This window comes from Passer montanus, unplaced genomic scaffold, assembly GCF_014805655.1.
Source record: "Passer montanus isolate IOZ18808 unplaced genomic scaffold, ASM1480565v1 scaffold44, whole genome shotgun sequence".
Classification (NCBI taxonomy): Eukaryota; Metazoa; Chordata; class Aves; order Passeriformes; family Passeridae; genus Passer; species Passer montanus.
In genome coordinates, this window is record NW_024369262.1 from 1 (window position 1) to 261,088 (window position 261,088).

The 261,088-nt window shown below is 49.2% G+C and overlaps 8 protein-coding genes across 12 annotated transcripts in view; 7 read left to right on the forward strand and 1 right to left on the reverse strand.

Annotated features, from left to right (window-relative positions):
- Window positions 1–2,475: 2,475 nt before the first annotated feature.
- On the forward strand, window positions 2,476–26,798 carry LOC120507712 (zinc finger ZZ-type and EF-hand domain-containing protein 1-like). Of its 3 annotated transcripts, none has more exons than XM_039720718.1 (23): window positions 2,476–2,873; window positions 3,121–3,259; window positions 4,181–4,346; window positions 4,813–5,075; window positions 6,041–6,213; window positions 6,786–6,933; window positions 7,494–7,630; window positions 8,044–8,321; window positions 9,417–9,591; window positions 10,126–10,258; window positions 11,242–11,438; window positions 12,079–12,198; window positions 13,098–13,286; window positions 13,641–13,741; window positions 14,239–14,374; window positions 15,348–15,707; window positions 17,580–17,723; window positions 18,599–18,767; window positions 20,614–20,712; window positions 21,452–21,617; window positions 22,282–22,432; window positions 22,914–22,985; window positions 23,807–23,881. In XM_039720718.1, the coding sequence occupies exons 1-23, from the start codon at window positions 2,796–2,798 to the stop codon at window positions 23,879–23,881; spliced, it is 3,669 nt and encodes a 1,222-aa protein (XP_039576652.1). In that variant the 5' UTR covers window positions 2,476–2,795. The 3 variants fall into 3 exon arrangements, with proteins under 3 accessions (XP_039576652.1, XP_039576651.1, XP_039576650.1); XM_039720717.1 differs by lacking the exon at window positions 22,914–22,985 and adding an exon at window positions 23,254–23,325 and having other exon boundaries at window positions 2,479–2,873; window positions 7,491–7,630; window positions 23,807–26,798; XM_039720716.1 differs by having other exon boundaries at window positions 2,485–2,873; window positions 7,491–7,630; window positions 23,807–26,798.
- Window positions 26,799–55,342: 28,544 nt separating this feature from the next.
- On the forward strand, window positions 55,343–111,660 carry LOC120507704 (sarcoplasmic/endoplasmic reticulum calcium ATPase 3). Its single transcript, XM_039720684.1, has 21 exons — window positions 55,343–55,556; window positions 76,808–76,825; window positions 77,243–77,325; window positions 78,509–78,613; window positions 79,321–79,459; window positions 82,118–82,198; window positions 82,657–82,742; window positions 83,272–83,736; window positions 90,961–91,049; window positions 93,802–93,904; window positions 94,118–94,249; window positions 95,042–95,167; window positions 96,230–96,448; window positions 96,903–97,238; window positions 97,327–97,547; window positions 98,192–98,394; window positions 98,495–98,580; window positions 99,199–99,332; window positions 99,752–99,869; window positions 100,502–100,619; window positions 106,915–111,660. The coding sequence occupies exons 1-21, from the start codon at window positions 55,439–55,441 to the stop codon at window positions 106,932–106,934; spliced, it is 3,000 nt and encodes a 999-aa protein (XP_039576618.1). The 5' UTR covers window positions 55,343–55,438; the 3' UTR covers window positions 106,935–111,660.
- A 5,159-nt stretch (window positions 111,661–116,819) lies between these two features.
- P2RX1 (purinergic receptor P2X 1) lies at window positions 116,820–128,368 on the forward strand. Of its 2 annotated transcripts, none has more exons than XM_039720749.1 (13): window positions 116,820–117,096; window positions 120,415–120,562; window positions 121,062–121,133; window positions 121,580–121,649; window positions 122,145–122,241; window positions 122,479–122,559; window positions 123,753–123,894; window positions 124,685–124,815; window positions 125,425–125,515; window positions 126,181–126,246; window positions 126,879–126,971; window positions 127,486–127,533; window positions 127,847–128,368. In XM_039720749.1, exons 1-12 carry the CDS (start codon window positions 116,960–116,962, stop codon window positions 127,528–127,530), a joined length of 1,173 nt encoding a protein of 390 aa, XP_039576683.1. In that variant the 5' UTR covers window positions 116,820–116,959; the 3' UTR covers window positions 127,531–127,533; window positions 127,847–128,368. The 2 variants fall into 2 exon arrangements, with proteins under 2 accessions (XP_039576683.1, XP_039576682.1); XM_039720748.1 differs by having other exon boundaries at window positions 127,850–128,368.
- A 6,744-nt stretch (window positions 128,369–135,112) lies between these two features.
- Window positions 135,113–225,511, forward strand: CAMKK1 (calcium/calmodulin dependent protein kinase kinase 1). 2 transcript variants are annotated; one of them, XM_039720838.1, is made up of 17 exons: window positions 135,113–135,476; window positions 173,745–174,255; window positions 182,426–182,473; window positions 184,037–184,090; window positions 191,011–191,062; window positions 191,541–191,674; window positions 192,302–192,338; window positions 194,504–194,525; window positions 196,342–196,430; window positions 208,516–208,715; window positions 209,374–209,427; window positions 210,302–210,375; window positions 214,691–214,778; window positions 215,976–216,104; window positions 216,401–216,504; window positions 224,383–224,465; window positions 224,769–225,511. In XM_039720838.1, the coding sequence occupies exons 2-16, from the start codon at window positions 173,815–173,817 to the stop codon at window positions 224,453–224,455; spliced, it is 1,599 nt and encodes a 532-aa protein (XP_039576772.1). In that variant the 5' UTR covers window positions 135,113–135,476; window positions 173,745–173,814; the 3' UTR covers window positions 224,456–224,465; window positions 224,769–225,511. The 2 variants fall into 2 exon arrangements, with proteins under 2 accessions (XP_039576772.1, XP_039576771.1); XM_039720837.1 differs by lacking the exons at window positions 135,113–135,476; window positions 224,769–225,511 and adding an exon at window positions 170,298–170,370 and having other exon boundaries at window positions 224,383–224,745.
- A 16,725-nt stretch (window positions 225,512–242,236) lies between these two features.
- Window positions 242,237–244,021, reverse strand: MIS12 (MIS12 kinetochore complex component). Its single transcript, XM_039720761.1, has one exon. It carries the CDS (start codon window positions 243,818–243,820, stop codon window positions 243,188–243,190), a length of 633 nt encoding a protein of 210 aa, XP_039576695.1. The 5' UTR covers window positions 243,821–244,021; the 3' UTR covers window positions 242,237–243,187.
- A 262-nt stretch (window positions 244,022–244,283) lies between these two features.
- Window positions 244,284–249,253, forward strand: DERL2 (derlin 2). Its single transcript, XM_039720771.1, has 7 exons — window positions 244,284–244,407; window positions 244,744–244,809; window positions 245,071–245,144; window positions 245,533–245,626; window positions 246,042–246,237; window positions 246,794–246,884; window positions 248,390–249,253. Exons 1-7 carry the CDS (start codon window positions 244,315–244,317, stop codon window positions 248,493–248,495), a joined length of 720 nt encoding a protein of 239 aa, XP_039576705.1. The 5' UTR covers window positions 244,284–244,314; the 3' UTR covers window positions 248,496–249,253.
- Window positions 249,254–250,298: 1,045 nt separating this feature from the next.
- Window positions 250,299–259,907, forward strand: DHX33 (DEAH-box helicase 33). Its single transcript, XM_039720769.1, has 12 exons — window positions 250,299–250,581; window positions 251,241–251,401; window positions 253,024–253,251; window positions 253,852–254,022; window positions 254,550–254,735; window positions 255,400–255,511; window positions 255,897–256,056; window positions 256,434–256,522; window positions 256,828–256,955; window positions 257,507–257,710; window positions 258,428–258,514; window positions 259,513–259,907. Exons 1-12 carry the CDS (start codon window positions 250,407–250,409, stop codon window positions 259,819–259,821), a joined length of 2,010 nt encoding a protein of 669 aa, XP_039576703.1. The 5' UTR covers window positions 250,299–250,406; the 3' UTR covers window positions 259,822–259,907.
- A 632-nt stretch (window positions 259,908–260,539) lies between these two features.
- Window positions 260,540–261,088, forward strand: part of LOC120507782 (complement C1q binding protein) — a 5,652-nt gene continuing 5,103 nt past the window's right edge. Inside the window, exon 1 of the mRNA XM_039720868.1 lies at window positions 260,540–260,572. Within this exon, the coding sequence (XP_039576802.1) occupies window positions 260,540–260,572 (33 nt within the window). The remainder of the gene's footprint in view (window positions 260,573–261,088) is intronic.

Genomic DNA, 261,088 nt, shown 5'->3' on the forward strand with positions numbered 1-261,088 from the left:
GGCAGAACCATAACTTCTGCCACCTGGTCCAGATTTTAACTTATTATTCACATTACTAATCCGTACATTCACCAGTCTGATCTTACAAAAATTTACAGATTTTAAACTGCAGGGAGAGGAAAGGGAGAGAAACAAATCGTTGGTATTTCTTTTAGTATGATTTTTCTATCTTTACCGCTCTCTCTTTAAAAGAAAACAAAAATTGTCCTGGGTCTGAGGACTTAGATGGCTTTTTCTTACAAATTACAATTCTATTTTACATCTGTACCTTTTGATTATAGCATCTCTGCAATTTTAAGAGGTAGCTGCAGCTACTACTGCAGCACAAAAAGCTTCTGTAATGTAAAAGCAGCAACTTAACAGTTTTAAAAGAGCACTTGAACACTTTTAAGCTTTCTGTCGGTTAGCTCTTGTGTACTATTTTAGCTGAAATGCTCTGTTCATTTTAAAACTCTGCTCCAGTTGTTTTAAAACAACTTTTTAACTGCAGTTTTAGTCCGCGCTTCTCTGGGCTGGTTCGCCGAGCCTTCGGGCACTTGTACATTTCCCTGGCCCGAGATCTCTGCCTCCCCTTTCCGCTGTGCCGCTCGCCGGCCCCGGCCCGCCCGTGCCGCCTGTTCGCCTGAGGCAAACAACCAAGAGAAAAAAAAAAAAACAAAAAACCCAAAAAAACCACCCCAAAACCCTGCAGCTTTTTAATTCTCAGGCAGGGGGGAGGGGGGTGCTACCGTGCTCTGATTTTAGCCCGCTATGTAGGATGCGCCGCTTGCTCCTACACCCTCCTTTTTCTTTAACTTCATGTTCTACTCTCCTCCTTAGGCCTATTTACTTGCAGAACTGCTTTTTATTATTTTTCTTTTTACTGGTATACACACAAATAAAACAAGACTTTTTGCTAACTTATCGATCTCGCAGAGAGCCGAACCACGGATTTTTCAGTTAGCAATTTTGTGAGCTCTCGTACCTTTTCCCTGGATCCAGCAAGGTTCTTCATTCCTCCTGACCCAGCCAGTGGTCCAAGAGACCCCCAATGTGGGGCTCTTGTATGTGTGTGTCTCCGAAGAAACCCCCCTCACCTCCCTTTTTCTCCCGGGCCTTCAAGTGTGTGTGTTGCTCGGATTTTCACTCGCTTCCCCTTCGACCGACCGTTTCCCTTGCGGGAGGACGGAACTGCGATCTCAGGGTCCACACTCGCTTCGTGAAAATTCCACGTCTCATACACACACACATACACACACACTGGACCACTCTCCCACCCAACCCCGCGATACTTACGGCTCCTTTTCTCGTGTGGAGTCTTCGTGCACGTAGATTTAACGGGTAAAAATAGCTGGCTTCCATGGAGAGCTGTCTCCGCTTTCGAGAGCTCTGGGCCCGTTCCACCGTTTGGTTGTGGTAAAATTTGTGGCTACAAAAAGTTCGTTTTTATCTGGTTGGTTCCGATGGGTTTTCCCAATCTTGTCCGGCCGCTGAAAATCAGCGGGGCGCTGCCCGGACTTTGAAAGGGGAACCCTGGAATCCTTACCAGATCACGTCGGGGTCACCATATGGTTATAAATAAAAAATGTGAATTAGCCAATTTTAATAAAAATATGAAAAATAAAATTTATTTTGCGACCATAAAAACAGTCTCAACAGCCACCACCAAAACGGCCAGCGTATCACCCCCGGGAAGTGATATGGGTGAACGTGAGGAAAGGACCAACTGGTACCTAGACCTCCCCATCCACACCTACTGCTTGCAAGGTAGCAGTTTTTATACAGTTTATTTGGCCTGCGGCAGAAAGTCTTTGTTTCCTTCTGAGTTCTTCATATTCAAGGTGGTTTCTTTCCCTGGACAAAGCTTCGTCCGGGGGTGGAATGGTCCATTTCTCTGGTTCCCGGAATCTGGTATTCAGATTCAAAGTGTTGATGGTTCTGATCTCCACAGATAGGCATCTTGTCTGGGCCATCAGCACCTTGGTGTCTTTGGGCTCGTCCCTGGTGCAGCTAGAGTTCTTTTCGGATGCAAATACTGAGATGTCCATCTGCTGCGGCTTCATGATCTCGATCTCGTCATCCTGTTTAACCTAAAGGGAATGAAGATTTCCCCCCCCCCTTTTTTCTCTTCCCAGTTCACATATATATTTTTATATATTATTTTTTTCTCCACGAATTACTATTTATATTCCTAACAGTATCCAAGGGCTTATCTGAAGTATTTATTTTTTTTTTGCTGTATTCTGCAATAATATTTCAATATTTTAATATTGAAATTTCAGTATTTCAATAGTTTTTGCAAAACTATTGGAATTTAATGTTAACCTGATTACTACTGGAACACTTTGCTTGTTTAGCAGTGTAGCAGGAGGTATATAATACTGTTTATTGCCTTGATTAATGTCAAATGTTTTTAACACCCTTCATATGGCAATTTTATAGTAGTTGTACTTGCACATGAGCAAATGTGAAGGCCAAAAAAACTTGAAACGTTTGATCTGATCTGCCAGCATTCCAAAAGCTGTTTTGTAAGAGTAGATTTTCCTAATTTTTGCATTATGATCCCCACAGGTATTTAAGAACATGTCACAGAAGCAAGAACCAGGTGTCTGTATGGTCATTTATTAGCTGAGTGAATGGGGTTTCTCACAATTCTGTTTTTATTACCATGTTATAGCACTTTGTTCTTCATTAAAAAGTAAAGCTTTATTAAGGGGAAGCCTGATAGCATTCAAACTTAATTTTAAGCTTGCTTTTCTTTTAGTCAGTGGAGTGAAGAAGATGAAATTGCAGACTACAAGCAAAACTGTGAATGGATGGATGAATGTCAGGATGTAATGTTTGAGACCTGGTATGAAAAGATAGCTCAAGCTGACCCAGAGAAGCAGAGAAAGGTGACCTCATGTTTTGTATGTTTACCTGCAGAAGGGGTAAATAAGAGTCCTTTAAAAGCCTAAAGGGCAGAAAGGAGTCTGGTTTATTGTTAATTTTTATTAGCTGGATCTCTGTAGACTTTCAAGAGTCTAGAATGTTAAAATATCCCGATTCATTTTTGGCAGGGGAAATGTTCTGCTTCGTGTCTGAAGCATTGTCAAAGTCAGAAATAACACTCAAGTAAATTGTGTTGGTTTATTGCTGCAGATGCACATGTTTGTTGCTCGTTACTGTGACCTGTTAAACGTGGACATTTCCTGTGATGGCTGTGACGAAATCGCACCGTGGCATCGCTACCGCTGTCTGCAGTGCAATGACATGGATCTGTGTAAAACCTGTTTCCTTGGTAAGAACCATTAAATAACCCCTCAAAACCTTGTATTTGAAACCAAAACAGTATCTTGGAAGTTATTGTCTTGGTTTGAAAAGAGAGGTGTCTGCTAAGGAAGGCAGGAGCCTCCCCTGAAATGGAAAATGCACACCCCTTCCCTCTGAATTATTGTAATTCTGAAATTAAGGGGCTCTCAGGCAAAGATATGGGAGTAGGAATAACAGTTCTTTATTAGGGAAGAAAATAAAAATAGAAAAATGCACTAACACAAAACAACACTGCCAGAGTCAGAGCAGGAGCTGAGCCCTGTGGGTCAGGGTGGTGGCACAGTTCCATCCCATGGGGGCTCAGCCCTCCTGCAGTGCCAGCTGTGCTTCTGCTGGAGCAGGGATCCTGCACAAGGGGGGAGTTTTCCTCTGAAGCTCCAGGGCTGCTGGAGATGGGCCTGCTCTTCCTCTGGGAATGCAGGGCAGGAGAAAGCTGCTCCTCTGGAAATGCAGTGGGCAAAGGCTGCTGTGCTGTTCCAGGCACAGATTGTATCCAGGTAGGAATGCTTGGCTCCTGCCCTGGGCGGAGCATCTCCCCATGGGATGCTGGAATTTGATCAGCCATGCAGGGACACTCAGTAGCCATGAACAGCAGAAATCTCCTGGAGGGAGGATTGGCTGTGGAAGAGATAAAGAAAACTGCCCCACCTGGTTTTAACAGGTGGTCCAGTGAACAGAAGATAACTGTCCCACCTCTAACAGATGGAATAGAATACACACTCCTACTCACATCTTGAAACCCAGGACAGTTGTACACAAAATAAAGTCAAACACTTTTCTTCTGTGTTCTTTAGAAATGTTTAAGTGTTCTTTCCCTAGTATGAATATGAACCTGAAGTTAGGAAAAGTCCTTTGTCAAAAAAATTTACAGGGAAGTCTTTCTTTACAGGTGGAGTTAAACCTGAAGGACATGAGGATGACCATGAAATGGTGAACATGGAATATGCCTGTGATCACTGCCAAGGAGTTATCATAGGTCGGAGAATGAACTGCAATGTTTGTGATGACTTTGACCTTTGCTATGGATGCTATCATGCAAAGAAATACTCTGACAGGTATTAAAAATGTGATTTGCTTTCCCCCATGTGGCAGAAAGACAGTATTTAGTAGCTAAATACAATCAGTCATTCTCATTGTGCTTCCTATAAAGCTGTGTCTGACATCAGAACATCTCCTTGGTGTCCTTTGGGGAAACAAAGATAGGACCAGTTTGGCAAAAATGTCTGGAAAGCTGCCTCAGCCTCTGAAGTCACTTGGTAGCAATTGTTTTCTGGATGTGGCTAGGAAAGCTGCAGAAGGAGTTACCAGTCCTGTATGACAGGAGAGAAGAGACAATCCCTACTGTGGAAACAGTTTTCAGTGCTTGACACCAGAGGTCATAAAACCCTGGTCCGCAGTTTGAACCTCTGGAATGTGTTGGGTTTCAAGTGGTTTCCTCTGAAGATAGTTAGTGTTGACTGACTATGTTGGTTAGCAGAAAACCAAAAGCTGCATTCCTAAAACTGTCCCTTGTCCTTGCAGCCACCTGCCCACCCACAGCATCACAGTGTACCCCATGGTGACCATCCGCATCAGTGACCGCCAGCGCCTCATCCAGCCCTACGTCCACAACTACTCCTGGCTGCTCTTTGCTGCCCTCACCCTCTACAGTGCAGATCTGGCAAATGGGGAGGAAGTAGAAGGAGAGCAGCTGGATCCCCAGATCCTCAGCCATGCCAGAGTTCTGCAGCATCAGTGCATTCAGCTCATTGGGGACTGCCTGATGAAAGCACAGCACGGAAAAGGTGAGTCAGCTCCTCCTGCTCTGAACAATGCTTTCTACAAGTGTCAGAAATGTCTGTGGTTACTGACTTGAAAGTTTCCAAAGGAAAGGGGAAGCTACTGTGTACTTCACTGAGAATAACTGTTTATGTAGAAAGCAAATGTAGAACAAGTGTCGTTCAGGGTCGTTGGAACATGGAAAATAGAGTGCTTGAGAAAACTAATTTTATGCTTACATAAACATTGGACACAACTTGGCAAGTCTCTGGTTGTTTTTTTTTCCATCTTAGCTGTTGTAAAGGGATCAGTCAATACAGCTTCATGTTCTTTTTGTAATGTATCACTGACAGCTGAAGGACAGCAAATAACTTGGTGGAAAAAGTTTTTTGTTCTGCATCTCATGGGAAGAGATTTTAAACTGTGTTTCTGGTATAAATTTCTGGCAGTGGTGTTGATTTGTCTGGAAATAGGGGTTTCTGTGAACAAAGACCTACTACAGAAAGTAGGGTTATACAATAGGGACCTATTTTGAATGTATCAAAAATTCTAGACTAAAATTCAAATAAGGTGCTGGTAGCTTTTGTGAGCAGCTCTAATACAACTGAAATACCACCACCACCAAATACTTACACATACTCATTAATTAATCTGTTTACAGTATACAGTTCTGTTGTGCAGGTGGTCAGAAAATTGAAAAATAAGACATACGTCATTTGCTATTCATAATTTACACTCTACTGTTTTCTTAAATTAAGACCTCTACCTAATGGCATCTTTGAGGTGGAAGATGTCACCATCTGTCCATCACTAGTATTTAATGACACTACATAATTATATGAGCTTGATAGAAAATATGTTTTTGATTAAGTTAATGTTCAAAAGAATTCTGTAAGTAGTTTGAAGTTCTCTTTTAAAGTGTTTCAGTTCTGCTTTTTGTCTGTCTTGCCACTCAACAGCTAAATAACTTTCATAACTTTTTTGCTCCCAGGACTGAAAAATTTAGCTCTCCTCTGCATGTTACCAGAAGATGAGTCCATCTCAGAGAATGACACTGTTGCAGGCAGTCCTCCCACAGACAGTGCTCCAAAAAGTCATCCTGGTGATAGAGCAGGGAAGGGAAGAGATGAGAAACGCAGCACAGGCTCCTTGGTGCATCGTAGTGTAAGTAGCTGTTATCTCCAGAACCCCTGATATCAGACATGTGATCTGATAATAAACATCTTCAGGTGCTTAAACACCCTGTTCTGAATGTGGGACTGAAATAAGGGATAGTAATGATTTCATTTGTAGGTAAAAGCTGGGGGGAAAGGGGACAGTTGTTTTTTTCATTAGATCTGGCTGATCAAAAACTTCTTGTTCTGAACTGAACAAAGTTCTGAATTTTCACAAAAGGGTTACAGGAGAGGGGCATGTCTTGTTCTTTGTGAAAGGGCTGTTATGTCCCTGGTTGTTAGCACTCTTGAGTATTATTATGAGTTTCTTACAGTTTTATACAGTTTTTAAAACTATTACAATGTAATAGTTTTATGCAGGGAGATATGAGCAAAATAAAATAACATAATTTAATTGTATGGAAACTTAAGACATGAATACATCAACAAATTCTTAACTAGAAGGTTTTGATACTCAAAGAAAAATGTTGGTAAAGTGCAGATGACTGAATTCTTTCCATGCTTGTTCCCGCAGGTATTCCATTTTGTTTTAATCTTTTAATACTTCTGTTTTATTTTTAGGGGAAAGGAGATACTCACAAGGAAATCCAGTCTCCTGCAGAAGATAAAGTAGGAAAACAAGAAATTGAAATCAAACCTGTCTCTGCAAAGAAAGCTGTTGTGAGACAAGAGTCAGACTTGTCTGTGGATGGGAATGTTCCTGCAACAGGTAAAACATAATTTCTTATTTTCTCTGTCACAGAAACATCCACTCATCTGCAAACAGCTGTCTTTTTTATTCCTAATTCAGTTTTGCATATTTTCTAATGTCTGTGTCTGCTTTGTGAAAACCTGCCAGACATTGCTTTGAACAAATGCCTTGCAGTCTGTTTAAAGGAGTCTGGAAATCAGAGTAGATTTCCACAAGTATTTATCCATGTATGGAGATAATAGTCACTGTTGGTCTAACACAACACTTGTGTGTTCTGATGCACTTGGAACCAGAAAATAAGTGTCTTATCCTGTTAAAATTAAATCTGGGATTGTAAGAATTTTGAAAGTTAAATGGTTCTGTCTAGCACTGTCCTTTATATGTTTTACTAGATGGTATAAATTTCATTACCTTCTGTTTCTATACACTTCTAAAAAGATTTTATTTTTAAATTGTAATAATTCTTTTTTATAATTTCTATTTATTTTTAGATTTGGATTATAAAAATTAAGCTATGACTTATTTATGTTTAATGTCACTTAGGGGATTTTCTTATTTTGTTTTTATTTACAAAGCAGGTGACTCCGTCTCAGAGGATTCAACCCCAAAACCAACAGAGAAGGTTTTAATACCTAGCCAGGAACAAGTTTTTGCTGAATGCTCTCAGAAGAGGATTTTGGGGTTGCTGGCAGCTATGTTACCACCTTTCAAATCAGTTAGTTCTTTTTCCTTCCATGTGTTTTTTTTTCTATGTGCACAAATAACATGAATAAAATTCACAGGAATTAAATGTGGGATATGGACCCATGTTGTTTACATGTTATGAAATGTGAATTAGAATGTCTTCAGACACTGACATCACTAAGGAATGTAAGGGCTTGTTCCTGGGTGAAGTGAGAGGGAATGGAATTTTAATGTATCTGTGAAGTAGAGTCTTAACTGTTTAGCAGAGTTTAAGTCTTCAGTTTAGCTTCACATGCCAGGGCCAATAACCAAAGTAGGAATGTAGTTTCTCATTCCTTCTGTCCATTTGAAAGACCTTCAGAATAGAAGCTTTTGTATGTGCTGACTTTGACTAAAAATCTTGTTTTCTTTCCCTGCCTCACTGAGATTTTTCTCTCTCCACAGGGCTCCACAATGTCTCTGATCAACCTGGAACAAATACTTCCACTGATGTTTCATGTTGTAATCTCAAATGCTGGCCACCTGAATGAAACTTACCATTTAACCTTGGGACTCCTGGGCCAGTTAATCCTCAGGCTCATGCCTGCAGAAGTGGATGCTGCTGTGACTAAAATCCTTTCAGCCAAACATAATTTGTTTGTACCAGGAGATGGATCTACAGTGCCAGAAGGATGGAAGACAACTCATCTTCTGTTCAGTCTGGGAGCTGTGTGTTTAGACAGGTGCTTCTTACTTTAACTCAATCAATTAATCTCTGCTGAACAGTAATTTTTTTTTCATGTATGCCTTGTACATAGAGGCTTTTTAATAGAAAGGTAATTAATGTACCTGGCCATGGAAGGGGCTTAGCACCTGCAGCCTTTGTTGCAGTGGGAATCCTGATTTCCTTCCAGAAGGCTGGCTGCTGAGGAATGGCCTAATTTCCTGTGCTTACCTACACAGCATGTCATGGAGGAGGAATTGAGGTTTGGAAGCTACGAGGAAAGCCAAAAATACAGTCCTTTACTTTTTGTGTGCCATTCATTCTCTCACATTGTTACAAATCCCTTGTGTAACTTGGGAAAGGAGGAGGGTGTGTCACATAACTATCACCAGTGCTGACTTCTGGATCTGGCCCTACTATGTAAGAGTACTTGAGAGAGAGGTTTTTTATAGTGAAATTGCACTGGAAACAGCAATTTCACTATAAACAACAACAGATTTAGAAGATCTTGAGAAAGTTCTCAAGCATTCTGAGATTAATGTCATGCCTGTTAAATGTGACTTTTTTTTTATTGTGGTTGTGTTTTACTGGGAGGGTTCATAAACAAATAGGAAAGCATATGGAATTGTTTTCATTATTTTAAAATTTATGAAAAGCATACAAAATTTGAGAATATCCAAAGCATAAGCTGAGGGAAAGGATTTTCTCAAAAACTAACTTTAGTGTTAGAGACCAATCCCTGTAGGTTATTTGTGTGATCCAGAGAGTGAGCAGGTGGTCGAGAACATGGGATGTAAACCTCTTGCTGCCATGCAAACAGAAACTTCTGAGTTCTAAACTAAAATTCAGAGTTAACAGTGGCAATGTTCAGGCACACTTTGGTTTGAGCCTGTAGACCCTTTCAGAAAGCAGAATAGTATTTATGCTCTGTGGAAAACAAAGCAGAATTCATGTGTCACTGGGATGAAAGTTTCAAGTATTTGCAAAAACAGTTCTGTAGCAATTTGAAAGCTGCAGCTGTGACAGATGATCAGTGATTTGCTGTCTTGAGGAGGAATAGCTTCAGGAGAGTGTGCAGTCAGCCCTCCTAAAGCAGCCTGCTCTTGCTTTGCAGCCGCGTGGGGCTGGACTGGGCGAGCTCCATGGCAGACATCCTGCGGGCTCTGAACTCCTCTGCACAGTGGCACCATGTCATTGCTGCTTTCACTGACCACTGCATAAAGCAGCTGCCCTTCCAGCTAAAGCACACCAACATCTTCACTCTATTGGTGCTGGTTGGCTTTCCTGAGGTAAGTAGCCTGTCAGTCCTAAAGGAAACAAAACTGGAAACAAAAGCTTTTAAGTATCTCTTTCTAAATGCTACAGATTCCAGCAATGGGAGACAGCCTTTCTAAACTCTCAAAATCTGATGTGTGTCAGAGTTGACATCTTTCCACTTGTGCACAATTAACATTTATCTAATGAAGAATAATGAGCTGGTTTTGTCTCGCATTTTTTGGATGTTGCTTATAACTGCTACAAGCAAACCAGCTTTATTTGTTTCAGTATCTAAAAGGACTTTTGTACAAGCAAAACAATCCATTCTCCATCTTGATGTTCATAGCTGATACATTGCCTATGGAACATCAAGTTGGTTGTTGTAGACATTTCTTTTATAGAATTCAACTTCTATTTTCTAAAAACCAGCAAATACCAGGCATCAAACAGTGGTTCAGCTAAAAAATACAATGGCAAGAATAAGCAAATGTAACCAATATAAGACATGGCTGTGTATTTGTAAATAAGTATTCCAAATCCTAACTGAAGTTGTGCTGCCATTCCAGGTGCTGTGTATGGGCACTCGTTCTGTGTACATGGACAATGCTAATGAGCCTCATAATGTGATCATCCTGAAGCACTTCACTGAGAAAAACAGGGCAGTGGTTGTAGACATCAAAACCCGAAAGAGAAAAACAGGTTCTGTAACATTTTTGTTTTATCAGAGAATCACAGAGTATTTCCTTACAGTTTGTTAAAAGCAAATGTTAACTAGACCACTGTGCAGGTCTGCAGAGTTTGAATTCCATTGTTAGTAAGTTGCCTGACTTTCTGCTCATAGGTTACCAGATTCTGCTTGCAGGTCACTGCCAAATTGTGAAGCTTCTGCCGTAATTACTTCAATTATTTTTATTAAGAGAAGGATTTAGAAAGCTGTTGAGACCATTCTGTTGATTGAGAAATCTCAGAAACAGGCTTTTGATGAAGATGTAGTAGTTGTTTCTGTTTCAGATTTGTGTAGTGCTTGTGTCTTATCCTTTACTAACTTGTGCTTAATGTTTTAGAAAAATTGCTAATTTAAAAACAGTTTGGATATTCCTACAATTTGAGACCAAGTGAAATATTTAATATATAGCAAGTCAGTTGGGTTTTTAGAAGCAAGGGCTTTTCTCTTTGTATGGCCTAATATAGTGAAGTTAATAAAGCAAAGGTTGTCCTAAGATTTGACTACTGAATTTGTGTAAAAGACATTTGGAAAAATCAACAGACTAAACCACTTTTTGATATTCAATGAAGATTTGAATAGAAAAGCTTTTCTTTTTGTTTAACTGTTGACATTTTAAACAGTAAGATCAGCAGTATTTATTTCATTATATCAATTGCAGGTCAGAATTTTCCCCATTTTAACTGTAAAATACAACACGAGCTACTTTGCACACTGTACTGCTGATGTGCAAATATGTGCTGTTGCCAGGAGTGACCTGGGGATTTTGAACTTGTACTGAAAAATTAAATACTTTCTTGACTGTTCAGGGAATCTGAGATAATTTCTGTATAAGACCTTTATTAGAACATGATTGATGTAAGGATGTCTCATATCTCAGCCTACTCATATCTACTAAGACATGACTCTACAACATTTTGATGTGATCCAAGTGAATTGTGTTTTTTCTCTCTTGTAGTGAAAGACTATCAGTTGATTCAGAAGTGTGAGCAGGAAGGCAGTGATTCCCAGACCCAGCTGAGGCAGTACCTGCAGCACTTTGTCCTCATCTCCACCCACCTCCTGCAGACCAGCATGGACAGCAGCTATGCTGAGGCAGTGGAGACAACTTGGGTCTTGTCCCTGGCTCTGAAGGGGCTGTACAGAACTCTGAAGGTATCTGCCACAGAATATGATAGAGAAATAAGAATTCATGTTCTACCCTGTGCTGCAGGGTATTGACTGAGCCCACTGGGGAATTGCCACAAGGGCATTTCTGTCACAGCTGGATCCCTTTATTCCCACTCTCTAGGGGGTTGGAAATGTTGCTGGGCTTTCAATAGCTTTTGTTGAGCTGCAGAGTTGTTTTGCTTCTCCTCTGTGGGGGCCAGCCAATCAGGAGACCTCAGGAAGAAATTCCTAGAGGTAACATTTTATGGAGTGAAGCTCACTTTTCTCACTCCTGAAGTATTTGAAGAGGAATTTTTTTAAAAAAATTTTTTGAGTGTCAATCAAAACAGATTCTCAGTTACTACTCTGTGCACATCATAGATGATACCTTTAAGGGCTTTGAAGTGAGGATTTTTATTTTAGGGAAATGAAAGGAAAAGATTCCCAGTGTAGTTCATCTGGGCAGGATCTTTAAGGATCTGAAGTGAGGATTTTTATTTTAGGGAAATGAAAGGAAAAGATTCCCAGTGTAGTTCATCTGGGCAGGAAATTCACCCAAGGCTGTGTGACAAGAACTCACAAGCACTGTGATGCATTGTTCCTTTTTTAGTTATTTATTTGTGTGTGTGTGTGTCTGTGTGTGCAGATTCATGGCTTTAAGGAGATCCAGTCTGCCTTTCTTCAGTCTGGTTTACTCAAACTTCTAGTGAAGAAGTGTAGCAAAGGAACTGGCTTCAGTAAGACTTGGCTTCTCCGAGACTTGGAGGTAAGAAAAGTGACATTTTGTAAAAAGTTAGGCTTCACACAGTGGCATGAAAGGTTATGGCAGTACACTGCCCTCCTGGGGACTCAAGATTATCTCTAATTAGTCTCTAAAAAAACGGTCACTTAACTGTATCCCTGAATCTGCCTCCTTCTGCCCATCATAATCCTGTGGATAATAGACTAAATTCTTTAAAGCAGGAGCTGATTTTCACTAATCTGATTTTATTTGGAAAACAATTTGCAGGATGAGACATCACTCACCTACTCAGATTGTTTTATGGATTTTATTTAGACTGTTCTTGAGAATTCCATTCTTCAATTTACAAAATAACCTCAAAGAAAGGCATGACTTGCACAAGGTTTTGCTGCAGTGCAGGTGGGGAGATCAATGCACACGTGGGCATATTCTTTCACAGTGGTTGTTAATTGCTGAAAGATAAGTGTGGTTCAACTGTTACTTATGTTTTGTCTTAAGCAGGAGTTGTGTTAATTCATCTTTAGGACTGTGATGAAGCCAAAGGGCTGTTTTCAAGGGAGCAGAGTGTGTAGGGGCATCACTGGCATTCTGGGGATAGTCACCTTTGCTTTGTTTTTGTCTTGGAATCTACAAATCTTTGATGCACTGAAATGGTTAAATAATTACTTTCTCAACTTCCTTTGCACTTTCAGCTAATCACTGAAGTTGTCTTTGCAGCAGCATGGAAGGTGTAACTCATTAGTGAAGTAGGAAATGGTTTTTGTTTGTGTTTTGGGGTTGTTTTTTATTTTTAGGTGTGCTTCTTTGTAAAATAATGTGTTAAGCACTGTCCAGGTCTGACAATGTTCCTCTAAGATGCTGATTGCAAATAAAGTAATAATACCTACAGCTGTCACACCATATGCTACCTTTTTTCTGTGTAGATTTTGTCAATAATGCTGTATTCCTCAAAGCAAGATATCAGTTCCCTGGCTGAACAGGAGGATACTGAGCTGGAAGACAGGGAACAAGATCAGGATGTGGAGCAGCCTGTTGTTGGTCCTGTTGACTCAGAGCAGAACAAACTTGATCCTCTGGAGGGCCTGGATGAAGCCACCAAAATATGCTTCTTGGTATTTAAATTAGTTTACCTTCTTTTGGGTAAATGTGCATTTGCTAGTTGCATAAAACATTTGGTTATTCATATGGTTGTTTTCCTTCTAAATTTATAGAGTATGGGTCTATGATTGCAATGCATCATTCTTTAAAGAAAACAAAACAGAACTACAGTAATGAATGCTACAAAATCATTATACAGTGTTTTGCTAAATTCTTCTCATTATTATTAATCCAGATACTGAGTTCATTAATTCTCTACCTACAAAGTGGGAAATAATGCTTAGATCATCCTTAAAGAAATTCAATCTTTCCTTTCCCCCTCTGATGTGTTTTTGAGGGTTTTTAATTTCTTTTTGCTCCTTGCTCAGATGACACATGATGCACTTAATGCACCTCTCCACATTCTTCGAGCCATGTATGAGCTGCAGATGAAAAGAACAGAATCTTTTTTCCTGGAAGTTCAAAAGAGGTATGTGAAATTCTGGGTCCAGCAGAGAAAGTGGTGGGTGAAAATCTAAAATCCTCTCAGTGCTGGATAGAAATTCTTCCAAGGATAAGATTTGGTTTTCATGTGTGAAAAAGTAAGGAAATAAACTCCTGCAAAGTTGTATTTATGGAAGCAAGTCACCATCTTCTAAAACACATCACATGCTCTTTTCTATGTGGTAGCTCCCATATGAAGATCCACTGTGGCTCTGAATTCTGTGAACTGAGTCAAGAGCTCACATGTGGCTTCTGGTACTCAAAGCATCTCACAGAGACACCATGTTCTCACAGAAATGAGTGATTTTGTAACATTAAAATCCTTTGGCTTGTTAAAACACTGGAACAGTTAACATGACAAAAATAGGCATAGCTTAATCTTTCCAAAACAGAAGGTGGGAAGATTTAATTTGCATTTAATTGCCCTAATTGAGTTTGCATTGCTTTGGAAACACATTTGTGTATTTTTGATTTTCTGTGAAGGTTTGATGGGGATGTGATCACAACGGACGAGAGGATCAGGACGCTGGCTCAGAAGTGGCAGCCCAGCAAACGCCTGAGGCTGGAGGAGCAGAGCTCCAAGGCAGTGGATACAGACATGATCATCTTGCCCTGCTTGGTATGGACACCTCTACAAAAAGCAACAGTTGGAAAATAATCTATTTTGGCATTCATGCCTGAGAATTTTTTTTTGTACATCTGAAATAATCTGTTATCAATGTTTTATGTCAAAATGAATGAGTGAATGAGCAGGTACAAGAAGCAAGTATTTCTTCCTTGTTATTCCTTCCTTAAGGAAGTGAAAGAACTTGATTTCCATATCAGGAGAACAAATTGTGATTGCAGGCTGTAATTTCCTCCCCTTACACAAGAGATTGTATCTCACTGCTGTAAGCTTATGCTCTACTACTGTCTTAGCATATCATTGTTATCTTACAGTACATTCAGCAGAACAAGGAAGCAATGAAATGATCTTGTAAAGTAGACACTACACTTGCAAGCTTTGGGTTTTGCATTCAATTGCAGGGTCCCACAGCTCTGCTTTATTTTGAGGGCTCACTCCTGGTTGTGGGGCGTCAGCACAACTGTTTATCAGTTGCATTGCAAAGGAGAAGGAGCTTCCTGAAGCAGTTTCACAAAATTATAAGAAAAAGATAGGCCTTTCAACAGCTTATACAGAGGCTGTGAAATACCCACGCCTGGAAATTGTCCAAACTTAACTGGACAAAGCCCTGATTTTGAAGTTATCTCAGCCTTGAGTCAAATTTGGAGTAAGTGATCTCCAAAAGTCCCTCCCAGCTTGCCTCATTTCAGGGCACTTGGTAGCTCTACCTCTGTAGGTGAGCTTCAGTTAACACTTCTGGTTGGATTTCTGACTGCTGTTTCCACAAATGCATCAGTGTATAGTGAGGTGTGTAGACATAAACAGTGTTTCTCAGGAAATCTACAGCTATGTGAGAAATCCTACTTTTGTGGGGTTTTTGACAAATTCATTTGTAAATTCAGCTTGCAGTTTGACCAGTCAGATATCCAAACATAAGGCAGTAAATTACTGACAGCCTGTTTTCAAACTTGCATTTCTCTTCTTGCAGTCAAAGCCTGTACTCTGTGATAAAGCAACAGAAGAAACCAATCCTGTTGCCCAGAAACTCATCACCAACACAGAGAGTGACCTGCAGCTCAGCTATGCCAAGCAGCGCCGCACCAAGAGTTCCATTCTCCTGCACAAGGAGCTGGACTCCAGGAGCAAAAAGGCTGTGAGGGACTACCTGTATCGTGTCAATGAGGCCATTGCAGTTCTGTATGCCAGGCACGTGCTGGCATCCTTGTTAGCTGAGTGGCCTGATGATGTGGCAATAAATGAGGAAATCCTCGATCTCAGTGGCCCAGCCCATATGACATACATCCTGGACATGCTGATGCAGCTAGAGGAGAAGCAGCTGTGGGAAAAAGTAAGTGGATTTCACTTAGACATGTGAACAAAACCTGTGCCCATATGCCACGAGACTCTGACTAACAGAAGTACTTGCAGTTCCTTTTTTCAACTAAATTGAAACTCCAAAATTTAAATTAGTTCTGAAAAAACAGTTGGAAGCTGTCAGTGTCTTGATGTGCTGATCTTGTTAACAGAAAATGGAAAAAGTAGCAGTGTAGAGAGAACTCTTTCAGTTATGAAAGAGAAACTGGTAAAATAGGCAGTCTGGTTTGAAAATAGACAATATAGATGGTAATATAGAGAAATTGGTAAAATTGGCAGTGCCTTTTAAAAGCTGCTTTTTCTTAGATCTCAATGTCTGTATTGTAATACCTGCTCCTCCACTGATGAGCTGGTGGTGGAAGTGATCTTGGAATTATAATAGAATGTTGTAATGAAAGTGTCAGCTCAAGGCTTCACAGCAGTCAAAGCAAATCAAGTGCTGGGAATCTTCAAAAAGGGAATGAAAAATAAAGTAGAAGGCATTGATATGCCACTGAACCAATACTATGCACTCTTTTGGACTGCAGTGACTGCCCTCATCCCATTAAAAAATAAAAATAAGGTGCAGTGCAACTGGAAGAGGCCTGAAGAAGAATGGAAGGGATTATTACAGCCATGGAATAACTTCAGTATGAGAAACCAACTGTTTTTTTTCATTCTGGATCTTTCCCCTGTGAGGCACTGAGGGAGAAGGAGTAATGGAAAAGTCTGTTCCTCTTTCTCTGTAGGTTTAAAGCAGTAAATAGCATGCAAAACTTAAGAGCAAGTATTATTCACTGGCCCTCCCAGTAAGAAAACAAAGGAGTGTCAGATTAAGGTAATAAGTGGCAGGTCCAAAACAAACCAAAAGAACAGGCTCTTGACAGTAAGTCATGGAAATTGTTGCCCCAGGGTGTTTTAATGGGTTCAGAAAAGGGCAGGATGAACTGATAGAATAAAATCTATTAAGGCATATTAAATGCAAATAACTAGCCTTTGTCTTAGGTTGTTCTGCAAGTGCAGGGCAAAGAGTGCATTCAGGGAACATGCTGTCTTTAAAAAAGGAGGTTTTTAAACTCCTTTTCCCAAGAAATCAGGATTTGGAGATGAACCTGCAGGCCTGAGCTGATGTTTGACATTTTGTAGGAGGAGTTAGGAGATGGTAGGTGATGACATGGCCTTAATGAGTTACTCTGACATGGAGGGGCCTCAAGTAACAGAATTCCTGGATTCAGGGCTTTTCTGCACTGTTATAAAAATAAGAAAAAGGGTGACTCGGGTGGTTGTGAATGATTTTTAGTCTGCCCTGATAGATTAAAGGGCATTTTTGGGTAGTTTTAAACACACGGGACTTGCATCTGCTGCTTTCAAATCTTCAGCCATCTCATTGATACTTTATAATTTCTTCTTTCTGCACAGTGTTGTACTTTTTTTTTGTTTTTGAAGGCTAAAATATATGACATATTCTATTAAAATCAAAACCTGTGGGTATAGAAGGTAAAGGAGCCTGTTTAGGATGTTAACAAAGTTGTTTATCTCACTTAATTACAGCTTCAGTTTCCTGTTAATTACTTTATGGATTAGCCTTGATTCTAGCAGTTGTGAAGAGACATGGCCAATATCTGTCATAATTTTGTCAAAAAAAGAATGAAAGGTCTAGAACAGAAGACAGAGTGAAATCTTTTGTGCTTATGGAGATGACACTTGCAGGCATAATTTCTGAATTTATCTTGCTACTTGCTGGTTCCTTGGTTCCCTCTTCCAAAATACTGTGTGGCTAACATGACTCATGTCAGCTATCAGAATGTACAATTGTAAATGTTCTTTTGACAGCAAATTATATTTCCATGACATTTCTCCTCCCCAGATTCTGCAGAAAGTGCTGCATGGGTGCAAGGAGAGCATGCTGGGGACCATGGCCCTGACAGCCTGTCAGTTCATGGAGGAGCCAGGGATGGCTGTGCAGATGAGGGAGTCTCAGCATCCTTACAACAACAATACCAACTTTGAGGTAGGGCAGGCATGGGTTACAGGCATGGCTTGAAGCTGGAACCACCCAGGGGTTGGAGCAGAAGCCTCTCAGAGTTCCACATGGGTATCTGTGGGACTGAATTCTGTGCTTGGAGCACCTGTGAAATCTGCTCAGTTTTCCTTGGAAAAGGCTGAATCTGATAGTTCAGGCCTTGCCCTGCAAAGAAATATGTTCAATCAGGCACTTTAATGTAATTCTAATTCAATCATATGAAAAGTGCATAACTTATATGGTTTTACTGTGCATGTATTTGAAGTAGATCAGATTTGTAAATGGTTTCAAGGCCTTAATGATCAAATGTTTCTACCCTTCCTTCCAAAGATTTGTTTCAGTTGGCCTATTCCAGTTGGTCCTTGTGCTGTTAGATGAAAGTAGGAGTGGTGTCTTTTTTCTTGTATTTCTCATTTTAGACTCTTTCCCTGACACAAACATTTTCTGATTTTCTTCTCTTGATACTGTTTGATAGCATTTTTCTGATATAGTTTGGTAAGTAATTGTTGCCTCTGGGCAGTCTTGGGATTTTTAATTTCCCTGCTGCTCTGACTCCTCTGATTTTCATTTTTAAAATGCATATAAGCCTTAGGTTCTGGCAGCGAGATCAATATCAGCAACAATTTCTGCTTTTAAAAAAAGAAAGCATTGCTGGCAATTCATTTTACATGCTTAACAGCTAATGTGAACAATAAGCCATGCTTTACATTTGTTAAATTAGCTCAGGGTAAAAATATCAAAGTAAAAAACTCACAGAGATGCTGTAATATATTTTATATCTCCCTTGTTTGTATGGTGAAAGTTAAGTGGGCTATGGGCAGTACAGTGTGACAGGACACAAAGGTGCTGTGTTTATTTCTCAGGATAAAGTTCACATTCCTGGTGCTATCTACCTCTCCATCAAGTTTGACTCGCAGTGTAACACAGAGGAGGGCTGTGATGAGCTGCTCATGTCCAGCAGCAGCGACTTCCAGCAGGATCGGCACAGCTTCAGTGGGTCTCCACAGAAATGGACTGACTTCGAGCTTCCAGGTGAGCAGGACTGCTCAAGGGTGTGCAGGATACTGCTGGGACTCCTGGGAGAAACTCCTCATGACTTAAATGTGGATGTTCCTGAGATGTGTAGGGAAAAAGCCAGTCCTTTCCTTGTCCCACTGAGTTTGCTCTGACGTGCTGCTCTCGCATTTGTTTCTGCAAAGTGGCTTATCTGTTGTTGTGCTGTGACCTTTTCTTTCCACCACTCAGTCAAAGCATGCACTCAGCTACTGGAAACAAATTTGATCTTGGTTCTGTTCCAGCACAGTCCTTGTTCTGCACGATATTCACTTACATTGTTTATGCCTTGTCTTACTTTCCACAGGAAGCACGTTTTTTTATTTAAAAAAAGAAAAGATATGCTTATCTCTGTCTCCGTGCTCTGCTGCTGCTCTGAGCAAAGAGAGCCAGTGCCAGCACCTCGGCTCCAGCTGGTGCCACAGCTGGAAAAAACCCAGGGCTTGACTGCCAGCTGCACTCTGGATTCTCTAGGCACGTTTGTGAGAGCACAGTGAGGAGCAAATGCCAGAGAGCTCCTGGACTGCACAGTCCCCTGCTTCTGACTTTAACCTGGCTTAACCCACTGGGCACTGGGGCACTGCAGGAAGCTCTTGACTTCAAGGATTGTCAGCACCTGTAAAGAGATTTAGGAACTTTCTTAGCAAACCAGTTTGGGTTACAAGGTGCTGGTTTTGGGTTACAAGGTGCTGGTTAAAAGCAGATGTGTGTTCTGTAGAAATATTTTAGATTTTTGTGAACTTCTGTCTGTCTTCTTTTTCATCCCTAATAGTTGCCAAGATTTGCCAAGGAGCTGAACTTTGAAGCTCATTGTTTAGAGCAGCCTTGGCTGTGAAACTTGAGTTTCACCTTGTGGAAATTCATTTCCAACCAAGGCTGTCTGGATTAAGGCTCTTGATTCCAGCAGGTTTTAGCTGAAACCAGACCTTTGAAGGCTTCTGGCTTTTCATTTGATTGAAGTGCTTTCTCCTAAGAGTAGGAGAGAACACTGTCTCCATTTCATGATAAAAAGGCAAAATCTTTTATAGATATTTCATTTTAAATCCTAAAAAAATGTTTTCAAAATTTTTCTTGTTCATGAAACTTTGAAAATTCTGCTTCCCGATGAAATCTAGCCCCAGGCTTTTCCATGGGGCAGAAGGTTATTTTAAGTTTTAACAGCTGTAGTATTATAGAACACAATAGGTCAGAAGATGTTTTGTGTAGTTACAGCTAACTACCAGGATTTATCTCTGAAGGTGTAGATGCCACAATGGAAAAAACCTCTGAAATGTTTTTAGCCTGATTGTTAGTGGTGAAATGTTTTTGATAGTCCTTCTATTTTAAGTGATTAAGTTTGTTTTCTTCCTTGGAGTAAAAATGTTCAGTTTAATTTTCTGAGGTGTAATAATTTTACTTTCAAATATTTTAAACCTTTTGTCCAGTGAATTCAAGTGTTGTTGTAAAGAACTTGGCTGCCTGTAACAGGGTTCTTGTTTCATAAATCATAACTGATCCAGTAACACAATGGGAAAAGTGAAGTTACATGTGCAGAACATGGAATTTCTTTAATTTCCTATATTTAATTATCAAAGATGTAAAAGACATTATCCTTCCTATCCAGTATCTTTAGACAGGGGAAACTATTGTGAGTTTTGCTTCAGCCTCCTCTTTGTCTCCTGTTCTTTGTGTTTCATAGTTACCAAAAACCAAAAGACCACCTCTCTTAAATGAAGACATCTAGGATTAATTAATTACTTTTCATTAACTTTTCATTTAAATTGTATTTGAGATGGCAAAACTAACTCAGAAGATAATGTGGGCTTTCTTCCTTCCCTGCACACAGGAGACACACTCTACTACCGATTCACTTCTGACATGAGCAACACTGAGTGGGGTTATAAGTTTACAGTGACAGCAGGTCATCTGGGCAGGTTTCAGACAGGTAAGAGATGCTCAGAATCTATTGAAAAGGGCCTTTTTTAGTCATTTTGCTGAGCTTTGAGAGACCTGTGGTTATCCCTTTTCCTTGACTTAGAATTTGCATTCAGTGTCTTAGAAATAATGTGATCAGTTTTGTTCAAATTGAAACTCAGCTGATGCATCTTATTTCCTGTGATTTTGGGGTAGAAACACAAAATCTTCACAGAGACTTGGAGATTGCCATTAAAATGATGTAATTTGCATGCAAAATCTCATTATATTATAGTAATTACACAGAGTATTTAGTAAACACTCCAGGATGCCATAACTGGAAACAGAAATAATGGTAATTGCATTTTTCCAAAGTGGTTATCCATTAAAATAGGATGGCTCTGGGTCTAATTTTTGGCATAAGATGTTCTGTTAGTTTATTTCAGAGTTTAAATATTTTTAATGAAATTGAGGCTGATGGATTATTTGCTATCAGCAAAACTCTACTGCATGTCATATAATAGGGAGGGCCTGTGTTTTGTTTGCCTTATTTGGGCAAAAATTTAATTTTGGATATGATTCTTTCCAATTTTTATGTGAGTTTTACCTCAGGAAAAAGTTGCCACGTCAGGATGTAATCTAGAGTTATCTCAGAGTTTTGTTTGGCATTTAAATTCAATATTTCTGGCTTGCAGTACTTGACTATATGAACAGAATGCATCCCTACAAAACTGAACAGCTGTTTGAATTTCCTTTTTTCCTTGCCCCAGGGTTTGAAATTCTGAAGCAGATGCTGTCTGAGGAAAGGGTAATTCCTCACCTCCCTCTGGCCAGGATCTGGGAGTGGCAGGTGGGAGTGGCGTGTCGCCAGACCGGCCACCAGCGCCTCAAGGCCATCCACCTGCTGCTGAAGATCGTGCAGTGCAGCAGCCAGGGGTGAGTGCCCTGCTCCACACCCTGCACTGTGGCAAGGCCAGGGCAACAGAAAGGCACTAAGCTGATACTGTTTTAACCAAAAAAACCCCTGTGATTTGAAGCAGGTTTTCTTAATTTGTCTTTCGATGCAATTTACAGTGCTTGATAGCTTTGAGATCATTTCTGCTTTGATAGCAGAAATGTTTTACTCTCTCTTCTTTCTTGGCCTTTAAAGAAATATAATTCAAATGTTATTGTAAAGAAAAAAAATCATCACAAATCAGAACAAAGGTAGATCTCAATTAATTATCAATAAATTTATTTTCTTTGTATTAGTTATACTGCAGAATTAAGGTAAGGATGAAATAATAACCTGGTAAAGTGATGATCTGATTCTCTGTAAAGTAAATAGCTTCCAAATTATTGTTTTTAGTTGTACCACTAAGCCTGTAATTGAGTTTTAGAAGAGATATGTGTCCCTAAGCTTATGTATATATGGCATGAGTATTTCTAGATGCAAGAACATTTAGCAAAGTGGTTATTTTTTATTGTTAACTGTCACAAATGTATGGTTTTGTTCTCTTAAATTTGATTTGGTTTGCTTTCCTCTCCCCATTTCCAGAAATGGGCATGGTGGTTACTCACTATTGCATCACAATTTCATTAAAATTACTTTTTTTCTCAGGGACTGTGACCTCACCTTACTGAAGCCACTTTGGCAGCTCTTCACCCACATGGAAAACAACTCGTGTCATGACTCGGCCAAGCCTGGTATCCTCCTTCCTCTTCATCGTGCACTGGCAGAACTCTTCTTTGTGACAGAAAACAGAGTTACTGTAAGCAGCTCCTGTGTTTCTATCCCTCCTTTCCTCAGTGCTGGGAATGACAGAGTTTTACACTAAATTCACTTGTCCTTTATCCCTCAGAGCTACAGAAACATTAACAACTTTGAGTGAAAGAGTGTGGCAACAAATTCTAATTAGAGGGGAATTCTGTTACCTTATCCATCACTGGACTTTAAGTGATAGTCATGACTATTAAGGCCCTAAAGCCACTGTTTATTCTGAGAGCAATTCTGGTTTAATAATTAATTTAAAGGTATTTGCATGTGGTTTTCATAGAGTTGGTTTTGAACTTTAAATATGTCTTGAGCTCATTTCTGTGATCACAAACTGTGCTCTAGTTTGGGAGAGTCTGGAGTGCAGTTCTGAGACCTTTGGTTCCTGGGGACTCTAGTGATCAGCATTTTGATGTTAATTAGTAGAATATCACCTTTGGTAGAAACATTGGTGTTCATTGCATGTTTTCTGGCTGCAGGAGCTTGGATCTCTACAGGAGTATTTGCTTGCCTTAAATACTGAAGATCATCTTCATCGCTGCACAGCACAGGTAGGATTGCACAGCCCCGGGGCTGGGAGGGTATTAATTTAAAGGTATTTGCATGTGGTTTTCATAGAGTTGGTTTTGAACTTTAAATATTAATAAAATTGAGCTCATTTCTGTGATCACAAACTGTGCTCTAGTTTGGGAGAGTCTGGAGTGCAGTTCTGAGACCTTTGGTTCCTGGGGACTCTAGTGATCAGCATTTTGATGTTAATTAGTAGAATATCACCTTTGGTAGAAACATTGGTGTTCATTGCATGTTTTCTGGCTGCAGGAGCTTGGATCTCTACAGGAGTATTTGCTTGCCTTAAATACTGAAGATCATCTTCATCGCTGCACAGCACAGGTAGGATTGCACAGCCCCGGGGCTGGGAGGGTCTGGGATCTTTGTGGCAGACACTGGATCATTTCCCATTGCCCAGTGGAGTTTATACAAGAGATATTAATGTGCTTGGTCATTGCAGTACCTTGCCAGGCCTCTGAAAGTTATGAGTGAACTCTGCACAAATGCTTTTCTAGGATACTGGGAAGAAATTCTTCCCATGAGGGTGGGCAGGCCCTGGCACAGGGTTCCCAAAGCAGCTGTGGCTGCCCCATCCCTGGCAGTGTCCAAGGCCAGGTTGGACAGGGCTTTGGAGCACCCTGGGATAATGGAAGGTGTCCCTGCCATGGCAGGGGGTGGAATGAGATGATCTTTAATGTCCCTCTGAACCCAAACCAGTCCATGATTCTAGGTTTCTATTTCTGTTTAGTTTCATATGATTTCTTTACGCTTTGGCCTTGAGGAGAATATTTGGTGTGACTTTGTTTTTCCTTTTCTCTTCTAGGCCCTGAAAAACATTGCTGCTATCAGCCTTGCCATTAACTATCCAAACAAATCAACAAGTTTCTGGAATGTTTAATACTGGCTCAGGCCGGAGTGCATGGGATAGAGTAGTTTGTCCATAGGACATGGGAACAAACATCTTAACTCCATTCAGGAGAAGTTCCTTCAGCTTCAGTGTATGAGCACTCTGCAGCCTTCCTTCCTTCCACCTTGATGTAGAATTTGTAAAAGTAACAGCTCACTTCAATGAAAAAGCACATCCTGAAGTAACTCATGCGTCGCCTACAGTTATGTATGCACATATTGTAGCATGTTAGAGTAAACAGAACAATATTGTTTTTTATTCAGAGGAAGTAAAGGAAAGAAGGTAGCTGAAGTATGAGAATGGAAGGCCCCCACGTTTCTATCATCTGCTCCTGAGGAAACTTGATCCATGAAAGATGTCAGCTTCAGAAAATTGTGCTGAACTCGGGGTGCTGCCATCAGCAGTGTCTGTTGTACATCTGCAGAGTGGAACAGGCAAACCAGAGTCTGGTGGCTGCTCCAGCAATGGTCCATGCTTGGATCCTGTCATTTTTGCTTTGGAGGCTACTTCCCAAGGAAAAGGATTTCAATTCTTACTAAACTACAGGTTGTAAAACAAATTGTGGTTGATTTGCAAAGTAGTTGAAGGATTCCAGTTTCACAGCATCCTTGTGCAAGAGCTTTATGTTTCTCCTGTTCTTTGGGTCACCTGTTCTTACCTTGCTTTATCTCCAGTGTATTATTCCAAATAGCCCATTATTGTAGTGCAGAGAGCAGAGGCTGGCCTTCAGTCACAAGGCAGTGGTGATATGAAGACCTAAAGAACCTACATGATTCTGAAAAATCACATCTTTACAAGAAATTATGAGAAGACATTTTTTTCCTTCAGTTATTCTGATATTAGTGGCTTAGGAGGTCCTTCTTGGCAATGTTGGGAACCCAGACTCCCAGCACTCAGGGTGGGGTTAATGATCAATCCACTCTTATCTTACAGAGCAATAACCACATTTCTCTTAGTGAGCATGGAGTGAATTGCAGACCTTCTATGCTGCAATAAATTGGCTTTCTTCCTGCACAGCTATATTGGTTATTCCCTCTCCAAAGAGTTAAAAAGAACACAGAAATATTTGGGGGTGTATTTTGTGTACCATTGCACAGTTTGTAGAGCTGGTCTTGTCAAATATAAATTCAGATTACTTTTAATGCTAAATATTTTCTTCTTTTCTTCTTTACCCCAACACTGGAGAATGGAAAAAAAAAAGGCAGCCAAAAGCTCTAATAGTAAATTAATGCAAGTTGTGTGAAGTAGTGGCTCTGTCAGAAGGAAATGTATTTATTGACCCTGCTTGTCCAAAATTTGAGTGGTGCCCAAATACCAGTGCACAGGCGCCCTGCTTTGGGGAGTATCCTCTGAACTGATGGTCTTCTCAGTGGGGCTGGAGTTTAAGGGTGGCCCAATCTCCCTCTGAGAGGGAAACATGCAGTAATACATCCCTTGGATTTTTTTGATGGCCTCTTGTGCTGTAGAGTTTTGTTTTGACTTCTGTTCAACCAAGTGAATGCACAGCAAGTGCTGATTTAGAATGGGATTATTCTGCTTGAAAGGCTTAAAACTGAAGTCCAAGAAGCAGCATGCTTTCAGGAATGGAGTGGCTCTCTTAGCAAATGAGAATGCCAGGATTCAGGAAAAGTGTAATATTTGTGAAAGACTGAAAGGAAGCAGAGAGATGCTGCTCTGAAAGCCCTCCTTGAGCATCATGAGTTGATTTCCTTAAAGACATCAGGATGGGAAGGGAATTATCAAGATTGTGGTGTACCTTTAATGCAGAGATCATTCTGTTCCCACACAAGGTGTTTGAGTTTGCAGCCTCCCTGCAGGGCTGTCAGAGATCCTGGGAACCAACTGCTTCACACTTGTCATTGCTGGAACAGATCCTGGCAGGGGAGATGCTCCTAAACTGATGGTAGGGAGTCACGTGGATGGGGCAGGTGAGCACTTGGAAATTGCTTCTCTGGAGCAGGAGGAACTTCCTCTTCACTGCCTCTGTGGGCACCCATGGCTGAGGAATCATGGATCTGCTGTGCTGACATCGCCCGTCACTCAAAGAAGGATTTTTCTTTTCTCACATCAGGGATTGAAGACTGTAAATAAACCATTCATAGAACCTGTCACAGCTCTGTCACAGTCACTTTTTTTCTGTTGGACTGTCCTTTTGCTTTCTGGATGAAGACATGAGGCTGCAAGGATGACACAGGAGTGGCCAGAACTCCTTGCTAGGCATTACCACTCAACTTACTCTACCAGCAGTGACTGGCCTCGTGAGTCAGTCGTCTTGCCCTGAAGGAACTGTCTAGGAACAGTGTCCACTAAATATAATTTCTACCCACTAGATGGAACTGAAGGACTGTGACCTGAGTTGACACTGAATCTGTTGCTGCCTTATAACTCAAATCATTAATTATGGATTTTTTAACAGACAAGAAACACTGATTATTTTTTTTTTCCTTCTGGTAGCTCTAAAGAAAGAGGAATAGAATACCAATAATGAATATTCATGATCAATCACATTTTAAAAATTATGCAGAAGTTCCAAGTGGATGTGAATGATGCTATTGAATTGTATAAAACTGTCTGGAAAACAGGTATGCTGAAAAAAATGTGCCTAATATAAGAAAAACTAAAAAAGTTGTCCTGCCTGAATCACCTATGATGTGTTTAAAACAAATCATATTGTTCCTAATGATACATTTGACTTGCTTTCATTAAACACTTAAAAATGAGAGTTTTATAATTTCTTTTCTTACGGGTTTACTACTTTGCAATTTTTATCAGTTGTTTAAAATATATCAGACCTTTAGATTTATTCCAGTTCAGTTCAACATGTAAAAAGAAAGCTACAGATGTGGGTAAAATATGCAAATGAAGAGAAATATATTGTAAAAATTCTATAAAATCAAAAAAAGTACAACACGGTGTCTGTTTTTTGTTTGTTTTTCTCCTCTCCTCGCTGAATGTTTAATGCTGGAGTTTGTAGTGAGATCCAGGGTTTTTCTTAGGAATCCTCATTTTCCATGCCTGTAAGCAAACCTGCTTGTCCTCATGTGGTTGGTAAATATCTGATATTACATTGAGCTATGCAGGAACCAGACTTCTGGAGTCATCTCTTAAATTCCAGCCCTGCTGTTTACATTCCAGTGGCCTTACCCTAAAAAAATCAGTTTTCCCTTGGATATCCATTGGTTTCAGTGCCTGTGTATATTTACTTTGAGACCTGAAACACACGTCTGGAGGCCTCAGATGTCTCCTGTAAAGCTGAGATTTGTATGAGTAGGTGTTGATTGTAATTAGAGATGTTTATCAGCAGAGGTGCTTGTGCCTACCTGCTCCAGTGGGTTTAATTGAAAAGGTTGTTTGCCTTGGGTTTGGCTCGAGGAAAGGGCTGTGTCAAGTCAACATCTTCCTGTATTTGCCTAAAGCTGCAAGTTGTTTCCTTGGAGAATGGGCTAATTAGGTAATTTTATTAAACACAAATAAATAATAGGATTGTGAGGGTGTGGGAGAGCAAGGATTGTTCCCTGAGGTTTGAGGTTTCAGCTGATAAACCTGAAAAAACTCAGTGTAATTGCTGTGAGATGTAGCGTGGGGCCAGTCACTGGAATGTAACAGGGCACATCCATAGCACCTTGGATCTGCTTTTCAGGTCGAGTTCATTGAGACTGTTTTTCTTCCCAGAGATCAAAAGTAGGCTACAAGTTAGCTTAGAGGTGGATGACTTTTAAAAAATCTACTTTTAGGAGCAGGCTGAGCTGTGTTGAAAACAGCCCTGGCCCAATCCCTCTGTTTTCACAGCCCAGCTCAGGTCTGGTGTTTCCATGGGTTTTTACCTTCACAAACACGAGGGCAACAGCTGCCTGTTGATTCCATTGTAAACCTGGAATGACTGTCTGCAACTCCCTGGAATACCCTGCTATAAAATCTGGGCACACTGGGGCAGAAAAAGTCCCAGTAATCTGATTTACTCCTTCCCCTTTTCAGTGGTGAATCCCCCTGAAGTGAATTGTGCTGGGGAGGCACCAGGACAAGCATCATTCCTGTTTCCAGGGGACAAAACCACAACGGTGGGAGCCTTGAAAAGCATGACCTGGCCTTCAGGGAAAGCTCTAGAATGTTGGAAAACACATTAGGATATGTAAAGAGGTTGGTTTTCAGCACTGGACCAGGAGGCCAGGCTGGATAATAACTGGAACAAAGAATATCTGTTGGTAACATTGCCTGGAAAAACAGGAAAAAAGCAGGGTTTTGTAGGGGGAAGCTGAAGTCTGGCCCACCTCACCTCTGCTTTTAAAGCAGTCAGCCCTGATTCAAGTGAATAAGAGAGAAATCCACGGTGAATAAGTAAGAGATGAAGGAAGTGAGATTAAAGCTCATTCTTTCCATGATAGTCAGGGCTAATGTAATCAGGTCTATTCTGCAGTAAAATCTTTCCTGATTTTTACCTAAGAAAGAACAAATAACAAAAAGCTGGTGCCCAGCTCCAGCCCAGACTGCAGTGGGCCTCACACGTGGGTATGCAGCAATAAACACTTGGGGGAAAAAACCCAAACTCTTTTATCCTCCAGCTGGAAACATCCACAAGCATTCCTGATAAATAGATGGAAATCTTGGGCAGTTTTGTAGTGATCCTTAGCATTTAGAAATTCCCATTACTTGAGTGTAAAAAGAATCAATGTTTGGATTTAGGGAGCATGAGAAAGAAGGGGAGAAGAGATAACTGGTCTGTGTCAAGGATGGGGTCTTTCCTTACAAGTTGGCTGGGGAGTTTTTCCTTCTAATCCTTTTCTGACAACAGCAATGAATTTATTTTTTTTTTCAGCTGGTTTCTTCTTTCCATTCCCCACTTTACTGTCTGACTTCCATAATCTTACTGCATAAATCTTATTGCATTTTGGAGTTTTTTTCTTAACATTTGCAGTGCAAATAACAAATATTTAAACTTGCATTGCATGGAAAAAGTCAGTTTTATCAAACCTAAGGAAATGTGAAGTGCCTGCAAATGTTTGTCACTGGTAGCTTCTCTTGCAGCCTCATTTCCAAAACACTTTGTTGGCATCTCCTCACAGCTGGGTCATCACATCCAGTAGGTGTTGGTAAGGCCACACTAAATTCTTTTAGCTCTGTGTAATGAGTCATTCCCCTTACACTGGCACAGGGTGCCCAGAGCAGCTGTGGCTGCCCCATCCCTGGCAGTGCCCGAGGCCAGGCTGGACACGGCTTGGAGCAACCTTAGATAGTGGAAGGTGTCCCTGCCCATGGCAGGGGGTGGGATGGACTTTAAGGTCCTTTCCAATCCTATTCCGTGGTTCTCTGATCTTTTACACACCTTCGTGTTGTGGGCTGGACCTCTGACATCACTGCCCTTCAGACACCCAAAGGTTTTGACTTCCTCAACCACTAAGAACCAACAAAACACCTGAGGAATCACAGGAAATGCTCCCCCTTAGGATTTTATACTTTCTAATCAGCAAAAGCATCCTGTGCAGATTTTCCTCTCCAATAAGTCATCTATGATAACGCTTCCATGTGCGTATGTAGGTAGACATTTACCGGGGCTTCAGTTCATCACTGTGCTTATCTTGGATCAAGTTAAATATGGAATTAAGGTGTAATCTTAAGCACATCTAGTTCAGCTTTTAAAGGTAGGCTTTAAATTGGGTTTGTTGCCTTGGAGCCTAAACAGACCGTGCTGTTGATGGGAAGTGCGCAAATCGCGTGGCTTTCCCTGGCATCCAGCACAATCTGCAAAGGCAGAAAACAAAAAGATGAATTCTTGAGTCAGGAGAAGTGTTGAGTCAGGAGACCTTTAGTCTCATCATTTCGCTCGAGAATAAATCATGTCTGTGTTTCTTACCCTTCTCCTCTACATCAACCACCCACAGAAAGCTCATTCATCAAAAACGTCAATGGTTTCCCAGAGATCTCCCCGCTCCCACCTTGGGGTTTTTATTCCCCTGAGCAGCAGGTTGGGCTCTTTTCTCCCCACCAATGTTTTTTTCTTGGTGGGGGAGTGAAGGAGGAGGTTGTTTGTTTGCTTGTTTTGGTTTTCGGTTTTGTTCCTTCCTACTGTGGTTTAGTATTTAAAAGGAAAATTTCATCCTCTGTGGGGTCAGTATTGGATACACTGCTGGATTTTAAACTACATCATTTTTTCCCCCCACTCAATTTCCAGTTTCAAAACACACCGTGATGCATTTGATCTTTTGCCACCTTATTTTTCTGCAGAGGATGGCTCAGCCCCTTCAGAGGTGATGGCACTGGGAGGGTGTGCTCAGTGCTCACTGCTCTGGCTCCTCCTGTCCTTAGGTCGAGGAAGGCAATCCTGTGGTGGTAGGACCTGGGGGGCTAAAAAGAGCTGCTTTATTTACCAGAAACTCAAACCTCTCTCAAAGCCTCACTTTGCTTAGCACTATCAGAGCTGCTGCTGGGCAGTGATAGCTTGTCTTTAATTAAACCAGCACAGAATTGAGGGGGAATATCCATGGATGAGGAGTGTGGCCTGATGTCCACTGCCTGCCTGTGCCCTGTGCTTGTGCCTTCCCTGCTCTGTAGCAGTTCCTCTGCTCCACGAGGCTTCCTCACCTCCAAAACCAGTGTTAGACGGGCACAAGGAAGATCCCTCCAGATCCTTTGGTTTTTCCCTGCATTTTTCCAACGCTCGATGCCTCTTTGTGGGGTGCAGCGAAGGCTCAGGGCAGCCGTGGTGTGCGGGCTCTCCAGGCTGAGTAGCTGCTGCTCTTAGACACTTTTTCCTGCACTAAAATCGCGTTTCCTCCCTTCTCGTTGCCTCAAGCGCACCCCGAGCCCTCGCCAGGCAGCCGAGCTCGGATCTTCACCAGCGGGGAACGGCGAGAGCCGAGCGGGGCCGGGGGAGCCTGCTCCGGGCGGGGACAGCCACAGCCAGGCCGGGACTGGGACTGGGAATGCCTGTTCTGTACAGGGACAGCCGGACACGGCCCCTGGCTGCCCGGCCCACATTACCTGTTCTGTGCAGCCACAGCCACACACAGAGCTCGGGGTTGTCGGACCCAGCATTGCCTGTTTCATACAGGGACAGCCACAGCCACACACAGCCCAGTGCTGCCCGGCCCCGCAGCCGCTGCCGGGCTCTCCTGGGCTCTGCTGGGCTCTGCTGGGCTCTGCCAGGCTCTGTTGGGCTCTGCGGGCTCTGTGGGGCTCTGCGGAGCTCTCCCGGGCTCTCCCGGGCTCTCCAGGGCTCTGAGGGGCTCTGAGGGGCTCTGCCGGGCTCTCCTCTGTGGGGCTCTGCCGGGCTCTGTGGGGCTCTGCTGGGCTCTGCCGGGCTCTGTGGGGCTCTGCCGGGCTCTGTTGGGCTCTGCGGGCTCTGTGGGGCTCTGCGGAGCTCTCCCGGGCTCTCCCGGGCTCTCCAGGGCTCTGCCGGGCTCTGTTGGGCTCTGCGGGGCTCTCCCGGGCTCTGAGGGGTTCTCCCGGGCTCTCCCGGCCTCTGAGGGGCTCTGAGGGGCTCTCCCGGGCTCTCCAGGGCTCTGAGGGGCTCTGCGGGCCGGGGCAGCTGCAGATGCATGAGCTTCCCTGGCTGACAGCAGCTCTGAGGCTCCTCCGAGCTGCAGGCCCCGTGTGTGACACTGCGGGCCCGGCTCTGCCTTTTGCAGCACGCGTTCCATTCCTGGGCTCCTGCGAGAAAGGAGTTTGCATGCCCTGGGGGAATTCTGGATTTCCCCCAGAAAGCAGCACCCTGTCCCTCACCTTACCCCGGGACCAGCTCTGTGTGGCAGCCCGACCTCCCTGGTCTGTGTCCAGTTTGTTCCCTCCTCAGAAAGTGGCTCCTGGCACACAAGTGACCCATCAGCCCTTTGCAACCCCCATGGGCACAGCAGAGATGCCACCATGGGCAGTGCCAGTGCTCCATCGTCTGCCCAAGGCAATCTCTGGCTTTTTCCTTTTAAGACTTTTCCTCCTTGCAGTGGAGTGGCTGTACAGGAGATCACACAGTTGTCAGTGCAACTGATCCTTGGCTTTAATTGCAAACTAGTCCTTTGGAAAGATAAATTAAACTAGAAAAAAATTAAAATGCAGCTCAGCCCCAGGCAGTGAGCAGTTGGTTCACTTGGGCATTCAGGCCCCCCTGTCTGTGGCAGAACTCAGCCTGAGTGTGGATCTCTCTGGGCAAAGGCTGCTGGTGGTGTCCCACCAGTCATCCCCAACAGCCCCTGGCTCCCAAGCTGGCTCTGCAGTTTGATCCTCTGAGCTTCTCTTTGGTGGCACAGCCAAACTCCTGCCTCAGACATTCTCTTCTAGATCTCCCAGGAGGCTTTTGCTGCACCAGAGCCTCACTTTCTGCAGGGGCTGCAGAAGAAACAAGGCAAGACAGGAGCCTGGGGCTGTTTAAGGGTGCTGAACCCCCAGACCTTGTGTGATGGCTGTTGGGCTGACCTGCTGTTGTTCATGGTTTTGCTTTAGGTGCTGCCAGCAGGGCTCTTGCAAGACCTGCAGAACCCAGCAGCAGCATTTCACCTGTCCCACGGAGGGTGCCTGGCATGGTGTTATGAATAAAAAGTTATCTATTTTTTTAGGTTGCAGAGTTAAAAACAAGTCAAACCAGTGCTGTTAAGTTATTTTCATTGTTAAGAGTTCTTCTTCAATTACCTGTTGATGGTTGGTGATTAACCATTGTCCCCCTGATGCTTGCCAGGGAGGGACACTGAGACCCCTCCAGGTACCAGGAGAACGGGAGTGACATCAGAGCTGGTATGCAGATGAGAAATGCATTGCACCCCAAATTTTGCAGTTTTCCAGGAAAACCCCTAAAATTACGAGCCAACATAGAACTGAGTGACCTAAGTGACGTCTAAGGATGGGAGCGTAGTCCAGTGCCTGCTTGGATCCTTTTTGCTTCTCACCCTAACCTGAAAAGATGTTGATTAAAGAGACGCCCCGGGGTGTTAGACCAAAAAGGTGGAATCTCCTACTCTCCCGTGAGGACGGAATCCCCAGCTCTGCCTGCAGACCAGTGGACAAAGCTGCATCATTCTCCTTCTCCATGCCACACCTGGGAGAAGCGGCGGCGTGGGCGCAACCCGTCGATTTCTCCCCACCTGAGCTGATTCTTCTTAATAAAGGCATTAAAAAGGAGAAAGATCTCCTGCCCGTTTATTTCAACTTGGGAGCAAGGAACCTTGAGGGTGGTGTCCAGCTGAAGCACTGGGCAGGGCACCTGCATCTCCCACCCAAGCCTTGGACACCTCTACAGCCCAGAGGGCAGCAGCTGCAGAGGGCAACAGGAAAAGCAGCATCTGACAAGCAGAGCTGGGTGATGCCCAGAATAACCCATAACTAAGGGATAATAAACCATCCCTTTGGAGTGCCTGCTGCAGCTGGGACCCTGCAGTGCTGCTGGGAGCAGTGGAGCAGCCCTGTGCACAGCCACACATTTCCGTGAGCTGCTGAGAAACCCCAGCCTGGGTCCTGGGGGATGCTGCGGGAGGCAGGTTTGTACTCAGTGCTCTGATTTTTCAACAATTGCCTTTCACGGCAGTGATCCAGCCCCGGCGCCTTCCCGGGAAACCCTGCCAGCTCATAAACCCCTTTTAATCTCTCAAGAAGGTCCTTTGTGCAGCCTTTTGTCAACAGGGCCTGTCCCATTGCTATAGCTACGGCCCCTTTGCTGCCGGACACACCTGTTTGTTTTTCCAGCTCCTTTCTGTTGCGGTCAGATTTCTCTGCCACCTAAATAAAAATCCTGAGAAAAGCCCTGCCCTGGTCCTGTGCTGTACTCACCCTTGCCAATTAAGGAAACTCCTTGCTCCCCTGGGATCAGTTTCCTGCAGGCAGTGGGTTCAAAGCAGCCTGCTCAGCCAGGGCTCCTTGGTATGGCTTTGTTTTCTGGTTATAACCCTTGAAATGACTGCGTGGAGCAGGGCTGGGCATGGTGTCTGCAGCCAGGTCCCCAGGTGAAGCAGATTCCTTGGAAAGGGTCAGGAATGGTGATGACCCCATGGCCTCTCAGCAGATTTTGCAGATACATCATGGGGTTTTCTCACTGAATGCTTCTCTCATGCACAAAACTCTCCAAATTAGTGGTTTTGGGATATGAACCTCGTGTGTGCACTTGGGCAGCTGGAAGTGCCCCAGCCCCTGGGTTCAGCATGGTGAGGAGAAAGGCTTTTCCCCCAAAGGACTCTGCTTTCCCTGGCACCAGGAGCCTTCCCAAGGGTTTGCACTGCCTTTTAGAGACACTTGGAAAATATTCCACATTCATGAGTTGTGGTTGTTGTGCTCCAGAACAACACCCAGAGATGGAAACTTCCCAGGGGAAGTTGCCCTTCATCTGCAAGGTGTTTTTCCTGCACCAGGTTTGGATGGTTTGGGTTCCAAGAGCAATCCTGTGAGCAAAGAGGGCTCACTGTGAACCTTTGCGGGGTGAGTTGACCACAGGAATGCTGCTTTTGTCTTCCCATCTTTCATTTCTCCCCTTCCAGACGCAGCTGAGGTTTGATCCCATCTCTAACACAGCAGGATCCACTCTCTGCCTCCCTCTCTGCTCCTCGGCACGGCTGAGTCACACTCTCACTGCGGCTGGATCACCGGGATCACCAGGACACCCTAGGGATCACCAGGATCACCGGGATCATTGGGACACCTCAGTGATCACTGGAATCACTGGGATCAGGGGGACACCCTAGGGATTACCGGGATCATCGGGATCACTGGGATCATTGGGACACCTCTGGGATCACCAGGACACCTCTGGGATCACTGGGATCACCAGGATCACTGGGACACTTCCAGGATCACCAGGATCCCTGGGACACCTCAGAGATCACCGGGATCCCCAGGACAGCTCCAGGATCACCAGGATCCCCAAGACACCTCCTGGGATCACTGGGATCATTGGGATCATTGGGGCACCTCTGGGATCACTGGAACACCTCCAGGATCACGGGACACCTCTGGGATCAACAGGATCACCAGGATCACCGGGATCACTGGGACACCCCAGGGATCACCAGGATCACCGGGACATCTCAGAGATCACCAGGATCACCGGGTCACCTCAGAGATCATCAGGATCACCGGGACATCCCAGGGATCACCGGGACATCTCTGGGATCACCAGGATCATCGGGATCACCGGGACACCTCTGGGATGCTCCAGAGCCAGGCAGAGCCAGCCAGCCCCGGGCTTCAGGGCTTAACTTGGGCCAGAGCCCCAACTCTTCCTCCTGGCACCCAAAGTGGTGCTGACAGAGCAGGGAGATGCACAAATCCAGCTGGGCACAGACAGTGGGGCTGCTGGAAAGGATGGGCCGGGGCCAGGAGCAGCTCCCAGGATTTGAGGATGGGCCGGGGCCAGGAGCAGTTCCCAGGATCTGGCCCCACTTTTGTGCAGCAGAATAATTAAATGAGACCTCTTTACTTCGCCCAAATGTTATTGCTCTGTATTGTCCCTCTGCTTTGGCGGGGCTTCTAAATAATTAATGTGTTGGAAATTGTATTTCTGATTAATGGGAGGTATTTGGTGCGTGGGTTATAGTTTTAAAAGGGAAAAAATGGCCTTTAATGCTCTTAATAAAACAAGACTGGGTTTGGCAAGACCACTAAGGCTTTGCACCTCATCTGCCCCAGTGCTGGGCAGTCCCCACGCACTCTCTGACCCTGGCACTATGTTCCAGCTGCCAGGTCTTGCCTGGAATTCCAGATATCCCATGAGTCACATCCCCAGTTCCAGCCCTGTGGGGACGCACTGCTGCAGGCTTGCAGTGATGCTGCACATCTGGAGCACAGGCACAGCTGGGCAGCTGCTCCAGAGGGAGGGAGCAGGAAGGGCAGGGGAACAGCTGGAGGGTTTCAGAGATGTCCTGGCTCTCCCCTGCTCGTTGTCCCACGGGCAGACAAAACCAAGCTGCAGTTGGGTGGAAAATGAGCGTTTTCAGGAGAAATGGGTCACACACAGCTGGAAGTTCCTGTAACCCTCAGGGCTGCAGCGTGTGGTGCCAGCTGCCCTGTGCACGGTCCCATTTGTCTTGGAGGAAGGAAAACATCCAGTTTTGATATTTAAGATTTCCAGCAGTGGAAAATTCACAGCAGCCACGGGTTGGGGAGCCAGGCGCTAATTGGCGGAACTTGTAGGAAGAGTGTCCCTCCAGCTCTTTTCCACTGGAAAATCCAAAAGCTTTCTCCAACTGTTGATTCCTTGTAAAAACTAAAGCAAAACATGCTGGGTGGGGAAGTAGGGGTTAGGGAAGATTTTGAAAGTGTTGGAGCAGCTCTTTTCACTCCGTCAGTACAAATATTTACATTTTTTTTATTGTAAAGTTACTCTTGTTTGGAAATAATTTGTTTTATTTTGCACTCTGTTACCAGCTTTGACAAATCACAAAGAAAACAAAGTGACTTTGCAGAAATATGATGTTTTGGCTAAAGAAGAACAACTGTTTTTGTTCCCTAATTTTTCCTGGGAACATTGACATTTTGGGGCCTTTTCCAGCTTGGAAATTTCAGAGCAAGTTCTCGTCCCTGCTTCTCCAGCTGTATCATAGAATAATAACTCTTGAAGGGTTAATAAATCTTATAATAATTTTTTAATCCATCCTGTACTGCCTGGTTCTGGGGACTGGAGCCATCTGCCACTTCCTATTGCTGTGCTCAAACCCACCCGGAGCATCTGCTGCTCCCACCAGAGGCACTGCTGGGACTGAGTAAATCAATTAGAGATAATTAACACACAGTGCTGCAGGTCACACCTTCATGCAAATAGCATTTGAAAAGAAAATCTTTTCCTTTTGCAAATGCATCTGTGGTGGGTGAGCACCGGTGAGTTTCCTCCCTGTGTCCCTCCAGGGGTGGGAATGGCTCCAGGAGCTTTCCCTGCCCTGCAGGGCATGGAGTGGTTCAGGTAATTAGTGCTGGGAATGCAACCACAGCTCATGGGGCTGGGGAATCACATCCCTGCCAGTGGTGGGAGAAGCAGGTGAGAGGGGAGGGATGGGAGAGGTCCTGGGAAGGCTGCGGGCTCAGAAGTTGCTCTTCGTCAACCAAGTGGCATCATGTCATGGCCACATCCAGCCTTATCTTGGGGTTTTCCTTTGGGATTGAGGACTCACTGAAGCACTGCTGTCCCCACAGCTCCTCTGTGGGGTGCAGCAAGGGGGACACAAGCACTTTGCTTCCCAAAGTTGGTGCCACACACCAAAGCTGGTGTCCCCAGGGCGGTGGCTGCAGACTCACAGTGTTTGTCATCCCTTTCCTTCCCAAAATCTCCTTTGACTCCTGCACAGTCAAACCCCTCCAACGCCAACCCCTCTGCTGCTGTCAGAGCCTGCTGTGGTGCATCCTGGTGTGGAGAGGCTCCATCCTTTCACCCTGCAGAGCCCTTCCCATGGGGAGCTTTGCTGCAGGGCTCTGGGTGGTGCCAGCCCTCCCCAGGGATGTGCTGGGAGCAGCTGATGTTGAGGTGCTGGGCCCATGGCATGGTGAGCAACGAGCACAGCTGGGAGCACTGGCCAGGGGTGTCCTCTGTCCCAGCTATGAGGAAACTGCTCCTGATGGCACCCCTGGCTCCCAGCTCATTCCCCACCCAGCCCTGGGGGTTTGCATTGGTGGACTGTGGGACAGACAGCTCAGCATCCACGAGCTTCCTGCTGGAAACCTTCCCTTTTGTGCACCCTGCCCTGTGCAGCACTGGGGGAAATTAGGCCAGGCTTGCAGCTGTAGGGAGCTGCTTCAGGTGTGTCAGCAGGACTAAGCTCTGCCTAGAGAGCCGGGGTGGAAAGGGGCCAGTCCTTCCCCTAAAGCCCTTTGCAGGGCACCCACAGCCCTGGTGATGTGTGACACCCTGCCCAGGCTGGGATGTGCAGCGTTTCCTGTGTGAGATCTTCCTGTTCCCAGCAGCTCCAGAGTCACCTCCCACCCTGCATCTCCTGCTGTCAGCTCTCCTGGTGGGCAGCTCTGGTCCAGGCTCTCTGCTGTGAGACACCCTGGCATGAGCTGGGTGCCAGTGCTCGGGACAGGAGAGTGGGCACCCTCTCCAGAACTGGTATTTTTTGGGATGCTCCAGGGAAGAGGCTCAGCAGAGCCTGGGGGAGGCTGCTGGGGGTCTCTGCTGTGCCCTGGCAGTGCTGGAGGGTCTTGGCTCAGCCAGGGCTCCGGGGTGCTGCCTGTTCCCTGCTCTCCTCTGGCACATCCCCTCGCTCAATCACTTCCTTCCTCCCATCCCGTTTTTCCAGCAGTGCTCCTGCTGCTGTCTCCTGTCCCAGCAGCTGTTTCATAGCACTGGCTATTTTGACTACTCAGTTAACTATTTATCCAGATGGAGCAGCTCTGCTGTCATGGGCCTGGCATGTTTTTTCCATATACAAATTCTGTGTCAGAGCGGAGGCGACAAATCCCAACTATCCCTGTGAGGTGTCCGGGGTGTTTGCCTTGGCCACGGTCAGCATCCCCAGCTCCCAGCCCTTCTCCTGCCCCTTTTACACCAAATTTGGGGGTTTTATCCTCCCTATCCCTGCTCTTTCCCTCACACAGGTCCCACCACTGGACCTCGCCCTGGCCCAGCTGCAGCAAGGAACTGGCTCCTTTATTTTCCTAGCACTTCATTTTAATCAAATGCAAATCCCAAAGGCTTTGCAAAGCTGGTGACCTGTCCAGATGTCAATTGCTCTGGCTGGGGATGCTCTTTGCTGCCCTGGGAAGGATTCCCTAACCCCACTGGGAGGGCTCTGCCCACCAGTGAGGGAGCTCAAGGAGGATTTTGTGACCTGTGCATCCCCCCAGGGCCCAAAGACATCACTGGGGCTTTGAAGCTGGATCTCTGCAGCCCCAGTTAGGGCACAGACCCACTGCAGAGCTCAGCTCCCTGTTATGTTGCTTTTTCTCCCTTTTTTGTTCCTGTCTGAGGGCTCCTGGCCTTTTGCAGTGGTGTGATCACCTCTGCAGCCCTCACAGCTCCACCAGGGATGGGGCACAGCTTCACCTGAACACCTCCTCGGGCAAATCCCTCAGAGGATTTTCACCTCTCTCCAACCCTCCAGCTGGACTGATGGTTTCCCCAGGAGCCAAACCTGTGGCAGGTCCCAGCAGAGCAGAGGGTGCTCTTACCCCTGGAACACACCAGAGGCCCTGCTTGGCTGCTCAGCAGTATTTGCATTGAAAATCCCGACTTTGAAATGCAAAAAGTGATGTGATGGAAGCAATTGCAGCAGGGAGTTTACAGAAAAGCCTAAATATTTATTTAGAAACATTGTGTTTTTCCTCTGCTCTTGAATTTCATATTTATTTCCTTTGCTCCATCTTGGGCTGGGCATAAGCAAGGGCTGCCTCAGCTTAGTCAGGCTAGGGACCTTTCTCACCATCTTACAGCAAAACAATTCCAAAACTCTCCCCCAACATTTCTTTTTCTTCCAGCCCTTTTCTGTGCAGAGAGCCTGAAGTTTCCAAGCACACTTGTCACTCGGTGCGTGAAAGGAAAGTTGGCAGCTCTCCAGCCCATTGTCACAGCCCCTTATGAAACTCAAGGATTTCAGCTACATTTCCTCCCTGCTGACCTTATCGAGGTTCTGCATGTTTTTGGCACTTCTTCATGCACTTGCAGGGTGCAAAACACTGAAGGCACCAGGCACCTCTCCCCAAGGTGCCTCCAGCCCTTGGAGGGATGCATCGCCTGGGTGAGGGGATTTTAATGAAGATAAATTACTCCCAGCACAATTTATTGAGTAAATTCCCTGTTGTGCTGTTCATGAGTTGTCAGCCAAGGTTTGCTGAGGGGCTGGAGCTGATTTGTAGCTGATGGCTGGTTCCTGAAGGCACCTTGGGGTGCATCACTGTATCCTGGCACTTGGAGTCTCCCATCCCCTTCACAGGGCTGGGATTTATGGCCAGAATGTGTCCATGAGGGGTTGGGTGATGTAAAGAGTCAAGCCAGGTCAGAAATGTTTATTTTCGGGCTGTGCCGGCTGCAGGACACGCTGCCAGCCTCGGCTGCTGGCATGGGCTCTGTGGCTGTGCCCAGGGCAGAGGGAGCAGCCCTGCTGGGTTTCTGAGGAACACGGGAGCACCCTTGGCCTGCAGCCAGCCAGCAGCAGCACCAGGGTGTTGGGCTTCCTCAGGCTGCCTGGCCAGGGAGATAAGCATGGCAGGAAGTGTCTCACTCCCTGCTGGGATGGAGGAGCTCTGCTGGGGCTGCGAGCTCAGGGCAGCCCTGAGTCCTCAGCAGTGGTGGGAGAGCCCTGGGGCTTGTTTCACGCTTTCCTGTGAGGTCCCCTGTCACTCTAGGACATGAAATAGAAAGATGTGGACACTGGGTTCTCCAAGGGGAAAAAGAGGGAAGTTTAATTTTGACTCCAACATTTATAGATTTCCAAAAGTGACAGTGGGTTGGAGGGTGAAAGTGCCACCTCTCCAATGACACTGGACTAAGCAACAGTCCATCAAATATCTCCTCCTCCAGAAAAGAATGCAAAACAATTAATTATTTACATAAAGTCTGTGAGAAAGCTCATTACAAGAATGTAAACATCAGAAGGATTAGAAGAGCTCAAAAGAACAGGGTGAGAGTCCCCCCTGGGAACAGTCCCAGTGTGGCTGTGGGGGGATTGGAGGCAGCAGCTGCCAACATCCCCATCCTTACCCCCCAACCCTCCTGGCTGGGACCCTGCAGGTGCCACACGGGCTGGGCACAAGTACCCCGGGGTCAGCTCCACTCTCACCCAGAAAGGCAAGCTGAGGGTGATAAGGGTCAACGAGTTCAAACTGGAGGAGGAGAGGTTTAGATTGGATATTAGGAATAAATTCCTCCCTGTGAGGCTGGTGAGGCCCCAGCACAGGGTGCCCAGAGAAGCTTTGGCTGCCCCTGGAAGTGCCCAAGGCCGCACTGGATGGGACTTGGAGCACCCTGGGATGGTGGAAGGTGTCCCTGCACTTGGAAGGGAGAGCTGGAACGAGCTGATTTCTAAGATACATTCCAACCCAGATGATTCCAGACTGTGTGAAGCCTCTCCATCTCCCAGGGGAATGCAGCACCCCCCTGACCAGGCACAGAAACAAGGACACTCCATATGCTCAGCACCCACAGCATCTCTGTGAGAGCCAATCTGCCTGAGCAAAGGGAACTCTCTGCATGCTGCTCACAAGAATTCAGGGATCTGCTAAATGTGGGGCACAGAAAACCCCTCTGCCCAGAGATTATGTCAGAGCAGGATGCTGCACCCTCCCCTGAGCTGGGAGCTGCACCCAGCACTGAGGTTTGTGGGGGGCTCTGCTTTGCCAACAGCAATTAGTAAACAGCCCTGCCCATGGTGCACAAGGAGGATTCCAATCTGGCTCCAAAAAAGCAAATCCACCCAAAGATATCTTCACAAACCAAGCCTGAAATGCAGGAAGAATTCCCCTCTGCCAACTGCGTCTGCCCTCCCCCGTGCTGGGGAGAATTCTCCACCCAGCAGCAGCTGCTCCTGGCAGAGCTGGGGGACTCGGTGTCCCCGGGGCTGCCACAGCCACCAGCTGCTCCTGCCTGCTGCCATCCTCCTGTGCAGCAGGGCAGGCAGGGACAGGGATCAGTCTGGGGGCTGCAGGGGCTGCAGAGCAGCTCCTGCTGAGAGACCCTGGTGTTTTATAGAATCCCGGAATCCCAGGCTGGAAGGAACCTTAGGGATCATCTGGTCCAACCTTTCTTGGCGAAAGCACAGTCTAGACGAGATGGCCCAGCAGCACATCCAGGCAAATCTAAAGAGCCCAGGGCTGGGGAAACCACCACATCCCTGGGGAAATTATTCCAATGGTTGATTGTTCTCATTGTGAAAAATTTTCCTCCTGTGTCCAACTGGAATCTCCCCAGGAATAACTTGTACCCAGTGCAGGGTGTGATTTTTTCCTAAAGGGTTCTTGCACACAAGCTTTTCCTGGAGGGAGGAAAAAAAAATAAATAATCAGAGTCAAAAGAAAATAATGGGAATAATAAAATGGGGGTGCACATAGGGCTGAGCATCAGCAAACCCAGCAGCAGCTCTGTATCCTCTGCTGTTTTTTAATGCAGTGAAAATGGGAGAGCAATGGTTTGGCTCAGCACAGCCAGAATGATTCCAGCCTGGATTGGGTCTGTGGTGAGCTTGAGGAGAGGGACCTGACTCAAGCAGTCACTAGCAGGTCACTTAGGAGTTTTATTTCTTTATTGGTGATTAATGGCAGTGTTTCATTTCTAATGGAAGGAAATAGGGAGGAAATGGTTTCTTGCCTTCATTTGTCAGGGGTTTGTTTAAAAGGGCACTCGTGTTCCCTGGAAATAGGTCAGGGCTGTGTATTTCCAGGGACGAGGAGCTGCTCAGGCTGAGGCTGGATGTCAGATGTTTGGATGATGGAGGACCCCAGGCTTTCCTGTGTGAGGCTGTTCCCCTCTCCTTCCCCACCCCTGTCCCCTCGGCCCTGTGCCAGGGACACCCTGTGTCCTGCTGCCACTGGTCCCAGCTGAAGCAGCCTCTGGCTGCACAGAAGATCAGCAGCTAATGGGGTGGAGATGGATTTTCCTGGGCTCTGCTGCAGGCAGCGTGAGCTGAGTAAGGAGGGTGCACCAGCCCTGGGAGCTGTGTGCCTCCCTGAGGGGTTCTGGAGCAGGGAGTCATAGAATCAGACTCCTGGGTTTGTGCAGGTTCAAAAGCCCTCTGAGATCACGGAGTTCAACTGTTCCCCCAGCACTGCCAAGGCCACCTCTAACCATCTCTCTAAGTGCCACATCTACAAGGCTTTTAAACCCCACCACTGCCCTGGGCAGCTGTGCCAGGATTGGACAGCGCTTTGGCTGAAGATATTTTCCCTAATATCCAACTTAAACCTTGCCAGGCACAACTAGAGGCTGTTTTCTCTTGTTCTGTCCCTGTTCCCTGGGAGCAGAGCCTGACCCCCCTGTCAGGGAGCTGTGGGGAGTGAGAAGGGCCCCCCTGAGCCTCCTTTTCTCCTTCAACTGCTCCTCATCAGACTTGTGCTCCCGACTCTTCCCCAGTTCCACTGCCCTTCTTGGGCACACAAATGCATCGGGCACAGAGCTTTCAAAAGAACAATCTTGGGTTTGAGTGGAGTGAATTAATTGCTCACAACTCCCCATGAAAAACAGGGAGGAGGAGGCACCACTGGGCCAGCCCCATGGGCAAAAGATGGCAAAGCCACTGTCCCATGTCCTTGCTGCTGCCAGAGAAAAGCTGAGATGGAGTCAGTGCCTTGTGCCATGTCTCTGCCACAGGTGAGATGCAGTGGGGAGGTGCAGAAGGGTTTTTTAACAGGGCTTCACCCCTCATTGCTGCCCTGGAATTGTGCTCAGTGTGGCACTGGGAGAGTTTCAGAGGTAAATAAGAATGTTATAAATGCCAGTTTCTGGTCAGTTTGTGCATTGAGGTTGAGATGTTTCCATGAGTTCAGAGCCCGGGGCTGAGCAAACCCAGGGCACTTGGGGTGACTCTTGCCACCATCCCAAGCCCCTCAGGGGACACACTTTGATGTCCTGGAGACCTACAGGAGCCAAAAGTGTTATTGATAATCTGAGCCACTAAAAAATTCATTTGTGCACTGAAAGGACTCAACCTTTGCAAAAGTTACTCACATTCCTCTCCAGCTGAAATAACACCACTGCTGGTGGCCATCCTTCCCCAGCCCTGCTGTGGGCTCTCAGCCTGGCCAGGCAGTCTGAGCCCCAAAATCCTAGCCACAATGCCATGGTTGGGAGGATTTGCATGCCTGCAGCCTGGGCAGAGCTGGTGGCACACGGTGGGGCTGGCACTGAGCTGCTGCTGGTGCCATCTGCACAGAGCCGCCTCCACACGGCTCCAATGCCCTCTGAGCTCTGCTTTGTGCTCGCCCAGGGGCTCAGGGTGCTCCTGGTGGGCTCCACAGGGCCTGGCCAGGAGCCCAGGGTGGTCCCAGACAGGGGGATGCTCTTTGCAGCTCTCTGAGCACAGATGCAGAGCTGTCACATCTCGTTCCTTTCCTTGGCACACGTTGCGTGCACAGGCTCCTTCCAGACATCCCGCCCTCCCCATCAGCACTTCCAGCAGCAAATGTTCTTGTGATTTTTCTTATTTGATTTGATTTTTTAAGAAATCTTTTTATCCCAGGCTGTTTCTGATGTAGGAGACAAGGGCTCAGCTCTGCTCCATCTTCAGAGAGATGCAGCTGGGTGCCTTGTAAACCCCCTCAGTCTTTATGCACCTGGGGATTCTTGTGTTTTAAAAGTCAATTTGGCTCTTTGTATTTTACTTAAAGTGCACTTGGGGACTCATGAGCTTGTGGGATCAGGTTGACTGAGGGGAGAGAGCTTCTAGTTTCACAGGGAAGCTGGAAAACAGGCACGTGTCATTTCACAGGGGGAGAGGAAGGAAGCCAAGTCCTACATTGCATCCCACCAGTACCAGGAGATGCCCTGCGTGGTCCTTCCCCCAGAGCTGTGAATTCAGACCTTAAACAAAAATTCAACCAAACCTTGTTTTTAAAGAAATGCTGGATTCTAAATATATGCATCCTGGGGTTTACATTTGGAGAGCACTTGCTGCATGTCTACAGCTTGAAACTTGGAGCGTAAAAATAGCATGAAAGCCAAGATTGGTGTGAGAGACTCCAGGAGGAGAGGCAGGCACAGCACACGCCAGCTCACATGGAACCACTTGTCCCCACACAGGGGGCACGGTGCAGCCCTGAAACGCTGTGGGGCTGCTGGTCCATGAGGATCCTGCACTGGGGGCTGTGGACAAGGGGACAGAAGCTGCAAAAGCCATCTGGGAGGGGGAATGAAGCAGAGAGAGAGGAGGCTGGGGTGGGGAGAGCCGTGTTCAATGGTGGGGTCGCGCGCGGTCGCTGCAGCACCACTGGCACAAGGTGAGCCTGAAAATTGCTGACTGCTCCCTGCTGCCAGGAAGGGAAGCTGGGCCAGCCAAGGGAGGATTCCCTGCCTCTAGAAGGGCTGCTGGTACTTAGTACACGGTGAAGACTTGCAGATACTATAAATAATTTGTGTAGACCAAAACGACGCCAGGCCCGATGGCCCTCGAGCAGGCAGCCCTGTAAAAGCCAGCCCTAAAGGAGCCTGTTTTCCTCTGACAGTGCCTCTTCTCATTCCCCAGTGCAGGAGCAATGCTGGTCATACCCACTGCACTGCTTTTCCTGCCATCCCTCTTCACAGCTTTGCCCAGGAATATCTCCTCTTTGGGGGAGGAGCTATCCCAAGGGGCTCATCCTTTTCCCTTGGGATTTATGTTCCTCCACCTGCTGAGCCCAGCACAGCCATGGGTTTATGGGCAGCCTTTGCCACAGCCACCACTGGAGTCAGAGGCCATCCCATGGCATTAGTGACATGTTTTAGTTGTGTTTGGCTTCCCCAGCCCAGCACGACCCGTGCCCAGCTCAGCAGCCTCAGTCCCGCGGGGATTTGGGGTTGAGCAGGAGCAGGGGCATGCCAGGGCGATGGAGAAGGTGTTGTTGGCAGTGGGTGTTCCTGCCACGTGGGCTGAGCGTGGGAGAAGGCCTGGCTGGCTCTGGGTGCTGGCAGTGCCCTCTCAGCCCCGGCCTTTCCAAGAGGGGACATTTTCCGCTCTGGCGGCGAGGGCAGGAGCCAGGAGAAGCCTCCGTGTCCATGCCAGGGCTGAGTCAGCCTAGTCGTGAGGAAAGGAGTGTGTGTGTGTGTGGGGGGGAATTAGACAGTCAATCATGCTTTCAGCAAGCCTGAAATCATCTGTGATATTTTTATGTCCAGATTCCCGGCTTCGATTTTTGTGGGAAGGTTGTTCCCGGCGTCCCGACCGCAGTGACGCCACGCCGAGGGCAGCCCTGGCACGCTGGGGCTGGGGGTGGTGAGCAAAGCCTGGCACCACCCCATCCATGCCAGAGCCCCCCTCATCCCTGCCTCACAAGCTGAGGACTGGGGGCAAATTTCAGCAGTGAATTTGCTTTTCAGCCCCTTGATCGCCCAGGGGAAGGTGGGCACATCCTCTCCTTGGCTGGAGCTCTTCCCTTTCCCCCATGCACACCTCAGGGGCTGTGGCACCTCAGAGACCCCTTGCCAGGGCAGGGAATGGTGTGCAAGTGAGAATACTGCTGTAAGAAAACCTGGGAATAGAAGGAGCCTGCTGGGATGGAGCCTCTGCACTCAGGTGAGGAGAGCAAGGTGCTTTTATAAAAGAACACACAAAATAAATAAAAGCAAGTCAGTGGTCCTTGGTTTCAGAAGGATGAGATGTGGCATTTCCCCCTAGAGAAGCTGTGGCTGCCCCATCCCTGGAGGTGACCATGGCCAGGTTTGATGGGGTTTGGAGCAGCCTGGTCCAGTGGAAGGTGTCCCTGCCCGTGGCACTGGGATTGGAATTAAATGGTCTTTAAGGTCTCTTCTAACCCAAAGCTTTCCATGATTCTCTGATCTCAGGAATGTGTTTTCCCCCAAAGCCTCAGTCCCTGGAGCAATGTAAAGAGGAGAATTTCAAATGGTTGGTTTTTCTGGGTTGGTTTCTTTAATTTTTGCTTGCTGGGTCCCTGGTTTCTGGCCAGAGGCACAGCCTGAACCTGCTTGGCCCAAGCCCAGCAAGAACAACTAAAGCAACTTGATTTGGAGGGATGCTCATGAACGATGCTTGGAGCTGGGAAACCACCACCAATTCCTCAAGCTGGAAGGAAAAATGGTGGGAAAAAAGCTTTACATCTCCCACAAAAGCCTTGGTGTGAACAGCAGTCCACAGAGATTCCAGGCTCACCATCCAAACTGAAACTGAGCAATCACAGACATTTTTTTTCCTTGTGGAGCCAAAAGCAGTTCCTGTCAGGCTATATATTTGCTCTCTGATTAATATAGGAGATTTTTTTTTCAGGGAAGAGAGATGGAGAAGCTGACAGCAGCATGTGAAGTATTTGGCAGAGTGTCTTTTATGTTGGGTGTAGGTAGTGCTCGATAAATTTGCAAGCTATAAATAGCCCCATACTTACATACCTCCCTCCACATATTGTTTCCACTTCTTTTGCAGACTACCTGCAAAACACAGCCACCCTCTGAAGCTGTAAACACAGCCATTAGACTGACTGACAGCCCATTCTCCGAAGTTTTGATGCAAAACACCTTTGTGCTTTCTGGGGAATGGTGCAGGGATATGGCCCATGTGTTTTGGGGTATCAATGCACCCAGAAGAATAAGGCATCCTGGAGCTGTAGCAGTGTGTTGGATAATTCATGGCAAATTTTCAGATGGTTGAGAAATTTTCTTGGTGTGGGTGTGAAATTGGGGTGCTGGTGACTTGGCTTCTCCTTTCAAGATGAAAATACAGTAAAACAATAAAAAAACCCTTTTGTTTTGGTCCCTCCAACTCAAACAGTCCTGTGATTTTTATCATTTGGGATTCCTCCCCTTCGAAATCTTTAAAGGGAAGAATTCCCATGTAGAGGGAAGAATTCCCCTTTTTTTCCTTAAGAAGTGCTGGAACAAGATCCTGGGACTTTTGCGGGGGGGGGAAATGCTGCTGTCCTTTATTTCTCCCTGCTTTTTCCAGCCTGATTTCTCAGTCAGACCAGCCCCTTTTCCGCCCAGTTGCATTTCTTTGGCTACAGACGCATCCGTACAGTCACCGCCGTGTTTTCCCAACTCTCTGCCCGAGCCATCCATCCTAACACTGCACAGAAATGCGCTGGGTTGCCTTTTTTTGTCTCTCGAGGGCTTCCCTGCCTCGAAGCTGAGGGCTGCTGCAGGTTTGTCTGGTTTCCCTTTGTTCAGCACTGAGGAAAAGAGGAAGGAAAGGCGCTGCTGCCCGCCTGCTGCTCTGGTAAAAATAGCATTGCTGGGGCTCGCAGCCTGCTGCAGGTCACTCCCCTGAGCCCCACTGGGCAGACAGGGCACAAATGACCCCTCTGGCACGTTTCTGATGGCTCAGAGGCAGCAAGAAGCCTGGAGGAAGGCAGGATGCTCATTGCCCAGCTCAGCTCCAGGCTGGGCATGGAGTTTATTTTCCATCCTAGTGACACACGCAGGGTTCCCTCCTCAGTGTCAGGGTGTGATGGGCCTGGTGGGATCTCTGCAGCTGGAGAGGTGAAGCTGGAACATCCTGACTCCCTCTCCCATGCTGGCTGGTGTACAGGGCCTGGCCCCATAGTGGCTTTTAATTTTTATTTTTAATTTTTTTTTTAAATTTCACATTACTTTTTAAACCTTTATTTTTTAAATCTTGTTATTTTAATTTTTCTTATAAAATGTTTGAAAGTTTGATTTCTAAATTAAGTATTTTTAACTTTTACTTTATTATTATTATTATTATTATTATTATTATTATTATTATTATTATTATAAAATCTTGTTATTTTTTCTTATAAAATGTGTTAAAGTTTGATTTTTTAAATTAAGTATTTTAAAATTTATTTATTATTATTATTATTATTATTATTATTATTATTATTATTATTATTATTATTACGCCGTGCAGATCAGCCACTGGCTGAGATCAGGGCAGCCCCAGGTGTCAGCAGTGTGACCCAGGTGTCAGCAGCGTGGCCCTGGTGACTTGCAGGGGAGCAGGAGATGGGTGCAGGGCGTGGGACAAGCTCCTCTCCTGTCCTCAGTGTGGCTCAATCTCCTGGGAGGCTGCAGGAAGGACTCACACAGTCAGAAACGTCCTGTTTCCCCTTTTCCCTCTCCTCAGTCTTAAAAAGGAGTTCCATGGTAAAACCCCAGCCCATTTTCCCATGCAGTGCGTGGGGTGCTGCTGTCCCCCTGGATTCCAAAGCTCCATGCTGGGATGAGCACCCTCCTGCCAGCCCTTATTATTATTATTATTATTATTATTATTATTATTATTATTATTATTACGCTGTGCAGGTCAGCCACTGGCTGAGATCAGGGCAGACTCAGGTGTCAGCAGCATGGCCCTGGTGATTTTAAATTTTACTTCATTATCATTCTGCTGTGCAGGGCAGCCCCAGGTGTCAGCAGTGTGGCCCTGTGACTTGCAGGGGAGCAGGAGATGGGTGCAGGGCGTGGGACAAGCTGCTCTCCTGTCCTCAGCGTGGCTCAGGGTGGGCAGCCAATCTCCTGGGAGGCTGCAGGAAGGACTCACACAGTCAGAAACCTCCTGTTTCCCCTTTTCCCTCTCCTCAGTCTTAAAAAGGAGTTCCATGGTAAAACCCCAGCCCATTTTCCCATGCAGTGCGTGGGGTGCTGCTGTCCCCCTGGATTCCAAAGCTCCGTGCTGGGATGAGCACCCTCCTGCCAGCCCCAGGGCTCCCCCACCCTCCATGCTGAGCAGGGATGAGCTGCTTTGCTCCCCTGCTTACATCCCCCCATCCTGTGGACATTTCTGGCTTCCAAGCCACGGTGATGTTTGTCCCCTGCCAAGGGACAGGAGCAGTCAGAGGGGTCAGGGATATCCTGGCTGTGATATCCTGCAATTCCTGCTTGGCAGAGTGCTGAGGATGTGGAACAGAGAGGCAAACCCTGGTGATGCTGGTCCAGGGCCAAGCAAGTCTGCAGCCCTCACCCTCCCCTTGGTGAACATCACATCTCCATGGAGAGCAGGAATCATTCCTTCTGCCTGCTGGAAACCAGACCTTTTTCCATTTTTGGCTTCTGCTTTTGCTGGAAGGAAATATGGAGTGAAATTTTGTCCAGAGGGAGAGGGCTGAATTAACCACCTCAACCATGAACCCAGCCCCAGGCATGTGAGGGACCCTTGGTGCTGCCTGGGAGCCTCCTGTTGTGTTATTTGTTTTCTCTGTTTCCTAACTCCAGCAAAATCCCAGGAATGTCACACCACAAAGGCACGGGGTTTTTTTTTCCAGGAGGCATTTTGCATCAGGGAAAATCCCACTTGAGTGTCAGAGTGTTGTGGTGTTCCCCCTTTAATGGATATTAATGCATTTTCCTGCCTTTGAAAGGAATTGGAATACAGTTTAAAAAATTATATATAATAAGGGCTAATACTGGTCTGGATTCATACACAGAGGCTCCTAAGTGTGCTGCTGGGGGAAAATGCCAGGGAATTTGGAAACACCACAGGATCCAAGCTCAAATCTAGTTTGGGCAGCCATTCCCAGGTGGGGCGTTGCGCTTGGGAAAGCCCCACTTCCAGCTAAATTGTGGACAGGGCCATGGAAGAAAAGCTAAACACACGTGCTTAAGAGCTGCTGCTGTATAAGTAGGCACTTTTAGTGAATCCTCATCTTCAGAGCTACCTGTAGCGGGATCAGAGCTGAAAAACAGTGTGACTGCCCTGTGCAGCCATGGCCTCCCACAGAAAATCCTCATCCAGACAGGCTGTTCCTCCTCCTTGTCCCTAGATGTGGCCCCCTGTGCTGGCCAGGTGTTGCCAGGATGTCCCTCTCTGTCACCCAGTGCAGCTGTGCTGCAGATCCCCTGCACCTGGAGGGATGCACGGCAGGCCTGCTGCTTCCCTGCCACCCTCAGTGCCTGCACTGGTGCTCCAAGAAGACAAATCCTGCTGGTAAGCACAGTCCCACACCACCCTGAGGTGCACAGGGCAGCACAGGATGCACAGCCAAGGGAATACATTTCCAGGAAGGGTGGGAACACCAGAGCTCCAGCCCTGAGCATCCTGGTGGTGAGGATTGATGTTTGAGCCCTCAGGGAGCGGGATTGACCCACAGCTGCTGCAAGTCCTGGCCAGGGGATTAGAAATAAACCCCTAAGCCTGGCTCTGAAAGGTCAGCTGGCGTGTAACATTTAGAAAAGCCTCAAACTGTTATTTCAAGGAGTATTATTTTTTTTTTCTCCATAGGAAAAGCAAATATCTAAGATGCTGCAAGGAAAAAGGGGGGAAAAAAAAGCTGTTCCTGACTGTCCCTTGTGGATGGGGATTTGCTGTCTGTGAACTGGGGTGTGCAGTGAGAGTAGAGCAGAATGACAAATGGCAGTGGCACTGTCACCTCTAATTAATTAATTAATTAATTACTACCCCTGTGTGTGACCGCCCTGGGCCAGGGGAGGGTGTGGGAGCAGGACATGGGGCAGCTGCCATCACCAGGGCTGATTTGGGTAGGTGAGAGCTGCTGACAGCAGAGATTTGCCCCTCCTGGTGCCTCACCAGCTGCTCGGCCTGGGGTGGAGAGCCCTGACTTTGCTCTCCTTGGGCTCCCAGCTGCTCTCCTGGGAGCCACCACCGCAGGTGTGCCCCGTGGGGACCTCGGGGGTGGCAGTGACATCCCTGGAAAGGAGTGAAGGGTGCATCCAAGGCTGGCTCCTGCAGGTGCTGCCCGCTTCTAACGCCCTCTGCACTGAGATGAGCTTCACAGAATCACAGAATGACTGGGTTGGAAGAGACCTTCAAGATCATCGAGTGCAACCCAGCCCCAACACCTCAACTAAACCCTGGCACCCAGTGCCACATCCAGGCTTGGTTAAACACACCCAGGGATGGTGACTCCACCAGCTCCCCAGGCAGAATATTCTGATATTTCATCACTCTTTCTGTGAAAAACTTCTGCCTAATATCCAACCTCTATTTCCCCTGACGCAGCTTAAGACTGTGACCTTGCCCTGAGCGAGGAGGGGAGATGTGGACCACACTGGTGTGGAGGCAGAGGGGATGCAGTAGATGTGACCCAATGCCATGGTTTGGCCAGGAAGTAAGTTTCTGGAAAAGTCGTGGTCAAACCATGACACCCACGCTGGTGTGGAGGCAGAGGGGATGCAGTAGGTGTAGGAATGCCTTCCCCATCTCAGAGGAACAAAGTGGAGACAAAAGATTAATCTTCCATGGGCTGTAAAATCCTTGGGGTGAGGGTGGTGCCGTGGGTTCAGCACCGCTGGCAGCCCCGGCCATGCCCCTGCCCTCAGCCCAGCCAGGCAGCAAACGCACGGCTTTGGGGAGAATTACTCCTGATTTCCTTCTGGAGAAGCAAGATTAAAATCAAAACTGCCTGTAGACTTTCATGTCCTGTACAGTGCTCAGTCAGCCCTGGCTGGGTCCTGCTCTTCCTCCCACACGGCAGCCACGGCAAAAAAAAAAACCTACAAAAAACTCCTCAGTGGCCTGGGAGGTGTTAAATCCATTCTTTTCTTCTTTTTATGGCTCTCTTGAGCGTGTTTACCTCCAAAAGGTTTTACCGTGGGGGAAGCCAAGATAAATAAGGAGGTTTGCCCTTTGTGTCAGGGCTGACCCAGCACAGAAGGGAATCCCCCACACTTGGGGGCTGCCAGGGATGGAGCCCAGCTCCCTCCACAGCCCGGGGTGTCTGTGGACCCTTCCCCTGCAGGATTGAGTGTTTTCAGTCCATTTTCCCCTCACTGATTAATTTACAGCTTCAATTGCTAATGGTTTTCATGGATTGCTTAATTATAGGTGGGGTGGATGGTGGTGCCTTGTTAGCAGGGCTGCCAGATGTTCCCTTTGTACCTCTCATCTCAGCCGTCCCAGCCTTGTCAAACTTTCACTTTGCAGCTGGGACAGCATCTTTGTGCTCTTTTCCAGTACTAGGACTGGCATCATCCCATGAAACTGGGAGAAGCAGGAACAGCCTGCATGTGACCTGGACTCACATGTGAGATGGGACACTGCTGGGCTGGGAGAGTGTGACAAAAGGGTCAGGGGACACTGGGGAGAGCAGTGAGGGTCTGTACATCCACAGTCACACCACAGATTGAGCTGTCTGTGTCTTTGTTCTCAGTCTGCACAATGAGCATTAAACCAGACCTTCACCCTCTGGCATGCAGTTTGTGGTTGTAGGGCTTCATCTAAATCACACCCAGGAGGACACCAAGAACCCTTCTGCAAAGGCCTTGCTCCAAGGGCAGCATGTTTCCCTGGAATAGGCTAACAAGTCCGGGGCAGCTGCCTGTCAGGAGCTCCCACACAGGCTGCAGGCTGGGGACAAGGGGTCCCGTCCCACCCCCACCAGAGTCACTGCTTTGGGAGCAGCCCCCAAGTTTTGGGGGTCATCTATTGCATCAGGTCCTCTGTGCCCCTGGTCAAGAGCAGGGTATGTGCTAATATTTTCACATCATATCAGTTCTTCCCAGGATCCTGGTGGAAATCTCTCTAATGAGGACAGGCTGAGGGAACTGGGCCCTTCAGACTCCAGAGGAGATGACTGAGAGGGGAGATCCATGTCTGTCAGTGTCTGAAGGGGGGATGCCAAGAAGATGGAGCAGGCTCTTCCCAGCAGTGCCCAGAAATAGGACAAGAGGTAATGGGTAGAAATTGATGCCCAGGAAGTTCTACCTCAACATGAGGAAGGACTTCTTTCATTTACATTGACCAGGCACTGAACTGTCTGCCCAGAGAGGGTGTGGAGTGTCCCTCACTGCAGATATTCCAGAACCCTCTGGACACACTCTGTGCCATTGCTCTGGGATGACCCTGCTGGAGCAGGAAGGTTGGACCAGATGAGTTGCTGTGGTCTTTTCCAGCCTGATCCATCCTGGGATTCTGTGAACCACTCAGCCCCATGAGCCAGGCAGCTCTGGGGCAGACTCTGGCCCAGGGCAGCACTATTGCCTGGGGGGCTCAGCAGCAGAAACAGCACTTTTCGTCCCAAAATACTCATGAGAGACAGAGGAACACAATGACAGAGCTTGAAGCAAGGCCAGCCCGCAGGGGTGGGAGCTGTGCTCCTTGCAGGAGGACCTGTGACATGCTGGGCTGAGCTCTGGAGCACCCTCTGCCTCCCACGCCTCAGCTGTGGTGAACTGAAAAACAATGAGTTTATCAAACTTGAAAACGGAACCTGCATTGCTTCAGGACCTCCACTCCAGTAGAAGCTGCAATATACATTTTCTATAAATTAATTTAGGTGGAAATAAATAAGCCAGAGCTCCTCCCTGACATGTCTGCTGTCCCTTCCTCACACTGGCTGCTGTCTCTGGCTCTGCCTGGGGTAGGTTTCTGTAGAAGCTGGGTTTGCCACCCTCTCAGCTGGAGAGCACTGCCAGCCACCATCAACTACAGTCTTCTTCCAGCAACAGTGGGAAAACTGGAAGTACCTGAAAAGTCAGAAGTTGGTGTTCACATGGAGAGTCACTGGGAGCAGGTTTGAGCTGGGTCGTGGAAGAGCTGCTGGAGCGAGGGAGCTGGGTCAGGTGCACTACATCAAAAAGTCCTGCACGTGTAGCGGTGGTGGTGACCCCTGGCTGGGTTGTACAGTGGATTTTGGAGGCAACCCTCCTTTTCTAGATCAGGGTGGCTCGTCATGGTGCTGCTGGTGGTCTCTGCTGCATGGGGGAGCTGCTAAAAACAGTCATTTTGCTGCTGGAAGAAGTAATTTAAGTATCCTGTGGCAAAGAGGATGTACAGCCCTTGTGAGGTGTAACTGGAGCTCTGGCCCATCTGGAGCCAGGCAGGAAGGGGACAGGGAACCTGGCTAAACAGGGGAGTGAGACAGGTTGAAAAATCCTTGCAAAACCATAAAAGCCTCCAGGACAAGCCCATTCCTCAAACATGGATGCTCTGCCTTGTGTGTGGGGACGAGGAGCACTGAGGAGTGCGAAGTGTGGGATGTCCCAGGGACACAGTGATGTTGGTGCTCAGGTTGTACCACACAGGAGGTCCCTTGGATCCTTTTTGTGTCTCCCTGCAGTGACAATTTACACCCCACATTTCCACAGCCAAAGGCAGCCCAGCACAGCTGCCTCTCTGGAAACCAGAGTGCATTGACGGGAACAGTGTCAGTGGTTTCCACGAGTGTCAGGCAGGGATTTGTAATTCCAGGGCTCCTGCTGCTACCAAACAGTGATAATCCTGATCCCACCAAAGTCAGTGGGCATGGAACTGCTGTGCTTCCAGCAGAGTAGGAGCGGGATTGGGCATGCTCAGCTTCCAGCTGGAAGTAGGGTGCTGGAGGGGACCCAGGGAGCATCACTCTTAGGCAGCCCCCTTAGACCCCACAGCTGAGCTGCACCCATGCAGCATTCCCATCTCCTTCTATTCCTCCTGATATTTTTAATATTACTTTTTGTGATGGAAACTTTACCTCTCAACTTCTTAAGGCACAGCTATTTCCTCTGGACTGTTTCCACTGCCCACAAACCTGCCCACTTCTCAGCCTGGAAATCTGACAAAACACCAACAGGCTGAGAGAGCTGGGCTGTTGAGCCTGGAGCAGAGAAGGCTCCAGGGAGACCCCAGAGCCCTGTGCAGTGCCTAGAGGGGCTCCAAGAGAGCTGGAGAGGGACTTGTGACAAGGGCCTGGAGCAACAGGACAAGGGGGAATAGTTTAAACTGAAGGGGGAGAGATTTAGATTAGATATAAGAAGGAAATTGTTCCCTGTGAAGGTGGGCAGGCCCTGGGTGAGGGTGCCCAGAGCTGCTGTGGCTGCCCCTGGATCCCTGAAGTGCCCAAGGCTGGGAGCAGCCCGGGACAGCGGAAGGTGTCCCTGCCATGCAGAGGGTGGCACGAGGTGACTTTTACGGTTCCTTCCAGATCTGCAGCGGGGCCGCTGCCGCGGCGCGGGGGTCCCGCGGTGCCGGGGCTGCCGGGGGGGCGGCGCTGGCCCGGGGAGGCGGGGAGCGGAGCCGGAGCGGAGCCCGGGCCCGGTGCCGGGGCGGGCGGAGAGGTGCCGAGGCATCGCCGTGCGAGCGGCGCCCCGTGTGCCTCCTGCGCCCCCGGCCAGCACCCCCGGGCCGGGGCATGGAGGCGGCGCACAGCATCCCCGTGCTCGACGTGCTCCGCCGCTTCGGGGTCAGCGAGAGCTGCGGGCTCAGCCCCGAGCAGGTCCGCCGCAACCGGGAGAAGTACGGCCCCAATGGTCAGTGCGGAGCGACGGGATCGCCGTGGGATGCGGGGCGGGGGTGGGATGGGGCAGCGCTAACGGGACATCGGCATCCCGCCTGGCACCCATCGGGACCCTCCCGACCGGGACCGGGATGTGACCCGGATCCCCCCAGCGGGATCGGGATGTGACCGGGATCCTCTCTGCCGGGATGGGGATGTGGAGCGGGACCCTCCCCGCCGGTTCCGGAAGGGTCCGGGGTGCTGCCGTGGGTCCCCCCGGAGCATCCTCCCGGCCCCGGCTGTGCGGAGGATCGGTGGGGATGTGCCGCGGGACACCTGTTGATCAGGGCAATATTTATCGGCTTTAATTAAAGGCTAATTTCTGCGGGTTCGGGCGGCCAGGAACGTCGGCAATTAGCGGGGTGTTAATTCCGCTGGCGGAGGGACAGAAAGCGGGGAGGGACAGCGATATCTTGTTACCAGGAAGGAAAGAGGGGAAGGTCTCATTGCCTGCGGGTGGCAGAGGGAACCCCAAAACAGCCGTGAGAGGCGTCCTGGGGGGATTCGCTCGCCCCTACCGCAGCCCCGGCTGTGGGTGCTGCTGGGACAGGCGGCGGTGGTGGGGACACCGTCCGTGTCCCGGCCCTGCCGGTGTCACACTGACCCGGGGGACCCGCGGCGAGCCGCTGGCATCTTCACAGGACTGAGAAGGGGAATTTGTAAATGTGTCTTTTGAAAGTGTTCCGTGTGCCCGGGAGGGGCTGGCTGGGGTGTCTGGATCCCCCCGGGTGATTTTAGGGTGGCTTTGTTCATGCTGTGACCGAGGTGGGTCGTGAACTCTGCATAGGAAGCAGGAGGGGTTAGGGTGGTTTGCTCCAGTGCTTTGGAGCAGTGAGTCTCTTCTCAAACTTCTGCAAGGAGATCAGTGTGTAAAGTGTCTCCTGGGCTGGAGCTTGTTGCATCTGCTTTTTGCTTGATCCTCACGGATGAGGCTGAGGGAAGCCTGAGTAGATGCTGGCAGGATTGCTGTCTGCATTTCTGTTTGTTGGTGGGATCAGAGGGCTGTGACTCCTGCAGCCCTGGGAGCAGCTGTCCTGTGCTGAGCTGTGCTCAGGGCCCCCCATCCCACCAGTGCTCCCTGTCCCAGGCAGCTTCAGCTTCATTCCCAGGGCCAGCATGGTCAGGGCTGCACTTGGGAGCTCTTGCCATGGAGAATCACATCTGCTCCTGTTAGGCTTGATTTTGGAGAGGGGCAGCTGGGGACCTGTCTGCTTAACCAGGAGGAGCCCCTCTGCTTTGGGGGCTGAAGGCAAAATACATCCTCAACGCAAAATACATCCTCAACACCAAATACATCCTTGTCAAACAGGTGGCTGGTCTGATTTCAGGGTATAACTGCAGCCAGTTTCTGTGCCATGCCCTGGCCCCACAGGCTGAGGGTGGTGTGTGCTGTGCAGCAGGGTGCCACCGATGGGCATCACCACTGTGGGGCTCCTGGTGGCTTTGTCCCTCTGCTGTTTGCCCAAGTGAATCATCCTCACTGAGTCAGGCACGTTGGCTGCTCAGTGGCACCGGGCTCTGCCTTGACAAAGGGAGCTCAAAGCTGTGACGTAGGTGCAGAGCAAAGGGTTAGTGGTGGCAATTAGTTTGCCTTTAATTTTTTTTCTTTTTGCTTCCTCCTCTTGCAAGCAGTGGCTCTGTGCTCTCCTCGCTTGGCAGTTTTGTTTCCCGTGCACTCCAGCACTGGGTTTCTCATGGGCTGTTGTTCAGAGGAGCTGCTGACTTTGGGGTGCCCTGTGTCTTTCACCTTCCAAGCACAGCTCTGCAGCTCCTGTGCTGCACAGCTCGCTGTGGTGTGGGCAGTTCAACCCTCAGTGAAATGTGGTCCAAGGTTTTTAAGAATTCATAACTTCTGCAATTTCTGAGCTGTAGTTATATTTTTCTCATGGTGCAAATGAGACATAGACAGTTTATAACAGCTTAAACCATGTAGATATGGACATGTGTGTTTTGCTTGGTTTAAAACCTTAGTTTTAAGCAAAAAGTGGGTTTTTTTCCAGCATGGTGAGAACTTGCAGGTTGTGCTGTGGCAGCAGGCACCTTGGCTGTGCTGGGTGACCCTTGAGTGTCCTGTTTGGGAGAGCTGCTTGGGGTGAGGGTGCCACAAGGGAGCAGCTTGGGACAACGAGCTGGGCTTGGAGATGGGCTGTATTAAATTGCGTTTAGGTTTAAATTAAACTCTAGCAGCAGAAGTGTGGGGCAGTTTGGTGACTCGTTTGAGCTCGCACAGAAGGGGAAGAAAAATCTTGTGAGGCTCGAAGTGCAGAGCAGGCCTTAAGCTCCAGCTACTTTCATTTTCGCACCCTCCTGTCTCACATTCATTCATTTCCTTCTAATCTTGAGCTCCAAACTGCCAGTGTGGTCGTGAATCACAATCTAAAATACATCATCTTTCTGAAAAACTGCCTCCTGACATGCTTCACAGAGCTGCTGGCTGCTGCTTTTTTATTGCATTTAAAAAAATACGAGCTGCAACGAGCTCTGACGTTAAGTGAAAAGCAGCCATCATTGGTGTGACTGATATAAAATTATTTTATTTTTTGGGGGCGGTGTTCTTTTGGAGCTTAAAATTGTTTTTTTTTCAGATCCAGGGCTCACAAACACATTTGCAGGAGGAAGCAGAGAGCAATACTGATTATTTGGTATCTCCAGCCCGTGGCTGGGGAGCCAAGCAGTGTGGTACAGATTACTGGAGTGGAAGAAGATATTTCTCCATCAGGAAGAGCTTGTGTTCTCGTTTCAGCTCTGTCATCAGTGCTGTCAGCATGGCCTTTCATTTGCCAAGGAAACTGGAGAAGCCACAGAACACTTAGGTCTCACCATGGCAATTCTGAATCTCCCAAGTCAATTTTAATTAATAAATGCTTTGGATGTCTCACATGTGCCTAGCAGGTGCTTCCCTATACCTCATCCCATCCACTAGCTCCAAGCTCCACAGGTTGTTATTAGACCACAAAACTTTAAAAAAACACCAAACAAACAAAAATAACCAAATGCACATCTGTTACTTTATAACAGACTGAGCAGGAGGGTACGGGCATTCACCCTTCCTAAATGTAAAACCAGGGGCACAATTTCCCTTGAAATGATTTGATTTTTGCCGGGGAACGACAGATGTAAACAGGAGTTGCTTTGTGGACAGACAAGTGATTTTTCTGTTTTAAATATAGCTCTGATTTATCTCTTCTAAATGGATTTCTGAGTGTAAATGAGCATACATTTCAGGCAGGATATTGCTGGCATTAATGTGTATGCATAATTTTATTTGCTCCATCGGTAACCTAAATGGGCTGTGAATGTCAGCAGAGTCAAACTCCAGGCTTCAGCATAGGGGTGCTTATCTCATCTTGCGTTTCATCTCCTCTGACTCTGAAGCAGAAACCCTGCTGTGGTTGGAAACTCAGCTGGGCAGGACCATCCTGCCCATCCGCCCTCCTTGGGGCTCACCCATCCTCTTCTTTCCTGCCCTGCTCTGGGGTGACCCTGCCGGGGGTGGCTCTGCAGATGCCATGCCTTGCTGCAGGTGCAATGTAGCTGTGTCTAAGTGTTATTCAAACCTGGTTCAGCTCAAAACCCACCAGAAAATTTGCTTGTTTTTTCCACCACACCTCCCTGTGTCTCTGCAAGCCTCACTTCAGGATCCCCAAATCTTTGTGTGTGTTTTCCCATGTGCATGCCGAGCCTGCCTGGGCGGGAGGAGGAGACATCCCCGAGCCCAAATCCAGCCTGGGCTGTGCTGCTCCTCTCCTCAAACCCACCAAGGCTCATTCTCAAGGCACGAGCACACATCTGACCCCTGTTTTGCTGGAAACACGGCAGATACATGCTTTATTTGCACCCTTTTCCCAGGATGAGCGTGTGCATCCGTCGGCACACGCATGTGTCTGCGCGTACTCCGCCTGCGGCGCGGGGCTTGACGTTGAATGAGCTGCTGGCGGTTGCTAACGAGCCAAGGTTATGCTCCAGCTCTCTCTTGACAATAATAAAAAGCAAAAAAAAAGAGAAATAAAATTTCTATTTCATGCTGAAGTATTTGAGGTGGCAGCAAGAGGAGGAAAAGCAGCATTTTCTGACTCATCAAACTCTGCGCTCTGTTCCTCTGTGCATCGCCCACCTTTCCCACCCCCGAAACACACGCTGAACAGTCTGATTCATAAACATGCTACGAGTTGGGTGGTTTTTTTTTTCTCCTCCTCCAAATCCTTTTCCTGAGGAGACATGCTGAGGCATTCAAACCTTGTGAGTGCCTTCAAATTTGGGGAGAGACTACACGAAGTTTTCGTAATTGACAGGGAAACTTGGGATTTTCATCTCTGTGCCATCCTCTGAGGTTACCTGCATTCACACCTACCTTTAAAAAACACTGTGAATCAAGAGCAAGGTTCAGAAAAACTGACATCTGCTGTCTAAATGCTGCAGGAACCAGGGAAGAAAGGTTTGCAGGGCCATAAGACACAGAAACTCTGCTGTGGGAGAAGGGATTGTGCCTGCAGGTCTTGTGTTTACCCCTGGGGTTGGTCTGCCTTGTGGCACATATTATTTCATGAATATTTTTATTTCATTGCTGGTTTTAAAGCTGGGGGTGGTAGAGTTGGTGCTACAAAACACTGATTTAAGAGGAGCTGGATGCATGTGGATGCCCCGATGCTGGCCTGGGATGTGCTGCTTCCAGTAAGGGGCTGGAACGTGTCCTCCAAAAACACCATTAGCAGCAAAATACCCCCCTTCTCCCAGGGTAATCCTTTTCCCCAGTAATTCAGGTGTCTCTTTTGAAGTCCCTACTCCAGCCAGGCATTTATGGCCATCCTAGAGCCATACTTGCCATCACCACAAAGTCACACCTCTGCCCTTTGCCATTTCAGCACCATTGGTTTTCCTGCATGTTTTAAGCTTTTCCTTACCTCCAGATCTGATTTGAAGTGTTCAGTTTCTGTGGTCATCTCCCCCCAGGGTAAATCCCTGAAAAATCCTTTTGATATTTATTTTGCGAGTAAGTTTCGCTTTCTAAAGCTTCCCTCAAACCCATTTTTCTTGAGTAAAAAGCCTCACTCCGTGCCTGCTGTTGCTGTTGCTTTCTTCCTCCCAAGGAGAATTTTAATTTTTGAGAAGCATCCAAGCTGCTGCCTTTTCACTCTGTGTTTGATCTGCTCTTGCAGAAGGGATGGTGTGAGAACAGGAGGCTCCTGGCTGTGGGTTGGCTCTGTCCTGGCACAGCCACAGCCCAGGTGATGCTTCTGGCATGGACCCCGTGGCACATCCTTGAAGAGGGGCTGGGGTGCAAATGCTGGCACAAAGCAGAGCTCAGGGTTGATCAAGGGAGACTTCAAGTGACTTAAAGCAGGTGGTTGCTGTTTCTGGTGGTGGCAGCTGCCCTGTGCAGCTCTCAAGACCACGGCTGATCCTCTCTGCACAAAACCTCCCTGGAGAACAGCGTTCCTGTGATCTGCAGCAGGGATCTGAACTGGCCATCAAAGGGCAGCAGGAACCTCACAGGGCTGCTGGCAGCCCCAAAGTGCTTCTATTTTCATAGCCCTGCAAAATGAGGTGGTTTGGTGCTTTTTTGTATGCTCAAACCTCTGGAGGAGCCAGCTTTGATTTTTCTCCCACACACAGCGCTTGCAGAGTCAGTTGGGATGCTGATACCCCTCCAAAAGATTGTTGGAGGGTTTTTTTTAGGGTTATTTTTTGTAAGCTATGAGCCAGATGCTGAGTGTTTACATCCTGTGCCTTTTCCCCAGCTGGTGCTGCCCCACTCCTGGGGAAGGGACTGCTCCCTGTGAGGCATTGCTGAGGCTGGACCAGCCTCAAAACCCTTCTCTTGGTCCATCGAGCCCACCTGGGGGCCAGTGGATGCTCCATCCCTGTTAATGTTTTCAGGACTGTTGAAAGAAGGACTGAGAAGTTAAGAGCAACACCTGGGCTGTATTCCAGGGGCATTAAAAGCAGAATAACAAACCTCTTTGGGCAGGTAATGCTGGACATGTGGGTGCTGGCATTGCACAAGGCTGCTCTAGAATTCCTGCTCACTATTTTCGATGGCGGAAGCCCATCAGGCAGTGCTCCCTGCCCAGCCCCTTGCTTCTCTCTGCTCATCAGGGGCATTGGAGCTGCAGACATGAGGCTGTTTTCTCCTGGGCTGGCTGCTGGGATGTGGGTTAGGCAGGAATGGCTGGAAAAGAGGAGGGGAGGCACTGGGAGTGGGATGTGGACCAGGAGCTGAGCAGGGTGATGTTTTCTGGCACTGCTGGCACTCACGGTCTCAGTTACAAGGTAAAAATACATGATTATCAGAAGAATGTTGGGTTTTTCTACTTGCTTTTTAAATATTTATTTCCTTTTTTTGCCTTTTTTCCCTTCCCCTGGTTCCCATGTACGCATGAATGACCTCCCATGGCATCTCAGCTGGGGTGAAGGCAGTGCAGGCAGCCCCTCCTGCTCAGGTGGAGCACCTTGGGCAGGAGAAACAGCTGATGCTGAGGGCACTGGGATGGATGGGAGGGATGGATGGAGGAGAAGGGGCCTGTGGCCACTCTGGGTGGCAGCAGGACAGAGCTGTCTGGGGCTTCAGTCCAACCCAGTGCAATATTAACATGCAGAAAATTCAGGAAGCACCAACCCCACAACCCCAGAATTTATTATTCTGCATATGATAATTATATTTTTTTTTTTGGTGGTATTATTACTCATGATATTTTTTTTAATTTATTTTTTTACTTTTTTTATTTCGGTGTTGATAGCACTGGAAGTAGAAAGTATATCAATAACCTATACTTTAAAAAAAATCCCCAGTGCTCAGTGGAGCTGCTGTTAGTACCAGTTACCTCGCTGGAAAACAGGTAGCAGAGATCTGGGCTGGAAGTGTAGAAATGTTGAAAAAACTGGAGCCAAACAGCAGCAGAGAAAATTGTGGTTACTCCAGTATTTCCATGACGTGAGCGTGCACCGGAGGCTGCTCCGCGGGCGGTTAACCCCTGGCGGGCAGGGCTGCGGGGCTGCGGGGCTGCAGGGTTGTGGGGCTGCACGGCTGCGGGGCTGCAGGGCTGCGGGGCTGCGGGGCTGCAGGGCTGCGGGGCTGCGGGGCTGCGGGGCTGCGGGGCTGCAGGGCTGCGGGGCTGCATGGCTGCGGGGCTGCGGGGCTGCAGGGCTGCGGGGCTGCGGGGCTGCGGGGCTGCAGGGCTGCGGGGCTGCGGGGCTGCAGGGCTGCCGGCTCCCCCCACATCCAGCGCTGCCTGCCAGGACACAGGCTCCTAATTCCCACCAGGATTCATGCTGATGGTCCTCTCCATGATTGGCTTTAGTCGAGACACTCATCTCCTGAAAGAAGGGTCACATCTGAGTCCACTGAGATGCTGAATTAATCCTTGCCAGCGATTAACCTCGTGTCTCTAACAAGCATTTGCTGGTTTGCCGTGGGAACCTCCCGGTTTTTGAGGTTTGGCTGCTCGTTATCACTCTATAAAAACCTTTTTTCTTTCTCACCCGCAGAGGTGGCCAGCCTGAGATCAGGCTGTGGTTTGGTGGTGATCCCATCCCATCTGCCCGTGTGCTGCCTGGTCCAACACATCCCGGGACACTGGGGACACGTGGTGGCATCAGTTTGTGACCTGGGATGGCTGAAAGCTGAAGTGTTGTAGCTCTTGTTAAAGTCCAGATCTGTAGTAGTCCTAAACCTGTGTCACTGCTCTGATCACCAAAATCCTCCTAAAATGTAAATGCTCAGCAATCTGCTGGATGTGCTGATGCAGGTCCTGGCTTTGTACCCTCTGGTCCTACCTGAACCCACTTGAGATTATATATGCACTTATATATCCCATTTGAGATTTTACATACATGTTCTTCATTTGAGATTGTAAATGTGTGTCCCATTTGAGACTACTCATATGTGCTTCATTTGAGAGTAACATATGTCCAATCTGAGATTCTTATAATGATACATACATATATATATATCCCGTTTGAGATTTTATATATGTATGTAGTTTCCCATTTGGGATTGTATATATGTGTCTTATTTGATAACCAACTAATGTCACTTATTAACCCACTGATTTTATATATATATATACACATATATATATGTATTTTTATATATATATATTACATATGTACATATATACACATATATATTTTATATATGCAGTATATGTATTATATATTTATATATGCATATAAACATACATACACACATATATTATATATATACAGTATATATAGTGTGTGTATATATATAAAATATATATGTATATATACGGTATATATATTATGTATACAGTACATACAGTATATATTTTTATATATGTACATATACATACATATATAAAATATATATACAGTATATATATACACACAGAGTACACAATATATATGTATAAATATACACAGTATATATACACTATAGATATGTATATATATACATACATATATATTATATATATACAATATATGTTTATATATTTATATATATATACACATATAATATATACAGTGTATATACACACATACATTTAAAATATATATATATACATGTATATATGTATGTATATATATGTTTATATATGTGTATATATACATATATTTTTATATATATATCTCTCCAGTATATTATCATATATAATATATTTTTATATGTATATATATGCACAGTTATATATATATACACACATATGTATATATATGTTTATATATGTGTATATATACATATATTTTTAATATATATATCTCTCCAGTATATATCATATATTTTTATATGTATATATATGCACAGTTATATATATATGTGTGTACATATATATGTTTGTGTGTGTATATATATATATATGTATGCGTGCATGTATGTACATATACACACATATAAAAAAAACTTCCCCCCATACAAACATTTACAAGTCACTATGGGACACCTTTGAACAAAGCCCCCTTTACGGGGGAGAGCAAAGCAGCGGCAGCAAAAGCCGTGCGTGCCTGGGGCCCGCCGCTCCCCGCAGCAGGGAGCGCGCAGCCGGGCGGCTCCCGCTGCCTCCGAGGTGCGATGTTTCGGGAGGAAATCCGCTCCTCGCTCTTGCGTGTCCCCTGTGCCCCTGGGTTCCTGCCCGCGGTATTTTTGCTCCGGTGTTTCCTGCTATTTAAGCAGCCGTGTGTTTGAAAGCGGGGGGAGGCGGGGAAGGGATGCGAGTGACTCCGGGCTGGGCCGGCTTTTCTCTGTCCCCAAAAGCGCTCCGGCCACCCGCGGGTCCCCAAAGCCACCAGCTGTGCCGGGGCTGCCTGGGAAAGCTGTTCAGTCCCCACATCTGCTCCGTGTGCTCCTGGGGTGATGAATGGCCAAAACGCATTTTTTCCTTTGTTTTGCTTTGGTTTTTTTCCCCTTGTGTTTCTGGAGAAACCCTCTGGAACGCTTGCAGAGCTGTCCTCAGAGCAAATGCAAGGTTCCGGGTTTTTGTGTTGGATGTGTGCTTTATTATACAGGGTGGGTTTTAAAATAGTTATAATTATAATGAATAGTAATAATAATAATAATAATAATGATTTGGGGTTTGTTTGCTTTGTTTTGGTTTTTATCTTTCTTTTTCTGGTTTGGAAACAGTTTTCCTTGCATGGGTTGGTGATAAAAACCAGTTGTTTTTTGGGAAGGCTGTGTGGGTGGGGGAGATTCTCTCCTCTTCTGTTTCCTTCGCCAAGGGGAGTGAAAGCTCAGAGATGCTCGAAGAGGAGCTGAGCTGGGCTGGGCTGAGCTGAGCTGAGCTGAGCTGAGCTGAGCTGGGCTGACCTGAACTGAACTGGGCTGGGCTGAGCTGAGCTGAGCTGAGCTGAGCTAAGCTGACCTGAACTGAACTGAGCTGAGCTAAACTGAGCTAAGCTGGGTTGAGCTGAACTGAGCTGAGCTGAGCCGAGCTGAGCTGAGCTGGGTTGAGTGAGCTGAGCTGGGTTGAGCTGAGCTGGGCTGGGTTGAGCTGGGCTGAGCTGAACAGAGCTGAGCTGAGCTGAGCTGGACTGAGCTGAGCGGTGCTCCCGGGCTCCGCCGTGCCCGAATCCCCGGGGATCCAGCCCAGCTGGAGCCTGCCCAGCAGGAACCGAGCCGGTCGGGATACCCTTCCCCTCCCCTCACCTGCCTGTCTGCACTTTCCTTTTTCCATTCTGCAACCTCCCAAGTCAACAGAAGGGCTAAATTAAGGAACCTGTGGGGAGTGAGTGGAAAAGTAAAAATGGAAAAGGCTGGCTCAGCAGTGCAGGCGGGAGAGGGGAAGTGATGGAGCTCTGTTCCTGGTCCGTCACAGAGGGTTCCCTTCAGGTCATCCTTGGGGTGTTTGTTGGGGTTTTGCAGTTTTTCTGGGCTTTTCCATGCTTTGAGAGCCAGGATCTTCTGTGCTCCTCTCCAGAGGGGATTTCTGCAGTGACCCAGGAGAAGGGGCTGCAGTGCTGGCTCAGACCCACTCTGGGATTCCTCTTCTGTTTATAAAGCCTAATTCAAATTATTCTTCCCTCTTCCACACAAATATATTTAGATTTTCATATATATATATATATATATATGTATATGTATGTGTATATGTATGTGTATATATGAAAGATTTTATCATTATGCACAAATATATGTTGGTATCATGTATGTGTACATATATGCGTAATATTCCATCTTTACAGTCACATACACAGATATTATGTATATTTGGAAGGCAATTATGAAAAAATCCTAGAAGGGACTCATATTTCCAGGGATCTCCAAGTGGCTCATTCCAGGAAAGGAACTCCTTCAACTACACCGACATGTGTGATCCTCAGAGAGTTCATCCATGAAAAGCATTAATTGTCCAACTTGCCCCTTTTTCCCATCCAGAAAAACAGATCCTTTCTATCCTACAGAAATTTTTTTCTTGTGATATAATCCAAACTAAGGGCCGGGTAGACTTCATTTTCCATGAAAACCCATCCAAGAGGACTGCTGAAAATAGACTGTTCTCTGAGAACAGATACCAGAAAAAGCAAAGGGAGGGGTGGAGGCAGGTCATCTGGGGCAAGGAGTTCTGCAAAATAAATTAATGATTGATAATCTCAGTTTGAGTTAAAAGCAGCTCATTAGCACCCATGTGGATTAAGGGATACATCACCCTGCAGATACCCTGGATGTATTTTATCTGATTTTATTTGTCATGGGAGATGGGTTGGGATGGGATGCCATGTTCAAACTTTGATATTCCCCACGGGTTTGCCGTGACAGAAACATTTCCTCTAGAAAACAAACAAATGGAAAAAAGACTCCAACCTAACTCCCTCCAGACCACAGCACATCGAGGATGGAGTTGAATCCATTCAGCCTCGAGCTTGGGGCAGGGAACATTTCCACCCCAGTGTTCACAGTCTGGGTGTTCATGATCCAGAAATGCACACTTTGTGCCCTGGGGCTTGGCTGCAGGATTGATTAAAACATATGGATTAAAAGAGAGCAATTAAAACATCAGCTTTTGGAGGGGTCAGGGTGAGCAGGTTCCCCATCTTGGCAGGGAAGGGGAGACGATGCAGTTTGGATTTAAAAGCAATATCCTGTAGTTCTTCTTGGGGTTTTTTGGGGTTTTTTTGTTAGGTTTTTTTTGTTTGGTTGGTTTTGGGTTTTTTGTTTGTTTGTTTTTGGGTTTTTTTTGTTTGTTTTGTTTTGTTTTTTTTGGTTGGTTTTTTTTTTTTTTTTCCCTTTTTAAAATTGACACTGCAGGTTTGGGCCTCTGTTTCAGTAACTTTAGTTACATTTGTAATGTAATTTATTATTTCTGTTTCATACTTATTTTTATTATTTATTGGTTTATTTCCTAAGACATACAAATGTGATATCCTTAATGGTTGCTTACAGCCTCATGGAAGTGGCTTGTCTCAGTGTAAAGGGATATTGGAGCAGGTCCTTGGGGAGGCAGTTGTGCTGCTCCCCCCAGAGCACAGCAGCATTTGCTGTGTTCTGAGCAGCATCTCTCCTCCAGAATCAAATACATCCCTTTGGAAAAATGCATCCCAATCTCATTCTCCTACCTGGAGTCTTTTCAGTTCAAATATTTTTTTTTTTTTAAAAATAGGATTTTTCTTAAATCCCAAACACGATCCCACCTTGTTCTTTCCCAATTCCTGCAGAATATTTTTTTTGAAAAATAGGATTTTTCTTAAATCCTTTGGGATTTTTAGAAAAAAAAATCCCAAACACGATCCCACCTTGTTCTTTCCCAATTCCTGCAGAATTCAGCTGAAAGGCTCAGCACAATTTTGGTTCCACCCCTGGAGTGTTTGAATCTTCCTGGTGCTGGGCACTCTGTGAGCTGACCTGGCAGCAGGAGCATCATTGGGGCTCCTGGCACTGCCACCTCTGCAGCTCCCTGTGCTTGGTTTCCTAAACTGCTGCCCAGCACTGCCAGGAAAATGTTATTGGGTTTTCTCACTGGGTGTTGGAGCTGCTGCAAGTGGCCAAAGTTTGTCCAGTGTGCCTGGAGGGGCACAGATCCCCTCCTGCACTGGCCCTGGCCTGGCTGGGGCTCTCGGGTCACTCTGCTGGGGCTGGGGGTGGCTCTGGGGCAGCTGAGCATCTCAGGGATGTGGGGAGCAGCCAAGGGCTGCAGCAGAACCCAGAACAATGAGACAACATTACTGGACAAAAATTCCCTATTTACTTAACACTTAGCTGAAGAATTAGGTTCAGGGTGATAAATGAGGAAATAAAATTATATTTCTAGGGTGGAAGAAGAGAATATATTGAGGTTGCAGCATGTCCCTTGGTTGGGGTTGTGGTAATTTTGGCAGAAGGTTCCCAGATGAGCCACAGTCACTCCCTTGCCTTTCCCTTATGGAAAGGGTCTGCTTGAAGCAGAGGTAGGAAGAAGCAAAAAATACCCAACACGACCCCAGAACTAAAAAAAATCATGGAACCTTTAGCTTTATTTTCTTCAAGCTCCTGTAGTGGTTGTGGGGTTTTTGGTTTGTTTTCTCCTTTTTCCAAAACCGTTACTATTTAAATGCAGATTTTTAGCTTTTCCACCCGGGAGCCGGAGCTGGAAATTCTTTCCACTGCGTTGGTGCAGGAGGGAACAAACTGCTGCTTTTAGTTTGCTCAAATAATCCATCCCTGGCTGGAGCCACGGGTTTCCTCCTTCCCCCTCCCTCCCACTCCCAGAGCGATCCCGGGATCTGCTGCGGGTGCTGATGGGGACAGGGCTGAGGGGACAAGGCTTCAAGTCCCATTTCCCTAAGGATTTTCCTTTAAATGTCTCCAAGACTTTATTCTTGCAAACACCACGTGGGCACTGGAGGGGCAAGCCCAAGTGGCAGCTTCATTTTTCAGAGTAAAATGGGCAAAAACTTCTGTCCTTTCCTGGCATTAAGGAAAGGAGGTGGGATATTGGAAGGGAACCAATTTGTTTTTCACTGTGGCATGGCAGGAGGATGCTCAGGGCTGGGCAGGGTCTATGGCCCTGTGCCAGGACCCCCTGAACTGCAGTGAGGGGAAGTTTGTGCTGCCCAGCATTTTGGGGATGAGCCATTTCCAGGAATAAAGGAAGGGAAGTTTAAAGTGGGGTGGGCGAGGCTTTCCTTATTTATTTCACACTGCTTCTTGGACTCTTGGTCAGATGCCACACTCCCTCCTCCATTCCTGTTTCCCTGTCCCTGGACAGTGGGGCATGAGAGTGGTGGCTTCTCCTTCAGCACAGGGATGTCACTTCTGATTTTCTGGGGAGAAGGAGATAGCACTGGGCAGGGTTTGCTGGTGCTTTGCTGCTCTTGGGGGGGCACATCCAGGATAACTGCATTTCCTAGTCCCTGACCTGCTGAGATTAGCTCAGCTGGCCAAAAAAGGAACAAATGAACCTTTCAGCTTTCCCCTCTGACTGAGCAGTGGGTGCCTGGTGCCCCCAGTTCTCCGCTGGGACCCTGTCACTGTCCTGGGGGGACTGATGGTGCTGGGCTGGGTTCAGAACCTGTGAGTTTGAGGGTGGTCTGGAGCTCTGTCTGCCCCAGGAAGCCTTGTGACCCAAACCAGAAATTTTTGGGGCTGAATTTTTTCCAGCCATTGACAGAGTCCAGGTGCCACTGAGGAAAGTGGTTGGATCATTTTACCCTAAAACATTGCCTGGAAAACAGCAAGGATGTTTCTGGCCCTTAAACCTCTGCTATCCATCCTTATGTGTTACTCACCCACCCTGGGCTACTGCCTTCCCCAGCTGGCCTGAATTTGATTAGTTTTGGGGCAGTGGATCCCCCAGCCAGAAGGATTCTGGGCTTTTGCAAAGTACATGGCACATCTGGAGCAGGAATAAATGCTGCAGAATGACAGGAACAGCAAAGCAGTGGTGTTTGCCATGGGAGGGGGTTTGTATCTTGTTTATTTTATCTTTCTGGTGCCTTTTGAAGCAGCCCTGAATGCGTGGCTGTCGCTGGTGTAAGCAAACCTCACCTGGCACACAGGAAAAAGCAGCTGTGAGGCGATAGGCAAATAAGTGCTGGGGCTGGAGGGCCTCCCCACCCACGGCACACCCAGAGCCACCACTGCCTCTCTCTGCAGGGAAAGCATGGCAGGAAACCACCCGTGGCTTTGGGACCAGCTCCTTGGGGTGGTGGAGGACAGGGGAAGGGCTGAATCCTCTGGGATTGTGCCTGGTCGTGGTACAAAGCAGGGCTTGGCTTGGCTGTGGCATCCCCCAAGGATGGGGATGGATGCCCCATCCCTGGAAGTGTTCAAACCAGCTTGGACAGGGCTTGGAGCAACCTGTGATGGTGGAAGGTGTCCCTGCCCAAAGCAGGGGCTTGGAACAGGATGATCTTGAAGGTCCCTTCCAACCCAAACCAGTCTGTGATTTGTGCCCCCAGTGCTGTGGTGGTTTTTAATGCAGGGTTATTTCCTGTGCTCCCTGGGTGGCAGAGGCTCAGCACAGCTGGAAATGCTGCTGGCTGCAGGCCTGGGGGCTCGCACTGCAGCTCTCACTGCAGCTGTGCCCACCACGCTGGGGATTCCCTGCATGGGTGGTCGGGCTCAGTGACCCCCGTGCCAAGGGGGTGCCCCGGGACAGCCCCTGGCCCTGCTGGGCTCTGGTGGCTGCTCGCCTGGTGGGGTTTAACCTTTGGGGCTTTTCTGGTGAAAGGCCAAGCGAGCTTTGGGTTGTCCTGGTTCAGGGCAAATTTGCGAGAGAACCCCCAAAGGGGCTCCTCTAGAAATGCAGATTCAATCGGCCCCTCCTCACAACCCGTTCGGGAGAAAATACCTCCTTGGAGAAAAGTGGGAAAAAACCTATTTATTAAACAATAAACCCTAAACAATATTAAACAATAAACCCTCTTGGTGCTCCAAAGGAGATGACAAACTCAGAGCAGTCCCTCCCCGGTGCAGCTCGGCTCTCTCAGGCTCTGATCGGCCCCTCCGGCCTGGAAATGCCGCGGCCCAGGCCCGGCCACAGGTGGAGCTGTGCCGTGCTCTGCCGGTGTTGAGGCCAAAGCAGGTTTGAACAGCTCCAAGAAACAGAAAAACCACAGTCCAGGGAACTTCTCTGCCTCAGCTAGCTAAAAACTAACTAAAAAGCAAAGGAGAGCTCTGTCCCGCTGTCTGTCCCTCCCAGACAGCACAGCCCTGGAGCAGGAATGTGGAGGAGCGAGTGCAGTGTCTGAAACAAACGGCAGCTTCTTCCTCCCCTCTGCACTCTCTGGAGCAAGTGTTAAAGGTGCAAAACTTATGATTCAGCATAAACAGAACAAGACGATTTGGGATAAAAGCATCATATAGTCAGCCCAGGACAGGGGTGTGTGCCCCCACATTGGTGCAGCAGCGTGTGGGGATAGAGGCTGAAGCAGGCAGGGTCCCTTTAGCTGCACCCTGAGGGTGCCACCCTGCCCGAGCAGAGCCACCTCCTGCTCTGGCACATGGCTCCAGGGGTGCTGTGGTGCTCGGGAGCTGTGCAGAAAGGGAAGTGGTGGGGGTGAGTTAAGTCAAACACAGCCAGGCACTCGGATCACTGCGTTTTGTCCTCTGGGAGCATTAGCACCATTAGGCTTTGAGTGTTTGCATCGCACATAACGCTGAGGCACCCAGGCACACCGCTCCCAAACGCTGCTTTTCACACTTCTCACCTCGAGGATGAGGAGCAGCCCCGCTCTCCATCCTCGGCTGGGATTTATGGGCTGAGTGTGAGTTAAAACACCCCGGCAAAGCCTGTCCTGCCCGTGCAGTCCAGCAATTTTGGGGAGTGGAGGTGTGCAGCGCTGGCTGTCAGTGGGGTGAGGCAGAGCAGACATCCCTGCAGGATGGGATCCTTCCCGTGCAGCCGGCCCTGGGAAAGGCAGCCAGTTAAAATAACAGTTTATCCTGCCTGCTGTCTTGTGGGATGGTGGAAGGATCCCAGAGCAGCCCTGCCTGGGCTCCTGCTTTATGTCACAGGACCGGAGCTGCTCTCCCAGCTGGGGTTGTTTTAGGGTTTTCTTGCCCTTTTCACTACTACTTTACTGCCTGTCAGGAAAGTCCAAAGGAATTGGATGCATCCCTTATTTTGCACATCCATTTCCCCTTCCCTGCATAGGAAAAAATATATTAAAGGCAGGACAAAAAAAAAAAAGTGATTACAACATAGAATTATAGCTTGAATTAAGTTATTTAGAGCAGAAAGCTGGGCCTGGATGTGATGCTCATCATTACTCTCCCAGAGGGCATCATGCTCTTCCCACATCATTTGGGGGCAGAAGGGTTTCCCATGAGGGAAATCTGATTTTATCCAAAGGAAGCTCCTGAAATGGTGAGGGAAAATGGAATTTCAGGATGTTTGCTGTTGTGGATTGCACCCTGGAATGTACACCAGGGGTTGCTTTGCCATGTGCTGGCCTCTGAGAGTGTCACCTTGTTCCTCACTTCCCCCAAAGCAGAGTGGGATGCAGCACTTCAGTGCAGGATGGAGAAACACCAGCTGCTGCAGGGATGTGCTCCAGGGATTTTTTTCTCCTGTTACAGCAGGAGAAACTCAAACATTTCCCTGAAGCACCCCCAGTGCCACCCTGTCCGGGTGTGTGTTTGCTTTGGCCGGGCCCCTCTGGGGACACGGGGCTGTCACCGAGCCCTGGGGCAGCCGCCTGTGCCTGTGCTCGTGGGTGGCACTGCTGTTTATTTACCTTTTCATCACCTGATTGCCGTGCCCTGCCATGCTGCAGGCGCCAGCCCGTGGGCTGCCAGCCCTGTTTGAGTTGGCAGGAGCTGGAGATTAACCTCCTGCTAAAATAGCCCGACGCCAGCCCCACGTCTGCCCAGCGTGCCCGGGCTCCTTGCACACCCTTAGAGCATCTTCTGTGGATATTTGGCAGCCTGGTATGGGCCAAACATCACCACAGATGTGATGGCACAGCGAGGAGAGATGTCACGATGTGACAAGCTCAGAGCAAGTTGCAGATGCTCAGCAGTCCCTGGCTGTGGATGTGTCCCTGCAAGGCAAAGCCCTCAGAGGTGGTGGTGGTGGTGCCTTAACCCAGAGGGGACAGTGCTCTTTTGCTAGTGGAGATGGTCCTGTGACATCCGAATTTGCTTAATTTGACTGAATTTGCTTAGTTTTGGGGCAGTGGATCCCCAGCCAAAAGGGTTCTGGGCTTTTGCAAAGTGCAGGGCACGTCTGGAGCAGGAATGAACACTGCGGAATGACAGGAACAGCAAAGCAGTGGTGTTTGCCATGGGAGGGGGTTTGTATCTTGTTTATTTTATCTTTCCGGTGCCTTTTGAAGCAGCCCTGCATGAGTGGCTGTTGCTGATGTAAGCAAACCTCACCTGGCACACAGGAAAAAGCAGCTGTTGGGATATCTCCACTTTCTTGGCTCTGCTCTCCAAAGCTGCCATGCAGAAGAGCAGGAGCAGAGGAACCACAGAAGTGTCCACAAGCTGCAGGTCCTGTGATGGAACTTCTCAGCAGGGGAAGCTGGATATTTATGGTGCATGTGGGTGACCCATGTTGGGATTCTCTGAGCCATCATTATCACTTTCCACTCTTGGTGGTGCCACTGCATTTGTGTTCTGGATGGGAGCTCGTGCCCAGGGTTGGATTTCTGTGCTGAGCCACCCTTCAAAGAAAGGGGCTATTCAGGTGCCAGCCAGGAGTTTCCATTTCAGCCCATTTCCACTCACCATGTTGTCCCCAGGGAATGAGAGATTTGGGATTTTCCTGGTTCCCTGCCTGTGGTGGGTTTCCCTGCAGGATGGGACATGGCAGCACTGCTGGTGCCATGGGGCTGACTCACACAGAACTTGGGGCTTGGGGAGTAGCAAAGCCTCCTATTTCTAGTGAGACTTTAGTTTTGTCAGGAAGAAGCTCCAGCTGCAAACTTTTCTGTTTTCCTGTGTGTTTTCATCAGTTCACACCCAAAAATATGGCCTTATTGTGACTTTCTGCCCTTTTTCTCTGGGTGTTTGGTGCTGAGCTGCCACTTGAAGAGTGGTAGAAGGAGTCACTGACAGCAGAAGCTGCCTGGTTATCACTGTACTCAAACCTGGGGGTTTGGAAGGTGCTTGCAGCAGCATTGCTGCCTTTGAGGTTTGGTGACAGCGACGGCGGTGTCACTGTGCCACCGCAGGGTTTCAGCTGCCTGCCCCAGGCACGTGTTTCCTGAGTTCACAGAAACCCCTTCTCGGGCTTCAGCAAGGTCTCATGCAAAGTCCCAGCTCTGTGAATGTTGCTGCTGCCACTCTTCATGCAAACACAGTGTGGGACAAGCACTGAGAGCACCGTGGTGTTCCAGGTGGCTGCTCAGGGTGGAAAGTCACCCTGGGGCACCCCGGCTGAGCCAAGACCTGTGGGAGCCCCAGCTGCCTCCCCCAGGGCACCTGCCTGCCCTCAGTCCTCTTACTTTACATGCTTGCACCCTTTAAAGTGGAGTCTGGATGGAAATAGCAGCAACAGATCTCTTCTACTTTTAATTTTGGAGGCTCTCTGGGCTGGGGAGAGGAAGCTGGGGGTGGAGAGGAGCTAGCTGTGAGAGGACAAGAGCCACTTTGCTTGACACGCTCTGTAGAGTGAGTTGAAACACTAAAGGTGCTCCAAGAATAATTTTGTTTTACGCTATAAAAATAATTATAGGCATTGTGTACTGGTCTGTGTCTCACAGTGGCAGGGGATCAGAGCAGCCTGACCCAGGGGGAATGTGGGTTTAAAACAGCTCTTGGTGGGTGTGTCTGTGAGGACTGAGGACCTGGTACAGTTTGAAGCATGAGCACATTCAGGCTTCTTGTTTTCACTGGTTGGTTTAGTGAAGGTAGGTTTGGTTTGGGGTTTTTTTTTCACTCCTCTGAATGAAAATAGGTGATGGAAAACAGACAAGCAGGTTTCACTTCCTGCTTTCACTTAGGGCTCCACGCTGGGGGTGTTTGGAGACAGCCACAGTGGTGGGGCATCAGTGTCTGCCTCAGGTTGGTTCCCCCTGGACTTACCTGATCTCTTATCCCATCCCAGAAACACAAGGAGTGGAGAAACATCTTGTTTTGTCATAGAACTGTTAAGGGTGGAAAACACCTCTAAGTTCATTGAGTCTAAGAATTAACCCAGAGCTGCCCCCTGTTTCTCATCAGCCCCATGGGGTGCAGAAGTACCCTGAGAGATCTGGGGAGAGGAGAAGGCTCTGGGGAGACCTCAGAGCCCCTTCCAGTGTCTAAAAGGGCAACAAGAGAGCTGGAGAGGGGCTTTGGAAAAGGAATGGAGTGACAGGACAAGAGAAATGGCTTCCTACTGACAGAGAGTATGGTTAGATGGGACATTGGGAAGGAATTCTTCCCTGTGAGGATAAGGAGGGCCTGGCACAGGTTACCCTGAAAAGCTTTGGCTGGCCCATCTCTGGAAGTGTCCAAGACCAGGCTGGATGGGGCTTGGAGCAATCTGGTCTGGTGGAAGGTATCCCTGCCCATGGCAGGGGTGGAACAAGATGTGCTTTAAGGTCCCTTTCAACCCAAAGTACTCTGGGATTCTAATGGGGGCAAGTGGAGACAAGCACCCATGAGCCACCAAAATCAGGGGGGTCACTCCTGAGCCCTCCCTGGGTGAGGACCTTACACTCTTGGACCCAACCTTGCCCCAGCAGGGCCAGCACACCCCTTGCTGCCCAGGAGCAGGGGCATTCCCTTGGAGGGTACCAGAGTTTGAGCATTGATGCCTTTTTGGTACTACCTGAAAACAGAGGCCAGACAAAATTAAGATAATAAAAAGCAGTTTATTTATATTTATTGAAGGACCTTCAGGGCAGATGAAGCCCTCCAGGGGCTACACCCAAAATGGACAGCGAGTCAGAGGATATTTTTATAGGTTTGGTCCATTTGCTTATTAGGGATTAATCTTCCAATTACAGCTTCAGGTAATGAATTAATTTACCCCAAGTTTGTTCTGCCCAAATCACTTTTGTTTGCATTTCTCAGAGCCTGAGGCAGTGAGGTGTCCTTGATTCCCAGGCCTGGAGAGGAATTGTTGTGTCTGACCAAAATGGAAAAGCTGTAGCTAACACTCTATATGGAGTTTGGAGTTAAACACTAAAGAATTGCATGATTACAAATATATGGAGAATATAAAAGCTCAAATCTTAGGGCATCACATTGTCCAGTGGTCGTGGGACCTGTTGCTGCATGCGAAGGCCATGGTCACCCCCTGGGGACGTGGGAATCCTGGGGAGTCTGTGGTGGGTGCTGGGGAGCCCCTGGGTTTCTCTCAGGTTCTGCAGGTGACTGGGCTTGGGTTTGGCTGGGAGCAGTGTGGATGGAGGCTCTGCACCCCCTGGGGTGGGTTCAGCAGGACAGCTTGGGGCAGCTGAGCATTGCCCTTGGGTTTGTTTCCTAGAGCATTGCAGGCTGTAAAGTACACCAGATTAATAGGAAATATGGTCTGAAAGTTACAGTCCCCAGTGGGGCTGTATTGGGTTTCTGGCAGGGCATTTTATGGGATGGTTGGACTTCTGTGTCTTGGATTTGGAGAGGGCAGCTCCTGAGGAATATTTTTTTAGGCAGACTGAGTGTAGGAATAAATGCTGCCGGAGCCACTTGCAGATGGGAAATTATGTTTCCAGGGCTGCTGACTTGGTGTTGGACTGAGAAGTTTGAGGACAAGCTGCCTTGATGTGGGAATTCGTGCAGAAAAAAATGCATTTTGGGGTGATGAGTGAGGCATAAGGGAAGGGATTGCTAGTCTGGGTCCAAATCACTAATGATCTTTTTATTTTTATAATTTGTTGCTGTATTGTGCTCCTTGGACTGTTGATGAAAACCCGCAGAGCTCCCTGCAGAAGAAGGTAAGTCATGGGCTGGAGGTGGCAGTACATGCCTTGAGTCTGGGAGGAGTGTGCTGGGGACAAGGACAGGGAATCTTTGGGGTCTTTTAATCTTGGTTTTAACCCCAGAGAAAGCTGGGCCAACAGTAGAGCTTCCCTGTGGTGGTGAGGACACTTCTTACTTCTGTGAATAGAAACACAGAGGATTTTAAAAACCAGACCCAGTGAAAGCAGGGCAGTGCCAGAAATGGAAGCATTTCATTTTAGAGAGAAGCCCCCACTGCAATGCTGCATGTCCCCACCAATGCCCGTGGCCAAGGGGCACCAGAGCAGCCCTGAAGCAAGCAGAGATGTGTTTCTGTGGGTCTCAGTGGTCTGCCTGTCTTCTGGGGATTTTTTGGAGCACTGATTGTGCTTGGCTTCATGTTTTCCCACCAGGAAAGTCCCTCTGGGAGTTGGTACTGGAGCAGTTTGAAGACCTACTCGTCCGCATCCTTTTGATGGCAGCTTTTCTGTCCTTTGTGAGTACCCAGAGCTTGGGGTGGCACCTTCTGGGGCACACACAGCCTCAGGTGACATCCAAAGAGGAAAGGAGGGCAGGAGCCTGTGGGATGAAGGAGATGCAGCAGCAGAGCAGTGGTTTCTAGGGCATGGTGGCAATATCAGTGCATCTGCTTAAAGATGGGACTGGAGGACTTTTCAGTCATGCTGATCAAAAAGCACCAAAAGTGATATCAAAGAGCTCCCTGGGCTGCCTTCTGTTTACACAGGGCTGTTCCAGGCTGATGGTCTGAGCCTAGTTTGCTGTGCCCAGAACTGAACTGTCAGCTCAGTTTTGCCCACAATCTACCCTGGGAGCATCTCTGCATGAGGAGATGTTTCCCACCAAGGTGCTGGAGAACAATTGGGGGTTTTTTAAGTGCAAGTCAGTATGTTTGGCAGCAGGATGGCAAAGCTGAGACTCCTGTCTCTTCCTGTAGGATGTGAACTATGGGTCGATAAAGGGGAAGGCTGGTCCCTGCTGGGCTTTAATACAATCCCAAAACAACATGCAATGAAGTGAATGCAGGTGTGGAACCCTGTGCCAAAGGTCAGGTCCTTGTGCCAGTACCTCTGTGACAGAGCACAGAGGTGTTGCTGTGTTGCCACAGTGCAGGTCGATGAGCAGTTAAATGGAGTGGAAATATTTGTGTGTGTGCTTCATTTGTACTATGGAATGAGGCCTTTATGGGATGGAGAGGGGGGCTCAGGGTGGTGGAAGCCATAAGATCAGTCCCTGCTCTGCAGAGCTGCTCTTACTGCACTGATTATTTGTGTTGCTTCACTGACCTTCTGCCCAGGAGGGGCTGCAGTGCTGCCTGGTCTCTCCAGTTCATGGCCACAGTCCCCCCCCCAGGAGCACTGAACACAAAGGGAGAGGCTTTCCTGGTGCAGACACTCACTCAGGCATTGCATGGCTGTTTCCTGCAGCCCTACTTGTCCAATGCTTCAGCTTTTCCCAGGCTGAAGCATTGGAGGCTCCAGCAGTGGGATGTGGCAATTCCACTCTTTGATGATCAAGCCATGTGGGTCTGGCCACCTCCAGGCTGTTCCCTCTCCAGCAAATAACCACATGTGGTTTGGCTCTTGTTGCCATCACCCTTCTTAAGATGTTGCTGCTCTGGTTTGAACCACATTGTGCTCCTTCTTTTCCCTTGCCACCAGATCCTGGCCTGGTTTGAAGAAGGGGAGGAGACCACGACGGCGTTTGTGGAGCCCATTGTCATTATCATGATCCTGATTGCCAACGCTGTGGTGGGAGTGTGGCAGGTAAGGCACAGCCTGCCCTCGGGTCTCTGCTCCACGAGGATCAGATCCTTCATCTAAAGGTCTGGTTACTTCATGCCCTTGGAAACTCATTTTACAAAGGTTTAATTTTCATGTTGGCCATGCTTCCTCATGCCCCTGCACATGTGCTCAGTTGCTGGCTGCCTCTTGGCTAGTTCTTTCAGTCTTTGGCAATTCTTGCAGGTTGGAACTTATCTTGCACTTATCCAGGCAAAAACTGCTTGTCTCCTGGCCAGGGCAAAATGCATTTTCCAAGGGAAGGTCTTTGCTCTGTCTACAAGAAAGCCACAGTGGCTGCTGCCATTCACCTCACTGTGTCCCTCCTGGGGGATGAGCCAGTGATGGCTTCAACCAGTGATGCTCCTCTTTTCTACCTATTCATTATAAGGTCATTTATTTGTCTGCAGCTTGATCTCGGGTGAGGTTGCTGGATGGGGAAAAATACAGTTGTTTGGGATACACTGCTTCTCAAACCAAGAATGAGATGATCAACCCCAAAGGTCCAGGGTTGGTTTAAACCAGCAGGAATCATTTTCTAGAGGCTGAAGGTGCTTGTCCCATCCATGGTGTAAATGGATTCCAAAGCCAGGGCCAGGGTTTGGGTTTCCCTGTCTTTGCAGGGGGTGGGGAAGGAGCCTGCTGGCACCAGCAGCTCTAACACCAACAGCTCTGCTCCTCTCTGCTTGCAGGAGAGAAATGCTGAGAGTGCCATCGAGGCCTTGAAGGAGTACGAGCCCGAGATGGGGAAGGTGATCCGCGCCGACCGCAGCGGGGTGCAGCGGATCCGCGCCCGCGACATCGTCCCTGGGGACATCGTGGAGGTGGCAGGTAGGGTGCCAGCACCCCAGGGATGGGACTGGATGGGGACATGGTACTGGCCAGGGGGGTCCCCCAAAGCTGAAGCTCTTCAGCCTGCCAAGGCTTCCCCTGAGCATCAGGCAGTAGAGAACAGCAGAAAAGAGAAAAAATATCCATTTCTGACGCAGGTTTTGTGTCTCGGGAGGGTTTCCCCTTTTTCTGAAAGAACTAGGAGAACTTTTAATTTTCTGCCAAGATTCCCTGTTTCTGGAAGCTGCTCTCCCACACACATCCCCAGATAGGGCGTGGGTGAAGGGCCAGTGCTGGGTGCTGCTGCAGGCACCTCTGTGGGGAGGCTTCCTTGGGAGCTGGGGCTGCTCATCCGGGGTGACAGGCAGAAGGTTTGAGCTGCAGGGTGCTTTTGCCTCTGGATGGGTTGTACCCCTCAGCCCTTCTGCTGGAGCTGTGAATTCAGCAGAGCTTGCCTGGGGGTCTGCTCTCTGCCTCAGCAGAGCTGAGGAGGATTCATTCCAATTATTCTGTTTTGTTTGTTCCTAAAATGATGCCGTAAACCCCCAGAGCCGCAAAACTAATCCTCTCCTTTCCTCCTCGTGGCCTTGCTGGTGGAAACATGCTGCAATCCTTCCCCTGCCCAGCCAGCTTGCTGTTATTTATGTCTTCAAGTTGGGATTCAGCTGGAAGATGAATAAAAAAATAATGGAGGGAGGATCAAACCAGCCAGATCCTCAACTGGGTGAGCTGGCAGCACTCCCAAACCAGCTCTGACAATGCAGTCCAGCTGCTGACCTGGCCGTTAATTAGATTAATGAATTATTAATAAAATTCTGCCATCTTTCCCCAAATCAAGTGCATACTGCCTGCCCATCAGCAGCCCAATATTACTTTTTAATGGCACAATCAGCATTGTGACTGGAATGGAAAAAGCTGGGCTCTCTGGAGGAGTTTTGCAAATTATTAGCAAATTGTGGGTTTAGGAAGTTATGGAAAGTTGTGAGGGTGCTGCCAGGTGCCTGATAGGAAAGCACACAAGGAGGAAAAGCTTTGAACCTGCCGTGGACATCCAGGTGATGCCCTGGATGTGTGACTACACCGGCAGGAGGGGCTGGCTGCTGTTTGCATGTGCAAATGCAATGAATTTGGCAGCAGGGAGCAGGAAACCTGTTACGCTGAGACAAGGAGGGGGTGGTTGGAAGTTGGCAGGCTGCTCAAACCCAGCTGAGTTTTGCCCTTTTGTGACAAGGCCATGGAGGTGAGTCCTGGTGCAGGCAGCTTTTGCCTTTCCCAAAAAGCACAGGCAGAGCATCTCTTTGGGAGCTCCCTTGGTTGCTGTGACCCCTGTGGTGCTCGGGCAGGGCCAGTGGCCACAGCCAGGCAGTGTCCCCCTGTTTTCCTCTCTTTCTCTGGGGAGACTCCTGGTGCTGGCGGGGTCAGCACATGTTCAGTACCTGGCTAATGGCCAGCCCAGGTCTGTTCTGTGCCATGGGATTAGAAGGCACTCTGCACCCTGGAGCAAGTGCCACCAGGGCTCTCTGTCCTCAGATGTTGCAGGAGTCTTCCTCTGCAGGTTTAGCTCCTGTTTGCAAGTCCCCCTGCCTTTCCCAGGGAAAGAAGAGCTCTTTGCTCTCTCTGAGATGCTCCAGCCCCCTTGAACAGAGTCCGAGTCTGTGCATGATGTTTTGGGGAGGTCTGTGCTGGCACCCCCAGCTTGGTGTCCCCCAGACAGGTGTGACAGGGAGCAGGGGGGTCTGGCAGATGTTGCTGCTGCATCCTGGAGCGTTAGGATCTGCAGCTGGAATAACTGGCTGGGTGGTGGAGCAGTGCCAGCCCCCTCCTGCTGCTCTGGGGGGGTTTATGAGCCCCGGGAGGAAGCACTCGTTAAAGTCTGGGATTTGAGAACATCGTTAGCAGCCAAGGCAGCAGTGTTGTGTAAGGGATGGGAGGGGCTGGGAGCCAGGGCTCCCTCGGCCTCAGTATTTCCAAAGCCTTGGAGCGTGGCTGTGTCCAGCCGATAAGGGAGCAGGGGGAAGAGCCAGAGGGAAGAAACTCAGCAGGAAAAGTAGCTTGAAATGTTTTGTTTTTTTTTTTTTAAGGAAGCACTAGTGCCTTGGAGGGTGGTGTTGGGTGGCAGTGGATGGGGCAGCTTTCACCTGTGCCCACTGTGCCATGTCAGGAGAGCCAGGGATGGTTGTTTGTGTTGGACACAGAAGATTTTCCACTGTTAACAGCTTCCAGTCAGCCCAGAGAAACCTGAAGCAGGGTTAAGACTGGTATTAGGAAGCTCAGATTGTTTCAACGTGGGGATATTCTGTTGTTTTGCAGGATAGAGGCAAGATGGGGGTGCAGGGGGAGTTTGCAAGGAAGAGGAGAGACAGGGACACAGTGGGGAAGGGGATGCAGCACAGCAGGCAGGGCACCACCAGGGTTTGGCTGGGGACAGACTTGCAAATTACAGACAGACAAAATGAAGCTTTCCCAAAGCTGTAAATGCAGAAATGAGGTATCCCAGTGCAGGACCTTTGTCAGGGGCTGCACCCCTCATTGCTCCAGGCTGGGTGGTGCTGTTCACCTGCACATTGTGCACCTCAGTTGAGGGTTTGCTATCCCCATTCCCGAGGTGTTGGGTGCTGCCAGTGCCAGCTGACAGAGCTGCTGTCCTTGTCCTTGCAGTTGGTGACAAGGTGCCAGCAGACATCCGCATCATCGAGATCCGCTCCACCACCCTGCGCGTCGACCAGTCCATCCTCACAGGTGCGTGTGGGCCTCGTGCAGCACAGGCAGCTCCCTTCTGCTGTCTTCCTGGAGGCCTGTTTTGGAACTGATGCTGCGATAAGTGCTTTGCTGGGTGGGAGAGCAAGATTTGGATGATGGTCGGACCTTCCCAGGTCCTCAAAAGGGATAAGTGCTTGGCTGGGGTGGGAAAGGGTGGGAGAGCAAGATTTGGATGATGGTCGGACCTTCCCAGGTCCTCAAAGTCATGGCATAGGTGAGATGTATTGGTGATTGGGTGTCCTTCCTGCAGAGCACGAAGCCTGGGCTTTCCTGTGTGACTTGTGGGGTTGGAGATCCCTATGGTGGATGTTTGGATGGTTTGGTGGCAAAGTCCTACTGCTGCTCTAGAGCACTGTGTGATGCAGGCTTGGAAGAGGGATGAGCTGAGGCTGGAGAGGGAACAAGGGTGGTCCATCTCTCCCCTCTTGTCTTGGCAGGGGAGTCTGTGTCAGTGATCAAACATGCTGACCCCATCCCTGATCCCCGGGCTGTCAACCAGGACAAGAAGAACATGCTTTTCTCTGTAAGTCCCTTACACCTGATTCCACCTCTCCTGTGGTTTTCCAAACTGCAGAGGCTGGTGGATGTGGGAGATCCCTGAGCAGAGAAAGGGAGTGCATGCACAAGACCTGAATCCATAAAAAGAGCCCCAAATCCATAAAAATAAGAACCCGCTTCATTTGGATTCCATTTGGGCTGTGGCACATAAGGCCTTTAAATACCTTGGGCAATCTCAGAGCACTTTTTTTTCCGTCAAGTAGGATGCATTATGGATGGGGAAGAGGTTTGTGGTTGAGCCTGGAGCTATTGCAAATTTGAGTTTCCTCCTTTCTCATGTTCTTCTCAGGCAGAAGTCAGGTCCTCAAGGGGTTACAACTCTCAGGAAGGGCTCTCTACTCCTTAGGGTGGGTTTATATAAAAACCGAAGATGTCCCATTTTCCCCTTAACCAGGATCTTACATTCTCCTCTCACAAAGAGCAACCCTTCTCCCTGCTCAGACCAAGGTGTTTCATGCCCACATATCCACTCTTCTCCTTTCCTGCCCTCCCAGGGCACCAACATTGCCGCTGGGAAGGCCGTGGGGATCGTTATCGCGACGGGGGTGTACACCGAGATCGGGAAGATCCGAAACCAGATGGTGGAGACCGAGCCTGAGAAGACACCCTTGCAGCAGAAGCTGGATGAGTTCAGCCAGCAGCTCTCCAAAGTGATCTTCCTGGTGTGCATCGCCGTCTGGGTCATCAACATCAGCCACTTCAGCGACCCCGTGCACGGCGGCTCCTGGTTCCGGGGGGCCATTTACTACTTCAAGATTTCGGTGGCGCTGGCGGTGGCCGCCATCCCCGAGGGCCTCCCGGCCGTCATCACCACCTGCCTGGCGCTGGGCACGCGCCGCATGGCCAAGAAGAACGCCATCGTGAGGAGCCTGCCCTCCGTGGAGACCCTGGGCTGCACCTCGGTGATCTGCTCCGACAAGACCGGCACCCTCACCACCAACCAGATGTCCGTGTGCCGGGTGAGAGCCGGGCTCGGGGCCAGGAGGTGCAGGGGAGCTGCTGAAGTGTTGGTTAAGCCCTTTTCTGACACAGAGGTGGGGCAACTGAGAGCTGTTTTAAAAACTTCTATTCTATTTTCAGTCTCATGAGAAGGGTGAGACAATACAGATGTTACAATTCATGCCATCACAATCAGGTCAACTATCTGAAATATGAGTCTCCTCGAGCCAGGTCTCATAAGCTCTTGGAGATCTATTTCACACCCAAGATAGCTCAGCTGCCTTAGAAGGCATAAAATCAGCAGGATGGCTCCTGTGGTAGTGTTGGAAACAAAAAGGTTTTAATAAAAGGCAAAATAACAAAACTCTTTACAGAGAAAATCCGAGCCAGGTGTAAGAGTCCTTGCCCCTGGTAAAACACCTCACAAAAGAGTTTCGTTCCTTTGTTCTCTTCTTTTTCTAGTAAATTGCTCAGGCCGGACTTTTTGCCTCCTGTCCAGTTAGCTATCCTTAAGTTTGAGGTGAAGTCCCCCAGGTCCTATGAGATGCCTTTTCACCTAATCAAGGAGAAAAACTTCTGGGCTTATTTCCTTTTTAAGGGGACAAAGAATAGTTTTGTCACTCCATCAACAGAGGACACATTCCTGTATCTATCTCCTAATTACAATACACTATAAACATTTCTTGGCCACATCGTGCTGTATATGCCTTAAAGCCAATCATCTGAAATTACCCCTTGTGGGTCCCACTACAATGTATCTTTCATAGTTCTATTTCTCCAAAGTATCTAGTCTTATTAGTGAGGCCACCCTTTGAAACTTTTTTCTTGCTCCATTTCTCTCTCAACAATATGTCCTATTCCATGGCATTTCTAAGCCAGCATTTCTTATCTCAAGGTTTGCATACAGATGCTCTTTGTGTGGGACTTCTGTCAGCCCTGAGAACTCTAAAAATCCCTTTCCCACACTTGAGAGCACCCTATCCTGTGGTGATGGGCTCTGCGTCCTCACCAGAGCTGTGTTGAGGTAGCAGTGTGGGGGTGAGCAGGGAGGAGGGTTTATAGGAAGCCCTGAGGTTCCCCAGGGGTCAGTAAGGATCAGGGCTTCTCTTGGCTTGGATGCAATTAGAAAACTCACTTTTACCAGCACACCACTGTGGAGGTGCTGTGCTGCAGTCTCATTTCAGGGGTCACTTTCCAGGGAATGTTTCTTCCTGCTGGGATGTGACGCTGAGACAGAGCTCCTGGAGATGCTGATGCAATCAGCCTCCTCTGCTCTCTTGCTCTTTTCCCCCTGTTTTTAACCCAACCAGTGAGAAATCCTGGACCATGCAAAGTTACAAAGCCTGGAGCCATGAAAAGCATTGCTGATGGAGGGAGCCCTGGGGTGGTTTGGTGAAGAGTTTGAAGGCTCCTCATCTGCCAGAGAGTTTTGCTCCCACATAAATGGCCATGTGAAGAGGTGACTAGCTAGGAAAGCCAGAAAGCCTGGACCATCTGAGTACTTCTCAGTTTTCCCATTAATCCATGAGTCAGGAAAGCTTTTTACATGCCTTTGGCATGTCATTTTTACAGGAGAACCTTGGAAAATGTGTTGCTGTGGGAAAAGAAAGACCTGGCCAACATCCCTCCTCTCTGACACGAAGATAGTGTGGTGGGAAGCTGTGACAGTGCTGTGAACCAGCCACAGGCTTTGGCCACTGGTTAGCTCAGCACAAACTGCAGATGGATGGAAATGTCTGGTATTTCTGCCCTGTGAATGACACAGAACAAGTCAGGGCTGGAACAATGTAGGGACCAAACTGCCCATGTGTCCTGCGTGAGGAGGGGGTTCCCACCAGCCCCATTTTCAGAGCCAGTGATGCAGCAAAGCAAGGACAGGGTGACCCCAGTGCTGAGGGTGTCCTGAGCTCTGTCCATTGCAGGAGGAGAAGGAGGAGGGACCCAAACCACTTCTTGCGGGAGGGTCTGCTCTTTGAGCTTGGGAGGAAGTGCCACCATCCCCTGCAGTGTGGCACAGTCAGGAGAGTCAGGGTGGTTGTACTGAGGCAAGGAGAGGGACAGAGTGGGACAGTGGCATACAAGGGTTTTGGCATCAATTGTCATCTGCAGAATGAACTCAGCAACTTTGCAAAAAAAAAAAAATAGAGCAATTAAAAAGTCAAAGTATCCTGCAGCCCAGTCTCTCCATAATCCTGTTCCAATATCTGTTTATTCACTTGGCTGGGTCCTGGCTCCCAGGGCACAACACTGGGAGAAGGGTTGGCCCCAGGACACAGGGCCAGGCAGTTAATGTTTAATGGGCAGGGATTCCCGTGCTGACGTGGGCAGGATGGGGCTGCTGCCGGGCCCTGTGAGTGGCAGGTGGGTAAATATTCAATATTTGTGTCCGGGACACGCTCCTGTGCCAAACAGCCAGCTCAGCCATGGGGTAAACAGCCAGAAAACCCTATCAATAACCTGGGAAAACGTATTAATTGAGTGTGATTTCATTAAGCTGCCCATTAACAGGGTGAGTGTAGCTGCTGGGCTGCAGGGCGTGCTGCTGAGCGGGCCCTGCTCACTGTCTCACTGCTGGGACACTGAAGGGACTCTTGAAAGGCTTCAGGTCTGGTTTCAAACCCTCAGCTGGGTTTCAAGAGCTGTGTCGTGTCTCTGGGTCCCTCCCAGTGCTGGGGTCTCGTGGCCAGGGTGCTGTCTGAGCCAGGACACACCCAGTGGTCAGCAGGGGTGACTCTGTGTCCCCCAAAGCCTCCCAAAATGAGGGGCTTTGTGCTGGGGACTTCCTGGGGGCTTTGTGATCCTGTCCACCCAGGATGGCTGAGACTTTGGTGTTTTTGCTCTGTCCTCAAGTCCACCCAAGGTTACAATACCAAAGCCACAAACCCACTTAGTAACCCCGAGTAAACCTGTGGTTTGTGTCCCTGTATGGTCACCTGGGGGTCTCTGAGATCACCATCTCCCCCAGCCCAGGGCAGGCAGGAAGCAGGAGCAGCCTCCTCCCAACCTTTAAATAGCCATGGAGCTGGGACCAGTGGGAGCCAGGCAGGAGGAGAAGGGACATAGAAGCATCACAGCTCTCTCTGCTCTCACATGTTTAAATCATTCTGCTAAAACTTGCAGCAACCTTTTATGCAGCCTACCTTAATTTTCCAGGAAGGTGGCATTTGAAAATCAGGACCCAAAGTGGAGAGATGGGCTTGGGGGAGGCGAAAAGATGCTGACACCCCATGTCTGGGAGGAGGTGATTGGTGATATTTGGCTGTCTGAGAGGACTGCTGGTGCTTTGGGGAACAGGAGCAGAAAGGGGTTTATTTCCCACAAAGCTTGTAGCAGAGCCTGGATGTGCAAACTGCCATCCCTGGGGCAGTCTCCAGGGCACTGTGCCTTGGCTCAGCACTGTGGTCTGTCTAAACCTGTCACTAATTACTGGGGGACCTGGCTGGGGGTCCCCAAGGGTTGTGGGTGCCTTTTGGCTGGGTCTGCTTCCAGTGCAGGAGGAAAATCCTGCATGGGTTGGTTGATGGAATAGTCACTGATGGTTACAGCTCTTACAATTCCAGACAGCAATCCTGCCTTGTCTGCACGAGTAGTTCTTTTAAAGACACCACAGAAAATTCAGAGTGGTGCAGATAAATCCTTCACACCTGTCTGCCCTACAGCTGCTGCCATGTGCTGCTCCAGGGATGCTGCATCCACAAATGCCCTTTTCTCCCTAGAAATACCCACCAGCAGCACAGTCCCACAGCTGCTGCCATGTGCTCTCCAGGGATGCTGCATCCACAAATGCCCTTTTCTCCCTAGAAATACCCACCAGCAGCATCCAGCTGTGGGATACAGCACCAGGCTGGGCAGGATCCACGGGGCAGGAGAGGAAGAGTGATGCTGGAGCCCTTTGGGAAAAGGGTGCCTTCTTTGTGAGCATGTAGTTACATTTTCCTTCCAGCCTCTCTGTTGCATTAAAACCCCAAATCACTGGCATGACTTTAAAAGGTTCAGGGCAGGGGGAAGCCCAGGGGTGCTGCTGGCTGTGTTCCCTTGGCTGGAGCTGCTGTTCTCTGTGCAATACAGAAGGTTGAGCAGCCCCTCTGTGAGCCTGACTTGTCAGCAGCCCCAGCTGAGCTGCAGCATTCCCACCTCCTTCTATTCCTCCTAATATTATTTCTATTATTTTTGTGATGGAAACTTTAGTTCTGCTCTTAACTGCTTAAGGCACAGCTATTTCCTCTGGACTGTTTCCACTGCCCACAAACCTGCCCACTTCTCAGCCTGGAAATCTGACAAAACACCAACAGGCTGAGAGAGCTGGGCTGTTGAGCCTGGAGCAGAGAAGGCTCCAGGGAGACCCCAGAGCCCTGTGCAGTGCCTAGAGGGGCTCCAAGAGAGCTGGAGAGGGACTTGTGACAAGGGCCTGGAGCAACAGGACAAGGGGGAATGGCTTTAAGCTGAAGGAGGAGAGATTTAGATTAGATTTGAGGTAGGAATTCTTCCCTGTGAGGGTGGGGAGGCCCTGGCACAGGCTGCCCAGAGCAGCTGTGGCTGCCCCTGGATCCCTGGAAGTGCCCAAGGCCAGCTTGGATGGGGCTTGGAGGAACCTGGGATGGTGGAAGGTTTCCATGCCCATGGCAGGGGGTGGGATGAGATGAGCTTTAATGTCCCTTTCACCCCAAATCATTCTGTGATCCTCTGATCACACCAAAACCCTGCAAACACCTCTGCAGTGCCCTGGCTGCCCCCATGCTTGGCCAGTCACGCAAGCTGGGAGCAGCAGGAAATTTGATATAACCTCTGGTTGCTGTGGGTTATGTAGCACTTTTTTTTTAAAAGGCATGGAAAAAGAAAGAGCTTGGAATGTTGGGGGTTTTTTTTTATTATTTCCCTTTTCCCTTTTTTAATAAGAAAGACACTATTGTGAAAGTAATAATTGTTTTGTAGCCATGGGCATTTGAAAACAAACAGGCCCATATCAGGCAAACCCATCAGTGGCTGGGGTGGGTGCTTTCAGCTTTTTAATAAATGAGTCTGGTTGGTGTTTCAGGAGTCCATTTTCTGAAGAGGCCAGGAGATTTTGGCTCTCTGGAAGGCTGATGACGTTGGATGTCTCAAAAAAAGATGATGGGTGCTTAGCCTTGCAAGGTTCCTTGTGATGGTTCCTTACCTCAGGTTCTGGGTCTGTCATCTCTGGGGGGTTGTGACCAAGGGAAATAGGATTTGCTTTCTTTATTGAGTTTACACCCACTGCCAGAGGAACCCAGTGCCTCCTGGGGACCTGGACCTTCTGCAGAACTTTGGCTCATTATTTTCTTCAGAACCTTTCAGGGATGCTTTTGGGCCTCCCTGATGGGCCCTGGGAAAGGAGCCGAGGGCACTGATGCCTTGTGAAGGCTGACCTAGAACAGAGGCTGGACAGAGCTACAGAATAAAGCAGGGATTTATTAAAAGGATCTCCTCAATGGATCCACCTTGGGCAGCACAAGAGCCCAGCCAGGGCTGCACCCAGGATGGACCCAAATGGTCCCAAAATGCACGAGCGCTGCCGGTGTCTCTCACTTTGGTTAGTCTGGTCTATTAGTATATTAGAGTTAATTGTCCAGTTACAGCTTTAGCTCATGCAGTCCCATCCTGCTTGTTGTTCCCTCTTCAGCCCATGTTGTTTGTGCTCTTGGGCTGAGATTTGGATCATTTGTCCTTGGTCCCCAGCTAGAGAAGGAATTGTTTTGTCTCCCTGCTCTGTGCAGAGAGCTCACCATCCCCTGATATGAAGCTCAGACCCACACACTAAAGCAGCACAGAATCTGAAAAATATGAAAGCTGAAGCCTGAGGCATCAGCATTAGCTCAGAATAGGGCTAATTGGTATGGGTATCTGCAAATAGCTGGGAAGCCATGGTGAGGCTGTTTTGGGCTCACAATTACTCACACAGGAAATGTATGCTTTGAACCTGCTCCTTTGATCTGCCTGATCCTGTAAAAGAGGGAGGTGAGAAAACCCACTGGGGTGTCCTGGTGCTGGACATGCTGGGAGTGTGCTCCCCTGAATGTGCCCTTTTTGGCTTGGCTTGGCCCCAAGCTCATACCTGGGGACACCTCCTCTGTGGGGGAGGCTGACACCTGCCAGCGTGGCTGCACTGAGGAGGTGTCCTTGTATTATTAACAATAATTAATAATAATAGCAAGTTAACCTCTGTTTGTTGCCAGAGGAAACGTGGAAGGCAGAGAAGTGGGTGGTAACTGGAGCCGTTGCATCTCTGGTGCTGAGTGATGCCTGCTGATTCCTCCAGCATCTGTTGCTTCCCTCTCTTGGGGAGCAAATAACCAGAGGAAAATAAATAGAGAAAAAACAATTACTTTGAGACAGGTTGGAGTGGAACAGTTTTCCCTGCACCTGCTTTCTGGAGGCACTCAACAAATTCAAGGAGCTGAGGAGAGCAACACTTCTCTGCATCCAGATTAAATCCTGGCTTCTCCCTGCAGCCAGGGAAATGCATTTGCCAAACCAGTTTTATTTCTATTTATTTCTTTATTTATTTATTATGTTGCTTTTGGGCTTCAGTGTGGGTCATAAATAACAAGAAGCAGAAATGAGCATCTCTGACTTCTCTCCTTGGCTGGAGTCAGCCCTGCTCTTGTTCCCAGGGATGCTGCCCTCAGAGGTGGGCTGTGCTGGGAGGGGACAAGGTGGGACTGAGAGAGCTTGGAGAGAGGGGAATTTTAATTTTATTTCAGAGTTTGAGGGATTTGTCTCATTATAGCAGCAAAAGAAAAACTGGAATGATTTTGAAAGGCAAAAATCACTAAAAATAGAGTGTGGGGGACTTTTATGGCTCACTGGGGTTTTGTTACTGAGCTGTGATCTCAGTAAGGCACAAGGCTGGTGGCTGAGAGCTGGCTGGGAAGGGCTGGCAGGGGCAGCCACCCCTGCTCAGATCCTGCCCTGCAGAGGCTTTCCAGGGCAGGAGGGAAACCTTGAGCCTTCTCTGCTCCAAGAAAAACACAGGCACCTTCTTAGGAGCAGGCTCAGCATCTCTCATTTCCTAGGGAAAGAAAGAGCTGGAGAAGGTGAACATGACAAAGGCAGAGGAGAGCTGGAAGGATCTGGAGACAGCCAGGAGTAGTGGCTGGGCCTGAGCCTGGTGCCAGCAGGGCTAAAACTGGGACAGTACCAGCTGTGGGGTTTCCAGGCTGGGCACGAGGGTTGTACCAAGAACGTGCTGCCTAATGCTGTGTTTGCACCTCTCCTCCTGGCAGATGTTCATCATGGAGAGGGTGGAGGGCACCCAGTGCAGCCTGCACGAGTTCAGCATCACCGGCTCCACCTACGCCCCCGAGGGACAGATGTGAGTGAGGGTCCCCTCCCTTCCCAGGGCACAGGGAGGGCCTGGGCTGGCAGCAGAGCTGGGGGAACAGGGGAGGGTGGGGTTCATGGCCAGGGCTGGGGGTCCCCAGGAGCTGGGGAGAAAGGAGGGGTTTCCATGGTGGTTTGCAGGTCTGTCCATGGGGGTGCCCACTGGGCTTGCAGGTGCTGGGGGATGGACTGTACTGTGCTGTTCATGGGACCAGGGCAGCTGTGTCCCTGTCCCCCACATCCAGCTCCTGCCCCACTTGATTTGGGTGCTGCTCACCCTGGCTCTGCCTTCCCACTGCTCAGCAGAGGGGCTTCCACACACTTGCCTCTCCCTTGGTTAGCAATCCCAATAAAACAAGGCCACCTGTGAACCAGAGAAGGTGACAAATGTGGGAATGGTGATGGATGAGGCTTTTTGCAGCAGAAGATGCCTCTCCATGTTTCTGGAGCCTGCACACTTTGGGTACTGACTGGTGACTGTTGCTCCTGCCCCGAGCAGGATGCAGAGCAGGCAGCTTGTCTGGGAGCCACCAGCACTGCTCAAGGGGACCTGCAAATGGCTCAAACCCCACAAGGAAAGTGTTCCCTGAGCCCTGTGCCCACAGCAGGGATGGCTCCCCTGGCTGGTGTGCCCAGGGCACGATCCTGCTGGTGGCAGGGTGTGTCTCAGGGCAGACATGGGCAGGGAGTGGAAGCTGGGGGCTTATCTCTGAAGTGTTATCACACATGGGGGGTTTTCTGCCGTTGTATTTGTTTATTCCTGTTCCTTTGCAAGGAGGTGGTGGCCCCCAGTGTGGCAAAGTCTGGGAAGAAGGCAGATGAGAAGCTCAGCTGGTGGTGGGAGCACTCTCTGCTCCCCTTTGCTTTGCTCAGTGATCCCAGACACATTTGTCAGCATGGTCCCCTCTGCTCATCCGTGGAGCAGCTGTAACTCATCTCAGCCACAGACTTAATTTCATGAATATTTATAGAGCCAATTTGATCCTTGGCTAGGAATCTCCATTAAAAACTGAGCCAAGTCATAAGCTGGTGTCAATCAGTGCATTTCAATTAAAATTGAGGAGGACCTGGGGGCTGCACTTATGCCTGCCAGCCTCTGAAGCTCAGTGTCCCCTGGCCTCTGGGGGCTGCATTCAGGGCCACTGTGTTGGTCTGCAACAGTTTGTGTTGCTCCTGAGTTTTGCTTCAGCCCTGTTCCTGTATTGTGTATTAAGAGGGATGGGTGGCTTGCCAAGTTGTCACAGAGAGAACCCCCTTTCCCCAGGGCTGGTGGCACTGAAAGGCTTGTTTGCTTTAACCTGGCTTTGGCAGGGGGGTATTTCATGCAGGACCCTGGGTTTGCTCACACAGCACCCAGCCAGCAGCACCTTTGCAGAGAGGTTTTTCCCAGCACATGGGTCTGACCCTGCAGGGACTGCTGATGATGGGGCTGTAACCTCCCATCCCTTCCCAGCCATATCCAGGGGATCCCATGCTGCAAAAGCCATGCTTGCTGTGTCTGCAGCTCCCTCCTCCACCCACTGTCCCTTCCTGTGAGCCCAGGGCCAGGCAGCCTCTCTGGGCAGGAGCAGTGGATCTCCCTTCCCACTCACAGCCCAGTGCAGCCTCGTCTCCCCCAGCAAACAGATTTTTCAGATTTTCTTGGCTGCTCTGTGTTTTCCGCTCCCGAGCTGTAACAAGGGCTCCAAAATGTTCTTTCCATTGGGAACCAACAGTGGAATAAGCTGATCTTAGTAAATGCCTGACAAATTATTTTTCCAGCCAGCAGATGACCGGCTGGGTTTACACAGCTCTAACCTGCAGTTACCTCTGCTGGAACCAGGAGAATTTTTGATTTTCTTCAAAACCACTGCTACCATTCCTGCCACCAGGCGAGGAGAAGCATCTGGCTTGCCTGGAGTGTTCAGGGCTGCTCCTTTCCGTAGCAAAGAGCTGCTATTTAGGAAGCAAAGATCACAGTTCAGCACTTGCTTGGAAGCAGTCACAGCAGTGCAGCTGCTAAAGCTCTCTGCTGCTCCTAAATGCTCCCCTGGGTTCCCTCTGGAGTGTGAAGCAACATCACAGGGAGTAGAAGACTTGCTGTTGGTTCCACAGCTCCTCTGGATTCAAAGCAAATGGAAATCCCTGTGGGGGTGGATGTTAACATGAATTTCTTTGCCCCTTTTCTGGTCCATCACCTTCACCATCAGCCTGTGAGCAGCCCCTGCTTGCTCCTTTAAACTTCTCTGCAGCCCCCCCTTATTCTGGGCCACTTCCAGAATTTATTTGCCTCCTGTGATATTTTACTTGCAATTTAGTGCTGCCCCATTTAATAAAGTACAAAATGTGAACCCAAGGATTTATTGCCAGCACTGGTGTTTTAACTGGTCTTTTGCTTCCACTTTTACAAGAGTGATATGTAGGCTAAAATTTTATTTTAAAGTCAAAACCAAGTTTTTAAATTAATACATATAAAAAATTTTTACCAAAAATTAACTCATAAAAATATAACAAAATCAAATAATATACTAATGTTAGTTAGTTTTAATTACTTCTTATAGAACAAGTTTTCCTATAGAACAACCAAAACCAAATATTTAAGTAACTTTAACCAAAGCAGCAAACTCAAATACTATATGTTTGTCTAATTCAGAACCAAAAAAACCTTTCCCAACCTATCTAATGAGGTATATCCCCCTGGAAGGGATGGTCAGGGTGAGCTAACAGAATGTGCAGTGTGAGCTGGGGTTGTTTTCTGCCTGCAGCCTGAAGGACGAGCAGCCGGTGCAGTGCGGGCAGTACGACGGGCTGGTGGAGCTGGCCACCATCTGTGCCCTCTGCAATGACTCCTCGCTGGACTACAATGAGGTGTGGGGGCACCAGGGCCACGGTGGGCAGGGGGGTTGTTCTTGCTGTGCTTCAGGGCAAAGCCAGCAGAGTTTGTCCCTTGGGATCCCCTCCCCTGGCTTCAGCTCGTCCCCAGGGGATGCTCTGGTGTGGTGGGTGACAGCATCCCTGGGGACAGCAGCAGCATGTAGAGGATGTGCTCTAAAGCTTCAGCTCTTTTTTCCTGCCCTCTAGTCCAAAAAAGTCTATGAGAAGGTGGGGGAAGCCACTGAAACAGCCCTGACGTGCCTGGTGGAGAAGATGAACGTCTTCAACACAGACCTCAGCAAACTGTCCAAGGTGGAGAGAGCCAACGCCTGCAACTCAGTGAGTGGGGAGAGGCCCCTGTGACTCCCCTGGGAGATGGGAGGGAGAGGAGGGGTTGAGGATGTCTGATATTTGGGCAAATAAACACTTGCAGTGATCTAAGGGACTGATTTGGCACAAGGATGTGATTTCTGGGCTCTCGTGGTGAGCTGTTTTTGGAACAGTGGCCCTGGGGGGCTGATGCCAGGGCCTTGAGGACCAGCCTTCATGGAGCCTTGGAGCAGGTGATTCCTGAGGCTCCAGCTCAGTTCAGTCCCTGCTCAGGCAGGAGAGACCCTCTAAATGATAGCCCGAGCTCTGGCTGCAGATGAGGAAGTTTGGAGTTATCTTTAGGTGCCCAGTTTGCACTGAGCAGTCACCCTCCAGCATGAACCAAACCCTATTCCCCAGAGCCTTGCCTGCCCCAGTGACATTTGCTTCTTGGGAAACATCTATTTTTGACATGAAAATGTCTTGTGCTGGCTATTCCCCTACTCCAGTGTCTCCCTGTCCTCCTGGCTGAAAACACACTTTATTTTGGGTCTGTATTTCCTCTGCTTTAGATCTTTCCTTGCTCAGAGAGCTCTCTGTTCTGGCATTTTTCCCTGGATAAATCTGTGTAATAAAAGGGTGTAATAAATGTCCTGACTCCTTTCTGATACAGAAAGCTTGTAGCTTTAGCCCTGTGCCATCTTTCCTGGCTCCTGTGGCTGCCTTTCTCCTGCCATCCCAGGGCTCAGCAGGGTTGTCAGCCAAGGCAGAGAGCAGCAGTGTCCCTGGCATGTCCTGCTCAGCCCAGTGCTGTTCCTGCAGGTGATCAAGCAGCTGATGAGGAAGGAGTGCACCCTGGAGTTCTCCCGGGACCGCAAGTCCATGTCCGTGTACTGCACTCCCACGGGGCCTGGCAACAACTCTGCTGGCAGCAGGATGTTTGTCAAGGTAGGGCTGAAGCACCTGCAGGTCCACCTCCCCTCACACCCAGCAGCATCTGGCCCTGGCTGCACAGGGCAGTGGTGATGCTCTGCAGCTCCTCTCACACTCTGGGGAATGTGAAAGGAACTGCAGAGCATTTCCTGCAGTTCTGGAGGAAACTCTGAGCTGCCTGGGGATCCAGGATCCAGGAGGTAGGCTGGTGGGGTCAGGGAGGAGGTGAGTCTTTGCCATATTGATTAGGGAACAAAGGGGGTGAGATGGTTTAGAGGGAGGAAAAGGTGCTGAGTGTGCTGGTGCTGGGGCAAGGGAGAGCTGCCCTTGTGCAGAATTTGGGCACTTGCCTTTATTAAAGGCTTGGACCCTCCAGATGCCAGTAATGCCCAAAGGATGATGTCCAGTTTTCCACTGTAACCAGAAATAAAATAGTGTTTCATAGGGCATTTTCTTCCCAAGAGAAGAGATGTGGTGGAATTTCTCCCTGCTGACTCTGAGAAGATTTGGACATTGTTGTTCCCACTGGGAGATTATCTGGGTGGGTGAACTCTGCCCGCCAGGTCAGGCTGGGACCCTCTGAAGCCTCTGGATCTGTGGCCTTGGGCGAGCTTTTTAAGAGGTGCAATAGAAGGATTGCAAGTTTTATATCAAAGAGTAATGTCAGGGTCCTTTGTAAGGTCAGAAGGGCTGAGGTGAGGGGTGCTGAAGGACATGATTTCCTGAATTGCAGAGGCATCACAAGCATCCACTGAGTACCCCACATTTTTTCCCTCACAGATTTGTAGCCCTCATCCCCTGCAGGTCGGAGCAGGGGTCTGTGGGGTGGGGTGGGGGTATTTCGGGAGGATGTGTAGGTTTTGCAGGAGTCAGATCCTGCTCTTGGTGGCCTGGGTGTGATCCCGTGTGCTCGGTCGGAGGCTGCCATCTAGTGCCCTGAGCCACAGGGCCGGGATGTGTGCTGGAATTTTGGGGACATTTCCTCTGCCTTTGCCCAGGCTTGGCACCTTCCCTCGCTCTGGCACTCCTGCCATCCTCCAGCTCCACTCCAGCCCCTGAGCCCCCTCTCCCCCGCAGGGTGCCCCGGAAAGCGTCATCGAGCGCTGCACCCACGTCCGCGTGGGCACTGCCAAGGTCCCGCTGACCGCCCCAGTGAGGGACAAGATCCTGGGCAGGATCCGGGACTGGGGCATGGGCATGGACACGCTGCGCTGCCTGGCCCTGGCCACGCACGACGCGCCCGTCCGCAGGGACGCCATGCAGCTGCACGACTCGGCCGCCTTCGTCCACTACGAGGTACGGCACTGCAGCCCGGCCAGGGGCTGTCTGCCTTCTTCCCAGAGTCTCCCCGCGTACCCCCAGCTGTCCCAGCAGTATTTCCCCTCTGGTTTCTCTGTGGGCAGTGTAATGGCTCATCTCTGCAGACCTCAGGGGGTGATCTGATGGATAACAAGCCGCGTCTCACTGAGCGTGTTTTCCTGTGGAGTGACTGCTGAGAGGGCCTTGGAGACCATTGGGAGGGAAGGGGAGGAGGGGAGCAAAGAAGAAATGTGTGAGGAGGAGCAGAGGGATAGGAGCATCCCACTGGATTGGGGCTGTAGAGTGCATCCATGGGGCAGCTGGTAGGAAACCTCTTGGAAGTTTCTTCCCAGGGGAAATCCCTGTGAAGCCTGGGGTGGTTTCACAGCATGGGGGGAAGTGGGCGCATCCCAAGGGGTTAATGTTGGTCTGGGCTGTTCCTCCCACCCAGAACAACCTGACCTTCGTGGGCTGTGTGGGGATGCTGGACCCTCCCCGCAAAGAGGTGACCTCCTCCATCGAGATGTGCCGCAAGGCCGGCATCCGCGTCATCATGATCACTGGCGACAACAAGGGCACGGCAGTGGCCATCTGCCGCCGGATCGGCATCTTCTCCGAGACCGAGGACGTGTCTGGCAAGGCCTACACGGGCCGGGAGTTCGACGAGCTGCCCCCCGAGGCGCAGCGCCAGGCGTGCCGCGAGGCTCGCTGCTTCGCGCGCGTGGAGCCGGCGCACAAGTCCCGCATCGTCGAGTACCTCCAGTCCTTCAACGAGATCACGGCCATGGTGAGCCCTCAGGGACACCCTGCCACCCTCTGTCCCCTCCTCCCCACCCTGCTCAATCCCTTGCATGCATAACCATGGCTTTGTGCAGACAGGTGATGGCGTCAATGACGCTCCGGCCCTGAAGAAGGCAGAGATTGGCATCGCCATGGGGTCGGGCACGGCTGTTGCCAAGTCAGCTGCTGAGATGGTGCTCTCTGATGACAACTTCTCCACCATTGTGTCGGCCGTGGAGGAGGGCAGAGCCATCTACAGCAACATGAAGCAGTTCATCCGCTATCTCATCTCCTCCAACGTCGGGGAGGTCGTTTGGTGAGAGCCACACTGGGCACCCTGCTGCACTGGGGGGACACATCCCCTGGGACAGCTGACCTGCAGTCAGCAGCATGTAGTGCCCGAACTGGTGATCCCAGGCACCATGTCTCATTCCCCAAGGGCAGGGAGATTTATTTTTTTTTTTTAGTTTTACAATCCTGCCACCCTGCAGGACCTGTTCTGTCAAAGTATTGCCTGTTTAAGCTTATGCAAGTGCCTGATCTGGGTGCAGATATTTGTGCACAGGCTGCTATCACCCAGTCATGGCTATTCCTGCCCCTACCCATTCCTTGCAGTCCTCAGCAACATCAGCACAACTTTGGGATCACTTGAGCATGCTTTGCCCTTGCATTTCAGCATGGGTGTTTGTGCTGGGAATGGGAACCTTTGTGGCCTGGGGACATCAATAGTTGGGTTACAACTGCAAAGCAAATTTTAATAGCAATAGAAACAAATTTCAGCTGCAAAATTCAGTGCTAGGCTTCAGGCTCCTTATCAGGGGCTGTGGGTTTGTCTCCAGGACTTAGGGTGAATATTCGGTTTGGGGCTTTGGATCAAGATGCTCTCTCCCCCTTGCATGACACAGAACCGTGGCTGCCCAGAGCTTGTCTAATTTCATATCTCTTTTTTTCCCCCTGCAGTATCTTCCTGACAGCCATCCTGGGCTTGCCCGAGGCGCTCATCCCTGTGCAGCTGCTGTGGGTGAACCTGGTGACAGACGGGCTGCCGGCCACCGCGCTGGGCTTCAACCCCCCGGACCTGGACATCATGGACAAGCAGCCCCGCAACCCCAAGGAGCCCCTCATCAGCGGCTGGCTCTTCTTCCGCTACCTGGCTGTTGGAGGTGGGTGCTGCCAGGGTGGGTGGGCACTCTTAGGGTGCCTGGGGTGCCCTGGGGTGCTGTTCCTCTGGGTGCTGGGGTAAGGTGTCTCTCTTGGCCGCAGTGTACGTGGGCCTGGCCACAGTGGGCGCGGCGACCTGGTGGTTCCTGTACGACGCCGAGGGACCGCAGGTCTCCTTCCACCAGCTGGTGAGTCAGGAGGGCAACAGGCTGACAGCTGGAGCAGATGGGTGAGGGTATTGGGGTCTTTCATCTATCTTTCCTCTGTGTTGGTTGTAGCATTCCCAAATTCCTAGGGATAAGACAGTAATTTAAAACAGAAGGAAATTTTCTCCTTCTGGCTGTTTCCAGCCTTGCTTCTGCCAGCCACCAGCATAGCAGGGAAAGTTTCAGATTCAGAAGGATTCAGAGAAGCTGAAAGTAGCTTCTGTGCCTCATCCCATATTGGAAGGGATCTGTTCTCACATTACATTATTGTAGCTAATGTGAAAACTGCAGGGCAGGGGGAAAGCAGGTGCTATCACATCCCAATGGCACGTGCAATGCAAGATGGGTTTCTGATGGAGACACCTGTGTTCTCAAACTCCTTCCTAACTGCACCTGAGAGCCTCAAAGGCACTGTCCAGCCATACTCCTAGGGCCCAGCCCCAAGAGAAGCTGGGTCACTGCAGGCAGTTTTCTGACCTGTGGGATATTTAACAGCAACCCAATTCATCACATGTCCCCCAACCAGTCGACTCTTCCTCCTCTCTCCTGCCTTTCCTGCTGCTCTGCCATGTATTTACCAGCAGTTTCCTGTGCTGACAGAGGAACTTCATGAGGTGCACTGAGGACAACCCCATCTTTGAAGGAATTGACTGTGAGATCTTCGAGTCGCGATACCCAACGACGATGGCTCTGTCTGTGCTGGTGACAATCGAAATGTGCAATGCTCTGAACAGGTGTGCTGGCCACAGGGCTGCTCTCTTTGCTCTGTGTGTGACTGATTTTGTCTCTTTGAGTGTCTGTGGGCGGGCTGAGGGCTTTGCTTTGGCTCAGCAGAGCTGTAGAGCATCCTCACAGGGATGCACTGGGTTTTCCATAGAGGAACTCCTCCAAGGCAGTGTGCTGTGGCTGGGAGCAGTAAAGGAAGGACTGGATCTGCATTCATTAGTGATTTGGTTGTTAATGATCGGCCCTAATCCATGCATTGCTGGTTGTATCCACATCCACATCCAGTTTGCAGCAAAGCCTGAAGATGAACAGGCTGGAAAAGAAACTATATAGCATATGGCCTTGCATGTTAGAGGGAAATGAAATTCCCAGCATGGGCAGTTGCGGGGAGGTTTCTGGGGCTAACGTTGTCCCCTCACTTTCACAGTGTCTCTGAGAACCAGTCGCTGCTGCGGATGCCACCGTGGCTCAACATCTGGCTGCTGGGGGCCATCATCATGTCCATGGCTCTGCACTTCCTCATCCTCTATGTCAAGCCCATGCCTGTGAGTGCCCTCTGTCACCTCCTTGTGCCCTCTGCAAACAAGGACATCCCTGGAGCAATCTTTGGGTTGGAAAACTTCTGGGATGGTTGTTCCCAGAAGGTGCCCTCAGGGCCAGGTCCCACAGCTCAACCCAGCATGGAAAACAGGAGTCATTCTGCCCCATGAGCCAGGAGTATGAAGCTCTCCCTATGGGCAATGCAAAGGCTCTAGATATCTCCAGAAGGTGGTTCAACCCTTTAGGAGTTGTCTCCTTTGCAAGGCTGGGGATGCCTTGGTTGATGCCCAAAGGTGCTTAAGACAATGAAGTGTGTTTCTGTACCCAGGAGGTTGCATTGTCCCTTGTCACCTGCCAAGCACCTGTGACCACATAAACACACAGTTCTACCTTGTGCCTCACTTTCCCCATCTGCAGGAGAGGTCAGGACTATAATTTTTTACTCATCTTGGCCAAGACCCACCTTGGATCATGACAGACCTTGAAGAAATCCTCCTGTATGGGCTGTCTGGATCCTCCCTCTGTATACCTGTGACGACCCTCTCTCAACCTTTGCCAAACAATTATGTGATCCTTAAAACAACAAAATATCCCACCTGCCTCCCTAGTGACATGTCCAATGCTTTCCACCCTGCAGCTCATCTTCCAGGTGACGCCCCTGAGCTGGCCGCAGTGGGTGGTTGTGATGAAGATCTCCCTGCCTGTGATCCTGCTGGATGAAGGACTCAAGTACCTTTCCCGCAACCACCTGGATGGTGAGCATGGTCTGCACCCCCCTGGCTTAGGGTGGCACTTTGCTTGGGGTTCCTGGTGGCTTTGTGACCCCTCATTCACCTCCTCTGCTCATGAGATGTCTGCACCTGCATGTTCACCCACCTTTGCTGTCCAAAGGGGCTTCTCCTGCTCCCTTCCTTCCTGGTGCCACGCCTGGCAGAGCAGTTGGTAATTACATCTGCTTGAAATGCTCCCTTGGGAGCTGGAGCATTAGATAAATCTGCCACAGGTTATTAATTCAGTTTATCTTGAACCTCCACAAACTGGATCCTTTTGCTTATGAAGCAAAACTGATTTGGAGCAGGAACCCTTTCTTTTTTCCTCTCAGATTTCTACCCCTCTCTGTCCATTCTTATTTTGTGTTAGCAACCTCTATGCTAAGATCCATTGATCATTGATCCATCCTTATAAACTGGTTTTAAGGGAACTGCCCTTGCCAGCCCCTCTCAGGATTCATCCCTTGGCAGAACCAGAGGAGAAGCAGCTCCTGTGACACTGGAGCAGCAGTTCCCGTGTGCTCCTGGGCTCCGTGCTGTAAATCACAGCATGTCTTTGGGCAGCTCTCCAAAGAGATGATATCATCTTTTCTTTCATTTCTTGCAAAAGATGTTGCTGTGGGGGATATCTCAGCACTGAGTTAAGCCCACGGGTTTCCCAGCAGTGGCTGCTTGCCTAGTGCTGAGCCTGCCACAGGGGTGGCTCCTCTCCAGAAAACAGGATTTATTTATTCATTTTTTGGGGTGAGCTTGTCCTGACAGTGATAGCAGGGAGAAGGGCAGGAAAGGTACTGTCCTTGCTCAGGGGGGCGGATGAACAATCCGAGTGTGAAGACTGGATTTCCTTCCACACCATCACCTTGCTCAAACCATCTTTTCACCCCTTAGGCAACCTGTGTCATAGAAAACCCCTCTTTTTCCCTTCATCCTGTAATAATGACGCAGAAAATCTGTGCAAAGCCACTCTTGCCTTTCCAGGCTGAAGGCAGGTCTGGCCAGCCCTGTCCAGGAGGGCTCTGGGGCATTGTAACAGCTGTGTTTGGTTTCTCATGGAGCAGGGCTTTGCAAGTACCTGGAAACATGGGATGGGAAAGTATTGCAGTCAGGAAATGGTCACAAACAGATCTCCCTCCCCATCAGTGTGTCCTGGTGTGCAGGTGGTGCTCATGTCAGCCTGAGCTGATGTTCTACCTGTGTTGAGCTGATGCAGAAACTCAGCAATTGCTCAGAGAAACAGAGGTGCAGGGCTCCTGTGTTTACAAACCAGATAGAAATTGTTTCTAGCCTGTTTTTATTGAATTGTTTCATCTCTCATCAGACACCCAGGTCTGTTTTATCCCACAATTACAAGCCTGTAGCAACAATTCTACAGTGTGGCACTGGGCTGGAGTGTAGGAGAGCTGGTTAATGTTGCATCCCATGCATGCCCTTGGTCTTCACAATCTGTAGTCTGAGGCCGAGTCTGTCTTTCTCCCACACTTTGTATTTCTCTATAAAATCTCAGCACAGTTGAAGGAAGGGCTTTTCTTTGGCTCTGCCTGCACAGCTCCAAGTACAGGGAGGTTTCTGGTAGGCACACGATCCTCTCAAGTGCCATCACAGCAGCACAGCAGCTCAGTTTCCTCCTCCCATGGCACACTCCCAATGTTTAAGGTCCTCTGAGCTTCCCTCATCCCCACAGTGTTGCTGATGCTCACAGGTTGCTCTGTCTCATGGATCCAGAGTTTCCCGTGCAGCTCTTCTATCACATCTGTGTGGCAAAATCACCACACTTAAATCATCAGACTTGAAAGAAGTAATGGAAACTCTTCATCTTCCTGATTTCTCTGGACTTTGAAAAGCAATGTGTGGTCTTGTGATTTTTTTTTTACCAGGCATTCTCAGGACAGTAAGACCCAAGTGGAGCAGGGAGCACCAGTTGAATACCTGCAAGACTCCAGAGCAAGGGTTGGCTTCCTTACCTGTCTCATCCCTGAATGCTGCATCCCTGTGTTTCCTGCAGAGTCTTGCTTGTGTGTGGTGGGGATCTGCTTGGAATGTGAACATGGCTTAGATATAGAGAAGAGATACAATAATAGAGCCAAGAGACTTTACCCAGACAGGATCTCCTTTCCCACAGTGGTCTCGGTGTTTTGCTTCAAAACAAGGCCTAGCAAGCCTGTGAAGTAGCTGTTTGATGGCAGTTTTGGCCAGGAGCCAGGCTAGCACTTGGTCTCTGCAAGACAGTGCTTGGGAATGGTCTCCAGCATGGGACCTTCCAAGGGTGTTCAGCTGAGGAATGCAAATGTATAGCTGTGAGTTCTGCTGATTCAGGAATTGCACGGAAAAGTTTCTCCTTTGATGAGATTTAGATAAGTTGTGTTTCCTTTACTCTGGATTTTCCTTGTCCTTGAAGTGGCAGAAAGCTGAGACTCTTCAGTTCTCACTGTGGTCCCAGTGCTTTACATTCCTCCCCCCATCACTCTGCTCACATCCAGCCTTTCATCTCACATCCTTTGCATATCTGGCTGCATTCATTCCTCTCTGGCCCCTCTGAGGTTTCTGCTGTCTCAGTTTTGGGAGGTGATGTGAATGTGAGAGCGAGAGAATGTGCATGGCTGAGGCTGGCTTTGTGTGAGCTGCACATGTTCTGGTCAGGAGCATGGAGATCTTCTCAGGGGTCTGTCACACACTCAGGCTCACAAGGGCTCACCACCCTCAGGGATCTCTTGCTGTAGGATCTTTAATATTTTCCATGCTCTATGCATTCAAGTGTTTGTTCTCTCAGAATCCTGTGGTATGCAGGAGGAAGGTTTCCAGGCATCTGTGCCAAGACCTTGCAGAAGTCTCTTTGTGTCTTTGCTAAGTGGTTCTCAAGAAGCACCAGATATAGGGAGGACACTCAGATAACCCCAGTGTTCATGTTCCTCTGTGCACCATCAGCCCACTGCTGAGGCCACCCTGCTCCCCTCCTGCACTGTCCCTGCACCTCCTCGTGTCCAATATCTCAGAGCAAACCCCTCACAGGTGTTGGAGTTGCTGCTGTGGTTGTTCTCAGCATGTTCAGCAGCAGGCCCTGTCTGGGTGCTGGGCATCACCACTTCTCACCTGTGCTGTGGTAAAAGCAAGGGCAAAATCAGGTGTTTTCTGCAACACAGCTCCATGCCTGCCTTGACAGCAGCAGGGCCACTGAAAATCAGGAGTTTGGATGCACAGGAATTGACTTGGTGTCTTTTGTGGCAGATTGGCATTTAGGCAGCTGCTTGTCCTTGTGCCCAGTGAGGACAGCAGCCCCAGGGTCATTTTGCAGGAGATGTAAGATGGTGGCCACCCCACCCTGTTCCTGTTCCCTCTCCCATGGGCAGCACAGTGCCCTGCAGTCTCCTGCCACTGCAGCTGATGTGCAGGTGAGGTTGCTGCCCCCTTGGATGAACATCACCACTGAAGAAGCTTTGGGCACTTCTGTGCAAAGCTGGCATCAGCTTTAGGCTTCAGCATCCTCCCAGAGGAGAGTGGCTGGCAGAGGTGGCAGTGCAGTGACAAGTGCATCACTGCCAGGGGCAGATGCAGCTCTGCATCTGAGACAGCCCAAAATTTGCAGGGACAAAAATCTCCATGTCCCAACACAAAAAAACTGCTAGCATACAGCAAAAAGGAGCTGCTCACCCTCATTTTCCCCCATGCACCTGCACCTGGGCACGAGGGAACCTCCTGAAAGTCCCCCAGGAGCACAGGAGCTGCTGCAGCTGCCCGTGTTCCCTGCAGGGGAGGCAGGCATCCCTCTCCCTGGCACGGCAGAGCAGGGAGCAGCGCCTGCCCTTGTAGGGTAATCTGTGCCTGGAGCTACCTTGGCTGGGTGCTGGCAGAGGAATGTGTCCCCGTGGGCCAAGTATTCCCTTGAGCTGTGGGATGCTCTGCAGGAGAGCAGTGCTGCACCTTCCAGGGCTGGAATCTCCACATGGGATTTTACAGCTCTGCTGCCTTGCTTTTTGTTTTTATTTCCCCCCCTCTCCTGTTTTTCATACGTGTCTGTGTGTCGTGCTTTAGAAATAGAAGAGCAGAGGGAAGCTGCCAGTGTTGCTGCCCTGGTATTGCAAAGAGATGGAGGAACAATTTCCCTTTTGGTTTTCTCCTGGGGTTTGGGCTCTTGGATGAAGCTCAGGGTGCCCTGCTGTGATGGGGGAGATGTGCAGTGTTCAGAGCCACAAGGGCTGCAGCATTGCCCTTGGTGAAGGAGGTGAGCTGGGCTGGCAGTGGGACCCTGCATCCCTCCAGCAGCACCTTTTACAGGAGCCTGTTGAGGAAGGTCAAAAGCAGTAAGGAAAAACCTCCCCAAAATCCTTGGCTGTGTGCGGGAAGCAGACCTTGGAGGAGCTGAGCTCACATTGTTCGGTTGCTGGCTTGCGAGTGCTGAAGGGCTGTGACACCCCTGGTGTGAGGCAGCATCCAGAGGGACTGTGACCATCCCATCATCCCTGCAAACAGGTCCTGCATCCCCCCTGCTCCTGCCACCTGTGTGAGGGAAGGACAGATGGACACTGACAGGCAGGGACCTGCATATGTGGGAGCTGGACCCTTGGCTGGTAGAAACACCTGACTCACTCTGTGACAGGATTGTGTCACTTTAGAGACCTGAGAACAACTTTTTGAAGAGCATCCACTGTGGTTAAACACTGCAGCCATGTCCCCTTCCTGTCCCTGCCTGCCACATGCCATGGCACCTTCCTCCCTCTTTGCACAGCCATGGGGTGATGTGCTTAGGGGAAGTGCCATGGTTGGCAAATTACCACTGGTGTGCCAGCCAGTGGGGACTGTTCAGCTGCTAGAGGAGAGGGAAGAGAGGCTGCTGCAGGGGGGAGGAGATTAATTTTGATTATTGCAATGATATTTAGTACAGTGCAGTTGCCAGCATCCCTGCCTTACACCAGAGCCTGCAGTGTCATCCAGAGGGATGCTGCCATCACAGCAAATCATTTCATCCCAGGACACACGGGCTGGGCTTTGCAGCCAGCACTGGAAAAAAATGTTGGCAGAAGTTGCAAAAAAGCCTTTTCCCTCTGTCTTGCCTGTTATTTATTAATTCCCCTGAAAGCTGTCGGCACCAGGGCTGGCAGCAGGCACAGAGCCCCACGGGTAACCCCGGGCAGGACCCTTATTTATCAAGAGCACAGGAACAGCAGTCCCCAGTGAGATGTATTTTGTGATGTGTGCAGTGATGAAAGATAGAGAAGTACAGTCAAAAGATTCATGATAAGGGATTTTTCTAACTCTCCTTAGCAAATGCTGCTTCTGGGTGGGTTTTTTTTTTAAGGAAAAAGATGTGTTCTGGGTAAACCAAGCTACCCCAGGCTGGAGGGCAGCTGCTGCCTCAGGGATCAGGGACACTCCTGTCAACTGCTTGAAAATTGGGGATCTAGTTGCTGTAAGTCAAGTTCTAGCAGGGATTTTGAGGCTGCTCACATGGAGTTCAAGCTGGATACCATCACTTTCCTACAGGCCATGTGTTGCCTGTTACCTTCCCTGTCCAATCCCATCCATCTGGAGGGAGGGAAAGGGTGGGAGGGCAGCCCTGGGACAGTGGCTGTGGTGAGGAGGTTGGTCCTTGCTCCTTGTTCTGCAGGTGTTTATGGGTGTAGGTACGTGGGTAGTGTGTGTAGGTGGTGTGAACCCATGGAGCAGTGTCCGTGTCTCTGGCTGTAGCAGGGCTGGGCTCTGGGGTGGTGGGAGGATGCAGTGAGCTTCCTCCTCTCTGAGCCCCTGCTTTTCCCTGCATAATGCCTCATTAGAGCAGTAAGGAGGGATCCTGCCTACTCACCTTCCCTCGTGTCTCCACCTCAGGTTGGATATTAGGAAAAAGCTTTTCACAGAAAGGATGATAAAGCTCTGGAATAGCCTGCAGGGAGGTGGTGGAGTCACCATCCCTGGATGTGTTTAAAAAGCCTGGATGTGGCACTGGGTGCCAGCGTTTAGTTGAGGTGGTGTTGGGGCCTGGATTGGACTTGATAATCTTGAAGGTCTCTTCTAACCCAGTGATTCTGTGAATTCTGTGAATTCTGTGCACTCATCCCTCTGCCTGACTCTTGCAGAGACCTTCCTCACCCAGGCACCAGCATCCTCCTACTCCTCGTCACGCAGCCTGAGCTGCCACAGCTGCAGTCAGGCCAGCTGTGTGCAGACATCATCCCAAGTTCCTTCTGGGATCAACCAGGAGCAACCACTCTTGGTAACAAAAAACACAGAGCTGGTTTGCTTTTGAACCCTCACCAATACCAACATTTCTCTTTTTTGCCCTTCATTTCAGGAGAAGAGGACAAGAAATGAACGACACGAGGGCGACTCTGAACTAGAGGATCCCTAACTTGTAACTGGGACTGAAGTCTTGCATGCGTGACCATCGCTAGAGCCAGCAGGACATGCATGTGTCCAACTATCAGACAAATGCGGGTGAATCGTCGAAAAGAAAAAATCCTGATTTTCGTTCTGTTCTGTAGCTTTCTTTTCCCTGTACATATGAGTGCAATTACTGGACAGCTGGCGTAGAGTTTGGGGATGGAGCTGTGTGGATCTGAATCATTGTAATGTGGTTCCTTGGGATTTGTTCTTGCCAAATTTGAGACCCTCTTTGCAATTTTCACCCTGAGTGAGCACAGGCAAGGTGGCCTTCATGAGAGATTAAGGCAGGAAGTCTGGATTTGAGGCCACATCCCCCAGTGGGATGGGATGCACAAGGCAGCTTCAGGGGCTGGGAAGGGCTTGGCAGTGAGTGAGGGCAGGGAGAGAGGAGAGGGAGCTGTGTGTTGGGGTTGTTGAGCCTTGATGATGTCCACAGTGTTGCTGCTGCTGTGCTCTGCTCCAGTGGCTGCAGCAGCTGGGCATAGCTTCAGAGTGTGTCCAACACTGGTGTGAATCTCTTGGAGGTGTGTTTGTACCTCAAGGTCAGGTGCATGTGGTGGAAGGCAAAGTTCTCCCTGTTTATCACGCTGTCCTGTTTGATCCCTGCATTATGGAAAGCCCAGCACCTTCTCAGGCTCATCCAGCACCAAAGCACGGTGAAGTCCTGTCTGTTCTCCATCTGGCACCTTGCTAAATCCCATCTGCACTATATAAGGCAGTCCTTCTCCTTGGAGGGGCAGCCACATAAAGAAAAGCAAGGGGATGCCTACCTTGCATTCCTCATGTCCACCACTCCTTCCTGGTCACACTTTCTTTCCTCAGTGAATTTTTAACTATTTCTCTAGCAGTAGTAGAGCTTAAGTGTTCAGGAGCACATCCATGACTTCATGTGCTCTGCTGTGGAGAAATCACTGACTTGCACAGGGCATCCCTGCCAAGGGATCACGATGGGAATGAATGTATGCTTGTACATAATGTAGTCTTTCTCCATGAGTGGTGTTTGTTGTGGCATCCCTTTTTGTAAGGCACCAACTTTATCTTGCCCTCTGGGGATTTTTTCCACAGCAGGAGTGAGACAGTCTTCAGTGAGGATTTGTAGATCAGGAGTGGATTTTGGATCCATTGAATTGATCCTTTTCCATTGAGCTGCATCAGCTGAGAAGCTGATACTGGGTGATCTCTTCTCCAGCTCTCCAAATCCTCCCTCCTGTTTTCCTCACAGTCCCCTAGGATCCATCCTGATGATATTTAGTTAGCCAGAGCCTGTATCTTTCCTTTCTCTTACATTCCAGCAACAGCACTAGAGCCAGGGTCTGGGATAGCATTTGCTCCTCTGCTGTTGGGTTTCTTCTTCTACTTTTTGTCTCTTAAAAGCTTCCAGTGTTTTTCTGTATCATCTGGGCAAGAGCATCTCTCCTTCCATACAGTAGGTGCCAAATATCATCCGTCCTTTCTTTTCTCCATCACCAGCATTGAAGATGAGCAGAACCCCCAGACCAATGGGAATGTACAGAATTGTTATACTACTGAGCTGATTTATTGTACAGAAAACCTTGCATGAAATGTTGTTACTGTATTTAATATATAATGTATTCAAGGAATTTTAATATGGAGCTCTTTAAAAAGATCTTTATAGATACTCTGTGGTTAGAAGATTGTTGCTGATTTTTTAAAATCTTACTATACTTTGTCTTGAAGAAGTTTTATTTTTCAATTGTGTTCTGTCAAAATGATTTAATCAGTTGATCCCACGGGATAACCAATTCCTCTTCAAAGATTTTCACCATGGATGAGACCCACCCTGGTGTAGAGGACCAGGACATGACCCAGGTACTGTATAAGCCTTCAAAAAAAGGCTTCAGTAAGACTAATGCTGTAGACATGTGATTTGCCCTTCCTCAGAAGGGTGGATTTCACCTTATTTTAGCACAGGTCACAGAAGTAAAGAATTGTTTAAGTTGGGAAAGACATCCAAGATGATTGAGTCCATCTCCATCGCTCTGTGCAGAAAAGCAGCCAGTGGGAATTTAGTCCAGCTCCAGCTCAGTGTCATCACAGGAGAGAGCTTCTTTGTTTCTCTGAGGCTAACAACCACTTAAGGAGAAGCTGGGCTGGATTCAGAGGCTGGGCAGGATTCAGAGCATCCCAGCCCTGTTTGGAGGGTCCAGCAGGGCCTGCAGCTGCCCAGTGACATCTCCTTGGTCCCTTGTGCTACAGGAACCTGCTTGGTCCATCCACCACCTGAGTTACACTGCTTTCCCTGGACTTAATGTCTGGTGAAGGATTATGAATTGAACCCAAATGTGTGTGGTGTGGAGAAGTTTCTTGTGTAAAAGCCCAGGCAGTGTCAGTCTGTTCATGCAGTCATTGGGTCACAATTGTGAGTTACCAAAGCCTGAGCCACCGTGGGCAAGAAACCAGAGCTGTGTCCCAGTTTGTTCTTTCCAGCAGCAGCAAGTTGGATTTTATTTCTATTGTGAGCCCTCAGATCTGTCTAGAAAATACCCAGGTAATCTGCACTAGAGCTGCCTGGGGCAGGTGGCCTCCTTGCCAGGAGGGACCATTTTGACACGTCCCCATTTCCCCTTCTCAATGGTTGACCACATCTCTTGTCTCTCCCCCATCCTTTAATTACTTGGAGTACAGGTTTCACTCCATACTTCTGATTGCAGAGCCTTATACTTCAAACATCTTAATTAAGTAGAAAAATATCCGTAGGTGTAAGTATTTTTTCCTTTATTCTTCAGTGAAAGGTCAGGATAAATCACAGAGTACTTATTTATTGCATGTGTGCCAGCAGCAGCATGCTGGGAGCTTTTACAGGCTGGAACATGTTCTTGTGTAAACTTGGAGATCCCAGAGCCAAGACCATCACTTTGGGATAGGCTCTTGTGTCTTACCAAGGCATCTGACTGTGCAATACAAGGGAGATGGACACTGGGTGGCTGTTTTGCCCTAAAGCTTTTTTTTTAAAAGCAGCTTAGGGGAAAACCTCTGGGATTCTTGCTTTTCTTGGCAACAGAGGTTAGAAATTATTCCATTTTTAGTTTTATTTTGATGGTGCTGCCTGGCATATTCTAAGTCTATAAATAAAACTCAGGTCTTTCCAGCAAGACCTTTAGCATTGGTGGGCTGCTGTGACAGATCCTCCACAAGATGCAGGGTGTAGGACATGCTGGATGGCAGCATAGGATTATGATTATCCATGAGCACTTTATACTCCTTCCTCAGGGGCCAAGCACCGTGCTGGGGTACAGCCAAGGTGGGAGGGAAAGGTCCTGTGTTCCTGGGGCGAGCACCAGGGGGATCAGCTGTGGTGGAAAGTCTTTTGTGCTGTTCTGGGGTATTGTGTCATTGCTGGATGAGCTCTTCCCCCTGTGCTGTGTGATCCCACGGGGATCCCATGCTGGAAAAGGAAAAAGAGCAAAGTGCTGTATCCTGTATTTTATTTGTGTCGTGTGGCCCGGGTGTGGATGAGGTCTGTGTTTGTGTGTTTGGGGTTTTGGCACTGTGAGCATTCTGTGTGTGTGTTTCTGGTGATGCTCTGCTCAGCCAAGGCTGGATGGCAGCACCAGGCGCTGGGGAGGAGGGACAGGCTCTGAGGAGGGGCTGAGGGGCTTCATTCCTGTAGGAGCATCAGATCTGGGGTTGCGTTGGAGTTTCTGCTCATGGTGTGGATGGCAGAAGGAGGAGCAAGAGGAAAACTCAGCATTAAGTTTTGGTCCTTCTTTTGTACATCAGGTTGATAATACTGCTTCCCAGTCAGGGTCCTGCTCCACCAAAACTCACCAAATAATGATTTGAGCTGTGTAGGGGCCCTGGCTGGGAGATGTTCATGAGGTCCAGTGACCTTGGCATTAGATCACTCTGAATCAAACACACCCAAGTCCCCACTACCTAATCCTGAGACTTACTGTGATTTTTGGACCATACCTGGCATGGCCATCACCTTGTGTAAATGATGCCAGAGATTCAGTTCCCATCTGGGCTCTTTTTCCCCCACTTCTGCAGTGGCATTTTCTGTCAGGGGAGACAGCCTGGCAGTACTGACCAAGGAGAGGGCTTTACCCCATGCAGATCTTGTGTGGCACAGTTGGAGTTAGGATTTGCAGGGCTGCTGTGAGTAGACACAGGGTAAACTGTGCTCCCTGGACCTGTTCTTGTGGTGCCATTCAGCTTTTGGTGTGAGTGGGGCATTAAATGAGCCAAAATCTGTGTGTGCCTGGAGTGGTGGGCACTTGGGACCAAGAGGAGGGCAACCCCTGAACTGCCAGCAGGTGCCCTCAGTGGCTTCAGTCTGGGAATATGCTGATTTTTTTATATGAGATGCCTGAACAGCCAAATGTAGAAATCTCTGAGATTGTGCTTCATAGTAAAAGGTAAATTGTTATATCTTGGGGGGTGGGAGGGTGTTATCTGAGGGATAGAACTGAAAGAAATGAGGTTTCCTATTTTATTATATGAGAGATATTTTTCCACTAAATTGCTGCTTCCTAAACCGTGTCCTTTGTCTGACTGTAAATAGCCAGGTGTGCCGGGAAGACGTGGGAAGGCTCCTTGTGGTCACATCCATACAATCCACTCTGTTCACACAATATTGGGCTGATTTGTTTTATACTTAGAAAATTACAGAAATAAAAGCAATTTTACTGGATGACTGGGAGTTTTTGTGTCTATTTCATTGTTGTTGTTTTACCTTTTTTTGGGGTTTTTTTTTTTGCTTTTCTTGTCCCATTTGTGGCTGATTTGGGGGACATTTGGGAGCCCATGGAGCCATACGGGAGTGCCTGAGGGCATTCTTCAGCCCTAAAAGGAGTTGTGCTCACCAGATCAGGATTTCTTGTGGGTTTTCAGAGGAGCCAAACTAGAAATGGAGCTGAGCTTGTGCCTGGCATGGGATGACAAAGGCAAAATGAGCGGAGTGGCATAATACGACTGTTGGGAATTTTTAAAATTCACTCTTGGGGCATGAGAATACAAATAACAGTGCTAATTTTGACTGTATCCAGAATAGTCATCACCTTATCTCCCCCAGCTGGGAGGGGAGGTTTAAATAAGCCCTGCAATAACCTCTGCAAGAGCTAATTGTGAAATAAATAATAATTAAATAACTTGGCCTCCTCTGGGGGGATGGCATAGGGCTTGGGGCCATGCATTTCCATCTCTGCATCACCAGAGTTCTGCTCATGGTGATGTTTGAAGCAGAAAATCCTGATCCAGCTGCAGGTCCTGTTTTGGAGCAAATCTGTGCTCATGGCAACATCTACCCTTAGTGCTTTTTCACTGGGATGTGGCCCCATGTGTTCCTTCCCAATGTGTGAGCAGGACAAAGGTGGTGCACAAGGTAAGCCAAAAGCCTTGTAACCCACAGTGGGTTACAAAGAGTGTCATGGGATGCCCTGGAACATTCTGGTTTTGGGAAAGGGCCATTGCTTGGCCTCCTCTTTGCTGGTGCAGACTGATGTCAGAGCAAGAGGAGCACCACTGCCATGGCTGGAGGTGACCCTCAAGCCAGTCCCCAATACCAAAAATGTTGTCTCAGGACACAGCAGTGAAGGCAAAACCACTCCAAATTCCCCACCTGATGTTGTGTCAGTCCCTGGACCCCTGGGTACCATGACCTGGAGCTGTGCTTGTCTTTTGAAGGCATGATTCAGAAAACAACAACACCCTACCAACAAAAATCCCAAGGGCCCCTGTATCCCATGGCACAGATCCAGCCTCCACACTGGATGTGCATCCACATTTCTGGAGGCCACAGTGGCCACAGGGCCACTGACACCTTTTGGTACCCTCAGCACCTCAGGTTCATGTTTGCTTTGGCATCAGCTAAACTGAAGTATTTCCAGGGAGATGTGTTGTCACAGCAACTGGGGATGGAAATGCCACTTCTGAGGGGTGAGCACCACCACAAACATCTGGTGCTGGGGCGTTGCAGCACGGGACAAGCACAGAGCCCAGCCAGCCCTGCTGGGAAGGAGCGAAGAGAGGTCAAGGACAAGTTAAAATTGGAAAGAAAACTGAACATGCTGTTTTGTAGGACCTTGTTTGCTCTCATCTGCCAATTTTTTTCCACCCTCCCCTTCCCATTGCCAGTGGTGCAGTGTAAGCACCTCCTGCAACTGGCGGGGGCAAGGGGGCTGTGGCAGCCAAAATTACTGGGAAAAGCCTCCAGCTCTCAGGGGCTCTTCTTGGCAACCTCGACCACAGCAGGTCCCCTCTGCACCCACCATCATATTTTAAACCTTGCCTCTGTGTCACTCCTCCCCATCCACGATCTGCAGCGTGCCGCACATTTTTGTGCTGAAATTCAGAGCTTCGTGCTGCCAAGCATGAGCCTGGGTTGTGTAATGAGCTTCGTCTATTATTTCTCTATTTTCTTTTCTCCCTATCAATGTCTGAGAGCTACCTGGTAGCTTTTATGCCTTCCACAGTGGTGCTTCCCTGGGTGTGGGTGGGCTTGAGCCCCATGCAGAGGTTTTCAGAACCCTCTTTGTGCTCCAGCAGTTCCTGTCCCAGCTCATACCAAGGATGTGCATTCCCAAATGTTTCCCTTAAAAATAGCAGATTTTTCATTTTTCTCTCAGCCCCAAGCACAGGCTGAGTGTGTTTCATGGGCAGGGGGAATGAGCTCCTTTCACAGCCATGAATGTGTGCTACCCCTGCAGAACACTGCCAGGGATGCCCTTGGAGGGTCACCAGCCCTCAGGGCCCTTGGCATCTGGCCCAGCTGGAGCAGGAGATGCTGGATGAGGCACTGGAGATCAGTCAATGCCAGCTGACCCAGGAGAGTGTTTGGGAAATCTGGCCCTAGGTCTTTGCAATCTCAGACACAAACACAGGGGCTTTAGAGCCTCATTTGCTGTTTCTGCTTTCATTTCCCCCTCCCATGGGCAGTGGAGCTAGATGGATTCATTTTCTTTATCTCAACCTGGCTTTAGAGTCATAGAATCACAGAATGGTTTGGGTTGGTCTTAAGGGGGCTTAAAGATCATCTTGTTCAAACCCCCTCCCATGGTCAGGGACACTTTCCACTAGACCAGGTTGCTCAAGGTCTCATCCAACCTGACCTTGAACACTTCCAGCTCTACTCTGTGTCCCTGTGTTGTCCCACCTGGTCCTTTGTTTTCATGCTGCTCAGATCAAGCCCAGTTCAGTGTTTTCTGTGCCCCAGGCAAGCCCATCCTCAGTGTCCAGTACCTGCTGCAGATGAACTCAAGCTGCCACTGCTCCTCCAGCAGCCTCTGCTCCTTGTTACTCCAGCAGAGCATCCCCAGTGCCTCCTGCCCGCTCTGCTTGGAAGCAGCCAAGAGATACAAAAAAGTTATTCAGAGGAGATGGCTGTGAGTGTATTGACAGCACCACACCAGTTGGTGTCTGTGAGAACCTAAGATAAAACCTTCCCCAAGGTCCCAGCTACATGTGGGAATTGGTGCAGAAGGTCATGGGACACCCCCAGGCTGCACCTTACCCAACAGGCTGACAAAAACCTCTTCCTCTTAATTCTATCTTTATTTTTCATTTGAGTGTTAGAGTAATGCATTAATTATCACAGCAAAGAGGCAGCCTCAGGACAGCCCAGTGCCTACATCACAGCTGGAAGCACCACAGCCCCATGAGCTCAGCATCTCTGGCCAGAGACTGCCCTGTCTGGGCAGGTCAGTCAACAACTGAACAGCCCAAGCAGGGCATTGTCCCTCGATAACCACCTGCCAGAGGCAGGGAGGTGTGCTGGCACCGTCTTGGCACCATTGCAGGGCCACACAGGTGAGCAATCCCTGTGCAAACTTACTGAATTCCCTGTGATAAAGTAATTTAAGGAGTGGCAATCCCAGGGATGGTGTGGGTGTGGAGAGGTGTGAGCCCACAGGTGTTCAGGCTGTGGTTTTTTCAAGCATTTGGGTGCTGTGGCCAAGTGGGTGTCTGTGCTGGGTGCTGGTACCAGCCCAGGAAAAGATTCAGGCTCTGTTGGTGCTTCAGGATGGGCTTTTCTGCTCTCCACATCACTCCAGACGGGGTCTGGTCCCACTCTCCAGCTGCAACATGGCTCCAAGAGATTATAAAATGGCAGATGCCTATTATCTCCCAATGGAAAGTATTTTAGCTAAATCCATGCTATAACCATTTTATTGACTTCAAGTACTAGAGAGGAGGTTAGAAGTGACTCTTTTACAAGTCATTTTGCTGTTAAATTTAGCTGTCCTATTTTCATTATCCCCATGGCCTTGGCAAGGGTGAGCAGCCTTCCCTAAAAGGCCTCGTTTCATACAGTAAGTTATTTGCTTCTCTCCTGACAGATATCTAAGCTTATAAGGTTTGTCTGCTCCACTCAATAGCAGTATCAGCCTTCAATCTGTATGATTAACATCAGCATTTTGTGTTTGCTTTTGGCTCCTTGTCTGACAACTTTCCATGTTGCTGAGGACTGGGGCATTGGGATCGCATCACGTCACTTGCAACGTGGGATCATCTGATTTTGATTCCCAGGCTTTATGGTACGCCCAAAAGATTCAGATAAATGATTCAGTTGCTTTCCCCCCACTTTTCCTTATTGCCCAGCAAAGATAATTGATTTTTTCCATTTATTTCACAGTTGTCAGGTCTATAATATATTGAGTAGAAAGGTAAATGTGACCATGAGCAAGCCACAAGTGAGCTTGAGAGGCAGTGATGTTAAAAGAAATATTCCTGCAAGGATTTATCTCAGCAGGTTAAGATTTTGCCTACTTTCAAAACTTATTCCTCCTGCAGAGAGGGCCTTTATGCCAGGCTTGGTGGCTGCAGAGAGCCAGTGTCTCCTTTGAGGCCAAGGGAGGCAGCAGATGAACTGAGGCTCATGGAGCCTGTCCCTGCCTGGAGTGCTGAAGCAGCTCAGTGCTGGGATTTCTGGGGAAAACATCCTCTCTTTCCTCCAAAAACACAGCCCCAGTGCTCCCTTCTCAGCTCCAGTGCTCCCCAGCACAGAGTGTGCCCTGGAGTTGCCCAGTGGGATGCACTGAGGCCACAGGGTCCCCCATCCACAGCCTCTGTGCCTTTCCCAGCAATGAGCCGACCCCCTTCAAAGCTTCCCCTTGCAGCTGTTGGCCCCCAAATTTCAGTCTGGCACTGTCAAACCCAGTCCCTTTCTCAGTGATATTTGTTTTAAGTGGTGTCTGCACCACCCTGCTGAGCATCGCTCGCAGTGACCCCGGCTCGCCTGGCCCTGCTCACATCCAGGCCATTCAGGAAATGCTGGAAATGCTTCCAAATGCACCCAGCCCAGCCCAGTGCAAGTGCTGGGAGGGAGCCAAGCCCCAGCTGTCTGGCCTCACCAAGGGAGGGGGCCAAGCTGGGCGCCCTTCTGCTCCATGGGTCAGCTCTGAATTCTGAGCTGGGCTTGCTGGTGCTCCCCCTTCTCCTTCCCGACCCTTCCTCTGAGGCAGCTTTTGGGAGACAGAGTAGGACACGGACTCAGGACAAACAGCCTGAGGTGGCTGTTGTGATGGAAAAGATGATATCTCAATCCTAATTCCTAAAATTCCTCCTGGGACCCTCACAATCTCTTGCATCCCACTGTTCCCCAGGAATGCCTCGAGGTCTCTGCTCATCCCAAGCCCTGCCTGCAGCCTCTCTGTCCCCAGGGAAGGCTCCTGCCGGGCGAGGGAGCATCGCTCACAGGCAGATGGCTTCATCCTGGTGGCATGAGGGCTTGGCAACAGGGTGGCCCTGCACCCTCCCACACCCTGTCCCACCCCCAGACCATGTAGGGCACCCGCTGTTCCCAGCCCAGAGCTTATAGGAAGAGGAAGCCTCATCCCTGCGCAGAGGAGGAAACCCGGCAGCCCAGATGTGCTCAGAGCCACGCCGATAGCATTCTTATTTTGTTTTTTTTAATCTGCAAACAGAGGAGAGGCACGGCCCAGCCCGGGGCGCAGTGAAGAGCCGGGAGGCTGCGGCACAGCCCTGGCACAGCCATGGGGCAGAAGTGCATGGACAGGTTGTCCTCCTTCCTCTTCGAGTATGACACCCCTCGGATGGTGCTGGTGAGGAACAAGAAGGTGGGACTGACCTTCCGGCTGATCCAGCTCATTGTCCTGGCGTACATCATCGGGTAAGGCTCCCCAGCACCTGCCCTCCCTGAAATTAATGCTCTGCCACTGGGTTAAAAAGCAATGGGGAGAGAGGGGCTTCTATATCCCCTATATCCCAGTGCAGGGGGTTATTGCTAATGGCTTCACATCCCTCTGGCTGTGGCTGCTCCCGTGCAGCCCCCAGTGTCCCACCATGGCTCTTTTAGATGGCTGCTTAGTGCCCATATCCTCCCCAGCAGCTACTGTATGTCCAGGCTGGAGGCTCATCCCTGCCCAGCCCTGCTCTGCACACCGGGGCCCCGTCTTCTCACTGAAGAGAACCCAGATCCTGCTCCAGCTGCTGGACGGTGGCCTGAGAATCTGTTGTTATTTTTATTTTCATTTATATTAAATAAGAGGCATTTGGGGCCAGTGCAGTGATTTGTGAGACCCAAGCGGCTCAAGACAGGGCCATAAATCTCCCTGTTCACCGCTCTGACGCTGCGGCCGAGACACAGCTTGGCTCCAAAATTCCTGGTCTTATTTGCTTCTGGGAGGCAGCTCCAAAAGCAAGGGCAACTGCTTAAAAAAGGCAGTGAGTGGAGCAGGCGGGATCAGAATGGGTGAGGATGTGTGTCCTCAGGTGCCCCGGGGCTGCTGCTCCTGCTGCAGTTACTCTGTGCCTGTCCCCCCCGTGTGGGATGATGCTATGGGATGTGATGGTTGGTGAGCCTTTGCTGTGGCCCCATGGCTGCTGTGGGATCAGCCCTAGCAGGAGACCAGCCCCCTTTCATGGGTGCCCCCACCCAGGGCAGGATGTTTGAAAGGAAAGGGGGTGTCTGGCCATGAATTGGAAAATCTGGGAATTTTTGGGGCACAGAGTGTCTTATGCAAAGGAAAGGCAGTGGCTCCCAGGCCTCAGTGCAAGCAAGTCACTGCAGGGAGCAGAGGTGCCCATCCTGCCTTTTAGCACAGACTCCCTGGAAAGGGTGAAAGCCTTCCCCTTCTTCCCAGGGGATCAGTGTGGAACCCCCATGCTGGTCCCCTCCTTGGTCCCACCCTGCTCACCAGCACTTTGGCTCCCAAGGGTAATCCTCATGCAAAACTGCAACCGAGGTCTCAAGGATGCTCTGCTGCAGAGAGTTTTGCACTGGTGTTACTGGGAGCAGCTTTGTTTTTCCTAAGGACTGAGCCTGTGAAGTCCCAGGGCTCCAGTGCCAAATGTGGCTGGGGCAGCTGCTCCTGTGGATGGGGAACTGGCACAGATGGTTGAGCAGAGCAACTAAGGCAACGTGGCTCAAGCAACTTGGCTAAACTGAGACAGGCAACCAGGAGGGATCAGGAAGAGAACCAGCCAGGGGGTGACAACCAGTGGCAGAGGAGAGGAATCTGGCATGAAGTTGCTATAATTCCCAAGTTTTTCCTGGTTTGTTGGGATGGGGCTCCTCTAGCAAGGGGCTATGATTGCAGCTTCCCACAGCCCCACCAGCCCCTGGCTTCCCCACAGCACTGCCCCCAGTTGCCTTCCCACAGCACTGCTTGCAGTTCTCTGCCCACAACACTGCCCCGAGCTCATTGCCCTCACCAAGCCACAATGCCTGAGATTTTCTGCCCTTTGAAAGCAAATTTGGCAGCCAAATGTGTATTTATTTACCATTCTCCCAGCTTTTGTCCCCCCTTCATAGCAGGCATGGGATGCCCATGGAAATGTGTGCCAATGCATGACTCTGCTAGAAGGACATGGGCAGTGCCATCAGTGCACAGGAGTGGGGCCAACCCCCCTGCGAGCCCCCGTGTCACCCCTGGGGAGCAGTTCTTTTTCCTGTGGTGACTGTGATAAGGGGGTATCGCTGTTGCCCAGGAGATGCTGGGCACATTCTGGGTGTCACTTCCTGAATTCTTGCATGCAAGGAGCTGCGGGCTGAGCCACAGGATGAGGCCAGCAAGGGAAGAGGGCTTGGTGGCTCTGCCACATCAGGGAGTGACACCAGGGGACTTTTACAACCTGGGCAGGACTTGCTGCAGCATTTACAGCCTCACGGGAAATGGTTTTGTTTGTCATGACCTTGGCTTTGCCACAGGGGAGGTGGGGTTGCCCAGCCGTGTGTGCCCATAGTCAGCTCTGCCAGAGGGGGATAAGGTCAGCAGCAGGGTCTGTGCTGGAGGCTGATCTAGAGAAATGTTCTACCCTTGCTGCTGCCCAGTTCAGATCCTCACGCAGCCCTGAGCATCTCCCTGATGCCCAGTGTAACCAGTGTAACCCAGTATGGTCTCCTGCCTTGGAGAGGATGTTGGAGCTGGGTGTCCCAGCTGGGGTGGCAGCAGTGTTGAATTTCTGCTCCCATCCCCAGGCACTGGAGCAGATGCTATCCCTGAGGTCCTCTTGCCCTCAGTCCCAGGATGCTGATGTGGCTGCTCCCTCTCTGAGTAGTCCCCACAAGGTCCAGCACCAAACAGAAAACCAGACAGCACCTGGGATTCCCCATTTTCCCCTCTGCCATCAGCCAGGTGTCAGAGGGGAGGCTGACACACCAGGCTGGTGTCATGGGCTGTCCCGTGGGTAGCTGCTGCCTCTGTCACAGCCAGCGGGACCGATGCCTGCGGCAGTGGGGACAAGATCCAGATCGCTCCTTTTTTAGTGCCGAGAATGCTCCGCGGCGCCGGGAGCACTACCCGAAATGGTTGCTTGCCCATGTTTATAGTCTCCCTGAGTCAGAGTTAATCCAGCGGCAGCTTGTTTATGCTCTAGGTTAAATAGTGTCAGGAGCCTGCCCTAATGACTGTGTGATGGGCTGGGAAAGGCAGGCAGAGCCCTGTTCTGGTCACAGCAATGTCCCTAACCCTGCTCCTGCAGCCCTTTTGCACACAGGGCCATTGCTCCTCATTCCCTCTGCTGGATGGGGAACAGTGGCTCTGGATGTGAACCATGTCCAGACTGAGCTCTGTGTTGGCCTTGGCATTGGGTTTGGAGAGCTCCTCTGCAGTGGATCAGGAGATCAAGGGTGTTGGGGTAGGTCACTGTGACCAGCTAGCTGCAAACCTGCCATAGGCTTTAACCATAAATGACTGATGGCCACTGTGTTCCACCTGCCATCACATGCCCTCAGCCACAAAATGTGTCCCAGTCCCCAGAACACACCATTCTGGCATGAAAGTCGGGTCCTGCAGCTATCACATGCCTCAGGCAAAGGGTAGGAAATTTCAGCAACAGGTCCCTTGTCCAGCAGGAAGAAACTTGGCAAATGATTCCCCAGGTGAGACTTGGTAGAAAAAGCCCCAGCCCACAGGTGTGTGCTGAGGATTGGGCCAGTGGAGGAGTGCTGGTGGCCATGCTCACCCTGCCACCTTTCCCTGTCCAGGTGGGTGTTCCTCTACGAGAAGGGCTACCAGTCTCAGGACAGCATCGTCAGCTCGGTCTCCGTGAAGTTGAAAGGGCTGACACTGACCAACGAGAGTGTCCTGGGTCCTCACATCTGGGATGTGGTGGACTATGTGTTCCCACCCCAGGTAAGGAGTCATGGTGAGTGGGTTAGGGATTTGCTTTTGTCCCAGTGGCTGCTTTTCCTCATGTGCTGGGGTGCAGATGGGTCCTTGGCATAGGCTTTCTATGGAGCTAACCATGGAGCTAACCATGGAGCTAACCATGACAGGATGTCCCTGTGATGGAAAGGAGGTTGCTCCTATCACAAACTTCTGCCCAGGTTCTCCCCAAGGAGCATTTGGTAGTTGGGACTCGCTGTGGCTGAGGAGGCACATTTGAGGCTGCCTCCAAGAGGATCAAGGTTCCTCCAGTGCCTCTGGAGCACTACCTCAGGCAGCAAGTGGAGTCGTCCAGAGTCCCTGGGGCTGGTGGCACTGCAGGTCCCCACCCAGGGAGAGGCTCCTCACAGAGGGGACACTGTGCTCATTGTCTGCGAACTCGTTGGCTGTGTCTCCACAGGGGGACAACTCGTTTGCCAGAGGAGACACTGTGCTGTCTGCGAACTCGTTGGCTGTGTCTCCACAGGGGGACAACTCGTTTGTGGTGATGACCAACTTCATTGTCACTCCTGGACAGAAACAAGGAACCTGCCCAGAGGTAAACGCATCGGCTTCCTTCAGTGGGATAAGCTTCTGTGATTCAGGGGAATTGTGGTGGTGTCACTGGGTGACTTTTCTGACACTGAGAGGTTTAGTAAAAGCCAGGGCCTGGCCCCATGTTTAATGTTCCTGACTCCTGTGTGCTGTGTGAAGACTTATTCTGCTGAAAAACAGGCGGCATCCATTTAAGTTTTCTTCCCTTTGAGATGATCAAGCAGAGCAGACTTGAGGATTAAATGAAAGCATCTGCCTGGAGTGAATAAATTGCCTATTTTTTCCTGATTTATCTGGACAGCCTTGGTTGGGAAGCAGTGTATGAACAAGGCTCTGGCTGCAGTTGAGCAGTGTAACCCTTAAGAAAGATGCTGTCTGGTGAGGCAGGAGGGACAGGGGGACTGAAGCTGCAGGGTGGGACACTAAGAGGTGGCTGCTTTCTCCAAACAGCTGCCAGATGCTGGGCTGTGCTCACAGGACAGCGACTGCAGCAAAGGGAAATACAGCCGCCAGGGACAAGGTATGGCACACGCTCCTGGTGTTTCTGGTGAGACAGCACGGAGAAAAGCTGCCTGGCTGGGGTGTCCCCTGGCTGGGGGACCTGCTTTGAACAGGAACCTCTGACATGCTGGTTGAGGGTCCCACATGGGCTGGTCCAGCTCTGCTGTTTTGAAAGATACCTCAGCTGCAAACAAAAGGTTAATCAGGACAAAAGGTTAATCAGGACTAAGCCATTTCCCCCGAACTGTTGTCCTCTTATCAGCTCAGCATTTTGTTAGGTGTGTTTTAACAAGAAAAATCCCCAGCTGCTCCCCTGTATAACACTGTAAGAGAAACCACTGTCCTGAGCTGAGAGGCCACAACTAATTTCCTGGCTTAGAAAGGTGCCAAAGCCCTGAGCATTTTGTGTCTTGAATGCCCTTGGCAGAGCTGAAGCCCCAACCAGATCCCACCCATCCCAGGTGAGCTGAGATTTCACAGGATCCAGGGGTGTGAGCAGCTGTCTCCCCCACAGGGCTCATGACTGGCAAGTGTGTACGTTTCAACAGCACTGTGAAGACCTGTGAGATCTTTGGCTGGTGCCCTGTTGAAGTTGATTACCATGTTCCCAGGTAAGGAATGGTGTTGTTGCCCTCTTTCCCATCCCAGCTGCACTTGGTGTGGAGCAGATCAAGTTGGGGCTCTATGGGATGTGGCCAGGACAGCCGTTGTTGTGAAAGACCAGAAAGGGAAGGGTTGATACCACCAGTTTTCTGGGTCTGCTTGTCTCAGTTTGGGTGAATTTCCACCAAATGGAGCTTTCTCTAGAGCCTGGAGAGCCAAGTGATGTCTACGCTGGTGTTTTTCAGCCCTGCCCTGCTGTCAGAAGCAGAGAAGTTCACCTTGTTCATCAAGAACAGTATCACCTTCCCCAAGTTCAAGGTGTCCAGGTAAGGAGAAGTTTGGGGCGATGAATCCTGGTCAGTTCCTCCAGCTGTGTCCCTCAGAGGAAACCACGGGTTCAGCTGGATGGGTGTAACTGGATGCTTGATATAGAGGATTGCCTACATCATCAGTGATCCCAGAACTACTCTAACTGCTGCACTGAACCCCATGTTAGCTCATAGGAACTGAGACATTTCCCTCCCAAATCTGTCCCACCTCAGCTGGTAGCTGTAAGTTACTGGAAAGATTTCTGGAATTAACCTCTCCTGAGTTACCCTCACAAGTTGCAAATCAGTTACTCTGATTTTTCATTTTTCTTCTCTGAAGACAAAATTAAAATACCACATGGCCAGGATAAGCTTGGTGCCCCAGAGACCCCCTTAATGTGGTATTCACACCTTAACATCACAGATCCCACCTGTTTCAGCAAAGGGTGGGATTGGCCCCTTCCTGTCAGCACTGGGGGAAATGCTGCTGGCTGCAGGCACACTCCTAAGAGGATTTGTGATGGCACTGACCATATATCTGATTTGGAACAAATTAACAGAAGCTATTTGTGCTGTAGACAGCAGATTCTTCTGTCTAAGCTGATCTTGTCCCTGTGCTGCAGCCAAGGTTAAGTGTCCTGGCAGCCAGCACGCTTGGCAATGTGCTGGGCTGACCTCGCACCTCCCAAGAGGTGGCTGGGAGAGGGGATCCCTCCCAGCTGCAAGGAGAGGTGGCCGAAGCGAGGACAGGCTGAAGAGGACACAGAGGGAGCAGGTCCTGGCAGTGAGGGTGGCCAGGCTGGCTGCTGTGGGGAAACTTCCTGCCTTTAATCACTGCTGACAATTTACTGCTGAGCATCAGCGATGGGATCAGTCTGAGCACGGCACAAGTCTTATAAAACCACTGGCTTCACAGACAGGATGGTTTTGGGCAAAAGAGCAGAGTGGGATGAAAGGCAAGAAGTTGCCCTTTCCTTTTAACCCTTGCTGTAGGAGATAGCAAACTCCAGCTACACGTGTGGAATACACTCACTATCCCTGAGGTGTCCCAGATAAGAATTGCTGGAGCTCAGAACACTGCCTAGGAGACCCTATGGACAAGTGGCATGTGAACAGGAGAGTGACATGGACTAGGCAAGGGACTTACAGAGGTTTCCCCCCCCCCAAATTATTGTTACTGAGAACTTTTCTCACTCTCTTTTCATTCACAGGCGCAACTTGGTTGAGAGCGTTACCAAGCAGTACCTGAAGAAATGTACCTATCACAAAGTCACTGATTCCTTATGTCCTGTGTTTGAACTGGGATATATAGTGAAGGAATCGGGTCAGAATTTTACCTTCCTGGCTGTTAAGGTACTTCAATTTCAAATTATGTTCCTTGCTGTTGATGGGAGAGGGACACTCCACAGTGCAATCATTCCCAGCTGTTGAGATGATTTTCAGTTTTCTCAAGAATTCTTGAGAAAACAAGTGTCAGAATTATTTCATAAAGATTATGAATCTCCTTGGACATGGCCTAATATTTACATTTTTCTTGGGAACTCTTGAGAAGATTTGACCCACTGGCAGTAAATCCCAGGGTTCAGCTTGTTTTAATTTGAGCAGTGAATAACTAGACCTCTGTGGCCAAATCCCATGTGATTAAGCTTGGAAATCCCAGCTGGATGGTCAAATATTGGTCATTGCACAGTGTTAACTGCAGCCTTTCCCCTGGCTCCAAAATGCAGCTTTGCCTAACACTCCTCAGGCTGGTGTGTGGGAGCATCTGCTATCTCTGCACTGCAAAACCTTGTGATAACTTTGCTAGGCATTGAATAAAATCAGAGGCTTGCATATATGAACATTTATTGCATGGATTGGATCAGATGGCCCAGAGAAGCTATGTCTGCCCCATTCCCAGCCAGGTTGGACAGGACCAGAAAACTGGTCTAGTGGAATGTGTCCCTGCCTGTGGCAGGGTTTGGAAAAAGATGGTCTTTTTGGTCCCTTCCAACCCAAACCAGTCTAAGACTCTATATATGAAAGGTGCATCTAGAGAGCCAGGACACCTCATGCCATTGAGACAGGACATCTATGAGGAGGGAAAGCATTTCTTTGTGTGGTCCAAGGAGGGGCAACGTTGTGACTCCCCTCTTGGCTGCAGGGTGGAGTGGTGGGCATCACCATAGACTGGAACTGTGACCTCGACTGGCCCCTGCGGTACTGCAAACCCATTTACCAGTTCCATGGCCTTTACAACGATGACAGCAATGTTTCACCAGGGTTCAACTTCAGGTAAGGAAATACCTGCTAATTCTCCAAGTGTAATTCAGAGGTGACAGCTTTCAGGTTCCCACTCAAGAGATGGTGGAAGGCCAGAGACTGTCCTTCAAAATACTCGCTAGATTTGCAGGACCAGGCAGCAGTACCAGTGCTCTTTTAAATGGCATGAGAAAAGTGATAAAACACCTGTTGCCTTGAAAACTGCCCCATTTCCTTTCCATCCCCTCCCCCTTGCAGGCTCTCCTTCTTGGCTGAGCTTTTGGGAAGCCCCTTGAAAGACTGGAGATGGTGTAGGATCATGTCACGTGTTCTCATAGTCTGTATCCTCTGCTCTGTGTGACTCTGTCACGAGTGCTTCACTATCTGCTGCACGCAGAACCTGGGGACATCAGATCAAACACCATGAGCAGGAGCTGGAACTCCAGCCTGCAGGCAGGAAAACTGAGGCACAGAGAGGAGAGGTACCAACAGCCCAGCTCCTTCAGGGGTTTAATGAGAAGGTCAGGAGCAGGTCTGTGATAGCACATTCCCAGATCTTTGTCCAAGATCCCGATGCTGCAGGGTTGCAGGGGCTGTTAGACCCCCTGGCAGACCATTAACACTCACCATCCAATTGCACAGATATGCCAAATACTACAAAGAAGATGGGATGGAAAAAAGGACACTCTACAAGGTGTTTGGGATCCGGCTGGACATTCTGGTGAATGGCAAGGTAAGGGTGGATCCTCTGGATCTCTGGGACAGCCGTGCCATGTCCTTGGGAAGAGACCAGCTCTGTAACACAGCACCAGGGTCCTGTGGGATCAGGAAAATTAGTGTGAATGCTTTCCTTGCGTGCTGGCCTGCTCACAGGAACCCTTGGGAAATACTGGAGAAGGGAAGACAGGAGAAAAATATGTTTTTTTGGTCACGTCTTTCAGCTGTGGCTTGATCAGTGGTTTTGTCTAAAAAATTTTGTGATGGAAGTCGGGGGGGACCTGTGGAAACTCAAAATCTTTTCTTGATATTTCCAAAAGCTGAACATTTGCATTTTTCTATTTTGTCATTTTCTTCCCACTGGGAGAGAAGGCTTTCCTTATTGTGTTCCCATGGAGAATATTCAAAGTGTATACTTTTGTTTGGTTGCTTGGTTTTGGTTGGGTTTTTTTATGTTAAAAATACAGGGAAAAAAAAGTAAGTTCAATTTATTTCAGCCTAAAACCAACCTACAATATTTTTCTGTTTGACCAGCTCTTTCCCAGCTCCTGTTTCTCTGTGTGCTGTGGTTGTGGTTTGGGTTTCTGTGAGGCCCTTTTGCTGAGCCCCACCTACAGCACCCTTTATTTTCCTCCCTGGGCTGACTGTAACTTATCACCTATTTTCTCTGACTTTAACCAGGCAGGCAAATTTGACATCATCCCGACCATGACCACAATTGGCTCTGGAATTGGTATTTTTGGAGTGGTAAGTTCAGATATTTCCAGCCTCTATATGGAGACTCTCAAATTATTCTTCTTGCCTGTGACATCCGTGGGAAGTGTCCTTGAGCTGCAGTGAAATACTGGCTACTGCTCAGGGAATCAGAGGATGAGCAAAAGGGGGAAAGGAGGTGCTCTCCTGCCTTGCCAGCTCAGGAAAACAGATTCCTGCTGGTCTCTGGCTGATGTGAATTCTGCCCTGCTGATGAAGGCAAGGCTGGCTGTCTTGGCAGGTCTTGGTATCCTGATAGTTTCAAGTTAGAGCTGGCATTGAGGGAGGGTCTGTAGGTGATTGGCAGTATTTAATTCAGGACAGAAACCCAGCATCTGATTTGGTTATGGTTGTTAAAGACTTGGGAACAGCTCAAAGGGTGTTTTGCTCTGCACTTACCTAAAGGGGAAACATTTCATTTCTGTTGGCTTAAATCACCCACTGTTGAACACAGCACACTTCACTTCTGTCCTAAATGGACATTCAGAGACTTCAGCAACTGCCATGTTGTGGGATCAAGCAGAAGTGACCCTAAATTGTGGGGCAAACTGGGAAAAACTGGAAGTACACAGAGGTGCAGGTAATCTTGGAGGGCAACTCCAAACCTAACTGCACTTTGATTTAAGGCCTCTGTCCTCTGTGACCTGCTCCTGCTGCATTTTCTCCACGGACGAGACTATTACAAGCAGAAGAAATTCAAATATGCAGAACAGGAGCCTGTAAGTAACAGCGAGTGCCTGCCCTGCAGAGGCTCTTGCGGGGGTGTGTGTGGATGTGTGCATGAGTAATGATGCTGTAACACAAACATCCATGCTGAGGGGCAACCAGGCGCCTTCCTGAGCCCTTGGGACTGTTGGAGACTGGGATCCATGAATCTTCTCTCTAAAATTACTGAGATGTTGTGTGTGACTCATTGTTAATAACTTTATTCTCTGCCTTTAACCCCAGATATTCCAATATCTGGTGACACTTGCATTGCTTTAAGGGAAGCAGGGGCAGATCTGTGCTTTAGTAAACTAGAAAATGTCTCTTTTACTGCTCTTTGAGAACATCTTCATGACCATGGAATGTTTCATGGCCTTTAAAAGGACAAAAAACCAGTTCCCCCCAAATTAATCTGAAAATTATTATATACACTGAGAGTTAGGAGTTGCTGCCCAGTCACATTTTCCCTGGCATTAGAAAGGAGCAAGTCTGTAAAAGAACCCTTGTTTTCTCTCATTTTACCCCCAGTCGAAGTCACATAAGAAGGAAAAGAAGCCAGACAACACACAGTGAGAGGTGAGTGGTGTTTCCCCAGCCCTGCTGGGATACATCTGTCAGGGATGAGGGCTAAAGGTCTTGGGGCAGTCCCAAGGCCTGTGGGCAGGCAGGAGGGTTACAGGAAGGCAGCGGGGATCCAGGGAGGCTTGGAGGAGATGAGCTGTGGGCTGCAGTGCCTGACACAGGGTCAGCACTTCCCAGCTTAAGCAATTACATGGGGCAGCAGCAGATGCAGGATGTGGGACTGACATCACATCTCTGCTGGCAGCATCTCTTGAAGAAGGGGACTGGGGGGCAAAAGACCAGAAATCACTGTGCACCTCTCTCTCAGCAGAATCCACACTGACTGACAAACCTGCACGCCTCTTCCTCCTCCTCCTCTTCTCTCAAAACTCAGTCGCCATCCCATCACCTCCCTGGGCCAGCCCCAGACCAGCAGAAGCAGCGTCAGCAGCAGCTCATGGGAGGTGGTGCCCTGCAGCCAGGCAGGGGCTGGCTGGCCCAGCACACAGCCTGTGGTGGGACATGCCATGATGCTGTGGATGGGTCAGACTAAGGGATCTTGTGGCCCTCTGCCAGCCCTGCTGCAGGACACTGGGTCTGCTGCCTTTGCAGGCCCTTCAGAAGGGCTCACACTGCACCTGCCTGGTGTGCCAGGGCCGTGCCAGGGCGCTGGCACCTGAAGACCCTGGGGACAGCACAGCTGCCTCTTCTGCCCCAGAAGCACCGTTGGACAGTTCCAAATTGAGAAGGGGAAGGAAGGAGAGCTGGCAGGAACCATGCCCAGCCCTCTGCCTGGGAGAAAAATGGTTATTTTGTAAGGATGTATTTTATTAAAAAAATAAACTTTTAGTTTTTCTACTACATCCCTTTATGGTGCCTGTGCTAGCCCCGGAGCATGGTGTTTGCAGTAGTTTGCATACAGAGTTTGCATACAAAGTAATCCCTTTAGTGATGATTCCTTCAGAAACTGCCCTCCCATGCAGGGCCCCTGGGCTTCTGGCCACGAGCAGGGGCTGTTATCAGAGTTATCACTTGGGTTTCCTCCTCGCACAGGCTGGCTGGCAGGGAGCACTGGCACACTGCCAGCCATGGCCATCCACTGTCCTGTGCCAGCTCTGCCTCCACTGCCCACGCTGGTCAGTGTTAGCTGGTCAGAAAGACTTTCTCAGCAGCAGCCTCACAAATCAGCTCTTTGCACCCAGGAGTCAAACTTCCCCTCTGTGCTGGAAGATTTGCACTACTCATCACGTGCAGCTGCACATCACGGGCTGCACTCAAAGCCCACATCCCTGTGAGCCCACCCTGCCCTTGCTGCTGGCTCTGTTCCATTCTCCAGGACTCATCAACGCTGACTTTCTGCATAGCCCCTCTCTGAATGTCTGTTTTTACCTCTCCAGGGAAAATGTTGCTTTGGTTGCTTTGAAAGTGGATCCCAGCAGCCATGGCAGAGCTGGTGGAGAAGCTGTAGGGCTGTAATGCTGCCAGAGCCTGCAGCAGCCGTGCTCCAGGCTCTCAGGGACACAAGAACGTGTGCCTTAAAGAGGTGCAGGTGATATTTGGTCATAAGCTCAACAAACACTTCAAGACATACCATCAAGCTATACATTCCCCCGGGCAACAGCATTTGCTCTCAGCAGGATGCCTCAACTTTCACAGGCAGGGTGGGTTTTTGTAAGGTTATCCATGGTTAACATCTTCACCCTTTCCTGTGCTGCTGTCCTGTGTCAGAGGTGCTCATACTAAGGATGCAGAGAGGGTAAGGGAAAGCCTCCTGGAGGAGTCGGTGCCACTGGGGGCTGGGGGCTCTCCAAGCCCCGGGGCTCTCCTGCAGCGTCCATCGAGGTCCCATGTGGTGGCACGGTGCAGCTCCCCAGCAAGCTGCCACCAGCAGAGGGGACTGCAAGACCATTTCACAGGGACTGGGGGAAATCCAGTTTCCATAGACAGTGAAGTGAGAGTGTTCAGGTAACCTTTCGCACCCACTTACACCGGGTCAATCCCGGTCAAAACTTAAAATAACAAACGCAAGGCTGCAGGTAGAGCTGCGGGTTGTTCCTGCCTGCTTAATCTTTCAAGCTGCTTGTAATACAAAGTCGCTGTTCTTTCCTAGGAAGATTTAAAAGGGAGAACATGAAATCAGGAAAAAGGCAACTTGTAAATGATCCCCTCTAGTTGCTATTCTAAACTTCTGAGCTGGAATCCCTAAAAGTCCTAAGGCTGCTTTAAAAAAAACATGTAAGGATTTATTTTCATCTCTTTAACTTGTTTTCTTTAAATGCACAATCTTTGGGGACCCTTTGCTTTGCTTTTCATTCACCATTTCTGCAACCAGCAGAATGAGATATTGCAATTTTAATTCTTTCCCCTAAACAAGTTCCTCCTTAAAGCCAGGGGGCCCAGGCCCTGTGGCTCCCAGGTGGGTGTCAAACACAGCAATGGCTGTCTGGAGGAAACTGAGCAAGTGCCACACTTTAACATACACCGGTCATCTCTGCTGTATAAAAGGGCAGGGAAAGGCCATGGCACTTGTTTCAGGCCTTCTTTTGCCATAGAGGCTGGAGGTGATGGTCAGAGATTGGAGACCAAGGAGGAAGGGCTGCTCTGTTGAGCCCTCTGAGGAGCCTTCCTTGGCACAGAGGCTCTGCTTCAGCATTGCAGCTCCCAGCCCCCTCCCAGCACCTTCCAGTTTGTCAAAACTCTCACAAAGTTACTGAATGCAGGATAGCACACAACAGTTAAAAGCTAGAGCCTCACAAATGGAAACGCTGACTGGTTAAGACACCTGGTGTTGCAACTCCCAGTGGGGAAATGTGGATGACCAGCAGGATCATATTCCTGTCCTCTTGGCTTGACCTGATCTTGTTCTGAGGATCAGGGGAGAATTTACTGTTCTTAGACAGCAGAATTTCTTTGTGCTGTGGCCAGAAAACAACTGCATTTGAAGCAGTTAGGATGTGGCCAGCATGTCCTGCTGCTCTCTGACCTCTGAGCAGCAGGATGAAGTGTTACAGAATCCCAAAGGGATTTGGTCATCCCCTTCAATGACAGTGTGCTGTGTAGCTTCCCATTCATGCTGCGGCCAGTTGAGGGTTGGGTTGTTTGTGGGGTTTTTTTAACTCCCTGTATGATTGCATTTTGGTTTTTACACAGTTATTAACTAATAGAAAAATACTAATAGAAAAGGAACTTTCAGCAATTCAAGAACTGTCCCAGAAAACACACAAGAAAGAATGTATATTATCCAGCCATTATCCATTACAATCAGCAGTACCAAGCCCTTGTATGTGATGATGACAGTGCTCCAAACGTCTGACAGAGGACTCTTGCCTTGATCATGGGTGTTAGACAACAAAAGCAAGCAATGAGTGCAGTGTGACTATTCCCATTTTATAGAAAGAGAAACCAAGATACAGCAAATAATTTTTGAACATGGATTTAAATGTAGCAAGAATTTTCTGCTTCTGACCAGCTTTTGTTATCTGTCAAAGCTACTAGGCTGGACCTTGTACAGATATATCTTTTCACTCCCTCAGGCAGGGTTATTTTGAAAAAAATCAAGTAGCACAGATATTCAGAAGAGCAATTACAGAAAAACTTATCTGGCAATAATTATGCTGGTTAGTGATTCTGCAGAGATGAGGAATTATATTTCAATCTCTGCAGAGCTGGCAACATTTAATCATTATGTTTGTGCTCAATTCCCAGCACAATGAAGCCCTGATTTCCACCTGGTGCTTCCAGACATGTAACAAGGCAAATTAAAATGAGTAACACTCAAGAAGTAGATAACTCCTTTCCTGTGCAGCCTCTCCTATCTTTAAGCCCACTCATTCTTTCTCTGGCAGAGCAGACTCCCTGTTATTTTTAACCCAGTTCTCCTCTTAGGACATCCTTGGATTTTTCCCTTAAAAAAGCACCTGCCTTTCTGGTTACACTATTTCCCTTTCTCTTTTGTTGTGGGAGCATGTTTTCAGTTGAATAAATCCTCTGGCTGACACACAGTGAAGGACTGGCAGGAACATGCATATCATCCCAGCTCTGAAGGATGCTTTTATTTCCTTCTGTACCACAGCTGGGCATTCTCAGGCCAGACTGTGCTGGGTGGCAAGAGGAGCTTCTTGGCCATTTGAGCACTTGACATCTGCAGCTCAGGCTGCAGCCTCTCTGCTGGGGGCAGTGTGGTTGTTACAGCCCATTTTACCTGCTGCCAGCCCTGTATTAATTATGCCACACTATAATCTTTGGCTGTCTTTGGTGAAGTGCTCTCTCCTTCTGTTATTTGTTTCTAATTGCTTTATTTCCTTATTTTTGAAAGCATAAAATTCAAAACAGTCCAAATGGGTTCTGAATATAGCAACAGCCTGGTCACCTGATGGGCTCCTCAGCAGGGGTGAATCAGGATCGCTCCAGTTAACAGGGCTCTGCCTACCAGTACCAAGCACAGATCCTGCTCAGCTTTATGGAACCACTAAGAGATTTCCTTAAAAAATGATGGCTTTGAATATTTTTTTACCTAAATGTACTAGTGACATGCCTGGGGAAATATAAACTCTTCACCTCATGACTGTAACTCAAGGACAGGTTAAATAAACACATTCCCAGTCCTTGCACCCAAAACCCATGCAAAATCAGTTAACAACCAACCACACTCAATCATTATTGAACAGAAATATTAAAGTCTTATTTTAACATTATTCTAGCCATCATGGTCTAGCCATCACAGAGACATTGTCTGTGACCCTCTTTCCACTGGCCACAACTGCTCTGCAGTGTAATCACTTGTGTTTGGTGAAAAAGGAAGCTAAGGTACATGATTTGTTTGGGATTTTTTTTGTTTTCTGGAAGAAACAGCATGTTCTGAGCTGAGCCAACCAGGTTATTTCATTATATCAAGTGCTCGCAGTCTTTGCCAGAATTGATAGTTTCAAACCTTGATACTGGTGCTAAACTGTGCTTCAGACATCTGGTGATTTAAATCAGTCACTGGTGATTTAAACTGCCTGGTGCTAAAGGAGGCAGATCCTTAGGGGACAAATTTCAGCACTTTCTAAACAGCCAGCATCTCATAAACATCTCAAAGCCAAATGAATCAGTCCAAATGACTTCTGAAACCCTTGCAAAACCTCCTCAGCAGTAATTAAGGCAAGAGGAGCAGGAGGCTGAAAGGTTCACTCATTGCTCAGGAGAAGCTGAGTTGGCCCTGCATGAGCAAGGCCCTGCTTGACAGACTTGAAAGCCTCTGTGAAACAGGTCAGTGTTTTTGATTACATGTTATGGTCTTTCAGAGCATCTCTCATCCCTGGAGCCACAGGAACACAGTCCCTCCACAGGCCAAGGTGCATTCCTGGGTGGTGGAGGCAGCCAAGAAGGAGTTTGCTGGGGCTTTCACTCAGGCCTGGGAGGAGGTTTTTCCTTTGCTCATGGGCTTGTCTTACTTTTCCCAAGAGTCCCCCAAGACAAACACACAGCCCAGGAGCTCAGGCTGCTGGCTGCCTTGAGATGATGTCTAATTGCTGTCATTAGCTAACATCCGGAGCTGCTGGAAGACAACAGCAGCTTTGGAAGCACATGTTCAAGGAGCTGGGGCTCTCTGCTGTGTTTTTACAATCACAGAATCTTTTCGGTTGGAAAACACCTCTGAGATCAAGTCCAACCACAAACCCAACACTGACACTAAACCATGTCCCTAAGGGCCACATCTACCTGTTTTGGTTATCCTAAAATGCAGCAGGCTCTGCCATCCACTCACTGGTTAGCATGGTGCTGTTCACCTGCCCCAAGAGCCCTTCACTGCCCCAGTGCTTCCTGTTCATGGGAGATCTCTGCTGGGTTTTCTCTGTGATGAGCTGAAAACACAGCCCTTTGTAGCTTTCTAACAGGGATCATTTCACTGAATGTAGCTCCTTAGTAGTCAAGATTTGAAGCACATAACATTTCAATTCCAAGTGGTTTTGACTGAAAATTGGCAGAGAGAATGCACAAATATTTTAGATGGAAGTGAGAGGGTATTAGCACTGAATAAACCTGTTCATCTGTAGGGAGTTGCTCAGCTGCCTGTGACCAGCCGGGGTGACAAAGCACATTTCTGCAGGAAAAGTAAGACTTGGATGAACATAGCAAATAGCAGCAGGCTATAGCTGGCTACAATAACTATACCCTCAGAATGAATAAATGAAAAAAATGGTGCTCTTTGCCAGGCTTACAAGATGACTTTGCTGTTTTAATGAATAGTGCCTCTTAATTACATTTTGATACTTCTCTCAACACAGTGACAATAGGGGAAGCTTATTTAACATTAAAAAGTTGGTAGTAAACCACAAGATGCATTATTATGTTATTTTGAGTTATGAAACCCATGGTAAGGAATTAATTTGTTTCCAAAGCAGAGGATTATTTGAGACTCATTGGAAGCAGGCACAGGCATTTCTATCTGCTTGTTGTCACAGCAGGAAGGAGCAGCAGTCTGCAGTGGGTTGAGTCAGGATGTGGATTTAATCCATTTAGCTCTGTGGCTAAATCCAAGATTCCTGGCGGGGACCCTGACTGCGACTGGAGTCACAGCAGAGCCCAGTGACTCCTGCCACGAGTCACTTGTCACAAAATCAACATCTTCAAGAATCCCACTGCCAACGCTTCACTGCTGGGTGCAGTGGGAACCCCTCGACCCAGGGGTGCAGTCCACCGCGAGTGAAGGAGGTAAAATAGAGTGGGAGAGAAAAATAAAGCCAAAATATGAGCCAAACCAAAGAGGGCATCTGCTTGTAGGAATTCCTTGAAGAACAGCAGTGGGATTAGTTGGCGTGCAAGACTTGCAAGTTGCTGCAAGGCTTGAGCAAGTGTATGTGGTTAGGGTTGGGTGTTACTCCTCTGGAGACAGCGAGCCTGCCTGAGGGGACAGCCGTGTGCGGGATGCTGGCTCCTCACGCTGCCTCCCTCCGCTCCCACCACGGCAGTGCCACCGTCCCTCATCGTATGTTATGGAGTATTTAGGGAGAATTTCTTCGCAGAAAGGGTCATTAGGCATTGGAACGAGCTGCCCAGGGAGGTGGGGAGTAATTTTCCCTGGACGCGGCTCTCAGTGTTCTGTTCTGTCACAGGCTGGACGCGACGACCTCAGAGGTCTTTCCCAACATCACTGATTCTGTGATTAGCAAAAAGCCGCGTGTTTTCACCCAAAAGCCCGCAAACCAGATGTGCTTCTGGCTGGACACCACACGCTACCGAATTAAAAAAAAAAAAAAAGAAAAAAAAAACCAAAAAGAAAAAAAAAAGGGGGGGGTTTAGAACTATACTATATTGGGGTTTTTTTGCCTTTTTTGCCCCAAATCCCAGCGCCTCCTCGTCGGTCGCCCCCCCGCCCTCAATCTCCCTCACGGCCACAGGCGCGCGCGCCCCGGGAGGCGCGGCCGCCCGCAGCCAATGGGCGGCGCGGGCGCGGGGCGGGGGCGGCCGCCGCGTCCCCCGAGCTGCGGGAGCCGCCGCCGCGGCGCGGCCGGGGATGCGCCCGGCAGCTGCAGCCCCGGAGGTGATGGTTTTACCCAGCTCAAAAATAAATGGGGAAAATAAAACCCTTCCGAAAGCTGCGGTTTGAGCGGTTCGGGCAGTGCCAGCCTTCTCTCGCCCTTTTCTCGAGGGGGCAGAGAAGGTAAGAGGTAAGAAGAGTTCCGTGCAGGTTTGTCACGGCTTCCTAACGCTCCTTGCTGCCCTTGGGATCAGCCTGAGCTCCTGGAGTTTGGGATTTCTCGCGGGTGGGTGCCGTGGGCTGAGCTCTCCTGGCCCGGCCGTGGCTCGGAGCACACACCTGGCAGCCAGGCTGGCGTGAGAGCGGCTTATCTCCCCGTCTGCTTGCCTTGGCTCTCAGGGACAGTAACCTGCAGCTCCCGATGGCCTGTGTGCTGTAAGCAAGGAGAACTGCTGGTCCTGCAATGATACCACTTTCTTCAGCTGCTCTGATGAAGGTAAAATTGCCGTTCTGTTGTAGGTGTAACTTAATGGAGAAGGTTTTGTTTAATAGGAAGCTGTTGCTTTTCTGTTTACAGTAGTCTGCAATTCCACATTAATCTTCCCATCGTGTGTTAACTTCCTCCCTGTGAGGCATCTCTGGCAGCCTCAGTTTGTTCTGGAGTTTGACACGGGATGGCTTTGAAGTGTTGCTTTCGAAAGAGGATAAGGCGAGCAGAGAGCCGCTATCTCAGTTGCTTGAAGAGAAGAACCAAAGCCAGTGTGCTGGGCTGTGCTGCAGCATGTCCTGTGCATGGTTTGCTGCGTGACCCCTGTGCTTGGCCTGGGGTGTCTGCTGTGAATGGGATTAAACTCCAGGCAGAGCAATAAACTTGCTTTCCTGGGCTTGCTCCCTTGGCTTTTGCCTGGAGAAAGTCAGATCTTAGCAACCAGGAGCGTAAGCACCAGGCTCTTCTCATTCCAGCAAGGAGTTCAGGCATGTCATGGGTTGATATGGTCTGGAGGCTGGGCTGTAAGTCACAGTGGGTGCCAGGCCAGTGGGTCCCGACAGATTTCCTTCCTTCAGGGAAGCTGTGTTCCCTGGTGTGAAGTTCCTTCTGTCTGGAGCTGTCTCCAGCTGTTTCTCCAAGAGTTTGGGATGGCTCTTGTGGGTTGGAGTGGGGTATGTGTGAGTGCTGCCAGGACAGCTCCTGGTTAAGAGGTGGACAGAGCAGCCCATCCAGGTGCTTCTGGAGTGAAGCTGCCAGGGGACCTCACCTGTCCTGGCACTGCCTCAGAGTTTCCCCTTCACTCTGCACAGCCAGAAGGTGCTGTGCTTCTGCCACGGCTTTCAAACCTGTGCTGCTCTGTGCTCTCTAATTAATGTGTTCATTAAACCCTAAATATCTACTTCTGCCACAGCTTTCAAACCTGTGCTGTGCTGCTCTGTGCTCTCTAATTAATGTGTTCATTAAACCCTAAATATCTTTGCCTGATACAGTTAATTGTCCTTGCGCTAGCTAGACTTTCGAGGCCCAGCTTTTCTTTTGCTGGGAAGGGGTTGTGGGATTTCCCTCCCCCTGTTGGGCTTTTGTGGGGTGGCTGCAGTAGGGATGTGCTCAGCCTGCAGCAGAGGGGATGTCTGGAAGGATGGTGTCACAGTGCTCTCTTTGCTGGAGCAAGAAGCACTATTTAGGCAGTGGTCACGACAAAAATTTCTGTGTTTTAGACCTTGGCTGGGTGTGAAGAGGTGGCACTGTGCTGTGTCACTGTGCTTCAGCCAAGGCTCTGCTTGCAGAGTGGAGCATCTCTTTTTGCTGGTATTTGTTCCCTGAAGTTGCTGAAGGATGTTTTAACCCTGTATTTGTACCACTGATGAACTATGGAAAGAACAGTTCTGTCTGAAAGCCAAATCTTCTCTTCAATGTCAATGCTGATCTTAGAAGAACCTTTATAGGGTCGTTGCTACCTAGGGACAGGGGATGGAGAAATTTCTTTTATAAGAGGCTTCAGGAAAAGGCTGAGGTTGCTGGATGGCTTCTAGCAGGTTGACTTTGGTTTCCAGAGGAGGTATCTGCCTGGCTGAGGGGCAGAGAGGATAAATCCAGGCACACCAAGCCAGTGGAGGAGGGCTGTGTGTTGGTGAAGAGCTCAGTGTGAGGATTTTGTCACTGCTGGAGCTTTGGAAGGCAGTTTGGTAGGATGTGAAATCAATATATGCAATTAGTCTGCCTCGGGGAGATGCCTGGAGAGAGGATATCCTTTGGTGCCCTAAAGCACAGGTGGATGGATCTGTTCAGCAGCTCAAAGCCCTGACAAGTGCTGGGTGTAGGGGGAGGCAGGTTCTGCCTGTGTGACAGATCTCCCTCGGTTCCAGGGCCCTGTGGGGATGCTGAGTGAAGCAACACAAGCAGGTGAAATGGTTTGTGTGGAGTCAGCAGCAGAGCCCAGCTTTGGGCAGCATCAGCCCATAGCAGGAGCTCTCCTGAGTGGGAAGGAGGATGGGGAAGCAGGATTTTTGGGTGGGTTTTTACCTCTAACTTGGGGGAAGACTTCTCCTGCACAGCCTCTGGCAGATGCTTTCTGCTACTCAGCCCTGCCACTGCTGCAGCTGAGCCATCCCTTTGCTGAGAAAGAGCAAGGAAGCAAGTTACCCCTTCATCTCTGGCATGAAAGCAAGGCCTGAGCTGTCAGCCTAAACGCCAGGTACAGAGTTGGTGTGAGATAAAATGTTCTTGGCTAGTGTCTTGAACTGTAGCAAAGCAGACCCCTCTGAGGACAACCAGGTATTCAGTGACCCTTGTGAAAATTCTTCCTCTCAAGTCTTTGTCTTCGTGGTTGCTCCTCTGATTTTCAATATTTTTTTCCATTTTTTAAGGGGCATGGTATGTCACTTGCTTTAAGAAGCAAACATCCAGCACAGAGGAAGGTGACCCAGTCACCAAAATTACGTGGTTGAAAAAGGAATGTATGTGGCTGGCTGTGGGAATGACTGAAATGTGCAAAGCAATTGTTGACATAATGCAGTCATCAAGGCAGGTCTGAAGGTTGGTTAGGGATATTTGTCATGGATAAAGTGTCAGGTACAGCTGGTAAGTGGATAATACAAAAAAATGCCACATGGTCAAGCACGTTGTTTTAATCGAGACAGTGGTTGAGCTTAGCATGGTTGGAAAAAAGTGTCTGAAGCCTTCTAAAGAGAACAGATCCTAATAACTGATAAACTGGAGAAGGATACTCATCTAAAAGATGGTGTGGTGGGAAGGAGCCACAGTGATTTTCATCCATGAGTGGGAGGGTGGCTGTTGATTTGTGGTGGTGGCTGAGGTGTGAGTAGATGTGTTCCAGCCCTTCAGAAACAGGGGTGGTTCTCAGGCTTGTGTATTTGGCCACAGGTGGTGACTTTATGGATTGAGTCCTTAATCACAAAAAAAGATTTTATAGACTGTGTCATTGATGCTGAGGTGCAGTCAAGGACTGCAGAACTTGCAGTTCTAACTTGCTTAAGAATTTGCTGCCTGGATTTGTTGATCACTTCTACTGGTTTAAGTTTTTGGAAAGATTTTCATGTTTCATTGCACTCTTCAGTTTTATTACATATTTTATATATTCATTCCTATTTTATATATTAGATATTCACTTTATTTTATAGTTTTGGCACAAGTGATATGGATATAAACAGAGGGAGAAGTACAAATGTCTTATGTCAAGTGCCTGGTACTGGAGAAATTGTCAAGTCCCTGACACTGGAGAAGTTTAGTTGTTTTCAGGTGCTGGTGTCCCTGGATGGGGAGGTTCTCCTTAAAGCCCAAACCCTTTTGAGGACACAGCTTCTCTGTGGGCTGAAGCTGGCAGCTGAAAGGCAGGCCTGTCCCATTGCAGCTGGGAGCTTCATATCCCACAAAGCTGCTGGTTTAGGGAGTGAACCTGGCCAAGTATAAACCCTTGTGTTTTATTTCTTGATGGCACTCAGTGAGCTGAGTCATGCTTTGTGCATAAGGTGTGGTTTCTTGAGGACTTGTTTCTTTTGGGTTGCTGCCCTGGTTACTTTTGGGTGAGTACTGCTGAAATAGTTGTAGTTCTTTTTTGCTAGAATCTCTGTGGGATGAATTTAGGCTGCTTGTGTCTGGGGTGATTTCGGTGTTTCTGCAGAGTGGTGGCTGTGGAATGTTGTGATGAATTCTTCAGTACTGTTCAGAGAATTGATGGTGAAGTTGTTAGCTATTCAGCAGTGACTGCTCTAATTATTCTGGTGTGAGTGTAAACAGCAAGGCTGTGATGTGCTGGAGCAGCACTTGAATATGTGTCTTTCTGAGATGCAGACATGCTTCTCCTTTCTCCTGTTCCTGGGCTGTACTCTCTGTAGCCTTGGACAAGCAGAAAAGCCATGCAGGTCCAGCTTTCCCTTCTGCTGGTCCTGGTGTCCAGTGGCAACTGCTTCCCTGAAGGCAGTGCAGCCAAATTCTTGGCCTCACTTTTTTTGCTGCCTTCTGCAATTCCCTGTGTCCAGTGGTTTGCACTCACTCAGAGCAGTGTAAGGGAGAACTGGCCTTTTTAGAGCTGGGGTGTTGGTGGGAGTCCTTGCTGCACAGCAGAGGGGCCTGTATTGAGCACAGAGCTCTGAGCCAAGGTGGAAGAGAGCAGATCCCTGAAGCCTGCAGGGCTGTGCAACATCCCATGAATATTTCTGGGGTGTGCTGATTGTTTTTCTCAGCCAAGTGACACTGTGATTTTGTGACCTTGTGAGGACAGAGCATTGAGTGCTGGGGAAACCCAGGCTAAATTACTGTTTCTGAGGATGTGTTAGTGTTGTATTTTTGACTGTTTGGGATGGAGATGAGTGTGAATCAGTGGTCCCAAGGGATGTGAGATCATCCTACCCTGCTGACCTGGACTGTGGTGCCTGTGTGGCAGTGCAGTGCTGTGCTGGAGCCCTGCTCCCAGTCAGGTGCTGCTGCTCTCCTCCTGCTGCTCCTCAGCTGTGCCTCTGCTGCAGAGATTGGTCACAATTCTGTCTTGCAGTCTTGTGAGTGCAGCAGAGCCCAGACCACCCACTCCATAGTTTGTCGTGGTTTTGCTTTGCTTCTGCAGGGTGTATTTACTAACTCCAAGACTATTTTGCTGTCATGAGACTCTGTTGTGGGTGCCTGTCTCTTCTTCCCTCTCCCACTCGCAGCACTAGTTCAGATTTCCATTCTGCAGAACAGAAGTGAGTCCTAAACCCCCAAAAGAGGTGCTGAGGATGGATTTGCTGTATACAAATAACATGGGCACAGCCCTCTGAAACCCAAAGTTGGAGCCTGTCACATCTACAGTAGATAAAGCTGAAAGAATTGGGCAGCAGTAGCAAAAAAAAAGAGCCAGCACAGCTTTGCAGAGTAGTGTGTGCATGTGTGTACCTACCTGAGGCTGCCTCTAATTATCACTGCTCCCCTGCTGAATCCAGCCCTGTCAAAGTTACTCTCAACTACCTCCTGCCTTTGTGCTTACTCACCATGGTACTGGCAGCATGCAGGCATTGCCAGAGCTTTTCTCCTGCCCCTGCCCCTCCTCGTGTGCTGGATGCTGCTGGTGGCCTTTATCTGCTCTGCTGCTCTAATGTGGTCCCTCAGAGGGAATTTGGGATGCTCAAAGGGACCCCTGCCTAGAAGAGGGTGTGTAGCTGTTGCTTCATGCTGGGTATCTGCTACCAGACCCTCCCTCTCCCTCATTCCAGCCCTGCCCGTGGAGTCTGGACTGTGGCAAGGAGCTGAACGATGTGTGAGCTGCCTCCTCATTTGGAGCCTGGCAAGGATGTGATCTGAGCAGGAGCCACAGCTCCACTGGGAAGGAGGCATCCTTCCCATCCTTCCTGCAGTGTGTGAGCAGTGACTGATGGTAGCATGAAGTAAAAAGGATGAATTTGCCTCTCAGTGAGTTGAGTGCTGTCTTGGAGAAGTGTGTTCTGTTGCTTCAGAGCTTCCTCCCTGTCTTTTGCCAGTGCTTACAGCTCAGTGTGGAAAACTGGGAGGGAAAGAGAGAGAACTGGGTTTGGATACTGGTGATGTATAAAGGTGCTAACCCTAAGCCAAAGAAATCAAGGCAGGAGGACCTGGGGCAGTGTTCCTATGACAAATTATTACAGTACACATGTGGAAGCCAACCACTTAAATCAGTCAAATCTTAATTTTGACACTTCCTAATACCTGATTTTGGAAATGCTGTCTGGTAGTGCTGTTCTGGGATATTATTTGTGCTGGAACCAAGGGTTTGGGTCTGCTTGCTAATGGTGTGCCTGCTTCAAGTGGCAGTATGAGGAGGAAAGTCATCTGCTGACCTCTCACTGATGAGGTGCTTTGATGCTGAAATCTGGGTTGACCTTTCTGTGGCTGTCAGGCAGCTTGGCTGACAGAGGTTAATGCTATCTGAGGCCAGCAGGCAGAGTGTAAAACACACCTGAGATGAGACTTGGAGCCCTTCTGTGTCAGCACCTCATCCCCAGGCTGAAAGATGGGGCTGGGAAAGTGAAAGATGTCCAAGTGCAGGTTGTTGGGCCAGTCATTGCTGAGTGCAGGGGGAGCAGGAGTGTGTCCCCTGAGGGCTGGGGTATGGGGTATGAGCAGGGTGAGATTTGTTATAACAGTGAGAACAACATCCTCTGGCTCAGCTTGTTCTGTGGTAGTAGTGGGTATGATTTTCAGTGTTCTCAGCTGTGTTATTGATGTGCACTCCCAGGTTAGAGAGATCAGGCATCTCTTCCAGGGTGCTGTGTCCTTTCTCATGCAGTTTGATGTGAGCAGTTCTTGTAATTTGCCTTGAAGAATGGTGAAAAGGCATGCTTTATTCATAGCAATTGCTGGGAGTCCGTTCCTTAATGCCAGATAGATTGATTTAAGACTGAATGCAGAATGGAACCAGTATTTTTGGTTAATTTTCAGAATTTGCTGTTTCCAAGGAGCTGAAAAGTGTCTGTACTCCACCTGAATGCCACTGGATCTGTCTTCCATGCAGAATGATTATCAGAGATGCAAGAGGACAATACCAAATTGTCCCACCTGTGGGAACTGATTCTTCTGTGGCACATCCTCTCATCCACTAAAGGAATGAAAGAGCAAAACCAATACAGCTTTCCTTGTGCTCATCCAAACATCTGCCTGCTTGCCTCACTGCTTATTGTGTTAAGAGCATAAACTTCACAGCAGGGACAGCATTTTCTCTGTGCAGCATCAGGCCCAGGTGATAACGCTGTCTGAAGTGCCACAGATCTGAGTCAAAAAATGGCACTGCCATTTGCTCTGGGGATGCACAGAGCATTCTGTGTTACCTAAAGAGATGTTTTCTGTTTGACTCCAGAAGCAGCGTGTTGCTGGGCTGCCTTTGGTTCAGTGCCTGCCCAGAATCCCAGGGGAAGCCCCCTCCCCTCATCCCCAGGGGGGTCCCTGGCTCTCCCTGCTCTCCCTTGCTTGCTCCATGCCCGGGTGCTCCAGCCTGCTGCTGATGCCACGGCTGCAGGGCCAAGGTATTTTTGAGGTTTTGCTGTGAGCTGGATGAAGCCACCTGGATTCATTGAGGATGTTTTGTGGTTACTGCAAAGTGCTGAGAGTCTCATTCCACTAAGGCCTTGTGGAGGAAATGAAACCCGGAGCCTTTAATATTCCATGCTCTTTAGGTATGAATAAATTTTTCCTTGCCCTGAAACCTTCTCCTGCTGTGAAATCCATTCCAATCTCTTTGTCTAAGACAATCAATCTCCTTCCTTTCCTCTCTCCTCCCATGCCCCAGCTTTTATTAACCTAGAAATGTGCTGACATTTCACCATCAAACTGGTTAGGGAGCTCTGCAGAGTATTTTTGCAAGTTGTCAGTGTAGCTGCCTGCAAAAGAAGGGGAAGATGGCTCCGAGTTGCTAATCTCCTGGGGAATTTGGTTTTCCTAGCTGATGGCTTTCTGCAGAAGTGTCTGACAGCCCTGTCCATGTCCTGGTCTATCTGTTCCCCTCAAAAGGAAGGGCATCGTTGTGTTTGAATACATTTATTGTGGCAGTGCTCCCTCCTGTAGCAATCCCTGTCCCACCATGCACGTGTACTGACTGGAGCCTCTCTGGAGCTGTCCCTTCCACTGTCATCCCCCGTGGATCACCCGGTGCCTCTGCAGTTGTTGTTCTGCTCTCTTGGCAGGGAGCCTGTGCCTCACACTGAGCCCTTCCAGCTGCATGCCCAGGAGGCTGAGCTGTCCCAAAAGGAGTTGTTCAGTGCTGCAGGAAGCTGGGTTGGTGGCAGGTGTGGCTCCTGAGCAGCCTGAGAGAAGCCCCTGTGCTTTCCTGGAGCAGGTGCAGGTGGCTGCACTCTTTGGGATGGACTGAGCTGAAGCTTGTTTGGACCTGACAGCTGATACCTTGAAGCAGTCATCCCAGCCACTCCTTATTTGCTGACATTGAGAAACACCATTTCCAGCAGCAGCTTGGCTATTCCAAAGTCTTTGACCTCCTCTGAACCTCTCTGGGGCACTGGCATCTCCCAGGCTGAGCAGTGCTGGTAGTTGGGAAGTTTGAGCCAAACACAATCAGTTCTCCTGATGTTTTCCAACCTAGCAGTGCCTGGCTCTTGCTGCCCTGTCCTGCCCCATCCCTTGGCTGGAGAGATTCACCAGAGCCACAGGATTTGGGGGGATCTGCTGGAGCTCCTGGAGGCAGGCAGGAAGCCAAGAGCTGGAGCACAGACTGCTGAGCTGGAGGGGGTGGGAAAACCTGTGCAGAAGGGACTCTGAAGGTCCCCTGAGGTCACTGTGAAATCTGAACAGCACAGCATCACACAGCTGGGAACTGACCTGCAAAACCTGGAGCCTTAAAGGATGTGACAGGGGAAGGAATAAAACACCCCTCTGATGTGCCCCTGGGAGCCCACATCCTCCCTGCCTTGCTCTGTGCACAGCTGGGAACTCTGCTGGATGGCGCTGGCACCAGCTGGAGCTGGTCAAGCACCAAGAGAAGCAGCAAGCTCCCAGAAGCAAAGCAGTTCCTTCCCTTTGGAAGCTGCAATGGGAACACCTCCTAGGCACTGGGGAGGGTGGTGCTGATGCTGATGAAAGCAGATTCCTGCATTAATACCAGATGGAATGCAGCTGCTCCTTCATGTGAGAAGCTGGAAGCCTTTGGGTTCCCCACACCTCTCACAGGTGCTGGGAAGCAGCTGCTCCTTCCATGGTGCCAGTGGTCCCACGTCTGCAGTGTGTCAAACCAAACATGCTCTGCTGATTGGGCTGGGCAGAGTCTCCTGTCAAATTATTTGTTCTGGCTACAATTTTGTCTGCTTTGGAAACTTGTCATTTTCTAGCCTTTGGAGACCACCTCCCAGAAAGCATGGGAATTGTAAGTATTTGGACATATAATAATGATGTAATTAAAATATTTAATTTTATTTTTCTTGTTTGAGTGTAATTCCTTTGATTTAAAGGGTGGTAGTAGCTAATTGGATTCTGGGCCAGGCTTGCACAGGCAGCCAGGGGGGAGGGACTGCAAATGAGTCTAGCCAGGAAATTGCACATTTAAATATAGTTCTTGGTAGGGTCAGCAAAACACCCAAGGGACAAATTAAGAGCAAAATTTCTACTGTAATGTGTTCATTTAGCTGCAGGCATAATCTTAAGGAAAACAAGGAAGCTTGGGAGTGAGAGGAGCAAATTTCAGGGTAGATGTTCCTTCTGTGGTGCATTTGTGTTCTGCTGCAGGTCTCATAGGCAAGTGCATCCTTCTGGCTCTGGGCTGTCTGGTACATTGGCTGATCCCAAGAAGAAACCACTGAAGGGATTTTGGGTTTGTGGGTGTTAGTGGCTTCACTGGAGGATGGAAATCTGTAATTCACATAATGCTGTGGGGCTGCTACTGCTGTTAGCAGCTCTGGCACGGATCACCTGGATCACACTGTGGGAGGGAGGTGGGAGCAGCCACCCCCTCACTGCATTCCTTGGGTTAATGGGGACAGCTTTCCCTGGGAGGCTGCTGCCTTCTGGGATGGGGCTTCCCCTCCCATGGCTACTGACCTGTGTCTCTGAGCTGGCATTCAGGAGTGTCACTGGGGTCTGTGGCATGAGGTGGATTCAACCTGAAAAAAAAAAGAAAAATAAAAAAAATCAGGGAATGGAAGCACTGGGGTTGTCCCTTTGGAAATCTGCAGCCTTGTGTTTTTCCTGTTGGGACCTGTGACCCCTTCACAGATGGACAAGGTCATTGTCCCTGCTGGGGATGTGTGTGAGGAGTAAGCAGCCAAAGCCCAGGATGCAGGACATGGAGCACATCTGGAGCAAGCCCTGGCTGAGAGCCAGCACTGCTCCCAAGTTTGGCTAACAACATTAATTTTCCAGCCCTGCTTATTTCTTGATTCAGGCATAGCTCAGACCACGTGCAGCAGAGCTCACCTACTCCCTGGTGGCACTTGGGAACAGTGTGAGTTAGTCCTTGGCAATTGTAATTTCCCTTGAAGACTACATTAAAGAAATGTTGCTGATGATGGGAGATGCAGAAGAGCAGCTTGTTTTATGTTTCCCAGGACCTCAGACCCAGCTCTTGGTGCTTCCCCTTTCATTTTGACTGTGTCCCTAGGGGAAGGCCACGTGTTCAGGAAGGGAGGCAGAGCTTGTGGGGAATGAAGCTTGATCCCTCATCCTTCCCCTCTCTGGAGAGCTGCAGGGCTGTTCACTTTAGCTGAATAAGATTTCATAAAAGCTGGGGATCATCCCACCTCTCCTGCAGTGTATCCACTGGAGGGAGAGCTGCCTGACAGGTCTGCAGGTGTGACCAATTGCATTGTGCATCACTTGTTTTCTATATTCTAATTAAATTGTTATTAATTATTTCCTCTTCTTTTTATATCCTATTAAACTGTTTTTATCTCAACTCACAAATTTTACAATATTTTTCCCCTCAGTTCTTTCTCCCATTCCTGGAGAGGGATCTGTGAGCAAGCAGCTGTGTGGTGTTTACCTGCCTGCCAAGTTAAACTACAACATTTAAGCTCTATTTTTAAAGCCTGCTTTGATTCTAAGCTCTTTGAGGCAAAGCTTGCCTTGCTTAAAGCATTAAGCACAGTGGGGCAGTGAGCTCTCCATTAATTGATGCTGTTGCCAGGCTATTGAAAAGTTGTAATAATGTGGCCAAATTTTCAAGTGTGGTCTAGGCTTTCTGCCTGGATGTCAGAAAGGGAAAGCTAATTACAGTGTGAACCAAGGAGATCAGGCTGGCTGGAAGGAAATGTCATTAAGGCTCTCCTCAGGTGCCAGGTCAGCCCATGTCAAATCACAGCTGCCTCAACCTCTAAATTTCTTTTTTCATCCCTTAAATTACTAGCAAGCAATTTCTTGCAAGTGTAACCATCTTTTATAACAAGAGAATGAAAACTGGCTGTTTTCTTTAAATACAAACAATAGAGGTTTGTATTTGTGGGCTGGGGTTGCAGAAGCAAACAGGAGAGGTCATTTTCTAGGCTGGCCCTGTAGCCCTGTACAGAGTGCTGGCTTCCTGCTGGCCCTGGGCTGTGCTCATGGGGGTGTGTGGTTTATCCTCTCTGACACCCTGTGGAATTGGTGTTGGGATGCCTGAGCTCCCTGTTTGTCTGGCAAGTGTGGCACAAATTGTGCTTCCTGAGCAGTGCTTGTGCTGCAGAGCTCAGTTGCCTACAGTGCTGTGGAGACTGAGAGAACAGCTTCAGATGGGTTGTGGACAAATGCAGAGATGTTCTGTCAGGGCTCCCTGAGTGACTGCTTGAAGCCAGGAGGTGCTGTCAGAAGGCCAAACTCTAAACTTTTCCTCATTATCATGACTATTTTTAAGCTCTTAGTTTCTGCAGCAGCACTCCTCCCAACGTCCACTGCTGGCCACTGTTAGAGACAGAAATCAGGGCAGGGTGGATTCATGGCTTGACTCAGTGGGGCTTTTCCTATAAATGATCTGCTAGCTTGTTTTCTAGAAGCTCTTGACCTACATCTCAGACTTGGTGCTGGTTCAGGAAGGAACAGCAGTCACAGTTCCATAATGCACACGTGGGGAAAGTTTCATCTCTTGCAGCTCCCTCTCAGCATGGAAGGTCTTGGTGTGAGCTAGACCTTGGTTGGGCTAGAACCATGTAAATCAGAGCTTTCTGTACAAAAATAAATTTATTTAATCTGTTTTCCTTCTGAAATGAGACCCTGTGTGAAGCTCAAGCTGTGCATCCTTGTCTGTCAGTCCTGTCTCTCACTCTGCAATCCAGCAGCTTCTGGAGCCTTTGTCCTCCTGGACTCAAGTGTCTTGCACTGATCAGGGCTGCAAGGATTTGTTATAAGTTTTCAAGGAAATGGATGTCCAGGTAGAGGGGGAAAATGTTATGGTGAGGGGAAAGTGGGGGACTCCAATCATTACTTCTGCTCATACCAGGACAAGGTGGCTTATGCTGCTTCTCTCACCTTCAGTCCTGGAGAATCCTTGGTCCTGTGGCCACTTCTGAGGGTCATCAGGGACTGCTCTGATTGAGGACTGGGCTGCTGGGAGAGCACTGCTGGCCAAAATTTGGGTTATTTGGAGGAGCAATGGACAGTGATGGTGGGGTGTGTAAACAGCAAGCCTCAGAGCTACTGCAGGTTCTCTGTGGTGGAGCAGAGAGCTTGGGGACACCTTGGGGGTCCAAGATGCAGGGAGGTTGCCTGACCACAAATTTTGTAGAAACCTGAACCCTAAGAGAGCTTAGAACCCTTCACTGCACTGCCAGCAAGGCTCACTTGGCTCACTCACATGATGCCACAGGGCCAAGCCATTGCTACACTGATAGAGCTGGTGTCACTCTTCATCCTCTAGGATGGTCCACCTTGGACTGCCATCCTGAGCCTTTCTGAGACTGTTTTTCCCTTTAAAATTTCACCTGGGAGCTTCCACAGGACACAGAATTTGTATTTCTCTCTTTAATACTTCATTGTTCTCCTGCAGTGTTGAGGCCTCTTGCTGAGGGAGGAAGGTGCTGTGGTTTGAGGTCAGGGTGAGCTGAAGAGTGTCAGGTTAAGCACAAATGTATCTCCATGTCTCAGATCACAAATCATTAAAGGAGTTGGTGAGATGTTTGCATGTGGGTAAGGAGTGGACAAATGCAGTCCAGCTTGAGTGCTGGCTAATAAAGAGTCTAGTACAGAAAGTAAGATCCTCAGAGGAGATTTAATAACTGGGGAGAATAATTGTAAACTACTTCAGAATATTAACCAAAGGCTGAATGCATCCAATTAGCTTAATGAAGCTGGGTGGTTGGGTTCTTTTTTAATCAAACAGATGGGCAAAACATTATGCACAAAAAAATGAGATCTGAATACAATGAACACATTTAATTAACAAATAAAAGACAGAGAAAGGGATTGTTTTTCAACTTGAGAAGTGAAAGCTTGTACTGCACCAAATACTCAAAAAAGAGCTTTACATGTCGTGGTGTCTTGAAAGTCTCAGATACTTAAAATTTTTATTTGCAACAACTTGGGTGTTTGAGATGGGGGGTCAGCCTGAGGCTGGCTGGACCTGCAGGCAGGTGAGTGGGTGTGGAGGCAGCAATGCATCACCAACCCCTGGCTGCTGGTGTGGGCTGTCCCCAAGGGCAGGCTTATGGTGGAAGCAGGGAATAATGTGCTCTGACTCTGGGATTCAGAAGGCTGGACAATTGCTTTATTAAAACTATACTATATTACACTAACACTATATTATAACTATACTATACTATACTATAGAAAAACCCCTGACTGTCTGACACAGCCAGGACACAGCTTTGACCCAACTGGCCAAGGAAACAAAACAATCCTCAGCAGAATCAAAGTGAGAAATCACTTTGGGTAAACAATCTCCATAACACATTTCACAGGTGCAAAACAACAGGAGCCTGACAAATCACTTTGGGTAAACAATTGCCATAACACATTTCACAGGTGCAAAACAACAGGAGCAGTGAATAGGGATAAGAATTGTTTTCTCTTCTTCTCTCTGTGCTTCTCACTGCCTTCCCAGGAAAAATCCTGGGAGAGAGAATTATGTCTCTGTTCAGAGAATGTGAATGTCACACAGACTCAGCAGCACTAACTTAAGCTCTGCTCAACCCTCTGCTCCTAAACCTTTTCCCTGCATGTCAGTGATCATTCTGTTCTGCAGAAGGAGGAGCCCAGGGTTACTCAGGTGTGAGGTCAGTGTCCTTAGTGTGCTGTGGAGTGTTTCCCTGATGGCCTGTGCTGTGCCCTGCTGCTGCAGCCACCCACCCGTGCTGCTGCTGGCCCCAGTCACAGAGATCAGTTCCCAGCACTGGTTTCACTGTTCTTCCTGCACCACTCCTGCTGGTGCCCAGTACAGACAAACTCCTCTCCTGTCTGTCTGACCAGTTTTACTGGGCCATGGAAACCTGGTGCAAATCAATGCCTTCCCTCTCCAGACAGGAGACTCCTCTCCATGCAAACCTGCAGTGCTTATGTAAGTGTGAAATACAGAGCTGTAATATCAGTCTTGCCAAGGCTGGGAGTGTTTGCTCTAGCCTAATAAGCTGAACAAGCCATTTTGATATTAAGCCTATAATAATAACACCTTGTAGCTGAAGAGTGTGCTTTTCCCCATTGGTGGATTACTCAGCCCTTTTCTTTTGAGGCAGTGTTTAACAAAAGCAGAGACTTTCCCAGACTATGTTTAATTACACACGGCTTGGAGATCTCTTCATTTCAGTGCTCTGCAGTCTCATCTCCAGGGCAGCTGGAAATGGGACTTGTGCTCACTGTCTCCTGCCCAGATGTACCTGTCCAGATGTGCCCAGTGGTGTGGAAATCCCAGAGGGGCTCTCATTTGTGGAGGCCCACAGGCTCCAGCTGCTTTTGAAGCTGAGCAGGGGCTTGCTCTGAGCTGTGTAGCCCATGCAAGTGGCAGCCCAGCCAACATGCAACTAAGATTTGGGGTCCTAATTTTTGCCTGCTTCCTTTTTTTGGTTGCTAATGTAGCTATGGGAGCATTTTGAGTGCAATGGCCTGGTTATCAACAATCACATACAAAAGTCTTTAATTTGAAGGCTCCTCATTTCTGTCTTAGGAGTTACCCATGAGCAGATGGTGATATGCTCTGGTTTTGCTTATTCTTGCAGATTATTTGCCAGATAATTTTTCTGACTAATCCTTTGGCCCAGAGACTGTTTATAAACCTGGAGTCAGGTTTCGGGTAAAAACACTTGTGTTTGCAAATTTTAAAATCTGTTCCTGTGCTGGCTTGCTGGTGTCACTGTGAGCAGGAGGCTGTTCTCTGAGTGGCAAATGCCCTCTGCACCATGGGAGAGAGGCAGCTCCTAAAGAAGAACCTCCTTCCCAGTGACAGGATAGGAAGAGCAATGCTCATGCCTTGTTTGGGGCTTATTTTATTTTAAAGCATGATGTGCTGAAGTCCTAACCCTAGCATCAGTGCTGTCATACATACTGACCTCCCCTGAGGTCACATTGCTGTTTCAGCGTGGTAAGAAAGCACTTCTGCTGCCACAGAGTTTGTGTCCTGTGCAGGTGATGCTGCATAAGCTGTGCACAGCAGAAATTGGGGCATTTGCCTGCATATGGCTGGGCAAGACACTGGTGTCAGCAGTGGTGGGGGCACTGCAGCCACTGGCACAGCTCTCCCTGGAAAGTGCTAAAAGGCTGTGGTGATACTATTATTATTATTATTATTATTATTATTATCATCATCATCATTATTGGCTGTGGTGATGATATTATTGTTGTTATTATTGTTGTTGTTGTTGTTGTTGCTATTATTGCTGTTGTTATTGTTTCCCCCTCATCTCTTACCACCTCTACCTTTTAAAAAAAAATCAGTCCCTTGGATGTCTCTGGAGAGCTGGCAGTGATAACTGCCTGACTGATTTATTCTGGTGTTTTAACATTTACTGGATTTACATAACAGCCAAACAATCTGTTTCAGGAGTTTAATATAAACCCAGCTCTGGTGAGTCACATCCATGTTAGCAGTAATGCAAAGAGAGGCAGCTGGGGGAGTGAGGAGGTGACTTTTTCTGGGTTTCTGCATGAGAATATATTTCAGGAATGGCTGCCTGAAATATCTCTGACACCTCATAGCTGAGTGATGCTGCCAGTTCTCCTCTGCCATCAGGGATTTGTTCTTAAACTTTGAAAGAGCAGTGGGAGCATCACATCAGTGCTCCCATAGCTGCTCCCCCCTGGGTCTGGGGGCTTTTCCAGAGCTGTGTGTCCCTGGAACTCCCCAGCCCCCTGTGTGTAAAATACCTTTACATGCCTGTGTGTGCTTGGAGGAGGGAGCGTAGCTCTGGGAGCAGCAAGATGAGGCCTGTAGAGATTTGCTGTTTGCTTTTTTTGAATTCAAAACCATGTAGCATTTGTTTGTGCCAGACCTTGTGGGCCTGCTCCCCAAGAGGGGCAGATCAGCCCAGCAGCAAGTGGGGTACAGATGTGTGCCAGCATTGCCACCTGGGCTCTGCTGACCATGTGCCAGTTCTGGGGACAGAGTTTGAGCTGGCCCTGTGCCCTGGGCAGTCACAGCAAAATGCTGGAGCTTTTGGGGAATCCCTGCAGGGAGTCTCCCCCAGCCCCTCCAGGGCTCTGGGATGCACCTGGCAGAGCCAGGTGAGCAGGGCTTGTTCCCTGGGGACAGCAGGAGTGACAGCCATCAGGACAATTAACAGCAGGGGTTTCCCAAAGCGTGGTGTATAACCTCAGGTTCTTTCCAGGCAGTGTAACTTTGGGATTCTCCTACTGTTGTATGAACAGCAAATCTGCCATAGGCAGCCCCTCCTGCCCCAGAGGCTCTGTCACCTCTCTGCTGGTGGGATTGTGATATGGTTGAGGAATGTGGGTCTCCAGCCTGAGTTTTCACTTCTGAAAATCCCAAGAAGCAAGACCCAGCTGGGTTTGAGCAGCCTGGGTTGTGCTGCTGCTTGGGTTTGAGGTCGGCTGCTCAGCTAAGCAAGTGCTTCTCTCGCTGCTTATTTGAATTCTTGTCTTCAGAATGGAAAATAAATGCTGGCTGATGAGATCTATTACAGCACTAATTTTAGAGCATGCCAAACAGTAGGAAATTGTTTTCAATCTTCATTCTCATTTCTCCTTTATTTCACCCTTCCATTTGTGAAAATTGCCTTTGTCATTCTTCTAAGTGCCCAGTGATGTCCTGCTCACTGATATCTTCAGCCATTCTCCTTCCAGCCCTGTTTTCTGACATTTCTTTGTTCACCCACTTGACATTGCAGTTAGAAGAGCTCTCTCCAGGGTTCAGGCAGCAGTGTTGGCAGGATGCAGGCACTGAGTGCTCAGCCAGCTGGGGTGTGAGATGCCAGCAGAGCCCCCTGCGAGCTGGGGGAGCAGGGCAGGCAGCACCACAGTGGAATTTATTATCCTTGTGTGCCCAGGGCTTTGTAAGTCTTTCCAGCCCCACCCCAGCCTGCTTTCTCGATGAGCAAGAGGGAAAATATGAATTTCCCTCTCTTCTGGTGAAGAGTTTAAGAAGCAGTCGCAAAGCTTCAGTGTTTGTCCTTGGCATTAATGAATACCTGAGCCATTGCTCAAGAGCTTGGAGCAGGCAGTAAGTTAGGAATCAAAATGCTTCATCAGTGCCAGAGGGAACAGTGGTTCACAGTCTGGATTTTTAGGATATGATTCCTCTTCATAGATGGAAGGTCTCAGTGGTTTGAGAAGAGCTTGGATGCTTACTGGTGGTCTGCTCTGAAGCCCCCAAGGTGACAGCAGACACCAGTCCCTCCCTTAGCCCTGCTCCTGGCTCGCAGTGCTTGGCAGAGCCTCATGGAGCTCCAGATTACAGCTGGTGGCACAAGTCCAGTTGTTTCACCCTGTGGACTTTTCAGAGGCTCTCTGGAATACATTTCGTGGTTTTGGCAACCATGTGTCCCTGACAGCAGCTGCTGTGACCGTCAGCACAGAGACTTGGTGCCTGCCCTGGAGGGCTTTGAAAATCTTCTCTCTCCTGCCCCCGGCTCCCTCACCCTCCTGCTCCTTCACCCTCCTGTCATCCCTTGGCTGGCAGCTGACAGTGGCTTTATCCCTCAAAAAGAGCTGTTTCTTGCCCTTTCTTGTGCTGGAGAGGGGTAAAAAGCTCCCTGCTGCCACCAGTTACCATTCCATGCCTGTCCCGGGTGTGCTCCAAGCCCTGCAGCTGCTCAAGGTGTCCGTCCCCAGGAATTCAGTGGAGAATGTCTTCACAGTCTTTGTGAACATAGCTGAGATTAAACCCTTTACTGAACTAAATGTGGTAACAGCTAATCCCCTGGAGACAGTCACCTGGGCCCTGCACGGTGAAAAGAGGCTTTGCTGCTCTGGTTAACCACCCTGGCAAGAACATTAACTCCCGGTTCTTTTTGGAAATGAAAAGCACCTCTCCAGGAGAGTCAGGGATTAGGTACCAGCTGGAATATAAAGGTAGGGTTTTTGCACCTTCCTGATAAATTTGTAGCTTACAAATCTGGTCAGCCCTGGTGGGTTGGGTGATTGTGGCTGAGTGTCCCTGGGCTGTGGTGGGACTGAGGCCAGTGTGGGGTGGATGGTGGGGGTGAGCAGCTCTTGGTCCTGACTGCCTGTCCTGGGGTGTCTTCAGGGCTCTGGGGCTCACTATCATAAATTAAGCCCTGTCAAACTGGCCAGCCCTCCACAAAGGGCTGGAGCTCGTTTAAACCTTGCAAAGAGCCAAATGACACTAACCTTTTCCAGCCACTTAAGGCAAATGCCAAAGGCTGTGGAGAGCATTCCAGCTTTTTTCACAACCCCAGTTTCTTTACTGGGGGAAGATCTGCACTAATTTCTTGATCATTACTATTTAACACAATTGTTTGTTTCAAAAGCCTAATGTAGAAATTGTGTCTAAAAGCAAAGCTCCTGTACTTCAGTGAAGGTTTCTTGGGCTGTGTTTTCAACGTGAGGATTTTATCTGTGCTGGTTTCTTGAGGCTGCATGGACCAGCTGTGCCCTGGCAGGAGTGCAGCCTGAGCAGTGAGCATCACATGTGAACTTGCTGAAGAGAGCTGTAGACCAGCAGCCTGACTGACTGAATGGATTAGAACAAGTGTATAAACTCTGTCCATAAAATAAGGTAGGACTGAGAAAAGTTTAAATACTTGTATGTAGTTCAGAGTAAATTTGAATGCTCAAGCTACTTCCAAAATTTTGTTACCTTTCAACCTATCCTTCTCCTACAGAATTTTCTATTTTAAGTAAATAGCACAGATTTAGCTCAGAAGGGAAAAGATACCAGTGTCACTGTTCAAAGTGTGCTTTATTGGTTAGGTATTTATGGGAGACATTCAGGAAATGAGTAAACACTTGAAAGTATATATATTATTTATTATTGTAGCTGATTAATTACCACTGGAAACCTTTTGGTCTATGCTGTGGCTCTCTGCAGTCTTCACCAAGCAGTGCTTCTGCAGAGTCTTAATGTGGTATTTGTCCCAGTTAAATGTTTCAGGAGATGCAAGTGCTGCAGTGGATTTATGGACAGTGGGAGTTTGAGCAGTGGAGGGTGACAGTGTGGCACTGGGTGCAGGGGAAGTGAGTGAGATGTGGGCCTGGGAGGTGCTTGGTGATGGCTCAGTCTCCAGCCCCAGCAGGAGAACTTGCTGGCCCCAGTTTGTGGAGAAGCAGCAGGGTGGGGTTAACATGTCTGACTCTGATAAGTGATGACAGTCAGGAGTTTAAACTTGGCTCCCAAGCACTGGGCTGCCAGCAGGGACTTCTAAAATGCTTCTTCACTGCTTCTGCAGCAGTGGTTCCTCCTCCAGGCTGGAACAGAGAAGTGCATAAAAAAACAAAGTGGCTTGTACCTGTCCCAGCCATGGAACAGGTTCTGAATCCCTGGGCTCTCAGGGCACACTCCAGCAGCCTGCTGGCTCCACGTGCTCCTGGAGCCACTGTTAAGTGTTACTGTATGTGAGACCATGCACCAACATCTCTATTCCTGCCCAGGTTCCTGAGCTGTGCCTGGAAATCCTCTTGGATTCATGCAAAGCCTGGTTGTGAGCAAAGCACAGCTCCCATCCAGGAGTGCTTCCTGAAGCAATACGTGTCCTTAAGCATTTGCTTAGCTTTAACAAGACTTAACCATATGAAGTATGTGTAGAGATACTTACTTAGTTCTAATCTGCACATCTTGAAAAACAGTATGATAAAATCACAATGGAAGGGGTGGCAGGACTCCCTCTGCCTTCAGCAAAGTAGATGTCATGCTCAGTTGCAATGGGAGGAATCCCCTCTCCCTTGCTGTCACTGTTTCCTCTGGCACTGGCCATCCCTGCAGGAATATGCTCATTTAACCCTTCCACAAAAAAAGTTTGCAGAATGCTGCAATCAGAAAAGTCCCTTTATCAAATGACTCCTCTTTGGGAGAGGAGTGAGTGGGCCTGGAGAGGAATGGAAGAGTCATAAGAGAGATGCATGAAGATGCTTTTTATGGAATGAATAATTTCTGTTCCGGAGGCGGCAGCGTCGGATTTAATTCTAATCTGGGGATTTTTGGGGAGCGCGTGATCGACGCCCAGCGAGGACTGCAGGAGGCTGTTTCTCAGCAGGCTGTCATTCCCCTACTCCATTTACCTGTCAGCTCTCCTGTGGAGATTTCTCACTCTGGATGCCATTAACCCTTTGCCACAGCACGTCCCTGCAGCCTCTCCCGGGAGCCAGTGGCACACGAGGGCCCATCCCATCCCATCCCATCCCATCCCTCAGCTCTGGGAGCCCCTCTGGAGTTGTGCTGAGGCTCCTTTCTCCTGGCTGTACCTTTGCTGCCCTGGTGAGCAGGAGCCTTCCTGCCCTAGGTCCATCTGTGGCTGTGCCTGGCCTCCCCAGCCCTGAGCTGGGTGGTGCTCCAGGCTCACTCCAGCCAGCACAATTGTGCTTTTCCTTACTTTGCACATCCTCATCCCTGGGTTCCCTCTGTCCCTGACATGGCTTCATCCCCCTGGGAAAGGGCTGACTCTTGCTGTGCCTGGGCTGGAGCCCTGCACAGCATCGTGCCCAGACTGCTGGGTCAGCAAAGGTGTAGCTGGCACTGGGGCTCTGCTTTCTTCCATAGTGGTAGTCCTGCCCTTATAGAAAGGGCCATTAAGAGTTTTGTTTTGCTGCAGTATAAACTTCAGCCAACTCCTTGCTCTTGTCCTGTCTCCTTAATGAAGAGTGTGTGTATTAAATGCTGTGAGCCCGAGCAGAGTCTCATTGCAAAGTAAACAGCAGAGTGGGACTTAGGCAGGTCTTTTGTTACTGCTGTACAGGCTTTGTGTTAATAACAGCTGCAGAGATTGAGCCCAATCCCCCATGAGCTTTCCAAGAGTCTGATTAATCTGTTTAACAATGGATCTGGGTTTTTGTTTTGATCTTTTCCATAGGAGTTAAATTTTTGTCCCTTTCAGAGTAGCTGTGGATCATGTAAGCTCAGCAGGATTGTTTTCCTAATTGGCTTCAGGTTTATCTCTGTCTATTATGTTTAAGGGCTTACAAGTGCACCCATCACCACGGCACCAAGATGCTTCCTATGCCAAAAACACTTGATAAAACATACATACATGTGCACACACTTACTGTGCTCCGTTGGAAAGTCCAAAGACACTCTGATGGAGGATCAGGTTTTTGCATGATTGTATTCTCCAAAGAGTCACCTTTGCAAGTCATGCTTTTCTGCTCATGCTGGCTCTGGTTGTGCCATTGGAGAAAGATGTCTTTCCAAGGAGCTTTGGGCCAGCCCCTGTACAAGCAGAATTTTACATTTATATTGTTAATGGTTCATACTGGGTGCTGTACACAGACAGGGCTGGTGACAGACCCTGACTCACTTATTGTCTAAAAATCAAGACACAGCAAACAAAGGAGAGAAGGATGGGGAAGCCAGGGAAAGAGCACAAATTTTTAGCCAGACAAGTCTCCCCTGGGCAGACCACAAATGCTCTGGCCTGCTTTGACTTTCTAAAAATTACAGCAGCAGTATGGGGGAGCAGAACATTTAAAGTGAAGATGCGGATGTTGAAGGTAACAGGATTTAAAGACTGTGTGGCACAAAATACAAGAAATGTTCCACTATTTATAGCAGACGCTTTTTCTTCTCTTGATTCTACCTCTTCTTGAATGCACTCAGTGTTTGCTTTTCATGTGTGAATGCTTGTAAGAATGGAGCTCCCTAAACAGACGTGAAATGTTTATATGAGTTAATGACTTCGGAGAGCTCTGCTTGTTTAAAACAGAGTGGAGTGAAGCTGCCTTGGCTGCACTCAGTGCCCCTCCATGGAGCAGATCCAATGCCAGCAGTGGGACAGGATGGTGGTGGCTGCACACAGATCCATCCCTGGGGAGCTCTCTCATTACTGACTTCACTGATGTGCTTATGGTGGGGTGGGAGGTGTGTAACCTCTCTGGGACTTGTGCCGAGTGAAACCCTTGGGTTGAAATGGGGGCTTGTAATTGATAGTTTATAAAGCGTTTTACTCTGGGTGTTTTCTTGCTGCTTCTTTGCTTCCCTCTGAATTGAGTGGCCAGGAAGAGTGAAACCCTTGGCTTGAAATGGGGGGCTTGTAACTGATAGTTTTTATAAAGTGTTTTATCCTGGGTGTTTTCTTGCTGCTTCTTTGCTTCCCTCTGAATTGAGTGGCCAGGAAAGAGCTGTGGCTTTGTGCTGCTGGTTACCTTGGGGACAGTCCTGCCTTGTCCATGGGCTGGATGCAAACAGCTGAGGGGAAGGGTTTGCAGAGGTGAGATTGTCCTAAGGCCTCTGTAGAGAACTCCCAGAGAAAGGGACCAAGGAAACCAGTAAGCTCCTTTCTACCTGCCTCTCTCTTCCCCCAGGGTACAGCTGTTTGTCTGCTCTGGGGATCTGTCTGTCCTTGAATTGCCTTTTCACCAGTTCCAGAGGCCATGGCACCATGCTGGGCTGCAATCCTCCAGCAGCCAGTGAGTGATGGCCAGGGCAGCTGGGGCAGGCCAGTGAAGCCTTGCTGCCCTGTAGGTGGCTGGGAGAGTGGCTGGGCAGAGGCAGACACACGGAGCAGTTATCCCAGCAGGGAGCAGACACATCTCATGATGCTACAAGCATAGCAGAAGAGGTGGTAATTTTATTTTGAAGGATGTCTTTGGCATGAGAGACAGGATGTGTTACCCTGAGAGTGGATTTGTGTTGGAGCTGCTGTGCACTCTTCTTGAAGGCTGTTGGGTTTTCCTCCCTCCTGGAGGATGTTGGTGCATCCCATTCCATCACCATGGAGAACAGTGGAGGATGATGTGCTGGTGGGATTGCAGCTCTTCCCTTTATCCTCTGTGCACAGGTGTCTGGGAAGGTGTGTGTGTGCTGTGCCATCCTGGGAGCAGCTGGGCTGTCAGTCCAGGGACCTCCCTCCAAACGCTCTGGGGTGAGTGTCAGCCCACTACAGCCTCAGAGGTGTTTGCTGTAATGGTGCTGAAAACCAGCTTATCCTGTGTTCATCTTGTACCTGCACCTGCAGGCAGCTGTAAGGAGCCTTTGTGGAGATTTTCGGCTTTTTCATCGTTCTTTATCAGTGCTGGCAGCTGCTGCTTTGTGGTAACTTCAAACTTTTTCTGGGCTGTTGTTTTGTGTGTGGGCTTTCATCCTCAGACCAGCTTGTTGTGTGGGCTTTCTTCCATTTGGCTTCCAGAGGTGGGATCTTCCCTTTTAGTACATTGAAGTTCTTGGAGGGAAGAGGGATGTAGAAAGGTGGTCAGGAGCCATGGGCAAACATGGTCTAATGTTTCAGACAAGGAAGATCACTGCCACACCAGCACAGCAGCTGTGAAGCCAAGGCTGACTGTGTTTATGGGGTTGAGTCCTGTTATTTGACCTAAGTCTCTTCATCCTCAGACCAGCTTGTTGTGTGGGCTTTCTTCCATTTGGCTTCCAGAGGTGGGATCTTCCCTTTTAGTACATTATTTTGTGATTAACTTGAAGTTCTTGGAGGGAAGAGGGATGTAGAAAGGTGGTCAGGAGCCATGGGCAAACATGGTCTAATGTTTCAGACAAGGAAGATCACTGCCACACCAGCACAGCAGCTGTGAAGCCAAGGCTGACTGTGTTTATGGGGTTGAGTCCTGTTATTTGACCTCAGTTTGTGAGTTGTGGTCACTGGATTTGGAGCAGAGGGGTGAAAAGCTTTCCTCAGTGCCGAAGGGAATAATGAAGGCAGAGCAGCCTTAGCTCAGTGGAGGAAGCAGGTGGGTGGTGGCAACTGTTAACATACAGTCCAGCAGAGGCAAATTGCAAATTCACCCCTGGTGAGAAATCTCTGTTCTTTTACCCTTGTTAATATGAAGGCAGATGCTCACAGGGCTGGCCATCCAGGTGAAAACTCCTGTGATTCAGAAAAAAAAAGATTCAGAAAACCTAAAGCTGTGGAAATGCAATATTGAGGCACTGGTCATAGTGTGATGTCAGTGGAATGGTGTGGAACAACTTAAATTAGTCCTTTGAAGTTATTCCACTTACAAGTGTACTTTTTGTGCTGTGCTGATGGGACACAGAGAAATCAGCAGCCCTGAAGAAAAGTTGTGCAGGGGGCTGTGAACCAGGCTGAAGAATAATAATTTTGGGGGGGCCCAGGCTGTTTGCTGGGTGCATCACTGCTGCTGTGCTTGGGCTGGGGTGTGAGGGGCCAACCAAGGACAGGCCAGACCTCACTGATGTGCTCACCAGCATTTTAGGAAGAGGGCTGGGGAACATCAGCCACATATCTCCTATTTCAAAGGCATCAAGGTATCTGCTGGGGTCTGTTAAGAAGGATTCTTGGGGATTACAGCTTCTCCTCTGCACAGTTCCCTGCCTGTGAATGTAACCCACAGGATGTTTGTGAAGATGAGCAAATTTGCTTTGTGATGTGCTCTTGTTCCTCCAAAATGGAGAGGTATTTAAGCCTCATTAGTGGTTTGACTTAATGCTTTTGCAGCTTCATATGAGAGTTTTTGGGAGAGCAACAGGAGGAGGTTGAAAGCTCTTGGCTGCAGTCCTGGCACGGGCTGCAGTGAGCCCTGCTGGCATCCTGCTGCCAGGAGCAGGGCTTGTGTTTGCCTTTGCAGGGTGCTGAGCTGCACGAGGGCTGGTGCCAGCACAGCTTCACTCAATTGTTGGCTGAGGCTGGAGGCATCTCCAGAGCTGACTTTGAGAGCACTGTGTGATGCACACTTGCCAGGAGGTTTTGCTCTGCAGGCTTTCCTGGCTGTGCTCTGTCTATCACAGCAGGACAAGATAAGCTGCAATTACCCTGGAGTTGGAAACAAGAGCTTCTTCCTGGCCTTGGAGTGCTGCTGCATTCATGTATAAAATGGATAAATGGTTTAGGTAATGAAATGACTTGGGTATGGCCATGGATTGGATGAGATTTCCAGAGCCAATGTGCTTGCTCATCAGATGACTCATGTCTTAGTCACTTTTAGAATAAGTGGTTCTCTTTTGGGTGCTTCCAGAATGGGATGGGTGGGGATGAGCTGAAGATTCCACCCCTCAATCTGATGGAATGTTTCATCAGACAGAAGAGGAAACAACTCTGCCTTGTGAGTATGGTGTATCCCAGGAGATTTTCCTTATTTCCACAGCAATGTAAGACTTAAATTTTGCTGTTTGCTTCCTGGTCAGGCAGAGTGATCTCAGGCTTTAGATAAGACTTCTCAACCTTTGTTCTCAGCTTATCTAGTCAGTCCCTTTTGTGGGTAGGTGCAAGTCGCCTTGCATTCTCAAACTCCTCTGCCACCAGCAGCAGTGAGTAAAAACACCCTCAGATGGAAGCTGCCCCCTGAAACAGTCAACATTGCTATGCAAATAAAACCTTGTTCTCAACTTTTATCTATATGTAGTTATGTTTTTTCTGTTACCAAACTATTGATGAAACTGAGTTATGATTGTTCAGAAGCATGCACGTGTGTAAGCAAGTGAATAGCATATCTGAGAGCCTAGGGAAATTCCTTTGTAATCCACTGTAAGCTTTATACAGGAAGTAAACCTATTGGATTTTTCTTCTTTCTGATCTTTCATCTCTCTGATCTCACAGTCATCCTGCAACAAACATAATGTAGGCAATTCCTGGTCTAATTCCTGATCAGTGTGGGTTCCTGGTGGATCAGTGAGCTCAGTGGCACAGTGTGATCTCTGCCTGTCACTTGTCCCCTGTGCCTGGGCTGCAGCTGCAGGGGGGACAGTCACACAGGGCGTGACCTGGGGCTTTGCTGCTGGCTTAGGCTTAGGCTTTGCTAAGCTGGATGTGCCTAAACTCTGATCTCTGCTTCAAATGTTGAAAATGGGGCTGCACTGACTGTCAGAAGCAGGTCTGAAAGCACGAGCCCAGTTTTGGTTTGTCAGGAATGTAGTGTTGTTATAGGTCTGCTCTTACAGAGGTGTGTTCATTATAGGAAGAGTACAAAGGTGCATGAAATAGGCAGAGTTCAGGAATCAGAAATTTGGGATTCTCTCGCTGACCAGTGAGGTGGTGTCTGGGTGACCCTGAGCAAGAGTGTCTCTTCCTAACTGCTCTGTGTACATGTGGTTTTGGCCCTTGGTGAGTAGGCACTGTAAAACACAGGCAGGTCATGGCAGGTCACAGGCACTATGGAAATGTGTTAGGCAAGATTCTCAAAAACAGTGGAAGAATTGGATTTTATTGTTAAACAGAACTGGTGAAAGGAAAGCTAAAAATAGTTTTCCTATGGGTGTCTTTTGTCAGGTAATAGAGAATAATTCACAGGCTTGTAGGTTTTCAGTTTTCTATAGCTGCCTGTGCTAGATCTCCTAGGTCACAGGTTTGGAGGATTTCATCAACAGTTCCTCTCAGATAATTCAAGTCAAGAGGAATCTATCACTTCCTCAAGAAGTTTTCTAGTTTGCTTTGTCTCTTAATTGCAAAAGAATGGTTTTTTTGAGTTCTGTTTTAAAATGTTTTTTTAATTCACCTAACTAATTTACCTATAGTTGCTAGCCTCAAAGGCAAAAGAATGGTACTAATAAATAATAATAATAATAATAATAATAATAATAATAATATGGTGATGATGATGATGATGGTGATGATAGTAATAATGTCAGTGTTTTGCTGTTGTTACTGAACAAAAAGCCTTCCAGATGAGGATAGTTCAAAAGCTGCCTCCCAGGGAATCCCCTCTCCTCACAGGCCAGGCAGAGCTTTCTGAGTTGCAGTGTGCACTGGTGAAAGGAAGAAAGATGGATGGAGGTAAACCCCTCCTAAGAGGATGAATGCAATGAGAATTATTTCTGATAATGCCTTGACAAGAGCCCTGCAGGCCTAAGAAAATAGAAATGTGGAAGCCAATGTTGGCCTCCTGTCCTCCTGGGAAAGGAGCCCTGGGATGGCTCCCACAGTAACTGGGCAGCTCTCTCAAACACATGGGAAACACATTCACCCAGACACTGCTATGAGCATTTCCACATGTTTTAGGCTGAGATTTTCTGTGTTGTTCACGCTTTGGCACATGGGTGATCATCCCTTCTGATGTCCTGAGAGCACAGTTAAAGTTCAGGAATGTGTTTAAGTGTTTCGCTGGAGTGGAGCCAACATCTCCATCCCAGAGTTGAGCAGTGTGTTGGGAAACTCAGTGGCTGCATACAGACTAATTGTTCTGGGATACAACCTGGAAGGTGCTGAGCTCCCTGGCTGGCAGCCAGCAAGGCTTTTAAACACATGCTTTACTTAGTTTTTGCACATTGTTACCAGTCTTGTTCTTTGATTTTTCTTCCCATAGCATCTGGAGAAGGATATCTGAGTAGCCAGAGCAGTGCAATTACTTTTCCAGCAACACCCCAACCTGTACCACAGGGATGTCCTCCAGGACATGGGATACAGCTGTTGGGATCAGGTATTGCTACCAGTGCCCAAATCAATTGGCTGAAAAGTTTTCCTTCTTTGTTCTCTTCCTGGGCAAGAGGCAGGCCAGGCTGTGTGAGCCATGCTCAAAATACATTTATCAACCACATCCATCCTTCCACATGTCTTTGCTTGCTATTAAACTGCACAGATCATATTTCCTTACCACCCTTTCCTCTTAGACTGTGTTTTGTGTTTGCTTTTCCCCTGCCTTGAAAATTTTAGCAGCAAACAGCCAAATTCAGGTTTACCGGGCCGGGCTGCAGTGATCCTGCCCAGGATGCTGCAGCGCCACAGCTGGGGCTGCTTCAGCAGCGATGTCCTGGTGATGTCCCCGATGGTGTCCCCGATGATATCCCTGATGGTGTCCCCAGTGGTGTCTCTGATGGTGTCCCTGATGGTGTCCCCGAGGTTCCAGGTGGAGCGGCACGGATTCACTGGGTCAGAATCCCCTTTTTATCCTGTTTTTTGTCCCTTTGGATCGGTTTCTTTTGGATCCCTCATTTGCATGAAGGTTAAGTGCTGGATTGGCCATTGCAGTTCAGTGCAGGCCGGCTCGTTTGCTGGGGTGCTGCTCTGTACTGAGCTGTGATAGGGTGCAATGAGTGCTGCATTTCTTACAACGACCCTTTTACCATAACCAAACTAACAGTACGTGCTTAACAACCTATCAGCTATTTTATCAGTTTTTTTTAAGAGAGTACAATGCACAGCCCGTGTCCTGTGCCACAAGAACAGGAGCACTGCTTTGGTGTCCCAGGACAGCCTGGAACCCCAGCCTGGGTTCAGCCCTTTCAATGGGTGAAATTAGGGTGCCCTGGAGTGGAATTTTCATATTCGTTTTTTAACTAAAGTTGCACCAGGGAACTGTTGTTGGCCCTTTGGTGCTGTAAAGCCTTTTTCACTCTGACAAATGCTGAGTAGTCATCAGCCTAAATTTTAGGGATAGCATTGCAGTGACTCAAAAGAACAGCTTCCTCCCCAGCAGCCTTTGCCTGGATAATCTCCAGTCATTGACCTCGGGGCTTTGAAAGTGCATTTAGGCTTAAAGGGCTAAAGTTTAAGGCTTCAAAGGAAGTGGGAAGCCTGCTACCCTTTGCATTTCCAAGTGTGGGTTGTGTGCACACAAGGGTAATTGTTGTGGTGTACCTGGTTCTGACTCCTGTGGGACCAGAGCCTGTTCCCTCTGTCCAGAGCCTCTCTGCTGCCTTTGATACTGTGCAGGTTATCTGAGGACATGTTTTCAAGTCCTGGGGTTTCTAAAGACGTGAGGATTATCAGAAGATGGAAGTTATCCATGTGGAAATAGAACAGATACTTGGAGCTCTGAATTTGAAGTCCATTTGTCTTGTCAAACAAAACAGAGTTCACTGGTTTTGCCTTGCCCTGTGCAGGTCTGTGCTTTGCCCCTTGCCTGGGGCTATGCAGATTGGCAGAATTGATGAAGCCCTTCAGCCCAGGGACATTTAGAGATGGGTGCTGGGATAATTTCTCTGGTTTAAAATTCTGCAGAGATCACCTTGAATAGAAATCTCTCCCCATGTTTGTACTGCTGGGAAGAAGAAAGCCTCCAGTGTTCTGTGCTTACACTTTTATTGTAGATTTGCAATCCTGGAACAGGTGGAAATTATTGTTTTTAAAATGCTGAAAAGACTTTTTACTGCAGCTGGCTTACAGAACTAAGCAACTTGATATATCCCCTGAAATACCTCCAGATCTCTCAAAGGCAGCTGAAAGCTTTCTCCTTATCTGGGAGAGAGATAAACCTCTAAGACCTGACATATATAAATGCTAACTTGTTCTGCCTGGTGGCTGAATAAGCTCATTGTGGATGTTTTTTAAACAATTGTTTAAACAGTGCTGGTGTGTGCTGTGAGATCTAAGCCTGGCAAAGGTGTATGATGCTGAATTCTTTTGCTGTGTTGATGATCTGTATGTGTCCTTTCCCAGATCTCACTATGCTGCTCTTAAGCTGAATAACCAGCATTGTTCTGCAGTGATTTTCTTTCTGCCATTGAATTCTTATATATTGAGCAGTAAAAGGAATTCTGTGAGCACCTGGAGAGCAGAGTTATCCATGGCAGTCAGTAGAGGAGGTGCTAGTGGGTGCAGGGGAGGTAGGCAGAGCTGAGAAATAGGCTGGTGAAATGAATGAACTGGGGAGCAGGGCAGAGATGCCCTGGAAGCGTCTGGGTGCCAGTGTGCAGCTTGGGCTGAGACTGCTGTGGAGCAGCAGCCTGTCTGTGCAGCTCCAGGTGTGCACCTTCCCTCCTCCCTAATTGATTTAATTACCAGTGTATCTCATGGGCTCTGCTGTGGAGGCAGGATGCAGTCCCACAGGATCAGCTGTTGTGTGCACTCGGTTTCTGCTCCTCAGGGTGACAGATTGGTGTGTGTGAGAGCTGGCTTGCCTGGCTGGCAGGCTCCCTGCTGCTCCAGAGCCTTTGCTGCAGGCTGGGCTTACCAGGCTTGAAAACCAGACCTTACACTAAAACCAGAGGGCAGGTGCCTTGTGCTGTGGCTGCTCACACAAATCTGTGCATGAGCTCATTGCTGTGAATTCTGCTGTCTGTTCTGTTTCTCTTCTATTCCCTTTTTTTTCTGCCACAGAGGTGCTTTCCACAGGCTGCTTGCTGCTGCCCTGCTCCTGCTGTCCAGCAAAGTCACCTAAAGGCTCTGGTAGCTGCACTGCCTTAGAGACAGCTTTGGTTTGAGTGCCTGGCTCTGCTCCCAGGAGATCAGGGGAGATTTGGCCACTGTGGAATATTAGACTTAGCCCTTGCAGTCTGAGAGGCTGTTCAGGTCCTTTTTATTTATTAATTTTCAATTTGTTTATCACAACAGTGATACACGAGTCTGTATCATCTTCTGGGGCAATTCTGAGGTTCATTATGGATTGTAGCAGAAGATGGCTCACCTGAGACCAATCCCTTTCCCTTGGCACAACTGAAAACCTTTTTCTTTAACCTGCCATTTACCTGGCTATGGTACAGATGTTTGGAAAGTCATTATTGCAATGAAGACCCTAAATATTAAAGCCTCCCTGCTTCTGAGGCAGTTATTTTGCTCATTGATCAATAGAGCCTGGCTATTGCCTTACTTGTTAGCATTTTACAAATAATCTAAGTCTTTCAACTTTCATATAATCTGACATTCTCAGTTATTTTTTGAAGCACCCCCTCACTGGCTGTTTAAATCCACCTCCAGCAAGCTGTGCTCCCTGCCAGGGCTGCCTCCTCTCCTGGGAATCACACTGCCTCTCAGCCCAGCAAGTGACAGCAAGCCATGGCACTTCTTCCTCCTCTTCCTCCTCTGCCCTGCTCATGTTCAGCCCCAGGAGCTGCTCCCTGCATGGCACAGGTCCCGCACTGACCCTCCTGGGATCCTCCTGTGGGAGCTGCTGTTGTCTGTGCCCTCCTCAAGCTGCAGCACCAAGTACTCTCACAGGTGCTGCTTTTCCACTGGATTTAGGGGGAGCAGCTTTCCCAGTGCAGCATGCAGCTTGCATTTGGGGTATTTCCTCCCCTCTTGATGGTGACTGCAAGAGGGAGCTGGGGTAGGCAGGCTCTGAGGTCTGAGTTGGTGTAGGCTGAGAACAGCTTTAGAAATGGGTTTTTGTTCTCCCCTGAGTAGGGGTGCCCGTGTTGTCCAGGCTGTGTGTGCATGTTAACATGCCAAAATCCTTCCCACTGCTGTCCCTAGGGTCTCTTGGAAGTGAAGCAGAGTGCCCAGTAAGGCTGGTGGTCACACAGCAGGCTGGACTGGGGCTCTCTGCCTGCCCCAGCCTCCTCCATCCTCCCATCCCGCACTGCCACCCTGTCAGGAGCTGGCATCAGGCTGGCACAGTGGCCAGGCTCCTTCCCCACAGGGCTTTTGTGTCCCTTGTCACAAGGGCAAATGGGATTTGTTATAATCTGAGCTCAGGTTGTCACCAGAATCGGTGTGGAGTGGTGTGCTGGGATGTGCTGGTCTGCGGTCACTTTGGGCTGTTGCAGAAATGGTGAATCACAGCTCCTGGCATCACTGAAAGCAAAAACTGTGGGTTATGTGGGCTGAGTGCCTCTCATTGCCTGCTCCTTGTGCTTTCCCAGCTGTAATTTGCAAAATAAAAGCTGCTCTGATGCTCATACACTCATAAACAGCTTTAAAATATTAAAGCAGAAGTGAATTTAGTCCAGCAGCAGGAGCTGATGCCCACAAGTCTCACTGAACCTCTACACAATAAAACACAGCAGCCAAACCTGTCCTGCCAGAGCCATTTGTGGCCAGGGCTTGAGTACAAAGGAGCAAAACTCCTCTTCAGTTCTTTGGTGCTGTCCCCACCAAAGACATGGTTAAAATGTGCCAACAGAGCTGCACTCAGATAATGCCCTGGCAGGGCTCCTGTTTCACCTGCATTATCTGGAGTGTTTAATGTTAATATCACTCTCACTTAGATAGACTTGGCATTCCTCAGTGTTTTCTTGTTACAGAAATTTCCTTAAGTAGAAACTTTTTTTTCTTCAGAGTAATTTTTGGTTGATTATTGCTTATATATGCAATTAGTGTAATTGCATCTGATTATGCAAATGTATTTAACCATATAATTAGAACATGGAGGGATGAAATATAATGCAGTTGGGAAATCTTTTGTAAAACTTTCCAGGCTCAGGACTGTGCACAAGGTGATTGTTATCTCTTGAATTGACTGGAGATCCTGGCTGGATCTTGGTTCAGCATCCTGGCTAGTTTCAAAACTTATTTTGAATATGGTATTAATTGCTCTGAAAAGTGGTTACACGGCCTTCATGGTGTGTAACTTCTGTGTTTTACATGATAATATCAGGAGATCACTGCTGAGCTCAGCCTGTGTCCCACATGTGCATCTATACTTTACATCCAGGGCCATGAAAGCCTCAGTCCTTTATCAGATCAAAACCCCAGACTCTGCCTTCAGATGGGGCCTCTCAGGGAGGAGAGGAGAGCCAGACAAGCACAGAGTTGTGCACCCTGCATTGCTTGTTATCTGTAGCTCAGGGGCAGAAGTGGCCCCAAAATCCCTTTGGAAGGCACCCTGCCTTGAACAGGACTGAGGAGGAGGAGGAAGAACACTGCCTTTTCCAGACTGTGGTCTGGAGATGTTTGCTGTCATTTAAGAAGTCTGGCAGGAGCAGGGGTCTGAACTTGCTTTTCAGATTTCTCACCCAGTGCTTGAATTGCAAAAGCTGCTGTTCCTTCTCATTCCCTGGTTCCCATTAAAGCTGTGTGAGGAGCTTCACACAAGTCATCAAAGCACCTCGCTTCAGACCTGATTTTCAGCTGTGGCACAACAGCCAGGCTCAGTGCCAAGAGCTGTGGAGAGAAGAGGGGCTGGGTGATTACAGCAGGATTGAGTGATTCCTCAGCAAGATGTGCTTGTCTGTGCCCTGAAACAAGAGCCTTGTGAGCCCTAGGACAAAGCAAACACATGGGGTGTGTGCAAAAAGCACCAACAGTGTGTTCTTGTTTGTCATTTAGGTTGGGTTAATGTCTTCTGCTTCTAGTCAGAAATTAGTACCCAAAGTAATTACTGCCCTTTCTCAGGGAGAACACAGTCCAAATGAGCAGAGTACACCTGCCTTCATTATCTCTGCAAACACTGCAGGGATTTGCTTCGTTTCAGCTTCACAGAGATGCAGCTTCTTATTGTCCTTTGCCTCTTGGTTTGGGCTGCCTTTTGGCCAGTGGTGTCTGAAGCTGGTTTTCACAGATGCCAAGGAGCTCATTTGCTTCTCCAAGGCCTGACTCCTGGCAGCAGCAGTGTGAGTGGAGATGGGCAGAGGCAATCTCCCCCTCAGGTGCCCTGCTTGGTGTGCCAGGGGTGGGCAGAGCTGCAGTGTATGCCAACATGCTCTGAATTTAATTACTGCAGGGAAAATGAACCCCCTGGCTGCTCTCCCACCAGAGCAGTGAGACCCATAAATGGCTGGTGCGTTATTTCTGAAGGTCCATGTGTTGCAAACTGCTTGAGGGGCTTGTGGCAGCTCAGATGTTGCTCCAGGGCATGGCTGTGGGACCCAAGTTCCCCTCAAACTCCTCCAGACTGAAGGTATTGGAGTGAGCTCAGGACAAGTGCCTTCCACATGTATAAAAATTGATGGGTTCAAAGGGGGGAGTGTGGAATTGTCTCCCTCATACCAGGGCAGCAGTGCTTGGGGAAGTCCTGCAGAACTGGGAGACACTCCAGGATGGAAATATTCCTAATCTGTGTTGCTTGGTGTGAGGAGACAGCTTTGGCTCTGGAAGGGACCTGCTGATCTGATATTTCTGAGATGTCTTTGGAGGAGCTGTCCAGGACCTGGCAGCCCAGCCCAGGACATGCTGCTGCTCTCCTTACAGGAGTTGCTGCTGCTGTTGTCGCAGTCAGAGCGGATCCTTCATCGTGGCTGTGGGGCAGGGTCTGAAAAACACCCAGGACAGGGCTGGGTGTGCTGCCCTGGCAGGAGGGGGGTCCTGGGGGGTCTCACCTGAGCTGATGGATGCTGGTGGTGGGGATGACAGTCTGAAGCTGCACCAAAGGAAATATAGGTTGGATATTAGGAAAAAGTTTTTACAGAAAGAGTGATAAAGTTCTGGAATGGCTGCTCAGGGAGGTGGTGCAGTCACCATCCCTGGGTGTGTTTAACAAAGCCTGGATGTGGCACTGGGTGCCAGGGTTTAGTTGAGGTGTTGGGGCTGGGTTGGACTCTGATCTTGAAGGTCTCTTCCATCCCAGTCATTCCCTGAATTCTGTGAATTCTGTGAATTCTGTGAATTCTGTGACATGCCCTCTGCAGGCAGCCACTCCTGGTGCATGGATCACTGCACTAATTGCAGAACCTGGCCTGATCCTGCCCTTGCTGGTGCAAAGCAAAGCACTGAGTGAAGCTGTTGTGACCTTTGGGAGCTCTGTGTGACAGTGCCTGTGGGTGCTGTGTGGTCAGGAGGAGCTGAAGGGTGTCCTGCAGGGAGGGGCTCAGGGTGACATCCCTGATGGGGGTGACAGCCATGAGCAAAATCTGCCTGAACCCTCTCAGTGCAAATGCTCATTACAGTAATTATTCACTGGGATTCTTCTGCTGCAGTGGCCTCAGGACAGGGCAGGTGTGTTCTCAGGGACACAAAGGAGAAGCAGCATCATTCCTCTTAACCTGGAACTGCAACAAGCCATAAAGTCACTTTTCTACAGTCTGTAGCAAATTTGGGAAATGAAGCTGGGTTTGCTGTGGCTCAGGGCCTTTTAGCCTCCCCATCCTTTCTGACAGGAACATTTCTAGTTAGCCAAGAGGATGAACCAGGCAGTAAACTAGATTTACATTTATTTATTTTTCAAACAATGCTTTGGAATACTTTCTTGAGCAGCAAAATGAATTGCATCTGCTCATCTCCCACTCCCACATAAAATACAGAGAGGTTTTCTCCAGGATCATATTCCTTTCAGAAGGGCTTTTTGTACCATTCTCTGCTCAGTGCCAGTCTGGGAAACATATGCAGCCGTTTGATAAATATATTGTGAAAATCGTGGTAGAAGTGGCAATCTGCCTGCAGCAGAGGAATAGCTACAGGGAAAAATGGTAAATAAGATATCTGTAAGTAAATTAATTTTGCTCATATAAGCTTGTTTGCAGCTTTGGTCCGTGTCTGCAGCATTTTCCTCTGCTCTACAGCAGGTGTTCAGGGTTGTGGGGGATCAGCAGGGACAGCAGAGCTGTGCAGGAGCTGGGAGATGGTGGTGGCAGAATTTCTGTTGTGCTGGGATTTCCCATCACAGCAAGGTATGGTTGTGCCACAGCCTGAAAAACTGCAAATCCACCATTGATTTAGCCTTGTAGAAATTAATAGTTGCCTTTTGTACCGAGTTTATGCACAGTGAGGCTGGGCTGCACGTAACTGATTTGCTTATTCAGAAATCTTTGCTTTCCAATACAGTTTTGGAGGATTTATCAGCGAAGAGGAATCCTTCAAAACAGCAGAATTTGAAACAAAGCCCAGCTCTAGAGATGAACAATTATTTTATTTAAAGTCTTGCTGGATTTTTTAGCCTGCTTTTAGCAGCACTGTGTTATTTGTGTCAGCAATGTATGGGTCTGTTTGTTTTGATGGGATGAACTGATTTTGGGAGTTTTTCTTCATTTTATCTAGTTCAGTTGTCAGATAGCTGAGGATTTATTTTGCAGCCTGTGCTGTGGGTTAGAACTGAGCAAGTTTGCTTCAGCTTTTGAGGGAGAGACACCCTGGGTGCCTGGTCTGGATGCTGAGGAGCTGCTCAGTGACTGACACAAGCATCACTGTTTGCTGGGCTGCTCTTCCCGGTGTTCCTGGCCTTTTTTCCTGCTGGCTGAGCATCAGGAGACTCACAAATGTTCAGTGCAGGTGGGTGGTTTGTGGGCTTTCACACCCATCCACACAGCAACATGGGCAGATTCTTCCTTCCCCTTGCTCCCACAGAGGGAAAACCTGGTGGCAGGAGGAGGGAAGAAGGTGTAGGAGCTGCAGGCTTCAGTTGCAGATTTATTTTCCTCTTGGTGCTGCCTGGGAGTGAGGTGAGCTGTGACAGTCCAGGGGCTAAATCTGCATCAAGGAAAGGCCTTGGGTTTGTTTCTCTATGGGCAGAATAAACAGCTTTCAGCACAGGGTGACCTGGAGCTTTCCTCCTCTCCTTTGGGCAAGCTGGGTTAAACGGTGGAAGCATTTTTGCTCCCTCCTTGCCTTCATTCAGAATGATTTCTGATGCTGCAGCCCAGCCTGGCAGGGGCTGGTGCCAGCAGGGATGGGGCTGGTGCAGAGCAGCCCTGGGAAGGATCCACAGGCAGGGCTGGGCACTGGCTGTGCCTCCCTGGGGCTGAGGAGATGACCTCCTCCTGGAGCCAGGCATGTCCCACGTGTGCCACTGGGAAAGTGCTGCTCCCAGGCTCTGCAGTGCAGGGAAATTCTCTGCAGAGGAGCTGGGGTGACTGCAGGCTGGCAGTAGCCCTGACCCAATGCTCCTTGTTTAGCTCTGAAGCTCTCCAGACTGCACTAAAGCATTTGGCAGACAGCAAATCCTTGGTGGGCTTCCCACAAATCGGTTTTGCAGGGTCACTGCTGGCTTGCAGCTGGGCAGGGAGGTCTGGCAGAGGGGAGGCTCATGCTGCTCTGCCCTGGGTTTGTAGGACCACGTGCAGTGTGTGCTGGACTGAACCCCAAACCCTTCCCTGGCTTTGTGGGACCACGTGCAGTGTGCTGGACTGAGCCCCAAACCCTTCCCTGGGTTTGTGGGACCACGTGCAGTGTGCTGGACTGAACCCCAAAGCCTTCCTGGGTTTGTGGGACCACGTGCAGTGTGCTGGACTGAACCCCAAACCCTTCCCTCACTGCTGAGAGCCTCCCCCAGTGCCTGCAGCCTGGCTCCAAAGGGGATTTGTGCTTTGGGATTGATGTGTTTAAATATAGTTTTAATAGAAGCTTTTAAATCTGATCTCACCATTTCATTACTGTTTTGAGTGAGTGACACTTCTGTCAATTAGTTTCAGGCAAGCCTGCAGAAAAGACAGGAGGGGGAAAGGAGGTGAACAGTGGGATGTGGAGAGGAATATTTTAGATGTGGATATTCCCCTTCTGTGACACCAAGTACCCAGCTTACCTCCCTATGATTGGCACATGACCTAGGGTGAAGACTCCAGTCAAGATCTTAATCAAGATCTTAATTTTCTCATTGATATAAAAAGTTGCTTGAGCTTGGCTGCCATGGGGGTCTCAGGAGGTCATCCTTGTGCAGAGAGTTCACTGTAGTGTGTTTAACTGAGCGTTGCTGGGCAGCTTTGAGCCCAGCTTGGCAAGGGCTGTGTGTGTTCCCAGTTCCCAGGCTGATGCTGCATGGGGCTCTTTGGAGTCACCCCCACCCTGTCCTCATGTAAATGAGATGGAGATGCAAGTGTCACCTGCCTTGCAGGGGTTTTATGCACAACCTGCTTTGAATACAGAGAGCCACAGGTTGCAATATTTCAGGGTTAAGCCTGCTCTGGAGTTCACTGGATGCAGGCTGGGATGCTGTGAGTGAAGTCAAGCACTCCTCCACTGTCCCCAGAAGCTGGGCACAGGGGTGAAATGATGCAGTGCTGCATCTTCAGAGGTGATTGAGTGTTGACAGCCATGTGCTGCAGAGGATCATTTCCTGCACTGCACTGCACTGGGAAGACTGAAATCTGTTTTAAATTGAGACTGAAATTAGCATCCAGGAAACAGCGATTTTATGCAGCAGTTTTAGCTTTGTATTGCACTTTTGTGTTCTGTAGGTCTTTTCCTGAGGAAAAGCTGATTCCCACCACGCTTTAATCATTAAGTATTGTTGATTTGCAAATCACTATAGCCTTTGTATACAGTGGGCAGCAAGATTAACATGTGTTTGCACACAGACTGCAACTGTGGATGGCCAGGGGCCACCCTGGAACTGGATTTGCTTTTAAATTCTGCTTTTGCTGACCATGTTGCAAATGGCAGTGTGGGAGTCAGCAGGCTTGGCTGTTCTGTGACACTTTCTAAGGCCCTACAGAGAGATTCCTGGGGAGCCCTAAATGGCTGTGGAGTTGTTGTTATGCCTGTTGGCTTTCAGTACATGCCAGAAGCTCTTGTATCCATAAATAAGAATTCAAGAGGTCGAGAGTTCGACCCTTGGCCCTCAGCTGTTGGGATGCTTCTCCCAGTACTGTAAGCTCTGGTTGGCTGTAGGTCTGGCTACAGAAGGAGAGGTTCTTTTTAGCTGTGTCACTTGTTGCACATCAGATAAAAATCTCATTTTTATCTCTTTTCTGTCTAGCTCAATGCCTGGGTTTGCCTTTTAATCTGAGTGTTTGTACCTTGTTTACAGCCTGACAGTGTTTTGCCTTCACTTTCTTGCATGCTGGAAGAAGCCAGAAATTACTGGTTATGTTTGTGTTGAGTGAACATTTTTATTCAGTTTGCCTCTGTTTGTGATTCCTCTCAGGTATTTCATGGAGCCTTTGAGCACTAACATCACTGCTCTCTGTGTGACCATTTGAGAGCTGGACACAGCCATGGGGGACTCTCCAGCAAATGTCATGGATGGAGGCATGGACACACAGACTGAACTGGTGGAGAGGGTGGCAGCCATAGATGTGTCTGTTGTCCCAGACAGAAGTGACCAAAATGGTGAAGACAACCCTGAAGAAAATGACACAGTCTTTTCTGATAACATGAAGGACATCCAAAGAAATGGAGTCAGCAGTGACATGGGAATCAATGAATTTCTGCCTCCCCAACAGTCAGAAGATGCTCACTTGAGACATGTTCCCAAGAGACCTCTAACCAGACCTGGTCTATCAAGTAGGAAGTTGTCCCTTCAGGAAAGATCATCAGGAGCTTATTTGGCTTCTAGCAGCACTCCAGGCTGTGGTCCTTATGCCACAGGGCCATCCCCACGTATAATGAGGAGACCAACGATAGAGTCCAATCGGGTCTCCATATCAGACTCTGAGGTAGGCATGTTCTCCCCTACAGCTGAGCTGTTGAGGTAAGGAAAGTCTGTCTCAGGTGCTAATGGGAGCCTTCAGTCTTCTGGAGTAGTGGATTTGAAAGCACTGTTGTGTTTGAGGGGGGGATAAATCCCTGGAACCAGGGATGATGTTAGCTTGGAGCTGGAGAGCTCTGCTGGGTGTAGCCCTGGCCCTGACATTTGGCTCCTTTAGCCCTCAGCTGCCTGGGATGGTCTTGCTAAGGCACCACAACCCCTGTGTCGTGGTGGCATGCAGGAAATCTTTCAGATTGTTCAGAGAAAGGGCTGTGGCCAAATGACTTTGCTCTTGTGTCCCTGCTGGAGGTGCCCTTTGGGAATTCACCACTCACAGCAGCTTTGCTGATGGTATTTATGGATTTAAACTTCTGGAGATTATGTATCTGCTATTGTGTTTTGCCATAATTGAAGGCACAATTTAATTTTATAAAGAGCTTAAATGCCTGGCTCCTGTCAGGGTTTTCTTTTCTCTTTAAAGCATTTGTGACAGCAGTGTTAAGGGAAGGCTGTGCCCTTGCTCTCCTGCAGAGGGGTGTCTGGGTGGCTGTGGTTGTTCTGCAGCTGCTCTCCTGATCCCAGACCTGTCCTGACATGCTGTCAGTGGTTGAATGTCTGGATGGAAGTGGGTGATGGTTGCAATTCCCAGTGCTGGATGTGCTGCAGCGGGGAGGGCAGGGGGCAAGGGGTGTTCACAGCACACTGCCCACTGCCATGACCCAGGTGCCTGCAGCAACACAGGGACCAAAACCTGAGACTTCTGCCAGTGTGGGTCCAAGGAATCTGGAGCTAAACATCTGTGTGGCTTGGTGTTTCCCTTCTGAGAAGTGTGTGCTTTGCCTTTGCACTTCTGAGAGGATGGTGGTGCACTCCAAATCCTTTGTCCTCAGGGGTGTTGTGCAAGCCACATCAGCTGTGGGACGAGTGGTGCATCCCCTGCAGACGAGAGGACACATGCAGAAGGTGCACTGCAGCTTCTTTGACAGCTGCCATATGCTTTAATAAGGGAGGCAGGGAGGGAAAGGAGCCAGTTCTTGGAAGCAGGATGTGACTTGAGTGCCAGCTCTCCCATCCTGCAGCGCTGCGGCTGTGCCAGGAGTGAGGCTTTTCTGAAATCTTTCAACATAACTGCAGTCAAGTGTGACTGGCACATTCCCATCTGCAAGCAAATTCAGGGTACTCCATCCTCTTCCACAGCATCTGCATCCTGGGGAGCAGGGGCTACTGCCTGGGGGTGGGCAGTGCTTAGTTTGAAATGCAGATGTGGAGCCCCTGTGCCCCTGCTCCTGCAGCAGCTCTTGACACAGTGCTGCCTTTTCCATGGTCACTTGGATATCAGTGAGAGAGCCCTGCTGTGCTGCAGCCCAGCTGGGCAGCAGAGCTGTGCCTGTTGGAAGCCATCATTCATATTAATGGGGAATGGCTGTGGGAAGGGAGCCTGGGTGAGCTGGGGACATTCTGGGGTGGGTGCTTGCCCTTACAGAGGTACCCTCAGGAGCTGTGCTGCTCCTTCCCACCTTATAGGGATAGCATCTGTACCCCATAAGGAACAGGATTGGGAAAATGCCTGCTTGGATACAGGGTAAAATGTGAGGCTGGGCAGTGTGTGACAGCCAGGTGAGTGTGCAGCCTGCACACAGCCCAGCTCCAGTGCCCAGTGTCACCACTGCTGCCAGGTGGCTCTTAAGGGGTTGTTGTCCTGGTGGCTGTGAGAGGCACTGCCAGTCCTGATCCCAGCTGTGCAGCTGAGACACACAGCAGGGAGCTCTGACAGAACCAGAGAGCAGGTCTTCTGCTCTCTGACAGGGATTCTAAATCACCAGGGTCTCCATATTGAGGCTTTTGGTCCTACTGGGGATGAAATCAGCTCATAATGAGAAATACAATCATGGTGCACTTGGCAGCACCCAGCTGCTGGGTGTCTGGTGGTCACTCTGATGTGCAGACCCTCAGTGAGCAGCAAGGCTGGTGGGTCACTGACATGATCCTGGTCCCCAGGCCCAGCACTGCCCTGACCTGCCTGCACATGGCTCCTTGTTCTAGGCAAGCTGCACTTTTGTATTCCAGTCAGTGCCTCTCACCTGCTTAAAGCCATTTGGGAGTTGGGTCTTTGCTCTTGCTTTGGGTTCCTGGCATCCTCAGTCAGTGCCTTTCAGGACAGAACATCCATTGCTGCAGCTCGTGGCCTCTGCCCAGCTCAGTTAGAGTCTGTGCAAAGCTGAGGTTCAGGAGCACTCAGGCTTTATCAGTACCCACTGATACTCAGGCACTGTCTGTCAGGAGCAGGGATGGATGGCACAGCTGCATGTCACAATTTCCTGCTGTGCTGATAGCCATCTCCCCTGAGTCTGCTCCCCTCTCCAGCAGGATGGCAGCTCAGTGCCTGCCTGTCAATGATGCTGTATCCTGCACTGATCTGGAGAGATATTGGAGGGATGTGCTGTGCAGAGAGAGTGTGGGGATACAGCAGAGCTGAGTGCTCTGCCTTCACTGCTGAATTATGGAGGAACGTTGTGTTCTCTTAGAGAGACACTGCTGAGCTTTTTAATGCTGGTTTAATACTTGTTCACAGGCTGGGAGGAAAGCTTCTGCTCAGGGATCAAGAGGTACAAGAGCTGAAGCTGAGGGAGGATTTATCAAGTGGCAGCAGCAGGCAGTGAACTGGGGCTGTCCTGTCACTGGGACCATTCCACAGACACCTGCCCTCTGAGCACAGCTTTTGGATTTGCTGTTTGGGCAGGTGGTATCTCCTGGGCTGGCAGGGCTGAGCAGGGCTGGGGCTTGTTGTCTTTGTCTATTCCCAGAGACACCAATTATCCAACTGCCCTTGGACAAAGAGTTGGCAGCTGCTGGTGTCCTGCAGCCACTGCTGACAAGTCTGGGTCTGCAGTTCTAACTCTGAGAGAGAGGTAACATGTTCTGCTCTCCCAACAGCGCTACTGTGTTCTTAATTAACATGATCTGTCATTTCTCTATCAAAAATTGAGCTGTAGTTTTAAAAGCTCCCTGTTTTTAACCCTCCTTTCTTAGACTATCCGTGGCCTATGGCCTGGAAGGTTCTCTCAGAGCTGCCTTCCCTGGCAGGAGTGCCTGATGGGGTTTCTGCTGCCTGGCTGCCTATCAGTGCTTTGCTCTGACAGGGAATGGCTTTGCCTTTAGCTGTGGCACAGAAGTGATTAAGCTGAAGCTATTAAGGGTACATAAAGCAGAGCTGAGGCACAGGCCCCAGAGTTTAGGCCCACTTTGCCTCTGTTGATGTGACATTCCTGGCTCCTGCTCGGTGCTGGCAGCAAGGCAAGAGGAGAGGATTTTCCACAGACTGCTAAAAGCAGCTTCTGCTTTGCTGCCCAGATGATGCCCTGGTGTTTGTGTGTACCAGGGAAAGACTCTCTGAAATCTTGTCCTTGTGTGACTGACAGAGCTTGTCCCATCTATAACAGCAGGTTTTGGATCTGTGAAAGGGGAGAGAAAGGTGCTGTGTGTTGGAATGAGGCATTTGAAAGTGCAGTGCTGGTGGGTTTGGTTTGTTGGGGTTTTTTTTCTGCTGTTTTAAAGCAACCTTTTAGTGAGCCAAGAAAATCTTACTTGAAGAGTGACTAGGAGAAGAATAAAATATGTCTTTTTTCAGCCTTTCTCCCTAGAACTGGCAGCACAGTTAATTGCTTTATACCGTCTCTTCTCCAGTCTCTTCCAGTTGAATTTCCTTTCCCTTTCACATGTTCCCTTCCTCTCCCTGAACCCCAGATCCCCCTACCCTGGTGTCTACATTCTCTTCTCCTTTTGGAATCAGTAGGAGACTGTTCCAGGTGTCCCTGCAGCTGCAGCTGTGTGTGCTCCAGCAGGAGAGGAGAGGATGAGTCAGGCCAGTGCCTTCCTCCTCCTTGGAGATGCTCCTGGCCTGCAGATGCAGGGAGGAGAGTGAGCTGACAAAGGGAATTTTCCTATGCTGGATTGTCCACGGCTTACTCCAGAGGCATGGAAAATAAATCACTTCTTTGTCCTTTCTTTCCTTGTTTTTTCTCATCTTTCTCCTAGCTCCCTGCTTGTTTGGCCAACTGGTTTGGAGCAGCTGGTGCCAAGAGCTGAGAGGCAGTCCTTGGTGCTCGGCTGACCCAGGTCTCACACTCCTCCAGGGCCTGGCACCTGCCTGGTTTTCTTCACAAAGGTGAACTCAGGTGGGGCCAGGCAGAGGCAGGAGCTGGGCTCCAACTCAGCACGGGCTGAGAGCTTCCCCTTGCAGCCCAAGTCCCCCAGAGGAATTTCTTCTAGAGGCCTTACTGTGGTGTCCCCACCAGAGGTCTTGAAAAGATTAAAGATACTTGGAAAGCATTTCTTCAAAGACTCCCTCGCATGGCTAATTTCTTTTCCTTGGATTAATTAATCTTTATTTAAAGTTGCATTTCCAGCTTGTCTGCAGGTAAAGTTTGAGAGGAGGACAAAGCCCAAAGCTGCAGCTAGAGGGGCTGGGAGGGTCTGCCTTGGTCCCACGAGTCTCAGGCTCCTGCAGCAGCTCTGGGGCCTCAGGTGGGTGAGCCCCAGTGCTGAGCTCTGCCCAGCCATGGCCAGGGCACTGCAGCAGGGCTGGGCTTTCTTTCTGCACTTCTGTTTGGCTGTTGTTTCAAAATCTGTTTATTTTCTTAACACCACGAGGTCTGGGCTTCCTGTCAATCTTTCTCTGTCCCTGAACAGCTTTCTAATTTGAATTCATTGCTGCCCCTAATACCCATTTTCTGGCTTTTATTTTCATTTTTGCCTGTTTTCAGAACTGCCTTCACTTCCCCTTCTAGGCAGGATGAGTTTAAACCAGTGTTTGCTCATTTTTCTTCCATGCCTCTCTTTAAGGGGTAGCTCTGAATTGCTGGAAATTCTTTGAGATTGGGCAATTTGGCTTTGTTTAGGGGACAAAATTCTCCATTATGTTATTTTCCATTATATGTATGTAGGCTGTTTTCAGAAATGTCTTCAGAAATTTTTTTCAGAAATTTTTCAGAAATGCTTTCTGAAATTTTGGAAATCATCTCTGGTTCTCCCTTCCTATCCATGCATCTCTCCTGGGACAGCAAAGGCTCAGTTCTCAGGTTCTCAAGGTTTCTGTCACCCAGTGGTGGCCACAGTGGATTTCTGGAACTGGGCCTGGACTGTGCTTTATGATTTTTGACCAATTTTTGTTTTCTGTGCCATTGATTTCCCTCCCTTCCTCTCTTGACTAATACCTTGGACTTGTTAACACAGAGGGCATCTTGTTTTTTTAAGGTGAAACAATTATTGCACACTTGGACTGGCTCAGTCTAATTTGGTGACAGCTTTTCATGAAAGGATCTCATTAAAGTTCTGCTCTATTTGTATTTATCAGCAGTTGCAAATACATCAGCCTGATGAAATCAAGGGAATTGTACAATGTTATCTTAAAGAAACACTTGGCCAGGGATAGGTGTTTTTCTCTGATAAAGGAATAGGACAATTATCCCACTTCCTGCAGGAGAACCACATAACAGAATAACCCTTCCAGAATGCAGCAACACGTGGCAGGAGTCACTTCAGCAGTGAATTATGGTCTTTTCAGCAAGAGGGAAAAATCATAGAAAGCACCTATAATCTGGTTTGATTTTTGCTGTGCTCAGCTCAAGTGCTGGGAGCACTGCAGAAACTGAAGGGATGGTGCTTCCCACCAGGAATTACCTGGGTGGAGAGCACTGGGGGTGGGGGCAGGTGGTGACAGTGAGTGGGAACTCTGGGGAAAGGTCATTGCCTTTCCCTTGGAGCTTTCTGGGTGTTCCTTCCAGGTGTTTATCCACCCCTTTCAAAAAACTGTCCCAAAAATGGGGGTTCTGGTGTCACAAGCTCCATCTAGCAGCAGTGAAGCACCAGGGAGGGGCTTCAGGTGATCAGTTTGGTGGGGATAAGAATGGTGATTAATGGCCAGAGGTGGGAGGGGTGCTGGAAGGTCAGAGTTAAAGGGATTGGTGGCTTGGACACAGGGGTAAGGCACAGTCCCTGCTCCTGCTTTGTGGGGAGGTTTGCCTGGATGGATGGATGGATGAGGGATGGATGGATGGATGGATGGATGGATGGATGGATGGATGGATGGATGAGGGATGGATGAATGATGGATGGACGGATGGATGAATGAATGATGGATGGATGAAGGATGGATGGATGGATGGATGGATGGATGGATGGATGGATGGATGGATGAAGGATGGATGGATGATGGATGATGGATGGATGGATGATGGATGAAGGATGGATGGATGGATGGATGGATGGATGGATGGATGAAGGATGGATGGATGAAGGATGGATGGATGGATGGATGGATGGATGGATGGATGGATGAGGGATGGATGAATGATGGATGGATGGACGGATGGATGAATGAATGATGGATGGATGGGGACAGCAGGTTGTTGGATGGATGGATGGATGATGGATGGATGGATGGATGGATGGATGGATGGATGGATGGATGAAGGATGGATGGATGGATGGATGGATGGATGGATGGATGGGGGATGGATGGATGGAGGGATGGATGAATGATAGATGAATGATGGATGGATGATGGATGGATGGATGGATGGATGATAGATGGATGGATGGATGGATGGATGACTCTCACACCCCTGTTCTTACAAATGGACTGAAGGCATCTGGCACTGCTTTTATGTTGTGGTGCTACTTCTGTAGATGGCAGGGCTATTTTGAGGTTTATGGGAAAGCTAATCTACCTGTCTGCATGTCTTATTTCAGCTTTGTTCACAAATAAGTGCAGAGGCTGGCTGTGAATTTCCAGCCTGCTTTAGTGCTTGGTAGTTTTGGGGAGAAATATTCAAAAATGCTGCCTTGGGAAGTGCATCCCATCTGGGGCTCAGCCCACACCGTGTCCTGGGGTTGGAAACTCCTCCTTTTCCTCACCCCTCCAAGGTGGGGGCTCTTCCCTGCCCTGCAATGCAGAGAGGACAAGGCAAACTCCACTGCAGCCACTGTGCCTGGTGCCAGCACTGCAGAGATGCCAGCAGGAGCTCCCAGCTCTGCCCAGAGCTTGGCTCTGCAGCAAGTGTGCAGCTCCAAAGGAATCACAGAATCACAGAATTTGTAGGTTGGAAGAGACCTTTAAGATCATCGAGTCCAACCCATGTTCTAACACCTCAACTAGATCATGGCACCAAGTGCCACATCCAGTCTTTTTTTAAACACATCCAGGCATGGTGACTCCACCACCTCTCTGGGCAGATGATTCCAGCATTTGACCACTCTTTCTGTGAAAAACTCCCTCCTTAAGTCTAGCCTGTATCTCCCTTGCCACAGGAAGGGTTCCTTCAGCACCAGCTGTGCAGCAAGTGTGCAGCTCCAGAGGAAGGGTTCCTTCCACACCAGCTGTGCAGCAGGTGTGCAGCTCCAGAGGAAGGGTGCCTTCAGCACCAGCTGGCTGCAGGGATCTTCTGTTCCACCTTGTTCTCCCCCTTTGCCACCCCTGGTCTGGAGGAGCTCAGTACCCATCTCCACATCCCCACCCCGTGGGGTTTCAGGGCTGGGTTCCTCCCCAGCAGAGATCAGAGCTGCTCTGGGGTGATTATTTCAATAAATACCATGTCAGTACCATTGTCTGTGTGCACAGCAGAGGGGCTGGGCTCTGTGTGCTCTCCTGGAGGAGCAGCCCAGGATGCAGGTGAGGGTTCCTCTGGTGCTGGCACTGCCAGGGTGGCTCTGTGTCTGCCAGGCTGATGCTGGGAGGGCACAGGCTCATGCTGTGACCCTAGGGTGGGGTCTGCCAGGCTGTGGAAGCCCAGGGAAGCTGGGACAGGGATTTTCCTGCCTGGCACTGAGCACAGTCCAGTAGAAAGGGTTAAAGTAAACAGGCCAGGGGCTGCTGGGCTAAACCTAGGGCAGTGTTGGGGAACTGGGGTGGTTTTACACCAGCACAATCAGAATCAGGATTCAGCCCATAATTGTTTTGTCTTGGGTTGTCAAAAAAAAAAAAAGAAAAGTAAAAAAAGCAGTGCTTATAGTGTAACATATAGCAGTGTAAGTGAGATTAAGTCTTTAATTATTTAATACTTTGCCACTACTTGAACCTGATTCAAACTCAGTAATTTCCTTTACCAATACTCTAATTATGTTCTCCTTTTGATCTGCAGGACTGTGTGCAATTAAACCAGTACAAGCTGCAGAGTGAAATAGGCAAGGTGAGTACTGGGGTTCATGTGGGTCACACCAGCCTGTGTCACACATCTCAGTAGGGCTGGAAAGGCTGTGCCAGCCCAAGGGACCTCACTGGCCAAGGTTCCTTGCAAGTTGTGTTTGATTTGGGGGCTTTTTTGATTATTCTTGAGAGGTTTTTTCCATATTAGTTTGAGCAAGTTTTGTTCAAGGTCACAGTGGAGTTACTTCCTTTGAAATCCAGATTTATTTTTCCTCCCTCAGAAGGTGGTTAAGCTGGCTCCCTTTCAGGGGTGTTTGCTTGCCAAATGTAACATTAAGAACCTTTGATGCATTAATACAACACAACAAGATTAAAAAAAACCCAAAAAAGATGATCAGGGCAGGTGTTTGGTCCCCATGAGTACTAGTTAAAGTTTTTACGTCACATGAAATGTTTGTTTAATTTTAGTGCATGTTTAAGAGCTGCAGAATGATTCAAAAGTGATTCCTGTAAAGTTATTTAGAGGTCTGGGCTGGTGAGCAGCTCAGGCACCTGCCCCTCTGGCCATGTGCCACCACTGCAGATGGCTCCACGAGCAGTGGGGCTGTCTGGGAGCTGTGTCTGCCCTGCAGCTGGAGCACTGCAGTCACAGCAGGCTGCAGACACCTTCACCACAAGTTTAATCAGCCCAAATGCCTCCAAAATGAGAGGCCCAGGCTGTGGGGTGGCACCCCCACCATCTGTGCCATGGGCTGTGCATTTGGCTGCTGGCAGGGGGGAGGAGGGCTGCAGGTACCACTGCTGGCACAGCACGTGCCCTCAAACACTCACACAGCTTCATACCCACTTAGGACTTGTGTATGATTTAAGGAGAGTGTGAAACCTTCTCTCAGGATTTGTCCCTGCCTCCCTCCTTCCCTGTGGTCACAGCAAGCAGGTGGGCACTGTGAGGTTGGTGGAAGGTCTGCTGTTCTTCTGGATCAGCCAGATGGCTTGTGAGTCTCCTCTGAGACCAGAACCTTATTTCAACTCTCAGTGAAGTCAAGAGAAATATTTTGAAGGCTCTGGTGTTCATCCCACTCATTTATTCAATAGGCATATATCAGGGATAATACCTGATCATGTCTTTCTTACATAAAATGAGTGTTTATTGGGACTTTGATAAAACAGCAGTTTGGATGGAGCTTGGCTCCAGGCTGTCCCTGGAGCTGTGGGTACAGCAGCAGTCCAGGTCTGCCCCTGCCTGGGCAGCATCTGGTTGGTGGAACAGGAAAGATATTCATGCAGAATTTCCAAATTTGCACCAAGGAAGTTTTTCTCTCTGCTGCCCACCCCTGGGTGAGTTCAGACAGACGTGGTGGCTGTGGCTCAGGGCAGGGGTGCTGGGCCAGCACTCAACTCCTCCAGACACGGATAATCCTCCAGTGGCTCCAGCAGAGCTGCCAAAACATTCAGCCCTGCTGTAGGATCACATCACCTGCAGGCTGCTCAGGGGTCAGCATGGCCTGGGGAGTTGTTTTTTCCCATCTGTGATCCACCAGCCCGGAGCAGCAAGAGGCTGGGCTGGAGCTGCCGCACTGACCGCGCGATTCCCGTTTGCTTTCAGGGCTCCTACGGCGTGGTGAAGCTGGCCTACAACGAGGACGATGACAAGTACTACGTGAGTGTGCCTCTCTCTGCTCCCCCCTGCTGCTGCTGCTGTCCCCTGGCTGCTTTCAGCAGGTGTCCCTGTGATTTGGGGGCCTGGCAGGGGCTGAGCCCCCGCTGGGCATGGAGCGTGGAGTGCGTTATGTAAGAGGCAGGCTGCAGAACATGCTGCTGATCTGCCTTGGCATTTGCCAGCTAGGAAGCAGGTCACCTGAAATTAGAGGCATGTGGGTGGTGGTATTCAGCACCTGCTGTGCTTTGGAAGCCTGGCTGGAAGGAGCAGGAGTGTTTTGTAAGGAAATGGGGGCGTTTCTCAGAAAAAGGCTGGGCAGTGTTGGTGTGGCTGGGCAGTGCCAGGCTCCCTGCATCTCACCCTCCTGGGGACACTGAACCAGGCCCACTGCCAGGGCACGAGGTGTAGGGTGCAGGACTGAAGGCAAATCCTGGGCTTTAACAAAGCCAGAGCTGGAGTCCAAAAGGCAGCTCATGCTGGAGGCTCCTGCTCTGGGCTTCCCCTTTCAGAGGGAGCTGAATTCCAACCATCCCAGCCGGAATTCCTGTGAAATCTGCCTGCAGATGTGCTCATGTTCCTGGGCCTGTGCCTTGTGCCCACAGCTTTTTGCCCTGTGGCTTGTTTTGTTCTTGCTGAGAGCGGGAGCTGTAAGGAAGGAAAACTTCCTTGCTATGTGTGGCTGTGCCTGGAGGCTCCTGGAAAGAGCTTCCAGCAGTTTCTGATGGATCCCAGGGCAGGAATCTGCTGAGCTGTGTGCTTGCAGTGCTGTTGAACCTCAACCCAACACAGCCCTGCTGCTCCACAGTGCATTTGGTGAGAGTGGGCTGGTGTTGCTCCTGCATGTGGATGAGAATGGGTCCCTCAGAGCAGCCAGGCAGGCTGCTGTGCTGCTGCTCGTCCCTGCTGGTCTTGGGACAAAGAGGGAATAAGAATGTGCTGTGGAACATAAAGCATGCTCATTCCCCACTGCTCCCCAGATAGTTTTTCCTCCCTGACTCTTTATTACAAGTGACACACCAGGCTGAAGTGGTCAGGTGGGAATTGTGTGCCTGTGGGTATTCCTTAGCCTTTCTGGGCTTGCAGCAGGCATGGAACTGCAGCAGGAATGTCTTGAAATGAAGGATGGAAGAGATGAGACAAAAATCTGGACAAGGTGCCCTGGAGCTGGCCAAGGAAAGGAGCCACAATTCTTTCCATCTCCCATCCTTTCCAGGCTGATTCACAGCTGCACCAGAGCTTTTTCCAGAGGCTCCTTTTCTCTGCTGCCCTCCAAATCCTCCCTGCCATGCCCTGCAGCAGGATGGTTTGTTCTGCAGAGTGGTGGTGCCAGCCCTGGCTTCCCTGATCCATCTGTCCCACCAGCACAGGCATGCCAGCACCAGCAGCAGAGTGGGAATGCATCACATCCATAACTCGTGGTTATTTCCTGCTGAAAATACTTTTCCTTTGAAAATTGTAATCCTTACTTTTTGGCACTGCCTTTTTGTTCAGGAAATACCACTGAGGTGCCCAGTGGTGGGCAGTGCATGTTACAGCTCAGCTGGGTTTAGGATAGCACTGCCTGCTGCATTCCTGTCCCTGCTTTGGGTGCAGATTAACCCCATGGATGTAGATTTAGCTGGTCACATCAAAACCAAAAGTGAAAGCCTGTGTGCAGGTCAGCCTGGTGTGTGTTAGCTAATCCCCTCTTAATCTTGGTTTCTAATCTAAGCAAACCCTTTAAAGGTGCTGCAGCCCGGGAGGGGCACGGTGCCTGGGGCTGTTTGAGCCTCACCTGAGGGCAGGCAGGGCACAGAGAGCCCCTCAGTGCCAGCCCTGCAGGGATGTGCTCTTTGCTTCACCCCATCCTCCTTTTGGGGTCGAGCTGCAGCCTGGGCTGGGAAGGTGATGCTGGGAGGAGAGGGATGGGCCTCTCTGAACTGTGTGTCCCCTCTTGGCAGGGCAGGGGCAGCTGTCCCCTTCCCCAGTGCAGCCACATCCTGGCACCCTCCTCCTCCCAGCCCCCTGTGCTTGTGTTTTCTGGAGGGCAAGCCGTGGTGGAGACACCTCTGCTCTTCCAGGACATTATTAAGGCAGCTCAGGAGCTGGCAGACTTTTCAGAGCTTCAGAGCAGCAGCTGATTGCATAAGTGGCTAATGGTTGCTTGGCTCTGCACCTGCCTGGTGTGCCTGACCCTGGGGCTCTCCCAGAGCTGAGCTTCCATCCTGCCCTGCCTGTCCTTCCCATCCCTGGCCCTCAGCACTGCACCCCGGGTACATAAGGACTCTTACCAGCAGTTAAGAGAAGCAATTGGGATTCTAATAGTTGGGAATGGCCTTTTCTGTGTGTTTGTTTCCCCCAAGATTTAGCTCTGGAGGGTGTTTTTGGCTCAGTGGTGAAAAGCAGAAGTAGTGGGAGGAAATCAGCCCTTGGTTGGCCTGCAGTGAGCAAGGCCAGGTTGGATGGGCTTGGAGCACTCTGGTCTAGTGGAAGGTCTCCTTGCCCATGGCAGGGAGATGGAACTGATGATCTGTAAGGTCCCTTCCAACCCAGATCATTCTATGATATTCTGCTTCTATAACTGAATTTCATTTGCATGAGGTTCAGCATGAGGCCAGGGTGTTGCTGCTTTCTTTATTGTCTTTAAGCTAGTGTGCTGCAATAACAAGGACCAAAATAGTTAAAAAATAAGAAAAAATTATTTAGGGTATGATTCAGAGTGTGGCTCCTGATTCTTGCTGAGGTGTGGGACCCTTTGCTAGCTCCCTTCAAAAAGGCAGAGTTTATAGGGAACAAGGACTGAATAGAGCCCCTGTCAAAGCCAAAGGAAAGATTTCTGCTGCTTTAATGAATTTTGGATCTGGCCTAGAACTAGGAAAAACTCTCAAGAAAAAAATTCAACCACCACATTTGGGAAAAAATGTAGATGGGTTGTGTTTATTTTGTGGGTTTTTTTACCTTCCATTAAAGATGAGAGAGTGCTTCTAAGAGCTTTGCCCTTGGTTGCTGTGAGCACCACAGTGCCTGGGAGGGCTGTGAAGTGTCCTGGCTCACATCACTGGATGCAGGGAATGTGTTAGGCCATAGAAACTGGAATTTCTGCACCAGGTATGTGAGCCACTGCTCCCTCCAGGGAGGAGACCCCACTGCAAAGCAGAGCTGGCTGCCAGAGCAGAGGACCCTGCTGCTCCTGGGGCACATTTAGCTGTCACAGCTGTGGGGCTCTGCCAAGGAACGCTTTACACTGGAAAGGTTTCAGTGTCTCAGTTTGAAGGAGATGCTTTGATGATGACTAAGGGAAAAATCAAAGGCCAAGTTCTGTGAAAAAGCAGCAAATAAAAAGCAAAGGCAAATGTGTCCAAGCAGAGATCTAGATTGGAATCATTGTGCTGATGGAATTTGATTCTTTGATGCCTCAGGTCATGTCTTCCTCCTACTTTCAATCTCTAAATCAGCTTGCAAAGAAGAGTGGTTATGATGGGCATTTGTTATGCTACTGCTGGAATAAGGCAACAGCATTTAGGTTGTCAGTGGATTTTTCTTTTTTTCATCCTTCTTTTTTAATCTTGTTTCCTAAGAAACAAGATTTGTGTGATTGTGCTCTCTGCCTCTGTTTGTACCTAACAATCTTTGCACGGAGGGCTGTTTCCTACCAAGTCTCAGTGATGGGGAGAAATTCCTTCCAAGTTTATGAAAGGAGTGGCTGAACAAAGGGCTGCTGCTGAGAAGGTGGCCAGCAGCAAGCCTTGAACTCTCCAGTCCCTGGAGAACCTGCTTTGGATGCCATCCAGGAGGAAAGGGAAGGCACAGCTCCTGCATTTCCCATCCCCTGGCTCACACAGCAGCTGCTGAACCCCTGCCAGCTGCACTGCAGAGCAGTGGGGAGCAGGGAGGGCATCTCTGGCTTAGCCTAACCCCTGGTGCTGTTCAGCTGAGGGCGGTGAGGGGCTGGGTCACCCGGGGTGACAGCAGCATCCTCGGGAGGCAGCTGGGGACAGAGAGCTCCAGGACAGCATCCCTGCTGTGGTGGCACAGTGTGGATGGGGCACAGCCTGATGGTGGAATTCTGCTGGGGGGACAAAAGGTGACAAACACAGGAGCAGGATTTTAAGGCCATGGCAGCTAAGCCTGTCTGGTTTAGGATTTTCTTTCAGGTCATAACACTCCTCTCTGCCAGCAGAGCTTCCCTCTCAGCTGCTTTGTCTGAGGGATGTTGTTGTTAGGCAGGACAGGTGAAGAAGGGCTGGATACATTCTCTGGTCTGTTCAGCATTCCCACAGTGTGCCCTCCTGCACTAGCAGAGGATTTAGGTGGTTGGTAGGGACCTTTGAGCAGCATCCCATTCCCCTAGGAGCTGTAGGCAGGGACTGTGCACAGGCTTCTGCCCTTGCAGTACAAGTCTTTCCCTTAGAAAATAAAATGACATTCTGAGCACTGTGAGAGCATCAAGGACAGGTGATAAGTTCACTTGGCTCAGTCATTTTGTCACCCTTCCCTCCCAAAACCAATGGCCTTTTTGTCATTACCCACAGCTTGTGGTCCCGCTGCTGTGCAAGCTGCTGTGTCACAGGCATTCCTCCTCTCCAGAAGCCTGGGATCTCCTTTCCCTCAGGCAGCTTCCCTGTGGCTTCCAGCTGTAGGGTTGATAGGAAGAGAGCAGTAAACTGAGATAATAAACATACATCAGAGAAAAGCACACAGTTCCTGCTGTTTGTCAAAGGGAGATGTCAAGACCCGTGTCCACGCGGGAGCAGTCGGGAGGAGGATGTGTGGAGGAAATCTCCAGGCTCCCTCTTTTCCTGAGAATACTGAAGGAACACTTGCATGTGCAAAGGGAAAATCCCTCAGCTTGGCTCTGAGCTGGTTCTTTATCAGAAAGGCATTATCTGGGTAATTAGCTCTGCCTGTGAGTACAAATGTCTTTGGCTCTGTGGTGCTCGGAGCCCGGAAGGAGAGGTTTGCTGAAGCATCCCTGAGATGCTCCCAGTACAGCAGCCACTTCAGGAGGAAGCCTGCTCCTGCCAGCTCACTGTAATTAAAGTGAGGCTTCACAGCCACGTGCCCTCCTCTCTGCTCTTGTGATAATTAAGTGCTTCTGGCCTGTTGCATGATGAACTTTGCTGTTTGTCCCTGTTTGAGTTCGTCAGTGCAGTGGGACAGGTCCTGTCCTCTGACCCAGCCCTGCCTGTGCAGTAGCAGATACTGCTGCTCCAAAACCGCTGTAAGCATCTCCTGGTGCTTCTTTCCAGCAGTAGTGGTGCTTTGCAGTCAACTCTCCTACGTTGCAGTGACCCCCTACTGCCCCTCAAGTGTCCTTCAAGGAGTTTTGGGTGACAGCAGTAGCTTCTGTTCCCTCCACTTCTGTCCCCAAAAGCAAATCCTGTCTTAGTTATTGCTCCTCTCTGTGCCTTCCTGCTCCCTCCAGCTTCTCCTGGGAAGGATTATCCTGATGTGGGCATGGCTGGTGGTGATGGTTCAGTTCCTCAGGCTGAGACCCCCAAGCTCCCAAACTCAGGAGCAGCAAATTGTATCTTCTGTTTTGTCCTTTTTCTGAAGCTCCTTGCCAGAAGGCAGCAAGGACTCAAGATGGGATTGGAGCAAGAGGAGAGTTCTCCTCCTGGGTTGGCAGCGCTTGAAAGAGAAATGGATGTACCAATTCCTTTGATTTTTCTCATAAATTTTCATTATGGAGAGATAAAATGGGAAGCGTAGGAAGTCCTCCAGGCTTGGTCCTGGCCGTATTTGGAGGTGGTTGTGCACATCTTGGATCCTCTTCCAGCAGACCATGAGTCATTTGGCTGCCTGTATTGGACACAGAGCTGTGCTAAGTCAAAGATAAGCACTTCTGAGTCTGTCTCTCAACACCATCATTTCTAACAGTTGGTTTGAGCTGTCAGGCAGGGTTGAAACACTGCACAGTGTCTCTTCTCAATTACACGGGTGCAAATCCAGAGGATTTCACTGGATCAGTACCAAAAATAACAATCCTTTCAGCAAGCCATGAACCTGGGAGCACTGATGGGAGGTGGGGATGTTTGGGCATGTGGTGCCATCACTGCCAGCAACAACAGCTTGGGAAGGAGCTCACTGCAATGGGTTTGGTGACCTGTTCTGGTATGTGTGCTAAAAACAGGCAGAGACCCTGCCTCTGTGTTACTGATGCAAAATTCCTGGGAGTCTGACTGTGTCCTGCAGGATTCCTTGGTTAGTTAGATTGTGGAGGGGTCACTCCAGTGTGAATTACATACTGGATGCTGTATTAATAGGAGCAACCCCTTAGGCTAGGGGAAGGAGGGAGTGACCATCCCAGCTCCAGGAATCATAGACTGTTTTCCCAAGCAAATTGCACCATGAGCTGGTTTCTCATTAAATATTCATCTGCTGGGCCACTCGGGGGGTTTGAGTGGCCCTCCAAAAGGTTATTAATGCACAGAGCAGATGGAGGCACACAGACTGGTTATTAAATTCAGATTGCCTTTTGCCACTATGCTAATGCCAGCTGGATGGCAGGAGGAATTGCCCTGACCCCTTCCCCAGGCCTCAGCTGCCTGGGCTCAGTTTCCTTCTCATACCCCCTGACAAGACCAAACATAAGATGAAGCAGCCTTGAAGTGGATCTGAGCTGGAGCATGGCCTTAACATCATCCAAAACAGTGGGACAGCCAGAGGAACCTTCCCCCAAGCTTCTGCCCCAAATGCAGAAATTCGGACTCCTTTTTCTTTGTCCATTTTAAAATAAATCAGAATTTTTCATGGGGAAAAACAAATGGAACAAGTGGCTAGCAGTGCTTTCTGTCTGGTGTGGCCACCACTGACCAGGACCCTTCTCTAGGCTGAGAAGCAGCCCTGAGCCAGTCCCTGATGCCCAGCATACTCCAGGCCACAGCAATCAGCTCTTTGGCTCCTGTTCAGGTTTAACATGCTTTTTCTTCTTCCTCCAGGCTATGAAAGTCCTCTCCAAAAAGAAGCTCTTGAAGCAGTATGGATTTCCACGTGGGTATCTCACATTTAGAGGTCTGCCTGTTATCCTCAGCCAAAATCCTCTCTGGAAACATTGTGTGCAAGGAGTGCAGAGTGTGACAGCTGCCCATGTTAAAATGGAGCTGGTTAAAAGGGGGTGGTGAGGGGGCAGATACAGCCTCAGGGAAATCAAACACACTCAGTAATGAGATGCCTGGCTCTGATTTTTGTGAGTCTCTTTGAAGTGGTGGCTCTTCCATGTTCACCACTTGTGAAGCCTAATTAAGCACTGGAAGTTAGGCAGGGTGTTCCCCTCCTTCCCCTGCCCATGGGATGCCCCAGCCCCAGTTTGGAGCAGCTGGTCAGAATGGGACTTGGATCTTTGGGATGAGAACAAGGTGATGAGATCTTCCAGAAGAGCTGGAGGGTGTGCAGAGGGGCCATGCTGCTCATGCTGTGTGCAGGTGCTGCTGCCAATGAGGAATTCCTCACTGTGCTGTCCCACTTGCAGGTCGGCCTCCTCCCAGAGGGTCCAAAGCATCCTCTGGAGAGCAGCCCAAGCCCATGGCACCCCTGGACAGAGTCTATCAGGAAATAGCCATCCTAAAGAAGCTGGACCACATCAATATTGTTAAGCTGATAGAGGTGAGCTGCTCCTCCACTCTAAGTTATGCTGAAACAAATCTGGTTTGTATTGCAACAAGAGGATTTCTTTCTTCAACTGTTTCTGCTTCAGCCAGAATTGGTTTAATATAGATGTTCAGAAATTGAGGCTGGTGATTCCAAGCAAAGTCTTACTGACTGTGTAGGCCAAACTGCACTCTCACCCTGAGCCCTGGGCTGGTGCCCAGGAGAAGGCAGCTCACTGTGCTGGTAGAAATAGCAGTCAGCTTTGATCACTGAAACTTGTGTGCAGACAAGCCTGGGAAGGTGCACAAGTGCAAGCCTCCAGTGCCATTTTCATTATTGACTGAGGTCAGTTTAGGACAAGCAGTGCCTTTATTGGGAGGCTGTTTCTCCAAATTCAGGCAGAAGCCCAGATTTTTCTGGACATGGGAAAATCTGTCCTCCAAACTCCCCTCCCAAAAAAACCCTGTCCTCCAAAACCCCTCCAAATTCTCTGCAGGACTCTCTAAATATTAGCCTAAATTGTTCTCAGTGTTCTGCAGCTGAGCACAGTGTACTGTGAGTGTTACCTGCTGAAAAATCTTTTTTTCCTGCTGTTTTTCACTTTTTTTTCCTCTTTCCCCTTATTTCTCTGTGATCTCTCAGGTCCTTGATGATCCTGCAGAGGACAACTTGTACATGGGTATGTGAGTCTCATAAGCTAACAGAACCATCTGGGCTTGGGCCTGGTGATGCAAGTGACACGTGCCAGGACTCGGGGTCAATACGGGAGGAAACTTGTGCCACCTTCTGCAGACTTTTTTTTGTTCTGCCAAGTTAAAACGCCTGTAAATGCAGCTGGGATGGAAAGGCCCCGTGCAGTAGGGTAAGGCAACCTTGTGTCAGTAGAGCTGTGCACATCTCTTTGCCGTGGGGACACTGAAAAGACCTGGCAGCTGCTCTGTCCCAGCTGATTCCAGCCCCAGAGCCAGGAGGGAAGAGGAGGGTGCAGGATGGTCTCCTTGTCCTCCTGCTGTGAAGCTCCTGTAGGCTGTGGATCGTGGTGGTGACTCCAGAATCACTCCAGGCTTGTCTGGGAGTGTTCCCTGTGACCCTGCAGAGGCTCTGGCCACCCTGGTGAGCCTCAGGACCTCCTAAGGGAGCAGCACTCCCTGACTGGGTGTTCGTGCAGAGGGTGAGGGAATTCCACCCATTTTGTCTACCTCTCCTCCAAACTCTGAAAGTGCCAGCCATCCCTAACCCCCATTTGGGTAAAACATTGAGGGACAGGCCTGGGAGGCCCTGAGGTGCCCTCTGAGACAGGCTGAGGAGGGGATGACTGACCCTTTTACATCTCTGCTTCCCCAAACTGCTTCCTGATGAAGCAGGTTCAAAGACTGCTCCTCATGAAATAATTATGGGACACTTCTGAACTGCCTGGAGGAGGACTCTGCCTAGCAAATGAAGCAATTTGCCTTTGAAAAGCCACTTTTCCCTTTGGGCTGAAGCCCCAGTGGCATCTGGCAGCATCTCAAAGTGATGGCACTCCTGGTGGGGAGGGTGATTGAGGCTGTAGTTTGAAGGACTGAACTCCTGGGAATGGAGGAAAGGGGAGAGATGAGGTAGAAAGCTGCAGAGGGGAAAAATAACCCCAAAACTCAACCTAGCTCTATTTGTGGAGTGAGAGAGCCATCCCAGAAACAGCAGCAGGACAGGTGGGAGTCTCCTGGTCCTGCTGGAGGTTGTGCTGGTCCCTGAGTGATGAGCAGTGGCCATGTCCCTGTTGTCCATGTTCCATCACCCCTTTCCTCTGCCCAGGATCCCCTCAAGTTCAGGCACATCAAGCTCCTGCAGTTCCCTTGGCAGGAGGAGGAGCACTGCTCAGGGCTGAGCCTCCTGCAGGTGGGTTTGCTCCCTCCTGCTGCTGCCCCAGCTGGTGATACCTGCACCTTTCTCCTTCCAAAAATGCCACCACTGCAGAGCAGATCTAGAGGCAGAGGTGTTTGCTCCTTGCCTGTGGCTGCTGGGATCAGGCACTGCTGGGAGCCCTTGGCTGTGTCACTGGGATGGGATGTCAGCAGGCACTGAGCCACCTGCAGAGGTTCAGAGGTTTGTGGATTAAGCATTATTAAATGCTTCCACAAGCTGCAGCTTCTGGAGGGCAAGATGAGCCAATTCAGGCTGCCCTGTTGTGTTTGTACCCAGTGCTTTGGGGAGGGGGTCTGCTCAGATTTTTTGGGAGGGGCAAGAAATCCCCATGTAATTGATGGGGAAAGAGCTCTCCTACTCTAGGTAAAAGCAGATCCTTCTCCAGTTTGCAGAGCAGGATCAGAAAAACACTTTTCCCCAACCTCCTGATCAGACACACAAACTCATGTGCTCTGCAAACCTCAACTCACAGCAGCAAATCCTCCTCAGTGGCTCCTGCCAGGGAGTGTTTGGCTCTGACAAAGCTGTAGCTGTGCTGCTGATTGACACAGCAGAAATGGAGCAGCATGTTCTTACAGCATCTCCTTTGCTATCAGCAATTTAGAGGAAATATCCCACCAAACACCCTCCCTTGGAGGTACAACAGGGCTCAAATCAACCAGGGCTGACACCCAGAGCAGCAGCACCGTGGGTGATAAATTAGCACCCACTGTGTCCCTGTACAGGGCTGCCAGGAGGGGGATATTTGTCTGTGCTGAAGAGATGAATATTTTCATTTTGCATCCTCTGGTGTCCTTGTCATGGGTGAGGGAAGAGAAATGAGTGGAGATAAATTGATTTTGCAGGTATGGGAATGGATGTGTTTTTGTAGGTGATGAATAACAAATAAGCCCATGCTGCTCTTCTCATTCATTCATGGTTTATTTCCTTTTCTTGCAGTGTTTGACCTCATGAGGAAAGGGTAAGTAGCCCTCCTGGGACCCCTTCTGTTGAAAATTTTGGTGTTCATCATCAGGTTCCCATGTGAAGTGGAGGTTTGATATGTCCACTGGGGCACACCCTGTCTGCAGGGCAGGAAAACCCAGCTTTGCACTGCTACAGCCTGGAATGATGTGGTGAATAGAAATGGGCTGGGAGGACACGTCCTGGTGCCAGACTCTGATCTGGAAAACAAATTCTATGACAATTCCTCATCAGGTGCCTGGAAGAAAAGGTTTGAATAGGAACATTCTGCTGGGTTGCAGCCACACTGTGGCTCCTCCGACACAAGGGCTGTGGCACCAAGATTTACTTCCACCTGCTGCCTTACTTTGCCCCCAGCACTAACCTCTGATGGGAGGCTGTGCTGTTGACAGATTTATTTTGCATGGTAAAAGAAGGGATAAGGTGGTAAGAGGTTCCTCTCTGCACTGACTCTGCAGCTCTGCAGTGAGGTCATGATTTCTGTGCCCAGGATGGAGAGATTCCCAGAGGGGTTATTTTCTCTCTGGCCCAGGAGCAAGCTGCCAGCTCCACTGGGTTGCTGGCAAGAGGCTCCCCAGTCTCCCTGGTGATGAGGCTGGTGCCTGACCTGTGGGAGAGGGAGCTCCTGCAAACAGCTGAGGCTGGGGAACCTGTGGCTCATCCAAGTGCAGCCTGGCTGCCTCTGGCAGGAGGCAATTAGACTCCATTAGTGGCTCTGCCAGCCCTGCTCTCACATTTCTCCCTGGTTTCAGCAACAGAAAAATGTGCATAAAAGAGGGAGGGAAGGTCATCAATCAAATGGGCAGCCAGGGAGAAGAGGGAAATGCTGCAGGAAGGATTTGCTGCTGGGTGCTGAGGGGAACAGCCACAGAGCCTGGTTGTGGCATGGGCAGTTCTCTGGCAGGGTTTGGCTTGCCAGGATGGTGTCCCAGGAGCTCTGAGTCAAATCCAGCTCCAGTCAGTGGATGTATGTGCACATGCACAGCCAAGCTGCTGAGCATAGGCAGGTCCTTAGCTCCAGCCCTTCATCCACAGGGGAACAGCAGATTCTGACTGGCTCTTAGAGCCTCTTTGCCCTCAGCTTTCAGCAGGCACAGGCAGAAGAGAGGTTTGTAGAGGAGACTGTGCTTCCCTCAGCAGTGACAGCATTCAAAGGAAAGGAGAGGAGAAGCTGACCAGGTAACCTTGGCTGTTCAGGGCTGAATGGCTGAGCTCTGGTGGTGGCTGAACCCTGAGCAGCTAAACAGGCTTTTAAAGCAGTTTAGCACAATGCACAGAAAATATTCCCATTTAACCTTTGAGCCAGTGGTTCCTGTGGAGATTCTGCCTCAGTGGAGACCAGCTGCACAATGATGTGTCAGGACTGAGCCCCAGCAGGCAGCACATGCAGTGCACAGCAACAGGCACTGTCCCCACTGCTGACTGGGATCTCATGGCAGTGCTGGTGCTCACAGCCATGGGCAGCTGCGCAGGAAGCCAAAGGCCAGGTCCAGCTTTGCTCTTCTCCCACTGGGGCTGTCAGTGAGTAGTGTTTGTCTTATTCTGTGCAGACACAGCAGTTAATCCTGATGCTGATGAGGGCTCTGTGATTCATGCTGGCTCAGGGCTGTGCAAAGCCACCCATCACTGGCCAAGCTCAGTAACCAAAGCAGCAGCATCTCCAGAAGGAGCAGGCACAGCCTATCCTGTGTCACAGCACCTTTTGGGAGCCTGGCCCTCGGTGCTGGGACGTGGTGATGGAGAACAAACTCCTGCAGCAAGGGGTGTTCGTGGCCTTGTGCAGAGCACTGAGTGGCTGTCCCTGTCCCCAACAGGCCTGTCATGGAGGTGCCCAGTGAGCAGCCCTTCAGCGAGGAGCAGGCTCGGCTCTACTTCCGCGACATCGTCCTGGGCATCGAGTACTGTGAGTACCTGGCCTGGCAGTCCTGCAGGGGCTCTGCCTCAGCCCCTGGGGGAAATGGGTGTATGGAAAACTCCCAAAGCCTGCAGAAGGCCCACACAGCGTGCATCTGTATGCAAACCTTGAGATAAGAAATGCTGGCTTAGAGATGCCATGGAATAGGACAGACATTGCTGAGAGAAATGGAGCTAGAAACAAGTTTCAAAGGGTGGCCTTACAAAAAAGACCAGATACTTTAGAGAAATAGAACTATAAAGATGCATTGTAGTAGGACACATAAGGGGTAATTTTAGATGATTGGCTTTAAAGCATTTATAGCATGGTGTGGCTAAAGCTGATAGACCAAGAAACACTTACAGTGTATTGTAATTAAGAAATAGCTGGCTTCTGATTGTGATAGCATTAATTATAACATCTGTATTGTCTCACCCTTCACATGAGACTGAAAATGGAATAAAGGTTTCTAAAATGCTTCTCAGTTGCCCCATCTCTGGGCCAGACAAGGGTATTGTCCAACACCCCTGCTCAGCTGGGGAGGGGCATCCTGGCCCTGGGGCTGTTGGATCAGCCAGAGAGGTCCCCTCACATTGCCTGTGATGGGGCTGCTCTTGGAGCTGGCCCCACTCAGCTTGGGTTCACCCAGCAAGTGTCACAGAACAGAACCCTTAGAAAGGACATAGGGCAAATAGTGCCTCTCTTCTTTCTTCTATTTATTTCTTTTTGGAGACTGTCTTTGAAGGCAGAGCCCAAAAATGGGTGTTTGCAGTGTCATGGATTCAGCCAGTCAGGTTCAGCTGGAACAAATCCCTGCCTCTGGCTTAGCAGGACAAGCACTGGCCATGGCAGAGTGGTGAGCAGCACAGGGAGGATGTCTGTCCCTGCCCACCCCTGTGAGAGCCCGTCTGACTAACTCCCTGTCTGTCTGTCCTTGTCCACCCCTGTGCAGAGCCCATCTCAGTGACTCCCTGTCTGTCTGGAGGAGACAGCAAATATGTAGATAAGGTGATGCTGTTACTGCCTTGTGTTTCATTTGCCAAACAGCATTTGATTAGCTCCATTAACAGTAGCTCATAAAGCAGCTCCTAGGTTGGATGGGCTCTTGTGGGTTAATAACTGGACAGTCAAGAAAGTTGGAATACAGCTTTCACAACTGAGAAAAGTCACCAGTACAGTTAAACAGGAACCCATAATGTGGCCTGGGTTGTTCAGTGTATTCCTAAATGATCAGGAAAAGGGTAGAGAACAACAAGAGATTGGTGATGGCACTGAGTTATTCAGGATAGTTGTTAGAACTGACTGGGAAGACTGGCAGGAAAATGCAATGATAGCAAGTGATGGCATGATAAAATGACAGTAAAAATTCATGTTTCTGACTGCAGGGTAATGCATGAGGGGGAGAAACAGCACTGAAAATACATACAATGTGATGGGCTCTAAATTATCTCTTCTCACTCAGGCTTTGTTCTGGATACTTCTCTTGAAAATGCCAGCCCATTACTTAGTGACATTCATTCCCCAAATCTTGTTATCCTTGTTGAAAGAAAGAAAGAAGAAAGTAGAAAATGTTATTGTGCAGTTATTTGGATCTCTAAGAGCTCTTAGGTACAGACAAGGAGTATCCTGAATATTATGTGCAAGTTGGCTCAGCCTGTCTTAAAAACAGAACTCCCTAGAACTGCAAGGAGGATGATCAGGATGCTCCTGGAATATCTTAGGTACAGAGGTATGACCAAAGCTCTTAAGACTGGAAAATTACCTTGGGAAGGGATGCAATGGCAGAGGCTTATAAAATTCTTAAGTGCCAGGGAATTGCTGGACAGGAAGTGAATATTTTCTGTCTCTAAAAACACAATACCTACTGGATAGCAAACAAAATAATAGGTAGCCAGTTTAAACCAGAAGGAATTACTCACTCTCAACCACTGAGAGGGAACAAGTCTCAGCATGATGGGCCTTGCTGAGGCAGAGGAACATGGTTTGAGGGTCTCAGTCCCTCTCCACATTGAAATGCAGCACCACCTCATTTTCTGTCTAAAACCAACAGGGAATAAAATCAGTGTTTGCAAGTCTGACAGTCCAAAAGCTTCCAGGTGCTGCCAAAATTAGTCAGGTCACCCCAGGAAGTTGGTAGCAGTTAATATATGAATGAGAATCTCAAGACTGCCTTTGAGTAGAGCTTGAAGGATGAAGATGCAGCTTTTTACATTCCCATTAGCATTCAGGTTGCAGCAGAGCCTGTGTGCCTCAGCTGGGAGAGTCAAGCTCTGCTGTGCTGGATGCTGCTGCAGGAACAGTTCCTGCTCAGAGGAAACTTTGAGTTTAGTACACAGGAAAAAAAAACCCAGCAATGCGTGGGTAGTCTTAAGCAAAGAGAGTGAAATTCAACAATAAATTATAGGATGCCCAAGCACTCCCAGCAACAGGAACAATAGGATGCTTTGTTTTGGACCATTGAGTAACCACTTATTTTATTAGCAAATGAAAGTTAAAAATGGTGTTCTCTCTAAACTGCTGGGAAAATGCATGGCAATTATTATATAATTAAGAGGAAAAGTGCACTGTTTGTACATGCTGAAGGAAAAGTGTTGCCAGGCAATCCAGAGATTGCAAGGTAATTTCAATGTAAGCATCCATAATTGTTGTGCAATTTGGGAGGCTCAATAACCATGCAGCTGCTTGAAGCTCACAGTCATCATAGCAGCAAATGCATCACTGTTGGTTGGGTTTTATGAGGCTAGAAGCTGCAGCCTGGATTCCTGTTGGAGCCTGAGAGGTGCTAATGGTGAGCAGGAAGGGGAGCCAAGCTCAGATGTGGGCTGAGCTTTTAACTCCCTGGTGGTGGCCTGTGGGCTGTGACCCAGTCTGGGACTGGGCTCACTGGTTTTCCATGGAGTTTGCCTGGGGTGAGCCTCCTGAAGAGGGGAGGTTTGGAGAGAGGCCGTGGTCCAGGTGATGAGAGCTGGGTGGGAAGCATGGCTTAGGCATGGTGGGAGGCTGGGACAGAGCCCTGGAGAGAGCCAGGAGCTCCCTGATCCAGGCAATGGCACAGAGCTGCCACCTGCTTTAGGCTGGGCTTAGTGTGCTCAGTAGCAGGAGTGCACTTTGACACAAGCACATTCCCAGCCTTGTTCAAGGTCTGAGAGTCAGGGAGATCTGCCCATGGATGAGTTTCCTTTCCTCTGGCCCCTGCAGGGCTGGGAATGCATTTGGAGTTCAGGCATGGTGGTATCACTGATTGATGTGCTCTGGTTCAGTTCTCCTGTCCCAGCCTGGCCCAGGGTGTGTGTGGGGTGTCAGGAGTTGTCCTGGCACCACAAACTGTCCCTGGGCTCCTGGGGAAATGGCCCTTCACAGGAACGTGGTTCTGCTCCCCTTTTCAAGACCTCCCCAGTCCTGCTGGCCCTGGTCAGCCCTCAGGAGCTGGGGGGCAGGCTGGTGTCTGTGTGAGTACCAGCAGAGTGGTAATTCCAGAGTGCTCAAGGGCAGGACACACACCACAGCCTCTGCCAGGAGCTGAAATGGAGCACAGGGGAGGCTGAGCTCTTCCAAAGGGCTGGGCACTGCTGAGGCTGCAAAACTTTGGGCTGAAGCAGCTTATCCAAGTGGCAGAGGCTTAATGGGTGCAGCAAAACCGCAGAGAGAGGTGACAACACCACTTTGGGTGGGAAAGTTTGCTGGATTATTTGTGTCATTAACTGAAGCATGTGCTTAAGCATCTCTGTCAGTTAGGGATATGTGCAATTGCCACCCTTTCCACTTGTAACTCCCCTCTAATAGTGCTTGGCTGGGGTTATTTAAACTTCAAACTCCCTTCTAATAAGGCAAACTTTGCTTTCATAGAGATACTCAGCAGAAATGTGTGTGCTGCATAGGAAATGGTCCTCATGCTTCATCAGCAGGCATGAGGGATATGCCAGCTAGGTATCCCAGTTTGATTTTAGGGCTAGGACATGAGAATCTTCATTTAGCAAGAATCTTCATTAAGAAGTTTCATTCCTTCCTGAGTATGGAGTAAGAATAAGCAGACAAAAGGGCTGTCTAGGCAGGAGCCTGGCAGTGACACTGGCCAGGAGCAGACAGTGCAGAGCACACACAAGTGTGGCCCAGGGGAAAAACCTGCTGACTTGCACAGTGCAGATGAAGCACAGTGACTGTCCCTGCTGCTCTGGAGCTGCCAGCTCAGTATTCCAGTCACGAAAAGCTAAAACAGTTTCTGTCAGCCTGGCTGAAGAAGAGAAAACCTTATTTCCTGCACTTTCTGTAAAAACCTGGTGTGCTCCTCCTGTGACTGACTAAGGAGGGGCAGTTTTGGTCTCTCCTCTGAGCTGTGGGGTTGAAGGGAGGGTAATGACATGCAGCTAAAGCCACTGGGAAATTCCCTTTCCAGCAGTGTCTCTCTGCAGTGAGAGCTGCAGTGACCCAGGGCCCTGCGTGCTGAGCCTGCAGCCTGAACAAAGGCTCTGGCTTTTCAAAGCTGGCTTTTCTGAGATAAGAAACTTGGTTATCAATATTTAATTTCCATTATCTTAAAGGAAATTTAAGCAAATGAGCCAGCACAGGCTTGTGTCTTCTGAAGAGCATCTAGTGCAGGGTGGGTGCACGAAGGCATCAGGGGTGCAGATGGTTTGGTCTGGTTTGGCTCTTGGCAGAGCTGAGTTCCTCAGGCTGGTGTGGGCCAGCAGAGCTGGGATGTGAGTCTGTGGTGGAGCTGCTGCCTGCTCTCTGTGGCTGCCAGCAAGCTGCTTGCTCCCATGTGGGAAATGGGGACCTGCCTCTTCTCTGCTCCTGCCTGTACAAGTTTGGAGCTCCTCAAACAGAGAAAGTTGAGGTGAGAGCTACAGCTGCAAGGTTCTGGGTATTATAAATGACACCACCAGGAGAAGAGAGGCTGGCTTGTGCTTTATCACATGCCAACAAGCTCTCCTTAGCTGATAACAACCAAACAAAAAACCCTTTCATGAGCAGCAAGTGTTGCTGATACTGATCGATAAGGACTGTACAGGAGTGAGAGTAATTAGCTGATGGAGGAGATCAGAGAGAGGTGCTGGAGCCTCTTAAGATCAGGCAGTTTTATTTTTGTTGTTTGATGCAGTTGTGTGGCTGCTCAGGGTTAGGACAGCCCTGGCACAGCCTGTGCAGGTTGTTTTGTACCTGCTGTGCCCTGCTCCCCTGGGGCACTGGGGTGTGGGTGCAGCCCTGGCAGGGAGCTCTGCACTCCCCTGGGACAGGGGACAGGGCTGTGCTCAGCTGTGCTGGAGCACAGGTGCACAGGGACAGCCTTTCACAAGGCTACCTGTCCCTCTTTCCCTGTTGGCTCCTGCTGGCAGCATGCACCCCACCTCTGCCAGGAGCTGAAATGGAGCACAGGGGCAAGATGAGCTGTTCCAAAGGGCTGGGCAGTGCTGAGGGTGCAAAACCTGGGCTTCAGCAGCTTATTCAGCTGGCAGAGGCTTAATGGGTGCAGCAAGAGAGCAGCAAAGGAGTGGAGAGAGGTGACAACACCAGAGCTGGGCTCCTCCCCTGCCCCTGCAGGGAGCTGGGCATGGCATGGGGTGCTCCCCTTGTCACCCCTGTCCCCAGCAGAGCACTGGGGATGAGCAGCCATCTGCTTTGAGCTCTGGATGATGGTGCAGCAGTTTCCTTGGGAGGGTGTTAAATCATTTCTTTGCTACAGGGCCAATGTGAGAGCAATACTAAGCAGGCTCTGCAGTAGCACCATATGGATTGCTTTTGTCCTTGAATGGGAATGGGATTCTGGTTTTAATCAAGCAGAATTCAGCACTGGCCTCAGTAAATAGCAGGATGTGTCAGTGCATTGCAAAGTTTTATATGTATCATTTCTAAATGAGCTTTTAGCAAGTTTGTGGTACCCTGCTGGATCTCCAAGATTTCCAGAGGGGAATGCAGTGAAAAGCACCTTTTCTAAAAGGACTAAGGAACAAAACCTCTTTCTCCCACTTCTATCTGTGCTCCCTCTGGCTCTTCACTCCCTGTTAGTGGATTTGTTGGCAGACAGTTCCCAGGCATTTTCTTCTGAGTGAAAGGGAAAGTCCTGGGATAGCCTGTGGGGTCTGGAGTGAGGAGTGTTGGTTAAATGGCTGTTCTGTCCCACCTAGGACTGAGCAGAAAGGAATGATGTGCTCAGCAGGGCTTTGCTAAGGAGCAGGGAGGCAATGGCAGAACTGTGGAGACCCAGATAAGAGTGTACAGACAGGAACCAGCTGGCCCAGCAGCAGAGAGCTTCCCCAGCATCCTCCCTTTTCTCCAGCCCCATCTACTGGACCACAGCTGGCTGCTGTTGCCAACTCAGTTCAAACACATGGTAGTGAAGAAACAAACAAAAAAAAGAAAAGCCCTAAAAAGCCAGATTTTCAGGAAGACCTTTAATTTTAGGCATTTTTTTCACTGAACACCCAAGTACAGGGTTTTGTAGGTGCAGCATACCTGCTAGAGCTGTGTCTGAAATCAGGAGGGGCTGGGGAAGGATGCTCCTTTCCCAAGGACTGCTCACACCCCGAGAATCTCTGAATCCTCTGAATCCTCCTTTGAGGTTGCATCCCCACAGCATCAGCCTTCAGCAGGCTCGTTTAGGCAATGCCCAAATTCAGGAGACAGACCAGACTTTTAGCATCATTTCCTTGTTTCTGAGCACCCTGGAGCTCTGGGTCTTGACTAAATCCAACTTCAGCTATCCCTGGTCAGGCTTGCAAACACAAGTTGTGTAAAATGTAGTGCACAGACACTCACCTGCCCTGCCTGCTGTTCATGGGGTGGCTGTGAGGATTAACAAATAAGGATTTCTAGCACATTCCTAGAACATCATCCTTTTCCTGGATGATGTTCTAGGAATCCATGGGATTGTTATCCAGATGCAAACAGGCCTGAAATAGTGTTACCCTTCCACTGCAATGAAGAATGGGTCTAATAAAACCAAATTTAACAGAGAGCTGCATAATCAGACTTTGTCCTGAGGGCTCTGTGATGTCTTAGGTGGTTTCATTTTCATTATGAAGAAATACCAATCCATGCCCTGCAGTGGTCTGGCAGCACAGAAAGTGCAGGGTGCTTTGGAGCCCAGGGAAGTCACTCTGGTGAGCTGCTGACCCCTGCTTTAAGAGCAAAACCTTTTCCAGGTAAAAGCAACACGTGGAGCCATTTTATCAGTTTGCCAAAGCAGCAAGGTGCTCTGCCTGGGCAGCTCAGCATTGATTTTAACCTGGGGAGGGGTGCAGGCAGGTGCATTTGCATGGAATCAGTGGTTTTCAGCTGTTGGTGGGGCCTTGTGCATGACCTGAAGGGCAGCACCAATGGAATGGTCCTTCCCAAGCAGCCACATCCCCCTGGCTGGGCTGGGTCTGAGCAGTTCCTTTCTGCTTTGTGGCTCTTTCTGTACTGTGGCAAGCAAGAAGCCCAGAGCCTTGCACTTTGAGCAGGGCACAGAGTAGCTGGAAGCTCTCTCAAAGGCATGGATTCAGCTTAGGGGTCCCAGTGTGGTTGCAACAGCCTGGTCAGAGAGAGAAAGCCAGACAAACTTCCCCAGGAACTGTTCTGGGGAGTTTGAGAAGGCATAAAAAGCTTGCTTTATTACAGTCTCCCTATATTTATAACCAACACTGTTCACCCAGAACCTGATTGGTTCTTAATAACACCTGTTACCCCCTGGTTAATTAGGAACCACCCTTTGGTAACACCTTATGAGAAACCACTGTTGAGAACACCAGCTGCAAGATTGTTTTTGATTCTTTGTCTCAGTCTTCTCAAACTCTCCAGCACAATTCCTGGGAAAGTTTATCTGGCTTTCTCCCTCTGACCAGGCTGTCCCAGCCACAGGCCCATTGCCCATGAAGGGAGCTAAGGGGAGGCCATGAGTTGGTCTAAAAGAAGAATAATCCCCAGACCCTCATGGAGCACGTTTAAGTGCAGCCATACAGATCATTATTTTGGTTATGTTTGTTTGAAGCACATTTAGGGGTTTTATTTGCATGTTGAAAGTGCTTTTCCTTCTTTGCTGAGCCTGATGCATCCCTGCTCAGGGATGGGACAGGACAAGTGTTTTGTTTCTGGGACCTCTGGTCCTGGCTTCAGTGAATGAATCCTGACAAGAGTGCCTTTCCTACCTGCTGGTCTTAAATCTACAGAGGATGAAGCTTGCTCCCAAATGCTTCAGGATGGTGAAAGGAGAGGGTTAATTTATGCTGGTGGTTGTGTTAGACTGGCTGTGGCTGTCCCCTGCTCCCCTTGGGGTGGGTCCTTGTCCCTTCTGTGCAATCATTAACAGTCTGAAGGTGTCATTAGTGGCAGGCTTTGATTTCCAAGATGCTCTTCCCTCCCTCTGGAGTTCTGCAGGGATAACACCATCCTTTCCTCTGTGTGCTGTGCTGGAGATGCAGATCCTGCTGGCTGAGCCAGCACCTGTCCCCCAAGGCAGCTCTGTCCCTGGGCTCCTGGGGCAGTGATCTGTGTCACTGCAGGCACGTCCAGGCAGCCTTGGCCAGTCCTGCTGAATTAGCTGATCCCTGCCTTTCTCCCTGCAGTGTGTATCTGCAAGAGACGTGCACTGGCAGCAGAAGTTGGTGGGTTGGGAAGTTTTCCCAAGATCAGTTGTGTTGGTGTTGTGCAGGTGAGCAGTCCTGCAGCTCCCAAACAAACCAGCTTTTGTCTATTGCCCACAGGCAGACTTGGGAACCATCTTGGGGGAATATTTTACTCTGCATTGTGCTGAGCTGTCCCAGTGGCAAGGCACAACACAGCAGGGTCTGTGCATTTTGAGGCCCAAAGCCAATTTTGGAAAGCTGTGCAGGGGAGGATGCCCACAGCAGCTGGCAGGCTGGGACTTCGAGTTATGTTTCTTCAGAGCAGAGCAGAGATTTCAGCACAGCACAGCAGAGGATAAGCCTGTGCATTTTGAGGCCCAAAGCCAATTTTGGAAAGCTGTGCAGGGGAGGATGCCCACAGCAGCTGGCAGGCTGGGACTTCGAGTTATGTTTCTTCAGAGCAGAGCAGAGATTTCAGGTTTCCTTCATCAGGTTAGCAGCTCCACACCAAATCATTTCTTGACAGATGTGAGCACTTGCTCTTTCAGGTTGTATGGCTGTGATGTTCATTTACACCTGCTGCTCAGTCCCCTGTCCTCCCTCCATGGATGGCTCTTTGCCCTCTCAAGGCTGGGCAGAGAAGGGCATTTGCAGAGAGCAGAACTCTTTCATCCAGCTGGCAGGAGACTCTGGTGGCTGTCACTCACAGTGTGTGGGTGGGACACTGCTCCCAGCCCCCTCCCCTCTGCATCTGTCCCCTTCCCATCCCAGTCTGGTGTTATTTTAAATGGATGCCAGGTGTGACATTCCAGAGGCCAGGCTCACTCCTGGGCTCCTCAGCCCTGCAGGCTCTTGTGCTCAGTCTCTCCTGTGAGCACCCAAGGTCAGACTGTCAGAACTGTAATGTTCTCACCTGGAAACTCAAATATTCATTGGCCAAATGAGCCATTGTTTGATGGCTTTTATTTTTGCAGAGGATGTGTTTCTAATTTCTTTGTTCTTTGTTTCTGTGCCCAGCAGTCAGTAGTGTCCAGACCTGCTGGGGACTAGCAGCTGGAAAACTGCCCACAGTGTTCCTCAGCTTTCATTAGATGGTGCAGAGGCAGGGAATGTACTCTACAAAATACACAGTTATATGAGAGAGAAAATGCTTTGTGGTTTTATTTTGTTTGTGATTTTTTACTTTCCTATAAGGAAGAAATAATAAAAAGCCTGGAGTACTTGCTTGCCTTAATTTTCACATTTAAATTTTCATATTCTGGCAATCTCCAGGGATGTTCTCATATGATCTATATTTGTTTTGGGGTTTTTTAGAGGCTTTGGGAATCTTAGCCCTGTGGTATCAGGCATGACAGCAGACACCTGCCTGAAAGGCAGCTCATCATCTCTTGAGGGAAAACTTCACTCTCCCCTCACCCTTATTTGCTCTCCCTATATTACCATAATGAAATGTCAGCTTGCCACCAGCTCTGCTGCTGAGCAGATGTTTCTTCCTAATTACTGTTGTTGCAGGGTTTGGGTGTTTATCCTGGCTGTCTAGGCAGGCTGTTGTCACTGACTGCCTCCATCACAGCCTGGCCATGCAGTTGGTGCACATCTGGAAGAAGATCTAAGCACTGGTGCTCTCCAGCAAGGTTTTGTCTGCTGGATCTCCAGAACAGCTCTTTAATGTGCCAAGGACATCATCCCCCAAAAGTGCTTTAAACTGAGGAAAGGGCCTTGCAGGAAAAAACACCTGCAAGTGTGATCTCCCCTCCCCACGTGTGGCCTGCTGGAAAGTTGGTTTAAAAAGAGCAGAAATTTAAATGAAGTTTGTTCATTTTTGGTCCCAAAGCACAAACTGGGATGCTCCATAGGGCAGGCTGCCTTTGTGGCACTGTGCAGTCAGGTTTGTAAAGCAGGAAAGGGTTAGACCAGCATTTTCCTCCACCCAACGTGTACTTCCTAGGAGATATGAAAAGTGCTCATGGAGGTATAAAAACAAACATGCTCTGTTGGCAAGAAGGAAATGTGAAAGCACTGGCTGGAGCCAGGGGAGGAGGGAGGCCAGGGGGTCCTGGTCCTCTGGGGAGGGCAGGATTAGAGGATTTCCTCCTCCTCCTTCAGTAAAGTCTCCTGGGTTTTCTACAGTTCTGCTTTTAGGGTCATTTCATGTTCTGAAAGTTGGTGCTTTTTTTATTTTTCAAGTTCTCTGAGTTCCTGAGAAATCAGCCTACAACTCCCTGCTTCACTCAGTGGCCTGGAAATGTCTTTCAACTGCAATATTGCACAAGAGAGGGGGTTTTGTTGTTGTTTTCAGTGCACCTCAGGCTCCAAGCTCTCTGCAAGAGTTTGTTTCATGTTGGATGTACAAGCACTTCAGCTGGTGCCCTCATGGAGTGGGACAGAGCTGCAGCCTTGGCTGGAGCCTCATGGAATGAAGGGCCAGGTCTGGCCACAGCTCTGGCTGCAGGAGTGGTGGGGATGGCTGGGCTGGTGGGCCAGGGTGGGGTTTGGGGTGATGCAAAGCAAGGTGAGGTTGTTTCTCTATTTGTGGGCTCCATTGAGAGGTTTAACTAAATAAAGAGTGCCTCTTTGGGGTGCTGGTGCTTGCTCCAACCTTGGAGCTCCATTATTCCACCTTTTGAGCTGGAAATGCCCACTGATTTCTGAGCTGTTGGCTGAACCTGGCACTCAGCTGCTTGTCACCTGTTTCATCCTACCTGTGGTTCTGCCCCTTTTAATGAGCTTCACAGCACTGCAGTTGCAAAATAAATAAATTAAAAGTGACCCTCTTCATTTGGGTCCCACGAACCTGTAAGAGAGCAGGTGGCCCAGCCCATCAGCTGGTGTGATGAGGCCAAGCAAGTCTGCAGGATTTGAGTGGTTTCCTTCTCCAGCAGCATTGGTGTGGTATTTTCAGGGTTCCCCAGATGGAGGAGGAAGGAATGAATCTGACTCCATGTTCTTAGAAGGCTAATTTATTATTTCATGCTATTATATGACATTAAAGAATGCTATACTAAAACTATACTAAACTATACTAAAGAATACAGAAAGGATACAGACAGAAGGCTGAAAGATAATAATGAAAACTCGTGACTCCTCCCAGAGTCTGACACAGCCTGGCTGTGATTGGCCAATCAGTAAAAACAATTCACATGCAGCCAATGAGGCAATCTCCAACCACATTCCAAAGCAGCAAAACACAGGAGAAGCAAATGAGATAATATTGTTTTCCTTTTTCTCTGAGGCTTCTCAGCTTCCCAGGAGAGAAATACTGGCAAAGGGACTTTTCCAGAAAATATGATGGTGACATATTGTTTGTTCCCTCTGGCTGAGCTGTCCCTGAGTTTATGTCTTTTCTTTGCATAATTCCTAGATCTATTTCTGAGAATTGTGCCCCAGTGAGGCACCAAAAAGGAATGGCTGTAGGAACCATTATATTCCATCTCCAGCAGCAGCTGGGAGTGTGGTGCCTGAGCTTGCACCTTTATTTTCTCCTCCTGGAAAGGTTTCCCCTGGGTGTGTTGGCTGCCCTGCCAATTCTGCCTCCTTTTTTGGGTGTTTTTCAGTGCACTACCAGAAGATCATCCACAGGGACATCAAGCCTTCCAACCTGCTCTTAGGAGATGATGGCCACGTCAAAATTGCTGATTTTGGTGTCAGCAATCAGTTTGAAGGGAATGATGCCCAGCTTTCCAGCACAGCAGGGACACCAGCCTTCATGGCACCCGAGGCCATCTCACAGACTGGCAAAAGTTTCAGTGGAAAGGTAGGTCTCTGCTCACAGGGGGCTCCCAGGACCCCCAGGCTGGGACAAAGGGGGTGCCACACCTGCATGCTGACTGTGGTACAAATTGGGGCTGTCATTCAGTACAACTGAAGCTCTAATTCTCTCAGTCCAGGCAAAGCTCACGTTGGTGGTTCTGTGCAGTGGGCAGACACTTTGCTGAGGATCCCTGCTGGGCAGGAGCCATGCTAGAGACCTTTCCCTGCCCCAAGGGAAAGGAGGAAGCCTTTGATTCCCTCTCAAAATAATCAAAAGGCACAGAGGGCTGCTGAGCACCAAGGTCATTCCTTGATTTCCTGGAAGTGACAGGCACTGCCAAGGGTGCTGATGCAGACAGAGGGATAGGGCCTAATAGGGATTTTTTTTAATCTGGAAAACTTTTGAAGTTCAGCCCTGAGTGGTGCAATTTCCTGTAAGAAGGGGCTGCTTGCTGGTCTCAGTGGGGCAAGGGAGCAATGCCTGGCCCAGCACAGCCCTCACTCCTCAGGTGTGCAAGAGCTGCCCTTAGGAGCCCAACTTCAACGTGACATAGAAATGTTAGATCCATAAAAAGAGTGTCTTCTGAATTGCTGGGAAAATCCAGCTTACTCAGGTTATCTGTGTTGTCTCTCCTTTACTCTCTGTTCATGCTCTCTTTCAGGCCCTGGATGTGTGGGCCATGGGAATCACCCTGTACTGCTTTGTTTATGGGAAGGTAAGCTGCTTTCAGTGCTGGAGCCCTGCACTGCACTGTCTGCCTGCCTTTTGACTCATTCCTTTCCAAATAAAGGCAAATATTAGAAACAAAGACCTGCCTTCTGTAAGTTCAAACCCCCCCCCTGCAGCTCAGAAGGGGCTGAGGCTGTTGTCTTTGGAAAGGATCATTTCCAGCACTGGGCCCTGAGTGTAGAGCTACAAACCCAGAGCAGCATCAGCAGCACCACCAGCAGTTTGTGGGGAGTTTATCCACATTTCCTGCATTTAGAAATGAGCCAGAGTGTGGATAGAGGTACAGGATTGCTCCCAAACTGCTGCAGCACTTTGGGATCCAGCATACAGAAAGCTCTGGCTGCCAGAGCTGAGTTGGGACTGATGGGGGGTCCAGTTTGGCAGAGGCAGCTCTCCAGTGCTGCCTTCTGCACACCCCATGTCCTGTCATGGCCTCTCCCTCCCCTGTGGCCAGAAGCCCCATGTGCCACCCCTGCTGTCCCAGGATGAGCAGAACAGGAGGTGTGAGCAGCCTCTGAACCTCTGCCCTCTGCAGATCCCCCCCACAGGCACCAGGCATCCAGCTCTGGGTGGGAAGTGGCCTGGGGAGGTGACAGAGGCAGTTCATGGTCACCTGGCAGGCTGAAGGAGGGTATTCCAGTCCAGTTCTGTATTCCCCAGATGCCTCTGCTGTTCTTCTGAATTTATTTGTTTTAATAAGGAATTAATCGATTTATTGTGTGTGGGGAGATTTAATTTATTTCCATCTCTGTGTAAAATCCAGGGAGTGCAGAGGTTGTACTTGGTGTTACATGAATGACAAATGCCTGAGTGATGCCAGGATCTTGGACTACTGGAAAATCTCTTTGTTTGTTTTACAGTGCCCTTTTATAGATGAATATATTCTGGGTCTTCATAATAGGATCAAGACCAAGCCTGTGGAGTTCCCAGAAGAGTGAGTAAACTTTACTCAGCTGCTGTAAAATTAAGTTCAGTGTTCAGCATTATTCTCTGTGTGGCAGTGGTCACCAGGGGGGATGGACATGGGTGGGTGAGGTGCTCTGTGTTCTCCTGGGTCCTTCACGTGGGTTTTGTGCTGGTGGTGAGGTGTTCAGAGTGCTTCTGCTCCTCCTCTGTCCTTGCTGTGCAGACAGGGACTAAAGGAAATGGTTCTTTGGAAGTGAGGGGATTCCAGGATCTCAGAAGTTCTGCCCCACCTACTGATTCTGGAGATGCATGGTTTGGTTGGGGTTTTCTCCCTCCCCCTGCAGCAGCCACCAGAATGATTTAATGTACTCATTTTCAAAAACAATTTGGTGATAAAGCTCTAAGTAAACACATCCCTCTGCTGTGGCCTTGCCTTGGAGCAGGGCCTGTCTGATGGAAGGATGCTTGGCCTGAGATGTGCAGCCACAGCTCAGCAAATCCCACTCCTCCAGCACACCCCAGGACAAACATGGGTCTGTCTTCTGCACTGGCAGAGAGGAAAACACCTGGCAGTTATGGAAAAAACAGGAATTAATTCACCTGTGATCTACTGAGGGTCTTGCTTTGGTCAGGGAGGGGAGCCCCGTGGGGCACAGTGCAGTGCTGGGGTGCTCAGGTGGGAAGGGCAGCTGTGGTGACAGCGTGTCCTCAGCAGGGCAGGGGACAAGCCAAGGCCCCTCCCGTGGCATTGAGCAGTGCAGGTTCAATACTGAGCTGTAAGAGATCATGGTCAGAGTGTGGCAGGAGGGTGACACTGCCTGGTCACCATTCCTGGAGCTTCAAGTGTTGGCCACTCCTCAGCATTTCCTCCAGCTTCTGGCCTTTGGTGACTTCCTGCTGGTGAAGAGTTTGTTTCCCCTGGTTCCTGACAGATTAATTAGCCAGAGATGGACTCTTTGTTTTCCCTCCCAAATCCACACAGTAGTTAGGCAAAGAATTCTTCACCTAATTGTTAATTCCAATAAAAAGGTATCAATTAAATGATTTGGAGCAAGCACAAATTAAAACTGTAATGAGAGGCACATGTGGTATTGGAGAGGCAGGGAGGGATGTTGTGAGGCAGCCTGGGTATGTGCATGTATCCTACATCTATGGCAAGGCAAGACTTCTGTGAGATGCTCACTGAATTTTCACATTACAGTAAAGGGCTGGGCCTATACCTTGACAGTCCCAGACTTCTGATTCCACAGAAAGGGATGGATGCTCAGGGTGGCCTCTTTTAGACACCTGGGCTGCATTGATTACCCTGCACTGACAGGAGCCACAGCCACTGCAGGCAGCTCTGCCCAGCTGGAGCCTGCACAGCACCTGCAGCTCCAAGGGCTGGGGCTCAGCCACTTTTAGGGTACACACAGACCCCAGTCTGGGCAAAGAGCAACTCTGGCAGGCCCAGGTGACTGAGTTGAGGCTTTAGGAGCACAAAAGCTGGTCATGCTCCACTGCTGTGTGTCCACCTGCAGTTAGAACAGGATTTTGTCTTGACAGCACTGCAGGTGGGCAAAGAGCAACTCTGGCAGGGCCAGGTGACTGAATTGAGGCTTTAGGAGCACAAAGTCTGGTCATGCTCCACTGCTGTGTGTCCACCTGCAGTTGGAACAGGACTTTGTCTTGACAGCACTGCAGCCAAAAAAGCCCCAAACCTGTTTATGTTCCCCTGGCAGTTTTCTCCTTTGCTCAGGGCTGGCAAAACTCCCACCCCTCCCTCAGCCACCATGTATTTGGGTTAGCAGTCAGCTTATAAGTGACTGTTCCCATCTGCCTCTGCAGTAAGTTATTAACATTTAATGGGCTAACTAGGTTGTGCTGAGATCTGTTCCTTCATTCAGGCATTTCCTTCAGCCATAATTGGGCTGTATGATTTATGTGGATTCCTCAGTGACCTGTTCTCCCAGTCTAAAAAAAGCTGCCCCCCTGATTAGGTTGTTGGAGGAGCTGAGGGTTACTAGGTGTCCAAACCACATCTATTTGTTAGAGGCAGCCAGAGAGACATGGAATTCACTGGAGTGGATCCACCCTGACCTCCCACAGAATTAGCACCTCTCTATAGTGAGAAGTATTTTGGTTTCAATTTATTTCACCATGGCTACAAAAGACACATTCCTGTTTGCAGAGTGCCCATGGAAACTCATTGCCTGTTTCCTGACAACCTTTAGGACAGATGGATCTGACTGTACCAGTGTCACCATCCTGTCTCTTCCCTTAGAGACACCAGGATAAATATTTATGGCACTGGAGTACTCATTCATGTCACAGAGTCCTTGGCGTGACACGAGGTAAATGGGCTTAGCTCACACCCTGAGGATCCTGGCATCACTAAAAAGCAGGCTGAAGTTTCTCTTCAAACGTGTCAGCAGAGCCAGCAGCTCTGCCTCGTCCCTCCTGGTGAAGCCCAGGACAATGTTCCCTGACCTGCAGGCACCCTGTAAAGTGATCTGGGTGCTGGCAACCCTCCTGAATGGATGCTGAGCTCTGTGCTTGGCATCTCCCTGAGAGCTCTTACACGACTATGGCTATGAGAAATCCCAGACAGTGCAGGCTTTTCAAAGGAAAAATGCCACCAGGCACAGTGCTCACACTGCTGCAGACTGCAGAGATGGGAAACCAGAGACAGGCTGATGTGATCTGTTACCTGGCCATAACCCACCTGACACTTGGTGATCCTGTTGATGGGGCTTTTCCCTAGGACTTCAATCCTGTGTTGTGTAAAAATCAGTCTGGTGCCCAGAAATGCTAAGTGATTTTATATTCCATTTATTTTATTTTGAGAAAAGCTGTTGACACTTTGGCACAGAACTGATTTAAAGTATTTTTTAAAATGCCATCTCACCTGCATCAGTGTGGTGTCTGGAAGGAATCTGCTCATTCTGAGCTGCTAAATGCACTGACAGTGCCCATGGCTGTTCCTCTGGAGCTCATCTCAACACTAGCACCGTTCTTTCCATTCCAACTGAAATTACCACCCAAATCTCTGAGGGCTCATCCTGTTCTTCCCCTTGTCTGGGCTCTACTGCCTGTGTACAGCAGAGCCTTGATGCAACTCTAAGTGTTTAGACTTCAAACTGAACCCCCTTTTTGCCTCTGAACAAGCAGCATTTCCTTGTGGTTGTTTGTAAAGATCTCATAGCCAAGGTCCCAATAAAATATTCATGAATTATTAAACAGCAGCTCTGTTTTCATCAGACTGAAATATCCCTTGCCGTGATGTGGTTTGCATTTTGGTTTGTGATAGTTTATTCCCTTCTCTGCAGAGGTGGGCACAGCACCTGGTGCTCTCTTGTCTTCAGTCTCAAATCCAGCCTTCCTGGGGAGTGACATTTTGTGCTGCTAAGTTCCATCTCCATGAAGAAGCACAATTCTTCTGGAGTCATTTGTGACACAGACTTTCAGCTGCCTAATACAATTCAGTCACATGCTGGCATTTTACTGCAGCAGCACTTTGATCATTCAGATCCTGTGCATTTTAAAGGCATCTCCTGCATCATTAACCACAGGAGTCATGGCAGCCTTTGGGCTGCAGGACCAAGGGCTCCATGTCAATAGAGTGGCTTCTGGGTTCAGGTGCTCTCACATTTAGATCTTGGAAGTAGTGTTAAAAATTTAGATATATTTCTCTTATTTGCATTTGTTCATTCCCTCCTGTTGTTACCCCAAGGCTGAGCTTTGCAGGTAGGGGATACTGAGTTACAGGCTGCCTGCAATCTGTGTTCTAGAAGCAGTTTAAATAACACAACCTGGAAGCTTAGCTGGGGACTCGGATGTCAGATGGGGGTGTTCTATCCAGCATACAGTTTCTCATGCTGCAAGTCCAGCAAATCAAGCTGTGCCTCTCTTGATTCACAGAGTTCAACTCCAGCTCTGCTCTCAGGAGCACTTTGTTGTTCCAAATCTCCCCTCAAGTTCAGCAAATCAAGCTGTGCCCCTCTTGATTCAGAGTTCAACTCCAGCTCTGCTCTCAGGAGCACTTTGTTGTTCCAAATCTCCCCTCAGAAATTCCCTTGTGTAGTGCAGTTTTCAAGAATGTCCTTAGACCCCTTCACCTGATCCCTCATCCTGCATTTGGGGCGTGTGCTGCTGTGTTAGGGGGCAGAACAGGATAACCAAGACAGGATAACCAAGCCCTGCAACAGTGACTCTGGTGCCTTCCTTTCTTCCAAGCCAGCTTTGCAGAGAAAGTACCTCCTGAGCAGAGCAGATTCTGTACCAGGTACCTGCAGTAAGAACTGTGCATTGCTGCATTTACAACTCCCTTGTTAACTGTGTGTGCTGCTGTTTTCTTCACTCAGAGCACAGATAAGTGACGAGCTCAAGGAGCTGATACTGCGCATGCTTGATAAAAATCCAGAAACAAGGATAACAGTCCCTGAAATAAAGGTAAGATATTATCTAATTGATATTAGAGCTTTTAGTCTCAGCTGATTTTATGTCCTTTGGTACCTTCTAATAAGGCAGAGCTGTCCCCAGTGTTTGTTCTGGGAGCTGTCTCTAGCACCCTCCCTTGGAGAAGGAGAGCACTCATTTTGCAGCCACAGCTCCAGTACTGCTTCTTGCTTAGGGAATATTGACAAAAGCTTTCTTGTTTGCTTATTTAAATGAAAACTGCTCAAAAGCTGGCTGATCTCAGTGAATCCCTGGGAGAATCAACATTGTCAGGGGAGCTGCTAGCTGCAGAGCCTGGGCTGGCAGTGTTGGATTTGCACTCCAGGGACTGGATGTGTGTTCCTCCTCTGGTCCTTGTGTGGCCAGTGGCCTCAAGGCAGCACATTTTTTTCTATCACCATTATTTGGGAGTTGTTTAATAATAGAAAGAATGAACAGGCCTGGCAGAACACAATGCTTCACAGGTTGTGGTTTCATTCTGGGTTTGTGTGGGCTTGCTGTCCTCCTGTCACCCATCACCAAGGCTTTAGACCTGCTGGAGGATCTCAAAATTTCCATAGGGATCCATCAGCATGCTCTACAGGGCGAGCTCTGCTTTGCTTTGTCCCAGGCCAACACCAGTATTGCCACCAAAGCTGACATTAGAAAGGCTGAGCTTCAGGAAAAAATTGTGACATCCCTTCCCTCCATGCCCAGGAGGCCAAAGGCAGGTTTGGAGCTGTATTTATGGGATTTCACTTGACAGCTCTTGCAGGCACACTGTGAGACCCTGTGGGTAGAAGAGCAGAGCTGGTCCTTGTCCCTGGCTGGTGTCCCTGGGGACTTGCCTTGGACTCTGACAGAGGATGTGTCAGGCTGGGCTCTGTGCTCAGGCAGGGCTTTCCTCCTGCTCCCAGCCAAGAAACCATCCCACGAGAAGCAGCAAGAAAAGGGGGCTTTGCTCTGCTGCATGCAAGACAAAGAATGAAAATGCTCCAGATAACTCAGGTTGTCAAAGTGTTTCAAACTTGATTCAGGGATGCCGTGGTGCTGGTGGGTGGCAGCAGGTGTGACAGCACTGAGCCAGACTGCAGCCATTTCCAAGGGAGCTGGTTAAAAACCACCTCTGGCAGTGGGAGAGGGAGCAGTAGTGACAGCAGTGGGGCCTGTGCCCCGTTTCTGTGGCAGCCCAGAGCTGTGTGTCCCCTGCAGGTGCACCCCTGGCTGAGCCGGGGCGGCGCGGAGCCGCTGCCGCTGGAGGAGGAGCACTGCTCCGTGGTGGAGGTCACCGAGGAGGAGGTCAAGAACTCTGTGAAGACCATCCCCAGCCTGCCAGCTGTGGTACGTGTGAAACACACCACATCCTCTGGGCAGGGGGCTGGGCTGAAGCCTTCAGCTGCTGGAGGAGATTTGGAGAGGGGACATGTGTGTTCCTGGCATGAAATCTCAGCAGTTTGACACGGTGGGTACTTCTTGTGCCTGACTGCTGCAGCAGCCTGGCTCTCTCCAACAGCTTTGCTTTGTGCTCTTTGCTGTAAAATGTCAGCTGAATTATTAAAGAAGCTGTTGTCCCTGCTTTGAACTGGCTTCCAGGAGCCAGTCCTGCTGTTCTCACTGCTCTGTTCTCTTCCTCGAAGATCCTGGTGAAGGCCATGCTGAGGAAACGCTCCTTTGGGAACCCCTTTGAGGTCCAGACGAGGAGGGAGGAGAGATCCATGTCTGCTCCAGGGAACCTGCTGATGTAGGTACCTACAGCACCTGCAGCACGGCCAGGGCCTCCTCCTGTGGGGAGGGAGGGTGGGGGAGGCACTTTGCAAATCTCTTCTGTAGTGTTTAAAGACAAAACTCCCTTCTGCATCAAACACTGGAGACAAAATCTACCTCAAGTCCTGTCAGACTGAAGTGCAGTGTACTGCTGCAGCCTAAAAACTCTTTTATAGATGCAGTTCTCTCTGGAAGATGGGTTTTTATTTGCTAAACACATGTAAGGTGCTAAGCTTGAGTCTGTTTTTTCACTTGTTAGTTTATAATTCTGTGATCAAAGATCCATTAGAGATTGCTAAAGTGAAATAAGTTTAATTAGGGTCTAGTTTGGATATATATTGGAGAGTTTAGTTCTTCTCTCCTTTCTATGGACCACAGAAATGGTACCAAATAAGCAGTTTATGTTGGTTTTTAAACACAAAATGAGGTTATGGGATTTGATCTGGGGTCTGGGGCCCAAGTCTGGTCAGAGACATCATGGTCAGACAAAACAGAACTTTGAAATTGCTTTTTCACTTGAGAACACATACAGTGTTTTTTCACACAGTTTTTTGCCAGTTAATGAAATAGTGGAACACATTACAAGGGGATACTTTGGAGATTAGGCATAAATTACTATATTGGGATTAAAAAGGGAATAGAGATCTTAATGACTAATAGATTCATCAGCAGTTTTTAACCATGATGGTATGTACAGGGATGGGGAGAGAATTCTTCTGTCCTTTGCTTGGTTCTTACTGTTTCTCCTTCATTTTTGTCACTGATTCCTTTCAGAGCCAGGATTCTGGGCCATCAGTCAGTAAATAACAGCTAGACCTGTAGCCTGATCTGGGACAATTTTTATTTAAATAAAGTTCTCACCCCACAGGATCTATAGGCTGTGGCTGACAACAAAGCTGTGCTGTCCCAAAATGATTCTTTTCCACCCAGAATCCCAGTCCCATTCCTAGCAGACTCCCAGGAGGGTGTGCTGAACCTCACTGCACCATTGATAACACAGTTATAGAAGTCTCTCTCTGTCTCTCACAGGTGTATGGGGATTTCAGGGCTCAGCTCAATTAAGGATGATCATGTTCTAGGTCCCCAGCTGAGCATTGGAGACTTAATGAAGACTTTGTCTTGCTGTCCATGGCCAGACACCATTTAAACACCCTGCTCATGAGTGCTGCTGTGGGACACATCTGCAGCATGGCAGTCACAGCTCTTAGCACAAGAGATTTGCCCTGATTTGTTTCTTCACTCAATGCCTTCCAAATTAGTTATTGCTAATTGGACACATGTCCCTACTCACATCTTCACTATCATTCCTGATGATTGCATTGCATTGCTCTGAAATGGGGAAACATTTACTAAATTTGAAGAAAAATGTGTTTTATTCTTCCCACTGTCCCAGACAGGTAACTTGGAGCAAGGCAGACTTTCTTTTCAAACCCTGCCCGAACTTATATTTCAGAGTGGTAACCCTGGGCCTGTTTCTGAAAGGGACCTGTTCCCTTCTACCTTCATTTGAGGTGCTTGAAAACTCACCCAGGTGGTGGGCAAACTCCTTGACCCTTGATGCTGGTTCCTGCCTGGAGCTGGGGGCTTTAGTATCTGCTCAAAACCAAAGTTATTTGATCTCAGATAGCTGTGAAACTTCTGATCAGCCACAATATCAATGTCCTGTCCTTTATAAAATATTCTTAGGCTTTCAAGATGAGCTCTAAGCCTCACTTTTGTCTCCATTTTAAAGTTGCTACTGAGATTTTTTTCAGTTCATTGAAACCCAGCATCTTTCCCTGTCTCAGCTCATTCTGGTCCTGTGTGTTTTCAGACTCCTTGTACAGACTGAAAGGTTTATTTTCAAAGCAGTGTGTCATTTCCACTGTTGTGCTGCTGTGTCTGGTGGCCTTAGTTTACAAAACCATGCCAGGCCAGGGAAGGAGCTGCAGCCATGCTGGGCTGGCCTCTGCCCAGCTGTGTGAGCACTTAGAAATATCCAAAATCAATATGAATGTGCCAGTTCTCCACTGCACCAATCCCTGTGCTTAATTTCTCAGTCTCATGCCATCAGTGCCAATTTTTGGCAGTAACAAATGACTTAATCCTAAATTATTTCATGCACAACTGGAGCTTTGAGAACCCATCTCAAAACTGTTGTTCAAAAGAAAGATACTTGCCAAGTCTCTCTAACAAATGGTGCTGTATATTAAACACCACAGCAGGGATGCTCCTTTTAAGGCATATGGATTAATATTATTTCAAACTTTGGAAAACGTTTTACTGACTGAATCTAATGAAAATAACTTCAAATTTAAATAAATGTGTTGGATCTAATGACGTTAATCTCAAGCGAACCACAGCTAAATGGGAAATATTCATTGTTCAGTGAGTTATCTCTTGATGACAGTGTTATTTCCTCAGGGGCAAACAGAGTAGACACCAAGCTCATCCACTTCTTAATTCATATTGCTTGTTCCCTTGAAAAACCACCCTTGCTACACATATAAAGTGCCAATGTTATGATTAGAGCTGTGTTAAAATAAGTTTCAAGTGAGTCTGGATTTCTGTAAAGCTTTAGGATCATACAGGAGTTGATAATATGTAGTAAGGCTCTGCAGAGAGTTTCTGCATGTCCATCATGCTTGTAGCTGGACAGGGACCACAAAACTGGGACCTGCCAGAAAAGCAGTGCCTGCAGCCATCACTGTGCTCTGGACATGTGGCTGCCCTGGAGGAACTAGAAAAAAATGAGCCACACATTGCCAAGCTCTCCTGCACAGAGCTCCTTGTCCCAGTGGCAGGGTCTTCAGAGGGGCATAAGTCAGATTTTGTAACACTGCATCTCCTTCTAGTTGTAGGTAGCAAAATAACTTGTTGTGTTTCTACAGAAGAAAAAAAAGGAAAGCAATTAGAATTCTCCAATTTCACATTCAATCTATTTAATTAGGCTGTATGTGAAATTGCCAGAGCCCCCCTCACTGCTGCTTCAAGTATCTAACATCTGTGCCATTTCTGAGGATACACTCTGTAGGAAATCCTCTGGCAGTGAGCTGAGCTCTGGTACCAGAGCTTTCTGCTATTTGATGCCTAATTGATGACTCTTAAAATGGAGCTGTCCTTCAAGCTCACTCTTTGGGATTTGGAGAGGAGGAAAGTAAATCATGTGGCTGAATCTTTTTGTAATTTCTCCCTGCATTACCCACACAGCATGCTGGGCTCTGTCCCTGGAAATGCTCTGGGCAGATATCTGTGGTAGCAGCAGGGCTTTCCTGCTGCAGCCTTGATGCCTTTAGAGGACACCATTAAGACACCACTGATGTGAAACAGTTCTGAAGTCAATACTGGGAGGACAGAACGTTTTTTTAGCACTCTTTAGACTGGGAAGAAGTGAATCCTCTCCTGGCTGTTATTTATTGCTCTGTTTATCAGCACTGAGCAGTTTAAAAGGCAGATGTTCAGTGCAGACACACTCAGCAGGTGGAGGGGAACTAAAAGGATGATGCCCCATTTAGCAGTCGTTGTTTTGCACACCTAGAATGGTGTGAGAGCTGCCAGCTGTCACCTCCCTGTCAGCTGGGCAGTGCCAGGTGTCACTGCATCCTGCCTTTCCTGCAGGATCTCCCAGGAGAGGCAGTGATTCATGGAGTCTTACAGATCCTGCAGACCGTGGCCAGGTTCAAGCCTATCATTAATGGTGGCTGCAGAAGCAACTGATATTTTCTAATTTTCCAGCTCCAGAGTATTTTTTAAGCCCAGTTCAGCATTCACAGCTAAGTTCTGGATTTCTGGTAGCAGTGTTTGCTGCATTTCTTCTGCCTTCTCCACATTTTTCCTGACTGAGTCAGCCCTGGTTTCACCACATTTTATTGCTCTCATTTATTGCAAGTACTACCTATCAAATTAATTGCTGTGTTTTGACAGACCCAATTTACTTTCCCATTATGGCTGCTAATACTGTTGATGAAATGTGGTTGTCAGCTCCTCTTTGGGGGATCACTTGGTATTTAAAAAGCCTACCCTGTTTCCAATCTTCCCAAAAAGAGACCAGAAGGGTCACTGCCCTTAGGGCCATATTGTCCATGTGGGTTAGGCACAAGGAAACCAAGGGGGAAAGGGAGGTATAAAAAGTGAAAAGTGGCTGGCCCAGGTCTCTGAGCAGAACCAGCTCCTCCCAAAGACAGAACTGCATGTTTTGTGGGAAGAGCCATGCCCCACATGCAGGTGGGTGTCCTCACAGGGCTGTGGCACAGGATTTTCCTCTGGAATGATCCACCACCAGCAGTGAGGGGCCCAGTGCTCCTGGGGCTCTGCCCATTGCACAAGGGATACAAAAGCCCAGAGGTGCCAGGGCAGCACAGCTGGACACAAAATAACATGACTGCAGTGTGCTGGGAGCCATCTGCAGCTTTCAGCAGTGGTAAGGGCTGGAGTGGGTTTGTTCCAGTGCTACCAGTGCCTGTCCTCATCTGTCCTTAGGTAAAGGTGGCTGATGTTCCATCCCCATTCCACTCTACACTCTAGGCTGGACAGGCACAGAAATGCAAGCTCCTTCACCTGCTGCCATTGTCTTCATGATCACTTTCTTCCTTTGTCTCATTGTTTTGCTCTCAGGGACAGATTCCTCTTAAACACATCTGTACACTTGCATCCATCTTTAAGGTAATTCCATGTCTGTGTTTCCCCTGGGTGCTGTAGAAACCTGTGTCCCCTCCTGAGCCTGTGTGATTTGTGTGGTAGTGAGAGCATTTGGCTCCATCCTTCCTTCCTGTAGGAGCAGTTTTACTGCAGTCATTCTGTGTGTGTGACACTAATGTTTATGTATACTTTTTATTATTATTTCTATTTGTGATTCTTTGAGCTGCTTTTAGGGAGGGAGGGGTGAAAAAAACCAGTTGGGTTTTAGCAGGAAGTGGTGCTCAGCCCCGCGTTTGCAGAGGGAATAGCTACAGAATTTGGGAAAGGCTGAGCTTTGGAATTTGAGTTTAATATTTAGTAGTTATGCAAAAGAAAGGGCTGGAGCCATCTCTGCTCCAGATACTCCACCACTCCCTTTTGCCTCTGCCTCTGCTGCAGCACTGGAAGGGCTCTGGGCAGACCAAAATTGATTGCTCCAATGACCACCCCAGCCAGGACTTCATCAAAACATGGTCACCTGTTCAGCCACTCGCACAGACTCTTCTAGGAAGTGTTGGTCTGGTTAATTCTGTTAATTAATGCAAACCATGATGAGGTGCTTACAGACACCTCAGTGGGAAGTCCTAGGATCCAGAGGCAGGCAGGACACAGCCTCCAGCCAGGCTGGAAGATCTGGGCTGAGAGACTGGGAAACAACCACACATCTCTAAATGCCTTTGGGAGCAGCTCCAGCACGTTGGAGACTCTGTCTGGCCTGGTTTATTGCTCTGAGACACATGGATGGGCCAGAGCCAGGATGTCACCTGCTCCGAGTGAGGAAGAACTTGCAGAGATTCTCCAAAAATAGCCAGGAGAAGGCAGGCAGAGGCAGATGGGGAGTGCTGTGGTGCCACTGCCTCCTGCTGCTGCATTTCCATAGGGAGGAAAGGACTCAATCAGCCTGCACTGAATGGGGACTCCTGGAGGAATTAAGCACTTGCCAGGGGTGTGTGTTTGTGCTGTGCTGGTTGTCCCACACCCTCCCTGCCCTGTGCTCCTGTGTTTGAGGGCAGTGTGGGGAGGCTCACTCCTCAGGGGACACGAAACTGGTGTGAATCCCCAGTGGCTGTGATCCCCCCACAGCCATGCACTCTCCTGGGTAATTGCACAAACCAGGCTTTGCTTCCCTGTGGTTTACAGAATGTAGGAGAAATAGAGTCTTATTTCTCACCAAGAGTTATTTACTGGAGATTCCCATCCAGCCTCAGGCCTCTCAGCAGCAGCCTGGCTCCTGTGCAGACATGGAGCTCTGGTGCTGCATCTCTGCTGCTTGACAGGCAGCCCCAGCTTTTTGGCTGGTGTTTGCTACCCTGAGGGTCCTCTCAGCCTGACATGGAGGTGTCTGGAGAGGCAGAGGCTGCTCAGAGTGCTGGGACAGCACTGAAGACAGCCCTGACAGGAGTAGGATGAGCAGGATGTGCCAGACAGGGAGCTGGGCTGTGCTGAGCTGCCACAGAACAGAGCCCTTGCTGCTAAATGAGGTGATCAGTCATTTGAGGAGGAGGATGACAGGCACTGAAGGCAGGGCTGTTCCTCAGCCTTCCCTGTCCATGGGTTCAAGGGCAGGTTTATTGCAGAGCTTTGCTGAAGTGGAGGGAGAAGGGAACATGATTTTTGATCATTTCTGGTTTCTTCAAAAATTGGGTTAGCCCTGTATGTACTTTGTGTTGTTCCTAGCCTGGAAGTACCCCCAGAGCCCCCAAACACTGTGTGCTCCAGGCACATGCAACAGCACTGACACTCCACTGCCAAGCTGGCTTGTCCTTGCAGGTTCTACAGAATGCCCTGGCACAGGGTGCCCAGAGCAGCTGTGGCTGTCCCTGGATCCCTGCAAGTGCCCAAGGCAGGTTGGATGGGGCTTGGAGCAATCTGGCATGGTGGAAGGTGCCCTTGCACATGGCAGGGGGTGGAACAAGGTGATCTTCAAGGTCTCCTTCCAACCCAAAGCATTCTGTGATTCTGTAGTACAGCCAGACTGCTGTGAGCAAGGCTGGACACCTGGGAGAGACAATACTTGGAGATGATCACCTCCTTTGTGTTGTGGATATCTTTATGATGGAGAAATGGGTGTTCTAGGTGAAGTCACCTGCCTGTGATCAGTTTCTGCTGTGGGTGGCAGCTGGAGGTGTCCCCTTTTCTCCATCCAGGGACAGTCACATGCTGTCTGGGGTAGGCTGGGTGCAGGTGCTGCTCCTCGAGGGTGCCCTGGAGTGCAATACAGCTCAAGCCTTCTACATGGGAAAACATCAAAAGTTAGGAGCAGGAGGAAAAGGCTGAAGTTAGTGTGGTGTATGTTCAGTTCAAGGAAGTGACCTTGGCTGAGATTTTAGGGCTGCTGCTCTCAGTTTTTGGGACTGCTGTTTTTGGGGAGCAGGCAGACTCATAGAAACCAAAATCACACAGTTTTTGTGTAGGACAAACTGGGTTCTGGTAGAAACATTTAGCTTTACTGCCATTTACAGCAGCACTTCGGAGAAGCAGCTGTGGGAACAGCCCATCCCTCTGGTCTTTATTTTAAAAAATCAAATTAAAGGAGAGCAAAACAGAACTCTCCAAATGCAAACTAGAAACCATGCTGCTGATCTGCAAGACTTTGCCCTAAAACCATGTACCTCCTCCTGGAGACGGGCATTCAGGGAAGTGGAATATGACCAAAGGGGTATCAGGGACAGCCAAAGGTGATACAGAGACTCCATCATCAGAAGGCATGAAAAGCACTTTCTTATTAGAAATCTACAGTTCTTATAGAAACAATGGTGGACCTAAGACCTGATTGGCCTTTAGGAATCTTCTCTCACACTACTGGTGAAAGTGAACTATGAATAGCACACTCGGGAGAACCATATCTATAAACAATGGTTACAGAAAGAGAGATAATAATTGTTGGAATTCTTTCCTCTAAGTTTCTCACAGCTTCTACCCAGCTTCCCAGGATTTTCCTGGGAGAACCTTGTCTTTCTCTCTTCAGAAGCTATGTAATTACTACAGTGGAGGGATCAGTTTTTGGGAGCAGAGGCCAAGCAGGTGTCCAGGCCAAGCTGCCCATCCCTGCAGGGCATCATGCTGGGATATTACTGAGTGTTCACATGGTACCAGCACAACAGGCTGGTTCATTGCTTCTCCCTGTTGATATAACCCCCCCCGCCACCACCTTGCTGTGTGCCCACAATGACTTTTTTTTTCCTCACCACCCGTGCAGAACACAGGGCAGCAGAGAAGCAGCCAGGGACCCGGAGCTGCCCGACGTGTGCGAGGACGAGGCCGCGGCCTGAGGGCGCGGCTGCCTGGGCTGGCCGCCCTCACCCCCTCATGGCCCTCACCGCCCAGCCCGGGCCCTGCACGGCAGAACAGAACCACACCGGGCCCAGCAGAGCGGAGCAAGCCAGGAAAGCTGGGCAGGAAGGCCTGGGCTGGCCACCCTCACCCCCTCATGGCCCTCATCGCCCGGCCCAGGCCCACCAGAGCAGAGCGAGCCAGGAAAGCCAGGAGGGAAGGCCTGGGCTGGCCACCCTCACCCCCTCATGGCCCTCATCGCCTGGCCCAGGCCCAGCAGAGCGGAGCAAACCAGGAAAGCCAGGAGGGAAGGCCTGGGCTGGCCGCCCTCACCCCCTCATGGCCCTCACCGCCCAGCCCGGGCCCTGCACGGCAGAACAGAACCACACCGGGCCCAGCAGAGCGGAGCAAACCAGGAAAGCCAGGAGGGAAGGCCTGGGCTGGCCACCCCCACCCCCTCATGGCCCTCATCGCCCGGCCCAGGCCCAGCAGAGCAGAGCGAGCCAGGAAAGCCAGGAGGGAAGGCCTGGGCTGGCCACCCCCACCCCCTCATGGCCCTCATCGCCCGGCCCAGGCCCACCAGAGCGGAGCAAGCCAGGAAAGCTGGGCAGGAGGATCCGAGGAGCAGTGGGAGCCCCGTGCTCCTCCGTGCATGCCTTGTGCTTCGCCCCAGGAATGCGGCTGGGCTCCTCTCAAGGGTCCTTTGCCCCCCAGAGATGTTCTCCTTGTGTTTTTGTGTTCTCCACTTCAAGCATCAGGGGAAAAAAATGGCGTTAGAGGCTGGTTTTATGAGTCTCCTCGAGCCAGGTCTCATAAGGTCTTGGAGATGTATTTCACACTCAAGATAGCTCAGCTACCTTAGAAGGCATAAAATCAGCAGGATGGCTCCTGTGGTGGTGTTGGAAAATAAAAGGTTTTAATAAAAGGCAAAATAACAAACTCTTCACAGAGAAAAACCGAGCCAGGTGTAAGAGTTCTTGCCCCTGGTAAAACACCTCACAAAAGTGATTTGTTTCTTTGTTCTCTTCCTTTTCTAGTAAATTGCTCAGGCAGGACTTTTTGGCTCCTGTCCAGTTAGCTATCCTTAAGTTTGAGGTGAAGTCCCCCAGGTCCTATGAGATGCTTTTTCACCTAATTGAGGAGAAAAACTTCTGGGCTTATTTCCTTTTTAAGGGGACAAAGGACAGTTTTGTCACTCTGTCAGCAGGGGGCACATTCCTATAGGAGGGCAACTGTTTTATATTTAATGCACTTGTGTACATCAGGAGTGCTGCTCCTGGTGTGGAGATGAAGGCAAAATGTCTTTGGATATCAGTGAAGTGAGGATGAGATCCTGCTGTTGGAGTGAACACTGTCCCTCCCTGTGTCTTTCTTTCTCTTCCCTTTTCCTGTGGTCCCTCAGTTTTGCACAGTGTCAGTCCTGCCCCCAGCTGTGGCTTTAGTCAGGGCAGTGCTGTAAAGCAGAGGAGTCACACGAGATTCCCTGGATGTGCAGAGAGCCCTGGGATGGCACAGAGCCCTGGAGCATGGGGATATGCTGCCACACAGAACAGCTTAGTGCTCCAGGGACATCTGCCAGGGCTGCCCTTCCCACAGAGCTGGGAATGCACCCAGTGCTGCACCCATGGACCATGGTCTCCAGCTGAAAAGAGTGGCAGGTTTGAGCTTTATTTTATTTCATTTCCTTCTCTTCGCTTAATCTCATGTACCTGATGCTTTTTAAACTTTAATTTCCTGAAAATGACCCAAACTGGGAGAGGTTCCTAGGATGGAAAATGTTGGTGGAGGGTTTTTACAATGACTTTTTTTTAAAGGCTTTAATTTTTAATTTCATTTTAAGACTCTGATTTTTATACATGTGCTGATGCTGCTATTTTATCCATACATTGCTTCTAAACTTCAGGTTAGAAGCTTCATCTCAATAGCTTGACAAATGGTAAGAGGTTACACTTAAAAAGGTAAATACAAAAAAGGAAAATACAGCCATTTTTGTGGCTGTTGATATACAGACTGTGTGGATAATCAGGAATTTCACTCTTCAATTCAGAGAGTAAAAACCAGTGACATCCATCTGTCAAAATATATGTCATTATTTTCCCTTGAGCCTTATGGGGTCTGAACATGCCCCTGGGAAGCCAGTGGGATTGGAATCTTACTTTATAGTACTTAAAGAAAGGACATGATTAAATTTGGTTCCTACATAATCATCTTAGTGTCTGTTTTTAGGTTAATCCTGAGGACTTGGGACATTTTTCCTTCATTTTTTGTGCAGGGGGACACATGTACGAGGGTTGTTGGTAGTGACTGGTGTATCCTGGTGCTCCTGTTCTGTTTGCTGCAATCTCATTTGATGGTGCCCAACATTTTATAGCTGGGCTTTGCTGCTGGTGCCTTCTGTCTGTCCCCAGCTCGTCACCTCCCATCCCTTATCCCAGCACTCCCCAGCCTGGGCTCTTCCTTGTATCTCACCTGTAAATATTGACAAAATGGGAAAGAACATTGCAGCTTCTCTGTTGAAAGGAGACCTTTAACTGCTGTTGGATCCTGTAAAGGTAGCTGCTCTGGGGCTGAGCTCTGCCCTGCTGCTTCCAGGTGCTAAATTCTGCCTGGTTTTTGGTGTCTGCACCAGCTGTGAGCTCAGCATCCTCTGAGGAGCCTGCCCTGCACCAGGAGGATGCCTTGATCCATTCCCCAGCCTGGGACATGGGACTTGCTGCTTGTAATGAAGATTTAGGTACCCAGAGGTAGGGAGGGAAAAGTCTGAGAGCACAGGGGATTCTGCAAATGGGAAAGATTGTCCAGGTGGAACTGCTGCCTGTGGAAGGGACAGTCTGTGGATGCAAACTGATCTGGCCTCCACTTTATGGCAAGAACTTTCTCCAGCTGGTGTTCCCAGGACAGGGCCAGGGAGGGACCTTGGAGCAAAGACACATCTCAGGAACGTGCCCTGCCCCAGGCAGAAAAGGGAGTTCTGGTAATCCTCATCCCTGTGGGACTTCTGAAGTCTAAGCAATACCTGGGTTGTGCTCAGAGAGCTCTGAGGATGCAAACATGGGGTTAGTTATTGTATTTTTAAATCTGTGGAAAGAATAATTTGCTGACCCAGGCAGCTGGGGTTATTTTAGTGATGGCCAAGGGGTGGGAGCTGGTGGGGAAGGCTGATCTCAGCCCCAATTAATGCAACCAAACAAACTATGAGTTACAAATGAGCTCCATAACATGTTCCTTTAGTGGTACCTAAATAATTGGTACTTCAGTTTTGGGAGAGGAATGGATGTTTTTTATGATTATCTCAAAATCTACTCTAGAAATATGTGTCCTTTCAGCTAAAAGAAATCCTTCTGGAGCTGTTCCCACAGGTCCAAGAACCACCCCCTCAAGCTCTGAGCTCGTGTCACACCTTGTTTCTTCAGCAAATCTGCCAACAGGCTTTCCTTTATACCCCAGAAATCACCCCTATGGTGTCACAAACAGCAAAAAACCTGCATGAAATGAGATGAAAAATGTGCCCTGGCAGCAGGAGAAACGGTCAGATAGGCAAAACCAGGCTCTCCTCACTCAGCTGCAATGAAATCCTTGCTTGTTTTTGTGCATATTAGAGCAGCTCAGGGCAACTGGTTCTGCTCCGAAGAAAGGAAGAGGCTGAAGAGAGGGGATTTATTTGAGAATAAACATCCCAGGCAAGGCAGCACTTTTAGCTCTTGAGTAAAATCATTCTCCTCAGCTGGATGGGTAAATATTTGTCTGCTCCTCTCTGTGGTGGAGGGGATGGGGCTCAGTGTGGCTCTGCAGAGCAGAGAGCAGAGCAGGTGTGGCACACTCATGCTTTGGTGTGTGCTCTGTTTTCCCCTCTGCTGTTCCTGGAGCACTGGGATGCTCTGGCCTTCGTTAGCTGGGCTTGGAATCACCAGGAAGTTTCCTCTTTCACCCCTCACCATTGCATCTGGTCAGGTTTTCCAGACTCTTCCAGGCTGAGGATGATTTTCTTGAAAGAAATTTCTCACTTGGAGGAACAGCACATATCTGTGATCTCCAGGACGTGGATTTCTTTGTCTCACTCAATTAATGGCTCTAGGCCTGTGGTTTTGGGGGTAGTGCTAAGTAAAAATCCTGGCCAAGTCTTTTGTGCCCTGCCCTGGGGAATGCACAGTCCATGTCTTTAACCCTCTGGGCAGGAATGTGCTGCTGTCAGTGTCACACTTGCAAGCAGATGAGGTTTGAGCATCAGGAAAAAAAAATCTGACTTTGTGTAGGGCTCCAACCAGAGGGAGCCTGAGGAGGAACAGTGTAGCTCCTCTGTGCACAACAAACTGTGGCTCCTAAAACAACTCCCAGTGTGCAGTTTCATTCTTTATGTATTGCCAGGCTTGCAAGGAGGAGCTGCTGGGAGAAATTTCGTGTTCCTTCAGCACAACTCTGCCCTGAAGCCCTCGGCAGCACTGCCACAGGGGAGTTTCTCCATTTGTGGTGTGTGGCTGGGAGCTTGTTTGCTCTCCCCAGCTCAGTGCTTTCCTCCCATCTTGCCCAAAAATCCCCAAGAGCTTTGTCCCACCAGCCCAGGGCTTTGTCCCAGCCCCTGAGAGGCCCAGGCTGCCCCAGGGACAGGGGTCTCAGTGGATTTCCCAAGGCAGGAGGGCTGTGCAGGGGGATGCCACTGAGAGCCCCAGCACCTCTGGTGTGCAGCAGGGAGACTGGAGGGCTGAAGTGGAGGGTTCGTGTGGAAATGGAGCTTGGATGAGGTGCCAAACTTCTCTGCTTTAGCAGGGCTTGTTTGTAGTGGATTTTCTGAGCAGAGCAGTGCAAGGCATTCCTTTCTGACCCAGATCCTTCCACACCAGTCCATGCTCGGCCCAGGCTGAACCAACCTGCGCTATGCCATGACCCTGTTGCTGTGAATGCAGCCTTCCATGGGATGAGGGAAGCAAAGCAGCTCAGCAGTCCCTGCCCTGCTCCTTCCCTTCCTGGAGAAAAGCCATGTACACTCAGAGCTGCTGCTGGCAGAGCCCAGACCCTCCCTCAGTACCCACAAGCCATCAAAGTGCTCCCAAAAAATGGTGTAAATTCAAGAAAACATGAATTGCAACCCTTGAGGGTACAATGCAGATCATCTGTGCTGTAATTTTGCTGCTCTTTCTGATTTCTAGGCCTATTCTGTTGGTATTTCTGTCTCTTGTTGCACTTGAAGCTGAACCTCTGCCCCTGTATGTGCTCTGCTACGGATCCAGCATGATGTAAATGCACTCCGTACTGTGACAGCATGTGGCTGTTGCACTGTAAATATGTACCATGAAGAGAGAGGCTATTTTTTGCATGCTTTTGTACTGTAGAACTGATGAGAAGACGACAATAAATTCCACAGAGATGACGCTGGCTGTAAGTGCAGTTCCTAGGGCAGCTGCCAAGCGCAGCCCCAGCCCGAGCCCGGCTCTCAGCCCAAGGCTCCCCTCAGCCCTAAGGCCGGGGCCGGCTCTAAGCTCGGCCTAAGCCCCGGCCTGTGCTAGCCCCGCCCCCTCACTGTGAGCCACGCCCAGTAGCTGTCCGTCACAGAGTGCTCCACCTCTCCACCAATCAGATCGCTCGGTCTCGTCCATGCCCCGCCCATCACAGAGCCTTCTGCCTGTCGGCCAATCAGCTCACCCGGTGCCGTAGCGGCCCCGCCCCCTGCATCACAAAACCCTCCACTATCCGCTGCGGCCCCCATTGTGTCGTCACTGAGCTGCTATTGGCTGTCGGCGAGGGGGCGGGCCTTCAGCCACCTATATAAAGGGCCGCAGGAGGGCAGGGCTCGGTGAGAGCGCAGCGGCGGCGGCCAGGGCTGGTTCAGCTGTGAGCCCTCGGCCCCCCGACGCCGGAGCCTCGGGCCGCCCCTGCCTCGCTCTGCGGGCTGCGGGGGGTGTGCACCAGGCTTGGGAGGGAGGTGGGAGGGCCCTTTCTGGCTGCCTGCACCGGACCCGCCATCTCCCCCACCCCCAAATAGGAGGGGGACAAAGTGCCGGCCCCCCCAGGTCGAAGAGGGACAGACAGAATGCCGACCCCTCAAAATCGGAGGAGGATGGAGGGCACCCCCAGCCGGTCAAAGGCAAGTAGGTCGCAGAACGGCCGGGGCCTGCGAGGACGGCGACAGCGGCGCGCGCCCCCAAATCGGAGGGACGCAGAGAGAATGCCCATTCTGGCTCCCCAGAGTGGAGGACGATGGAGCCAGCGCTCCCTGAACCGCGGGGGGACCGGGACCCCACGCCAGCCCTCCCTGAGTCGGAGGGGCACAGACACAATGCCGGGTCCCCCCATATCTGAGGGGGACAGACGCAGAGGGTCCCCCAGAAAGCGGATGGGGACCGAGACCACCTCCAGCCTTGCAAAGGTAAGGAGGATCGAGAAGCTGCCCGTCATCCTGCAGGAGGAGACGGAGGAAGACGCGTCTTTCCCAAGCATCCCCCAGGGCGAGAGGGACGGAGACACCTCGAGCACTGCCCCCCCTTCCCCCGCCCCCATGGACGAAGCAAAATAAAATTGGCAGAAGGCCAACTGAACCGCACACCCGAGGCTTGGTCTGATGTTTGTTTTAACGAGTCACTTGTGAGGAAAATTGAAAGCCCCGGCCTGACCCATGGGAGAGGAGGGCGGAGACAACCCTGGCCACCCCACAGGAGAGAGGAGAACAGAGATGCACTGGTCCCCCATCGGGAAAGGAGCAGGGAGACCCCTGAGCCCCCTCCGTGGGCCAGATGAGGATGGGGAAGCCCCCAGTCCCCCAAAAGGGAGGAGGAGGGAGAACCTCCTGTCCCACCCCAGCCAGTCAAGGACAAACAGACCCGCTCCAGCCCTCCCCATAAAGGGCACTTAGATGATTTCTTTATAGGAAATCCTTATTTCACATATAAGGAAATGGAGCTGTCTTTACATTTCAGTGACATCTTCACAAAGGTAAGTGTATCGAGCAGTATGTTCCTTTGTCTTCAAGTACAAAAGTCATGGCAGGTAACAGTGGCAGATCACGCTGTTACTGTCACAGTGACTCCCAACTCGCTGTCTGTTGTTTATTGCTGCCCAGTGAAGAAGAGTCACATTTTCTTTGTCTCGTTGTCAAACGTCATATCCTGCTAATACCAGTCCTTCTCATTGCTCTGGCATTTTATGTATTAAATGAGGAAAAAAAAGTCAATTTACTTATCATTTTTTCAATATTCTCCAATCTGGAGACAGTTGAATCATAAGAAAAAATACATCTTAGTTAGCATCACCCAGCAGTTCCTACATGAGGAAATTCCACACTCCATTCAATGGAAACAGTGTAAAAAGAGTGGGGCTGTGCCTTGAGGAGTAGAATTGTCCACTTACACAAACTTGCTTGAAATGCTTTTATTTGCAATAGGTGCTGTAAGAAATGGGGATAGCCTGGGAAAACACATACAGGTGTCAAACTGTCACAAGTTCCCAGGTGAGGTGGGACCCTCTAGGACATCTCTCTGGATGCCCTGGATGTTTCAAAGCCCTGGCAGGGGCTTGGAGACCCTGGCAGGAAGCCAAAGACACTTGGAAATTCCGTCTTAATTCATGGAGCAAATTGCCAACTTTATATGAAGAATTACAGGTCACAAAAGTTTAAGCAGCATAGTAGTAGCAATCACAGGGTGAAGGGAAAAATTTTGGAGCACTGTACAGGGGGGTTTTGAACCTTGTACAGGGGGGTTTGGAATTCTGTACATGGGGGTCAGGGATTCCGAGATGGAGGGATTTGGGCGTGTCCTGTCCTTTCTTCTCCTTGGCATCCATGTTCAGGATGATGCTGGCATTCACAGATTGGTTGAAAGTCACTGTCTAACACAGGTGATAGCTATTGGAACATAATTGTAAACATAGTATACGTAGTTTTTAGTATAAAAGATAGCACCAGCCTGAGAGGCGGGGTGTGTGCCTTGGACTGACCTGCAGAACAGACCTTGGCAGGCCAGACAGGAAATGTTTGAGATAAAGAAATAATAAACAACCTTGAGAACATGAACCGAAGACTTCTCAACTCCTTCTTTGGCTTTTGGGTTGGGGAAAAGAGACTTTTAACAGAGACACACCATGGGATCTTCCCAATCACACCAACCAGACCAGACCAGAGGAGAAGCAGAGACCTGGCCTCCCTGGATGGTCAACGAAGTGTGGGCTCCCGACCAGGAGAAAATCCCATAAATGGCCCGTGGAGAACTGGCAAACACTGATCACAGGATGTTAGACAAGGGGTAATTGTGACTCCCAGCTCAGCCACCAGATGAGGGCTGACACACAGAGCTCCCACCATCCCCTCAGGGTGAGGTCCAGGCTGGAAGGATCATGGCTAAGGTCAGGCCTGATAGATTTTGGTAGCTCAGGGAAATAGAGAGAAGGTGGCACAGGATTGTAGCTCGCAACAACCTAAAAGACCACAGCAGGCACCTGAGTACTTTCCTCTCACTGGACTGGTGACTGCAATTTCCATACCCACCACTTGTTTTAAAGGAAAATAATTTTATTTTTTTTTTTCAGGGCTACGATCAGCACAGCACCATGGAATCCTCCCACCTGTGCTTAGTCCCTTTGTGACATCACATGCCTTCCTCACGCCAGGGATCGGTAGCACAGACTCATCTCTGAAGACGCGTATGGTCAGAATAAACCTGGAGTCATGGACTTAAGAGTGGTGCTCAGCCTGTTGGTGTCAATTATTCCCTGGAGCTCGTGGCAGCATATCAGGAATTGTCCTGGTTCCACCAGTGTCCAGTCCACGTTTCCCAGGATGTTGCAGTGATACCAACTTCACGCAACCTCTATTCTTTGCCTGAGAACACCCTCCAGACACAAAGGGCATTGAAGTTCCTCTGTCTCTGCAGAGCTCTCCTGAAATAGCTGTCAATGGCTATAATAGTTTTTGTTAGCAGCTCACCAACTTCTGGAACACCTCTATTCTAAATAAATTAGTTTTTCCCAAAGAGCGCTTGTGGTGCTCCCTCTGCTCTGGTTTTGACTGCAGTAGGGTTCCTTTCTTCCTAATAGCTGGAACATGCTGGGTTTGGATTTAAGGTGGGAATGCTGTGGATCAAACAGGACTGGTTTGCTTTTTGTTGACTAGGGCTTGCCCTCTTCATGGACTTTGCAGTGTCCCTTGATAGAATGAATGTTTTCCACTGGGAAGTGAGGGATGAGTGTTGAAGACAGAGGCAAAGAATGCATTAAACACCTGTACTGTGTCTCTGTTCCTGTTTGTGAGGTGACCACCCACCTCCTGAAAGGGGACAATGTTATTTCTACAACGTTTTTTTCCTTTAACATATTTAAAATATTACTTTTATTGTGCACACATTTCTGGCCACCTTCATCTCCAGTTGAGCTTTCACTGCACCAGATTTCTCCATACAGTGGCAAGAAGCATCCCCATATTCTTCTCCCGACCTTGATTCCACTTGGCACACAGCTTCCTTTTCCATCCTCTTTCCCAGAAATGATGCCTCTTCAGGCAAGCCAGCCTTATAACCTGCCTACTTAGTTTCCAACATTTGGGAATCGCCTGTTCCTGTGACCTTACAAGGTGATTTTTCAAAAGTGACCAGCACTGAAGGATGCCAGCTCCTGCAAAAATATTTTCCCTTGGGACCTTGCTTACCAGTTCCCTGAGCAGTCCAAAATCTGCTCTTCTCATGCCCCAAGCTGAGGTTTTGCTGGCCCTTTTCATATTGTCAGAGGTTTGAAACTCCATTTACCTGTGGTTGCTGTGGCCAAGATGGCCGCCAGTCCCCACTTGGCTGAGGGCAGGTGGGGCTCAGACTGCAGCCTGGGTACAGGGGCCTGAGCTGGAGAGTCCTGAGCTCTGGGGGGACCCCCCTTACCTGGGGGAAGGCTCCCTGGGCAAGAAGAAGGGTCTGGCATGAGCCACGAGGGCCCTGGCCTAGGGACAGGATGCGTCCACAGCAGATGGTGTGTGGGAGGAGCTGTGGGAAGGAGTGGCTGTGGGGCTGAGCTAAGGGAGGGTGTTCCCCCAGCCCAGCAGGCAGAGAGCCCCTAGCACACAGCAGGAAATGAGTTTCTGGTCACCAGGAACAGCTCCCTCCCTCACCAGGGCTCCCAGCCTCCCACAAAGATTGGTTATGGCATGGATGCTGCCCTCCCCATGGGAACAAGGCTGGACACCCTAAAAAGGGGGTCAGCACCCCAGGGGCAAAGCCAGCACAGGGGGGAGTGAGTGTGATGGGTGTGAGAGCCACCTCTACCCCTCCTGACCCACACCAGGGAGCAGGGACCTTCCTGGTGCAAATCCAGGAGGATATCCAGGACCATCCTTGCCTGGGATGGGTGCCGAGGAGATCCAGGAGGGATCAGTGTCCATCTCCGTGTCCTGGGACACCCTGCACCATTTTCCCCACAGCCCCGATTTTCAGGAAGGAGCCACAGGAGCCTCCTGGCTATTGATGGAATTTTCTTCCAAGAATTTGCTGTGTACCTTATTTCTCTTTTTTTCTTCCTCTTTCAGAGCTCCTGTAAACATGGCACAGAGCTGGAAGGGGTGCAGCAGGGGGCAGAATATACATCCGGGGAACTCAGGAACTCTTGAAGGGTTCTGTGTCTCTGGCACCCTACTTTCCTCCTCTCCCTTTCGTGTAGGTGTGGGCTGGGATGGAGCATCTTTCCTGGAGGGTCATGGTGCCCTGGATCCCTGCCCTGAAATCGGGGGGCAACACCGGCTATCTCTGCCCTGCCCCACGCAGCCAGGATGTCCCACAGAGCTCCTCCAAAGCCCTGCTCTTGGCCGCCAGGGCGTTAATGAATGAGGCATTAATGAGGGAAGAACGAAGGAAGTTAATTGAGGAGGGGAGGGCGGGAGCTGCTCCGAGCCCAGGGGCGAGGTCTGAGCGGGGGCGGGGCCAGCGCTGAGGGGAGAAAGGGCGAGAAAAGGCTCGGGGCTGCTGAGGGGAAAACGTCATGAAGGAGGGGACAGAGGGATATTGGTGTGGCAAAGGGAGACACAAGAGCTCTTGGGGGCTTGAAAACACTAACAGTGGCTGGGGAAAGCTCAACACACTCTCCCCTGTGTACCCCAGCCCCTTACAAAGGCTAAAATCAAGGAAAAACAGTGCTGTGGATGCAAGGAATCAGAAGCAGGATCTCTGTGGAGAGTGTCCCTCACAGGAGGAACCTCAATGAAAACAAGCAAGGCTGGGGCAGGAGGGTCAACATGAGCAGAGAAGGGGATCCTCTGTCCATGCCAAGGCCCAGGACAGCCCTATCCTGGGAAGTGTGCAGGCAGTGGATCCTTGAGCTGTATGTTTGTGCTGCCCTCGCTTAGCCCAGAGCCCCCTCATTGCCAGGGGGAGCTGGTGGAACTGGGGAGTGGGAGAGGGAAAGAAGCAGAACACATGGACCTGTCATACACCCACGTGGACTGGGATGTCGTGTTCATGGGCTGCACCAAATGGCTGCCCTGTTGGGAGCACAACCAGAAACCTCCATCAACATCCTAATTTACTGTTCCAGAAAAAGAAAAATCCCAAACATTAATTACAAGGGGGATAATTGACTATCTCCTCGGCATCTGGAGATCCATTACCTAAAGGCAGTCATCAGTTTCCTTCAGGTCTCCTCCCTCAGAAGCAGTTAAACAGGTGATGAAATAAATGGGCAGGAGATCTTTCTCCTTTTTTAATGCCTTTATTAAGAAGAATCAGCTCAGGTGGGGAGAAATCGACGGGTTGCGCCCCAAGCAGGTCCGTGCTGGCTCAGTGTTCTCCAGCTGTATCTGACTTGGCAGCAAGGCCTTGGAACTGTCCCGGAAACGCCATCCTTCCAATCTAATCCTGACTGCAGGAAAAATGGTGGGATGGTCATGGTTGGCACTGCTGGGAAGCGATGGAAGGACACACCAGTGTCAGCCATGGGCAGCATGAGATACCAGAGGGAAATTCCTGTCGACCTGATTGATTATGCCTCTGCCATGAGGTCACCTGGCTCGTGGGAGATGCAAAGGCAATGCCGGTTTTATTTGAGGGTTTTCAGGGGAGTTTTGATTGTGTCCATCTGAGGATCCTTCTGGATTCTCTCTCCATCAGGTGTGAGATGAGCAGGGACAGGGTGTGCTGGGTGTAGAACTGACTGATGGACTGGTTTGCAATGGGATAGGATCCGTTTTCTTGCCAGAGAGTGGCACCCAGCTGGGTTTGGATTCAGGCTGGGACTCTACTGGATAGCAGCCAGATGGTTTAGATGCTGCTGAGCAGGGCTTGCCCTGTTCAGGGACTTTTCAGTGTCCCTTTGGACAAGCCATGTCCCGTGCTCTGCCAGCAAGGAGGCGACAGCATCACGGCTGCCCTCCTCATGCCTGTGTGCTGCTTAGACAAGAATCTTCCGTCCACTGTGCTCCAGAGGGCTCTCGAGTGCCCACGGGGAGCCCATTTTTCCCTCCTGTGGCACTGGGCAGCGCTGGGGCGGAGCAGGGCTGTGATGTCGTTTTGATGCCTCTCCTCCATGTAGTTAGACTTGTCTGCCAGAATGCAGACTTAAGAATCCCTTAGGACAGGACTGCCTGCTCCATCCAGGCACTACCCCTGGAAGGGTTGTTCGTCCCTGAGGATGGAGATGGCCAGGAATAGTCTGAATGCAAAGTGAACCCAGGCCATGGTAGTACAGCAATTCTAGAAGCATATGTCCCAGGAGTAATTATTCTGGTGCTGCCGATTTCCGGTCCATCGCTCTGAGGAACAGTCTGTGCCATAGGAGAAGTGCCTTGGTGTGGTGCTGGATTGGATCCTTCAGCAGCAAAGGCATGTGCTCCCATATCCAGCTCATTCTCTTGAGCAGGCAGGGGAGGAGCAGGAGAAGAGGAAGATCTCCACAGTTGGGTTACTCATGGCGAGAGTCTCCACCACTCCCAGTGCCTTCGTGAGAAGTGCTGGACTAGAGATGGAGGAAGCCCTTTGGACAGGACTGGCTGCTCCCTCAGAGCCACAGCTGTCTGCTGCTCATTCCTGAGGATGCAGATGGCCAGGAAATGCCTGGAAGTAAAAAGGGGAGCCCAGCCCTCTCCAAGATGCTCCCAGGTGCAAGTGTTCCAGCAGCAAGTGTCCTGGAGCTGCCAACGCCCTATCCATGGCTCCCAGAATCCTGTGGCCAAAATTAAGGACAAATGGAGGGGATAGAGATCCCCAAACCACCTGAAAGGGGAGAATTTATAAAGGGTCTCTGGTCCCCCATAGGGCAGTTGAGGATGGAGGTCACCCAGGTGCCCCTAGGGAAGAGGAGAATGGAGACCTCCCCACACACCCCCTTCAGAAGGGGGAAGCAGAGAGACTTTATATTTTTCCTTTTTAATTATTTTTCCTTTTTCCTTTTTTATTTATGTTTCTGTAGCAGTAAATCAAGATGGAGATCTCTGGCTCTGTTCCCAAGAGTGCAGCCTTTGGGTGCAACCCATGAACATGGCTTTGGAGTTTGTGTGTCACCAAAACTGCAGGAAAAACAGAAAATCTCCAACAACATCTTTCAGTGTCAGAGAAGCAGGCATCCCTTCATTCTGGCCAGGACATGCAATAGAATTATTTCATCCACACATGCCTATCATGTGCAGTGAAGATCACTTTGATGCCCATGATTCTTTACCAGACTTTTCTCATATTTCTCAATAAAGACCCCAAAGAAATTTTCCTTCATTGCTTCTGTATTACACAATGCTTGGGATCCGATTTCTTCCCTCTGAGGGTGGGGAGGCCCTGGCACTGGTGTCCCAGAGCAGCTGTGGCTGTCCCATCCCTGTCCAAGGCCAGGGTGGATGGGGCTTGGAGCATCCTGGGATTGTGGAAGCTGTCCCTGCCCATGGCAGGGTGAAACAAGATGAGCTTAAAATCCCTCCCAACCCAAACCACTCTGGGACTCTGTGTTCTGCTCAAACACACAACAGGCCCCAATAGCTGTCAATGCCAAACCTACCTGTTAATTGATGGAAAAATTAATTACCACCACCACAAGAGGAAGGGAAATGGCTCCATAGGAGGGACTGGCAGAGGCTGAGGTTGGAGGTGGGGACACTGAAGGTTCCTTACTGCACAAGCTCTCTTCCTGGATTAATGCTGTTGTCCACTCCAGATGGATTCATGCCCCAGTCAGGGAGTAAATAAAATACAGAAAGCAGAATTGCTGATTCCCTGAGAATGCATAGTCCTGGTGAGGTCACATTGCTGCCACCATGGCACATCCAGCCCTGACATGGTCAGTGACATGTCCCACACCACTAAATGCCCCTGGAGCTTATGGTCATTTAGGATCTTGCTGGGGACTCAATTTGGGGTTGGATCCAGCCAGGTAAATGGCTTGAAATCTGCTTGCCTTAATTTTCTTTTAAGTGGGCTATGTATCAAAATGGATTTCTAAAGCAGTAAATTATAATTTAGTGCCTATTATAATATTCATTAAGAGATGCTGTCTGCTGCAGTGTTACACCAAATACTAATTATTAGAAATTAAGGTGACAGGAGGGAATAATATTCTGAATTGTGTAAGTGGGAGTAATAAGAGCCTAGGAGGGATAAGCAGAGAAAGCAGCAGGAGAATTTCCTTTCCATGGGGAAATCAGGGGTAATGGAATCCCCAGCAGGCCAGCACTGGAAGCCATGGCTGCCCAGGGAGGGGCTGTGGGCAGGGGACAAAATTAATCAGAGCTACAGAGACAGACCCCAAGCAGAGGGGTCATAGCTGTGACCTTTGGGTTCAAAGTGTTCAGTTTTGGGGCATCACCACCTGGCAGGATCCATCCAGAGGATTGACCTCCAAAGGCTCCATCTCGCTTCAATGTCATTTTTCTAGTTTGTTTGTTTTCTATTTTGGTTTGTTTAAAATTTTTTTATTCCTCTTCAAGCTGAAATTAAGTTCCTACAATAATTTTGTCACAACCTAGCCTAGTAAAAGGTGCTCTGCTCATGGCAGGGAACAGATTTAAGGTCCCTTCCTACCCAAACCCAACTGCAGCAGGGTGGGATGGATGCAGAGCAGGATGAACAGCCAGGGAAGCAGCCAAAGCCATGCAGAACTGTGTGAGGGACATAGTTTTTTATTTTTAATCACATTCCCTCTTTTATGGTTTAATTAGGGGGGAAAAAACCCCTCTCATATGTGAAAGTGATTCCTTTGTTGCCAAACATTTCCAGGTTTTCAATTTTGTTCTCCTTGAGTAGGAAAAAGTCATTTACCATGCTTTTTTCTAGCAGTTTCCAGGGATGTCCCACAAACACGGCCAGGAGCCACCAGCAGCCAAGCCCTGGTCGAGTTTCTTTGTTTGAGTTAATCAATGTTTAGCCACTAATGGGAGCTGGATGCCCATTTTCTGTGCCCCATTTATTTTATTGCCAGGGCTGGGGTGCAGGGGAGGCAGCAGCGGGGCAGATCTCCAGAAATCCCACTGAGCACTCGGAATGTTCACTCCTATCCCATTTTATGGTGTGTGATGGGCAAACACATTAGGGAGGAGCTGCTGCATGCACCAGCTGGAATAACTCACAGTGCCTGGCTCTCACTCTGTCCATCTCTGTTATTTTTTATTTGGAGTTTCCACAGAGTTCTTTTAAGGATGGGAGTTGCTCTTGCTTAGTTTGTGCCAGCAAAAATCCCTGTGGAAGAAATTTTTTTGCCACAACAGGGTTTTTTTTTCATTATTAGAGTGAATAAGTATCTTTTTCCCTGCCCTGTTGGTCCCTTCAGCCTTGCTGTGGGATGTGGACAGGGATGGGAGCCCTGAGCCACCATGGGACAGCAAAGGCAGGAGCTGACCCACCACCAGCTTGAAGTGATTAAAGCTTGTGGCTGCCACCAGCATTTCCTGCCTGTAATTAATGCTTTTAATGAGAGGCAGGAGCTGACCCACCACCAGCTTGAGGTGAAGTGATTAAAGCTTGTGGCTGCCACCAGCATTTCCTGCCTGTAATTAATGCTTTTAATGAGAAGGCATATGGTAACCCCCCCTCCTCTCCCGGTATTTTGCCAGGTGTGGGTTCATTAACAACTGCTAATTACACCATTATTCAGTGTCTAAGTCAAGGAGGGCTACACTGCTCCAACTGCCTGTGAATGCTGCCAAAAATTTCTTAGTTTAAATTTTCTGTTTTCTCCTTATACAGGGAACTGAACGCCTGGGGGTTTGCAGGGCAAACCAGCATCCCTGGGACACAGAGCCAGTGTCTTCCCCACTTTCCCTGACCCCTCTCCATGCACAGGGCCTGCAAATCTGGCTGCACTCCTCCTCCTCCTCGCAGCCAGAACATGCTTTTATTCCCGGGGTGAGTTTTGCTGGAAGTCTGATAGTCCCAGGAACTGTAGAGGGGCTTGGAGCCATTCTCTCTCTGATGGAGCATCCAGCTGCCAGAGCATCCTCAGCCTCGTGGATCCTCAGGGCTCCTGCATGTCCCAGAGCAGGAGGGCATTATCCTGCCAGGAAAACCAGTGGCTTTGCTCCCCTCAGACCTCAGCTCTGCTGCTGGGGTGTTCATTGCATCAAGTGCTTGACATAAGGCTCTTTCTCCTGAAAAAGGCTCTTGGAAATGTTTTACCAGCAGCTGGTTGCAGTTTTTACATTGGATATTGTGAAGTAGCTCACTCCCAGCCTGGGGCTCTGAATATTCCAGCTCCATGCAAGTATTGGGAGAAAATGAGCATTAAAATCACCTGTGTGGAAGTTCTCCCATCCTTTCCAAGCCAGTCCCAGGTCCTGCTCCTGCATTAGCCTGGTGCTACCCTGTCTGTGCCTGCCTTGTCACCAGTGGGACCATGGCCATGGACACTGGATGTGCCTCTGGGAGCGATGGGAGCCTGGGGAGAGTGGGACAAGGACAGATGGAGAGGCCACAGGGGATGGGGTCAGGGTATGTCAAGCTGCTCACGAGGCTCTGAATGTCCAGAGACCCCACAATCTCATGGACATGACTGGGAGTTGGGAATGCCTCACCAGTGCCACTGGATCCAGTTGCTGTGGATGTGGCACTCAAGGACAGGCGAGTGCTGGGGAACTGCTGGACTTCTCCAGCCCAAAGAATTCCGTGATTCCATGAGCTGCCACTGCTCCTGCACCGCTCTCTGGAGCATCAGGATGCAATTTATTGTAAAATGTTTGATTATGGTGACTGCAGTGCTGGGAGTGTGTGTGGGAGGATGGCATTTCTGAGAGCAGGAAGGAAGGGACGATCACAGGAGGGCCCGAGGCCAGCAGGGGTTAAATCCACACCAGGAGGGTGGGATGCTCAACCCCAGATTTAGCTGTGGACACATTTCCCTGGTTGGTGACACAGCAGGACATGAAAATGCCAGGGGTCAGGGAGTGGGCCAGGCACAGCCCAGTACAACCATTGTGCCCAGCATTCCCCTCACCCAGCACTGCAGCTGGCAGGAACCCTGGCCTGGCAGTGAAATTGTCTCTCTCTGGCTGGGAGAGGAGAAACCTGTGAGAATGAGAATAATTCCTTTTTGAAGGAAAATAGAGTGTTGGGGTGTACAAGCTCAGTAGGGTCCAGCTTTCTGCCAATCTGTGTGTGGCCACTCCAGGCACGGAACACCCAGGAAAAGTGTCTCCTATTTTCTGAGGATAAAACAACTGATTCCCCTGAGGAAACAAGGTAATTCTTGATGCCCAGGAAAGTCACACCGAGCTGCAAAAACAGACCAAGCTCCTGTGGAGCAGATCCCTGGCCCGGGCTGCTGCTGCCCTCTGCTGCCAAGTGACACTTTTCACATCTTACTCTTCTCAATCCAGGGAAGAAAGAATTCCGAACTGTGTCTTATGTTTTCAATACACTTTTTTATTGCAATAACCTCTAAATTATTCACAGGGTTAATGAATTTTAAACCTCTATGCTAGTAAAGTAGAAATTAATATTGATATTTAATGATAGGACTAAACAGGAGATTAAAAAACTGCTGTAGAAAGATGCACAGATTGTCAGGGATTTTGAATTAAGTACAGAGAGAACAAGTTTAATCAAGACACAAGAGCTTATCAATACTCATAACATTTTCACAGGAAAATCCGATCAAATGTTAATAAGAGAAACTTTGTTTAGTAGAAAAGGGACACTGGTCAACAAGAAAACCCCAAACAAATATATATATATATAAAGCAACATAAGGTGAAGTAGGATAAAGTGGTGGAATTACTCATTTCCTCCAGAGGCTTCTGCTCTGGGCTGAGAGAAACACAGGCACAGGTGGAGTGGTGAGGAACCCTGAGATTCCAGAAACTGGGCTGGACTTTGACTTGATGCCAACAGATCTCATCAGAACCTTGTAGACAGCACCAGAGTCATCCTTCTCCCTGCAATTCCTCCTTGCTGCCTTCCCAAACACAGAGAAAGGCACCTGAGCCATGGCCAGGCAGCTCCTTGGCAACCTGCAGAGTCCCCGTGGCCTCACTGACCCCAGGCTGGAAACCACCTACACATCCTACAGGTCTTAAGGAGGCTTTGTTTTCCTAACTCTTAAAACGGGCAAGTGCTACATTGGGTTCAAAGGGAACATTCAGTGTTTTCAAAGGCTGGTTGTGCAACCAAAAACTTAGGAAGTTAACAACTGGAATTACATTTTACAGGCTTTCTCCCCTTCCTGCCTTAGGGAGGTGCAAACTGGCACAGTTCAACAGCTTTTAGACCAAATCCTGGCAGGATGAGTGCAGCAAGGGGAAGATAAGCCCCTGTAATTTTAAGCAGGCTCTCTGTATGGCATCTGCTGCCTTCTCAGAATTTCCATTACATTAACTGATCATACAGCTCAATTTTCTTGCTCTTCTCCTCAACATCTTTCAGCACATCCTGCAATTTCTTACAGCTCTGCGTCAGGAGGGCAAAGCTTTCCTTGAAGTTGCCGGCCCCATGCTCCCTGCAGATGTTCTCGAGCCCATCAAAGCACTGCAAAATCTTCTCCAGCTCGGCCTGGACAACCTTCTGCTCCTCCAGCTCAGCTCGCAGCGCCTGCTCCATTGCAGCCTCCGCCCTGCACTGCTGCTGCAGCTGCTGCACCTCGTCCTGCAGCGCCTGGAACTCCTCCTGGCTGTAGCGATGCTGCTCCTGCACCCTGTCCTCGGGCAGCACCACGTTCTTGGGGATGTTCAGCACCAGCTGCAGCAGCACTTCTTCCATTGTCGTGAACAGTTTCTCGAAGTGCTCCTTCATGAAGAGCAGGAACTTCTCGGTGCATTTCCGGATCCGGGAAGGGCTGATTTTGCAGCCGGGAATGCCGTCCAGCTTCTTCAGCATCACGCCCTCCACCACCAGCATCATTTCGAACAGGTAGTCCTGGAAGGCGATGTACACGCGCAGCATGCACGTCTGCGGCGTGAAGCCGAAGAACTGCGCCTCGTAGGCCATGGGGTCCACCGACATGGCGGCGGGGGCCGGGGCGGCCGGGCCGCGAGGGGAGGCGGCTCTCGGGGGCTCCCCGGCGTTACCCGAGGCAGGCGGCGGGGCCGCTGCTGCCGCTCCTGCCGCCGCTGGCGGTCGCGGGCCGAGCGCGGGGCCGGGGCCGGTGCCCGAGGCCGGTTCCGAGACCCGCCGGTGCCGCCGCCGCTTTCCCGCCTCGCCGGAGCGCCGCCTCAGGGCACCCCGCCCGCAGCCAATCAGCGCCCACCACGGCACTCTTCTGCCCAATCAACGAGCGCTCCGTCCCTCAGTGGGCGTGCCAAGCTCGGCCTCTCGGCCAATGACAGCGAGGGGTGGTGGGCGGGCACTGCAATACGACCAATGGGGGTGCGGAGCGGGAGTGCGAGCTGGGCAGCCGACCAATGAGAGCGCAGAGAGGAGGGCGGGCGCTGCGGTTCAGCCAATGGGAGCGCGGGGCGCCGGGCGGTGGCGGAGGCGGGCGGGCCGGGGCCGCCAAGATGGCGTACCAGACGTTCCGGCAGGAGTACCTGCAGGTGCCGCCCGTGACCCGGGCCTACACCACCGCCTGCGTCCTCACCACCGCCGCCGTGGTCAGTGGCGGCCCGGGACGGGGGGAGGCCGTGGCGGGAGCTGGGAGCGGGGCGGCCGTGAAGGGGAGCCCTGAGGCTCCCGCCGGAGCCCTGGGTGAGGGGATTCCCGGAGCAGGCCCGGGGAGGAGCAAAGCACGAATTAACAACAGCGCCAGAGGTTGTACTGAGGCTCCCGCTTGCCAGAAAACTCACAGTGCTGATGTGACTTTCTGAGCTCTTTTTGGCACACAGGAATAGGTTGCTCTTGTGGGTGTGTATTTTTTCTCCTTCCTAATTTTTTTTTCTTTTTGTTTGTTTCTTGTATTGATCCTTTCAAAATGTTTTCTTCTTTTTCAGCAATTAGAACTTATCACGCCCTTCCAGCTGTATTTCAATCCTGAGTTAATATTTAAGCACTTTCAAGTAAGTGTGTTCTGAAGCACTGGAGATTTTAAAATGTCCTGCAGAGTTTTTTAAGTGTTTGTATTCTCAAAACAGTGTGCTTTTTGTGTTAGAAATACACTTTTTAAAAGCTACTGTAGGCAGAGTGCAGACCACTATGCCTTAAAATAGGTTTTAGTTTCATTTTCTGTAAAGGAGATTTTGGTTTTGTTGTTACTTATATGCTTAGACAATAAAAATAAGCTGTCATGTTTAAAGTCCTTGCATTTGTCTTATTTCCAGATATGGAGGTTAATCACAAACTACTTGTTCTTTGGACCAGTTGGCTTTAATTTTTTATTTAACATGATCTTTTTGTATCCTTCGCCGAGTTGTGTTGGTTCCCTTGGCAAGCAGAGCCCCAGAGGGCAGGAGAGGCTGAGTTCCTGGGAATTGAGCAGTGCCAACTCCAGTGCTGTCATGAATGGCCTTCAGGGGCTGGGGTCTCCTTTTTAAGAGTTTTGCCAGTAAATTTTTTGGTGTTAAGAATTTGTGCCAGCCTCATCCTTCGGGTTGGTGCTGCAGGAGAAAATTCCAGGTAACTTTTTTGTCTCCTGGGCCACCCTCTGTGCTGAAGTATCCAGGAAGGGCTGAGTGATGCAGTAAATTGATAAAACACTTTTGAGCTGCTGTAGAATTGCATCGTTTTGTGCTTGGATGTGTCTCTGAACTCTTGCCACGGAGTTTTCCTGACCTTGGCCTCAGATACCGCTACTGCCGCATGCTCGAGGAAGGCTCTTTCCGGGGTCGCACGGCAGATTTTGTATTTATGTTCCTTTTTGGAGGACTTTTAATGACTGTATCCTTTCTGTTTTAATTCCCACCTCCTTTGGTAAACATACAGAAGCGTGAAGGAGAGCTGAAACCATGTTGTTACTGTTACCTTAATGTAGTTTGTTGCACAAGGAGTACTGATATTTGTTGGGGTGGTTTTGAATGCTTTGGGATTGTTGCTGGTTTTTCAGGGTTTTTTCTGCTTGATTGTGGAAATGAGGTTATCAGACTGTTCAGGGATGAGATCATGCTCAGGTTGTCTGTGAAGAATTAAATTCTGCTTTACTGAGATTATTCATGCTGCAGCTGTTGGGTTGATGAACAGGAGTTTGACATACACCAGGGCAAGTGGAGTTCCCAGCTGTGTGGAAAACACAGGGTTACAAATTAAGCTGTGAAATTCCTGACCTCACAAGAGCTTCCTTAACGAGGCGTGGCAGCTTTTTGGGCTGTTTGTGAACCTGGTGTTCCTGGGGCAGGCCTTCACCATCATGCTGGTGTACGTGTGGAGCCGCAGGAACCCCTACGTCCGCATGAACTTCTTCGGGCTCCTCATCTTCCAGGCCCCGTTTCTGCCCTGGGTACTGATGGGCTTTTCTCTGCTCTTGGGGAACTCCATCATCGTGGATCTCCTGGGTGAGCAATGGCAGCAATCTCATGAGGACCTGTTCCTCCTCCTGTTTTACATGATGAGAAAATGGGGACAAATCCACGGGCTAACTAACGCTTGGTGTTAGTTCTTCTGATAGATTTATTATTTTATATTTATGTTTTTAGGCTGTTCTGATTTCTAGCCATTGTAGCAGGTTTTGTGCTGTGATAAGGATGGAAAGAGCTTTTGATGTTTTGGCTTTTTATTGCTTGGAATCAGCCCTGATGCGTCATCTGGCCATAGCATCAGTCTACTAAGCTAAAATAGTTTATATTACTATTTTATCAACTCTAATAGAGCCAAAACATCAGTATTTTTAATAATGACAAGATGTTTTCCCAATATTAATGTCCTGTAGTATAAGTTAAGCTTTTTATATACTGTTAGCTTTCTTCCTTAGGTTTTGTATTTCCATATAATGAAATTTTCTATGAAGGCACCAATGTGTGTTGTTTTTCTGAAAACTCTAGTGTAAAGCACTTGAGAGTTGTAAAGGAGAACTACTGAAAAATTACCTTTTGGCTTTTGTTTCTATACCAGGCATTGCTGTTGGGCATATATATTTTTTCTTAGAGGATGTCTTTCCCAATCAGCCTGGTGGTGGGAGGCTCCTGAGAACACCGTCTGTCCTGTGAGTATTGGTGTCTGCTTTGGAAAAGACATGGAAAAAGTGCTTGTTTGGAAACTGTTTGCAATTCAGTCACATTATTTGAGCAGGGACAGAGTTGGGGGAGTGTCTCTTCTTGCTTTTTATGGAACTCGTGTTCAAACAAGGAGCTGGAATTCAAATGGGAAACAACTTAACTGGGAGAAGAGCTAAAGGATTTTACCTTTGGTTCTCTGGTAACTCTTGTCAGGCTTTGCTGACAGCACCAAAGCTGAGTCCCCTGCTGAGTGTCAACAGTGGCTGAGATATTACATATATGTATTATATATGACATGTAATGTTTTTTTTTCCTTCTCTAAGTCATCCTCACATGACAATTTTGGGAAAAAAAGTCCTTCAGTGTTCATACTATTGGGTAGTGGTGCTCCCACTCAGTTCCCTCTTGTGTGGGTGCTCTAATCCCCTGTGGTGCTCTCCCAGAACACCTCTGATGGTTGTTTTCCACACAATCATAAGACTGCCCTGAAGATGTCTGGCATAGAATGTTTGTACATAAATATCAGAGGATGAACCTCATCAGTCTTGATTTGGGATCTCCTTCCTGGTGGCTCCAAAGTGGAGAGCATGAATCCCACTGCCTGGGCAAGCTGTTCTTGAGGGAGGACACTGCAGCATGTGAGCTGTCTTGATCTTGTTTTTCACAGTGTCTTGAAGATGTCTGGCATAGAATATTTATACATAAATATACATAGAATATTTATACATAAATAGGAGAAGATGACCCTCATCAGTCTTGATTTGGGGGCTTCTTCCTGCTGGCTCCAAAGTGGAGAGCATGAATCCCACTGCCTGGCCAGCTGTTCTTGAGGGAGGACACTGCAGCATGTAAGCTGTCTTGATCTTGTTTTTCACAGTGTCTTGAAGATGTCTGGCATAGAATATTTATACATAAATAGGAGATGAACCTCATCAGTCTTGATTTGGGGGCTTCTTCCTGCTGGCTCCAAAGTGGAGAGCATGAATCCCACTGCCTGGCCAGCTGTTCTTGAGGGAGGACACTGTGCAGCATGTGAGCTGCCTTGATCTTGTTTTTCATACACTCAAGACTATATTGAAGGTGTCTGGCATAGAATATTTATACACAAATATACATGGAATATTTATACATAAATAGGAGATGAACCTCATCAGTCTTGATTTGGGATCTTCTTCCTGGTGGCTCCAAAGTGGAGAGCATGAATCCCACTGTTCAAGCTGTTCTTGAGGGAGGACACTGCAGCATGTGAGCTGTCTTGATCTTGTTTTTCACAGTGTCTTGAAGATGTCTGGCATAGAATATTTATACATAAATATACATAGAATATTTATACATAAATAGGAGAAGATGAACCTCATCAGTCTTGATTTGGGGTCTTCTTCCTGCTGGCTCCAAAGTGGAGAGCATGAATCCCACTGCCTGGCCAGCTGTTCTTGAGGGAGGACACTGTGAAAGCTGTGTCTGAAGGATAACCATGCTTTGTGTTTTGCAGGAAAGCAATCTTTGACACGCCAGAGGAGGACCCCAACTACAACCCCTTGCCAGAGGAGCGGCCGGGGGGCTTTGCCTGGGGAGAGGGGCAGCGCCTGGGGGGATAACCAGGGCCTGGCCTGTCCCAGCACCCCTGGGAGGGACTGGCCTGGCTCCAGCCCCAGGGGACTCTCCTTCCCAGCACAGAGAGGACTCTGACAGCTCTAGGGTTTGGAACACAAGCACTTTATGGAATGGCAGTCTCACCCGAGGCACTCCCAGCACCCTTCCCGAGCAGGGAACTCACTGTGCTGGACACATCTAAATCCAGCGGAGCCAAAAATTTAAAACTGGAAACTGTTTCCTGTTAACTTCAGTTAACAAGGCCACACAAGTACTTGTTTAAAGTGATTTCTAAAGCATTTTTTTTCAAGTTATTTGATACATGAAACTCTATGGGAAACTTTGCAGGGGACAAACCCAACTTTTTGGGATTTAACTCAATTTTTTTTATTCTTGGATAAAACAACTGCAAGATGATTGAAAGGCTAAGTCACTATTTCAATGGCAAAAGGTTGTTTAATCTGAGGTGCTGCTGTCTCCAGTCATCTTTGAGCTGCAGGGAACACAACATGCAGCTTTTCACTCTGCCAGTTGGGTTTTTGGATGTTCTGCAGGCTGAGGCTACATTTTGGTGGTTTTTCCCCCCAAGGACTGTGTGTTCAGGTGCCCAGTTTTCAGACTGGTGGTTAAATAGGTGTGCCTGCAAACTCCACCCCCACGTGCCCTCTGCTGTTACTGGATGACCTGCAGCACTAGAGAAGGAAACTTGTCTGGAGTGAGGACTCAAAAATGATGAGTTGAATAAAATGTCTTGTGGATCCTTTTTGGTTAATCCTCTGTATCATCCTGTAGTCTTGAGGCAGCAGGGGCTGGAAAAAGCAAGTCCTTGAAGAGGCAGAGATACCTGCAGCTTTTCCCACAAGTGTCTCAGAAGTGCAGGACACAGCATTGTCTGCTCAGGATGTGAAACCCGTGCTCTGTGGATGAGGTTTGTTGTGTCCAGCACAGGCCGGTGAGACTGAGTGGCATTTGGCTTAAAGCCACATTGATTATAAATATCTCTGAGCAGCCACATTGGAATTTGGAGCTCAGTTCAGCTCACCATAGAAGGTATTGGGTGGGGTTTTATTGGTTATATCATAATAGATAAAAGGAGAAAGCTGCATCTTCATTCTGCATTTTAGAGCATGGGCTTACCCATGACATAATTATCTCATTTAGTCTCAGATTTTGTTTTTAAAAACTTGCTACAGGTTTTAGGGGATGGGCTTACCCATCCTCTATATCTTATAATTATCTCATTTAGTCTCAGATTTTGTTTTTAAAAACTTGCTACAGGTTTTAGGGTTTTTTTAATTTATACTCCAGGAGAGAAATGTGTGGGGATCTCATGGGAAATGCTTTGTCCACAAGCAGTCTGTTAGATTCTGATAAAATGCGTGAGGTAGTTTGTGTCTGCATTTTTATCTGTTAAAGGCTATAAAAACTTATGGGAGCTTTGAGGGCTTTTACAGGTTTTTGGTCTGGTTTGGGGGGCAGTTTTGATTGTTTCTAGAACAGACTTGTAGTGCTCCTAGAGAGCAAGAATTGAAGTGTTTTGGATAATGCTGTTTCAGCGCAGGTTATGAGGCAGGAATGGGATAAAAACCTTATTTTTAGTTCACTGTTTGAGAACCCCTCCGTAGCTTGTTACTGGGACAAGTCCTGAGTGGGAACATGTCCCTACGCTGCTTGAATCCGGCTCTTTGCCCTTTTTGGCTGCGATTTGCTGCCTTTTGGGGTCCCCGATTTTTCCGAGGCTCCCGGGCCCTGAGAGGGCTGCAAATGGCGGCGGCACCGGCAGGACTACAACTCCCAAGATGCTCCGCGCAGCGTCGCGCTGTGGCGTCATCGCGGCGCCAGGGAGCCCGTGCAGCGCGGCGCGGCCGGAGCCCCGGGACAGTCCCGGGACAGCCGGGCCGGGACCGCGAGGGGCGATGGCTCAGGACAGGGACGGGCCTCCGGCCAAGCGGTTCAAGGCGGCGCCCCCCGGCACGCAGCCGCAGGGCGCCGCGCCGCCCGCACACGTGCAGCGCCGCTGCCTGCCCATCTCCGGGGCCCGCGGGCCGCTGCTGGCCCGGCTGCGCCGCCTCGACACCGCCGTGCTCATCGGTGAGTGCCGCGACGAGCGCCGCTGTGCCCCGGAGCGGGCTGGGCTGGGACAGCCGCCCGGAAACGGTTCGGGTGTAAATCTGATGTGTGGTGAGCGGGGAATGACTTGTGCGCTTTGGCACTCGGGACTTGGTTTTTGTGGAGAAGGAGAAAGTATTTCCCTTTCCTTTCGCTGTCTGCCTGGAGTTCCTTCAAAGCCACATGGCCGAGCTCTCCTCTTCTGAAGACTCTCCTCACTTTTTTAAGGGGTTTTCACTGATTTTATTATGCTTTCTGTGAGCGCAAACGAAAAAAAAACTTTTTGTTAGACTTTCAGGAGCTGCAGATATACAGCTTCCCACCTGGTACTCTAAAGACTCAGCATTATTGTAATTAAATGAAAAATGCTTTGTATGTCACTCCTGTTAGTGTCACACCACAGGCATTTCACCTGCAGAGAGGCTGGAGTAGGTTTCTGCACGGGAGTGTGGCTGGAGCTCTGCAGAGGAGTGCCCCAGCAGCAGGAGGAGGGCGTTGGGGGCCATCTCTGACCTGCCTTGTGCCGGGACTTCCCTCTCTGTCTGCAGCTTCCCCATCCTCAAACAGCGCTAAAAGTTAACATAAAAATGACAGTGCCGTAAAAGCGTGGTGGGAAACCCTGTTCCCTTGGTATTCCTTAGGGGAAACAGGCTCGGGGAAGACCACGCAGCTCCCTCAGTACCTGTACGAGGCGGGGATCGGCCAGCCCGGGGTCATCGCTGTGACCCAGCCCCGCAGGGTGGCAGCTGTCACCCTGGCTGCCAGGGTGGCTGAGGAGAAGAGGACAGAGCTGGGGAAGCTGGTAGGTGATCTACACATTCCTTTTGGTTTGGGGCTGCTCTGGGGGTGGGGCCCTGTCAGGCTGCAGGGGTAGGATAATGACCAGCCACGGGGGTGATAGTCTTAATTTCATTATTAGTTTGGGGTGCCACAATGTAACAAGGGTGTAAAAGCTGTCAGGCAGTGCTCAAAGGAGCAGCATGAAGATGGTGAGGGGTCAGGAGGGGCCACATAATAGAAATGGCTGAGAGGACTTGGTCTGTTCAGCTGGAGAGGTGAATTTGACCAAACCTCACAAGGTCTGCAGCTTCCTCCTGAGGGGCAGCTCCAATTTCTGCTCTCTGGCCAGGGACAGGACCTGAGGGACAGCTGGAGCTGCCAGGGGAGGTCTTGGTTAGATATCAGGGAAAGATATTTCCCCTGGAGGGTGCTGGGCACTGCCCAGGCTCCCCAGGGATGGGCACAGCCCCGAGGCTGCCAGAGCTCCAGGAGAGTTTGGACACTGCTCCAGGGATGCACAGGGGGGGATTTTGGGTGTCTGTGCAGGGCCAGGGTCTGGACTGGATGATTCCTGCGAGTTCCTTCCAGCTCAGGATATTCTCTGATGCTGTAATTAAATGGATGGACAAAAATGGTTCTGTACCTGTCCCATGACAGGGTGGGCATGGCCTGTCTCCGTGGCATTGTACCTCTTGAGCTGGGTTGTTCCATTTGCAAAAATACTGATTCATTAATAAAACAAAAAAAAAAAAAAAGTGCTCTCTTCCATTGCTCCCTGTGTCAGAAATCAGTGCCAAGGGGAGCAGAGAGCTGAATTAGTGCAGGTCTGGGGCAGAAAGGCAGAGGAGAAAGACTTTTGCATAAAATCCTTGGAGAGCCTGGAATCATTTCAGGGAAGGGTGGAAGGAAGGGTGGAAGGAAGGAAGGAAGGAAGGAGGGAAGGAAGGAAGGAAGGCATCTAAACAACTTGGGGGCATTAATGATGAGCTTCTAGTTAGGAAGAAGCCAACTAGAGATGTTGGGAGTATCATTTTTGTGACTTGCTACATTTGGAAGAGGAACTGCTCACAGATAAAGTGCTCTGCTTTCCAGAGCTTCCATGCCCTTCTGGTTGGCTCAGCCCAATGCAGTGACCAGGGGCTTTGTAGCCCTTCCTGGTGGCACGATGGCAGTGGGAAATGCCAGTCTGTGCTGTGCTCCTCCCCAGGCTGGCTCAGTGGCAATGCCAGGCTGTGCTGTGCTGTTGTGGTGAACACTCCATGTGTGAGGACACGAGGCTTGACTCCATTTTGCTCCGAAGGCTGATTTATTATGTTATATAATATATTAAAATACTACATTAAAACTACACTAAAAGAACAGAGAGAGAAGATGATCAGAAGGCTACAAAGAACAAGAATAGAATAGAAATGAATGCATAACAAAATCCTGTGACCGCTCACAGCCTCGGCACAGGTGGCTGTGGTTGGTCACTGATTGAAAACAATCCACATGGACCATTGGAAGATGCACCTGTTGCATTCCACAGCAGCAGATAGTTCTTGTTTCCATTTCTTTCCTGAGGCTCTCAGCTCCTCAGGACAGGAAAAATCCTAGCAGAGGGTTTTTCATGAAATATCATGGCTACCCCGTGCTCCTCCCCAGGTGGGCTACACCGTGCGCTTCGATGACTGCTCGTGCGCCGAGACGCGGCTGCGGTTCCTGACGGACGGGATGCTGCTGCGCGAGGCCATCGGGGACCCCCTGCTGCACAAGTACAGCGTGGTCATCCTGGACGAGGCCCACGAGAGGACCATCCACACTGATGTGCTCTTCGGGGTGGTCAAAGCCGCTCAAAAGAAGCGAAAGGAGCGAGGCCTGCGGCCGCTGAAAGTGTGTTCATCCAGGATGGCAGCAATGGGCGGGGTGGGGCTCTGAGCATCTCCTGGGGCCTTCACAAGGGTTTGGAACATCAGCCTTGACCGTTTTTCTGTTCCTAAAAAGTCACTTTAAATCTCAATAGCTAAGGGTGTCTGGCTTATGATGTGAGGGCCTGATATGACACCTCTGAACAAGGTATCTGGTCACCACCATGATCCCTTTTTCTACAAAAGCCCCTTGGGTATGAGCTCTAGACTAGACAGAGTGCTGGGATCACTTCAGGTGCAGGAGCTCTGGCTGGTGGGACTTGTTAATTCCCAGGTAGGGCACTGCACATGGGGTGGGTGGACATGTCAGGAATTTGTGTGAAAGCACTTTGGCTTTGCTGGAGGGGCCTTGCATGGTCTCATTCCACCCACCAGCCCATTCTGTCACACCATTGTTTTCTGCTTGTGGTGAAAAGCTGACTGCTTTAACGAGGGGAAATCACTCTCTCACAGCCTATGAGCTGTTCTGAGCATGGTTCTCAGGACCCAGAAGCTGACTTTTGGCTGGTTGGTGTCCAGCTGGGTGGAAGCTGCAGTGCTGACCCATGCTGTGCTCCCCCTGAAGGTGATTGTCATGTCAGCCACGATGGATGTTGACCTGTTCTCCCAGTACTTCAATGGAGCTCCTGTCATCTACCTGGAGGGCCGGCAGCATCCCATTGACATCTTCTACACCAAGGAGAGGCAGAGTGACTACCTGCAGGCAGCACTGGTGTCCATCTTCCAGATCCACCAGGTATGAGGGTCTCTCCAGGTCTGTGTCCCTCTGGGGCCAGGGGTTGGTGTTTTGTGCTGGCCAAACGCCTGGATTGTGTTGTTTCATTAAACATTGAATTTACTGCATTTAGTGCTTTGAAGTTGCTGCTGCTGTTGGGATTTGGGACCTGTATGTCCAGGCTGGAGCTCAGGGGAGACTGCCAAGCAAAGCTCTGAAATGTCAGCTCATGCCTAAAACCTGAATGTTCTCCTACCTGAGTTCTCTGTACCTGGGTGCTTGTTGATTCTCTCTGCCTGACCTGGACATTTATTTGAGGACACAGCAATTCCTCCATCCTTTTAACACTCAGTCCCTCAAAATGTGATTTACTCTTTGTCTCTGGTGAATCCATTGGGAATTCTGGCTGTTGCATCCTTGTAATACGTGTGTCTTCTCTTTTTTCTTAGCCAGCTTCAGTGACTTGCTACCAGAGCCACATCTCATTACCAATCTCAGTTCTCCTTTTCCATCCAAACCCTCCTAACTTATTTTTCCTCTGCCTCTAGGAAGCCCCTGCGTGCCAGGACATCCTGGTGTTCCTGACTGGTCAGGAAGAAATTGAAGCAATGACCAAAACCTGTCGGGACGTTGCCCAGCATCTCCCCGAGGGCTGCCCCCGGATGACAGTGCTGCCCCTTTATGCTTCTCTGCCCCACTCCCAGCAACTCCGTGCCTTCAAATCTACCCCTGAGGTGAGGGAACAGGAGGGGTTTTGCTTCAATGTGTCTTTGGATGAAACCTGTGGGCTTTAAGGGGCTAAAGCAGTCTGTACTGATAGGAATCAATAGTCTCTGTTGGCTTTAGGCTGAGTGGTTCCAGAGATATAATACACTGCAAATGTGATGGTTTTAACAGATGCGTTCAGTAAGTCATGTGGGATCATAAAAAGAAGGATTAGAAGGCACAGGAATTTAAATTTCTTCCATTTCATAGGAATTTTTTGTCCATATCACAAAAAAGCTACAACAGCTAATGATGGAAATACTGAGTAAGCTGAGAACCTGAGAGTGTTTGTCAGGGCCATAAGGAAAGGAATTCATGCTGCCTCAGGCTCTTTTTTACTACTCAAGAGATAAATAAGAACACAAATGTGCCTGAAGTGAAACCAGAATTGTTGAAAGATGTATTGAGAACAGCTGTTCTGGTGGTGTATTTTGTTGCAAATGCAGAAGAATGTTTTAGATACTGATTAGAAACTGAAGGTTACCTTAGTTCCTGAGAGCTGGCACAGCAAGCACAGTTTGTGCTCACAGTGTGGGGCAGGGCTTGGCCCACACTGGCCAAAAGCAGCAGAATTTCTGTGTTGCAGCTGCTCTGAGGTGGCCTTGGCCTGGGTTTGATTTTGCTTCCTCCCAGGGCTGTCGCAAAGTGATCCTCTCCACCAACATCGCAGAAACCTCCATCACCATTGCTGGCATAAAATTCGTTGTGGACACAGGCATGGTCAAAGCCAAGAAGTACAGCCCTGGTGAGGAATTCTGAAGAGGAACAGGGCCAAGATTGGGTTTGGGTTTGCAGAAGTTGCTGGAGGCCATAAGCCCCACTGAAAGAGCATTTCAAGCACCCTCCATGCTGTTTCAATTAATGTCCCAGGTTTGGGGTGTGGGGTTTGGTAGTGTTTTTGTGGGGTTTTTTGAGTATTAGCCACGAGGGGGTAAAAAATCTGTCAAATGTGAATCTTCTCTTCATGGACACAGCATGGGATAGTTCACTGTGCTTCACAGTGCTGAGCCAAGTGAGCTCTGAGCCGGATTTGAATGGCAAACCCCAGGAATTCTTACTGCTAATCCTCCGTGTTTTCCCAAGCTGTGCCTTCCTCAGGCACTGACTGAGTGATGCTTTTCCATGCCCAGAAACTGGCCTGGAGGTGCTGGCAGTGCAGCAGGTGTCCAAGGCCCAGGCCTGGCAGCGCACGGGCAGAGCAGGCAGACAGGAGAGCGGCGTCTGCTACCGCCTCTACACCGAGGAGGACTTTGAGAAGTTTGAGGAAATGACAACACCTGAGATACAGAGGTGAGGACACAGCCATCACACTCCTTGCCACACCTCTTTTGCAGCTGGGGCTGTGGGAAGAACTGAGCAGCAAAACTACATCTAGGGGCTGGCTTGGGAAAAATGAGAGTGTGGGGACTAAACAGAAAAACTGGGAAATGTTTGCTCAGGGTGGACAGTTGGACACTGAGTCTCCAAATATATAAAGCAATAGTTCTGGCTGTCCTCCAGATTTTAGGCTTGCCTCTTCCTGATTTAGGAAGTAAGGCTTCACCAGCAGCATCAGACTTCTGTGTGTCAAGCTGCAGCACAGCCTGAGACTCTTATCTCAGCTTCTATGAAAAAAAGAATAAAACAAAAGAAGAGAACTATGTCAGCTGTTTATTCTGCCTATGCAGGTGTAACCTGGCCAGTGTGGTGCTTCAGCTCCTGGCCCTGAAAATTCCCAATGTGCTCACCTTTGACTTCATGGCCAAACCATCTCCTGGTAAGTGGCTACAAAGGCAGCCTTGGGGGAAAAGAGCAGGGAGCAGCCTTGGGCCATATGGTGTCACAACAACACAACATGAAGGTGTGCCCTGACTGCCAAGGGAGACTGGAGTAAATGGGGAAAGGTGCTTGTTCTCCTGGATAGAGGAGGATAAACCACATTTGGGACCCTGATTTCTGTAAATGGAAAGTACTTGTCTCTCTGGCCAGGGGAGGGAGGCAGTGATGGAACCAGCTGATCTTCACATCCCTCAGTGGGAGGCAGGAGGCCTCACAGTGTCCTCAATGTCCTTGTTTTGGCAGATGCTATTCAAGCAGCAATTGATCAGCTGGATCTGCTGGGAGCTGTGACCCAAAAGGAGGGTCAGCTTGTCCTGACCCCCCTGGGAAAGAAAATGGCAGCCTTTCCACTAGATCCTAAGTTCTCCAAGGTAAAAACTGCAGAAAAATTAACATTTTTAATCTCATGTACTCATCTCTGTACCATTGATGTTTCTCTTTCACACTCCTTAAACAAGGTGTGAAATCTGGGGTGTTTGCAGCTGTACTGGTATATTTGTTGTATATTAATGTACATAATTTACACCCCTTTTGCTGGATTCCTTGTAATTTGTTGTTAAATTCAAGTAAGTTTTTTAAAAGAGAGTTTTTTTCCTCTGGCACCTACTGAAGGTGGACAAAGCAAATTTGCTTGCAGTTTTCAGGGTTGTTTAGCAGGTCCGTGAGATGTCTGTTGCTGTGGTTGGTTTCAGTCACTGTTTGTGCTGGTTGTGCACTGGGCAGTCTCAGGGAGGAGCCTGGCAGGTGCTGTTACAGGTGCTTGGTGAGCCCATCAGAGGATTTACAGCTGTTCCTGGGCCCACATGTTTGAGATTGTCCTTAAAAATGTTTGGTTGAGTTCTGGGCTGCCAGGGAGCAGAAAGATCTGCCCAGCTGAAGTGGATTTGGTCAACCAAAGATGGCTTTTGTTGTGTCTGTGCAGGCCATCCTCCTGTCACCCAAGTTCCACTGTGCAGAGGAGATCCTGACCATCGTGGCACTGCTGTCAGTGGACAGTGTCCTCCACAACCCCCCTGCCCAGCGGGATGAGGTGCAGGCTGTCAGGAAGAAATTCATCTCCAGTGAGGGGGATCATCTCACCCTGCTCAACGTGTACAGGGCCTACAAGAACGTCAACGGGCACAAGGTGGGGTGATCTGAGCTGCCAGTGCTGCCTGAGCTCATGGGGGGAGGAGATTTTAGCAGAGAGCAGAGTGACACCTGAATCTTCCTTGGCTGCTGCCACAGGCATGCTCCAGAGCTGAGAGAAAAGAGGGCCCATGCTTTGTTCTGTAACAAAAGTTCCTACAGACAGCTCTGGCAAAGCTTTGTGGGGCCAGTTCTGTAATCACAGCCAAGGCTTTTCCTTCCCTGGGTCCAGCTGGAAACAGAAGGGAGTGGGAGAGTGTTGAGACTTGATAAATATCTGGACATGCTCTGTGACAGGATTCATTGGAAAACCATTGAGCATATTTAAAAGCAGACTTAGCTTTATCCTAGCCCTCATATTGATTTGTGGATCTGTGGACTCATGCACCCCATTCCTTGAAGCACCTTACCTGAAGTCATTTTTACCTGATTTGTTTTCACCACCTACAGGATATCAAGTGCTGTTCTGCAGCTCTTGGTGGCCTTGCAGAGCAGCTCTGAGTGGGAAAAGATCTATCACCTGCTGTTTCTGAGCAGTTGAGAGAGAATCTAGACATAGTAGAGTTAAGGGGGGTACAAATATGACCAGGGAAGGGGTCAGCAGGTTTTCTCTGAGGCAGATTGTAGGGGGATTCTGCTTTTCATAGTATCCAAAGGCTGTCATGCTCATGGGGTGAAGAAAAATCCCCTTCTAACTCCTCCTATCCTGCTGCAGGGATGGTGCAGAGAGAACTTCATCAATGGCAGGAACATGAAGCTGATGGCAGAAGTCAGAGCTCAGCTCAGGGACATTTGTGTAAAGGTAACTTACTTCCATATTCTATTTCTCTGTTTCACCTGTTAGTATTTTCCTGTTTGTCCCCAAACTGATGTTACTGTGCACCAAATCCAAGTGAGAAAATGGGGGATTGTTTTCAGTCTCCTACAAATAGCTGGATAAAATTCCTGACTGTGCACTTGCATCCCAAAATCTTAAATCTGCAGGGCTTAGTGAGTCAAGGAGAAATGGGAACCTCTGAGAAGACTTCTCAGGGAAAGGACAAGTTTCCTAAGGGCTTTTCCTGCTCTAATGCAGGTGGGACTGTGCTGTGTGTGCCACAGAGTGTTGTCAGCCTGTGCTGGCTGGCTTGTCCATGGATCAGGCATTCAGTGTGGCAGCAGCTTCCCCTCAGTGCTCTTCCTGCTGGGCACAGCGTGGGAGCTGCCACTGAACCCCTGGCAGTGTGTAGTGACATGGGAGCCACCCTCTGGGACATCATTTGTGAATGCTGGTTGGCCTTAGACTCCCTTCCAGAAGGAGAGTGACAATCCCTTCTGTTGGCCTTAGTCTGGCTTAGCCTAGCATCCACTTGAGCTGCATTCCCAGTGGTCCACCAGTGTTCTAACACAGGAAAACCCTCCAGGATTTCTGAAGTGAAACGGTGTCACTGTGAGGGTCAGGACTGGGTAACGAGTGACACAGACTCTGGGTCAGAAGGCTAATAGGCTAGAAGCCCCAACTTCACTGAAATAGTTTATTTTATACACTGGTCGATATAGGTGGACCTGAGTGGTCATTTAATCAATACATTTCACATGACTGGCTAATTAACAAGACACCCATTTGTAAACAACCTCACAGGCAGAACAGCTCATTACAAAACACCAGGTGCAGATTGTTTAGAATTCTTTCTCTCCACCTCCCTAAAGCTTCTCCTGGGAGAAGCTGACTCATGGGAAAGCTTATCTAGCTTTCTCTGACCAGAGAGCTGCCCCCACAGTATGGGTGCAGGTCGTTCTTGCTCACCCTTGTGTCCCCAGCTGTCGATGCCCCTGGAGTCGTGCCGCGGGGACACGGCCGGCGTGCGGCGCTGCCTGGCGCACAGCCTGTTCATGAACGCGGCCGAGCTGCGGCCGGACGGCTCCTACAGCACGGTGGGCTCCCACCAGGTGGTGGCCATCCACCCCTCGTCCGTGCTGTTCCAGTGCAAGCCCGCCTGCGTGGTGTACAACGCCCTGCTGCGCACCAACCGCTGCTACATGCGCGACCTGTGCCTGGTGGACGCGCGGTGGCTGCACGAGGCCGCGCCCGACTTCTTCCGCAGGAAACTCCGCGCGGCCAGCGGCTGAGCCACGTGGGACAGCTGGCTGGTCGCCTTGAACGACCTCTATATTCATTAAATTTTTTAAAAATAACTGTTTTTTTATAACCTTAAGCAACGGGATGGGTATTTATTGAGATCGGGTTTATATGTTTTTTGCGGAATAAAGAAGTGATGGTGAAAACGTGAATCCTGCGTGTTGGTTTGTGAGGCACAGAGCAAATGATGCTAGGAGCAGTCCTGGTGTTTATGGGTCTCGTGGGAGTGTGTTCATTGTCAGCAGTCTGGGCTTAAAGATGTGAAGGTAGCACAGTGAATCTGTGCTTGTGCAGAATGGACTCTGCCATTTACATGTGCAGTGCCTGGTCGCCTTGAACGACCTCTATATTCATTAAATTTTTTAAAAATAACTGTTTTTTTATAACCTTAAGCAACGGGATGGGTATTTATTGAGATCGGGTTTATATTTTTTTTTGCGGAATAAAAAAGTGGTGGTGAAAACGCGAATCCTGCGTGTTGGTTTGTGAGGCACAGAACAAACGGTGGTAGGAGCAGTCCTGGTGTTTATGGGTCTCGTGGGAGTGTGTTTGTTGTCAGCAGTCTGGGCTTAAGATGTGAAGGTAGCAGAGTGCATCTGTGCTTGTGCAGAATGGATTCTGCCATTTACATGTGCAGTGCTCAGACTCCTGTTATAATTGAGAGTTACAATTCTGGTCCTTTGATGGGATGGTATCCATTTGATGGAGATGGGACAGATGCTCTCCTTCTCCTGCCTTGCAGTGAGCAGCAAATGAGCCTTCTGTGCTTCTCCTCCACAGTGGGCACTAGTGCCAGCTTTTGGACAAAGGGAAGGCTTGGTGCCAGGAAACGCTACCTTAGTCATTCTCTCCTCTAAAATACACAAAAAAAACCCCCAACCATTCATTTTTTCTTTTTCTGAGGAGACCGCCACGCTCTGGCTGAACAGTGGCAGTTCTGACATGTGCATGTCTCCCATATCCCTAAAGCTCTTTTTGTGAGTTCACCCGAGAAGGGACTTGCACGGGTGCTGTGTCCGTGCCATCCCTGCCCATTCCATTGTCAGGGATCCCAGGAACCAGACATCCCGCAGGCACACCCAGTCCTGCCAGGGCCGGGACTCGAACCGGGTCTCACCGGGGCCGGGACTCGAACCCGCGGCGGCGGGTCCGCGCGGGGCCCGCCGGGGCCGGAAGCGCAGCGCGGTTCCGGGGCGGGCAGTGCTCGCCCTCCGCCGCTCCGCACGATGCTGCTCGCCCGCTCCCTGCGCGCCTTCT

Coding starts and splice junctions, on each gene's coding strand:
- MIS12 (XM_039720761.1), bottom strand. CDS start 243,820: ATGTCGGTGGACCCCATGGCCTACGAGGCGCAGTTCTTCGGCTTCACG.
- DHX33 (XM_039720769.1), top strand. CDS start 250,407: ATGGCTCAGGACAGGGACGGGCCTCCGGCCAAGCGGTTCAAGGCGGCG. Junction 254,736..255,399: donor CCTTCAAATCTACCCCTGAG/GTGAGGGAACAG, acceptor GCTTCCTCCCAG/GGCTGTCGCAAAGTGATCCT. Junction 255,512..255,896: donor AGCCAAGAAGTACAGCCCTG/GTGAGGAATTCT, acceptor TTCCATGCCCAG/AAACTGGCCTGGAGGTGCTG.
- LOC120507712 (XM_039720717.1), top strand. CDS start 2,796: ATGGATGAATGTCAGGATGTAATGTTTGAGACCTGGTATGAAAAGATA. Junction 17,724..18,598: donor ACAACAATACCAACTTTGAG/GTAGGGCAGGCA, acceptor TTTATTTCTCAG/GATAAAGTTCACATTCCTGG. Junction 18,768..20,613: donor GACTGACTTCGAGCTTCCAG/GTGAGCAGGACT, acceptor CCCTGCACACAG/GAGACACACTCTACTACCGA.
- CAMKK1 (XM_039720838.1), top strand. CDS start 173,815: ATGGGGGACTCTCCAGCAAATGTCATGGATGGAGGCATGGACACACAG. Junction 194,526..196,341: donor TTTGACCTCATGAGGAAAGG/GTAAGTAGCCCT, acceptor TGTCCCCAACAG/GCCTGTCATGGAGGTGCCCA. Junction 209,428..210,301: donor ACTGCTTTGTTTATGGGAAG/GTAAGCTGCTTT, acceptor TTTGTTTTACAG/TGCCCTTTTATAGATGAATA.
- LOC120507704 (XM_039720684.1), top strand. CDS start 55,439: ATGGAGGCGGCGCACAGCATCCCCGTGCTCGACGTGCTCCGCCGCTTC. Junction 83,737..90,960: donor ACCAGATGTCCGTGTGCCGG/GTGAGAGCCGGG, acceptor TCCTCCTGGCAG/ATGTTCATCATGGAGAGGGT. Junction 97,239..97,326: donor TCAACGAGATCACGGCCATG/GTGAGCCCTCAG, acceptor GGCTTTGTGCAG/ACAGGTGATGGCGTCAATGA.
- P2RX1 (XM_039720749.1), top strand. CDS start 116,960: ATGGGGCAGAAGTGCATGGACAGGTTGTCCTCCTTCCTCTTCGAGTAT. Junction 121,134..121,579: donor AACAAGGAACCTGCCCAGAG/GTAAACGCATCG, acceptor TTCTCCAAACAG/CTGCCAGATGCTGGGCTGTG. Junction 126,247..126,878: donor GAATTGGTATTTTTGGAGTG/GTAAGTTCAGAT, acceptor CTTTGATTTAAG/GCCTCTGTCCTCTGTGACCT.
- DERL2 (XM_039720771.1), top strand. CDS start 244,315: ATGGCGTACCAGACGTTCCGGCAGGAGTACCTGCAGGTGCCGCCCGTG. Junction 245,145..245,532: donor TTATTTAACATGATCTTTTT/GTATCCTTCGCC, acceptor CCTTGGCCTCAG/ATACCGCTACTGCCGCATGC. Junction 245,627..246,041: donor TTGGAGGACTTTTAATGACT/GTATCCTTTCTG, acceptor GAGGCGTGGCAG/CTTTTTGGGCTGTTTGTGAA.